Source organism: Pristiophorus japonicus, chromosome 5 (assembly GCF_044704955.1).
Source record: "Pristiophorus japonicus isolate sPriJap1 chromosome 5, sPriJap1.hap1, whole genome shotgun sequence".
NCBI classification, from domain to species: Eukaryota; Metazoa; Chordata; class Chondrichthyes; family Pristiophoridae; genus Pristiophorus; species Pristiophorus japonicus.
In genome coordinates, this window is record NC_091981.1 from 65,302,574 (window position 1) to 65,590,931 (window position 288,358).

The window sequence follows — 288,358 nt, forward strand, 5'->3', positions numbered from 1 at the left end:
AAAAAGGAATCCAACAACAAAAAGAGTCCAGTTTTTGGAACAGATTTCCAGACAACCCATGCGTGTTTAAAAAAAAAAGTCCGGTTTTCAGAACATATTTCCGGATTACAGACCGGTTTTCGAACTTTCTATTTGTACTTTATTTGTTCTATTTGCGGCGAAAACCAGGTCGCAAAGCCTGGGCGGGATCTTCGGTTAGTTGTTTGCGGCGGCGATGGGACGTACCACCTGGGAGAGGGGCGCCGACATGCTGTGGACTGAGTTACCATCAGACTTTTGGCTCTCTCCCACCCCGTACACCATGCCCAGAATACCGGGTGCAGTCCTGCCAGCAGCAGTATGAAAACATGCAAAAAAGGCAAGTTCAAGTTTTTTTTCCAGCGATTCGATAGATAAGTGTCTTGTAAATGTTTTTTGAAATTCCCCCCCCCCCCCCAACCCCCTAGTGAGTTTAGCTTGATTAGTGCCTAAAAAGTTAACAGCTTATGGTTACATAGTCAGTTCAAAGTTTTGTATGCGCCATTAAAGGTTGCACTGCATCACTCCTCTGCAGCATAGGAGATAAGAAAAAACAGAAATGCATTACTTCCAGCCACCACATACTGTTGCACTGGATTTGAACTACGGCGGATAAAAGCTGCAGTGTAGGTAGATGTTTCTTTTAGTGTTTAAACCAGCGTCTATTTTTAAAAAGGTTGCTAACATTACAAAAGTGCAAGCAATTTTGTCATGCATGTCGACCATGTATAGTAACCGTATCGTCACATAAGGTGTGCCATCAGAGGGCACTGTGGTGGGAGACTTGAGGGTCACCTGCATAGATGTGCAGGACCAAGTATAAAAGGCTGCCCACCATGCTTGTGCCTCACTTTGGAGTTACAATAAATGGGACTAAGGTCACAACAGCTCAAGTACAATAACCAGATCTAGTGAAGTCATTCATAATATTAAAGACATAACAACTGGCGACGAGATTACAAACTTTCACGCAAAAATGACTAATGTTGGTGCATTAGAAAGGTTCTCGGAGGGTGAAGATTGGGAAGCCTTTATGGAGCGGCTCGACCAATATTTCGTAGCAAACGACCTGGTAGGCGATGATCCAGCCACGCTAGCAGATAAGCGCAGAGCTATCCTGTTGACCAGTTGTGGGCCCGCGGTCTACGGCTTCGTCAGGGACTTGCTTACACCAGAGAGGACGACGACCAAGTCATACGAGGAGCCGAAAGTGCTAATTTGGGACCAACTCAAAGCGAAGGAGCATCCTCACGGCCAGGCATCAATTTTATACACACCGCCGCCCCGAGGGCCAGGAAATCGTGAAGTATGCTGCCGACCTCAGGAGGCTGGCAGGACCGTGTAAATTTGGTGCATCCCTCGCCGATGCGTTGCGGGACGTCTTCGTAATTGGCATTGGTCGTGAGGCCCTTCTTCACAGGCTACTGTCTGCCGAAACCACTCTGCAGAAGGCCATCAGCATCAGCCAGGCGTTCATGACCTCAAGCTGTAGCTCCAAGCAGACGGTGACTCACTCTCCGGACTCAAACCCGGCAAGTACTATGAGTAGAATGGCGCCTTTTACAGGCAGAACTGTTGAACGTGAATCTGCCCAGGCACCCCCTCCCCACCACAGGTCCTTTAACTCAAAGTCCGCCAAGGGGTGCAAACGCAAGTTGAGTAGCACCATGCTGGCGTTGCAGAGGTAATCACAAGGCTCATCAGTGTCGGTTCAGAGACTATGTGTGCAAAGGCTGCAGCATAAAGGGCCATCTCCAGTCAATCTGCAACACAGCTGTGACTCACCACATGGACGAGGAGTCAGTTGATGGCTGTGAATCCAGCGCGGATTATGAGGAGATGGCTAGAGAGGCAGCTCAGTCCCAGGACGAAGTGTATGGAGTATATACTTGCACCACAGATTGCCCTCCATTGATAATGGAAGTCGAGATAAATGGCATTCCAGTTTTCATGGAAGTGGACACGGGGGCGCTTCAGTCACTAATGAGCCAGGAAGCCTTTGAGAGGCTATGGAACGATCAAACTGAATGACCCAAGCTGGTCCCGGTTCAGGCAAAGCTGTGTACCTGCGCCAAGGAACTGATATCAGTTGTTGGTGGTGTGGATGTAAGTGTATCCCATGATGGCGCAGTGCACAATTTACCATTGTGGATTGTTTCAGGTCATGGACCAACGCTACTTGGAAGAAGATGGATGGGAAAAATTCATTGGAACTGGGAAGACTTCATCGCTCCAGCGATCGACGTCCTCCTGTGCTCAGAGAAAGAGCGAGCCCCCACCTCCGGAGAGCAGATCCGCGCAGCCCCCGAGGCACAGACCGCTCATCAGGATAGCATGGCGATGATCCGGCCGAACGCACCTTCCCGGTTTCAGTGGCAGGACTCCTGGGGAGGAAGATTGGATTCGAGGGCGCCTTCCCAGCTTCAGTGGCAGAATCTCTGGGAAAGAAGATCGCGGCAGTCGATATCATGGACAGGGAAAAGATGGCGTCCAAACCACGAGGTGGAGTAACAACATGTGGTTCCACGCAAGAAAGTCGATTGGGGTAAAAGCAGTAAGGCCATTTTAAAAAAGTGGCCAGCAACCCGCCATTTTTGAATGAACTGCTTGAAATTGGTAACCACTGTAAAAGTCCAGCTGTAATGAGCAAAATGCTGTTGAGCGATGTCAGGTGCAAATTGCAATCAGCCAATGCAGCGGGCAAACACTTAACGGTCGTATACAGGTCCAGCGGGCTACCCAATGCTGTAGCCTGCGTCCCCGGGACCAGAACAATGTATCATAAAGTGTCCCTATAGCTGACAAAAGTAGACAAGACGCAGAGTAAACGATCCCCAAAGAGCAGAGACACCGGTAGCGATACTCTGCCTCAGATCGGTTTAACATTGCAGGCACCCGATGGTATGAACCACCACAGGCCAGAAACAGTAAAATGTGCCTATGCTCACAGTCGGCTACCGTCGCCCACCACCCGGGTGGAAAAGGCGCAGCCAACAAACCCACTTGCCACCACCGCAATGCCCAAAAGCAAAGGGTCACCCGCAACGGCTCCTCCGAACGGGACCTGGACCAGGATCCCAAACTAGAGTGCTCAACGGCGCCCTCAAGGAAAGCGAGTCAGCAGTCCCCTGCGAACTGCTAGACAAGACGAGGCAGCCCCACCGTCGCTCACTCGCTCAGACCGCTTCCCAGGGAGCAGCAGTGACACTGTGCAAATGAAAAGGACAGGGAGGTCACAGACACATCAACTGTCTTTGGGCATGCCCGACATTAGGAGTAACGCCAAGAGTCCTGAGCTCCGGCAACTCAAGCAAAATGAGCTCACCTCGCCCACAGACCCACTAGCATGGAGCGCTGCGCCAGATCTCATCCGGCCGTGCTGGAACTATACTGTCCTTGTGTACCTATACTGCGATACCTGTACTGATCATGTAAATGTACCACACAAAAGGAAACTTAACTGTAATCCACACAAGATGTAAATGTAAAACCCATGTGATGAACTTGAATGCAACTTGCATGTAACGGGCTATTAGAATGATCTGTGTGGGGCAAAGAGGGGGAAGAGGGGGGAGAATGGAGTAGTCATGGACTCAACCAGAAACCACGGGGACCTCCACTGGCAACAAATCTCAGTCCCAACCATGCAAGCTAGAAGTCACCCTCCAATGGTCAACCAGGAAGAGCAAAGCCCAGGTCACCGTCAATGTACAAGTCAATTTGCATTAAAGACTTGGGGCGGGGGGGGGGGGGAGTGATGTCATGTATGTAGACGATGTATACTAACTGTATAGTAACATAAGGGAACTGCCACCAGAGGGCACTGCGGCGGGAGACCTGAGAGTCATCTGCATAGGTGTTCAGGGCCTAGTATAAAAGGCTGCCCACCATGCTTGTGCCTCACTCTAGAGTTACAATGGGACTAAGGTCACAACAGCTCAAGTACAATACTAGACCTCGTGGAGTCATTCATAAGAGTATTAAAGGCTTAACAAATTTAATATCCAATTGTAACTAAATATACCAATTTAGGTTTCATAAACTTAGGGCAGCAGCCACAGCAATAACTATAATCCTCAGCCTTCCTCCAAAGCATGGAGTCTCTTCCCACATATGCAAGATGTACAATATGTTGTTGAAATGTGCTGCTATAACATGAAATATCAAATGTATTAAACTGTCCTGTCACTAGTTTGTGGTTCACAAAGACATACCTGGGCTTGCCATTTTCTCCAGTAGCCCCCTGCTCCACGGAAGGTGGGGACTCCGCTCTCTGCACTCGCTCCAGCACCTGTTATAATGGTTATGTGCTTGGCTTTTGCAAAGACATCCCGAAATTCAGCCAAATCTAAAAAAAAGAGATCATAAAGATCCGAGGGGTCATCATGAGTCTGCGCTGCTCGAGGAGCTGTATCTGATGCAGAGCACATCAGATATTCCATTACATGCTATGATTTTCAAATCGTTTCAGCCCAAACTTCTGACATGCACTTCCATCATAGGCAGTCCCTCAGAATCAAGGAAGACTTGCTTCCACTCTTAACTTGAGTTCTTAGGTGGCTGTACAGTCCAATACAAGAACCACAGTCTCTGTCACAGGTGGGACAGATAGCCATTGAGGGAAGGGGTGGGTGAGACTGGTTTGCCGCACCTTCTTTCCACTGTCTGCACTTGATTTCTGCATGCTCTCGGTGATGAGACTCGAGGTGCTCAGCGCCCTCCCAGATGCACTTCCTCCATTTAGGGCAGTCTTTGGCCAGGAACTCCCAGGTATTAGTGGGGATGTTGCACTTTATCAAAGAGGCTTTGAGTGTGTCCTTGTAACATTTCACCTTTGGCTCGTTTGCCCTGAAGGAGTTCTGAGTAGAGCGCTTGCTTTGGGAGTTTAGTGTCTGGCAATGCGAACAATGTGGCCTGATCAAGTATGGTCAGTGCTTCAATGCTGGAGATGTTGGCCTGGTCGAGGACGCTAACGTTGGTGCGTCTGTCCTCCCAGGGGATTTGTAGGATCTTGCGGAGACATCCAGCATAGACTGAATCAGTTCCTATGGAGTGGAGGGTAGCCAATGTAACTCCACTTTTTTTTAAAAAAGGAGGGAGAGAGAAAACAGGGAATTATAGACCGGTCAGCCTGACATCGGTAGTGGGTAAAATGATGGAATCAATTATTAAGGATGTCATAGCAGCGCATTTGGAAAGAAGTGACATGATAGGTCCAAGTCAGCATGGATTTGTGAAAGTGAAATCATGCTTGACAAATCTTCTGGAATTTTTTGAGGATGCTTCCAGTAGAGTGGACAAGGGAGAACCAGTTGATGTGGTGTATTTGGATTTTCAGAAGGCTTTCGACAAGGTCCCACACAAGAGATTAATGTGCAAAGTTAAAGTACATGGGATTGGGGGTAATGTGCTGACATGGATTGAGAACTGGTTGGCAGACAGGAAGCAAAGAGTAGGAGTAAATGGGTACCTTTCAGAATGGCAGGCAGTGACTAGTGGGGTATCACAAGGTTCTGTGCTGGGGCCCCAGCTGTTTACACTGTATATTAATGATTTAGACGAGGGGGATTAAATGTAGTATCTCCAAATTTGCGGATGACACTAAGTTGGGTGGCAGTGTAAGCTGCAAGGAGGATGCTATGAGGCTACAGAGTGACTTGGATAGATTAGGTGAGTGGGCAAATGCATGGCAGATGAAGTATAATGTGGATAAATGTGAGGTTATCCACTTTGGTGGTAAAAACAGAGAGACAGACTATTATCTGAATGGTGACAGATTAGGAAAAGGGGAGGTGCAATGAGACCTGGGTGTCATGGTACATCAGTCATTGAAGGTTGGCATGCAGGTACAACAGGTGGTTAAGAAAGCAAATGGCATGTTGGCTTCATAGCGAGGGGATTGGAGTACAGGGGCAGGGAGGTGTTACTACAGTTGTACAGGGCCTTGGTGAGGCCACACCTGGAGTATTGTGTACAGTTTTGGTCTCCTAACTGGAGGAAGGACATTCTTGCTATTGAGGGAGTGCAGCGAAGGTTCATCAGACTATTCCCGGGATGGCGGGACTGACATATCAAGAAAGATTGGATCAACTAAGCTTGTATTCACTGGAGTTCAGAAGAATGAGAGGGGATCTCATAGAAACGTTTAAAATTCTGACGGGTTTAGACAGGTTAGATGCAGGAAGAATGTTCCCAATGATGGGGGAAGTCCAGAATCAGGGGTCACAGTCTGAGGATAAGGGGTAAGCCATTTTAGGACCGAGATGAGGAGAAACTTCTTCACCCAGAGAGTGGTGAACCTGTGGAATTCTCTACCACCGAAAGTTGTTGAGGCCAATTCACTAAATATATTCAAAAAGCAGATTGATGTAGTTCCTTACTACTAGGGGGATCAAGGGGTATGGCGAGAAAGCAGGAATGGGGTACTGAAGTTGCATGTTCAGCCATAAACTCATTGAATGGCGGTGCAGGCTCGAAGGGCCAAATGGCCTACTCCTGCACCTATTTTCTATGTTTCTATGGTTCACTGTTGATAGCAGAGACTCAAAATGCTCTATATTCATTTACAGATCTGTGTATAAATGGAACAGGCTCATTGCACTGCTTCAGCTAACCTCTGCTATGTGAATGTACTCCAGCAGATGTCAAAAATCCACTGAAAAATTAAAAGTGAATTTATATTTTTATAGGCACTTTGCCTTTGTTCAGAACCATTTATGAAGCTCCAATATTAGATCTAATACTCTACTAAATGCTATTATATTGAATTACCTTCAATGCACAGTATTGCATCTGTCATATTGAAATAGGCTGAAAATACCAGAACCGAGGGTGTAACTATCAGAAAAGACTGAACAGACTGGGGCTTTTTCCTCTAGAAAGGAGAAGGCTGAGGGGCGACCAGAGAGTGTCCAAACCAGGGGCCATAAATAAGAAGAACCAGAGGAGAGAGGAGATATGAACCGGTTGTAAAGGTCTGGAATGCACTGCCTGAAAAGGGTGGTGGTAGCAGATTCAGGAACTGGATAAATACTTGAAAAGGAAAAAAATTGCAGGGCTATGGAGAAACAGGAGAGTGGGACAAATTGGATCGCTTTCAAAAAGAGCCAGCACAGGAACAATGGACTAAATTACCTCCTTCTGCATTGTACGAATCTATGAGTGGATCAGAGTGCTAAAGTGCTGCACATATGGGAAAACAGACCCCAACAAGTGAATGATGAGAAGTGACCAAAAACTTGGTTGAAAAGACAGGTTTTGAGGACACTTGTAAAAAGGTTGTGGGGGGGTGGGGGAAGGGTGAAGAGTTAACAATGCAGTGACTAGGACTAAGTGCAGGGTCCCGATGGCTGGAGACTCTGCCACTGTTGATGGAGTGGATAGGGTGGAGGACACATATGAAGCCTGAAGTGCAGGACCAAAGTGCACAGCTGGGGATACAAGGCTGGAGGAGGTGGAGCAAAGCCTTCTTAGCAAGTCAGAAGAAACAGTTTGAACTGGAGGTGCTGGGAGCTGATGGAGGTCAGCCAAGTCAGTGATTGACAAGGAGGACATAGTTCAGGACAGGCAGTTAAGAATTCGAGGTGCAAGGCGGCCAATAATGGAGAAGTCAAGGATACAGGTAACAAAAGTGTGGATTATGTTTCTGTAGCAGTGAATGGGGATTGGTGGGGAAGGGGGAGGAGGAGGAGATGAATGATGTTGCAGGGTGGAAATAAAGGGTCTTGCTAATGAATAGTATGAAGGGGTTGAAGCTCAGTTTTGGGTCATACAGGACAGAGAGGTTGGACATTGAATTATACAGAATACAGCTATACCTGTACTTTCTGAAGATTCAATAACCTGTTGGTCCTACCAAGTGGTCAAAAGTCAAAATTCACTTTAAACTCCCATGACCAAATACAGGACAGTCAAATTTGAACTTTGCCATTGCTTTTTTGGTGCTGTCCAAGCTGCACAAAATTGCATTTTTACCAACTGTCGCTGGGGTACCCAAATAACCTTTAAAAAGGAAATATAAATGCAAGTTATTGCTGTTGGCCATTGTTTAGATCTCAACCAACCACTGAAACAGACCAACCTCCACAGCAGCTGTCTCACTGCCATTTTTGTGGGATCTTGCAGTGCACACATTTGCTGCTGTTTCAAAATACAAAATAGTGGCTACATTCAATTCAGTGGCTGGACTGCACTTTGAGATGCTTAGAAGACATGAAAGACGCTTTATAAATATGTTTTTTCCTTATTATGCAATATGTGCTCTCCTTTTTCTAAAATTTCACATTTGATTCCTTGTACCTCTACTCAACTTTCACAAAACACTTTAAACTTAAGGGAATGCTGTCAACTTCAGAAAATGCTCCCAAATACAAATATAAATATCTTGACCTCGAGAGCCTACAGTTCTGAAGACCCACTTTTTATGGGTTTTATGGTCAGCTGTTGGATTAACAGTCTCCTCTTCTGGCCCTCAAAGTGCTTATCCACCTCCATGTTTTTGCTGTAACTCGAAATAGCATCATAAGTACAGACAGACAAATCAACTAGTGAGGTGCCACAGGGATCAATGCTGGGGCCTCAACTATTTATAATTTATATTAATGACTTGGATGAAGGGACCGAGTGTAATGTAGCCAAATTTGCTGACGATACAAAGATAGGTGGGAAAGCAAGTTGTGAGGATGACGCAAAGAATCTACAAAGGGATATAGTAGATAGGCTCAGTGAGTGGGCAAAAATATGGCAGATGGACTATAATGTGGGAAAATGTGAGGTTATCCACTTTGGTAGGAAAAATAAAAAAAGCAAAATTATTTAAATGGGGAGCGATTACAAAATGCTGTAGTACAGAGGGATCTAGGGGTCCTTGTGCATGAAATGCAAAAAGTTAGTATGCAGTACAGCAAGTAATCAGGAAGGCAAATGGAATGCTGGCCTTTATTGTAAAGGGGATGGAGTATAAAAGTAGGGAAGTCCTGCTCCAACAGGCCATTCAGCTCAACTAATCTGTGCCAGTGTTGATGCTCCACACGAGCCTCCTCCCACTCCATCAGCATATTCTTCTATTTCTTTATCCCCAAGTACTCATCTCTTTGGATAAAAGCAGTTTCTCCTTAATTCTTTATTGAATTTTTTAGTGACTATCATATTTAAAGCCCCTAGTTTTGGACCCTCAAGTGAAAATGTCTTCTCGAAGTCTATCCTATTGATCCCTTTCATAATTTTAGACCTCTATCACATCATCCCCCAACCTTTCCTTTTGTAGAGCCCGAGTCTGTTCAGTCATGCCTGAAAAAGGTTATTTTTTTTATTATTCGTTCCTGGGATGTGGGTGTCACTGGCAAGGTCAGCATTTATTGCCCATCCCTAATTGCCTTGAAAAGGCAATGATGAGCAGCCTTCTTGAATCACTGCAATCCATGTGGTGAAGATACTCCCATAATGTTACTATGGAGAGAGTTCCAGGATTTAGACCCAGCGACAATATATATTTCCAAGTCAGGATGGTGTGTGATTTGGAGATGATGGTGTTCCCATGCACCTGCTGCCATTGCCCTTTCAGGTGGTAGAGGTTGCAGGTTTGGGAGGTGCTGTCAAAGAAGCCGTGGCAAGTTGTTGCAGTGCATCTTGTAGATGGCGCACACTGCAGCCAAGGTGCACCGGTGGTGGAGGGAGTGAATGTTTAAGATGGTGGATGGGGTGTCAATTAAGCAGGCTGCTTAATTATGACACCTCACAATGTGATAATGACCAGATAATCTGTTTTTAAGTGATGTTAATTGAGGGATAAATATTGGCCAGGACACCAGGGATAACCCCCCCCCCCACTCCTCTTCAAAATAGTGCCATGGGATCTTTTACATCCACTTGAAAGAGCAGACGGGGCCTCGGTTTAATGTCTCATACGAAAGACGGCACCTCTGGCAGTGCAGCACTCCCTCAGCACTGCACTGGCGTGTCAGCCTGGATAAAATCAGAAACAATAATCTGCTTTGAACTTAGTTACTACGGTGTGCACCAAGAATGATTCTTCCTATGCTATTGGTGGTGTGAAGAATTATGATTTTTTTTTTAAAAACCTCAGCTTCTTGGTGATTTTAACTGAGATAATTTTCTTTTAAACTTACAAAACACATTTATAAAACCACATAAAAATTGAAGCCTACTGAGTGGGGAAATCTTTAAAAAAAACTCTGGTGCAGATGGTGAATAAAAATATCCCCTGGTGGTTAGCAAATGTCAAAAATTTCCACTGAATGTTCTACTGAAAGATTACAATCTCATATCCGATCGTCTGATGATCAAAGGGCAGATTAATAATGTCAAGAGAAAAATACACAGAGTTGCATCAAAAAGATGGGCATCTTGTTAATCTGTCTGCTCTAGATCAGTCATGATATTTCAAATAAAACGATGCAACATAAATTAATTTATGTTAAATTGCTTCAGAATATATTGTGATTAGTCATGTGCCTAGTAATGTGACAATGTGTGTGCAAACTAGGTTCGTGCAGCAGAGCGGGTCTCCAGTCGTCCTGGTTAACCCTTGCCACTGGATAAAGACCACGCTCGGTCAAGCCCGTGTGGTGGCTGCAACGGCCACCAGTTAAAAAAAATTCACGCACAGGCATCTTCCACCCTTCAAGATTTAGTTCAGGACCTGGAATTTTAGGTCCTTTATTGAAACACCTGTGAACTTTTTGATGTTGAAGCAAGTCCTCCTCGATTCGAGGGACTGCTCATGACGACATTGGAGTTCACACGCATTAGATAATACTTTGACTATTAGTTAGAAGTTTCAAGGTGCAGCTTTATGCGATTCAATTTTTAAAATTATAATTATTTCCTTAACAAAGTACCTACCTGAACTTGGGCGGCTCATTTCAACCTGGGTCAGCTGCAGCTTGGAAGAGCGTTTGAAGCAATTACCCACCTGCGAAACAAGCTTCCTGGTGGTGAACTGAAAAATCATTGCAATTACAGGCCGATTCTGAAACGAGAATTATTTTTTTAAATTATCAAAATAAAACTCACAAATGTCTCAGTTCTTGATCTGTTTCCTCAATAAAGACACAAACTGCGATGATTTCACTCTGTGCTCGAACACTCACACAAGGGGCGGTGAAAGTACAGGAGCCAAGGGCAGAGCCCGAGGAGGCGGTGACCTTTCCGATGTGCCGTGGGGGAGATGCGTGTGTTTAAAGCTCCCCGTTCACCTGACTGTCAGGAAGGGGCTGGCTCTGCTCTTGCCGTGTCTCCGGGAGAGGCTCGCGATCACTGCTACCTCGAGCCGAGGGGCAGCCCGAGGTCCTGCGGCCCACAACACGCCTCTCTCCCCTCTCCCCTCTCCCCTCTCTCACTCTCGCCAGTCTCAGCCACCATCGGAAAGTGAGGCGGCTCCCTCCCGGGGCCAAGTTACCGACGCGCCTGTCTGTTACTGAGGCCCGCGCTCACCTGCGCTTCACCGGAAGAAGGAGCGAGAATAGAACAACAAACGGCACAAGTCTGCAAACGCGCCTCCTGTCCGCAGCAGCAGCGGCTCGGCGCCGTTTAAAGAGAGGCAAGAGCGCCCCCTGCAGCGCGGGCGGCCATTCCTCCCCCTGCAGCGTGGAGCGCTGCACGTCCCGCCGCCAGCCCAACGTGCACACAGCACGTAGTCAAAGCTGCCAGAGGGCACCTAACAATCACAACGGGGAAATAATACAAAACTGATCTTAATCGGGCCACACTGCACATCTCTCCTAAATGCATCCCCATCCATCCAGCAGACCAATTATCAAGCCTGATTCACCATGAGGAATGGCATTTAATTTTAATCATCATCATCATCACAGGCAGTCCCTCGAAATCGAGGAAGACTTGCTTCCACTCTAAAAGTGAGTTCTCAGGTGACTGTACAGTCCAAATACGGGAATTACAGTCTCTGTCACAGGTGGGACAGATAGTCGTTGGAGGGAAGGGGTGGCTGGGGGAGTCTGGTTTGCCGCACGCTCCTTCCGCTGCCTGCGCTTGTTTTCTGCATGCTCTTGGCAACGAGACTCGAGTTGCTCAGCGCCCACCCGGATGCTCGCCCTCCAGCCAGGGACTCCAAGGTGTCGGTGGGGATGTTGCACTTTATCAAGGAGGCTTTGAGGGTGTCCTTGAAACGTTTCCTCTGCCCACCTGGGGCTCGCATGCTGTTTAGGAGTTCCGAGTAGAACACTTGTTTTGGGAGTCTTGTGTGAGGTATGAGGACAATGTGGCCTGCCCAATGTAGTGTTTCGATAAAGGGGATGTTGGCCTGATTGAAAACACTGACATTGATGCGTCTATCCTCCTAGGAGATTTGCAGGATCTTGTGGAGACATCGTTGGTGGTATTTCTCCAGCGATTTGAAGTGTCTACTGTATGTGGTCCACATCTCTGAGCCATACAGGAGGGCAGGTATCACTACAGCCCTGTAGACCATAAGCTTGTCGCCAGACTTGAGGGCCTGATCTTCGAACACTCTCTTCCTCAGGCGCGAAGGCTGCGCTGGCGCACTGGAGGCGGTGTTGAACCTCATGATTGATGTCTGCCCTTGCTGATAATAGGCTCCCGTGGTATGGAAAGTGGTCCACGTTGTCCAAGGCCGTGCCATGGATCTTGATGACTGGGGAGCAGTGCTGTGTTGCGGGGTCAGGTTGGTGGAGGATCTTTGTCTTAGAGATGTTTAGTGTAAGGCCCATGCTTTTGTACTCCTCGGTGAAGTTCAGCCTCTGAATGTGCGCAGACGCGAGCGTCGTCTGCATACTGTAGTTCGACGACAGAGGGTAGGATGGTCTTGGATCTAACCCGGAGGCGACGAACTTTGAACAATTTTCCACTGGTTCTATAGTTTAATTCCACTCCAGTGGGGAGCTTGTTGAGCATGAGGTGGAGCATTGCAGCGAGGAAGATCAAGAAGAGGGTTGGGGAGATGACACAGCCCTACTTGACCCCGGTCTGGACGTGGAATGAGTCTGTGGAGGATCCGTTGGTCAGGATCATGGCTTGCATGTTGTCGTGGAGCAGGCAGAGGATGATGACAAACTTTTGAGGGCAGCCAAAACAGAGGAGGACGCTCCATAGTCCCTCGCGGTCAACAGTGTCAAAGGCATTTGTAAGGTCAAAGCAGGCCATGTACAAGAGTTGGTGCTGTTCCCTGTATTTTTCTTCCAGTTGTCGCGTCGTAAAGACCATGTCTGTTGTACCCCGTAGTGGACGGAATCTGCACTGTGACTCCGGGAGTCAAACTCAGCGATGACTTTTAATCAAGCCACTGCCGCCAACCGTACGTTCAGCTGTTTCAGTCCCAGGATCTAGAATTCCCTCCCTGAACCTCGCTGTCTTTCTACTCTTCTCTGATTGACTGATCAGGACGCCCAGATGTCACCAATCAAAAAATAAAATTACCCAAAGGTGCCTCCTTTTTAATGTGGCATGAACAATAAAATCTAAAATATAAATAAAAGCAAAGGAAACTTAAAGTAAATAAAATTTTTAAAAAGTACTTAATTGGCTGTAAAGAGCCTTGGGATGTCTGGTGGTCATGAAAGGCACTATATAAATACATCTCCCCAACCCTCTTCTTGATCTTCCTCGCTGCAATGCTCCACCTCATGCTCAACAAGCTCCCCACTGGAGTGGAATTAAACTATAGAACCAGTGGAAAATTGTTCAAAGTTCGTCGCCTCCGGGTTAGATCCAAGACCATCCTACCCTCTGTCGTCGAACTACAGTATGCAGACGACGCTCGCGTATGCGCACATTCAGAGGCTGAACTTCACCGAGGAGTACAAAAGCATGGGCCTTACACTAAACATCTGTAAGACAAAGATCTTGCTTCCTATGTCAGCAATGCATTCCAGTCTCTCTTCGGTGCCCACCGATTGCGGAAGGCCTCAAACATACTGGCAAACATCGGGTGCACCGTCTTCAGGGACACCAGGACATGGACATTGCCGCGGAAGAGAGGCAGGCAGCCAGAGCAGCAACTCCATTGGTCGTGTCCAACCTAGACCTGCTGATGGCCTACTTGGCCAGGCCCAGGAGGAGACCCACAAAGAGGACCTCTTACTTGCTGACTCCCCTCTGCACCCGGTGGTCAAAGATTAAGAGCCTGGGACTGAAGTGCAGCTAGAAATTGAGGCACAGCCCCTTCAAATAGTGTAAGAGTGGCTGCTACCTCTCACACTCAACATATACATGAAACAGCCTGGGAGTCCAACAATTGGCTTGAAAATCTATTGGATGGGACTCCTCCAAGCAACGCTCCACCCCAGATCCCCAATGGAACAGGCGAGGACTCCTGTGTAGAGACCTCTCCATGCCAACCCCCCCCCCCACCATTCCAGCCTTTCTATCTCCTTTAAGATGCTGCTAGAAAGACCCTACCTCTTTGAGCAAGCTTTTTCATCTGTCCTAATATATTCTTATGTGGTTTGGTGTCAGATTTTGTTTGCTAACCCTCTGGTGAAGCGACTTGGACCCGGTGCAACATAATTGCAAGTTGTTGTGACTGTTTCATATTTTCTAATCTTGCACTTATCCACATTAGAATCTATCTGCCATTTCAAATATGTGTGAATAATGCTATTCTCTTATCACCTAACCACATACTGTAGTGTCACCTGCACATTTTAACATTCTGGCCCAGAAATCGCGGCCTCCCCGGGTCCGTGAGGAGTGTGTATGGACTCGGGAAGGCATCGCAAAAGCCGGTTTTCAAAGCACAATGCGCATGCACTGAAAACCGGCTTTTCCGATCTGAGATCCTCCGCATCTCAGGAGCGAGGACATTCGCATGGGCAAGATTGCGGTATTTACCCATATCTTGCCCAGCAAATGTCCTGAAAACACTTGCGCCTGATAAAAGCAGGCGCATAGCTTACTTTTACAGGTGTAAGAGTTTTAAAACATACAAAAACATAATAAAATTAAATTAACAAAACATATTTTATTGTTAAAAACCCTGCCCACTATAGTAAGTTTATTTTAAACCATAATTAAAAAAAAGTTTTTAAAAATTCGGAAATGTTTTTTTTCTAAGACATTTATTAACTTTAATTTCAATTAATTTTAATTATGAGGTGTGTTTTTTACTTTTTATTATGGTGTTTAGAGTGTTTTTTTTCATTAATAGCAATGAGAACTCGTAGATACGGAGTTCTCATTGCTATTAATGAGAATGCTGTGGAATACAGTACCTGATTGGCTGTGCAGTCACATGTGACTGCGTCTTCTGCTCGAGGACGGGAGCGCGCTTTGCAGCGCGGGAAGAGTTGGCCTCCTCCCGGAATCCCACACTCCTCCGCGACCACTAGGTAAATTCGTAAAAATTCTCCGGTCGGAGGTGTTCGTCCGAAAGAAGCCTACGACTGGAATTTCAGGGCCATTATTATGGGAAGTGTCCTCCACAGTATGAATGTGTGGAATATCAGATCAGCCCCCTGCAGAGCTCGACTAGTCATTGCCCCAAACTAGAGCTTCTTGCACTTCTCATTATATTTAGCTTTCAATTTATAAATCAGTTTTCAATTCAATAAACTAATTTGTTCCTTAATCCTGTAAGACTTAGGGGGTGAAATTTGGTAGCGCCCGATTTGGGGCGGCTGTAATGTATTTGCTTCATGGGTTTTTTGCTTAAGAATTCATATCAACACATTGCTATTAAGAACTAGTTAGTTTATTAGCAAAAGTTTAACAGTCACACTACACATTATCAGTTCAACTATTTTAGTTGTGCACTTTAAAAAAATGCCCCCTGCAATGGGGGTCACACTCCAAAATATATTTTTTTTCCCAGTGCCCCCTTTTTTTTGAGGGCACCAACACACAAATTATATAAGTGCCCTCTGGCTAAAAGGGGGGTGGGGGTGGGGGGGAACACTAAAACCAATAAATTAAACAAATTAAACTTTAGACAATAAAATCAAATTAAAATTTGGTTGCCGAGGGTGATGATGCACATCAGTCCCTCCGGTGCCACATTATCAGTTCATCCACCAGGCTCACAACTACCTGCCTCATCGTGGATCCCCTGAACCCAACTGGCTGGGGCTTTATTGAGTCTTGTGAACATCACGTGACTGGCTAAGCCACTCCCAACTCACGATGCTGAGAATGACGTGAGTATCACGTGTAGCGAGTTGGTCTTACCGCAGGAGAAGGGTCCACAGCCAGCGAGGGAATGGAAGACCAGCAGGAAGAGTAGTGCAAGGAAGGTAGTGCAGGGGTCCCCTGTGGTCATCCCACTGCAAAACAGATACACTGCTTTGAGTGCTGTTGAGGGGGATGACTCATCAGGAGCGGGCAGCAGCAGCCAAGTTCATGGCACCGTGGCTGGCTCTGTTGCACAGGAGGGCAGGAAAAAGAGTGGGCGAGCGATAGTGATAGGGGATTCAATTGTAAGGGGAATAGATAGGCGTTTCTGCGGCCGCAAGCGAGACTCCAGGATGGTATGTTGCCTCCCTGGTGCAAGGGTCAAGGATGTCTCAGAGCGGGTGCAGGACATTCTAAAAATGGAGGGAGAACAACCAGTTGTCGTGGTGCACGTTGGTACCAATGACATAGGTAAAAAAAGGGATGAGTTCCTACAAGATGAATTTAAGGAGCTAGGAGCTAAATTAAAAAGTAGGACCTCAAAAGTAGTAATCTCGGGATTGCTACCAGTGCCACGTGCTAGTCAGAGTAGGAATTGCAGGATAGCTCAGATGAATACGTGGCTTGAGCAATGGTGCAGCAGGGAGGGATTCAAATTACTGGGGCATTGGAACCGGTTCTGGGGGAGGTGGGACCAGTACAATCCGGACGGTCTGCACCTGGGCAGAATCGGAACCAATGTCCTCGGGGGAGTGTTTGCTAGTGCTGTTGGGGAGGAGTTAAACTAATATGGCAGGGCGATGGGAACCAATGCAGGGAGATAGAGGGAAACAAAAAGGAGGCAAAAACAAAAGACAGAAAGGAGATGAGGAAAAGTGGAGGGCAGAGAAACCCAAGGCAAAGAACAAAAAGGGCCATTGTACAGCAAAATTCTAAAAGGACAGAGGGTGTTAAAAAAACAAGCCTAAAGGCTTTGTGTCTTAATGCAAGGAGTATCCGCAATAAGGTGGATGAATTAACTGTGCAAATAGATGTTAACAAATATGATGTGATTGGGATTACGGAGACGTGGCTCCAGGATGAGCAGGGCTGGGAACTCAACATCCAGGGGTATTCAACATTCAGGAAGGATAGAATAAAAGGAAAAGGAGGTGGGGTAGCATTGCTGGTTAAGGAGGAGATTAAGGCAATAGTTAGGAAGGACATTAGCTTGGATGATGTGGAATCTATATGGGTAGAGCTGCAGAATACCAAAGGGCAAAAAACGTTAGTGGGAGTTGTGTACAGACCTCCAAACAGTAGTTGTGATGTTGGGGAGGGCATCAAACAGGAAATTAGGGGTGCGTGCAATAAAGGTGCAGCAGTTATAATGGGTGACTTTAATATGCACATAGATTGGGCTAACCAAACTGGAAGCAATACGGTGGAGGAGGATTTTCTGGAGTGCATAAGGGATGGTTTTTTAGACCAATATGTCGAGGAACCAACTAGGGGGGAGGCCATCTTAGACTGGGTGTTATGTAATGAGAGAGGATTAATTAGCAATCTCGTTGTGCGAGGCCCCTTGGGGAAGAGTGACCATAATATGGTGGAATTCTGCATTGGGATGGAGAATGAAACAGTTAATTCAGAGACCATGGTCCAGAACTTAAAGAAGGCTAACTTTGAAGGTATGAGGCGTGAATTGGCTGGGATGGATTGGCGAATGATACTTAAGGGGTTGACTGTGGATGGGCAATGGCAGACATTTAGAGACCGCATGGATGAACTACAACAATTGTACATTCCTGTCTGGCATAGAAATAAAAAAGGGAAGGTGGCTCAACCGTGGCTATCAAGGGAAATCAGGGATAGTATTAAAGCCAAGGAAGTGGCATACAAATTGGCCAGAAATAGCAGCGAACCTGGGGACTGGGAGAAATTTAGAACTCAGCAGAGGAGGACAAAGGGTTTGATTAGGGCAGGGAAAATGGAGTATGAGAAGAAGCTTGCAGGGAACATTAAGACGGATTGCAAAAGTTTCGATAGATATGTAAAGAGAAAAAGGTTAGTAAAGACAAACGTAGGTCCCCTGCAGTCAGAATCAGGGGAAGTCATAACGGGGAACAAAGAAATGGCGGACCAATTGAACAAGTACTTTGGTTCGGTATTCACGAAGGAGGACACGAACAACCTTCCGGTTATAAAAGGGGTCGGGGGGTCTAGTAAGGAGGAGGAACTAAGGGAAATCCTTATTAGCCGGGAAATTGTGTTGGGGAAATTGATGGGATTGAAGGCCGATAAATCCTCAGGGCCTGATGGACTGCATCCCAGAGTACTTAAGGAGGTGGCCTTGGAAATAGTGGATGCGTTGACAATCATTTTCCAACATTCCATTGACTCTGGATCAGTTCCTATGGAGTGGAGGGTAGCCAATGTAACCCCACTTTTTAAAAAAGGAGGGAGAGAGAAAACAGGGAATTATAGACCGGTCAGCCTGACATCGGTAGTGGGTAAAATGATGGAATCAATTATTAAGGATGTCATAGCAGCGCATTTGGAAAGAGGTGACATGATAGGTCCAAGTCAGCATGGATTTGTGAAAGGGAAATCATGCTTGACAAATCTTCTGGAATTTTTTGAGGATGTTTCCAGTAGAGTGGATAAGGGAGAACCAGTTGATGTGGTATATTTGGACTTTCAGAAGGCGTTCGACAAGGTCCCACACAAGAGATTGATGTGCAAAGTTAGAGCACATGGGATTGGGGGTAGTGTACTGACATGGATTGAGAACTGGTTGTCAGACAGGAAGCAAAGAGTAGGAGTAAATGGGTACTTTTCAGAATGGCAGGCAGTGACTAGTGGGGTACCGCAAGGTTCTGTGCTGGGGCCCCAGCTGTTTACACTGTACATTAATGATTTAGATGAGGGGATTAAATGTAGTATCTCCAAATTTGCGGATGACACTAAGTTGGGTGGCAGTGTGAGCTGCGAGGAGGATGCTGTGAGGCTGCAGAGCAACTTGGATAGGTTAGGTGAGTGGGCAAATGCATGGCAGATGAAGTATAATGTGGATAAATGTGAGGTTATCCACTTTGGTGGTAAAAACAGAGAGACAGACTATTATCTGAATGGTGACAGATTAGGAAAAGGGGAGGTGCAAAGAGACCTGGGTGTCATGGTACATCAGTCATTGAAGGTTGGCATGCAGGTGCAGCAGGCGGTTAAGAAAGCAAATGGCATGTTGGCCTTCATAGCAAGGGGATTTGAGTACAGGGGCAGGGAGGTGTTGCTACAGTTGTACAGGGCATTGGTGAGGCCACACCTGGAGTATTGTGTACAGTTTTGGTTTCCTAACCTGAGGAAGGACATTCTTGCTATTGAGGGAGTGCAGCGAAGGTTCACCAGACTGATTCCCGGGATGGCAGGACTGACATATCAAGAAAGACTGGATCAGCTGGGCTTGTATTCACTGGAGTTCAGAAGAATGAGAGGGGACCTCATAGAAACATTTAAAATTCTGACGGGGTTAGACAGGTTAGATGCAGGAAGAATGTTCCCAATGTTGGGGAAGTCCAGAACCAGAGGTCACAGTCTAAGGATAAGGGGTAAGCCACTTAGGACCGAGATGCGGAGGAACTTCTTCACCCAGAGAGTGGCCAGGCTCGGGAGCAGTCCTACGAGGAAGCCCTCCAACCTGCTTACTCACCTCTGCACTGGGTAGCCAAAGATCAGGAGTGTGGGACTGAAGTGCAGCCCAAAATCGAGGAGCAGCCCTTGCAAATAATGGAAGAGGGTTTGCAACCTCACACTGTATATAAATGTGGAACACGGACTCCTCCAGACCGCAGAATTCTCTACCACAGAAAGTTGTTGAGGCCAATTCACTGAATATATTCAAAAAGGAGTTAGATGAGGTCCTTACTACTAGGGGGATCAAGGGGTATGGCGAGAAAGCAGGAATGGGGTACTGAAGTTGAATGTTCAGCCATGAACTCATTGAATGGCGGTGCAGGCTAGAAGGGCCGAATGGCCTACTCCTGCACCTATTTTCTATGTTTCTATGTCTATGTTTCTATGTTTCAACAGCTCTACAACTATTTTAAGTTGAAACATAAAATCAAGCGCCCCTTTTTTTCCGGGCACTAGAACCCACAAATTTCCAAATAAACTTTAATGGAAACTTAAATCAAATTAAAATTTGGTTGCCGGGGGTGATGATGCATTCCAGTCCCTCCCTTGCCCACCTCTCACGGAAGGTTGCAAGTGTACCAGTGGACATCGCGTGCTCCATTTCCAAGGACACCCTGGCTCAGATGTAACCGCAGAAGAGAGGGAGGCAGTAAGGCTGAACGACCCCCTCAACCGCCCTCTGCCTGGACCTGTTAATGGCCACCTTGGCCAGGCTCGGGAGCAGTCCTACGAGGAAGCCCTCCAACCTGCTTACTCACCTCTGCACTGGGTAGCCAAAGATCAGGAGTGTGGGACTGAAGTGCAGCCCAAAATCGAGGAGCAGCCCTTGCAAATAATGGAAGAGGGTTTGCAACCTCACACTGTATATAAATGTGGAACACGGACTCCTCCAGACCGCAGAAATTGCAGGCGGTCCGGGTGTCCGTGAACCGACCTAAAACTTAATGCACGGGACTGCTCTGTGCAACACTCTCCAGGCCAAGTTCCCAATAAATAGAGGGAGGACACCCTTGTAGAGCACACTTCATTGGGGACCCCCGCCTCTTCCAGATGGCAAGATGGTGCGCCGTGGTGTGTCCAGACGGCAGACGAGGATGGCAAAGTGGAGAGTGTACAAGAGCAGCCCTTAGAGGAATCCCCTCCGCGCAGAACTGAAAGGCACGAGGGGATTTCCGGAGGAGGCTCAAGTTGTGATTCGCCGGCTCCCAAGGGAGGTTTCAGGGCTTGGCGCCAATGAGGAATTCTATCTGGATGGGGGTCAGTTTGGACTGGATCGCCCCACGTGCTTGAGCCTCCTCAACGCACCTAGCGAAGTCAGGGCCCAGTGCCATTTTTAGTGACTCGATGGCATTGGCCACGCGTCGGACGTTGGTCCAGAATAGGCGCCGTGCCAGCTCTTCTGGCACCATCCAACCCGCTCCTCCACCATCCAGTTGGTCCCTGACCTTGGTCACCTTGCCAAACACAGCCTTCTCGTCCGCTTGCCACCCAAAACCACAGTCGTGGAGGTACGGATTCCTGAGCACCGGCTCCCGAAGGACAGCCGTCATGCAAGACAGGGAAGAACTGTGCTTGGAGGTGACCGTGTTACAGACCCTGATGAGTTCCTGGTAAAAGACAGGCAGTCCCCATATGGAGGCTCAGACACCTCCCAGGTTTACAAACAAGAGCTGCGTGTCGTAATTGAGGCTGTACTGCTGGTGTAAGAAATACGTCGCCAGCGCACACCATCTGGGAGGATGCTTGCCGTACAGGTATCTCTGCAGGGTCTGAAGACGGAAAGCCGCAGCTTGGGTGCTCACACACACCAACGCCTGGCCGCCCTCCCTAAGCGGGGGATTCAGAACTGCAGCAGAGATCCAATGGTTCCTGCTGTCCCAGGAGAAGTCGACAAGCTTCCTCTATATCTTGGTGACAAATGCAGGGGGAGGGGTCAAAGTGACCAACCGGAACCACAGCATAGCGGCCACCAGCTGGTTTATGACTTGTAGGTGGTTTTCTCAGGCGTACTGAAAACACACCTCCTACTACAAGTTCTGGACGATAGGGATTATATGGACAGATCAGACTCGGACACACGTTTTTCGGGCTCAACCATATTGTCTTTAATAAGATTAACAACACCACTCATAAACAGTGCAAAACAGTCCAACCCAGGCTTATCCAATAAGCCCTGCTGTGCTAAGTTACCACAGCTTAATAAAAGAACCCAGGACCCCTCCCAGCACTAAGTCCCTTGTGTTTGGTTGGGACTTACAATCACTCCCTCATACAGCTAAGTGGTCTTGCGGATGTGTAGGCACAGGCAATAGGCTCACCCTAATTGCCCGTTGTCTTGCTTGCAGCTTCTTCCTGTACGTCTCGCTCCTGGGCTTTTTCCTGAGCTTTCTTCCTGAGCTTTCTTCCTCCTGTGCCGCAGCTTGTTGCAAATCGGCTTCTTAAATCCTCAAAACCCATCACCATTTCTCCTGCCAATATTGACTGATGGATTGACTCACATGATCTGTCTGGAACCCCCCTCCCTGTGGCCTGGAGTCGCTTGTAGCCTTTGAATGATATTTCGTTAATGATATTTCGTTTACCAAGTCCCAGGCCTTGCATCTGAAGATAAAATGGGTGCTGATTATTGGATGTCGGTCGTTTCCTGAGTTGATGGCCCCCATTAGCAGGTAATGGGTTTTGATCTCAAACCAATCTTGCTTAACTGACTTACCTCCTGAAGACAATGGCCTGGCCATTTTCTACCTTGCACCAGTAATAATGCGAAGGCATAGTCTCTGAGTTACCTCTCGGAGTATTGTTCCCAGTAATTGTTATATCTGTAATGTACTTATGAATGACTCCACGAGGCAATGTATTGTACTCAAACTGTAGTGACCTTGGTCCTTTATTCGTAACTCCAGAGTGAGGCAGCCGCAGAGTGGCTCCCCTTTTATAGAGCCCCTGCCACTAGGACAGGAAATCCCGGTCTCCACCAGTTGCACTCTCTAGTGGTGCCAGCATAGTATATACACAGTGTAAACCTTATTGATAATACATCAGGTAAACAAGTCTCCATCTTATGCAACTATACAGTGACTACACAGAGAGTACATCTATAGTCTGCATATATAACATCACTCTCCCCCATGTCCTTTGTGCCAATTACCTTTACACTATGTGCTGTGGCTTAGCTCGCCCCAGACTTAAGTGTCAATAGCCCTTGCACCTTTCCTGTGCTTTGGCTTGGCTCTCTCCCTGTTAACCCCCCCGAAGTCCTTTTTGCTTCAACGTTGGGTAGTGGTTACCAGTTTGGATAGTTCGATGATGCAGTGGAGGTTCCAGAGGGGTCTGGGTGTGATCCATGTGTGTGTCCATGGCTACATACATCCGTTCACCCCCCCCCCCCCCCCACAGCGTGATCATGCGGCTGGCTCGTTACATTAACATACAGGATCAGACACAGTGTAAGTACAGTTTGTATCGTGACACCTTGGTTTGGTGACTTACATTTGTTATGTTTTGCGGTCATGCGCCAGGATTGGGTAGATTGCATTCATGGTTCAGTCATGGTCAGTACTGAGGTAGCAGTACAGGTATGCGAGGACGCTAGTTCCAGAACAACCGGACGGGGTCCTAGTTTTGATGGCAGCACTGCAACCCTGCTAGCGGGGTGGGCTTGGTTCGCTCACCTTGCCAGAACTCGAGGCCTTTGCCATTGCCTAGTGGTGGGCAGAGCCACAGATGTGTGTGGCCTCCCTGTCCTCCTTTGAGGGCTGCAGAATCATCTGCCTGCTCTCTAATGCTGTTGGGAGCCTGGCTGTTTCAGGTCCCATTTGGGGAACTCGTTGGTTCTGACTTTTTGCTCCCGGACATGGCTGAGGTAGCGACTGGGTCTGGGGGCTGCACTGTCTCCAGCTGGGTGGTGGGTAATGGCGGCCGACTGTGCATATTGGCGCGTTTTCGTTTCCAGGTCCGTGGCGAAGAGTGGCAACAGGTGCCTGTAGCGTGGGATAGACCTGGGGCAAGGTATCAGTGCCTTTACCCTCCCGAATTCGCTCGACTACTACTTTTGGGGACACTGTATTCCCGACATCTCGCAACAACATTTTGTTCTTTACATTAGGAATAGTACAGACATCTCGCAATAACATTTTGTTCACAATCTTAATCGGTTCGTTACATTGATTGCCATGCATACAATGTCTCTTTAAGTTCAGTTGGTTGCAGATCTCCTTTAAGAGAACCCTGCTGGCTTTACCCCAATCAAATCCTTTTTTAGACACCACATGTTGGTCCCTCAGTGTTGCACCTCGTGGTATTGCCGTGGCCATCTTTTATTTCAGCCACGCTACACCTCATGCAGCAGGGACACCATCTTATCTCTGTCCTCAAGGTCGACTGCCTTGATCCTTCTCTCCTGCAATTCTGCCATGAAAGCTGGAAGAGTGCCTGTGAATTCGATCTTCCTCCCCAGGAGTCCTGCCACTGGAGAGGAAAGGTACTTTTAGGTCGTTCCGGTTGGATCATTGCCACGAAGACATGATGGACGGTCTGTGCCTCACATGCTGTGCTGGTCTGTTCTCTGGTGCCTGGCCCACGCGAAAGTGAGGTTTTGTTCTGCCTCTGAGCACGGGTGACATCGATTGCTGAAGTGAAGAGGTCTTCCCATTTCCACTGGATCTTCCTCATCCACCTTCTTCCGAGTACTGTTGAACCATCACCTGCAACAATCCACAGAGGTAACTTGTGCACCACGTCATTATGGATTACACTTACATCCGCACTACCAAGGACTGGGATCAGCTCCTTGGTGTAGGTGCGCAACTTTTCCTGTACTAGAACCAGCTTAGGTCATTTTTCATTCCATAGCGTCTCAAAGGCATTCTGACTCATCACTGACTGGCTCGCTCCCCTGTCCGCTTCCATGAAGACTGGAACGCCGTTTATCTCGACTTCCATCTTCACTGGAGGACAATCGGTGGTGCAGGTATACACTTCATACACTTCTTCTTGGGGCTAAGCTGCCGCTCTGGCCAAATCATCATACTCCCCGCTGAATTCAAAGTCATCTACCGAGTCCTCTGCTAGATGGTAAGTCGTATTTCTTTTACACATATGCTGGAGGTGGCCCTTTGTGTTACAGGTTTTGCATACGTACTCAGCAAACCGACACTGGTGAGCCCTATGATTTCCTCCGCAACGCCAGCGTGGTGCTACTCGATTAGCACCCCTCGGCAGACTCTGAGTTCTGGAACCCTGAGGTCTTTGCTCTCTGCCCTGGGCAGAGCTACGTTCTACAGTCTTGCCTGTGAAAGGCTCCATTCTGTGTACAGTACTTGCTGGGTTTGAGTCTACAGGATGAATAATTTGCTTGGTGCTGCAGGTCGAGGTCATGAATGCCTGACTGATGCTGATGGCCTTCTGCAGGTTGACTGTGGTGTCGGCAGATAATAGCTTGTGAAGGAGGCCCTCATGCCAATTCCTATAACGAAGATGTCTCGCAATGCTTTGTTGAGGTGCGTGCCAAAATCACACGGTGCCACAAGTCTCCTGAGGTCGGCAGCATATTTTGCAATCTCCTGGCCCTCAGGTCTGCGGTGAGTTAAGAATCTGTACCTGGCCGTGAGGATGCTCTGTTTTGGTTTTAGTTGGTTGCGAATTAGTTTAGTCAGCTCATTGTATGTTTTATTCTTGGCCTTCGTGGGTGCCAGCAAGTCCCTGATGAGGCGGTAGACCTCGGGCCCACAACTGGTCAGCAGTATAGCCTTGCTTTTCTCCGCCGATGCATCCGTCTTCCCTGCCAGGTCATTTGCCACGAAATATAGCTCGAGCCTTTCCGTGAAGGCATCCCAATCATCACCCTCTGCGAATTGTTTAGTGTGCCAAAGGTAGCCATACTGCGTGAAAGTCCATATTCTCGTTGCCAGTTGTTATGTCTATAATGTACTTATGAATGACTCCACGAGGCAATGTATTGTACTCAAACTGTAGTGACCTTGGTCCTTTATTCGTAACTCCAGAGTGAGGCAGCCGCATGGTGGCTCCCCTTTTATATTGCTCCTGCCACCAAGGCAGGAAACCCCGGTCTCCACTGTTAGGTCTTTAGATGCTCTGCTAATGACTCCACGAGGAAAAGTATTGCACTTGAACTGTAGTGACCTTAATCCATTTAATATAACTCCAGAGTGATGATCACACATGGTGGCCTGCCACACCTGTACAGGTAACCTACAAGTCTCCCACTGCTGTGCCCTCTGGTGGCACATCTTAGTGACCATGCAGCTGGTGTACAAGTTTCCCATAGTAGTGTCCTCTAGTGGCACATCATATGTAATAGTACAAACAGTAAACATGTCTGGATACATGACATCACTCTCCCCCAAGTCCTTAGTGCAAATCGCCCTCATACATTGACTGTGCTCTGGGCTTAGCTCTATCTGGTTGACTCTTGGAGGGTTGTTTCCATCTTGGGTGAGTAGGTGGTGTTTCGTTAGCAGTAGAGGTGCTGGTGGTTTCTGTTTGTGAGTCCATGACCACTCCATTCTCTCCCCCCCACCCCCCACATATTGATTATGCCTGTGGCTCATTACATTCATATACATTCAGTCCAGAAAAAAAATTTGCATTTACATCATTACATTTGCGAGGCAAGTACATTCGACTGGTGAGATACATTCTTGATACATACTTGGAATCAGTACAGGTGTCAACATCGGTGCGTGAGGACAAGCTAGTTCCAGAACTGCTCGATGGTGTCCAGGTTGTCTGGTGGTGGCGCGGTGCCCAGTGCTGGCAGTGGGAACCCGGTTAGCTCAAGTTGCCTGCTCGCTCTTGGGGCCTTTGCCATTGCTCCTAGTGTCGGGCAGGTTCACAGATGCCTGTGACCTCCCTGTTCTTTCCTTACATCCCGGGTCACTTCTGCTCCCTGAGGAGCAGTCGTCTAGCAGTGCGCAGGGAACTGCTGACTCGCTTGCCTGGGTGTTACTTGGTTTGGGATCCTGGCTGGTCCCTGTTCCAGTTGGGAGAACTGTTACAGGTGACCCTTCGTTCCCAGGTGTAGCCTTGGTGGCGATAGGGTTTGGGAGCTGCGCCTTAGCACAGTTTGCTCTTTCAGGCTCGTGGCAGTTGGTGCCATCGGGTGCCTGAGAAGTGGAGCCGGTCAAGGTCAGGGTATCGATACCGGTGCCGTTGCCCTCCTGAGATCGCTTGCTCTGCAGCTTGTCTATATTAGCTGCTTGTGGCCACACTCCGTGGTGTATCACTCTGGTCCCAGGGATGCAGGCTACAGCATTGGGTAGCTCGCTGGACCTGTGTGCTCCCGATGGGTATTTGCCCGCTACATTATCTGAATACAGTTGAAATCCTGCATCGCACAACAATTCATTAGTCATTGTAGATAAACTGAAGCTCCGATCGCAATCGCACGACTTTTCTTTACTTATTACATGTATAAAACTCTGATCATCAATTACAAGCTTTACATTTAACTCACAGTTGCTGTTATACTGATTGAGAATGTGGAACTGTCCCTTTAAGTGTGGTGGGTTGCTGGCCTCCTTTAAGAGATCCTTGCTATCTTTACCCCAACCATCTTCTTTGCTTGGTATCACGTGTTGCTCCATCAGCGCTGCACCTCGTGGTCTGGCGACGCCATCTTTTTCTTCAGCGTTTTACCCCGTGGTTTGGGCGCCATCTTTCTTCCATCCATGATGTCGACTGCTGTGATCCTCTTCTCCCCGGGTTCTGCCACTGAAGCTGGGAAGTCACCTTTGAATCCGATTTTCTTCCTCCGGAGTCCTGCCACTGGAGCCTAGAAGGTGCGTTCGGGTCGTCTCAGCTGGATCATCTCCACGCAGTCGTGCTGAGCTGTCTGTGCCTCGGGTGCTGTGCTGGTCTGCTCTCTGGTGCCAGGTCCACCCTCAGGTGGGGGCTTGTTTTGCCTCTGAGCGCGGGGGACGTCGATCGCTGGAGTGATTAAATCTTCCCAGCTCCAATGGATCTTCTCCATCCACCTTCTTCCGAGTAGCATTGGTCCATCACCTGCAACAATCCACAATGGTAACTTATGCACCGCGCCATCATGGAGTATCTTTACATCCACACTACCAACAACTTGGATATGTTCACTGGTGTAGATGCGCAGCTTTGCCTGAACCGGGATCAACTTGGGTCGTCCAGCTTGATTGTCCCATAACCTCTCAAAGGCTTCTTGATTCATTACTGACTGGCTCGCCCCCGTGTCCACCTCCATGAAGACTGGAGCGCCGTTTATCTCGCCTTCCATTCTCAACGGGGAATATTCTGTGGTGCAGGTAAACATTCCATACACCTCATCGTGGGGCTGAGCTGCCTCTCTGACTACTTCTTCATCAGCCGCGCTGGATTCATGGCCATCTGCAGACTCTTCATCCACACGGTGAGTCCTATTTCTTTTACACATTTGCTGGAGGTGGCCCTTTGTGCTGCACCCTTTGCACACATAGTCCTTAAAACGGCACTGGTGAGCCCGGTGATTTCCTCCTCAGCAGACTCTGAGTTAAGGGACTCGGGGGGCCTGTTCTCTCTCCCCTGAGGAGATTCACATTCTACAGTCCAGCCTCTAAAAGGCGCTAGTCTGTGTACAGTACTTGTCGGTTTTGAGTCCTTGAGTCATCCGCCTAGAGCCGCAGGTCAAGGTCATGAATGCCTGGCTCATGGTGATGGCCTTCTGCAGTGTGACCGTGGTATCCGCAGATTGTAGTCTGTGACGAAGGCCCTCGTGGCCGATTCTGATGAAAAGATTCCGACAGCGCTTCGGTGAGGTGTTCACCGAAATCACATGGTGCCGCCAGCCTCCTGAGGTCTGCAGCATATTTCGCGATTTCCTGGCCTTCAGGCTGTCGGTGGGTGTAAAACTGGTGTCTGGCTGTGAGGATGCTCTCTTTGGGCTTGAGTTGTTCTTGGATCAGCGTTACAAGCTCCTTGTACATCTTGGGCGTTGTCTTCGCTGGTGCCAGCAAATCCCTGACGAGGCCATAGACGGCGGACCCACAACTGGTGAGCAGGATAGCTCGGCGCTTATCAGTGTGGCTGGATCATCTCCTGCCAGGTTGTTTGCTGTGAAGAAATGGTCGAGCCCCTCCACAAAGGCATCCCAATCATCCCCATCGGCGAACTGCTGCAACGTAGCAAAGTTAGCCATTTTCGCATGAAAGTCCATAATCTCGTCGCCAATTGTTATGTCTTTAGATGCTCTGACAATGACTCCACGAGGCAAAGAATTGCACTTGAATTGTAGTGACCTCAGTCCATTTAAGATAACTCCAGAGTGATGATCACACATGGTGGCCTGCCTTTTATACTAGGCCTGCCACACCTGTATAGGTAACCTACAAGTCTCCCACTGCAGTGCCCTCTGGTGGCACACCTTAGTGACCATGCAACTGGTGTACAAGTTTCCCATAGTAATGCCCTCTGGTGACATATCATATGTAATAGTACAAGCAGTAAACATGTCTGGATACATGACATGCACCAGTTGCACACTCTAGTGGTGCCAGCATAGTATATACACAGTGTAAACCTTATTGATAATACATCAGGTAAACAAGTCTCCATCTTATGCAACTATACAGTGACTACACAGAGAGTATATCTATAGTCTGCATTTATAACAGTAATCACTGTAGATGGTGATGATATCAATTGGACTGGTTTCCTTCCACCCAGCCTATCAGTGTGAAATATCCGTGTGCATATGAATGCACCTTTGCCCCCTTGTTAAAGAGGCACTAAAACCGACAAATAAACAAATGATACTTTTGAAAAGCTATGGTCAAATTAAAAATTTGTTTGCCGGGGGTGATGATGCACTCCAGTCCCTCCGGCGCCCACCTCTCGCGGAAGGCTGCGACCACACCGGTGGACACCGCGTGCTCCATCACCAGGGACACCCTGCCTCGAATGAAAACGTGGAAGAGAAGCAGGCAGTAGGGCTGAACGATCCCCTCAACCGGCCACTGCCTGGACCGGTTAATGGCCATCTTGGCCATGTCCAGGAGCAGTCTTACGAGGAGGCCTTCCAACCTGCCCGCTCCCCTCCGCAAAGGGTGCCAAAGATCAGGAGCGTGGGACTGAAGTGTAACCAGAATTTGAGGAGCAGCCCCTTCAAATATTGAAAGCGGGGCTGCAACCTCACACATTCAACATAAATATGGAACATGGACTCCTCCAGACCGCAGAAATTGCAGGCGGCCTGGTAGTCCGTGAACTGACTTAAAAACCGATTGCACGGGACTGCCCAGTGCAGCACCCTCCAGGCCAAGTCCCCAGGAAATAAAGTGAGGACTCCCGCGTAGAGAGCACTCCATTGGGGCCCCCAACCTCCTCCGGATGACAAGATGGTGCACCCATGGCGTGTCCAGATGGCAGACGAGGATGGCAAAGTGGAGAGTGTGCAAGAGCAGCCCATACAGGAACCCGTGCAGAACTGAAAGGCACGGAGGGGATTTCCCGGAGGAAGCTCAAGTTGTGAGGCGCCGGCTCCTGAGGGAGGTTTCGCAGCTTAGCGCTGATGAGGAATTCCGTCCGGATGGCGGTCAGTTCGGACGGGATCGCCCCATGTGCTTGAGCATCCTCGACACATCTAACAGAATCAGGGCCCAGTGCTGTTTTTAGCGACTTGATGGTATTGGCCACGTGCCAGACGTCGGCCCAGGATAGGCGTCGTGCCAGTTCTTCAGGCGCCATCCAGCCCGCTCCTCCGCCATCCAGTAGGTCCCTGACCTTGGTCACCTTGCCAAACACAGCCTTCTCGTTCGCTTGCCACCTGGAGGTACGGATTTCTGAGCAGCGGCTCGCGAAGGACAGCTGCCATTACAGACCGGGAGAACTGCGCTTGGAGGCAACTTTGTTCCAGACCCTGATGAGTACCTGGTAAAAGACAGGGAGCCCCCGCCGGAGGCCCGGACGCCTCCCAGGTTTATAAACAGGAGTTGCGTGTCGTAATTGAGGCCATACTGCTGGCGGAAGAAATATGTCACCAGCACACACCACCTGGGAGGATGCTCGACATACAGGTATCTCTGTATGATGGAAAGTTGCAGCTTGGGTGCTCAAGCACACCAGCGCCTGGCCACCCTCCCTAAATGGGAGACTCAGAACCGCAGCAGAGACCTAATGCTTCCTGCTGTCCCAGAAGAAACTGAGAGGATGACCTGCACACCCGGCCCTTGCAGAGCCAGTCCCGTCAACCTCTTCCGCAAGAGGCGCAGGAAAGGCTCCACGCATATGGCACGGGGCATCCCTGATGCACCTCGCTCCCAAAGCGAAGGGGGGCCATCAAAGATCCATTAACCTTAATCAGACAATCCGTGGTGGCGTACAGAATTCGGATCTGAGCGACGAAATGCGTCCCGAACCCAAGAGTGCGCAGAGTCCCTAAAAGATATTCATAGTCCACCTGGTCGAATGCCTTCTCCTGATCGAGGGTGTTATGTATTAATGCTTGGGGTCACCAGACACCAGGGGGCGCCACTGTCGGAGGTCATTGGGCTGTACGCGCGTGTGTGCGGTCACTGGCATATAAGCGCGGGTACCATGTTACGCGGGTACTTTGGGCGCAAATAAAATTAGATCAGGTTTACACCTGAGGCCGTTTACAGTAATAAGACTCTTAACATAGAAACATAGAAACATAGAAAATAGGTGCAGGAGTAGGCCATTCGGCCCTTTGAGCCTGCACCACCATTCAATAAGATCATGGCTGATCATTCCCTCAGTACCCATTTCCTGCTTTCTCTCCATATCCCTTGACCCCTTTAGCCATAAGGGCCATATCTAACTCCCTCTTGAATATATCCAATGAGAATGGAATCAAGTAGGTTCACAAATTACTTCAAATACAATTTCTGTCCTGACAAATGTTCAAGAACTCGAACAAGAACCGGCAGCTCACAGAGGAAGAGGGGATAGGACAGGGGCTGAGTAGAAAGAAGAAAGTGAGTGACCATCTAGGAGGGGCACCACAGTCACAGGTGGAGGGAGCCCCTGAGTACTGGAACTGCCCAATAGATACCTGGTAGTGGGGAATGTAAGGTGGGTAGAGACAGTGAGATGGGAAAACTGAGTACTGGAACTGTCCAATAGATACCTGGTATTGGGGAGTGTAAGGTGGACAGAGACAGTGAGGTGGGGGAATTGAGTACTGGAACTGCCCAATAGATACCTGTTATTGGGGAGTGTAAGGTGGATAGAGACAGTGAGATGGGGGAACTGAGTACTGGAACTGCCCAATAGATACCTGGTAGTGGGGAGTGTAAGGTGGGTAGAGACAGTGAGATGGGGAAACTGAGTACTGGAACTGTCCAATAGATACCTGGTATTGGGGAGTGTAAGGTGGAAAGAGACAGTGAGGTGGGGGAATTGAGTACTGGAACTGCCCAATAGATACCTGTTATTGGGGAGTGTAAGGTGGATAGAGACAGTGAGGTGGGGGAACTGAGTACTGGAACTGCCCAATAGATACCTGGTAGTGGGGAGTGTAAGGTGGGTAGAGACAGTGAGATGGGGAAACTGAGTACTGGAACTGTCCAATCGATACCTGGTATTGGGGAGTGTAAGGTGGATAGAGACAGTGACTCAGTGGAGGGTCTTCCTGAGTAATAATGTGGCACCAGGGAGCAGGAGGCCACCCCGAGTGGGGCGGGGGTGAGAGGCAGATGGGGCACAGGATTAGGAGAGCGATAGTGGTGGGAGATTCTATAGTCAGGGTAATAGACAGACGGTTCTGCAGCCCTGAGCCAGGCCCGAATGGTAAGCTGCCTCCCCGGTGCCAGAGGGAAGAACATCCTGGAACAGGTGAGACCATGTCTGGGAATGAAAGGAGAGCAGACAATACCCATGGTCTGAACCAATAACATGGAGAGAAATACATTTATCGAGAACATATTAAGAGTGAAGCACTAAACTAAAAAACAATTCATCAAGCTGGAGGTCCCCGGATGGTTTTGCACTGGGCTGTTTATGGAGAGAAATATGAGGCCGGTCAATGTGGGTCTGCAGGGCTGGAGAAGGAGGGAAGGGTTCATGTTCTTGGGGCACTTGAGTGAGTTCAGGGAGAAGGGAAGGGACGGCTGCAATCTGAACCCACCAACAACAATAGTTTTACTCGACGGGCCAAATGGCTCCTATTTGTTATGTTCTTGTGACGGCGCAGGAACATCAAGAACAAACAAACTTGCATTTATATATCGCCTTTCACATAATAAATGTGATCTTGAGTCATTACAGAGGGAAAGGAAGGCGACCGACAGACCAGTCCTCTGGGAATGATGGACCAGGTTCCGGACCAGATGGATATTTCCGTGGATTGTCCGGCCCACGATCGTGTAGGACTGGTTGAGGTGTATCATGTGATCCAGCACGGTGTGAAGGCGAGCAGACATGGCCCTGGCAAAACATTTGTAATCCGTGCTGAGGAGGGAGACTGTGTGCCAGTTCTTAAGTAGGCAGAGATCGCCCTTCTTAGGCAGCTTGATGATGACTGCCCTGTGCCAAGAGCGGGGCATCTCCCCGGTCGCCAGACTTTCCCCCAGACCCGTGCATAGTCGCCCCCAGGATGTCCCAGAATGCCCTCTGGAACTCCACGGCCAGCCCGTCTAGCCCTGGGGACTTTCCCCTCGAGAGCTGGTCGAGGGCACCGGTCAGCTCCGCCAGACTTAGCGGAGCGTCCAGATTTCCGGCATCCTCCGGGCTGATCTTCGGCAGGTCCTCCCACAAAACTCTGCATGCTTCCTCGCTGGACAGATCCAGAGAGAACAGAGCCTCATAATATGCTTGGGCCCTGTTACTAATGCCTTCTGAATCCGAGACCAGAGATCCGTCATCGGCCAGCAGCGTCAAGAGCTGCTTACGGACCTTCCCCCTTCAACTCTTTTAAATAAGACAATTCAACCATGTGCCCCCTTGTTAAAGGGGCACAACCACCAGAACCCGCAAATTAACAAATAAACATTAAAGGGAACCTTAATAAATCTATTAAAATTTTGTTCCCTGAGGTAATGATGCACTCCTGTCCCTCCGGTGTCCACCGGTCACGGAAGACCTCGAGCGTACTGGTAGACACTGCGCGCTCCATTTGCAGGACACCCTGGCTCGAATGTAGCCGCGGAAGAGAGGCAGGCAGTCGGGCTGAACGACCCCCGCGACCGCCCGCTGTCTGGACCTGTGAAAGGCCACCTTGGCCAGGCGCAGGAGCAGTCCCATGAGGAGGCTCTCTGACCTGCCTACTCCCCTTCGCACCGGGTGCCCAAATATCAGAAATCGCGAAGCAACTCCTTCAAATAATGGAAGAGGGGCTGCAGCCTCACACATCCTATAAAAACGTGGAACACGGACTCGCGAATCTCTCTTCAAGGGAGAGGGCCATGTGGTTTAATGATGTGGCACTGGAGATATTGGTGCGGGCAGTGGAGAGAAGGAGGGAATCGTTGTTCCCTCCATCTGGAAGGAGGCCATCTCCACAGGTTTTCAAGGCCATGTGGTGAGAGGTGACCAAGGAGGTGTTGGCCAGCACAGTGGTAGACAGAACCCTCACACAGTGCCGACAGAAATTCAACGACCTCAGTTGGTTGGTGAAGGTGAGTACATGCTTCCACAACTCCTACATACCAGCCTCTGATCCTCTGTCTATGCACACTGAGCAAACCACACCACTCACCCACCACTCACCCACCAAACATCTGCAGCTTCTCACACCCACATCCTCATCTCATGCCCTGCCTATATTCACAGCTATTCAACCATGGCAGGCATATCTTCCACATACATAGCTGAACTCTTACTCATACAAGTTCCTTTCTTTTGCAGGCCAAGATGGCACATAACAGGAAGGAGCAGCAGCGGACTGGAGGAGTGTAACCTGAACTGCGCAAGCTGAGTGACCTTGAGGAGCGTGTGCTTCAGTTCATTGGCCCACAGGTGGTGGGAGCCGTGGCCGGCAGAGACGTCGACTCCGCTGGGGGCAACAACGGTATCTTTATCCCCTCTCCTTTTCTCATCCCACTTTCCCCTCACACCAGAATGCTTTATCACATTCAAGATCCTGATACTGTCTGCATTGATTGGTCCACTGCCCCCACCTTAACGCGAGTCTTGTGCCATTTATACTTTCAGATGAGCAGATGTGAGCGCTCCCACCCCTAAAACAGTCAGAAGGGAGAGGAAGAGGAGGAAGAGGAAGAGGAGGGGCCGAGCACTACGTCATTGCTTCTGTCACCTGCAGGCGCCAGCTCAGATACTGGCACTATGTGTTCATTAAAGATTAGGTTAGTAGAGTGGGTGATTTATTGGGGTCTAATGGGCTGCAGCAAGGCTAAGGCAAAAGGGAACCTCGGGAGCCATCTCACCGGAGGGCGAGTTCGTGCGTGAGTTTTACTGCAGAGGACTCAAATGAGGACCTTGATGGGGAGGCATTCACACAAAGGGTGACATCATATGGCAAGGGTGCCCGAGAGCCTCTCGGCTGTGGTAAGGGGCGTGGAGGAATCCGCCTCCAACATTGTACAGAGCTCTGCGTGCACCATGGAGCCCATCATTTCCAGTCTGCAGACGATGGTGGACTCCCAGAGAGACCGTGCGGATCCAGACCTCATGACGCATGTCATGGGTGACAAAGCAGCTTCCATTGCAGCACAGGTAGAAGCAATGCAACGTCTTAGTGCATAGTTGGTGTCATCCAGTCTCAGACTGCTCTCATGCAGTCTCAACTGGATGCCATGTGTGCTCTGACTGCTGCCATCGCCACTGGGTCCACCACAGCCCACCGGGGATCTCACGGTGTCGCAGCAGCCCACCAAACTGTGCGCCAGCAGATTGGTGGGCATGCTGAGATGCTGCCCCGGGGAGTGGCAGTGGATTAGTGGAGCAGGAACTTGCTGTCCTCTCTCATGATAACAGCATTCCTGAGCCGACCACTGCCACTCCGCTATTGCATTTGTTGCTGCCTGTCACCCAGCCAGCCCAGACTGCTGCCACCCAGCCTTAGGTGGTGCAATCTATAGCTGGGCTTTCCAGGCCCAGAGCTGGTCGAGGGCATCCTGCAAGACCATCTGTAGTCTCCGGCCCTGACACTCAGTACCCTTTCACCAGCCGTGCTGCAGCCACAGGGAACCCACTGCGGAGGAGCACTAGAATAGTTAAAGCAAAGAGGGGATATAAGGAAATGCACAAGGGTAATTCTTAAATACATTGTGATACAGTTTATTGTTGTTATCTAAATTTGATTGGAATGTTTCATCTTTGCTGCTGTCTCTCATTTCAGTTTGGGCTTTGTTATGGAAGGGCAAATTGATGTGGTGATGGGGACATCCAGAGGAACCGGGAAGTGGGATAGAATTCACTGGAACCGGAGTCTGATGAGACGGTCACATACCGCCCTTGCAAAATTGCGATTGACTGATTGCCTCCTCCATCGCTGTTATTGATGCTCCTGCTCCTCCTCATCCTTCTCCTCATCCTCTTCCTCCTCGTCCTCCTCCTGCTCATCCTCCTCATCCTCCTCCTGCTCATCCTCCTCATCCTCCTCCTCTTGATCCTCCTCTTACTCCTCCTCCTTGTCCTCCTCCTGCTCGTCCTCCTCATCCTCCTCCTCTTGCTCCTCCTCCTGCTCCTCTTCCTCTTCCTCCTCCTCTTGCTCCTCCTTCTGCTCCTCCTCAGGTGGTGCAGCTATGCCTGGTGACAATGACTGTGCCCTCATGATGGTCAGGTTGTGCAGCATGCAGCAGACAACGACGAATAGGGACACCCACTTAGGCGAGTACTGGAGGATTCCTCCAGAGCGGAACTGTTGCTTGAGCACTCCGATGGTCTGCCCTATGATGTTCCTGGTGGCAGCATGATACGCGCTTGATGTGGTGGCTAGAAGCGATCTGGCACACCGGTCTGGCGCAGGATGAAGGCATCGTGGCTGCTGCCAGGATAGCGGGCATTGACGGTGAGAATTCTGCATGTGTGGATTATACATCAATTGCACACTCAGTGATTGGTAGCCTTTGTGGTTACAGAATACCTCAAGATTGTGATGCAGTGCCCGCAAAGCAACGTGGGTGCAGTCAATGGCACCCTGCAACATGGGGAAGCCCACTATCCTGCTGAAGCCACATGCATGCTCGAGCTGTTTCTCTTTGGTCATGGGGAAGGAAATTTATTCCCTTCTCCTTCTGTACAAAGCATCTATCACCTCACAGATAGAGTGATGGATGGCAACCTGGGAGATGTTGGAGATGTCTCCTGTCGTACCTTTGAAGGATCCATTAGCATAGAAATTGATGGTGATGGTGACCTTGATTGGCACTGAGTGAGCCGTCCTCACCCTGGTCTGAGGCTCGAGGTCTGGTTACAGCAAATGGCAGAGCTCTGTGACCATGTCCATGCTGAAGCGCAGCCTTCGAACACATTGTTCCTCAGTGAAATTGAAATAGGAAACCTACTGCCGGAATACTCTGGGAGGATAAAGTCTCCTGTTGCCAGCCCTGTTGAGTATTCTCTCTCGGGCCACATTTTGCTGCCTTTCTCCCTGCCTTTCTCCATGTCTTTGTCCCTGCCCTGCTCCTGCCCTGCTCCCTGCCCTGCTCCCTGTATGTCTCTCTGCCTTTCTCCTTGCCTTTCTCCATGCCCTGCTCCCTGCCCTGCTCCCTGTATGTCTCTCTGCCTTTCTCCTTGCCTTTCTCCATGCCCTGCTCCCTGCCCTGCTCCATGCCCTGCTCCATGCCCTGCTCCCTGCCCTGCCTCCTGCCCTACACCCTGCCCTGCTCCCTGTATGTCTCTTTGCCTTTCTCCCTGCTTTTCTCCATGACTTTGTCCCTGCCCTGCTCCATGATCTGCTCCTTGCCCTGCTCCCTGTATGTCTCTCCGCATTTCTCTCTGTATTTGTCTCCGCCTTTGTCTCCGCCTAAACAGCCTCCGACGGTGATGTCAGAGCAGGAGGTCAAGGGCCAACACAGCCCCCATGAAATTATATAAATGTTGTCATTTCAAATCTGTCCTCAATGAAACAAAGGAATAGTTAGGAGGCAGAACAGTCCTTGAAGTGAAAATCGCTGCAATCTGTTCACCAGCCACTCTGCCTATGTGTTAGCAAGCTGCACACAGTAATGGCTGACAAAAATTGTTAGTAAAGATGGCACCTTTAAATAGCGCTCCTCCAGCCGACTGCAACTCGATAGCCAAAGCTGTTGTTGTCCGCGCCAGTCAGTATGTGAGGGGGTGCGGCCGAATTTCTCTTCCGGGGAATCATCATTGCTACCGGCAGGAATGGTGCACTACCTTTTAGCGGCTCTGCAAAACTCCCGCCCACTTTCGCAGGGGGGGGGGGGGCCGCTGTTCTCGCCACGCCTGGGTGAAAACCCATTTTGCCCCGTTGGCGCTAACGGCAGGTGCATAGGAGCCCAATTTCGACCCCTTACTCTTTTTTTAATTCCACGAACAATGTTCAGGAAGCTGTGAATAACGTCAGAGCAATGCTTCCCACTGATGAAATTTGGCTGGTTCAGGGAACTTTTCCTGGATTGTATTGAGGGAGTGCAGCGAAGGTTCACCAGATTGATTCCCGGGATGGCGGGACTGACCTATCAAGAAAGACTGGATCAACTGGGCTTGTATTCACTGGAGTTCAGAAGAATGAGAGGGGACCTCATAGAAACGTTTAAAATTCTGACGGGGTTAGACAGGTTAGATGCAGGAAGAATGTTCCCAATGTTGGGGAAGTCCAGGACACAGTCTAAGGATAAGGGGGAAGCCATTTAGGACCGAGATGAGGAGGAATTTCTTCACCCAGAGAGTGGTGAACCTGTGGAATTCTCTACCACAGAAAGTTGTTGAGGCCAATTCACTAAATATATTCAAAAAGGAGTTAGATGAAGTCCTTACTACTAGGGGGATCAAGGGGTATGGCGAGAAAGCAGGAATGGGGTACTGAGCTTGCATGTTCAGCCATGAACTCATTGAATGGCGGTGCAGGCTAGAAGGGCCGAATGGCCTACTCCTGCACCTATTTTCTATGTTTCTATGTTTCTATGTAAGGTTACAGCTCACTTTGTTGGCTGAATACAAATATTATGGGAATCAAAAACTTGTGTTAATTACCAATGCTTCAAATCGCCTAAGTGATATTTCCATGAATTCTTTCAAAACATGTTGCCTTAAACGCTAGGAGGTGGATCTAACTAAAGTAAATAAGATATTACTCAGAAAAATGACCTTGAAATCCACATGCATTATTTGGTCATAATTTAAATATGGTTAAATGATCCTTGCCAGACACTCAGAAATGCTGCATGTGATTTGTATGTTAGCTTTGCTCACTGATACTAGGCCTCAATTTTAACTGCCCCCTACCTCCCCCCGGCCACCTGGATTCGGCAGGGCGGGGGCAGTGGGGGGCACTTAAAATAGAACGAGAGACTAGCCCCCTCCTTTCTGGACGACCCTAATTTTAAATTGCAGGTGACAAGAACACCTGTCCCAGGTCAGGCTCTGATGATGTCATCGGGACCTGATCTGCCATTTTAAACTGAGGCCTGAGCAGTGGGTTGTGGTGATTTCCCCACCAGTGCCAAACCTTCCGGAAACAACAGCCAGGACTTGAAGCTGCCAAGTGACTAAGTTTTTACATTTTCATTTTAATTTTCTTGTGAGCCAGGACGAGCAAAAGTGCTGCTCCAAGTCCCACAAGGAAAGCTTTTCCAGGGCTCTGCTGGAGACATTTGCAGGCTCTCTCAGTTGGTGGCCAACAAATGCAGAAGACAGGTGACTGAAGGCTTGTTTGCCAGAGCGGCCAATTATGTCAACTTTGCCTGCAATAATGCCAGTTAGAATGAGCAGGCGCTTGGGTATGTGTCTTGGGTACTGCCCAGGGTGCCAGGGATGCCCTGATTATTGCAAGGTTCAATAGGTTCCACCAGTGAACCCATCTCACAGCCACATACAACAGTCACTTTTCTGCCCCCTGCCACCCCCCTCCCTCCCATGCCACTAACACAAAGCCGTCCTTCAAACAACCAACGACCTGTTTCACATCCCCCCCCCATTGGTCACTGTCAATTTGCATCTTCCCATTCATCATCCAGCAACTTAAAAGGCCACTTGCCAGCCAGCAAACAAGAATGGACAAGACAGGAAAGTGGTGGAAAAGAATAACAATTATCTGCTTCAAGTAAAGAACATAAACTTAGCAACATAACAATATCTAAGACACCCATGTGCATACCCTTGTGCAACTACAAATCTTTAGAACATATGAACATAAGAAATAGGAGCAGAAGTCCGCCATTCAATAAGATCATGGCTGATCTGATCCTGGCCTCAACTCCATTTCCCTGCCCTCTCCTTGACTCCCTTATCTTTCAAAAATCTATCTATCTCTAACTTAAATATACTCAATGACCCAGCCTCCACAGCTCTCTGTGGTAGAGAATTCCAAAGATTCATGACCCCCGAGAGAAGAAATTCCTCCTCATTTCCATTTTAAATGGGCAACCCATTATTCTGAGACTATGCCCCCTAGTTCTAGACTCCCTCACGAGAGGAAACATCCTCTCTGCATCTACCCTGTCAAGCCTCCTCAGACTCTTATACGTTTCAATAAGATCACCTCTCAGTCTTCTAAACTCTAATGAGTATAGGCTCATCCTGCTCAACCTTTCTTCATATGACAACTCCTTCATCTCAGGAATCAACCTCGTGAACCTTCTCTGAACTGCCTCCAATGCAAGTATATCCCTCTTTAAATAAGGAGACAAATATTGAATGTAGTACTTCAGGTGTGGTCTCACCAACGCCCTGTACAGTTGGAGCAGGATTTCCTTACTTTTATACTCTATCCCCCTTGCAATAAAGGCCAACATTCCATTTGTTTTCCTAATTACTTGCTGTATCTGCATGCTAACTTTTTGTGTTTCATGTACAAGGACCCCAGATTACTCTGTACCGCAGCATTTTGTAATCTCTCCCCATTTAAATAATAATCTGCTTTTTATTTTCCTTCTAAAGTCGTTAACTTCACATTTTCCCACATGAGACTCCATCTGCCAAATTTTTGCCCTCTCACTTAGCCTATCTATATATCTTTGCAGATTTTTTATATCCTCCACACAACTTGCTTTCCCACCCACCTTTGTATCAACAGCAAATTTGGCTACATTACACTCGGTCCCTTCATCCAAGTCATTAATATAGATTGTAAATAGTTGAGACCCCGGCACTGATCCCTGTGGCACCCCACTAATTACAGTTTGTCAACCTGAAAGTGACCCATTTATCCTGACTCTCTGTTTTCTGTTAGTTAGCCAATCCTCTATCTATGCTAATATATTACCCCCAACCCCGTGAGCTCTTATCTTGCACAGTAACCTTTTATGTGGCATCTTATCGAATGCCTCCTGGAAATCATCTACACAACATCTACTGGTTCCCCTTTATCCACTCTGCTCGTTACATCCTCAAAGAACTCCAGCAAATTCGTCAAACATGATTTATTTTTCATAAAACTCTGCTTGATTGAATCTTGCTTTACCAAATGTCCCGCTACTGCTTCCTTAATAATGGACTCCAGCATTTTCCCAACAACAGATGTTAGGCTAACTGGTCTATAGTTTCCTGCTTTCTGTCTCCCTCCTTTCTTAAATAGGTGCATTACATTTGCGATTTTCCAATCCGCTTGGACCTCTCCAGAATCCAAGGAATTTTGTTAGATTACAACCAATGCATCCATTATCTCTGCAGCCACTTGTTTTAAGACCCTAGGATGCAGGCCATCAGGTCCAGGCGACTTGTCCACCTTTAGTCTCATTAGTTTACTAGTACTTTTTCTCTAGTGATAGTGATTGTATTAAGTTCCCCCCCCCCCCCCCCCCCCCCGCCGCCCCTCCACAATAGTCCCTTGATTAGCAATTGTTGGAATGCTTTTAATATCTTCTACCATGAAGACTGATACCAGATAGTTGTTCAAAGTCTCTGCCATTTCCCTGTTTCCCATTATTAATGCCCCAGTCTCATCCTCTAAGGGACCAACATTTACTTTGGCTATTCTTTTCATAAGAACATAAGAAATAGGAGCAGGAGTAAGCCATTTGGCCCCTCGAGCCTGCTCCGCTATTCAATAAGATCATAGCTGATTGAATCTTGACGTCAACTCCACTTCCCTGTCCACTCCCCATAACCCTTTACTCCCTTATTGCTCAAATATCTGTCTATCTCCACCTTAAATATATTCAATGATCCAGCCTCCACAACTCTCTGGGGCAGAGAATTCCATGATTTACAACCCACTGAGAGAAGAAATTTCTCCTCATCTCAGTTTTAATTGGGCGTCCTCTTATTCTAAGATTATGGGGCTAGACTTTCCTCATTTTTTGCATGCTTAATGCCCACTTAATGTCTATTTTACCGTTGAAATGACGTATAATGTCCATATATCGCTCATTTAGCCACAAAATGGAAACTGACGGGCATTTTTCGGAAACTTATCGGCGAGTGTTACTTTCCCCATGTGTCTAATGCCGGGAAAAAATAATACCGCCCACCCACTTTTTTTGGGCGGAATCATCAGAATGGGCGAAATCAACACCCATAATATCGCCCAGCGTACTTTCTGTACGGAATTAACGCCGAGATTCAATAATACTGCCCGCCCATTTTTTTTTTGTCGTAAAGAGCACATATGGCGAAATTAGCGCCCAGGAGATCGGCCACCGTCACTTTCACCATCTCGCACACATATCACCCACAATATCGCTCGCTCAAAAAAACGCCCGGAAAAAGTGGAATTGTTCTGAACTAAAGCCAGCGGTGTGGCTGCCATTTTTTAAATCACAGTTCGCTTCATTCAAAAGGCTGCTTCAACTTTGGGGGAGTTTGCATTGGCTCTGGAGTTCTTCTCATGTGAAGCGACCATCTCAACAGACATATTTTCAGACTCTGGACTATTGGGGGTTTACTCTAGGTGTATTTTAGCGAGGAAATTATTGCTGCTGATCAATCGCGATTATACTTTCATTGCAGTGGGGCCAGCCATTTCTCAGCCTGCATCGATTAATACGCAGATGCTGCAGAGTGCAGATGGCTCAATGTGTGATGCACATCATGTCCCCAATTTAAGACGTGCAAGAATGAGGAGGAGGGCCAGACCATACACACCCCGCAGGTACAGGGAAAAGAGGTCTTACCTCGACGTATCTGACCACACCTGCCTTCGGAGACTGCACTTCCACAAGATGGTGATCAATGAACTATGTGAGCTCATCAGGCCACATATGCAGCCTGCCATCAGAGCATCAGTGCCGGTCGAGGTCAAGGCACTGTCTTTCTATGCGTCCAGTTCCTTTCGGGCCTTCGCAGTCGAGATTTCCCCTCTGTCTCACCATACCACGCATCGCTGCATTAGACAGGTTAAGGAGACCCTGTACGTGCGAAGAATGGACTTTATCAGTTTCCCCATGACCACGGAGGCTCAGACTGACAGGGCTGGAGCATTCTACCGCACTGCTAAGTTCCGCAGGATGCAGGGAGCAATACAGTGCACTCACATCGCCATGCGACCACCTTCTCAGGACCCGGAGCTTTTTCGTAACAGAAAAGGATTTCACTTCCTGAAGGTTCAACGAGTTGTCGACCACAACCAGATCATAATGGCAGTGAGTGCCAAATGTCCGGGCACCTTCGATGAGGCTCACATCCTGCATGAGAGTGCTGTCTCTGACATCATTAAGAGTCAGCCACAAGGACAATGTTGGATGCTTGGTGATAACCGATATAGCCGAGCCACCTGGTTGATGACCCCACTGCGTGACACCCACACCGAGGGCGAGAAGCGATACAACCAGAGCCACAGAGACACGTAGAAACATAGAAAATAGGTGCAGGAGTAGGCCATTCGAGCCTGCACCACTATTCAATATGATCATGGCTGATCATGCAACTTCAATACCCCATTCCTGCTTTCTCTCCATACCCCTTGATCCCTTTAGCCATAAGGGCCACATCTAACTCCCTTTTGAATATATCTAACGAACTGGCCTCAACAACTTTCTGGGGTAGAGAATTCCACAGGTTCACAATTCTCTGAGTGAAGAAGTTTCTCCTCATCTCGGCCCTAAATGGCTTACCCCTTATCCTTAGACTGTGACCCCTGGTTCTGGACTTCCCCAACAGTGGGAACATTCTTCCTGCATCTAACCTGTCCAATCCCGTCAGAATTTTATACGTCTCTATGAAATCCCCTCTCATTCTTCTAAATTCCAGTGAATATAAGCCTTGTCGATTCAGTCTTTCTTCATATGTCAGTCCTGCCATCCCGGGAATCAGTCTGGTGAACCTTCGCTGCACTCCCTCAATAGCAAGAATGTCCTTCCTCAGATTAGGAGACCAAAACTGAACACAATATTCAAAGCGTGGCCTCACCAAGGCCCTGTACAACTGCAGTAAGACCTCCCTGCTCCTATACTCAAATCCTCTCGCTATGAAGGCTAACATGCCATTTGCCTTCTTCATCGCCTGCTGTACCTGCATGCCAACTTTCAATGACTGATGTACCATGACACCCAGGTCCCGTTGCACCTCCCCTTTTCCTAATCTGTGATCATTCAGATAATATTCTGCCATCCTGTTTTTGCCACCAAAGTGGATAACCTCACATTTATCTACATTATACTACATCTGCTATGCATTTGCCCACTCACCTAACCTGTCCAAGTTATCCTGCAGCCTCTTAGCATCCTCCTCACAGCTCACACATCCGCCCAGCTTAGTGTCATCTGCAAACTTGGAGATATTACGTTCAATTCCTTCATTTAATCATTAATGTATATTGTAAATAGTAGTCCCAGCACTGAACCTTGCGGTACTCCACTAGTCACTGCCTACCATTCTGAAAAGGACCCGTTTATTCCTACTCTTTGCTTCCTGTCTGCCAACCAGTTCTCTATCCACATCAGTACATTACCCCCAATACCATGTGCTTTAATTTTGCACACCAATCTCTTGTGTGGGACCTTGTCAAAAGCCTTTTGAAAGTCCAAATACACCACATCTACTGGTCCTCCCTTGTCCACTCTACTAGTTACATCCTCAAAAAATTCTAGAAGATTTGTCAAGCATGATTTCCCTTTCATAAATCCATGCTGACTTGGACCGATTCTGTCACTGCTTTCGAAATGCACTGCTATTATATCTTTAATAATTGATTCCAACATTTTCCCCACGATTGTTGTCAGGCTAACAATCTAACCTGTCCAATCCCGTCAGAATTTTATACGTCTCTATGAAATCCTCTCTCATTCTTCTAAATTCCAGTGAATATAAGCCTTATCGATTCAGTCTTTCTTCATATGTCAGTCCTGCCATCCCGGGAATCAGTCTGGTGAACCTTCGCTGCACTCCCTCAATAGCAAGAATGTCTTTCCTCAGATTAGGAGACCAAAACTGTACACAATATTCCAGGCGTGGCCTCACCAAGGCCCTGTACAACTGCAGTAAGACCTCCCTGCTCCTATACTCAAATCCTCTCGCTATGAAGGCTAACATGCCATTTGCCTGTTTTCTCTGTTTTCTCTGTTTCCCTGTTTTCTCTCTCCCTCCTTTTTTAAAAAGTGGGGTTACATTAGCTACCCTCCAATCCATAGGAAATGATTCAGAGTCTACAGAATGTTGGAAAATGACCACCAATGCATCCACTATTTCTAGGGCCACTTCCTTAAGTATTTTGGGATGCAGACTATCAGGCCCTGGGGATTTATCGGTGTTCAATCCCAGCAATTTCTCTAACACAATTTCCTGACTAATAAGGATTTCCTTCAGTTCCTCCTTCTCGCTAGACCCTCAGTCCCCTTGTATTTCCGGTAGGTTATTTGTGTCTTCCTTAGTGAAGACAGAACCAAAGTATTTGTTCAATTGGTCTGTCATTTTTTTTTGTTCCCCATCAAGACTTCACCTGATTCTGACTGTAAGGGACCTGCATTTGTCTTCACTAATCTTTTTCTCTTCACATATGTATAGAAGTTTTTGCAGTCAGTTTTTATGTTCCCTTCAAGCTTCCTCTCATACTCTATTTTCCCCCTCCTAATTAAACACTTTGTCCTCCTCTGCTGAATTGTAAATTTCTCCCAGTCTTCTGGTTTGCTGCTTTTTCTGGCCAATTTATCTGCCTCTTCCTTGGTTTTAACACTATCCCTAATTTCCCTTGTTAGCCACAGCTGAGCCACCGTCCCCGTTTTATTTTTACGCCAGACAGGGATGTACAATTGTTGAAGTTCATCCATGTGATCTTTAAATGTCTGCCATTGCCTATCCACCGTCAACTCTTTAAGTATCATTTGGCAGTCTATCCTAGCCAATTCACATCTCATACCATCGAAGTTACCTTTCTTTAAGTTCAGGACCCTAGTCTCTGAATTAACTGTGTCACTCTCCATTTTAATTATGGTCACTCTTCCCCAAGGGGCCTCACACAACAAGATTGCTAATTAATCCTCTCTCATTACACAACACCCAGTCTAGGATGGCTAGCTCTCTAGTTTGTTCCTCGACATATTCGTTTAGAAAACCATCCCTTATACACTCCAGGAAATCCTCCTCCACAGTATTGCTACCAGTTTGGTTAGCCCAATCAATATGTAGATTAAAGTCACCCATGATAACTGCTGTACCTTTATTACACGCATCCCTAATTTCCTGTTTGATGCCATCCCCAACCTCACTACTACTGTTTGGTGGTCTGTACACAACTCCCACTAGCGTTATCTGTCCTTTGGTGTCCCGCAGCTCTACCCATACAGATTCTACATCATCCAAGCTAATGTCCTTCCTTACTATTGCGTCAATCTCCTCTTTAACCAGCAACGCTACCCGACCTCCTTTTTCTTTCTGTCTATCCTTCCTGAATATTGAATATCCCTGGATGTTGAGTTCCCAGCCTTGGTCACCCTGGAGCCATGTCTCCGTAATCCCAATTACATCATAGCCGTTAACAACTATCTGCGCAGTAATTCATCCACCTTATTACGAATACTCCTCGCATTGAGACACAGAGCCATCAGGCTTGTTTTTTTTAACACTCTTTGTCCTTTTAGAATTATGTTGTAATGTGGCCCTTTTTGATTTTTACCTTTGATTTCTCTGCCCTCCACCTTTCCTTATCTCCTTTCTACCTTTTGCTTCTGCCCCCATTTTACTTCCCTCTATCTCCCCGCATACATTACAACAAATTGCAACGCCCAGATGGAGATATAACACAGCCAAGACCTGTGGACATTCACCTCACTTTCCTTCCACCCTTCCCTTCTTCTCCCCAACTCTACCCCTTCTCCTCCTTGCTCCACGACGCCTGGCCGAGGAGCTCCTCAGGCAGTGCCTCATTGGGGAGGGATGAAAGCAGAGCCGGTGTTTGCACGGGTACAGGAGCGGGGGGTGCCGAGGAGGCAACATTCTCTGATGCAGAAGCAGGATCTTGATCCTTGCTCTCATCTGTTGTTCGCAGTGGTGGTGCAGAAACTAGGGGTGGAGGGTCGTGCTCTGGGACCACTGGGAGGCCTGTGCCAGCAGTGTTGCTGGCTATCGCATCCAGGGCCTCCGCCATCCGCGGAACCTACTCAGTCATGATGGCCAGCTGTCGGGATATGCCTCCCAATGCTTCGATGAGCTGGTCACCAATGTCTACAGTCCTCCTGGACAACTGTACCATCCCTCCGCTCTCATGTGGCGCTCGTGGACCAGACCTGCTGCGTCCACGAGACCTCCGCGGGGTCAGCGCTGTTCTGATGGGATGCCCTGTGGCGAGGTGCTTGGGGCTGGTACCTCCAGAGTGGAAGCGGGAATGACTGGAGGACCACTAGATGGCCTTGGGGCGGAATGGCTTCTGGAGCGTGGCGATGCAGGTTCCTCGAAGTCCGTGCTCTCATCCGTAGAGAACAGACCCAGCGGATTGACGGGCGAGAATCGGAGCTCTTCAGCACCAGATGTAGGATCGTCCGGAGAAGCACCTTCTGGCCTCTGTGGTCTTGCCTGGGGCTGTGCTGCTGGCTGAGCTGCAAAACACAAATTAGGTTATTAGAGGAGAAGGGGGTGCTAGGGTCACAAGGTGAGTCCAGCGCTTACACAAAGCATATGCACGACAAAAGCACCACCGCTCACAAAATCATCACAGATGTCACATTTCATGACCATCAACACATTTGCATTGCAATGATTTTCATTAGGCCTGATTTATTTCTAAGACAATTTTAGAAATCATCTATTATATATGATTGTTCGGATATAGAAACATAGAAACATAGAAAATAGGTGCAGGAGTAGGCCATTCGGCCCTTCTAGCCTGCACCGCCATTCAATGAGTTCATGGCTGAACATGAAACTTCAGTACCCCCTTCCTGCTTTCTCGCCATACCCCTTGATCCCCCGAGTAGTAAGGACTTCATCTAACTCCCTTTTGAATATATTTAGTGAATTGGCCTCAACTACTTTCTGTGGTAGAGAATTCCACAGGTTCACCACTCTCTGGGTGAAGAAGTTTCTCCTCATCTCGGTCCTAAATGGCTTACCCCTTATCCTCAGACTGTGACCCCTGGTTCTGGACTTCCCCAACATTGGGAACATTCTTTCTGCATCTAACCTGTCTAAACCCGTCAGAATTTTAAACGTTTCTATGAGATCCCCTCTCATTCTTCTGAACTCCAGTGAATACAAGCCCAGTTGATCCAATCTTTCTTGATAGGTCAGTCCCGCCATCCCGGGAATCAGTCTGGTGAACCTTCGCTGCACTCCCTCAATAGCAAGAATGTCCTTCCTCAAGTTAGGAGACCAAAACTGTACACAATACTCCAGGTGTGGCCTCACCAAGGCCCTGTACAACTGTAGCAACACCTCCCTGCCCCTGTATTCAAATCCCCTCGCTATGAAGGCCAACATGCCATTTGCTTTCTTAACCGCCTGCTGTACCTGCATGCCAACCTTCAATGACTGATGTACCATGACACCCAGGTCTCGTTGCACCTTCCCTTTTCCTAATCTGTCACCATTCAGATAATAGTCTGTCTCTCTGTTTTTACCACCAAAGTGGATAACCTCACATTTATCCACATTATACTTCATCTGCCATGCATTTGCCCACTCACCTAACCTATCCAAGTCACTCTGCAGCCTAATAGCATCCTCCTCGCAGCTCACACTGCCACCCAACTTAGTATCATCTGCAAATTTGGAGATACTGCATTTAATCCCCTCGTCTAAATCATTAATGTACAATGTAAACAGCTGGGGCCCCAGCACAGAACCTTGCGGCACTCCACTAGTCACTGCCTGCCATTCTGAAAAGTACCCGTTTACTCCTACTCTTTGCTTCCTGTCTGACAACCAGTTCTCAATCCACGTCAGCACACTACCCCCAATCCCATGTGCTTTAACTTTGCACATTAATCTCTTGTGTGGGACCTTGTCGAAAGCCTTCTGAAAGTCCAAATATACCACATCAACTGGTTCTCCTTTGTCCACTTTACTGGAAACATCCTCATGAGTGGGTGTGGCATCTATTGACTTTACATCACGCAATGGTGTAAACTTTACTCACGTGGCATCACTTCAGGGTCTGCAGATGCTTCCGTGGTTGTCCGGGGGTGCTTCCCCATGAGTGTGAGCACCCGCTCCTCCATCTCAGTGATGTCGCTGGGAACTGGTGGCCCCCCACCCGTTCACCTTTGCTCGGACGTCATCGTCAATAGCTTCTTCTGTAAAAGGTGACAGGACGACATGGCATGAGATCATTGCGTGATATCATTGCTAGGTACTGTCACAGAGACTGATACAACACAACCGACAGATGTAATCATGATTATTATGATAATTATCATTCTTTATCTAAAGACGTACACCGTGACCGCAGGCTTTGAGTAAAACATTCCCGGTAAAAGTGAAAGACCTCACATCTGCTGATAGTCACTCATGACTGTTACAAATCAAATTATATAAATACATAAGTACATGTAAATAAATGTAATATTTACTCTTGCAGATCCCACAAGGTCATTCTATCATTTGCGGCATTAGTTGCTCTCACGCACCTCGTTGGTCGCCGACGAGACCACCTCTGCTATCTCGGTCCATATCTTCTGGTAGGCCTTTGGGGTGGGCTTCCCACGCCCTCCCTGGGTCAAATCACCCCAGCATAACTTGACCTCCTGCAGGAGGGAGGCATTTGCCTCATCCGAGAAACTCTTCACTCTTTTGCAGTCTCCAATGTGCTCCTCTCCCACCTCACTGCTGTCGCCAGCGTCAGTCTCCACAGCGTGCTGTGATGCCTCCTCCTTTCCCTCCATTATAGGCCAAATTCGGGCAAATGTGTGGTTGGTAACAGCTAATTTTTGTGAAGCTCTAAAGTCTCCCTCCTTCCTCTAAAGCAGCCACATCACACCCACACAGGCCTTCAGTCAATCTCAGCTCCCTCTCGCTCTGTCTCCTATTCTGCGCATTTCATGATGACCCTTGATCTCCTGAATCGTGGAAATCGAGCGTTGCTGTGCCATTGCTAAGGACGGAGACACTTTATGGCAGAAGGTCAGCGAGATTTAACACTACCGCCTATTTCATATCGCCCGTGGTAACGCCCAATTTCAAAAATGGAGACTTTGAGAATGGGCGAGAAGCCGGCGATCTGAAAACCCACTTTTACCGCTCACCCCTGAAATAATGCCCATTTTTGGGCAATATGCACAAAAGTGTAAAATCTAGCCCTATGTCTCCTAGTTTTAGTTTCCCTTATGAGTTGAACTATCCTCTCTGCATCCACCTTGTTGAGTCCCCTCATAATCTTATAAGTTTCAATAAGATCACCTCTCATTCTTCTGACGCCAATGTGTATAGGCCCAACCTACTCAACCTATCCTCTTAAGTTTCCTTTTTATATATCTGTAAAAGCTCTTACTGTCTGTTTTTATATTTCTTGCTAGTTTACTCTCATAGACTATCTTCTCTCTCTTTATCATTTTTTTAGTCGTCCTTTGCTGGTTTCTAAGAATTTTCCAATCCTCTGCCCTTCCACTATTTTCACAATATTGTATGCCTTTGTTTTAAATTTGATACCATCCTTTACTTCCTTAGTTAACCACAGATGGTTCATTCTTCTGTTAGAGTCTTTATTCTTCCTTTTCCTAGCACTCCTACATGGTGCAACTCCTGTGGCTTCAGCAGAGGTAGAGGCAGGCTGCTCAGATCTGTGCTCTGACTGTTGAGATCCTTGTTATATATGCAGACTATAGATATACTGTCTGTGTAGTCACTGTATAGTTGCATAAGATGGAGACTTGTTACCTGATGTATTATCACAAAGGTTTACACTGTGTATATACTATGCTGAAGGGTGCAACTGGTGGAGACCGGGGTTTCCTGCTCCTGTGGCAGAGGCTGTCCACCAGAGGGCACTGCGGTGGGAGACCTGAGGGTCACCTGCATAGGTGTGCAGGGCCCAGTATAAGACTGCCCACCATGCTTGTGCCTCACTCTGGTGTTACGAATAAAGGACCAAGTTCACTACAGTTTGAGTACAACACATTGCCCCGTGGAGTCATTCATAAGTGTATTACAGACATAACAACTGGTGATGATAATTTGGACTTTCACGCGATTATGGCTACCTTTGGCACACTAAAAAACTTCGCAGAGGGTGATGATTGGGATGCCTTCACGGAAAGGCTCGAGCAATATTTCGTGGCAAACGACCTGGCAGGGGAGACAGACACATTAGCGGAGAAGTGCAAGGCTATACTGCTGACCAGTTGTGGGCCCGAGGTTAACCGTCTCGTCAGGGACTTGCTGGCACCCACGAAGGCCAAGGATAAGGCATACGATGAGCTGACTAAACTAATTTGCAACCAACTAAAACCAAAACAGAGCATCCTCATGGCCAGGCACAGATTCTACACGCACCGCAGACCTGAGAACCAGGAGATTGCAAAATATGCTGCCGACCTCAGGAGACTTGCGGCACCATGTGATTTCGGCACGCACCTCAGCGAAGCATTGCGAGACATCTTCTTTATGGGAATTGGCCACGAGGGCCTCCTTCACAAGCTATTATCTGCCGACACCACAGTCAACCTGAAGAAGGCCATCAGCATCAGTCAGGCATTCATGACCTCGACCTGCAGCACCAAGCAAATGATTCATCCTGTGGACTCAAACCCGGCAAGTACTGTACACAATATGGTGCCTTTCACAGACAAGACTGTAGAACATGGCTCTGCCCAGGGCAGAGAGCATAGACCTCAGGGTTCCAGAACTCAGAGTCTGCCGAGGGGTGCTCATCGATTGGCACCATGCTGACGTTGTGGAGGAAACCATAGGGCTCACCAGTGTCGGTTTGCTGAGTACATATGCAAAGCCTGTAACACCTCCAGCGTATGTGTAAAAGAAATACGACTCACCGTCTAGCAGAGGACTCGGTAGATGACTTTGAATCCAGCGGGGAGTATGGTGATTTGGCCAGAGAGGTAGCTCAGCTCCAAGAAGAAATGTATGGAGTGTATACCTGCACCACCGATTGTTCTCCAGTGAAGGTGGAAGTTGAGATAAACGGCGTTCCAGTCTTCATGGAAGTGGACACGGGAGCGAGCCAGTCAGTGATGAGCCAGGATGCCTTTGACAGGTTATGGAACGAAAAAAGGACCCGAGCTGGTTCCAGTACAGAAAAAGTTGCGCACCTACACCAAAGAACTCATCCCAGTCCTTGGTAGTGTGGATGTAAGTGTAATCCATAATGGCGTGGTGCACAAGTTACCTCTGTGGATTGTTGCAGGTAATGGTCCAATGCTACTCAGAAGAAGGTGGATGGGGAAGATCCAGTGGAAATGGGAAGACCTTTTCACTCCAGCGATCGATGTCCCCCGTGCTCAGAGGCAGAGCAAAACCTCACCTTCGCTTGGGCCAGGCACCAGAGAACAGACCAACGCAGCACCTGAGGCACAGACCGTCCATCACGACTGCATGGCAATGACCCAACCGGAACGACCTAAATGTACCTTCCCAGCTCCAGTGGCAGGACTCCTGGGGAGGAAGATCGAATTCACAGGCGCACTTCCAGCTTTTGTGGCAGAATCGCGGAAGAGAAGGATCAAGGCAGTCGACCTCGAGGACAGAGGCAAGATGGCGTCCCTGCTGCAGCGAGGTGCAGTGTGGCTGGAAAAAAAGATGGCCACGGCCATATCACGAGGTGCAATGCTGAGGGATCAACACGTGGTGTCTAACGAAGGATTTGACTGGGGTAAAGCCAGCAGGGTTCTCTTAAAGGAGACCTGCAACCAACTGAACTTAAAGACACACGGTATGCATGGCAATCAATGTAACGAACCGATTAAGATTGTGAACAAAATGTTGTTGCGAGATGTCGGGAATAGAGTGTCCCCAAAAGTAGCAAACGAGCGAATTTGGGAGGATAAAGGCGCTGATCTTGATGCCCTGCCCCAGGTTCCCCCACAAGTTATAGGCCAACGACCTCAGGAGGGTGAAAGCACTGATCCTGATACCCTGTCCCAGGTCTATCCCACGCTGCAGGCACCTGATGGCACTATTCGCCACAGACTTGGAAATGAAAACGGCGTCAATACGCGCAGTTGGCTGCCGTTGCCCACCACCTGGGTGGAGACGGTGCAGCCCCCAGACCCTCGCTACCTCGGTCATGTCTGGGAGCGAAAGGTCAGAAGCAATGAGTTCCCCAAACGGGACCTGGAACAGCCAGGTTCCCAACACCGTTAGAGATCAGGCAGAAGATTCTGCAGACCTCAAAGCAGAACAGGGAGGCCACACACATCTGTGGCTCTGCCCACCACCAGGCAACGGCAAAGGCCCTGAGTCCTGGCTAGGTGAGCGAACCAAGCCCACCCCGCTAGCAGGAGGTGCAGCACCGCTATCAGATGACTAGGACCCCGTCCGGTTGCTCTGGAACTAGCGTCCTCGCATACCTGTACTGCTACCTCAGTACTGACTGATAGAGAATTCAAACAGACTGCAAAGTTGAGAAAACACCAACCCTTGCCTACATGAGAGTGAGCACATTGCATTAAGACATCAATCAACTTGACATTTCAGGACTTTTGGCAGCGAGCCAATTATTTGCTAACAACATATCAATTGAGCCAATAAGGTCAAAGGGGGAGAGGTCACAATTGTAAATTGATCCAGGATAAGTACAGCCATTTTTTGCCATGTGTTTCAGAAGGACAAAGGACCTGGCAAAAAGCCAGCAGTTTGTTGCAGCTGCCAGAATAAAGTTATGTTAAACTATCACCGGAGTTCGTATCTCATTGAAAATTAAGAGATCTAACACTGACCATGACTGAACCATGAATACAATCTACCCAATCCAGGTGCATGACCACAAAACATAAGTCACTGAACCAAGGTGTCACGATACAAAGTGTAACTTTGTTTCTTTGAACTTGCACTGTATCTGATCCTGTATGTTAATGTAACGGGCCTGCTGTATGATCTCGCTGTGGGGTGGGGGTGGGGGAAATGGATGTATGTAGCCATGGACACAGACATGGATCACACCCAGAATCCACTGGAACCTCCACTGCATCATCGAACCATCCAAACTGGTAACCACTACCCAACGTTGTGGCATAAGGACTTGGGGGTTAACAGGGAGAGAGCCAAGCCAAAGCGCAGCCAAGATGCAAGGGCTATTGGCACTTAAGTCTGGGGAGAGCTAAGCCAGAGCACATTGTGCAAAGGTAATCGGCACAAAGAACTTGGGGGAGAGTGATGTTGTATATGCAGACTATAGAGATACTCTCTGTGTAGTCACTGTATAGTTGCATAAGATGGAGACTTGTTACCTGATGTGTTATCACTAAGGTTTGCACTGTGTATATACTAAGCTGGCACCACTAGAGGGTGCAACTGGTGGAGACAGGGGTTTCCTGCCCCTGTGGCAGAGGCTGTCCACCAGAGGGCAATACAGTGGGAGACCTGAGGGTCACCTGCATAGGTGTACAGGACCCAGTATAAAAGGCTGCCCACCATGCTTGTGCCTCACTCTGGAGTTATGAATAAAGAACCAAGGTCACTACAGTTTGAGTACAACACTTTGCCTCGTGGAATCATTCATAAGTGCATTACAGACATAACTTCTTGGCCATTGGCCTCTTGGCCAACGTCGTCTGGGTTTTGGAGCCCGTGAGGGCTGCACCAAGGACTGCTCCACCTGTGCAGCGGCAGACTCGGCCATCGGGACATGAGGCAGCATGCTGGGTACTGACTGAATGGGGGAAGGGGGCGGCAACAAATGAGAAGTGGAAGTGCTTTGAGTGGAGTCCCCACATCCATGTCCCCTTTCACCATCATCCCGTACATGCCCCAGCCATACTTCTCTGCTACCACTGTGCTGGTGAGGATTTTGCTGCAGGTCAGTGGGGTGCTGTAAGGAAAGGCTAGGTTATCTGTCATCCTATTTCAGATGACTTCCAGAATCTGCAAGCCCTTGCTCAAGGCCTACATGGACTCGTGTGATTGCTGTGTTTGATGTACAGTAACCTTTTATGCGGCATCTTATTGAATGTCTTCTGGAAATCCAAATACACCACATCCACTGATTCCCCCTTATCTACCCTGCTCGTTACATCCTCAAAGATCTCCAGCAAATTTGTTAAACATGATTTCCCTTTCATAAAACCATGCTGACGCTACTTGATTGAATCTTGCATTACCAAATGTGCTGCTACTGCTTCCTTAATAATGGACTCCAGTGTTTTCCCAATGACAGATGTTAGGCTAACTGGTCGATAGTTTCCTGCTTTTTGTCTGCCTCCTTTTTTAAATAGGGGCGTTACATTTGCGGTTTTCCAATCTGCTGGGACCTCCCCAGAATCCATGGAATTTTGGTAGATTACAACCAATACATCCACTATCACTGCAGTCACTTCGCTTAAGACCCTAGGATGTAAGCCATCAGGTCCAGGGGACTTGTCCACCTTTAATCCTATTATTTTACCTAGTACTACTTCATTAGTGACAGTGATTGTACTAAGTTCCTCCTGACCTATAACCCCTTGATTATCCACTATTGGGATGTTTTAATATCTTCTACCGAGAAGACTGATACAAAATAACATCAAGTGCCAGAAAATATTAAAGGTGAGCAATCTATAGTATGCATTGAGATATGTATGAGCTGTCATCCTTTTAGCAATAGAGAATCTTGGGTGATCTACCCAATAACTAACGGAAGTGGTGAATTTCACCAGAAGATGTGCAGAACAGCACCAGAAGAACTTTGAAGGTCAGCAGTGTTGTGTACGTGTAAATAACTGGCAAACTGAGCCAGGAGTAAAGTAACTTAAACCGTGTGCTTTATACAACAACCCAAAATGGTGTCCCCAAACCGGCATAAACCAGCATGAGTACAGCAACTGTGAATAGCTCCCGCAGGGTCCTAATGCCCGTCCAGTGAGCTGCAACAAATAAATATAGTTTGAACCCAAGATATTTTCCCCCTTTTAAAATCCACAGTCTATGTACAGACAAAGTCCTTGAGATAACCAGGTCGTGTTCTGATACGCTGAGACCAGCGTGGGGCTTGCGGTGTTTGCTCTAAGGTTTAGTTGAGAAATAGAACGGTCCCTCTGTTCCATCCTGTTGGTCTCTTCGCACGAGGTTTGGCTGGGGGTTTGAGAATGTCCAGTAGCGAGCGAAGATTCCGTCCAATCATGAGCTCAGCAGGTGTCTTCCCCGCTAGCGAGTGCTTTGTCGAACAGTATGTGCGGAGAATGGTTTGAGCTGCTTCGTCGAATGTTTGGCCTGCTGCAAGGTTGGCTTTCAAACTCTCTTTGATGACGCGGTTAAATCGCTCAACACTTCTGTTGCTTTGAGGATTGTACCGAGCGTAAGACGATGCCCAATAGCATGATGAATGAGGAAATCTGCAAACTGGTCAGACAGAAACTGTGGTCCATTGTCAGTGATTATGACCTCTGGGAGGCCCCAGCTCGTGAACATATGCTGCAGAATAGTGACGATCATTGATGAGGTCACTGAACGTGTTGTAGCGATTTCTGGCCATTTGGAATGCAGGTCATGCACTACAAGGAAACGCTGGCATTGTGGAGCTGCTTCAACTAGACCGAAGATATCCAACTGAGGTTGTTGCCTTGATCTTTGTGGCCATGGAATTTGTTATGCCTTTCGATGCTCTGATAATGACTCCACGAGGCAATGTATTGCACTTAAACTGTAGCGACTTTAGTCCATTTAATATAACTCCAGAGTGAAGATCACACATGGTGGCCTGTCTTTTATAATAGGCCTGGCACACATGTACAGGTAACCTACAAGTCTCCCACTGCAGTGCCACCTTAGTGACCATACAGCTGGTGTACAAGTTTCCCATAGTAGTGCCTTCTGGTGGCACATCATATGTAATAGTACAAGCAGTAAACGTGTCTGGATACATGGCAGAATTGGCTTAATTGGCGCTGGTCGGATGTTTGTGGCCTTTTCACTCAGATTGCATGCTTCGCAGTGTGAGACAAATTCCTCAATGCGAGTGTCAATCACAGGCCACCATAATGAATCGCGACATCTCTGCTTTATGCGGACAATGCCAGGGTGTCCATCATGTGCCCATGAGAGAACGCGCTGTTGAAGTGATTTGGGAATTACTGCTCTATCACCATGAGCTAGGCAGCCATCGTTCCAAATGGAAAATTCATCACTAAGTCTGTGGAATGTTTTCAGCTCTTCCGGAACTTGCTTCGGCCACTCAGTCTGGAGGAAATGGCACACGTGTTGAAGCGTAGCATCACGTTGTGATTCGGTTTTGAGTTTGTCGCAGGAGACAAGGTTTCTGATGGACTGAGTGGTGATCGACGTGACATATGTGTCGCCATCTGTGAACAAGTCAGCACCAGGGTCCAAAACAGTTGTCAAGCGGCTGAGCATGTCAGCTATGTGGTTACGACTGCCAGAGATGTACTGTATATTAAAGTTATACTGATGAAGGCGATCTGACCATCGGCTGATTCGTAGTGGTCTGTGCTCAGATCCAGTTGTAGTAAGTAGCGTAGTTAGCGCTTGGTGATCTGTACAGAAGGTAAATTTCCTGCCATAGAGGAAGATGTGCATTCACATGCGTAGATGCAAGCGAGTGCTTCACGTTTCCCTGTAGAGTAATTACGTTCTGCAGACTAGAGCATGTGAGAAGTGAAGGCGACTGGGTGTTCCAGGCCGTCAATCCATTGCGAGAGCACAGCACCCATGGCTATGCCTGATGCATCCGTGGTGACGTACATAGTGGCATTTGGATCAAAATGCGCGAGGATAGGAGGGGATGTGATTTTCTCCTTAAGCGTGGTGAATGCCTGAGCCTGGGAATCTGTCCATTCCCAAGGGACGTCCTTGCACAGCAACTTGCGAAGTGGTTCAGCAATGTGTGGGACAAACTTCAGATAGACGTTGCAAGTGCCAAGGACTGATGAAAATTCTTTGACGTTGGTAGCCTCATGCATTTGTTGGATCGCGTCAATGTTGTCAAGCCTTGTGCTGTGACTCTGTAGCCCAGAAAGTTTATTTCTCCAGCAGTGAATGTACACTTATCGGCATTAAGTTATGTTATGTGTAGCAAGTCTAGCTATAACTGTGTGAAGTTGCTGGTCACGTTCTTCCATTGTCCATCCATGGACGACGATGTCGTCAAGCAGATTGAGGGCTCCCTCTATGCCTGCTAGCATAGTAGTGACAATCTTCTGAAATGCACTTGGTGCAGAAGATAGTCCGTAGGGCATGCGTCGATACTGATATAGACCCTCATGCGTCGTGAATGCCGTGAGCAGTTTGCTGTCCTCCGCGAGGGGCATTTGCAGGTAATTGTGGTGCATGTTGAGTTTCGTGAAAATTATTGAGCCGTGGAATTCTGAAGACAGTCGCCGATGGTAGAAAGAGGGTACTTGTCGGGGATGATGGCCTTGTTGACCTCTTTCAGGTCGATGCATAGGCGGATCTCCCCATTTTTACGCCAAGCAATGACTAAGTTCGAGATCCAGGGTGAGGAGTTGATGCTCTCAATGATTCCCTTAGATTCGAGTCGCGTTAATTCTGCGGCTACTTGGTCGCGAACCACGAATGGGAGACGACAAAGTCGCTGCGTAACTGGTTTGACGGAAGAGTCAACGCGGGGACGATGGCAGAATTTTGTTGTCAGTGCAAACCCTGTCAAAATTGGGGGATACTGCTTGTCAAAGTCCACCGTGTACACAGATGTGCCAGTTGGGTCGTAAATTTTGAACCCTGCCACCAACCTGACCCCGCCAAACAGCACTGCAGACCCCGCCCAGTCATCAAAATCCATGCCATGGCCTTGGACAACGTAAACCACTTTCCATACCTCGGGAGCCTACTATCAGCAAGGGCAGACATCGACAACGAGGTTCAACATCGCCTCCAGTGCACCAGCGCAGCCTTCGGTCACCCGAGGAAGAGAGTGTTCAAAGATCAGGCCCTCAAATCTGGCACCAAGTTTATGGTCTACAGGGCTGTAGTGATACCTGCCCTCCTGTATGGCTCAGAGACGTGGACCATATACAGTAGACACCTCAAATCGCTGGAGAAATACCACCAATGATGTCTCCGCAAGATCCTGCAAATCCCCTGGGAGGACAGACGCACCAACGTTAGTGTTCTCAATCAGGCCAACATCCCCAGCATTGAAGCACTGACCACACTCAACCAGCTCCGTTGGGCGGGCCACATTGTCCACATGCCCGACACAAGACTCCCTAAGCATCGATTCGGCATCGATTCTACATGGCAGGCGATCCCCAGGTGGGCAGAGGAAACGTTTCAAGGACACCCTCAATTTCTCCTTGATAAAGTGCAACATCCCCACCAACACCTGGGAATCCCTGGCAGCCCTAATTGGAGGAAGAGCATCCAGGAGGGTGCTGAGCACCTTGAGTATCGTCGCCGGGAGCATACAGAAAACAAGCGCAGGCAGTGGAAGGAGCGTGCGGCAAACCAGACTCCCCAGCCACCCTTTCCTTCAATGACTGTCTGTCCCACCTGTGACAGAGACTGTAATTCTCGTATTTGGACTGTACAGTCACCTGAGAACTCACTTTTAGAGTGGAAGCAAGTCTTCCTCGATTTCGAGGGACTGCCTATGATGAAACTTTGAAACCAAGCTTGTCAAAACAGTCAACACCCATGAGGCTTTGTCCTTTTGCAACATGAAAGGAAGCGTTCTCCAATGTTACGTCCTTGTAGTATATCGGGACAGAAATTACTCCAAGCACCTCAATTTTGAAGTCGGAGTATGCATGTAGAATGGAAGTTGCGAGCTACAGTTGACAGTGCGTGAAGTGGGTTTTGTACACAGCCTCGCTCAATATGGAGACTTTGGCTCCAAGGTAAATGAGGAGGCAGCAGGGCATGCCGTCAATGTTTACCTCACAGTCCTTGAATTTGCCCGAAATGTCACTAATGGCGTAAACCATATTGAGTTTATCACTATCGGGGTTGTCCACATGTCGAATATGCTGCGATGAGCGACAGACACTAGCAAAATGGTTCATTTTACCACATGCAGAGCAGGGCATGTGCAGGGCAGTTAAGACTATTTGCTGAGTGTGATTTGTTCCCACAGTTAAAGCAGTGGAAGTTAGGTCTGCGATCCGTAGTGGGTGGCTTATTACTAACCCTGGGTCTCTGCTGTGATTTCCGCTTTGGACGAATGTCTTGTACATGGGCTGTAGCTGCAGTCTGCTGCACAGGGGGAGCAGGGGATCTGATCGCTTTTGAATCGAAAAGCGCTTATTCGATTTGGATGGCCAAATTAGTTGCTTTGTTGAATGACAATTTGTCATTCTCCATTAGCAAGTGTTCCCGAATGCGGGAGATCGTTGTTTTCTCAATCATTTGATTCCTGATCATTTACTCTGTAAGTGCTCTAAAATTACACGTAGCGGCCAGTTCAGTTAATGAAATGATATACTGTTTGATTGATTCACCATTTCCTTGCCCCCTTTTACGAAATTGGTATCTCTCCATCACGATACTTTTCTTTGGCCCAAAATAGTTCTCTCAGGCACTTACCGTTTTGTCGTGGGACTCCATGTCTTCGATTTGGCCAAAGATGCGTTGGCCTTCGGTGCCGAGGCAGTGGATAAGTATTGCTCGGCGGCGAGCTGGTATTACATTGTTGCCGTCCCACTTGCCGTGATGTAGGTCAAATTTTTTTTTATCCATCTCGGCCACGGAATTGGAGGGTCCCTGGGTGTGGAGAGGAAAGGCGGGGACGGGGGGTGACGGGGGCGGGGGGGTGGGGTGGTGTTAGGGAGATTAATTTGAATCATCCTCGTCAACAAATTATGTTGTGTACGCATAAATAACTGACCAACTGAGCCAGGAGAAAAGTAACTTAAACCGTGTGCTTTATACAACAACCCAAAATGGTGTCCCCAAACTGGCATGAACCGCATGAGTACAGCAACTGTGAATAGCTCCCGCAGGGTCCTAATGCCCATCCAGTGACCTGTAACAAATAAATAGAGTATGAACACAACAAGCAGCATAATGTACATGGTGACACACAACAGTGAGCCACCACTGTGATCAGCGACAGTGAATCTTAGAACCCCTACCCCTGACTTAGCAGACAAACAGGCCCTTCTTCCTCTCCAAGCGCCCAACCTGATCATGTACTTCCCTTCCTCCATTAAACAGCAAAAGTAGCTCTGTGGGATTACGCTGCAATTACTAGAGGTATATGAGCCAGAATTTTTACCTGCCGACGCAGTGGCAGTGGGGGAGCCCTGGATCATGTGGGGAACCCAGAAGTTTCAGCAGTGCGATCGGCAGTGGCTTTTTAACAAAGCCCTGCATTTGCATCTGACTTCCAGGTTTCCTGACCAAATAATGGAAGCGGGCGTGATGACGTTACACACGGGTCCAATTCAGCTCGGATAATTGAAGGTCAATACAAAGATAACAGTTGAAGGTTGATGATGTTTGGAGAGACATTGGTGAGAGAGACATTGCTTTGCTTGGAGACCAAAAAATGCAGTCCCAACACTCGATTTAGTGATGCCTCCTGGATCTCCTGCTGCAAGGAGTTAGGTCCCACAGGGAGGTGCTATTCCCTGCTGATGGGAGGAAGATGCCGGCCTCAGACACCAAGAAGGCATGACTACATAAGGCATGACTACTGGCGATTGTGCCAGAGCTGAGTAGCAGATGTGTGTGGAGAGGTCCTGGATTCAATGCAGGAAGAGATTTAATGATCTCATGAGGTTAGGAAAAGTGAGTACAATGCCCCATTCAACTACATCCTGATGTACGTGTCACCCCTCATTCTACCTTCCCAAGCCTACTCCTGCACATCATTCCTCACACCAACCTACCTTGCAGGTACATACATGTGTCTATGCACTTCCTCACATCCACATCTGATCATCCTCCACTAACACTGACTAATGCAATGTCACGTCTCTCCCTCATAGTCACCCTCTACAGATGTTGCCCAGCCATCCGTTCCACTCATTCCATGAGTATCATTCAAAGGTCTCTTGTTTCCCTCCTTGCCGGAGAAGGGAGCACAGAACATCTGGTAGAGACAGAGAACCAGAGCTGGCCCTCCAGTCTTAGCCACGCTGACTGCGACAGAGGAGGAGGCACTGGAGATAAATGTAGTATCTGCATTAATGGGATGGGGAGAGGGAGAGACGGGGAGCTCTACCTGGTGACAGAATTAAATATCACACAACCACATGGCATACAACAATCGCTCATGTTGACTTGATGTCAGCAGCCAGTGAAATATGATCATGTACATAATGTTCACTTAAAACATGCTTACCATGACAGTTCTCATTCATGTCTTTATTCTCACACAGGCTCATCAAGTGTCCAACAGCCAGAGGAGGAAAAGGGGAAAGACTTGCATTTATATAGCGCCTTTCATGACCATCAGCTGTCCCATAGCCCTTTACAGCCAATGAAGAACTTGTTATTTGAAGTGTAGTCACTGTTGTAATGTAGGAAACGCAGCAGCCAATTTGTCGCACGGCAAGCTCCCACAAACAGCAATATGATAATGACTAGATAATCTGATTTTGTTAAGTTGATTGAGGGATAAATATTTCCCAGGACACCAGGGATAACCCCCCTGCTCTTCTTCAAAATAGTGCTGTGGGATCTTTTATGCCCACCCGAGAGAGCAGACAGGGTCCTCAGTTTAATGCCTCATCCAAAAAACAGCACCTCCGACTATGCAACACTCCGTGTGCACTGCACTGGAGTGTCAGCCTAGATTTTTGTGCTCAAGTCTCTGGAGTGGAACTTGAACCCACAACTTTCTGACTCAGAGGGGAGAGGAGGTCACTAACTCTGAAGGTGCACCATCACAGGATGCATGTACAGCAAGCACCAGTGTAGATACACACACATCAGTAGGACCAATAAGTCAGATAGTAGTGTTGTCACCTGGTGTCTCTGTTAAGTTCAGAATAACTCCATGAGACTGTGTTGTAAGCTCAAACCATTGTGACCTTGGTCTCTTTATATAACTCCAAAGTGAGGCAGCAGCATGGTGGACTGCCTTTTATACCTGTTTGTTCCAGGGTGCACAGGTGACCCATAGGTCTCCCACAGGTGTGCCCCCTAGTGGCAAGTCTTACACATAGGTGAGGTTCACATACGTAACATCACTTCCCCCCCCAAGTTCTTAAGTACAGGTTATTTACAGGTTGAGGCAATCTGGCGCTCTGCATTCCCGGGTCGATCGCCTGAGTTGAAGTCCTGGCATGGGTGAGTTGGTCGGATCATTGCTGCACGGCAGTGCGGCTGGTCTGATCGGACTGTCAGGCATGGTGGGTTCATCCTCGTGGTTGACAGAGAGCTCAATTGCTGGTTGGGTGTGTGTTGGTGGATCATAGATGGTGAGGTCTTCTTCAAACTGTTCTTGGTTGTCCGTGAATCGCAGTTTGGTCTGATCCAAGTGCTTCCTGCACGTTTGCCCATTCAACAATTTCACAACAAACACTCTATCCCCCTCCTTGGCTAAGACAGTGGCAGCAATTCACTTGGGACCGTGACCGTAATTTAAAACAAACAACGGATCATTTACCTCAATGTCACGTGATATCACCGCGCGATCGTGGTACACGTTATGCAGGTGCCACCGGGCTTCTATGTGATCATTGAGATCCGGGTGGACTAAGGAGAACCTGGTTTTGAGTGCTCTCTTCATTAACAATTCTGCAGGGAGAACCCCAGTGAGCGAGTGGATGTGCTTCCGGTAGCTGAGCAGGGCCTTGGATAACCGGGTCTGCAGGGAACCATCAATTACGTGTTTCAAGCTCTGCTTGATGGTTTGGACTGCCCATTCCACTTGACCATTGGATGCGGGCTTAAATGGGGCAGACCTGACATGCTTAATGCCATTGCGGGTCATGAACTCGTTGAATCCTGAGCTGGTGAAGCATGGTCCATTGTCACTAACAAGGACATCGGGCAAACCATGGATGGCGAACATGGCCCTGAGGCTTTCAATGGTGGCAGTGGACGTACATGATGACATTATTATACATTCCATCCATTTTAGAGTAAGCGTCCATTGCTACTAAAAACATCTTCCCTAGAAAGGGGCCAGCAAAATCTATGTGGACCCTGGACCACGGTTTGGAGGGCCATGAACACAGGCTCAGAGGGAACTCCCTGGAAGCGTAGCTCAACTGTGAGCAAGTGTTGCATTGGTGTACGCATGACTCCAATTTGGAGTCAATGCCGGGCCACCAGACGTGCGACCTGGCGATAGCCTTCATCATGACTATGCCTGGGTGGGTACTGTGTAGGTCACGTATAAACGTTTCTCTGCCTTTTTTGGGCAAAATCACGTGATTCCCCCTTAGGAGACAATCCGATTGGATGGACAGTTTGTACTTGCGTCGGTGAAACGGCTTAATTTCATTTTGCATTTCCCCGGGAACCGCCGACCAGTTCCCATTGAGGATGCAGCTTTTTACTAGTGATAGTACAGGGTCTTGGCTAGTCCAGGTCCTGATCTGGCGAGCCATGATGGGTGACCCCTCGCTCTCAAAAGCATCCATTACCAGAAGCAAGTCTGTGGGTTGTGCCATTTCCACCCCGCGTCAGCACAGTTCTCAGTACCTGGTCTGTGGCGGATTACATAGCCATACGCAGACAATATTAGTGCCCATCTTTGGATGCGGGACTAAGCATAGGTATTGATATCTTTGCCTTCTGAGAGCAGTGAAGTAAGTGGTTTGTGGTCGATTTCGAGCTCGAACCGGAGACCAAATAGATATTGGTACATTTTCTTAACCCCGTATACACATGCCAACACTTCTTTCTCAACCATACTATAGGCTCTTTCAGCCTTGGATAAACTTCTGGACGCATAATCAACCGGTTGCAGTTTGTCTGACACATTTGCTTGCTGTAACACACAACCGACCCCCTACGATGACGCATCGCATGCTAGTACTAAACGTTTACATAAGTCATACAATACAAGTAGCTTGTTCGAGCATAGCAGGTTTCTGGCCTTGTTAAAGGCTGTCTCTTGAGATTTACCCCAAACCCAGTCATCACCCTTGCCTAGCAATAAATGCAAAGGTTCCAGCAAAGTGCTCAACCCTGGTAGAAAGTCACCAAAATAGTTGAGGAGTCCCAGGAACGAACGCAGCTCAGTCACATTCTGTGGTCTGGATGCATTCTTGATGGCCTCCGTCTTGGAGTTCGTGGGTCTGATGCCGTCTGCCACAATCTTTCTCCCCAGAAATTCGACCTCTGGTGCCAGGAAAACTTGGAGTGTTTCAGCCTGAGTCCCACTCTGTCCAGTCGCTTTAGAACCTGTTCCAGGTTGTGCAAGTGTTCGGTGGTGTTGTGACCAGTGATCAAGATGTCGTCTTGGAACATCACGGTGCATGGAGTCGATTTCAGCAGCCTCTCCATGTTCCTCTGGCCAGCCGGTGCAGCTGCAGCAGGGAGAGAAGGCAAAAAAGAAGTAGAAAGAAATTGAAAGGTGACGTCACAGCCAAGGGGGTAAGTGATTGGTTGGTGATTGGTGGGTAATTTTTCTTTTTTCTTTTCTTTATCAGTAAGTAACATTTAGCATTGTTGTTGCCAATTTAAGTTTATCTAGGGGTTAAGTCATGGCAGGACAGCTCGGACACGTGTTATGCTCCTCCTGTACTATGTGGGAAGTCAGGGACGCCTCCAGTATCCCTGACGACTACATGTGCGGGAAGTGCATCCACCTCTAGCTCCTGACGGACCGCATTGCGGCACTGGAGCTGTGGGTGGATTCACTCTGGAGCATTCACGAGGCTGAGAATGACGTGAATAGCACGTTTAGCGAGTTGGTCTCACCGCAGGTAAAGGGTACACAGCCAGATAGGGAATGGAAGACCAACAGGAAGAGCAGTATAAGTAAGGAAGTGCAGGGGTCCCCTGCAGTCATCCCCCTGCGAAACAGATACACCGCTTTGGGTATTGTTGAGGGGGATTGCTCATCAGGGGAAGGCAGCAGCAGCCAAGTTCATGGCACCATGGCTAGCTCTGCTACACAGGAGGGCAGGAAAAAGAGTGGGAGAGCGATAGTGATAGGGGATTCAATTGTAAGGGGAATAGATAGACGTTTCTGCGGCCGCAACCGAGACTCCAGGATGGTATGTTGCCTCCCTGGTGCAAGGGTCAAGGATGTCTCGGAGTGGGTGCAGGACATTCTAAAAAGGGAGGGTGAACAGCCAGTTGTCATGGTACATATAGGTACCAAGAATATAGGTAAAAAACAGGATGGGGTCCTACGAGACGAATTTAGGGAGCTAGGAGTTAAATTAAAAAGTAGGACCTCAAAAGTAGTAATGTCAGGATTGCTACCAGTGCCACGTGCTAGTCAGAGTAGGAATCGCAAGATAGCTCAGATGAATACGTCACTTGAGCAATGGTGCAGAAGGGAGTGATTCAAATTCCTGGGACATTGGAACCGGTTCTGGGGAAGGTGGGACCAGTACAAATAGGATGGTCTGCACCTGGGCAGGGCTGGAACCAATGTCCTCGGGGGTGTTTGCTAGTGCTGTTTGGGAGGAGCTAAACTAATATGGCAGGGGGATGGGAACCTATGCAGGGAGACAGAGGGGAATAAAATGGAGACAGAAGCAAAAGATAGAAAGGAGAGTAGTAAAAGTGGAGGGCAGAGAAACCCAAGGCAAAAACCAAAAAGGGCCAATTTACAGCAGAATTCTAAAAAGTCCAAGTGTGTTAAAAAGACAAGCCTGAAGGCTCTGTGCCTCAATACGAGGAGTATTCAGAATAAGGTGGACGAATTAACTGCGCAGATAGCAGTTAACGGATACGATGTGATTAGCATCACGGAGACATGGCTCCAGGGTGACCAAGGCTGGGAACTCAACATCCAAGGATATTCAGCATTTAGGAAGGATAGACAGAAAGGAAAAGGAGGCGGGGTGGTGTTAGAAACATAGAAACATAGAAAATAGGTGCAGGAGTAGGCCATTCGGCCCTTCTAGCCTGCACCGCCATTCAATTAGTTCATGGCTGAACATGCAACTTCAGTACCCCATTCCTGCTTTCTCACCATACCCCTTGATTCCCCTAGTAGTAAGGACTTCATCTAACTCCTTTTTGAATATATTTATAGTGAATTGGCCTCAACAACTTTCTGTGGTAGAGAATTCCACAGGTTCACCATTCTCTGGGTGAAGAAATTCCTCCTCATCTCAGTCCTAAATGGCTTCCCCCTTATCCTTAGACTGTGTCCCCTGGTTCTGGACTTCCCCAACATTGGGAACATTCTTCCTGCATCTAACCTGTCTAACCCCGTCAGAATTTTAAACGTTTCTATGAGGTCCCCTCTCATTCTTCTGAACTCCAGTGAATACAAGCCCAGTTGATCCAGTCTTTCTTGATAGGTCAGTCCCGCCATCCCGGGAATCAGTCTGGTGAACCTTCGCTGCACTCCCTCAATAGCAAGAATGTCCTTCCTCAGGTTAGGAGACCAAAACTGTACACAATACTCCAGGTGTGGCCTCACCAAGGCCCTGTACAATTGTAGCAACACCTCCCTGCCCTTGTACTCAAATCCCCTCGCTATGAAGGCCAACATGCCATTTGCTTTCTTAACCGCCTGCTGTACCTGCATGCCAACCTTCAATGACTGATGTACCATGACACCCAGGTCTCGTTGCACCTCTCCTTTTCCTAATCTGTCACCATTCAGATAATAGTCTGTCTCTCTGTTTTTACCACCAAAGTGGATAACCTCACATTTATCCACATTATACTTCATCTGCCATGCATTTGCCCACTCACCTAACCTATCCAAGTCGCTCTGCAGCCTCATAGAATCCTCCTTGCAGCTCACACTGCCACCCAACTTAGTGTCATCCGCAAATTTGGAGATACTACATTTAATCCCCTCGTCTAAATCATTAATGTACAGTGTAAACAGCTGGGGCCCCAGCACAGAACCTTGCGGTACCCCACTAGTCACTGCCTGCCATTCTGAAAAGTCCCCATTTACTCCTACTCTTTGCTTCCTGTCTGACAACCAGTTCTCAATCCATGTCAGCACACTACCCCCAATCCCATGTGCTTTAACTTTGCACATTAATCTCTTGTGTGGGACCTTGTCGAAAGCCTTCTGAAAGTCCAAATATACCACATTGACTGGTTCTCCCTTGTTCACTCTACTGGAAACATCCTCAAAAAATTCCAGAAGATTTGTCAAGCATGATTTCCCTTTCACAAATCCATGCTGACTTGGACCTATCATATTACCTCTTTCCAAATGCACTGCGATGACATCCTTAATAATTGATTCCATCATTTTACCCACTACCGATGTCAGGCTGACCGGTCTGTAATTCCCTGTTTTCTCTCTCCCTCCTTTTTTAAAAAGTGGGGTTACATTGGCTACCCTCCACTCCATAGGAACTGATCCAGAGTCAATGGAATGTTGGAAAATGACTGTCAATGCATCCACTATTTCCAAGGCCACCTCCTTAAGTACTCTGGGATGCAGTCCATCAGGCCCTGGGGATTTATCGGCCTTCAATCCCATCAATTTCCCCAACACAATTTCCCGACTAATAAGGATTTCCCTCAGTTCCTCCTCCTTACTAGACCCTCCGACCCCTTTTATATCCGGAAGGTTGTTTGTGTCCTCCTCAGTGAATACCGAACCAAAGTACTTGTTCAATTGGTCCGCCATTTCTTTGTTCCCCGTTATGACTTCCCCTGAGAGAGAAAACGGATAATTGTAGACCGGTTAGCCTGACATCAGTAGTGGGGAAAATGTTGGAATCAATTATTAAGGATGAAATAGCGGTGTGAGCTGTGAGGAGGACGCTAAGAGGTTGCAGGGTAATTTGGACAGGTTAGGCAAGTGGGCAAATACATGGCAGATGCAGTATAATGTGGATAAATGTGAGGTTATGCACTTTGGTGGCATAAACACGAAGGCAGATTATCTGAATGGCGGCAGATTAGGAAAAGGGGAGGTGCAACGAGACCTGGGTGTCATGGTTCATCAGTCATTGAAGGTTGGCATGCAGGTACAGCAGGTGGTAAAGAAGGCAAATGGTATGTTGGCCTTCATAGCAAGGGGATTTGAGTATAGGAGCAGGGAAGTCTTACTATATTTGTACAGGGCCTTGGTGAGGCCCCACCTGGAATATTGTGTTCAGTTTTGGTCTCCTAATCTGAGGAAGGACGTTCTTGCTATTGAGGGAGTGCAGCGAAGGTTCACCAGACTGATTCTAGGGATGGCTGGACTGACATATGAGGAGAGACTGGATCAACTGGGCCTTTATACACTGGAGTTTAGAAGGATGAGAGGAGATCTCATAGAAACATATAAGATTTTGACTGGACTGGACCGGTTAGATGCGGGAAGAATATTTCCGATGTTGGGGAAGTCCAGAACCAGAGGACACAATCTTAGGATAAGGGGCAGGCCATTTAGGACTGAGATGAGAGGAGAAACTTCTTCACTCAGAGAGTTGTTAACCTGTGGAATTCCCTGCCGCAGAGAGTTGTTGATGCCAGTTCATTGGATATATTCAAAAGGGAGTTAGATATGGCCCTTACGGCTAAAGGGATCAAGGGGTATGGAGAGAAAGCAGGAAAGGGGTACTGAAGGAATGATCAGCCATGATCTTATTGAATGGTGGTACAGGCTCGAAGGGCCGGATGGCCTACTCCTGCACCTATTTTCTATGTTTCTATGTTTCTATGGCCGCAGCCGAGCGAATCCCAAAGGGGCATCTGTGGTACACGAACAGTCCTTTGTGCTTGTTGATGCACGTCAACGTCTTTGACGCTTCAGCCAGCTCCTGTGTCATGTAAGCAGAGGTTAGATCCAGCTTGGTGAATGACTTTCCCCCTGCTCGCGTTGCAAATAAGTCCTCAGCTTTGGGTAGTGGGTACTGGTCCTGTAATGAGACTCGGTTGATCGTCACCTTGTAGTCGCCGCGGATTCTGACCGTCCCATCGCTTTTTAGCACCGGCACGATTGGACTGGCCCACTCATTGAACTCGACTGCCGATATGATTCCCTCTCGTTGAAGTCTGTCCAGCTCGATTTCTCTCACATTATATATGGGACTGCTCGGGCCTTGTGATTGATGGGCCGTGCCCCAGCAGCAAGATGGATCTGCACTTTGGCGCCTGTGAAGTTGCTGATGCTTGGCTCGAATAACGCCGGGAATTTGTTTAGCACCTGGAGCACAAGGCATCATCCACCAGTGCTTTGATGTCGTCCCAGTTCTACCGGATTTTGCCTAGCCAGCATCTGCCGAACAGCGTTGGGTTATCACCTGGTACAATCCATAGTGGTAAATCATGCACCATTCCGTTGTACGATACTTTCACAGCCGCACTGCCGATAACAGGTATGAGTTCTTTGGTGTAAGTGTGCAGCGAAGTGTGAATCGGGCTCGGTTTTGGCCTCTGTGCCTTGTTGCCCCACAGTTTCTCAAAAGCCTTCTGGCTCATAATCGATTGACTCGTCCCCGTGTCCAATTCCATGGAGACTGGAATGCCGTTAAGTTTAACTTTTAACATTATCGGCGGGCTTTTGGTGGTGAAAGTGTGTACCCCATACACTTCCTCCTCATCCTCAGGTTGAGTTGTCTCTCCTGCTCGTTCAGTGTGATCCGCGCTGGATCGGTTGTTCTATGCTGACTCTGCCACGTGGTGGGTCAGAGGTCGCTTGCACATTCGCTGGAGGTGCTCCATTGTTCCACAGCCCTTGCACACATAGTGCTTGAATCGATATTGATGGGCTCTATGACTGCCCCCGCAGCGCCAGCATGGTGTTAATGGGTTTGCATTAGCACTCCACAGCGGCCTCTGAGTCACCCTAGGCCTGGCCTCTGCGGTCGTGTGGGTCCTACCATGTACAGTTCTGCCTGCTGAAGGAATTATTTTATGCACAGTACTTGCCAGTGAGCTTCGATTCTGTGAAGATATCTGTTTCATGTTGTCGCTCGTGGATATGAAGGCCTGGGTTATCGTGATGGCCTTGCTCAGATCTAAGGATTTGGCAGACAGTAGTTTGTGGAGGATGGCCAATTCTGAGCACGAAAAAGTCCCGCAACATTTCCCCCAAAGATCCGACAAATTCGCACTGTCCCGCAAGGCGTCTTAGTTCGGCAACAAAACTCGCCACGTTCTGGCCCTCGGAGCGATGATGCGTGTAAAAGCGATACCTGGCCATTAAGATGCTCTCCTTCGGCTGGAGGTGTTCCTGAGCCAGCGTGCACAGCTCTGTGTAAGTCTTGTCCGTTGGTTTGTCTGGGACCAGTAGATTTTTGAGGAGGCCATATACCGACCACCCACATACGGTGAGGAGAATTACCCTGCGCTTGGTCTCCATCTCAGCTGTGTCCAGCTTGTTTGCCACGAAGTATTGGTCGAGACGCTCAACGAAGACTTCCCAATTATCACCCTCAACAGCTCGCTCAAAAATACCAACGGCAGCCATTTCCGCGTGAAAGTTCGTGATCTGTAACTAGTTGCCAGTTGTTAAGTTCAGAATAACTTCACGAGACTGTTGTAAGCTCAAACCATTGTGACCTTGGTCTCTTTATTATAACCCCAAAGTTAGGCAGCAGCATGGTGGACTTCCTTTTATATCTGTTTGTTCCAGGGTGCACAGGTGACCCAGGTCTCCCACAGGTGTGCCCCCTAGTGGCAAGTCTTACACATAGGTGAGGTTCACATACATAACAGTCTCACAGATCACATGTGAGCAAGAGCAGATGGTGCAGACAGGGATAGCAGTGGAGTGTCCTCATCAGAAGGTGCAGGATGCTCCAACCTCTACTCAGCTAGACGCAGATGCTGAACGTTGAGCGTCATTGACAAAGAGGATTATTCTGGACGAGCAGCAAAAAGTGCGTGAAGCTCTGGCAGGATTTCCAGCCGCGATGTGCATGCTTGCAGAGAAAATGGAGGAGTTCATCTCAAGTATGATTGGCATGATGTCGCAGCCCATTGGCTATGATATGTTCATCCATGGAAAGGGTGGCCACCTGCATAGAGTATCAAATGTGGCATTCAAATGAGTGCATGCTTGCCCTCACCAATAGCTTGCACACTCTGAATGCCACCTGAACAAGGATGGATAAAAACCTCGACTTGGCTGTTCATTGCACCCACTGATGTGCAGCAAAGTGCTCTTCGGCTTGTTGCTAGAAGGGAAGTGCGGGTGGGACATGCGAGGGATGATGCCAAAAGGGAACATAGAAGTGGGACTCTGCTCAAAATACTTCCCATCTCACCCATTGTTCCTCCCACTTCTCCCCACCCAGGTTAGCACCTCACATGCTACCTCAACTCCGATGGCTGAGTCTGCTACTGCACAGGTGCAGGAGGAGCACGCTTTGGCGAGGCCCTTATGGGCTCTAAACCCCAGAAGACATCGGCCAAGAGCATCTGAGCAGTCTGAGCAGTTTCCCATCTTGGCCAGTTTTGCCTGCTGCCTGGCAAGTGGCCTTGTCACTTGCAATAAATGGTAAGATATGACTCATGACAAAATGCTTAGAATCCGAGCGAGGGACCGCAAGGACGTCTGCATCACCCATCCATGACAGGAGCTGACAATTGCTGGAAGGACCATGGCCTAATCCGCTCTGTCATCTCCATCAATGTAGCCCCAAAACAGCGGTGGCAACAGAAACGATGCCGCAGGAAAATCAACGCTGGAGCGCTCAAAGACCCTGCTAAGAAAGCCCTATTCAGCCAATGCCTCACAACCAACCTGATGACTCCCAGTGATCCAGAGATGCAGAGTGTCCACAGCTCCTGGTCTGCCCTCAAAGCATCCATAATTAGCACCTGTGAAGAGATACTCAGTCACTCGACCAGGAAACACCAACATTCAACGAGAATGATGAGATCCAGGAGCTAATAAGCCACAAGCGCAAGGCATTCTTCAACTGGGAACAGCAGCACAACTCGAGAGCAAGAAAGCAGCTCTATAGACGTCTGAAGGCCGAGGTCCAACAAAAAGCTTGCGACCTAAAGACCAGATGGTGGGTGGAGAAAGCGCAGGAGATCCAGCAACTAGCTGACAACCACGACATGCGTGGATACTTTAGCGCAGCCAAGACCATCTGTGGCCCGTGCACCCAAGGTCCTACCCCACTGTGGGAGAGGTACTCATCAAGGACAGAGAGGCAGTCAATGCCTGTTGGAAGGAGCACTTCGAAGATCTCCTTAATCGAGACTCTGTCTTCGACGTGAGTGTCCTCGACGTCATCCCGCAGCATGCTACCCACCACCATCTCAGCACAACCCCAGTCTGGCATGAGGTTGAAAAGGCCATCCGACAACTGAAGAACAAGGCCTCAGGAGCAGATGGAATTCATGCTGAGGCACTATTGGTATGACTACATTAACTCATTTATCTTATTTGGAAGGTGGAGAGCATGCCAGGGGATCTCAGAGATGTCGTAATTGTGACCATCTTCAAGAAAGGTCACATGTCCGTTTTGGTAGTTAAAGAGCTGTTTCCCTGCTATCTGCCACAGGGAAAGTCATCGCAAGAATGTTCCTCAATTGCCTTCTCCCAGTGGCTGACGATCTCCTCCCAGAGTCGCAATGCGGGTTCTGCCTAGTAAGGGGTACAATGGACATCGCGATAGATTTTACACTTTTGTGCAGATCATCCAAAAATGGGTGTTATTTGTGGCGTGGACGTAAAAATGGGTTCTCAGGTCGCTGGCTTCTCGCCCATTCTCAAAGCTCCTAGTCTCCATTTTTGAAATTGGGCGTAATGCGAGCGATATGAAATGGGCGTTAGCGTTAAATCTTTCTGACCTTCTGCCGTAAAGTGTCGCCGTCCTTAGTAACAGCATGGCAACGCTCGATTCCCGCAATTCAGGAGGTCAAGGGTCATCATGACATGCGCATAAGAGGAGACACAGAGAGAGAGGGAGCTGAGAAGGAGTGAAGGCGTGTGTGGGTGTGGTGTGGCTACTTTGGGAAGAACGAGGAAGAGTTTCGAGCTTTATAGCAAATTGGGAAAAAAAAATTAGCTGTTACCAGCCAGATATTTTCTCGAATTTGGTGCCTATAATGGAGAGAGAGGATGAGGCGACATGAGGCTGTGGAGACTGACGCTGGCGAGAGCAGTGAGCTGGGAGAGGAGTACATTAGAGGGCGCAAAAGAGCGAGGAGTTTCTCGGACAAGACAAATGCCTCCCTCCTGCAGGAGGTCGAGTCACGCTGGGGTGATTTGGCACAGGGAGGGCGTGGGAAGCCCACCCCAAAGGCCTACTAGAAGATATGGGTCGAGATAGCAGAGGTGGTCTCGTCGGCGACCAACGAGGTGCGTGAGGGCAACCAATGCCGCAAGCGATGGAACGACCTTGTCGGATCCGCAAGGGTAAGTATTACATTTATTTACATATACTTACGTATTTATATAATTTATATATATGTAAGATTCATGAGTGACTATCATCAGATGTGAAGACCAAAAATCAAAGTGGTAGTTTACCGCTGGTTCACTTCCATGCTGCAATGGTCTCACCGCTGATTTAATAGGCAGCTGTGGCACCTGCCAGACTCAGACAAGAGCCTCATGAATATGTTTAAATCACAATAGGTAGAACCCTTAAGCCATGTTTACGAACTACAAGGCAAAATATCCGCTCTGGATGCTCCGCACTTGCTGCAGAACTTGTCCAACAAGAAACGGAGGCCCTCCAAAGTTTGGTTTAAAGAAAAACTATTTGTGTGGCGGAATGGAACCCTGCTGCCAGGGTGGCCTACTGGCTACCCCAGTTCGAGCTGGGGTGAAACTGGTCAGCTACAACCCCGTTTGGGACAGGTATCTTGATTGTTCTATTTAAATGAGGCCCGGTCCTCAAAATTGTCTGGACATCTTACCACACCTCCCACGTGGTCAGCCTATATCTTCCACTGGCGATCCATCCAAATAATAAAATACCTCCTATACATTTTATGTATGTATATATATATATATATATATATATATGTATATTAAGATAGTAAAACCACACACAATAATAAGTGCTGATAGTGTGCTTAGTACACTTATTGTGTCCAATTAACCTCCTTTTGTAGTTACATTGTCTATTCTATAAGATCCACATATTCTTAAATGTCACCACCATTGGCACTGATCGACCTGGAGCTATAATTGATAGATGATATAGTGCCGCTAAATGTTGTCTCTTCCCCAGGGATGTTAAACATAGAAACATAGAAACATAGAAAATAGGTGGAGGAGTAGGCCATTCGGCCCCTCTAGCCTGCACCACCATTCAATGAGTTCATGGCTGAACATGCAACTTCAGTACCCCATTCCTGCTTTCTTGCCATACCCCTTGATTCCCCTAGTAGTAAGGACTATATCTAACTCCTTTTTGAATATATTTAGTGAATTGGCCTCAACAACTTTCTGTGGTAGAGAATTCCACAGGTTCACCACTCTCTGGGTGAAGAAGTTTCTCCTCATTTCGGTCCTAAATGGCTTACCCCTTATGCTTAGACTGTGACCACTGGTTCTGGACTTCCCCAACATTGGGATCATTCTTCCTTCATCTAACCTGTCTAAACCCGTCAGAATTTTAAACGTTTCTATGAGATCCCCTCTCATTCTTCTGAACTCCAGTAAATACAAGCCCAGTTGATCCAATCTTTCTTTATATGTCAGTCCCGCCATCCCGGGAATCAGTCTGGTGAACCTTCGCTGCACTCCCTCAATAGCAAGAATGTCCTCCCTCAAGTTAGGAGACCAAAACTGTACACAATACTCCAGGTGTGGCCTCACCAAGGCCCTGTACAACTGTAGTAACACCTCCCTGCCCCTGTACTCAAATCCCCTCGCTATGAAGGCCAACATGCCATTTGCTTTCTTAACCGCCTGCTGTACCTGCATGCCAACCTTCAATGACTGATGTACCATGACACCCAGGTCTCGTTGCACCTCCCCTTTTCCTAATCTGTCACCATTCAGATAATAGTCTGTCTCTCTGTTTTTATAAAAAAAGTGGATAACCTCACATTTATCCACATTATATTTCATCTGCCATGCATTTGCCCACTCACCTAACCTATCCAAGTCGCTCTGCAGCCTCATAGCATCCTCCTCGCAGCTCACACTGCCACCCAACTTAGTGTCATCCGCAAATTTGGAGATACTACATTTAATCCCCTTGTCTAAATCATCAATGTACAATGTAAACAGCTGGGGCCCCAGCACAGAACCTTGCGGTACCTCACAAGTCACTGCCTGCCATTCTGAAAAGTACCCATTTACTCCCACTCTTTGCTTCCTGTCTGCTAACCAGTTCTCAACCCACGTCAGCACACTACCTCCAATCCCATGTGCTTTAACTTTGCACATTAATCTCCAGTGTGGGACATTGTCGAAGGCCTTCTGAAAGTCCAAATACACCACATCAACTGGTTCCCCCTTGTCCACTCGACTGGAAACATCCTCAAAAAATGCCAAAAATTCCAGCACCTCCCGACGCCTCTCGCGGCCTTTTGTAGGCCTCTCGCCGACCCCAGACTCACGCTTCTCCGGCGCACCTCCCGATACCTCTCGCGGCCTTTTGCAGGCCTCTTGCTGACCCCGGACTCACGCCTCTCCGACGCACCTCCCGATGCCTCTCGCTGGAGGGCAGAAACTTGGATTTAACAACATAACAGTTATGATACCGAATCGTGAGCCCATCCTGCCTAAGTGGTACCAAAACATGGTGGAAGGTGGCTTGTGTGGAGCATAAACACCGGCTTAGACCTGTTGGGTTGAATGGCCTGTTTCTGTGCTGTAAATTCTATGTAACAAACTGTACAGAAATTTGCAGAGCAGCCAGGCGTTTATTTAAGTGGTTGAGACTAGTTTGCTTATATTGTAAAAGTCTGGTAATTCCTTGCACTGCAAAGATTGCAAGTTGTCAGCACAAAACCAACACTCATAAGTTGAATCAATTCCAGCCCTTATGTCAGCAAAACCATAAAGCAGTGCAGATTGTATTTCAGCACCTAGGGTACTAAACCAACACAGAGAGCAAACTGTAAACCTACCCTTGTGTATGTTATGTAAACTGTATAGCTTACTGCAATGTGCACCCATATCATTTGCAGAAACTTGCATAGAGGACTGAATTCCGAACAAGTTGTAATCCAATACACAATGCAGGAATATTAAAGAGCTTTGTATATCTTACAAGGTTGCCTTCAAGGCTGGAGATCAGTTCATGAATGCTTAACTGCACTGAAGATTGTCTTGTTTACTTGCACATCCAACTGATACATCAGGGATGTTTCTTGAAGATAAAGGAAAGGCAGTCCGTTGTTGCCCTGTATCAGCTGTCTTTAGCTCCTGATTCAGAAATGAGAACCAGCAACAACAACTGATATTTAGATAACATTATTCTTGTGAACAAATGTCTCAGAGCACTTTACAAGTGGGAGTGGTGGTCACTGAGCAGCAAGTGAAGGAATTTAGGAGAGTAGGTAATGACCATCTTGAACAAGAGAAAGACCAGCTGTCTTCCTTTGACCTTCAATGGTACAACTGTCGCCAAGCCCCCAGCATTAACATTTTGGGGACCAGAGGAGGAAAAAAGGGGAGGCGGTAAAAAGGAGGCCGTGGCAGCCACCGCTACAGCTATAGTAGCTGCAGCCATGCTGGCCGAGTCTGGGTCCGAGGCACCGCCTGTCGCACCAACGCCATGCCTGCTGGAGTTGTGGCCTGTGCCAGGAGCTAGTGCTCCACCGCTAACCCTGCCTACTGCTCCTGCCTGCCCTGCCTGTGCTGGGCCAGTCTGCACCAGGGCCTCAGCACCAGCCCCAGGCCGCTGGGGGAAGGTAAGGCCTCCACAACATTAGACTGCAGAAGCCGGGGTTGTTCTCCTTGGAGCAGAGAAGATTGAGAGGAGATTTGATCAAGGTATTCAAAATCATGAGGGGTCAAGACAGAGTAGATAGAGAGAAATGGTTCCCGCTGGCAGAAGGGTCGAGAACTAGAGGACACACATTTAAGATGATTGGCAGAAGAACCAAAGGCGACATGAGGAAAAATGTTTTTACGCAGCGAGTGGTTAGGATCTGGAATGCACGGCCTGAAAGGGTGTTGGAGGCAGATTCATTCATGGCTTTCAAAAGGGAATTGAATAAGTACCTGAAGGAAAACAATTTGCAGGGCTACGGGGAAAGGGCGGGGAATTGGGACTAGATGAAGTGCTCTTGCAGAGAGCCGGCATGGGCTTGACAGGCTGATTGGCCTCCTTCTGTGCTGTATCCATTGTGTGATTCTGTGATTCTGAAGTTTAACTGGACCAGCCACATCAACAATGTGGCTACAAGAGCAGGTCAGAGATTGGGTACTCTGAGACAAGTGGCTCACCTAATGACCCCTCAAATCCGATCTACAGGTCTTAATTCAGGAGTGTGAGTAATACTCACCAATCCCTTGGATGGGAGCAGCTGTAACACTCAAGAGGCTTGACTCTCTCCAGGACAGAACTTGTTCAATTGATTGGAGCCTCTACCACTGTATTCAATAGCTGCCCTCTCCAGCACTGTCACACTGTGGCTACAGTATGTATGATTTATAGGATGCAGTGCAGCAATTCACCAATGTTACTTCAACAGCACGTCCATCTCCTGCGATCTCTACTATTGAGAAGGCCAAGAGCAAGAATGTTGTGGGAACTCCAAGTTCCCATCCATGTCATGCAACGTTCTGTCTTGGGAACATATCACCATTCCGTCATCGCTGCTGGGTCAATAGTGTGGAAAGGTGGAGTTGAGGTAGAAAATCAGCCTTGATCTTATTGAATGGCAGAGCAGGCTCGAAGGGCCGAGTGGCCTTGTCGTGCTCCTATTTCTAATGTTTATCCCGTAATTCTCCAACGCCATTGTGAGAGCATTCATCATATCATCATAGGCAGTCCCTCAGAATCTTAAAACGAGTCCTTAGATGGCTGAACAGTCCAATATGAGAGCCACAGTCCCTGTCACAGGTGGGACAGATAGTCATTGAGGGTAAGGGAGGGTGGGACAGATTTTCCACATGCTCTTTCCGCTGCCCGCGCTTGATTTCTGCATGCTTTCAGCGATGAGACTCGAGATGCACTTCCGCCACTTAGGACGGTCTTTGGCCAGGTTTTGGTGGGGATGTTGCACTTTATCAGGGAGGCTTTGAGGATGTCCTTGTAACGTTTCCTCTGCCCATCTTTGGCTCGTTTGCCGTGAAGGAGTTCAGAATAGAGCGCTTGCTTTGGGAGTCTTGTGTCTGGTATGCGGACAATGTGGCCTGCCCAGCGGAGCTGATCAAGTGTGGTCAGTGCTTCAATGCTGGGGATGTTGGCCTGGTCGAGGATGCTAATGTTGGTGCATCTGTCCTCCCAGGGGATTTTTAGGATCTTGCAGAGACATCGTTGTGGGGGCATTATCAACATAAGGCCTGGCGCATTTCAAGGAGAAGGCTCATCATCAACTACATAGGACAATAAATGCAGCCTCAGAAAATAAGAACATAAGAATTGGCCTCCAACAATCACAACCATTTTCCTTTATGCTAGGTATGACTCCAGCCAGTGGAGAGTTTCCACCCTGATTCCCATTGACTTCAGTATTACTAGAACCCCTTGTTGCCAGACTCAGTCAAATGCTGCCTTGATGTCAAGGGCAGTCACTCTCACCTCACCTCTGGAATTCAGCTCTTTTGTCCATGTTTTGACCAAGGCTGAAATGAGGTCTGGAGCCGAGTGGTTCTGGTGAATACCAAATTGAGTGTTGGTGAGCAGGTTATTGGTGCGTAAGTGCCGCTTGATAGCACTGTCGATGCCACCTTCCATCACTCTGCTGATGATTGAGAGTAGACTTAGTAGTCATAGGACCTGACCTGCAGTAATTGCAAGGTCAGACATAAACTTTTATAATTTTCCAGACATGCCAGACATGCCAATAACAGCTGAATCTTGGGACACGAGCGGAACAGGTTCAACAGTGGTTGTTCTACCCAAGGCTGTAATGAGATCTGGAGCTGAGTGGTCTGAGTGAGACTCAAACTGAGTATCGGTGAACAGGTTAATGGTATCACCATTAGATAAGAAGTGGGTATGTTCGCTGATGATTGCACAGTGTTCAGTTCCATTCACAGCTCCCCAGATAATGAAACAGTCCATTCCCACATGTAGCAAAACCTGGATAACATTCAGGCTTGGGCTGATAAGTGGCAAGGTAACATTCGTGCCATACAAGTGCCAGGCAATGACCATCTCCAACAAGCGAGAGTCTAACCACTGCTCCTTGACATTCAATGACATTACCATTGACGAATCCCCCACTATCAACATCCTAGGGGGGGGGGGGCCACCATTGACCAGAAACTTAACTGGACCAGCCACATAAATACTGTGGCAACAAGAGCAGGTCAGAGGCTGGGTATTCTGTGGTGAGTGTCTCACCTCCTAACTCCCCAAAGCCTTTCCACCATCTACAAGGCACAAGTCAGGAGTGTGATGGAATACTCTACACTTGCCTGGAGAGTGCAGCTCCAACAACACTCAAGAAGCTCAACACCATCCAGGATAAAGTAGCCTACTTGATTGGCACCCCATCTACCACCTTAAATATTCACTCCCTCCACCACACTATGGCTGCAGTGCGCACCATCTACAAGATGCACTGCAGCAACTCGCCAAGACTATTTCGACAGCACCTCCCTAACCACCTAGGACAATGGCAGCAGGTGCATGGGAACACCAACACCTGCCAGTTCCCCTCCAAGTTACACACCATCCTGGCTTGGAAATATCTCACCGTTCCTTCATCGTCGCTGGGTCAAAATCCTGGAACTCCCACCCTAACAACACTGTGGGAATGTCTTCACGACACGGACTGCAGCAGTTCAAGAAGGCGGCTCATCACCACCTTCTCAAGGGCAATTAGGGATGGGCAATGAATGCTGACTTTGCCAGTGACACCCACATCCTAGGAATGAATAATAAAAAAGTACTGCTTGACAGGACTGTTGATGACATCTTCCATCCCTTTGCTGATGATTGAGAGTATACTGACAAGGTGGTAATTGGCCGCATTGGATTTGTCCTGCTTTTTGTAGAAAGGACACACTTGGGCAGTTTTACACATTGTCAGATAGAGGCCTGTGTTGTAGCTGTACTGGAACAGCTTGACTTGAGGCGTGGCTAGTTCTGGAGCACAATTCTTCAGCACGACAGCCAGGATGTTGTCAGGGCCTATAGTCCTTGCAGTATCCAGTGCGCTCAACCATTTCTTGATATCATGTGGGGTGAATCGAATTGGCTTAAGACTGGCTTCTGTGATGGTGAGGACCTCGGGAGGAGGCCAATATGGATCATCCACTTCTGGCTGAAGATGGTTACGAACATTTCAGCTATGTCTTTTGCACTCACATGCTGGGCTCCGCCATCACTGAGGATGGAGCCGCCTCCTCCTGTTAGTTGTTTAATGGTCCACCGCCATTCACAACTAGATGTGGCAGGACTGCAGAGCTTTGATTTGGTCTGTTGATTGTGGGATCACTTAGCTTTGTCAATAGTACGCTGTTTCCGCTATTTAGCATGTATGCAGTCCTGTGTTGTAGCTTCACCAGGTTGTGTTAAAATCTCGACTCTCAATATAAGACTCTGACACAATCAGCTCCGGTAGATGTTCCTTTAATAAGTTTTACTTGCAGCAAGGGAGAGTCCCGTCCAGTCAAAGGCTAAGCGGAGACTCTCACTGTGGTACAGATTCACAATATACAGTAGAACAAACAAGTTATGGTTGCATCCTGTGTATTGGTTCTGCCTTTGTAGTCAGCGAAAACAGATAAAGAGTTCTCCAATCAGTTAATGATTACCACATCCTTGTCTGAGTCTTTTACATATTTCGATTAGAGTGTGATAATGTGCTATCACTGGTTTTGCATTGTTATAGGATTGTCCAGTTTCCTGGCCATCTATTTGGGCCCATGATTTCCATAGTGGTTGATTGGGTAATTGGCTTCTTGCATATTTTGGATGAGTTCTGGATTCTAGATAATGGCTGGTAATTTGATTAGCTCCTAGGGGCTGAATTGGTGCTGCATCTTTACAACCTTTATCTAGCCCTTCTAAGGTCTGGCACAGCGACAGACTATTGATAATACAGGGGAGCACAATGGGTGGTACTTATCTCAGCAGGACAGTTTTTCTGTTGTCTGGTGGTTATGCCTCTCGCCGGGTGGGTTTGCTCGAGGTTCCCTCACCCATACAGATGGCTCCTGCTTTTCTTAATTAATCAGCTAGCAGCAGTTTCAGTCAAGGTTAGCATGTTTATGCAAACAGACTGTTTGCTGCAGAAGCTTCTGGCAGGATTTTGTTTTTATTTTGTTTTATTGCAAAAGGGTACATGAAACAGTGTATGCAACTTTAAAAGTACATTTCCACAGTTGGCACTTCATTTTTCTTTAGGTACACCTGGTGGCTCCTGACATCCTCTTCTACACTCCTCATTTAACCAGGGTTGGTCCCCTGACTTGATGGTAATGATATACCAGGTCGAATTGCGATGGAATGCAACTCTGTTGTGGCTGATGGCCCACAGCGCCTCATGGATGCCCAGTTTTGAGCTGCTAGATCTGTTCTGAATCTATCCCATTTAGAACAGTGGTAGTGTCACACAACACTATGGAGGATGTCCTTAATGTGAAGATGGGACTTCATCTCCACAAGGACTGTACAGTGGTCACTCCTACCACCTACCACATTCAAATATTCAAATGAGGGTTGGGTTTCAGTTTTAAATTTTAAGTTTTGAGATTTTAAAAATATTTACCATTCCATCCGATATGGAATAGAAGGGCCAATGGCAGTATGGATACGAAATTGGCTAAGTGACAGGAAATAGAGAGTAGTGGTGAAAGGTTGTTTTTTGGACTAGAGGAAGGTATACAGTGGTGTTCCCCATGGATTGGTACTAGGACCACTGCTTTTCTTGATATATATTAATGATTTGGACTTGGGTGTATGGAGCACAATTACAAAATTTGCAGATGACACAAAACTTGGAAGTATAATGAATAGCGAGGAAGATAGTGATAGACTTCAAGAAGACATAGACAGGCTGGTGGAATGGGGCAGACATGTGGCAGATGAAATTTAATGCAGAAAAGTGTGAAGTGATACATTTTTGTAGGAAGAATGAAGAGAGGAAATAGAAACTAAAGGGTACAATTCTAAAGGGGGTGCAGGAACAGAGAGACCTGAGGATATATGTGCACAAATCGTTGAAGGTGGCAGGACAGGTTGCGAAAGAAGTTAAAAAAGCATATGGGTTCCTGGGCTTTATAAATAGAGGCATCGAGTACAAAAGCAAGGAAGTTATGATGAACCTTTAGAAAATACTGTTTCGGCCTCAACTGGAGTATTGTGTCCAATTCTGGGCACTGCACTTTAGGAAGGATGTGAAGGCCTTAGAGTGGGAGCAGAAAAGATTTACAAGAATGGTTCCAGGGATGAGGGACTTCAGTTGCATGGACAGATTAGAAAAGCTGGGGTTGTTCTCCTTAAAGCAGAGAAGGTTGAGAGGAGATCTTCTAGAGGTATTCAAAATCATGAAGGGTCTAGACAGAGAGAAACTGTTCCCATTAGCGGAAAGGTCGAGAGCCAGAGGACATAGATTTAAGATAGAAAAACAAAAGGCGACACGAGGAAAAGTTTTTTTATGCAGAGTTTGGATCTGAAATACACTGCCTGAAAGGGTGATGGGGGCAGATTCAATCGTGGCTTTCAAAAGGGAATTGAATAAGTACCTGAAGGAAAATAAATTGCAGGGCTACGGGGAATGGCTGGGGAGTGGGACTAGCTGAAGTGCTCTTGCATAGAGCCGGCACAGGCTCGACGGGTCGAATGGCCTTTTTCTGTGCTGTAAACATTCTATGAATCTATGATTCTGTGACTCAACCCCGCCCCCCCCTGTTTTGCTAGTTAAAATGACCCCCTTTGAGGCTGGAGGTGGGAGGAAGAGAGCTGATAGCTCAGAAATTAACTTGGGGTCTTTTTATTGTATTGTTAAATCCTCTCCCAGTACTTCATTATTTCCAATTTTTTCTTATCTTCTGTTCCATCTTTGTGATCTTAGCCTCTGCTCTGTATCAATTAGTCCCATTTACTCCTTTGTTTCATGTTGAATTGTTTGGCTGATACTATGGCAGGTTGCACTCTGCCTCCTTCGTATCATGATAAATGTTCTGTATGCATTAAGTCATATGCATGTATTCAGATGAGTCATCGCTCCAACCCTCTTCTCAATCTTCCTCGCCACCATGCTCCACCTTACAATCAACAAGCTCACCGCTGAAGTGGAACTAAACTACAGAACCAATGGGAAGCTGTTTAACCTACACCGCCTCCAGGCCAGGTCCAAGATCACCCCAACCTCTGTCGGTGAGCTGCAGTATGCGGATGACGCCTGCGTCTGCGCACATTCAGAGGCTGAACTCCAAGATATAGTCAATGTATTCACTGAGGCATATGAAAGCATGGGCCTTACGCTTAACATCCGTAAGACAAAGGTCCTCCACCAGTCTGTCACCGCCGCATAGCACTGCCCTCCAATCATCAAGATCCATGGCGCGGCCCTGGACAATGGGGACCATTTCCCATATCGGGAGCCTCTTATCAACAAAGCCAGACATTGATGCAGAGATTCAACATCGTCTCCAGTGCGCCAGTGCAGCCTTCGGCTGTCTGAGGAAAAGAATGCTCGAAGACCAGGCCCTCAAATCTACCACCAAGCTCATGGTCTACAGGGCTGTAGTAATACCCGGCCTCCTGTATGGATCTGAGGCATGGACGATGTATAGAAGGCACCTCAAGTCACCAACGATGTCTCCGTAAGATCCTGCAAATCCCCTGGGAGGACAGGCACACCACCATCAGTGTCCTCGACCAGGCTAACATCCCCAGTATTGAAGCACTGACCACACTCGATCAGCTTCGCTGGGCAGGCCACATAGTTCGCATGCCAGATTTGAGACTCCCTAAGCAAATGCTTTATGGGGAGCTCCTTCATGGCAAATGAGCCAAAGGAGGACAGCGGAAACGTCATAAGGACACCCTCAAAGCCTCCCAGATAAAGTGCGACATCACCACTGACATCTGGGAGACCCTGGCTGAAGACCACCCGAGGTGGAGAAAGTACATCCTGGAGGGCGTTGAGCTTTTCAAATCTCAATGCAAAGAGCATGAAGAGGCCAAACGCAGGCAGCGGAAGGAACGCGCGGCAAACCAGCCCCACTGACCCCTTCCCTCGACGAATGTCTGTCCCACCTGTAACAGGGTCTGTGGATCTCGTATCGGACTGTTCAGCCATCAAAGAACTCACTTTGGGAGTGGAAGCAATTCTTCCTCGATTCCGAGGGACTGCCTATGATGATGATGTATGCATTAAATTGTTACATTCGATTTAATGCTTTTTTTGCAAGCAGTTGGCATTAGTTCTGGGTACCACTGTATCAAACTGACTGCTTTAGGAGAAAGAATGAGTAGACACATGGGAAACCCTGAGTAAAGAAACAGGAGCCATAGAAACCAAGTCAACTCAAATTTAAGAAACAAAGTAGTAGAATCAAATGCTGCTGTTTTTTGCCCCAGTCAGCACAGGGTGGAGCTGTTTTTCAATGTCTTTGACCGTAGCTACCTACCAGGCCGTGTTTTGTTTTGATGATCTGCTCCAGGAATGATGGGATTTTGATTTTCCTGAACTTCCAATCTGATGCAGGTGCTGCACTTCCTTCTTCAGGTGAGTCAGTTCCTTTCTATAAGGTGGAGAACTGGTTGGACAACTTTGTTGCAACACCCTTATTTTGTTCAGTAATAAATAGATTACAGGTTCTCTCTGAGTAGCCAGAGTTTTGGATATTACAGGTGGAAATTCATCTCATCCTGGCCCTTTTGAGGGGTCTGTAAAGGGACATAGTCGATACTAGGCATGATTGTATAAAATTGATAATCACTAATTTTCTTGTTATATTGGATGGGTTTAGAAATTGGTACGACCTCCTTTCAGCTGATCATCATGAAATTCCATCATATAGAAAATGTTTGAAAGTGGACAATTGCAGGCCAGTTAAAATCTGGATATAACAGTACAGGGACGGTAATAACAATATGGCAGAATCCGGCAGGAGTCAGCTGTTGAGCACTTGGATTCACAAAACACTTCACAGCCAATGAATTACTTTTTGAATTTCAGTCATTGTTCTTATGTAGATGAACATGGCAACTGATTTATTCACAGCAAGATCCCATAAACAACAAATCAGAAGAATTGCTTGATAATGTATATTTGGTTCTGTTTGTTGTGGCCAAGATATGGGCCTTTACCTCCAAACAAATGGTGCCTCTCAGGGAACCCACATGGGTTCGTCCTGATCTGGAGAATTTCATAAATTATGCTTCAATTTCCCACTCCTCCATTAACTATACATGGTCCAAATTCGACTTCTTCCTTCCCTTCCCTTCCCCTCCTGGACTAATATCCATGTCTGGAATCGTACTTTCCACTGAAACCCATGACTCCCACACTATCTGGATTATACTTCTTCCAATCCTACTTTCTGTAAGGACTCCATTCCTTTCTCCCAGTTTCTCTGTTACCCTTTCACACCAGAGCTTCCGAAATGGTCTTCTTTTTCTTCATCTGAGGATTCCCCTCCAATGTGATAGACAGAGCCCATGACTGAGTCCATCTCATTTCCAGGTGAGACAGCAATTTACATGTATAGTAATTTTTACTATCTGTAAACACTAGTCATGGTGCAGTCTCCCCTACACTGGGCAGACTAAATAAACTCAGATTAGGTGACTGCATTGCCAAAAACCTACAGGGGTGACCCTGGGTTCCTTGTTGCTTGCCACTTCAATTATCCACCCCACTCCCACTTTGACCTCTCTGTCTTTGGCCTTTTAGTGTTCCAATGAAGCTCAAGGAACAGTATTTTATTTTTCTATTAGGTACTCTGCAGTTCTCTGGTCATAATATTGACTTTAATAACCACACTTTAGCTATAGCTCCACCTTTCCCTTTCAAGATAGGGTCGGGGAGGGAGGAGAGCGCGGGTTGGTGCTTGGGGTTGGGACTTTCCGTTGGAACACCATGGCGGCAGGGTGGTCTGCATCTCGGGTTGCCAACTCTGGTTGGAGAAATTCCTGGAGGTTTGATCATGTGACATTCTGAGTACATAATGCCTGACCAGGTGATGCATGATCACGTGACATCTAATCATGTGACATTCAATCACGTAAGATTTGTTCACATAATGTCTACAAGTGTTATTACGTTTACCTTATAAACGTTGGGTCCCCTGTAGTTGAATAATGTTGCTTGTGGTTTAGCAACAGCAGCTGTTATGCGACAAGTTCCAAGAACCAGGCGGCCACCTGTGAGCAGGTGAAGAGAGGAAACCGAGGGGACCCCACCAGGCCTGGAAGGTTAAAACCTGCGATTCCCAACTCTCCAGCCTCCTCTACATGGTCGCTGTGGGTGACATCACAAAACGTGGGGTGGGGGGTGGGGGGGCTGCGGGGGCAAATTGCAGCGGGAAATTTTAATCACTGAATCTCCCGGGTTTCTGAAGGAAGTGCTCAAGGGAGGAACACCCAATTCCGAGAAAGACCCGGTCATTCCGGGAGGGTTGGGATTTGGAAACTCTGTTATGTATGCAACACAATGGGGCCAAGTTTCGGCCTGAGTTGCTCCTGTTTTTTTGGAGCAACTGGTTTAGAATGGAGTATCTTAGAAATTGCAATTCTCAGCATTTAGTTTGCTCCAGTTCCAGTCAGTTAGAAAAGTTTCAGTTTGGAACAGATTTTTTTTTTCAAAAGGAGGCGTGACTGGCCACTTATGCCCGTTTTGAAAGTTTAGGCAGTGAAAACATACTCCAAACTAACTTAGAATGGAGTAAGTGTAGATTTTTGTAAGCTCAGAAAAACCTTGCCTACACTTAGAAAATCAGGCGTAGGTTACAAATCAGGCGTAGAGAATGGGGGAGGCAGGGGTTTAAAGGGAAGTTTACAAACATTAAACACTTCAGTTTTACAAATAAAGAGCCATCATCAATAATAAATGATAAATACATCAATAAATCAACCAATAAATCAATCAAAAAAAATTAATAAAAAATAAAAAAAATTTAAAAATCAATAAATAAAACATTTTCTACTTACCGACTGCAGCACCGGGAGCCCTCCAACAACGTGCTGGGATGGCCCCCCCAGTGTGTCTCTGTCAGTGTCTCTATCTCTCTGTCTGTCTGTGTGTGTTTCTCTCACTCTCTGTCTGTCAGTGTCTGTGTTTCTGACAGTGAGGGGAGGGGGCGGAGGGGGGGAGGAGGAGGGGTGGAGTGGGGAGGAGGGGGAGGGAGAGGGAGGGAGGGGGAGGGAGAGGGAGGAGAGAAGGGGGGAGGGAGGGAGGGGAGAAGGGAGGGAGGGGGAGAAGGGAGGGAGGGAAGAAGGGGGGAGGAAAGAGGGAGGGAGGGGGAGAAGAGAAGGAGGAAAGAGGGAGGAAGGTAGGTGGAGAAGGGAGGGAGGGAGGGAGGGGGAGAAGGGAGGGAGGGAGGGAGGGGGAGAAGGGAGGGAGGGGAGGACGAGAAGGGAGGGAGGAAAGAGGGATGGAGGGGGAGAAGGGAGGGAGGAAAGAGGGAAGGAGGGAGGGAGGGGTAGAAGGGAGGGAGGGGGAGGAGGGAGGGAGGAAAGAGGGAGGGAGGGAGGGGGAGGAGTGAGGGAGGAAAGAGGGCGGAAGGGAGGGAGGGGGAGAAGGGAGAGAGGAAAGAGGGAGGGAGGGAGGGGGAGAAGGGAGGGAGGGGGAGAGGAAAGAGGAGAGGAGAGGGAGGCTGAACGGGCCTGGCCCGGCCGAGACCAAGACTTCGGGCGGGGTCTGCCCCCAGCACCGGAGTTAAAGGTAGGTGGCCAGGGGTCGGGTCGAGTCCTGGGGGGTTGGGGAGTGGGAGTCGGGAAGGGGGTTGCGCGGGAGTCGGGGGAGTGGGGGGGAAGCGGGAGTCGGGTCAGGTCCGGGAGTGGAGCGGAAGTCGGGTCGAGTCTGGGGCGGGGGAGCGGGAGTCGGGTCGAGTATGGGGCGGGGGAGCGAGAGTCGAGTCGGGTCGGGTCCGGGCGGGGGGAGCGGGAGTCGGGTCCGGGGGGAGGTCGAGTCGGGTCCGGGAGTGGAGCAGGAGTCAGGTCGAATCCGGGGCGGGGGAGCGGGAGTTGAGTCGGGTCAGGTCCGGGGGTCGGGCGGGGGGGAGCGGGGGTCGGGTCCGAGGGGGAGCAGGGGTCAGGTCCGGGGGGGAGCGCGAGTTGGGTCGGGGTGGGGGGGGGGGGGAGTCGAGTTGGGTCCGGGGGGGGTCGAGTCTGGTCCGGGAGGGGGAGTCGGGTCGGGTCGGGTCGGGGGGGGGGGTCGGGTGGGGGGCGGGGAGTCAGATCGGGAGCTGGTGGGGTGGGGGAGGAGTTTGAGAGAACCAGCTGAAGGGAGGAAGCAGGAGTTGGGCGTGGGAGGTGCAGCCTGATCCATGCGCCCCAGTGAGCCCATTCGGCCAGGGCTAGGGGCTGCGTGCTTCGGGCCCCTCCCACAAAGTTTGGCCGCCTAGAGCTACATCACATGCGCGCCCACTGTAGCGCGCCTGTGCAGAGGTCCCGGCACTGTTTTCAGTGCAGGGACCTGACTCCGCCCCCCCACAGCTCGTGCTGCGCCGTGCCCAGCTCCAGAGGACCTGCAGGGAGCCAGAGTATCTGTAAGTACTTTTTAGGTGCACTTTCGGGCGCGAAAAATGGGCTTCCAGGTAGGGGCTGCGACGTTCTAGGCGCGGCCAGAAACTTGGGCCCTATGTAACCAGCCACCAGAGGGCGTACCTGTTGGAGTCCCAAGGGATCTCAGCATCCCTTGGGAGCACTGTATATAAGCAGGCCTCCCATGCTGTACCAACAATCTGGAGTTAGAATAAAGGGACTACGGTCACACTTACTCACGCCTACAGTACTCAGTCACATTGCTTTATTCGAGACATAACAACTGCCGACGAGATAACGAACCATCACGCGAAAATGCAGAGAACTGTTGGTATCCTGGAGAAATTTTCAGAAGGGGACGATTGGGAGGTCTTCTTGGAGCGACTCAACCAATACTTCATGGCCAACGTGAACGCTGCCAAATGAAGGCCGATCTTCTTCACTGTCTGCGGAGCAACAATCTATGGCCTCATGAAGAATCTTCTTGGTCTGGTGAAACCAACAACTAAATCGTTTGAAGAACTGTTTAAGCTGGTCCGGGAGCACCGAAATCCGAAGGAGAGCATTCTGATGGCAAGGTATCGATTTTATACAGGCATTTATGTCCACCAGCGATAACACCAAACAAATTTCGCAGCATAGAGATGTTTCAGCAAGTACTGTACAAAAAGTAACGTCGTTTTCAGGCAGGAATGCATATGGCAGAACGTACATGCCTGCAACTGCATGACCTCAGATGACTCAGAGTTCGCCATCAAGCGTTAATGCGAGGCAATTAACACCTTGTTGGCGCTGCGGAGGTGTTTATCGAGCCCATCAATGTCGCTTTAAACACTATGCGTGCAAAGACTGTGGAACAAAGGGACACCTCCAGTGTATGTGCACACGAGCTGCAAACCCTGCAAACCACCACATTGCAGAGGAAGACCGATCGATGGCGGATCAAACTGAACTAGAGACTCAAACCGAGAAGGCAGAAGTGTACGGGGTACACACCTTCACCACGAAATGTCCACCGATCATGTTAAAAGTTGAACGGAATGTAATTTCAGTATCCATGGAATTGGACATGGGTGCGAGTCAGTCCATCATGAGCAAAAAGGCCTTCGACAGGCTGTGGAGCAACAAGGCACACAGGCCCAAGCTGAGCCCTATTCATACCAAGCTGAGAACTTACACTAAAGAGCTGAGCCTGTATTTGGCTCTTGTGATGGAGCGGTGCACAAACTACCACTATGTACTGTACCAGGAGATGGCCCCACACTGTTCGGCAGAAGCTGGCTGGGAAAAATCCACTGGAACTAAGATGACATCTTCGCTTTCATCTGTCGACGGCATCTCATGTGCCCAGGTTCTGAGTAAGTTTCCGTCATTGTTTGAGCCAGGCATTGGAAGGTTCTTGGGGGCGAAGGTGCAGATCCACTTGATTCCTGGTACACAACCCATCCACCACGGGCACGTGCGGTGCCATTCATGATACGAGAGAAAGTGGAGATTGAGCTAGACAGGCTAAAATGAGAGGGCATCATCGCGCCGGTGGAGTTCAACGAGTGGGCCAGTCCGATTGTTCCGGTTCTCGAGGGCGATGGCACGGTCAGAATTTGTGGGAACTATAAAGTAACGATTAACCGTTTTTCGCTGCAGGACCAGTACCCGCTACCCAAGGCAGACGACCTATTTGCGACGCTGGCAGGAGGAAAGATGGTCACCAAGTTGGACCTAACCTCGGCCTACATGACGCAGGAGCTGGTGGAACCTTCGAAAGACCCCACCTGCATCAACACGCACAAAGATCTGTTTATCTACAATTGATGCCCGTTTGGGATTCGATCGGCAGCGGCTATTTTTCAAAGGAACATGGAGAGTCTGCTAAAGTTGGTTCCGTGCACTGTGGTTTTCCAGGACGACATATTGATCACAGGTCAGGACACCATCGAACACTTGCAGAACCTGGAAGAGGTTCTAAGTCGGCTAGATCATGTGGGACTCAGATTGAAATGCTCGAAGTGTGTTTTCCAGAGGTCGAGTTCTTAGGGACATCAGACCCACCGACGCCAAGTCGGAGGCCATCAAGAACGCGCCGAGCCCATAGTACGTGACAGAGCTGCGGTCGTTCCTGGGACTCCTCAATTATTTTGGTAATTTCCTACCCGGGTTAAGCACCTTGCTCGAACCTCTACACATGTTGCTACGCAAGGGAGATGACTGGGTATGGGGGAAATCACAAGAGACAGCTTTTGAGAAAGCCCGAAATCTGTTATGTTCCAATAAACTGCTTGTCCTGTATAATCCATGTAAACATTTAGTGCTAGCTTTCGATGTGTCTTCGTATGGGCCCAGGTGTGTGTTACAACAAGCTAACGAATCAGGAACATTGCAACCGGTCACCTATGCGTCCAGGAGCTTGTCCAAGGCCGAAAGGGCCTACAGCATGATTGAAAAAGAAGCTCTGGCATGCATTTACGGGGTGAAAAAAATGCATCGGTATCTGTTTGGGCTTAAATTTGAGTTAGAAACTGACCATAAGCCGCTCATATCGCTATTCTCAGAGAGCAAAGGTATCAAGGATGCTCGCATCTAAAGATGGGCGCTCACGCTGTCTGCATATAACTATGTAATTCATCACAGGTCAGGCACAGAGAACTGCGCTGATGCCCTCAGCCGGCTATCATTGCCCACCACCGGAGTTGAAATGGCACAGCCTGCAGACTTGCTCTTGGTGATGGATGCAATGGAAAATGAAAAGTCACCTGTTATAGCCTGCCAGATCAGGACCTGGACCAGCCAGGATCCTTTACTGTCCCTTGTAAAAAACTGTGTCCTGCATGGGAGCTGGTCCAGCGACCCAGCGGAAGTGCATGACGAGATCAAGCCGTTCCAGTGGCGTAAAGACGAAATGTCCATACAGGCGGACTGTCTTTTGTGGGGTAATCGCATGGTTTTGCCCAAGAAAGGGAAATGTTCATTACGATGAAAGCCATAACCAGATCCCATGTGTGTGGCCCGACATCGACTCAGATTTGGAGTCTTGCGTGCGCCAATGCAGCATTTGCTCTCAACTGAGCAATGCACCCAGGGAGGCACCGCTAAGTTTGTGGTCATGGCCCTCCAAACCGTGGTCTAGGATCCACGTTGACTTCGCTGGCCCGTTACTAGGCAAAATGTTTTTGGTTGTTGTGAATGCCTATTCAAAATGGATAGAGTGTGTGATAATGTATGTAAGCACGTCCACTGCCACCATCGAAAACCTACGAACCATGTTTGCTACGCACGCCCTGCCTGATGTCCTTATCAGCGACAATGGGCTGTGTTTCACCAGCGCTGAATTCAAGGAATTCATGACCCGCACTGGGGTCAAGCACATCACATCTGCCCCATTCAAGCCCGCATCCAATGGCCAGGCAGAACGGGCAGTCCAAACCATCAAGCAAAGCTTGAAACGTGTGTCGGAAGGCTCCCTGCAGACCCGCCTGTCCCAAGTCCTGCTCAGCTACTGCACTAGACCCCACTCGCTCACCGGAGCTCCCTCAGCCGAGCTGCTCATGAAAAGGGTGCTCAAAATAAGGCTCTCTCTAGTTCAACCTGATCTCCAGGATCATGTCGAGGGCAGGCGGCATCAACAAAGCATGTACCATGATCGCACAAATTTGTTATGCGATATTGAAGTCAATGACCCTGTATTTGTACTCAACGATGGACATGTTCCCAAATGGCTTGCTGGCACTGTCATAGCCAAAGAAGGGAGTAGAGTGTTTCAAGTCAAACTCGCAAATGGACTAACTTGCAGAAAGCATTTGGTCCAAACCAAACTGCGAGTCACAGACAGCCACGAGCAACCACCAACTTCGACCCTCCGACACACACATAAGTGGCAACTGACATCACGGTTGACCACGCAGCTGAACTTGCCATCCCCAGCAGTCCAGCAAGGCCAACTGCGCAGAAGCCCAGTGAAGGCCCAACCAATTCACCTGCACCTGCATTTGTACCGAGACGATCGACTAGGGAGCGGAAAGCCCCAGATCGTCTCATAAGTGCACGATTGACTTTGAGAGGGAGGGATGTTATGTGTACAACACTATGTAACCAGCATTCTACCGTCACCAGAGGGCGTATCTGTTGGAGTCCCAAGGGATCCCAGCATCCTGCATATAAGCAGGCCTCTCATGCTGGATTTAGAATAAAGAGACTAAGGTCACACTTACTCACATCTACAGTACTCAGTCACATTGCTTTATTCGAGACATAACAAACCCTATCTGGACCCTTGTGTTGACCTGCTATTTTTCTTCTCCCCGGCTCTTGGGCCACTGGAGTCTGCCTCCACCACCTTTTTAAGGAATACATTCCAGATCATAACAATCTGCTGCGTTAAAAAAAGTTCTCCTCATCTCCCCTGGTCTATTTGGTAATTATCTTAAATCTGTGACCTTTGGTTACCAGTGGAAACAGTTTTTCCCTATCTACTCTATCAAAATCCTTCATACTTTTAAACACTTCTATTAAATCTCCCCTTAACCTTCTTCTTTAAAGAGGACAATCCCAGTTTCTCTAGTTCGCCATATAACTGACGTCAATCAGGCCTGGTACCATTCTAATAAATCTCCTCTGCACCCTCTCTAAGGTCTTGACATCCTTCCTAAAGTGTGGTGTCCAGAATTGGGGTATCTGACGATTCGGAAAGATAGACAAGAAGGGAAAGGAGGTGGGGTAGCTCTGTTAATAGCTCTTAATAAAGGATGATATCAGGGCAGTTGTTAGATAATATATTGGCAAAGGGGCAGACAAAAGGCAGGTAACTATAGGAATGTTAGTTTAACATCTGTAGTGGGGAAAATGCTTGAAACTATCATTAAGGAAGAAAAAGTGGGACATCTAGATAGGAATAGTGCAATCAAGCAGACGCAACATGGATTCATGAAGGGGAAATCATGTTTAACTAATTTACTGAAATTCTTTGAGGATATGGTGGATAGAGGTGTACCGATGGATGTGGTGTATTTAGATTTTCAAAAGGCATTCGATAAGGTGCCACACAAAAGGTTACTGCAGAAGATAAAGATACGCAGAGTCAGAGGAAATGTATTAGCATGAATCGAGAATTGGCTGGCTAACAGAAAGCAGAGAGTCGGGATAAATGGGTCCTTTTTGGGTTGGAAATCGGTGTTTAGTGGTGTGCCACAGGGATCGGTGCTGGGACCACAACTGTTTACAATATACATAGATGACCTGGAAGAGGGGACAGAGTGTAGTGTAACAAAATTTGCAGATAATCTTAATTAGTGGGAAAGCGGGTTGTGTAGAGGACACAGAGAGGCTGCAAAGAGATTTAGATAGGTTCAGCGAATGGGCTAAGGTTTGGCAGATGGAATACAATGTCGGAAAGTGTGAGGTCATCCACCTTGGGAAAAAAAACAGTAAAAGGGAATATTATTTGAATGGAGAGAAATTACAACATGCTGCGGTGCAGAGGAACCTGGGGGTCCTTGTGCATGAAACTCTTTTGAGTTAAACTGCAAAAACATAAAACATGTATCCGTGCCACCCGACCTGGATGACACACACAAGACATTTACAAGGCCCCTTTTTTATTTATTTTTTTTGTGGTTTTTTTTTTGGGGCACTAAAATCAAATTTTTCCTTTTTCCAGTGCCCCCTATAAAAGGAGAGGGGGACACTAAAAGCACCGGCAATTAAAACAAATTAAACTTTAAAACGTAAAATCAAATTAAAATTTGGTTGCCGGGCGTGATGATGCACTCCAGTCCCTCCGGTGCCCACCTCTCGCGGAAGGCCGCGAGCGTACCGGTGGACACCGCGTGCTCCATCTCCAAGGACACCCTGGACCGGATGTAAGAGCGGAAGAGAGGCAGGCAGTCAGGTTGAACGACCCCCTCGACCGCCCGCTGCCTGGACCGGCTGATGGCACCCTTGGCCGTGCCCAGGAGCAGTCCTACGAGGAGGCCTTCGGACCTACCCGCTCCCCTCCGCACAGGGTGCCCAAAGATCAGGAGAGTGGGACTGAAGTGCAGCCAGAATTTCAGGAGCAGCCCCTTCAAATAGTGGAACAGGGGCTGCAACCTCGTGCATTCAATAAAAACATGGAACACGGACTCCTCCAGACCGCAGAAATTGCAGGCGGCCTGGGAGTCCGTGAACCGGCTTAAAAATTTGTTGCACGGCACTGCTCCGTGCACCACCCTCCAGGCCAAGTCCCCGATGAATAGTGGGAGGACCCCTGCGTAGAGTGCCCTCCATCGGGGACCCCCGCCTCCTCCGGACGGCAAGATGGTACGCCATGGCGTGTCCGGACGGCCGGCGAGGATGGCAAAGTTGAGGGTGTGCAGGAGCAGCCCGTACAGGAAACCCCTCCGCGCGGAACTGAAAGGCACGGACGGGATTTCCCGGAGGCGGCTCAAGTTGTGAGGCGCCGGCCCCCGAGGGAGGTTCCGGGGTTTGGCGTCGATGAGGAATTCCGTCCGGACGGGGGTCAGTTCGGACGGGATCTCCCCACGTGCTTGAGCCTCCTCGATGCACCTAACGGAGTCAGGGCCCAGAGCTGTTTTTAGCGACTCGATGGCATCGGCCGCGTGGCGGACGTTGGCAGAATTTAGGCGCCGCGCCAGCGTGTCTGGCGCCATCCAGCCCGCTCCTCCGCCATCGAGCAGGTCCCTGACCCTGGTCACCTCACCAGCCACAGCCCTCTCTTCCGACCGCCACATAAAGCCTCGGCCGTGGAGGTACGGATTCCCGAGCAGCGGTTCCTGCAGGACGGCCGCCACTCCAGCCGGCGGAGAGCTGCGCTTGGTGGAGACTTTGTTCCAGACCCTGATGAGTTCCCTGTAAAAGACAGGCAGCTCCCGGAGGGCGGTCCTGGCACCCCCCAAGTTCACAAACAGGAGCTGCGTGTCATAATTGAGGTCGAGCTGCTGGCGGAAGAAATACCTCGCCAGAGCACACCACCTAGGAGGGGGCTCGACGTAAAGGTATCTCTGCAGGGTCTGAAGACGGAAAGTCGCGAGCTGGGCGCTGACGCACACGAACGACTGACCGCCCTCCTCAAGCGGGAGACTCAAGACCGCGGCAGAGACCCAGTGCTTCCTGTTGTTCCAGAAGAAGTCCACCAGCTTCTTCTGTATCTTGGCGACAAACGCAGGGGGAGGGGTCAAAGTGACCAGCCGGTACCACAGCATTGCGGCCACCAGCTGGTTTATGACTAGCGCTCGACCCCTGTAGGACAGCACTCGGAGCAGTCCTGTCCAGCGCCCTAGGCGAGCGGCGACCTTGGCCTCCAGCTCCTGCCAGTTCGCCGGCCAGGCTCCCTCGTCGGGGCTAAGGTAGACTCCCAGATAGAGGAGATGGGTCGTGCTCCAGGCAAAAGGCCTGAGCTCCTCCGGCAGGGAGTCCACCCGCCACTGACCCACCAGGAGTCCGGAACATTTCTCCCAGTTGATCCTGGCGGAGGACGCGGCCGAGTAAATCTCCTGGCACTCACGCATCCTCCGCAGGTCAGCGGGATCCTCTATCGCGAGGAGCACGTCATCGGCGTAAGCCGAGAGGACAACCTCCACGCCTCCTTGTGCATGAATCCCAAAAAGTTAGTTTGCAGGTGCAACAGGTAATCAGGAAGGCAAATGAAATGTTGGCCTTCATTGCGAGAGGGATGGAGTACAAAAGCAGAGAGGTCCTTCTGCAACTGTATAGGGTATTAGTGAGGCCGCACCTGGAATACTGCGTGCAGTTTTGGTCACCTTACTTAAGGAAGGATATACTAGCTTTGGAGGGGGTACAGAGACGATTCACTAGGCTGATTCCGGAGATGAGGGGGTTACCTTATGATGATAGATTGAGTAGACTGGGTCTTTACTCGTTGGAGTTCAGAAGGATGAGGGGTGATCTTATAGAAACATTTAAAATAATGAAAGGGATAGACAAGATAGAGGCAGATAGGTTGTTTCCACTGGTCGGGGAGACTAGAACTAGGGGGCACAGCCTCAAAATACGGGGGAGCCAATTTAAAACCGAGTTGAGAAGGAATTTCTTCTCCCAGAGTGTTGTGAATCTGTGGAATTCTCTGCCCAAGGAAGCAGTTGAGGCTAGCTCATTGAATGTATTCAAGTCACAGATAGATAGATTTTTAACCAATAAGGGAATTAAGAGTTATGGGGAGCGGGCGGGTAAGTGGAGCTGAGTCCACGGCCAGATCAGCCATGATCTTGTTGAATGGCGGAGCAGGCTCAAGGGGCTAGATGGCCTACTCCTGTTCCTAATTCTTATGTTCTTATGTTCTTATGTTCTTATAACTGCCCTGTCGACATAATCAGTGACTTTGCAATGTGTAATTCGAGCCATTCTGACTGCCGACTCCAGGCAGAACAGAGCTCACTTGGAACAGACAGGGCTCAACCCCACAAACAAGTTCGTGACTCCACCCTCCACCATCCAAGTGCCTGACCTTAGCCCCCAGTCCAAGTTTCTGATCTTCTCCCCCACAAGTTTCTGACATTCTCCCCCCTCCCAAGTGCCTGATATCTGCATCCCACACCTGGACCAAGTTCCTGACTGTCATGTATCTCACACTACTGTATATAACTGTATCTTACCATGCTATACATGACTGTAACTAGATATGACCTGTAACCACAAGCATACTTTACCACCAGGGGTGCACTTACAGGAGACACTGCATACCTGTTCCACACAGGCATATAAAGGCAGGTCTCAGGCAAGTGTGGCACTCGAGAGCTGTGAAATAAAGGTGCAGGTACAGAGTAAGTCTATACTGCAGGGTCAGGACTTTACAATGGCGATGAGTTACGGGATCACAGAATCCACAGAATGGCTACCAACGGCTCAGATGAGAAATACAATGCTGGAGACAATTGGGAGGACTTTATAGAAAGGCTCCAGCAAAGCTTTGTAACCAAAGACTGGTTGGGCGACGATAAGGCAGTCAAGAGAAGAGCCCATCTCTTGACCAGCTGTGGCTCGAAAACATACGCCTTAAACACACCCGAGAAACCAGCAAGCAAGTCGTTTGAGGAGTTGAGCACACTGGTGAGAGACCACCTGAAGCCAGCGAGCAGCCGACACATGGCCAGTTACAGGTTCTACAACTACAGACGCTGTGTGGGCCAGAGCATACCCGACTTTGTGGCGGAACTTCGGAGGCTGGCTAGTTTATGTGAGTTCTCCGATGAACTAAGGAGAGAAGTACTGAGAGACTTTTTTATTGAAGGAATAGGCCACACAGGCATATTCCAAAAGCTTATAGAGACCAAGAACTTGACCCTAGAGGCAGTAGCACTGGTCGCACAGATATTCTTGGCAGGAGAAGAAGAAACGAGGTTGATCTATACTGCGGGTACGACAACTAATGAAACATCGGAACAAGGGGTCCACAGCGTGAAACGAGCCGCTACCCCCACACACAGACAAAGGCAGGAGAGCAGGCCTTCAACAGCAGGCGGTGGTGCCAGAAGCCATCAAGGGCCACATGAACGGCCATTCACACCTCATCAACCCACGATGCGAGCAATCAACTACAGACTGAGAGAAGCTCAAGAGCGATCAGCCAGACGCAGCTCATCCTTCGGAAACAATGGAAGCGGTCTGTGCTGGAGATGTGGAGGAAGGCAGTCAACAAGGGGGTGTTGATTTCAGCATGCTGTTTGCAGAAACTGCAACTGTACAGGGCATCTGGCTCACATTTGCAGAAAAACAGCAGCTTGGCTGGTATACGAATTGGAAGGGTCGGAAAGTGGACCAGAAGATGGTGGGGACAGTGCCCGGGTGTTGTAAGTATTAGACACCTGCTGAATATATCAAAATACTAGGCATTAGGCACCTGCTGAATATATCTAAACTCATATAGGTTTAAAGTGGCCACATATAAAATGGCTGCCCAAGCATGATGGGAACTCAGTTAGTCAAGTAATGAACTGGGGCTAACCGAGTAATGACCGAGCAATGACCCTGTGAGGCCCACTACCGGGAATGCCTTGGCTCATCCACTTGAGACAAGATAACTATAACGAACCATTATCGTACCTGGTATGGAATGTCCTTGATTAAGGACTTCACACAGCAGAGCCCGAGGAACAGAGATAAGGGGGGGAGGGGCCCACCTCGCATAACGAGGTCATTAATCAGCCCGAGCTGACAAAAAACGAACATACAGCCCCTGAGGTATCAGGGGAATTCTATTGGGTTAAAGAAACCTATATGTAATCTATAATCGTTATGATTGGAGTATGTCCAGCCGAAGTGGGCTGAGTAACTGTAATGAACTATTGTAAAACATATAAATATCGATGAATTTCTTTGTTCAGCGGAGAGAGGTGCCTGGATCTAGACCAGAGGCTTCCTCCCCGCCGGCGTAATAAAAGGCCGTTTTGGCGTTGGAACCGAACCAGAGTGTCGAGTGATTCTTGCAGGAAAACATTCGCGCTAACACCGGGACACCGAGGGTCAACATGATCAATGTCCACTGTTCTTACAACAAGACGCCTCCAATAATGATGAGGGTCCTACTCAACGGGATACCCGTCAACATGGAGCTGGACATGGGAGCTAGTCAATCTCTCATGAGCGTCCAACAATTTGAACAACTGTGGCCGCACAAAAGCAACAGACCAAAACTCACAAGGATCGACACCAAACTAAGGACCTATACCAAAGAAATCGTCCCAGTCCTTGGCAGCGCCATGCTCTCAGTCACACACAAAGGGACGATGAACCGACTTCCCCTGTGGATTGTCCCCGGAGATCTCCCAGCAATGTTGGGGAGAAGCTGGCTGGCAAAACTAAATTGGAAATGGGATGATGTTCACGCCATGTCGTCAGAGGAACGGACCTCCTGCTCAACAGTTCTAAGTCGTTTTAAACATCTCTTGCAGCCAGGTGTGGGCACCTTCAAAGGGGCTAAAGTTAAAATCTACATCACACAGGATGCCAGACTGGTCCATCACAAGGCTGTTCAAATTGTTGGACGCTCATGAGAGATTGACTAGCTCCCGTGTCCAGCTCCATGTTGACGGGTATCCCGTTGAGTAGGACCCTCATCATTATTGGAGGCATCTTGTTGTAAGAACAGTGATGGGTTCAGACAGGTTAGATGCAGGAAGAATGTTCCCAATGTTGGGGAAGTCCAGAACCAGTGGTCACAGTCTAAGGATAAGAGGTAAGCCATTTAGGACCGAGATGAGGAGAAACTTCTTCACCCAGAGTGGTGAACCTGTTGAATTCTCTACCACAGAAAGTTGTTGAGGCCAATTCACTAAATATATTCAAAAAGGAGTTAGATGAAGTCCTTACTACTAGGGGGATCAAGGGGTATGGCGAGAAAGCAGGAATGGGGTACTGAAGTTGCATGTTCAGCCATGAACTCATTGAATGGCGGTGCAGGCTAGAAGGGCCGAATGGCCTACTCCTGCACCTATTTTCTATGTTTCTATGTTTCTAAGGCTAGAGTTGTGCCTTATGTGATGAGAGAAAAGATTTAACACGAACTGGACCGGCTTCTGTGGGAAGGCATTATCTCACCCGTGGAATTTAGCGACTGGGCAAGTCCCATCGTCCCAGTCATGAACCCTGATGGATCCGTACGAATTTGTGGGGATTACAAGTCTACCATAAACAGAGTCTCCCTACTGGACCAATACCCGCAGCCCAGAGCGGAGGACCTATTTGCCACATTGGCTGGAGGAAAACTTTTCTCGAAACTAGATCTCACATCTGCGTATATGACGCAAGAACTGACCGAAGAGTCTAAGCTACTCACCACCATCAACACACATCGAGGCCTTTTTATGTACAATCAATGCTCATTCGGCATCAGGTCGGCAGCTGCTATATTCCAGCGCAACATGGAGAGTCTGCTCAAGTCCTCGGTTGTGTTTCAAGATGACATACTCATCACGGGCAGGGATACCGACTCCCATCTCCGCAATTTGGAGGAAGTACTAAGTCGATTGGATTGGGGAGGCTTAAGAGTTAAGAAATCCAAGTGTCTGTTTCTCGCACTCGAGGTTGAATTTTTGGGCAGAAGGATTGCCGCTGATGGAATCCACCCAACAGAATCCAAAACCGAAGCAATTCGTCTGGCACCCAGGCCCCGGAATGTCTCGGAACTGCGCGCCTTTCTCGGGCTACTCAATTACTTTGGGAACTTTATGCAGAATTTCAGCACGCTGCTGGAGCCTCTCCACGTGCTACTCAGAAAGGGGTGCGATTGGTTTTGGGGGGACGCCCAAGAACGCGCCTTCAATAAGGCACGCAACCTTCTATGTTCCAACATTGTTTTAGCTTTTTTTGACCCAGGTAAAAAGTTAGTCCTTACGTGTGATGCGTCAGCGTACGGGGTCGGGTGCGTTTTACAGCACGTCAATGATGCGGGTAAATTACAACCCATCGCTTATGCCTCCAGGTCACTTTCGCGGGTGGAGTGCAGGTACGGTGTGGTTGAGAAGGAGGCGCTCGCTTGCGTGTACAGTGTCAAAAAGATGCACCAATACCTTTTCGGGGCCAAGTTCGCATTAGAAACCGCTCATGTCCCTGCTATCTGAGTGCAAGGCAATAAACTCCAACGCCTTGGCGTGCATTCAGCGATGGGCACTCATGCTGGCGTCTTACGACTACACAATAAGGCACAGACCAGGCACAGACAACTGTCGAAGTGCTTAGCAGGCTACCCCTGGCAACCACGGAAGTGTCCGACGAACAGAACTGTGAGATGGTCATGGCAATCAATGCCTTTGAATCCACAGGTTCGCCCATGATGGCTCGCCAAATCAGAGCCTGGACGACCAGCGACCCCTCGTTATCCTTAGTCAAAAGATGTGTTTTAACTGGTGACTGGGCAGAGGCTCGCGATGCCTGCCCCGAGGAGATCAAACCTTCCCATAGGCGCATGCATGAACTATCACTACAGGCAGACTGCCTGATGTGGGGCAGCCGAGTAGTTATGCCCTTGCGAGGCAGAGAGGCGTTTGTCCGGGAGCTCCACCGCGAGCACCCGGGGATCGTCCTTATGAAGGCTGGTGGCCTGGCATTGACGCGGACTTGGAGCTCTGCGTCCGGCGGTGCACCATTTGTGCCCAACTCAGTAATGCCCCCAGGGAGGCTTCCCTAAGCCCATGGCCCTGGCCCACCAAACCGTGGTCGCGGGTGCATATAGACTATGCGGGCCCATTCATGGGCAAAATGTTCCTCGTAGTCGTCGATGCATTTTCAAAGTGGATCGAGTGCACCATTTTAAACTCGAGCACCACCTCCACCACTGTGGAGAGCCTGAGAACCATGTTTGCAACGCACGGAATTCCTGACATATTGGTCAGTGATAATGGTCCGTGCTTCACCAGTGCAGAACTTCAAGATTTTATAGTTGACCACGGCATAAATCACGTTAAGACGGCACCGTTCAAGCCGGCCTCCAATGGCCAGGCGGAGCGAGCAGTGCAAATCGTTAAACAAGGCATGCTAAAAATCCAAGGTCCCAGGCTGCAGAGCCGCCTGTCGCGACTGCTGCTGGCATACAGATCTCGTCTGCATTCGTTGACTGGGGTTCCCCCCGCGCAACTATTGATGAAACGGACCTGAAAGACTAGGCTCTTGCTAATCCTCCCAGATATGCATGAAATTGTTGAGGCAAAGCGCCGGAAGCTAACTGAGTACCATGACCGAAATTCGAGGGGGAGGTGGAATGAGATAGGGGACAAAGTGTTTGTGCTAAACTATGGCAGGGGTCCCACATGGCTTGCAGGGACAGTAACAGGCAAGGAAGGAAACAGCTTACTGGTTGTACAAATGGACAATGGCCAAACCTGTCGGAGGCATGTAGACCAAGTAAAAAGTAGATTCACCAACAACACTGCAGAACCAGAGGCAGACTACAATGTGGAACTCACACCACACCTGGTGGACAGACAGAGGGAACAACCTGAGGAAAGGGCAGTCTCAACAGACAGCCCAGGCGAGATACCAGCAATCATACTGAACGAAACTAACAGCCCAGGCGAGATACCAGCAATCACACCGAAAGAAAAACAGGCACCAAGGCAAACAACTGAACCACAACTAAGACGCTCCTCACGAGAGCGTAGACCACCTGAGAGACTGAATCTATAAAGACAATAAGACCTTGGGGGAGGGTGATGTCATGTATCTCACACTACTGTATATAACTGTACCTTACCATGCTATACATGACTGTAACTAGATATGACCTGTAACCACAAGCATACTTTACCACCAGGGGTGCACTTGCAGGAGACACTGCATACCTGATCCACACACGTATATAAAGGCAGGTCTCAGGTAAGTGTGGCGCTCGAGAGCTGTGAAATAAAGGTGCAGTTCCAGAGTGACCTTGACTTCAGCATGTGCCTCGTGTAAGTCTGTACTGCAGGGTCAGGACTTTACACTGACCTCCTCCCCCACCTGACTTCCTGTACCTTTTCCCCTGCCCGAGTTATGATATTCCCTCGCGGCCCAAGTTCCTGACCTTCCCCCACCCCAGTTCCTGATTTCCCCCCGTCCAAGTTCCATCCCCACGGATTCATGACCTTCTCCTCCCAACAAGTTTCTGACCTTACCTCCCCCCCCCCGCCCCCCTCCCCCGCCATAGATGGGGCATTGTGCGTGGGTCAAGGATTGTTAACAGGTTTTTTTGGATATAAAGTGAATAGTGACAGTATTGCCACTTCCGAATTTTGTCCAGTCCAATGATATCACTTGTCACACACGCACTGAGTTTTCCGAGAAATCATCCAGGTGTAGGAGGAGGAGGGAGAAAGTGGTGTGGGTGTAAAAGGGGTGGGGTCTCAACCCCCCACTTTAGACCTGGATCACTTTCTTTCCTCATCCCCACTGTGGTCTCCATGCCCTTTAACAGCCCACTCTCTCTCTTTCACTCTCCCTACTCTCTTTCTCTCTCTCTCTATACACTTTCTCTCCTCCAGTCTCTCTCTCACTTTCCCTACTCTCTCTCACTCTCCCCCACTCTCTCTCTCACTTTCCCCTGCTCGCTCTCTCTCACTCACCCCCACTCTCTCTCTCTCCCCACTCTCTCTCTCCCCCCATCTCTCTCCCCCACTCGCTCTCTCTCCCCCCCACTCTCTATTTGTCTCTCCCTCAGTCTCTCTCTTTCCCCCCAGTCTCTTTCTCTCACTCACCCCATTCTCTATCTATCTCTCCCGCACTCCCTGGCCGTGATTTCGGCAACTGTGGTGGGTCCAGGGCTGCTGGGGTCAGTGGTGGGTGGCGTCCCTGCTACAGGCTTCAGCCTGCATTGTGAAAAGAATCTACCCTCGATTGGACTTGTTAAGCCAGCCTTGCGAGGTTCCCAGCCAATTAAAAGGAAGTGGGTCTGATTACGTCATTTGATGACGTGTCATCAGCTGGCTTCCTTAAAGGGACCATGGCCACATTGATTTTGACAGTTGTGCTGTCAGTATTCTACAGCATTGAGATGCTGCAAACACTGACTAGCACTGCACAAAGGGTGCACGGTTGCACCCAGGCTCTCTCATCACTCCCTCCAGATGCTTATGGAGGGAGTCACTGCATGCAGGGAGATTCTCTTCCCTTCCAATGGGCGGAAGAGATCTTCCAGGATATCAACGCAGCCTGGTTGCACATTGCACAGGAAGGCACAAGCAGGAATGTGGGCAAGACGAGCTGGCTGCAGTGGCGCATGAAAGTAGATCATGAAACGTTAGTTCAAAGCCACACTCAACCTCATCCTGCTGTGCCACTCATCACATCCCCATCACTCTGCCTTCCCTATCCTACTCTTTCACATCCTTACTTACACTAACTTACCTTGCACCTCCACCCATCCCTCTTCTCTCTCTATCTACATTATCAGTTCCCCATTTCACTAGCCACCCTCACACTCACCCTCATCCTTGTCCAATCATATTAACTAACAACACACAAGGGTAGGCATTTGGGTCTTATAGCCAATGTTCATGTAGAGTTTCTACTAATGTGTTGTTAAACATTGAAATCTTTATTTTTAACACTGCGTTCTTGGGCATATTTGTGTGCACCTTTGGAAGTGGCTTAATGAGTTGAAGTGAATGGTGAGACATAAGGTGATGAATGATGAGTGATGAGTGTGAAAGGAATGGCTTGGACATTGTAGGGACGCTTTATGGTGTTCGTGAGGAGTGGTGCCAACCTGGCGCAACATGTGGCAGTCGGGGTGTACAACATAAAGTGAAGTAAATCTGGCTATGGTGAGGCCATCTCTGGTGTCCTGGGCAGCAATGTGGTCGGGTGCTGATGCCCTGTGCCCTTTGCAGCATCAGGTGATTGCGGAGAGGGTTGGTGTTGCTGGTGATGCTGGTGTGTTAGTGATGTTGGTGTTGGTGCTGATCGTGGTGAGATTCTGAGGACCAAGGTGAGATTTTTTCAAGGGCACTGATGCTGCTGGAATAGATGGCAGCTGAAGTTGAGATGCCAAAAGCGATCTGTCAATGGGGAGAGAGATTGCTCCAAGGAGGTGACAGTGGAGAAAACCGTGCGCGACAACCACTTAGCGTCATGCAGCATCCCCTTTCCATCCCGCGGCAGATATTGCCCCGCACCCCACGAGGCAGGTGCGAGCGTGTGTCAGCGCCAGTCTCGCGGGTTGTGCAGTTCGCTGTGCGGTTGTTAAAGGGGAGGTTGCGAGCACCCCATCTTGATGGTTTTGCCGACTCACTGTCGGCTTCCATTCTTGTCCTCTTGCGTGGTCTGGGCTGCCATCATGCAGCCCGGGCTGCAGCTCTGGTACCATGCTACCCTGGTGGCCTAGTGGAGGTCATCAGAGGTCGTGCAGAGTGCGCAATGGTCCTCCCCTTTAAGCGAAGGGGAGGTGCGTTGAAATGTGATAGCGCTGCACAGAGCATCCGCGTAGCGCTGCCCATCGCGCCCCATTGATGCCGCTGGACCAGCCACTGAAGGAAGTGGATTGCGCGAGATTGCGCTCCACTTCCTCTGGGGGGGCGGTAAGGCCTATTCTGTGGCTGGGGCAGGACCTCCATGCCGGGCGCAGGAAGTACTGCCCCCAGCAGGTTACTGCCCCCAATCGGGGCGCAGGGCAATTTCTCCCCCATGGAATCTTCCCAACGAGCTTGAACCAACCATGAGTATCTAACCATTTGATTTCGAAAAGGTTATGGGGCTGAAATTTCCCTCCGCCCAAAATGGGGTGCATGCACTGCATTTGAGTGTCTGGTACCGCCGATATGGATGCGGTGTTATTAAGGTAGAAATTGCCCTTTTTCGTGCCTGAAATGGAGTGGAGTGTTAATTCCTGGTGGTAAGGGCTGCTTTCAGCGGTGTGCCTGGGGGGTGGAGTTTGCACCTCCTATCCATTTGATGCAAACCATCATGCTAACGATGCAACTGCTTCCTGGCCTTCTTAAAGGGCAGGTTTTGCAGCTGTGTTTTGAGTTTGTCTTGCTCAGAATACTCTCACGCACTGGGGCAACAGGACACGGAGCACCTGACTGCAATTGCTGCCAACCATGGTTTCACCCAACTACTTCCGACTGAAGGCGCGCAGGAGGATGCAGCCCAGTCTTCAGCCGGTCCTTTCGGGGCCAGAGCTGGTTGAGGGCGTCTGGGAAGGACATCTGTAGCTTCCTCTGCAGACACACAGCATCCTTTCCAAAGCCATGACGCAGCCACAGGGAAGACACCGCAATGTACTGTAAGGATAGATCTGCATAAGAGGGGTAATAAGGAGTTACACAAGGGTGATAATTGATTACGTGAGTGTTTTGGAAACCCATTGATTGGGTTGTAATAAATCTTAATTTAGTGTTTGGAATTTGTAATCAGGTGTCTCATTTCAGTATGCAGGAATGATATGTGAGAGGGCTCACAGGTTGTCCCATGGGAATGGTCAGATGCAGGCTCAACTGGGCATTGAGTTATGTGAAGCGGGCAGCTATGAGCTACGTTGTGCTTCCCTTGCAGGGTCACGATGGGGATATCGCCTCCTGCGTGGCTGCCCACCCGCATTCAACTCCTTCTCCTGAACCTCCTCCTCCTCAGGCGCCTCCTCCTCCTCCTCCTCCACAGGTGCCACTGCTGCATCATCCTCCAATGGCTGCACCCTCATGATGGCGAGGTTGTGGAGCATGCAGCAGACCACCACAGATATGGAGGCACGCTCAGGCGAGTGCTGCAGCACACCGCCTGAGTGGTCCAGGCAATGGAACCTCTGTTTCAGAATGCCAATAGTGTGCTCGATGATGGTCCTGGTGGCCGTCAGACTCTCATTGTATGCGACCTGCCCAGCAGTTCTAGGGTTGCACAGAGGAGTTATGAGCCAAGTGCTCAGCACGTAGCCCTTGTCACCCAGGAGTCAGCCGCAATGTCCACTGGGACCAGTGAAGAGGCGTGGCATCTCTCTGGCGCAGAATGAAAGAGTCGTGGGTGCTGTCAGGGTACCGGGCATCCACTTGCAGAATCTGGCGGTTGTGGTTGCAAACGAGTTGTACATTGAAGAACAGGATGCGGTGTTATTAAGATAGCTGCTGCCCTTGTGATTTCTCAATTGCTCTGCAGCCTGGTGAGGTACCCTGAGACATACATGGGTGCAGTCAATGACCCCCTGGACCCTGGTGAAGCACACTATAGGGGGTGGTGGGTCTGTCAGCTTGCCTTCCTGACCAGAGCGGTTGCGAGTCGCTCCCACTTCCTGGTTCTCGGGCTTGGATTTATTAATTAGGGTGTGATAAAGTGCAGCAGACAACTGTTTTGTACAAAGAAGGTATGGATTTTATTCAAGAAAGCAAACAACACAAATACACTCCAATAAAAACGTAAAATCTTTCAAAAAGGTTCTGAACAATGGGGAATACTTTATTACAAGTAATAAACACAACCTCCCACCTCCCACTTACTATCTAACTAGCTCCAGGGATCACCAGATCCTTTCCTTTGACAGCTAGGGCTGTTTCGCGGTTTTGGGGTTCTTTGGTTATAACTGGTTTACCTTGCCGTACCCTGGACGTGGTAGAAGACTTCTGCTACGTATTGAAGCCAGTTGGGGCAAGTTCTTTTCTTGATGTCGCGATGTTTCTTCCTGCGTTTTCTTGCCATGTGCTCTCGATCTTGATCTTGTTGTTCCGAAGTGATGGTCAGAATAGAGTAGTTCTCTTGTACAATAGGCCCTCAACTATACTCTGAGAGGCTGCTTAATCTTCGCACCAAATCTAACGTTTCTTTTGTTTAAGTTTTGCTGCCCAATTGATTTTAAGTGGTCTTCTTTGTATAAGATTTGGCGGGCTAGCTAACTGAAACTTGATTAAATATTTTAATCTGGCGTCGATAAACCTTGAGATGACGATACCCCTTATTTATGAGCTGATGAACTCTTCTTCATTGTGATAGCACTGCTTTGGCTTCGGGAAATCTGGGCTGAGCCAGATATTTTTATGCATGTTGAAAAAGGTGTTGGAATATGAATGTGATATTTGGATGGGGTGGATAATGTTTCTTCCGTGGTCGATTGTTTAAATGCTAATGTTTTCCGGGAGCCTGACTATGGTTAAACAGCTCCCCCAGACAAACTGATTAGCTACAATATCAAAATTCTAAAGGTAAAGGTTGATCCCACCCCTATATCTCTGCAGCTCTCCCCACAGGCCAAAACATGCCTTTTAAAATCCCAAACTTAGTTAAAACTCGTAGATTTCTTCCATATGCATTTTAGGATCCCAAACTTTCTGTTTAATAGGCCCAAATCGAATTTCCTTTTCGATAAGTCCAAACACTGGGGGGTTTCCATGAATTTTGGAATCTTACAGTCCCCCATTTGACATTCTTCGCCACAGAGTGTCATCCTAAGTGAACAAAATTCTTGGAACCCAAGAGCTAAAACCTACCTCTGACATTTACCTAGCTAAACCCCAAACGTACATTCCCTTTTGAAATGTATTGCTATTTACAGGTAAATTCAGTCATTCCAATTACATTACAGATAGAGGGGGTCCAACGTCCCTCCATTACTCCGGTTTCACAAAAAATACACAGTAAAAACACACATAGGACAAACATTTTACAACACTTGACCTCTGCACTTTTACAGCAGGTGGAATCTAAACCGGACATCACCATGTGACTACGATTTTACTGCATTGTTCTATCATAGTTTGTGTTTTCCTCCCTGATACAATCCTTAAGTTCAGCTAGGGCTCATCCAGCACCCTCTGGTGCCAGGATCGACAACATCTGCCCCTCACCCTGCAGGTAGTACACAATAAATAAAGAATAATCACGAGCTGGCAGATAACTAAAACGTGGGAAGTTATTCTGATACAGGGAGGGACCTCTATATTTCTGACAATATCCCACCAGGGTGGAACATGATATTTCTAGAGTATAGAAATGTTTCTGTGATACTTCTACAGCTTTCAGTAGAGTGGTAAGATGTTCGGGTAGAGGGGGAATTTTATATCCGAAATGTGCAACGTAATCTTGTAAATTTTTGAAATTGTTATTTACAGTGAGGTTAATAGTGGAGTGTTCAGGAATGGGAACAATCCGTTCTTGGGCCACGTGAGCTTCCAACTTGGGTTTAAAACAAAAACTGCTTTCACTCACTGGACACCAAATATGTTATCCATGTTGGTAGTGGGGCACTTGTGGTGACACTATGGGCCCAAGTTTCCACACGTGCCTAGAACGGCGCAGTCCCAACCTGGACGCCCGTTTATCGCGCCACAAAGTGCGCCTAAAAAAATCCTCGGTATTCTCCACCTACTTGCAGATCCTCTGGCCCTCGGCGCAGCCGGCACGAGCTGTGGGGGGGCAGAGCCAGGTCCCTGCGCTGAAAACAGTGCCGGGACCTCTGCACATGCGCGCTACAGTGGGCACGCGTGTGCAGTAGCTCCAGGCGCCGAACTGTGTGGGAGGGGCCCGAAGCACGCAGCCCCTAGCCCTGGCTGAATGGCCTCACTGGGGCTGCGTGAATGAGGCTCCTCCCACGGCCAGCTCCTGCTCCCCCCCGACCAGACCCGACACCCGCTCCCCGCCCCCCCCCCCCCTGCCTCCGGACCAGACCCGACACCCGCGCCCCACCCCCCCCATGCCCCCAGACCAGACTCGACACCCGCGCCCCCCCCCCCTGCCTCCGGACCAGACCCGACACCCGCTCCCCGCACCCCCCTGCCTCCGGACCAGACCCGACACCCGCTCCCCGCACCCCCCTGCCTCCGGACCAGACCCGACACCCGCTCCCCGCACCCCCCTGCCTCCGGACCAGACCCGACACCCGCTCCCCGCACCCCCCTGCCTCCGGACCAGACCCAACACCCGCTCCACCCCCCCCCCCCCCCGCCTCCGGACCAGACCCGACACCCGCTCCCCGCACCCCCCTGCCTCCGGACCAGACCCGACACCCGCTCCACCCCCCCCCCCCCCGCCTCCGGACCAGACCCGACACCCGCTCCCCGCACCCCCCTGCCTCCGGACCAGACCCAACACCCGCTCCACCCCCCCCCCCCCCGCCTCCGGACCAGACCCAACACCCGCTCCCCGCACCCCCCTGACTCCGGACCAGACCCAACACCCGCTCCACCCCCCCCCCCCCCGCCTCCGGACCAGACCCGACACCCGCTCCACCCCCCCCCCCCCGCCTCCGGACCAGACCCAACACCCGCTCCCCGCACCCCCCTGCCTCCGGACCAGACCCAACACCCGCTCCCCGCACCCCCCTGCCTCCGGACCAGACCCAACACCCGCTCCCCGCACCCCCCTGCCTCCGGACCAGACCCAACACCCGCTCCCCGCACCCCCCTGCCTCCGGACCAGACCCAACACCCGCTCCCCGCACCCCCCTGCCTCCGGACCAGACCCAACACCCGCTCCCCGCACCCCCCTGCCTCCGGACCAGACCCAACACCCGCTCCACCCCCCCCCCCCCCGCCTCCGGACCAGACCCAACACCCGCTCCCCGCACCCCCCTGACTCCGGACCAGACCCAACACCCGCTCCACCCCCCCCCCCCCCGCCTCCGGACCAGACCCGACACCCGCTCCACCCCCCCCCCCCCCGCCTCCGGACCAGACCCAACACCCGCTCCCCGCACCCCCCTGCCTCCGGACCAGACCCAACACCCGCTCCCCGCACCCCCCTGCCTCCGGACCAGACCCAACACCCGCTCCCCGCACCCCCCTGCCTCCGGACCAGACCCAACACCCGCTCCCCGCACCCCCCTGCCTCCGGACCAGACCCAACACCCGCTCCCCGCACCCACCTGCCTCCGGACCAGACCCGACACCCGCTCCCCGCACCCCCCTGCCTCCGGACCAGACCCAACACCCGCTCCCCGCACCCCCCTGCCTCCGGACCAGACCCAACACCCGCTCCCCGCCCCCCCTGACTCCGGACCAGACCCGACACCCGCTCCCCGCACCCCCCTGCCTCCGGACCAGACCCAACACCCGCTCCACCCCCCCCCCCCCGCCTCCGGACCAGACCCAACACCCGCTCGCCGCCTCCCCCCTGACTCCGGACCAGACCCGACACCCGCGCCCCCCCGCCTCCGGACCAGACCCAACACCCGCGCCCCCCCCCTCCCCCCGACTGACCCGACCCGACCCGCGCTCCTGTTCCTGCTCCCCGCCTCCCCGACTCGACCCGACCCGCACTCCTGTTCCCGCTCCCCGCCCCCCCCGACTGGACCCAACCCGACCCACGCTCCCGCCCCCCGACCCGACACCACCCCCCCCCACCCCCCCCCACTGGACCCGACCCGACTCCTGCTCCCGGACTGGATCCGACCTGACCTCCCCCCCCGACCTCCCTCTCCCCCCCCCTCTCCCTCTCCCCCCCCCTCTCCCTCTCCCCCCTCTCCCTCTCTCTCTCTCTCCCTCCCTTCCCCCTCAGTTCGACAAAAATCTTCACTTGCTCCATTCTACTTTAGTTTGGAGTACGTTTTCACTGTGGAAACTTTGAAATCAGGCGTCAGTGGCCGGACACACCCCCTTTTGAAGAAAAAATTCTGTTCCAAAGTAGAACTGTTCTACCTGACTAGAACTGCAGAAAAAAAAATGTGGAGAATTGCGATTTCTAAGATAGTCCGTTCTCCACCAGTTGCTCCTAAAAATCAGGCGCAAATCATGTGGAAACTTGGGCCCTATATGTCCCACCTCCTATGTATGCTACCTGTGGAGGAACATGGTCTTGAGCCATTACCTCCATGGTACAGTTGATAGGCTGTGCGCCAGCAGCTTTAAACCCACATTGTGGTCTGGAGTAGGTGTTCAAGTGCTGGGGGCACAGTATTACGAGTGCGCCCTGGCTCCGGCACCCGGAGAGGTCAGTACCTGTCATAGCGTGCTCCCACTTTATGACATAGGGTGGGACCACTGTGAAACGAACATGTGCACCTCCTTGAATGATCCCAATATTCTCCACCCTGTACACCAGCGCAGGTCAGGCTGTCCCACCCATAACCGGCATCCTTACAACTATCCCCATGATGGTATGGTTGGACCGCCCACAATCTACTGGGATAGGATAGACTTCAGAAGCTAGCCGGAGCTGACACGGACTCAATGAATTGCTATGCGGGTGGAGGGCTGCGAGGTGCTTGTTGCTGATCCAGGAGGAGGCTAAACTTTACTTTAAATCCTCCAGGTTGCTGCGGCCCTTGTCCAGCAACCATGCTCCATACAGCACACACATCTCATTCCTCGCAGCCTGATTCGAGGCATTCCTATCCTCCCGTATAAGTGCATTTACTGTTTTTGTGTGTCTTTCCAGCTCAGCAATAATCTCTTTTAAATGGACCGTCATAGCCTGGTCCTCGTGTAGCTCTGAGCCTACCACTATGTTCTCTTCCCTTAGGAATTAAAATTCTGACGGGGTTAGACAGGTTAGATGCAGGAAGAATGTTCCCAATGTTTGGGAAGTCCAGAACCAGGGGTCACAGTCTAACGATAAGGGGTAAGCCATTTAGGACCGAGATGCGGAGGAACTTCTTCACCCAGAGAGTGGTGAACCTGTGGAATTCTCTACCACAGAAAGTTGTTGAGGCCAATTCACTAAATATATTCAAAAAGGAGTTAGATGAGGTCCTTACTGCTAGGGGGATCAAGGGGTATGGCGAGAAAGCAGGAATGGGGTACTGAAGTTGAATGTTCAGCCATGAACTCATTGAATGGCGGTGCAGGCTAGAAGGGCCGAATGGCCTACTCCTGCACCTATTTTCTATGTTTCTATGTTTCTATGATCTTCTGTAGTTGGTTTTTTAAACCATTTATTTGCATTTGCAGTTCCATATCGTCCATGCTATTTATCACAGAGGATCCTCTATTATATGCAGTGAAAATATCGTTCCAGGTTCCCCTCCTTTCTCTCCCCGTAGTGCTCCCAGCATATAGTGTGCATAAATCTGCTTTGTCTACGTTGCCAAAATCTAATTCATAAAATTTCCTGAACATTTCTCTGACTAGGGCCTGGTATAGCTGCTCTGTCTTCTTTGGACACCATGCAGGTAAGTGTACTTCTGTAAGGTTTAAGATGACTGAAACTACTGTATAGTGTACCTCCTGGTATAATACCTTTTTGGTCGGTACTAACACTAACCCATTCCCTGGTCCCTTGGTGGTGGCAGGACACCTCTCTATCACTGTCCGTACTGTCGGGGTCGTGGGCAGGGGCTTTCTGGTGCGTGCTTCGAGTTCTGTGGTGTTGACTGGGATCAGGGGATGTGGGATCACACATGCTTCCAAGCTCTGATCTCAGCCCATCTCCTCCCCGTCATCCTGCCACTGCCTGGCAAACACAATGGATAGGCCTGCGGGACAGACCCTCTCTGACCCCCACATCCTCTGTTCAGACCCCCACTACTTATTCCAACATTAACTCACTCCTCCCTGTGTCCCCATGATGGTCTGGCAAGCATCGTTACTGAGTCGTTCCCAGTCAGCTACATGGTCCCCCGTGTCCCTGCTCAGCTTCCTGAGCCATCACCACCTAGCCAGGGGAATCTGCCCCTTACATGTCAAACATACTCGTTTCCCCTCAGTGACACTGACCCATGCTGCAACGACCTGTACCCTGGGGCATAGGATGGAGGCCTCCCCGAAGGTGAACCCCGCCTGGCTGGAGTATCGGGTAAAATTGGACCCCAGCCATCCTGGCCAACTCCCCTCGTGGAAGTAGGCGGCGACCTCCTCCACGCCTGGTGTACCACCTCCAGCAGTAATGGTGGGTGCTCTTCCTCCTGAGCACCCAAAGATACGAGATTCCTCGATGTCACCTCTGTGACCCGTAATCGCCCCCATTAGGGCGAGCAGGAGCAAGGCCCCTCTCATCATTCGGTTCCTTCCCTGTAGGGACACAAAATAGATAGCCTTGCCCTTGAGAAAAACAGTTCTCTGGCTTGGCAAAGGTAATCCAGTTCTACAATCCAACTTAAACTTTAAAATTTTTAAAAATTCCAACTAAAATACTGAAACTTAAACTAAAAGAGCAATCCTGAAAAGCTATATACACCGCCACCCGTCCCGGGTGATCAAGCTAGGTCCTGCTTGCCCCATGTCTTTTCTGGTCCTTTGGCCGCTTGTACATTTGAGTGTACGGTGGCTTGTGCCTTAGAACTCGGAGAATTCTTCCCACAGTAGCTGGGGCCTTTCCCGAGTCCCAGATAATGGGCGGGATAGCTCCTCTTGTATTACAGTTCACCAACCTTTGCTGTTGGGCCGGTGAGTCCGCTACTTCTTCTGTGGGTTCCGTACAGCCGGAGGTCGCCGGCTGGGGACCCTCATTTGGTGGCTGGTCCACCACTACCTCCCCTGTGAGTCCCTCACCGTTGAAGGCTGCAGGCTGGGGATCCCTATTCCTAGAATGATCCTTGACCTTGGGCATTCTTTTATAGGCTGCAACCCTCCTGGGGCTGAACCACTGAAACTGGGGTGCTGGTGACCAAGGTGTCTTTGGCCGTGGTGTACAGGGAGTCCTTCTCCTTAGGGCTACGACTACTAGGGGTCTATCCGAGTCCCAGATGATGGTGGGATAGCCCCTCCTGTAGCGCAGCTCATTGTAAGCAATAGTATGGATTGCGGGTCGGCGACTTCCCCTGTGGGATTCCCATTATCGGAGACTGCTGGCTGGGGACCCTTATCCTCGGGACGGTTCACTGCCCCTGGCTGCCCTTTGCGCTTGGTGGCCTCCCTCGGGTTGCACCGTTTGCACTGGTTTATATGAAACCATTTTGTGCGGCGGGGCATCTTTATAGCATACACCATGGGGCTTGCTTTATTGACAATACAGTATGGCCCCATGTACTTTGCTTCAAAGGCCCTACCTGAGCATAGTTTCTTACCATGACCTGATCCCATATCTCCCATTTGTGGTGTTTGCGGGGCTCCAGCAGCAGTCGGTTGCTCTGATGCTGCCTCCCCGTGTTGCTAGCGGCCTGCCAGTGAATCTGCTTGAGGTGTTCAAACAGTTTCCTGACAAAACTGCCCCAGGTCACCTCTCGATCTGGCCTTCCGTGAGCACCAGAGTTAGCACATGGGTGGGTGTACGCATGACCCTGTCAGTCATAAGCTCGTATGGGGAGTACCCCGTGCTTTTAGACTGGCTGGCCCGGACCCCCATTAGGACCAATGGCAAGACCTCCACCCATTTTTTGGGTGAGTCTCCCATTTCCTTTCGCAGCCTTTCCTTAATGGTTCTATTTAGTCGCTCCACCATATCCGATGACTGCGGGTTGTGGGCGACATGCCATTTCCCTTCCACACCGAACACCTTAAGGGTTGCCTGCATGACCTACTCGGTAAAATGACTTCCCTGGTGGGACTCGACATACAGTGGTAGTCCCCATCATGAGAATACTTCCCCTACCAGGATCCGAGCAGTACCCAATACGGTGACTGTTTGGCATGGGAAGGCCTTCACCCACTTGGAGAAAACATCCACCAATACCAGGCAATATTTGTAGCCTCCCTGGGCAGTGGGTAGAGGCCCGATGTAGTCGACCTGAATCGATTGCCATGGTCCCTCTACCCTCCTGATGTTTCCCATGGACACCTTCCTCTTCTGGGGGTCAGGGTTGTTAGCAGCACACACCAGGCATTCTGCGCAGAACTCGCGGACGTCCTCTCTGAGCCCCGGCCACCACCCTGCCAGTTCCACCCGTTGCCAGGTGGTCTCAGGTCCGGGGTATCCCGCTCCTGGACCCTCGTGGGCCAGTTGGAGGAATTCCCTTTGATTTTGCTGCGGTACTATTCACTGCTCCCCTCGGAACAGCATGTCTTCTTTTATGGCTATGTCTGCTGCGCCGTATGGACCCTCAACTCTCTCCCCTTTAGCCAGTGTGCTCAGGCAGTTTTCAGGATGGGGTACTGGGTCTGAACCGCTTTCAGTTCCGGGGCCAATGCTACCCCCGTCCTCCCTGTTGCCCCAATCCTGCCCCTCACCGTTGCAATTGAGCCTGAGTCATAGGGATCCCAAAACACGTCCATGTGGGCACCCTATTTAGCCAGCATGTCGGCCGGCTGGTTTCCCTCTGTACGGAGTTCGGTTTTGGTGTGGGCCTTTATTTTGTGGATGTACACCCTCCCTTCATCCCCTATAGCCGCCATGATTTTCTCCAACAAGGGTTTTGTTGCCAGGGGTTTCCCGTCAGCAGATGTGTACCTGCGATGGGACCAGATGGCCATGTACCCCATACACAAATTGCACGTGAACATACTGCCCGAGCAAATCGTGTAGGGGGTAGCGAACTTCTCTAGATGTGTAACCACATACATCACCGCGGACAGTTCAGTGTGCTGAGTGCTCATGGTACTGGGGAGTTTAATTGCCAGGGCAATGCCTGCCTTTGGATCATAAACCCCGAAACCAGTGAGTCGCTCGCCAGCAGACACTGTGCTCGAACCGTGCACATAGGTTTCACGGCCCGTGGGGTGTATCCCGGCCCGAAAGCCTATGTCAACTTCCCGTACCTGTCATGTATTCAACTATCATTGTAACCATGTACAAGCTGATCTAAGTTGTACACCTTGAGAGCATTGACCACAAGGGGTGAACTTGTGGGAGACACTCCTAATCTGGACTTTCAGGTATAAAAGGGGAAGCTCCACCCACCTTCAGCACTTGAGGTCTTGGTAATAAAGGTAACTGGTCACAGAGTGACCTTCTCTCAAGTATGGGCCTCGTGTGCATTAATAATGTATAGTAAGGACATATCATTGGCGACAAGAAACTGGGATTTAAACCACACGAGCATGGCCACTAGCAGCACAGTAGAGAGATACTGTGTTGGTGATGATTGGGACGACTTTATTGAGAGACTACAGCAAAGTTTTGTCACTAAGGAATGGTTGGGACAGGATTCGGCTGACAAACGCAAGTCTCATCTCCTGACGGTTTGTGGGTCCAGAAAGTACTCCCTGATGAAGGACCTTCTAGTGCCAGAGAAGCCAGCGGACAAGACGTTCGAAGAGCTCAGCAAGTTGATCGGGGACCACCTTAAACCGGCGAGCAGCATGCTCATGGCGAGACACCGGTTTTACACGCACCGGCGGCGAGAAGGGCAAAGCGTTCCAGACTTCGTGGCAGATCTCCGGTGACTGGCGAGCCTATGTAAGTTCCCAGATGTATGCAGAGCGGAGATGCTGCAAGACTTTTTTATTGAGGGCATCGGGCACGCTGGGGTTTTCAGGAAACTGATTGAGACCAAAGATGTGACCTTGGAAGCGGCGGCTCTGATAGCCCAGATATTTATCTCAGGGGAGGAAGAGACCAGAATGATGTATGACAAAAATCTTGGCTCAAATGCGGCATACGACCAGGGAGTCAACATTGTTAACGCGGCACACAGTTCTCCAGGCAGACAAGGGCAATCGGAACTGCCTCAGCATGTAGTCGAACCCAAAGGAAGAATTCAACAGAGACAATGGCTAGCTGAACGGCGATTCATGCCATCGCAATGGACAATGCGGCTAGTAATGGGGTCATTAACACTTGTTAATGGTGCGCTTAAGGACAGTTACAGAGACAGTCAGAGACGATCGACTGGTAATGGACCTTTTGTTTCCAACAATGGGGCCTCCAGCTCATGCTGGAGGTGTGGAGGCAAACACCCAGCCAGAGCTTGCAGGTATCAACAATATACCTGCAGAAACTGCAACGTCAGCGGTCACTTGGTGCGTATGTGCAGGAAGCCTGCAGCCAGGTTGATGTACAAGGAGGACGGGCCCGATGTAAGCCCTACAAGGCCAAATGAAAACTGGGGGAAATCGCTGGAAGTTGAAGTTCAGCGGGTTCATGTGGAGCACATATACAATTCATATACCAGGACGCCACTGATACTGATGAAAGTGCTCCTCAATGGCATCCCAGTATTAATGGAGCTAGACACGGGGGCCAGCCAGTCCCTGATGGGTATCACACAGTTCAAAAGGTTGTGGGTGTCCAAGGCCAGGAGGCCAAAATTATTGCCGATTGACGCACAGCTACAGACATATACAAAGGAGATCATTCCGGTGCTAGGCAGTGCCACGATAGTCGTGACCCACAAAGATTCGGAGAACAGGTTGCCACTCTGGATTGTCCCGGGGGATGGTCCCGCACTACTGGGGATGAGTTGGCTTGGTGTCATGAACTGGAAATTGGGCGATGTCAATGCAATTTCTTCTGTGGAGCGAGTATCATGCTCACAGGTCCTGGAAAAATTTGACTCATTATTTCAACGCGGCATTGGCAGTTTCATGGGGGCCAAGGTAGTGATTCACATAAACCCGGACGCCAGGCCAGTACACCACAAGGTCAGAGCGGTGCCGTACGTGATGCGGGAAAAGATAGAATGCGAATTGGACCGCCTGCTGAGAGAAGGCATCATCTTGCCAGTCGAATTCAGTGACTGGGCGAGCCCGATCGTGCCGGTGCTCAAGGCGGATGGGTCGATCAGGATATGTGACGATTACAAGGCCACCATCAGTCGGGTGTCACTCCAAGACCAGTACCCGCTACCGAGAGCGGAGGATCTCTTTGCGACGCTATCCGGTGGCAAACTTTTTTCAAAATTGGACCTGACCTCAGCTTACATGATCCAGGAGCTGGCGAGTGAGTCGAAGAAGCTGACCACCATCACGACACACAAGGGGTTGTTTGAGTATAACAGATGTCCGTTCAGGATTCGTTCGGCCGTCGCGATCTTTCAGCGAAATATGGAAAGCCTCCTCAAGTCGATTCCAAGGACAGTGGTTTTTCAAGACGACATCTTCATCATGGGTCGCGATACTGAAGAACACCTCCACAACCTGGAGGAGGTGCTACACAGACTGGACCAGGTAGGGCTGCGACTGAAAAAGGCAAAGTGCGTCTTCTTAGCTCCAGAGGTAGAATTCCTGGGGAGGAGGGTAGCAGCCGACGGGATCAGACCGACTGCGTCCAAAACGGAAGCGATCCAGAGAGCACCCAGAGCCTGTAACACGACGGAGCTGCGTTTATTCCTGGGGCTCCTGAACTATTTTGGTAACTTTCTTCCCAAATTGAGCACGCTGTTAGAGCCGCTACATGTGCTCCTATGCAAAGGTCGCAATTGGGTCTGGGGGGACAGCCAGGAAAGGGCTTTTGATAGAGCACGCAATTTGTTATGCTCCAACAAACTGTTAACATTATATGACCCATGTAAGAAACTTGTTTTAACATGCGATGCGTTATCCTTTGGGGTCGGGTGTGTGTTGCAGCATGTGAATGCCAATGGTCAGTTACAGTCGGTAGCTTATGAGTCCAGAATTCTGTCCCAGGCAGAAAGGGGCTACGGGATGGTTGAAAAGCTAGCATGTGAATATGCAGTAAAAAAAATGCACCAGTACCTGTTTGGCAGGAAATTTGAGCTGGAGACAGATCACAAACCCCTAACGCCCCTTTTGGCCGACAACAAGGCCATAAATGCGAATGCATTGTCCTGCATACAGAGGTGGGCACTTATGTTAGCCGCCTATGACTACACAATTCGGAACAGACCAGGCACTGAAAACTGGCTCAGCAGGCTCCCACTAGCCACCACTGAGGGGACAACTGAGCATGATGCTGAGATGGTCATGGCTGTTGAAGCTTTCGAAAGCGAAGGCTTATCTGTGACAGCCCGTCAAATTAAAGTCTGGACTAATAAAGACCGGCTACTGTCTTTAGTTAAGAAATGTGTCCTGAATGGGGACTGGGCAGCCATGTATGGGGCATGCCCTGAGAAATTTAAACTGTTTCATAGGCGCAGGATGAAATCTCGATTCAGGCCAATTGCCTACTGTGGGGAAACCGAGTAGTCATGCCCCAGATGGGCAGAGAGGTGTTTATCAGAGAACTTCACAAAGAGCACCCGAGCATTGTCATGATGAAGGCAATTGCCAGGTCACACGTTTGGTGGCCAGGGATAGATGCAGACCTGGAACTTTGTGTTCGCAGGTGCAACATGTGTGCTCAGCTGGACAACGCACCCAGGGAAGTCCCCCCTTAGCCCCTGGTCCTGGTCCGCCAAACCATGGTCATGAATCCATGTGGACTAAGCAGGTCCTTTCATGGGAAAAATGTTTTTGGTTGTAGTAGACGCCTACTCCAAATGAATTGAGTGTGCCATTTTAAATTCAAGCACATCCTCTGCCACAGTAGAAAGTCTACGGGCAATGTTCACCGCCCATGGTCTACCGGATGTCTTGGTCAGCGACAATGGTCTGTGCTTCACAAGCACTGAATTCCAGGACTTCATGGCAGGCAATAGAATCAACCATGTCAGAACAGCACCGTTCAAGCCGGCCTCAAACGGCCAGGCGGAATGAGCAGTGCAGATAATCAAACAGGGGATGCTCAGAATCCAAGGGGATTCCCTCCAAAGCCGCTTATCATGCCTCCTGTTGGCCAATAGATCCAGACCACACTCGCTCACAGGGGTTCCACCCGCAGAGCTGCTAATGAAAAGGACGCACAAAACCAGGTTATCCCTTATACATCCTACTATGAAAGAAATTATTGAGAGCAGGCATCAGTCACAATGTGACTACCATGACGGGAATGCGAGGGCGCGATGTATTGATGTCAATGACCCTGTTTTTGTCCTTAATTACGCTGCAGGGCCCAAATGGCTCGCAGGCACTGTGATTGCCAAAGAGGGGAATAGGGTTTTGGTAGTTAAACTTACCAATGAACAAATCTGCCACAAACACGTGGATTAAACTAAAAGGAGGTTCAGCAACCCCATGGAAGAAGCAGAGGAAGAACACAATGTAGCGTTCACTCCACCACAGGTGACCGAACACCGGAACCAAATGGAGGAGAGCCCAGTCACTGTGGGCAGTCCGGACAGGCCTGAGGCACCGCAAACAGCAGACATTCAGGCCAGCGCCCAACAACCGGAGCCCCAACTCAGGCACTCTACAAAGGAGCATAAACCACCAGTGAGACTTAACCTGTGATCCCAATAAGACTTTGAGGGGGCGGTGATGTCATGTATTCAACTATCATTGTAACCCATGTATAAGCTGACCTAAGTTGTACACCATGGGAACATTGACCACAAGGGGTGAACTTGTGGGAGACACTCCTAACCTGGACTTTCAGGTATAAAAGGGGAAGCTCCACCCACCTTCAGCACTTGAGGTCTTGGTAATAAAGGTAACTGGTCACAGAGTGACCTTCTCTCAAGTATGGGCCTCGTGTGCATTTATACTGTATAGTAAGGACATATCAATACCCCTTCAACGGAACACCGGTGGGCTGTCCCTGGATAAATCATGTTAGCCTGGGCTCACAGAAGCCTTTTACTCTTAGGTGCATTTGGGAGAGAAGGTGGGTCCAGCGAGCAATGCGCGCACTGCTCACTGTCCCATCCTTGATCCTCCCATCTAAGAGCATCTGGGTGGGTGTATGGTGGGTGAGGAAAGTTATCGGCCCGTGAAGATTAATGATCACTTCACAGCCCAGTGAGTGGCAAGGAGGTACCTGTCACAGTTTGAGTACGCCTTCTCCATATCTGTGAGAATCCTGGAGGAGTAAACCACCGGTCTCAGTTGGTCATGCCGCTCCTGGAGCAGCACTGAGCTCAGGCTGTCCCCGCTGGCTGCCACCTCCATGAAAAACTCTTTCCCCCCATCAATAGCCTGTAGGGCCGGCGTGGTTTTCAGATTTCTTTTTAGCTGGATAAACGCCGCTTCACAGCCCGCATCCCACTCCCAATCCACTCCCTTGTGTAGGAATCGGAGTAGAGGGCCTGCTGTGGCTGTGTAATCTTTGATGAAGTCTCTGCAGTACCCGGTGAGCCCCAGGAATGACTTTACCCCTGTAACTGTGTTGGTGGCCGTTAATTCTTGTACGGCCCCCCCTCCTAGCCTTGTCAATTGCCCTTTCGCCTGCGCGCATGGTCAGCCCCAGGAATTTGACTTCCTTCTAGCCCATCTGCGCCTTCTTAGGGTTAACTTTAAACCCTTCCTCCTTTAGAAGTTCCAGCAGCTCAGCCAGCAGTGGGCCATGCTCCTCCCCCTCATCGGTGAATAGGAGCAGGTCATCCACATACTGTACCGACTGCTGGGGCCTGCTGAAATTCTTTAAACAGTTGGCCGTGCATTGGTGAAAGTTGCTCGGGCTGTTATGAAAACCCTGAGGGAAACAGTTCCACATGTATTGCTGGCCTTTAAAGGTAAAAGGAAACTTGTACTGGTCCCCCTGCCTTAAAGGGATGGACCCGAACCTGTTGGAAATATCCAGCACCGTGAAGGTGGTCGCAGAGGCTGGGATACTTCCAATGAGGTCGGCGATGGCAGTGACCATGGGTGCACAGGCGGGCATGTTACGGTTGAATACTCGATAGTCCACCATGGCTCTCCAAGAGTTGTCCAGTTTCTTAACCGGCCAAAGCGGAGAGTTTATGTGGGTGGCTATTGGCTTCAGCATCCGCCTGTTTAACTAGGGAAGGCAGGGCCATCTCCATATCTGCCTCTGCCTCCCTGGGGAAATTGTATTGCTTTTGTGGACGGGACATGGGATCCCCTTCCACACTAACATTGACCCCGTTTAACTTCCCACAATCGTGTTTGTGGGTGGCGAATGCTGCGAGATTAGCCCGCAATTACACCTGGTATTCCAAAGGAGTGTTACTGACCAGTTGGTCGAGGTCGTAACCTTCCTTTGGTTTTACGGTACACAAGGTTCCCTTCCCCTGCTTATCTGGGATAACTACCACCTCTTCCTCCTTTCCAGTGTACACCGCCCCCCCCAAAGACAGTGGTTCTGGAGATCCATTAGGATCTTGTGGCCAATGATGAAGTCGGCCCCCAAGATCCCCTTCTCTTCTTGCTCCCATTTCATCAGGATGCACGTCCACTTGGTGTGGATTGCTCCCAGATGAATGGTGAGCTGGATGGAGAACGAACCAGTCTGCTCGTTCCCTGTGAATCCTACGAGGCTGAGGTAAGGTGGCTGGGCTATCTGCATAGACAACGGTTCTCGAAGCTCCAGTTCCAGCAGCTAGGTCCCCTTTACCTTTTCCATCTCCATCTTGACGCATGGCCTCCTCCATGCATCATACTCCAAGGGACACAGGTATACAGGCTGCGTCGGTTCTAGTCATTGCTCGGTTTGTATGGGGCGGATGGGATTTCCCTCCGGATGGCCGTAGCTACCTTCCCTGGGTCGCCCAATACGGACCTGAGTGCGGCCACGAACTCCTCGAAGGAAGAGGGAGAGTTCTGCACTCCGGGTCCGGGTCCGGCCTTTTGTGAAGGTGCTGGGGGTTCCTTAGCTACGTTATCCTTCCAAGGGTTCTGACAACCCTTCCTCCAATGCCCACTTTTCCCACACCCAAAGCAGTTATGCTTGGTGTTGGAAGAGATACCCCCTTCCTGGTGCCATTCCTGCTTTGCTTGGTGGGGCCTTAACTCATATACCCTCCCCTTGGGTGGGTTCTCCTCCGCCCCTCGGCCGCTCCTAAAAGCCAAGGTTAGTTGCCTAATCACTGACTCCTCGGTGGCATTGGGATCCTTAGGATCGAACCACAGCTCGGCTTTGGCCTTCACCCATGGCAAACTGTTTACCATCAGGCTCCGGAACCAGTGGGCCCTCTCATCCTGGGTCAAGTGATCCCGGTCGAGGGTCCCACTGCAGGCACTCTCGTAGATGGGCCACAGCCTGTCTGCGAAAGCTAGTGGGGTTTCTCCTGCCTGTTGCATCGTCTTCTCCACTTGGGAGAAGGGACTCCCGTCATTTAGGCCCATAACTTCCAAGACTTCTTCCTTGACAGTAGCGTATGTACTCTGCACTCTCTTGCTTTCCGCAGAGAGAGACTGGTATACTCTACTGTCTCGGGAGAATAGGAGCATTTTTGCCATTTTGGAGTTGTCGCAACAGTTTATGCCTGCCGCTTGGTTTACTTCCATAAAGTGAACCGAAGGGTCCCCTTTATGGCTGAACTTGTCCAGGTGGGTTACCATGGTTCTAAGCTGCTGGGTGCTGTGGGGGACCACAAAGTTACTTTCGAGGGGCCCTGCTGCCCCACCGAGAGTGGACGCACCGTACTTCTGCTGCCGTACCGGGCACATCGGCCTCGGTCCCGGCGCTTGTCATACTGATGTCGCTCCCACCTCTCCCTGCTGCCAAGCCGAGTCACAACCCGACGCCACAGGTGGTGGTGCACCATCCCCGTCTGTCCCGCTAACTGTTCACCCCTCCTGCTGTCAAACCGGGTTGGGCCCCGGCACCACAGGTACTGGGTGAGTGGTTCCCCCCTGCTCTTCCAGGTCTGCTCGAGCTGTACTCGGGTTTATTAGGCAGAACATGCCTTTGGCCTTGGAAAGAGCAAGGTTCAGGCTCTCAATTTCAGTCTCGAACCCTCTGCTGCTTGCTACCTTATAAGCTGCCTGTACATCCCTTAACTTCTCTTCCTGCTCTTTAACTATCTTGGTGAGGCGAACGTTTTCTTCCCACAACACTCGTTCTTGACCCTTCCCTTCGGTGACCTGGCACTGAAGGTAATCCTGCCGGTTTTTATGTGTTTCCACTAACCGTAGTTTCCCTTGCTTTTGCTTGCCTAACTCCTCAAATAATCTATCCCCTATGATAGCTCTGGCACTCGAGTGATCCTCGGAATCCCTGAGGTCTGCATCCAGTGACTTGACTTTCTTGTCCAATTGCTGGACCTGTCGCTGTAGGCAGACTAACCATATTGCTTTCTCCACAGAGCGCTTATAGTCCTTACTCTCAGTTCATTTGGCTGCAGCATCCACAGGATGCTCCGCACGTAATAGGTTCAGTACCCATTTCTTTGTTATATTGACTTTCGTGAATATGTAAGAGGAAATCCTCGCTTCCATTTTGCTTCTTTCCTCAAAAACAGTGTCTACTGCATCACACCCTTTTGACCAAGCTCTTACCTGGCTCACCATTCTATAGGGGGTGTTGGGTCTGTCAGCTTGCCTTCCCTGACCAGAGTGGTTGCAAGTCGCTCCCACTCCCTGGTTCTCGAGCTTGGATTAATCAGGGTGTGATAAAGTGCAGCAGACAACTGTTTTGTACAAAGAAGGTATGGATTTTATTCACGAAAGCAAATAACACAAATACACTCCAATAAAACCGTAAAATCTTTCAAAAAGGTTCTGAACAATGGGGAATACTTTATTACAGGTAATAAACACAACAGAAATGATAGAGAATTCAAACAAGCTGCATTTAGACAGTCTGTGAAAATTCACAGATCACCAGTCAGAGCTGCTACGTGAGTGGGAGCGTGTTGCATTAAGTCATCAATCAACTTGACATTTTAGGACCTTTGGTAGCGAGCCAATTAAAGATTAACAGAATATCAATTGAGCCAGTAAGGTCAAAGAAGGCGCGTTCTTTTCTGTAAACTGAGCCAGGTATAAGTACAGCCATTTTGGCCATGTGGTCTCAGTAAGACAAAGGAACTGGCAATCAGCCAGAAGCTTGTTGTGCTGCCAGAATAAAATCACAATACAACCAGAGTTCGCATTTCATTGAAAATTTTGACGTCGCGAACAGGATCGCTGAGGGAAGAAACTGAATTTTGGACATCGGACCTACATACTGAGGTAAGGACTCCTCTTTATAAAAGTCCTTGGTCAAAAGTCTAAATTCGCCTCTCCTTCTACGCGATTCCGAAAGCCTCCGGTTTGCAAACCCTCCGGTTGGTAATTGGCTCGAGCTCCCATAGACGTCTAACTTCGGCGGTGTGTTAGTTAATTAATCACCGACCCACTGATCGGCTGGAAAGCCTACGACTCGAGACCCCAGTAAAGAAATCAGTATTATGGCAGCAGGAGATAAGAGCAAAGAATTGCCTACAACTGTTAAAGGAGGGCAGGCAACACCTGAGGTTTCGATAGATGAAATCCTCCAACAGTTGAAAGAATACATAGAGCAACAATTCGACTTATCTAAAACCTAAATTAAGATCGAACAAAAGTACGGAACCTCCAAAGGACAATGGTCCTTGGACGAGATCAAAAGGGTCTGGGGAAAAATGACCCGTATGAAAAATAAAGAACGAATCAGATGGTCCCTAGCTGTTATGGGACAGATCCGACAGCGGAATGAAATTATAATGTGTTCCCAATATGATAGGGACCTGACCAGTACAAAGGACCAATTGCGACAGAAAAAACTTGAACTTGAAAAGTCGGAAGCAGAAGTTAAAGATCTTAAAGGTGAAATTAAAGAATGGAAAAAATCATTTGGTCAAGAGACTGGAATAGGAAAAGGAAAATGTATCGGTCAATTCCTAGGGTACCCATGTTTGGATAAATTAAAAGCGCAAACCCGAAGACACGATCGAGGAATAGATACGGATTCTGAATCCTCCGACGATACAGGGTCGGAGGATGAAGAATTAGGGGTGCGCTTTGCCCCGTTTAAAAAAAGACGAATTGTGGTCAAATCAGAAGAGACTGCGGATGAGGGCGGAACCAAAAAAACGAGGAAAAGGGTGTATGCAGAATACTTATTTCATGATCCGGCAGACCCAGAGAAAATTGATAAATGGTCCAAGGAATTGCCCAATCCAAAGAAAGGGGGAGCAAAAATGTGGGACCAATTGGACGGCTTAAGAAATATATATCAACTTCATCCCTGGGACGGAGTGCAAATTTTGACCATAATGGTGCCAAAAACACAGGAAAGAAAATTGCACGACAAGGTAGAAGAAGCTTTGGGGCAGGATGAGCAAGAATTAAATGCAGGATGGGAGGCGATTAAACACTGGCTGCAAGCCTTCAGTCCAGCTAAGACAGACTAGGGAAAAATTGCAGCCTGCCAACAGAAAGGAACAGAGGAGGTCCTGGAGTATGACGAGCGGTTTAGATGCACGTGGCTCGAACATTTGGGTATGAATAATACGGATGAGGAAATGGATGAACAAGTGTTTGGACCCCTGAAAGCAGCTTTCGTGGCAGGTCTAAAGCCAGAACTGTCCAAAATGCTTAAGGTAGTGTTACCGGACTGGGAAGATAGAGGAACTATCTTTGCAGCATTGGTGGATCAATGTAACCAATTAGATCAGGATATGGGAGCTAAAGTCCAAGCTGTACAGGCTATGGGATGGAAATCCCAGGATTCCGATAAACAGTTATTAGGAAAATTACCTGGAAAATGTCATTATTGTGGGAAAGAAGGTCACTGGGCCAAGACGTGCAGGGCAAAACAGCAAGGTCGTGGCTGGGGAAGAGGACGCAGCTAGGGATACAATTCAGCCAACAAACCAGGCTTGTCACAAGATAACGACCTCATAGAAGCATTTAAGCGACTGACAATACAACAAGAGAAGGAGTTACTTGGGATAACAAAAAGCGATTAGAGCCCGCCCTGGCCCCACTCCTCGCACTAATACAACAGAATGGAAATGGGCTATATATAACTGTGAGGGTGGGCGATAAGGATGTGGACTGTCTTTTAGACACAGGGACGGAATTAACATGCTTACCTCTACAATATGGAGACTTTTTGCCGTTGGATGGTAGGGCATGTACAGCCTATGGAGTTGGGGGCCATAAAATGGAAATTAAAAGGACAAAACCGGTACTTATAGGGCTGGGTCCACATGAACTAACCACGCCGGTCTGGATAGGCCCAGTAGATCAATCCCTTTTGGGAATGGACGTTCTAATCCAAGTAGATTCATCGTTGCATTTCGAGGATGGTCGGGTGACATGGTCAATTAGAACTTTGAAGAAAGAAGAATTGAAGGAACACCCGATATGGGCTAAAGATAAGAACGATTGTGGCCTACTCCAGATGGAGCCTGCATCATTTACTGGGACCAAGCCTCCATGCCCTAAACAGTATCCCATCAGTCCAACTGTCATCGCGGGAATCTTACCGGTTATTCAGCAATTGGAGAAACAAGGGGTGCTTATTAAAATGCATAGCTCCTCCAATAGCCCCGTGTGGCCGGTGCAGAAATCTAATGGGACTTGGCGTTTGACTGTCGATTATAGGAAAACTAACCAGCGTATTGATCAAGAAGCTCCTTTGGTCGCAGATCCCTCCACCATTTTTAATGCCCTCAAACCGGAACATAAATATTTCTCGGTTATCGATATGGCCAATGGATTTTGGTCGGTGCCTCTGGCACCGGAGGTTCGACAGTGGTTTGCTTTCACGGTCCAAGGACAACAGTATACTTAGACCCAGTTATTGCAGGGTTTCCACAACAGCCCTACGGTATTCCACATGGCTTTACAAAGCCATTTGCGAAAATTACCTCCCCTGTCACCCACAGTCATCCAATATGTAGATGATATCCTGCTAGCTTCAAACATGGAAGAACAGCATGAACAAGATTTGCGAGCTTTGCTGGACCACCTTCGGCTGAAAGGACATAAAGTCAGCATCGACAAAGCACAAATATCCCAAGAAGAGGTTGTATACCTGGGACAAAAGATTTCACAAGGAAAGAGAGAACTTACCCAGGATAGATCTGCAGCCATTCCGGCTGCTAAAAAAACCACCACTATTCAGGAACTAAGGTCTTTTTTGGGATTGTGTAACTTTAACAGAAATTGGATTGACTCCTTCACACAGCTTGCTCAGCCACTGAATGATATTTTAAAGGGGAAACGTGCCTCTAAAGAAGCCATCACCCTCACCAAGGAACAGCAAGAGGCCTTCCTGAGTTTGAAAAAGGCTTTGTGTTCGGCACCGGCTCTGGGAATCCCCGACAGTGGTAAGCCATTTACCCTATTTGCCCATGAGAAAGAAGGATATATGACAGATATACTGACACAAGAACATGGGGATCGGCAAAGACCTATTGGCTATTATTTGGCAAAACTGGATGCGGTAGCCCTCGGATTGGGAAGTTGCCTAAGGGCCATGGAAGCTACATGTCGAGCGGTAATGATCACTGCGGGTCTAGTCCTCGACCAAAAGCTGTTTGTCAAGTGTCCCCACACCGTACGCACTTTGCTGTCTATGAATAGAATGTCTCAGGTGATAGCAGCTAGATGGACCCGCTGGACAGCAGTTTTGGAAGCTCCTAATCTCCATATCGTCCGGGCCAGCCTGGTTAATCCCGCAACTATGCTCCCGATGTCAGAATCGAGGGAGCAAGAGGGGGGAGAATGTGAAGGGCATGACTGCGTGGAGATTTTAAAAGAAACAGAAGAAGCAGCCTTAGCAGCAGAGGAGCCTCTGCACAACCCAGACCTCATCCTGTTTACAGATGGTTCCTCCTTTGTTGACAATGGTACCAGAAAAGCAGGATGGGCAGTTACAACCTTATATGAGGTAGTGGCAAAAGGATGTTTACCCTCAGGAACGTCAGCACAACAGGCCGAGTTACGGGCCCTGTCAGAAGCATGTCGAATAGCAGAAGGACAGACAGCTAATGTCTACACAGATTCGCGTTATGCTTTTGGAGTCGCTCACGACTTTGGTCTGTTATGGCGGAAAAGAGGATTCCTCACTGCTACTGGTACACCTAACCAAAATGGAAAAGAAGTCCGAGACTTACTAGAGGCCATACAATTACCTCAGGAAGTGTCCATCCTGAAGTGTAAGGCCCATACCAAGGAAAATACCATGGAAGCACAGGGAAATGCCCTAGCCAACCAGGCAGCTAAAGGGTTCTTCTGGGGGAGTGCCTCACAGGGCACTCCCCCAGAAGAACCAACATAGATGTGCAGATTGAAAGCACTAAGGACTCTGACAGGAGACCTTCAAACAATGCAAGGCGAGTGCTCCCGAGAGGAAAAATGGACATGGATCGAGGCAGGAATTAAGCTATGCGAAGATGGTGTCTGGAGACAAAGAGTGACCAACAAGCCAGTCGCGCCAAAGCGCTTATGCCTTTTTTAGCCCAACAGATCCACTCGTGGGGACACTTGGCCTCACAACAGATGACGGCACGGTTCCAGAAAAGCTGGTGGGGTCAGGGATTTAAAAAACATGCCCAGCTGGTAGCAGACTGCTGTGTGGTCTGCCAGAAAAATAATTCTGGACCCATCACGGTAATGCCCCAACTGAGGCCCCCTGCCCCTGTCAGACCATTCCAGCATCTGCAGGTTGATTATATATCTCTTCCTTCATGCCAAGGATACACTAACATTCTTGTCATGGTCAACAGATTCTCTAGATGGGTAGAAGCTGTCCCAACTAAAAGAGCCACAGCCAATCACACTGCAAAGGTCTTGTGTAAGGATTACATTCCCCGATGGGGAGTCCCGAGTAGCATTGACTCAGATCAGGGAACACACTTCACAGGTGCTGTCTGCCAAGAAGTCTGTAGGTTACTGAACATTACGTGGGATTTACACTGTCCTTATCATCCACAATCATCAGGACAAGTAGAGCGAATGAATCGAACTCTGAAACAATAGCTTGCCAAATATCACCAAGAAGGAACACCATGGCCCCAGGCACTACCAATAATGCTATGTAGCATTAGGGCAACCCCAAACAGAACTACAGGTCTCAGCCCATTTGAAATTATAACAGGAAGACCCATGTCGCTGCCAGGAACTATCGATTTACGGAAAGCTGATGTTCACTTAATGAGTGACACTTTGTTATCATACTGTCAGAACCTAACCAATGCTATTAGTTCTGTTTCCCAACAGATATCGGCAGCTTGGGGTAATCCACCCGAAGGAGGACATGACATCATCCCGAGAGTCTGGGTGTATATGAAAAAGTTGCATAAAGAACCTTTGGGTGCAAAGTGGGAGGGACCTTATCAAGTGTTATTGACCACCCAGACAACTGTTAAAGTCCAAGGAAAGAAAGCCTGGATCCACGACTCACAAGTTAAATGAGCACCCGTAACTGAAGCTGAAATCTAATAAGGACAATTACTTTTTGCCAAAATGTATAAATTTACTGTATTACTGATTGTAGATATTCTAGGCATAGGCCTACTTCTTACTAGCCGATCATCTGCACCAAAGGGAAATAGTAGAGTAGCAAGGGAATTACATATAAATACCTTTTTATATATGTCATACATATATGCCAAACAAGGTAACATTTCTAGTTGTTGGGTGTGTGCGTATATTCCTATTCACTCAAAGGAAGGGATTCCCTTCAGGTCAGTTGCCTTGAATGCCGCGGACATTGCTGAGTGGATAATTAATCAAAACAAAACATAGAAACATAGAAACATAGAAAATAGGTGCAGGAGTAGGCCATTCTGCCCTTCGAGCCTGCACCACCATTCAATGAGTTCATGACTGAACATTTAACTACAGTACCCCATTCCTGCTTTCTCGCCATATCCCTTGATCCCCCTAGTAGTAAGGACTACATCTAACTCCTTTTTGAATATATTTAGTGAATTGGCCTCAACAATTTTCTGTGTAGAGAATTCCACAGGTTCACAACTCTCTGGGTGAAGAAGTTTCTCCTGATCTCAGTCCTAAATGGCTTACCCCTTATCCTTAGACTGTGACCCCTGGTTCTGGACTTCCCCAACATTGGGAACATTCTTCCTGCATCGAACTTGTCTAAACCCATCAGAATTTTAAACGTTTCTATGAGATCCCCTCTCATTAGTCTGAACTCCAGTGAATAAAGGCCCAGTTGATCCAGTCTTTCTTGATATGTCAGTCCTGCCATCGCGGGAATCAGTCTGATGAACCTTCGCAAGAACATCCTTACTCAAGTTAGGAGACCAAAACTGTACACAATACTCCAGGTGTGGCCTCACCAAGGCCCTGTGCAACTGTAGTAACACCTCCCTGCCCCTGTACTCAAATCCCCTCGCTATGAAGGCCAACATGCCATTTGCTTTCTTAACCGCCTGCTGTACCTGCATGCCGACTTTCAATGACTGATGTACCATGACACCCAGGTCTCGTTGCACCTCCCCTTTTCCTAATCTGTCACCATTCAGATAATAGTCTGTCTCTCTGTTTTTACCACCAAAGTGGATAACCTCACATTTATCCACATTATGCTTCATCTGCCATGCATTTGCCCACTCACCTAACTTATCCAAGTCATTCTGCAGCCTCATAGCATCCTCCTCGCAGCTCATACTGCCACCCAACTTAGTGTCCGCAAATTTGGAGATACTACATTTAATCCCCTCGTCTAAATCATTCATGTACAATGTAAACAGCTGGGGCCCCAGCACAGAACCTTGCGGTACCCCACTAGTCACTGCCTGCCATTCTGAAAAGTACCCATTTACTCCTACTCTTTGCTTCCTGTCTGCCAATCAGTTCTCAATCCACGTCAGCACACTACCCCCAATCCCACGTGCTTTAACTTTGCATATTAATCTCTTGTGTGGGACCTTGTCGAAATGCCTTCCGAAAGTCCAAATACACCACATCAACTGGTTCTCCCTTGTCCACTCTACTGGAAACATCCTCAAAAAATTCCAGAAGATTTGTTAAGCAGGATTTTCCTTTCACAAGTCCATGCTGACTTGGACCTATCATGTCATATCTTTCCAAATGCGCTGCTATGACATCCTTAATAATTGATTCCATCTTTTTACCCACTACCGATGTCAGGCTGACTGGTCTATAATTCCTTATTTTCTCTCTCCCTCCTTTTTTAAAAAGTGGGGTTACATTGGCTACCCTCCACTCCATAGGAACTGATCCAGAGTCTATGGAATGTTGGAAAATGACTGTCAATGCATCCGCTATTTCCAAGACCATCTCTGGGATGCAGTCCATCAGGTCCTGGAGATTTATCAGCTTTCAATCCCATCAATTTCCCCAACACAATTTCCCGACTAATAAGGATTTCCCTCAGTTCCTCTTTCTTACTAGACCCTCTGACCCCTTTTATATCCGGAAGGTTGTTTGTGTCCTCCTTAGTGAATACCGAACCAAAGTACTTGTTCAATTGGTCTGCCATTTCTTTGTTCCCCGTTATGACTTCCCCTGATTCTGACTGCAGGGGACCTACGTTTGTCTTTCCTAACCTTTTTCTCTTTACATATCTATAGAAACTTTTGCAGTCCATCTTAATGTTCCCTGCAAGCTTCCCCTCGTACTCTATTTTCCCTGCCCATATCAAACCCTTTGTCCTCCTCTGCTGAGTTCTAAATTTCTCCCAGTTCTCGGGTTCACTGCTATTTCTGGCCAATTTATATGCCACTTCCTTGGCTTTAATACTATCCCTGATTTCACTTGATAGCCACGGTTGAGCCACCTTTCCTTTTTTTTTACGCCAGACAGGGATGTACAATTGTTGTCGTTCATCCATGCAGTCTCTAAATGTCTGCCATTGCCCATCCACAGTCAACCCCTTAAGTATCATTCACCAATCTATCCTAGCCAATTCACGCCTCATACCTTCAAAGTTACCCTTCTTTAAGTTCTGGACCATGGTCTCTGAATTAACTGTTTCATTCTCCATCCTAATGTAGAATTCCACCATGTTATAGTCACTCTTCCCCAAGGGGCTTCGCACAACGAGATTGCTAATTAATCCTCTCTCATTACACAACACCCAGTCTAAGATGGCCTCCCCCCTAGTTGGTTCCTCGACATATTGGTCTAGAAAACCATCTCTTATGCACTCCAGGAAATCCTCCTCCACTGTATTGCTTCCAGTTTGGTTAGCCCAATCTATATTCATATTAAAGTCACCCATGATAACTGCTGCACCTTTATTGCATGCACCCCTAATTTCCTGTTTGATGCCCTCCCCAACATCACTACTACTGTTTGGAGGTCTGTACACAACTCCCACTAACGTTTTTTGCCCTTTGGTGTTCTGCAGCTCTACCCATATAGATTCCATATCATCCAAGCTAATGTCCTTCCTAACTATTGCATTAATCTCCTCTTTAACCAGCAATGCTACCCCACCTCCTTTTCCTTTTATTCTATCCTTCCTGAATGTTGAATACCCTTGGATGTTGAGTTCCCAGCCCTGATCATCCTGAAGCCACGTCTCTGTAATCCCAATCACATCATATCTGTTAACGTCTATTTGCACAGTTAATTCATCCACTTTATTATGGATACTCCTTGCATTAAGACACAAAGCCTTCAGGCAATGCGCTTCAGGATACGGAAAACTGCGCACGTAAATGGAAGTCAGCAGATTACAATCTGACTACCTTTGAAGGGGGGTACCAACCGTGCTACAATAATTCCAAACGGCCCCCATTTTTTGTTGTCACTAATACAACGGGAATAGAAAGACCGGGGGAATCGGTCTTTCTGATTAGAAACATCAATGGAGGCCAAAATATGGGGTATAGTAACTGCTCCCGGAATTATAATATAATCAAGCCACGGAACCGTCCAAACTGGGCCGATGTGGGAGTTTTTAACGTAACGGGGATTCTGAATAAAACAGATGGAAAAGCCTGGACAGGACCCGGAATGTTGCTGACAAAGAAACAGCTAACATTCATTGCATATAATGGCACCTATTGGGTGTGTGGCCACAAGGCCTACCCTTGGCTGCCCCAGAATTGGATGGGATCCTGCTATTTAGCCTATATTGTGCCATATATGTATCATATAAAGTCACTGTCGGAACATTTACACCGTCCTAAGAGAGCTATCACAGAAACAGAGAGGTTCTTTGCCATTCTGATCCCCAGGTATGGGACTGCCAGACTGGCAAGGGAATCCATTAACATGGCATCTGTTGTGGAATAGGTAGCCAATGATACCTCAGAGGCCCTAGTTAAAATCAATGCAGAAATGGTAGCAATCCGCACAGTAGCCCTATAGAATAGACTGGCCCTTGACTACATCCTGGCTGAAAAGGGAGTTACTTGCGCCCTACTCGGAACTGAGTGTTGCACATGTATCCCAGATAGCTCTGAAGAAATTACTCACTTAGCGGAGCATATCCAAAAGGAGGTAGAAAAACTTAAGCAACCCCCATCATTCACTTGGTGGAGTGTAGCCATTGAATGGCTAGGTTCAATAGGAACTTCATTGGTGGAAGGTTTAATTCTATTCATTGTAATTATTTAACTTTTATATTGTTTGTTTATGTTGATTAAATGTTGTTGCGACCAGGTGGCTGTAGCTGCTGTCCCGCAGGTGAGACACCTTGCAGGTCCCAGCAGACCGTCTGTACATGGCACAGGGGTATGTTATGCTTAAGTGAAGGTTGTTTACTGGTTGAATTAAGATATTGATTTGGATTAAATTGGAATAAGGTTAATTAACCTGGTAAAACCAGACTTCCATTGTGGCCATGATGGAATTCGGGTTGGTGTAAATTTGTGTGGAAGCTACTAGTCCGGACATGTGGCGAAACACATCAACAAATTTTAGAAGGAAACTCTATTAACATGTATGAAATTATTTTGTTGAATGTTTAACCAGTGATAGCTGATGTTTTATGATTCAGTTTGTGAAAGAATCAAAGGGGGGATTGATAGAGAATTCAAACAGGCTGCTTTCAGACAGTCTGAGAATTTACAGACCCCCAGTCAGAGCTGCTACGTGAGTGGGAGCATGTTGCATTAAGTCATCAATCAACTTGACATTTTAGGACCTTTGGTAACGAGCCAATTAAAGGTTAACAAAATATCAATTGAGCCAATAAGGTCAAAGAAGGCGCGTTCTTTTCTGTAAACTGAGCCAGGTATAAGAACAGCCATTTTGGCCATGTGGTCTCAGAAAGACAAAGGAACTGGCAATCAGCAAGAAGCTTGTTGCTGCTGCCAGAATAAAATTACATTAAAACTACAACCGGAGTTCTCATTTCATTGAAAATTTAGAGATTTAACAAGAAATCTCCCACTTACTCTGTGACTAGGTCAAACTCTAGGGCTCCAGGGATTCATGCTCACCAGATCCTTTCCTTTGACAGCTAGGGCTGTTTCGCGGTTTCTGGGTTCTTTGGTTCTGTAGCTTTGCACTTCTCATCAAACAATGCAAAAATGTCGCCGGCACTAAATCCATTGAAATCACCAAAACTTTAAGGCACTCCAGCGGTGTGCATCAGCAACTATGCACCAACCGAAAAAAACAACTCTTGGCACTGCCGATCAGTAGGATGACTTTTTAAGGGCAATGGGGCTTCTGGCACAGGACCTTGGCGGTGATAACGCACTTAGGAGTGTTGTCCATTCATTCATACCCTCATAAATGCCTTTGTTACCTCTAGACTTGACTACTTCAAGGCACTCCTGGCCGGCCTTCCACATTCTACACTATGTAAACTTGAGATCACCAAAACTCAGCAACCTGTGTCCTAACTTGCACCAAGTCATGATCACCCATCACCCCTATGCTTTCTGACCTACATTGGCTCCCGGTTAAACAACGCCTCGATTTCAAAATTCTCATCCTTGCTTACAAATCACTCCATGTCCTCGCCCCTCCCTATCTCTGTAATCTTTTTCAGCCTTACAACCCCACAAGATGTCTGTGCTCCTGTAATTCTGCCCTCTTGAACATCCCTCATTATAATTGCTCAACCATTGGTGGCTGTGCCTTCAGCTGTTTGGGCCCTAAGCTCTGGAAATCCCCCCCTAAACCTCTCCACCTCTCTACCTCTCTTTCCTCCTTTAAGACACTCCTTAAAATCTACCTCTTTAACCAAGCTTTTGGTCATCTGCCTTAATTTCTTCTTTTGTGGCTCGGTGTCAAATTTATCTGTTTTGTCTTGTAATACTGCTGTTGAAGCGCCTTGGGACGTTTTACAGTTACTACATTAAAGGCGCTATCTAAATAAATATAGTTATTAAGTCCATCACTGCCACGGAAGTAGAAGGAAAGAGGTGTGGTGATGCACACCGCCGCAAAACCGCATCAGGGCAATAGCGATCTTGGCGGCTATTTAAAGAGAACTCGGTGGCTGTTGCACTCCGCTGCGTGGCCGCCGATTTGAGGTGCTAACAGGCCTTAACGAAATTTCAGCCCCTATGTATTTTGTGAAATCAAAGGTATTTTAATGTTAAAGCAATTCTAAATCGTGCATAAACCCAAGATGTTGTTTAATTCTAATGTCTATTTTCCTAGTGGATAATGAATTGTTTTCTTTGTAGAGCCATGGTTTGCGCCTGTAGTTTCTTTAGGAAAAGTGCCCATTAAGTTAAATATAAAACTAAACCTTATGGAGATAAAAAGCCATTTTCCCCAAATTAAAGAGTAAAGTCACTCTGCACCTTTTTGCTCCTACACAACTACTATGGGTCATCAGAAAAGTTCTGAAAGATGTCAGGGAGTAGATAGAATCAAAGGGCCTGAACTTGGTGGCTCTACCGCTGCCTGCTGGCCCCTGCAGCCCCCTGCCGCTGATTTTCTTGGGCAGTCTCCCCTCGGTGCCAGTTTCTACTAGGCTTCCCATCGGCGGAAGAGGAGGGCCGCTGGGAACTGCCCACTGATGGCCGCTAGCGTGCAAGGCGCGCAAGTGCCCTCCCCCATGCCGAGCTGCCAGATTACTCCGGGCGGGAGTCGGCGGCAGCAGGGGGAAGGACCGCTGAGTGGAGGCAGGTCTATCCCGTAGGAAGACCTGCAAAAAAAGCTTAGTAAGTTTATATATTTATTTCTTTTGCAGCAATTCATGTGGATGGGGTCCCCTGAAGGATTTCCAGTGGTTTTTTAACTGTGCAAAATTTATTTTTATGTGTTCCCCCTTCCCTGGGCCCGACTCAATCCTCGGTGGCACTTTGGCAAGGATTGCATTTGCCGCTGAGATTGGGAGCTCCCGCCCACTGCCACCCAGATTCGTTTTTTTGCCACCAGGTGGTCTTTGCAGATGTTTTGTAGGAATCTCCCTGCCAAAGTACTGCCAGGTCTCTTGGCGGTCCTTTAGGCACCTCTTGGGTGGGCCTTAGCTTTAACCAAGTTTGGGCCCATAGGGCTAGATTTTACACTTTTGTGCAGATCGCCCAAAAATGGCCGATACTTATGGTGTGGGCGGTAAAAATGGGTTTTCAGATCGCCGGCTTGTCGCCCATTTTCAAAGCCCCTAGTCTCCATTTTAAAAATTGGGCATTACTGTGAGCAATCTGAAATGGGCGTTAGCATTAAATCGCTCTGATTTTCTGGCGTAAAGTGTCGTTGTCCTTAGCAATGGCATGGCAACGCTCGATTCCCGAGATTCAGGAGGTCAGGGGTCATCATTGCATGCGCAGAAGAGGAGACAGAGAGAGAGGGAGCAGAGAGAGACTGAAAGCGTGTGTGGGTGTCGTGTGTGCTAGTTTGGCTGTTGTGGGAGGCACGAGGGAGATTCACCAGCAGCAAAAAGCCTACTAAGCACCAAGAACATAGTTGGCACTGAGTTTTTGTCCAGCAAATAATATATAACATGGAAGGGATGGAGGAGGCCCTGGAGCTGTTAGCCAGGAACACTGGTAGCAGAGAGCTCTCAGTGGTCCCGGAGGGTGGCACTGCACCCCGAGGTGCCGCACCCCCATTGGCAACGTCACATTAGAGCCAGGAGCAAGATCTTGCTTCTGGCTCGGAGTACGTTCCCACCTTGGGACCGTTGTCTCCCGTATCCGTCCAAGCAGAGGTTCGGCTGTCATCCCCCCCACCCCCCCCACCAATGAAGCACCACCTGAGGAACTCCTCGGCCAGGCGGCATGGAGTCAGGAGGGGCAGGGGAAGGGATAGAGGTGGGGAGGAGAAGGGGGGGTGCGGGGAAGGGTTAGTTTTTACAGATATACTTATGATTTCAGTCAGATGTTCGGTTTAAATGTTTTTTATTTGACATAACCTTGTTGCGCATTAGCTCAGATATCTGCACCGTTACACACTGGTGATTCCTTAACATTAAAGGGTATAATTACCCTTAACTTCAATCAACTTAAACTTTAACTGTCACCAAGGTGATGCCCACCATTGATGTATGACATGTACACCCAGAAGTGTGTCAGCGTTGTAAATACCACCAACTTTCTTTCAGGCAAAGTGCTCATTTATGAGCCCCTGACATAAGAGTCTTGCAGCTATGGTGCCACCACGGGGTCTTTCCTGCGGTCTACAGGGGGGCGGGGGCATGGCTTCAGCGACAGCCTGATTGTGTGGCCCGAGGTCAGCATCCACCTCCTCAACCTCCTCTTCTTCTCTCTCCTGAGGTGGACCATCACACCCTTCTGGCAATTCTTGTCCCCTCCTGATAGCCACTTTGTGCAGCATGGAGCACACCACCATGAATTGAGCTACCTGCTCAGGGTGGTATTGGAGCTCGCCTCCTGAGTGGTCCAGGCATCTAAAGCATTGCTTACGCACTCCAATGGTTTTCTCCACGATATTGCGAGTAGCTCTGTGGCTCTCATTGTATCGCTTCTCGGCTTCGGTGTGGGTGTCATCAGCCACATGGCGAGGCCATATCCTTTGTCACCAAACATCCAGCATTGACCTTGTGGCTGATTGTTAAACAAGTCAGATACAGTGCTCTCATGCAGGATGTGAGCATCATGGATGCTGCCTGGAAATTTGGCATTCACTGCCATAATAATTTGCTGGTGGTCAACAATAAGTTGCACATTCAGGGAGTGGAACCCTTTGCGGTTCCTGAAAACCTCTGCATCCTGAAAAGGTGCCCGCTTCGCGACATGCATACAGTCTATTGCTCCCTGCACCTTGGGGAAGTTAGCAATTTGGAAGAATCCTAATGTCCTCTCAGTCTGAGCCTCCCTGGTCATAGGGAAGCTGATAAAGCCCATCCTGTGTGCGTACAGGGCTTCAGTTACCTGTCTAATGCAGCAATGTGTGGCATGCTGAGACATACCGCAAATGTCGCCAGCTGAGGCCTGAAAAGAACCCGACACGTAAACGACAGTGCCGTGGTGACTTTGACCTCGATGGACAGTGTGGTCCTGATGGTGCTGGCAAGCTGCAGATCTCCCTGATGGTGCTGGCATATCTCACTGATAACTTCTTTGTGGAAGCGCAGTCTCCGAAGGCAGGTGGTATCGGACAAGTTGAGGTAAGACTGCTTCTCCCCGTACTTGTGGAGGGTGCAACATCTGGTTCTCTTCATCAGTCTGTCACGGCTTACATTGGGCACATGATGCTGTGGAGCGTACCTTCTGCCATCTCGAGTCTGCAGCATGTAAGTGGTCATCAAGACAGGCCCCATTCCAATAGCAATCTGTTTTCCACCGATTGGTCACAAAGAATGAATGTCCCCACTAAGACACCTATTAAATTCCAATTGTCCACAGTATGATAAAGATGTTTGTTCAGATGTTCACATCACCTCCAAAGACCTCCCAGAGTACATCCGAACTCCCCAGAGATTGAAGCAGAGCAGCCTTTTAAATGATGCGACATGTGATTTAGAACATGGCGTCTATACCGCTGTGAGTAGTTCCAGTTAGTTCCACTTTTTCCCGCCGTTTTTTTTCGGCGAGCGATATTGTGGGCGAGATGTGTGCGAGGTGCCGAAAGTAAGGATGGGCGATATACTCAGCTTTAGTTTCGGCAAATGTGATCTTTGCGACAAAAAACAGTGGGCGGGCGGTATTATTAAATCTTGGCATTAATTACATGCCGAAAGTAATGCTGGGCGATATTATGGGTGTTGGGATTGTCCATTGTGATTATTCCGCCCCAAAATGTGGGCGGGTGGTATTATTTTTTCTCGGCGTTATGCACATGCGGAAAGTAACGCTCGCCGATAAGTGACTGAGAAATGGGCATCAGTTTCCATTTTGTGGCTAAATGGGCAATATCTGGGCGTTACACATCATTTCAGCGTTAAAATGGACGTTAAGTGGGCGTTATGCATGTAAAAACAATGGTAAATCTAGCCCACAGAAATTACAGCACAGAAGGAAACCATTTGACCCATTGTGCCTGTACGGCCTCTTCGAAAGAGATATCTAATTAATTCCACTGCTCTGCTCTTTCCTAATAGCCCTGCAAATTTATCCTATTCGTTGAGACTAACTATGACGTGGTCACTGTTTCCTAATTGTTCTTCCAGTCTCACAACAGTTTTTTGCCCAACTTCATTTCCCAGAACTAAATTAAGAAATTCTTTTTCCCTTGTTGGGCTAGAAACACCCTGAGCTAGGAAACATGAGCAAAATGCTGATAAATTTGGTCACAACAATAGTTTGGAACTAAAAAGAGCCAAGAAAAAAATTCACAATGTAAGAGCATCAACGTAAGTACATGACAGCAATCTAGTGAAAAAAGGGCAGATATGGAGAGTACATTTACAAAACTTATGGAGGAATTCAAAAAGAAATTATGAATCATAGAATTATAGAATGATACAGCACAGAAGGAGGCAATTTGGCCTATCATGCTTGTACCGGCTCTGTTGGGGAGGGTTTAAACTAATATGGCAGGGGGATGGGAATCTACGCAGGGAGACAGAGGGAAGTAAAATGGGGGCAGAAGCAAAAGGTAGAAAGGAGATAAGGAAAAGTGGAGGGCAGAGAAATTAAAGGCAAAAATCAAAAAGAGCCATAGTACAACATAATTCTAAAAGGTCAAAGAGTGTCAAAAAAACAAGCTGAAGGCTCTGTGTCTCAATGCGAGGAGTATTCGGAATAAGGTGGATGAATTAACTGCGCAGATAGCTGTTAACGGATATGATGTAATTGGGGTTATGGAGAAATGGTTCCAGGGTGACCAAGGCTGGGAACTCAACATCCAGGAATATTCAATATTCAGGAAGGATAGACAGAAAGGAAAAGGAGGTGGGGTAGTGTTGCTGGTTAAAGAGGAAATTAACGCAACAGTAAGGAAGGACATCAGCTTGGATGATGTAGAATCTATATGGATAGAGCTGCGAAACACCAAAGGACAGAAAACGCGAGTGGGAGTTGTATACAGACCACCAAACAGTAGTAGTGAGTTTGGGGATGGCATCAAACAGGAAATTAGGGATGCGTGCAATAAAGGTACAGCAGTTATCATGGGTGACTTTAATCTACATATAGATTGGGCTAAGCAAACTGGTAGCAATACGGTGGAGGAGGATTTCCTGGAGTGTATTAGGGATGGTTTTCGAGACCAATATGTCAAGGAACCAACTAGAGAGCTGGCCATCCTAGACTGGGTGTTGTGTAATGAGAGAGGATTAATTAGGAATCTTGTTTTGCGAGGCCCCTTGAGGAAGAGTGACCATAATATGGTAGAATTCTTCATTAAGATGGAGAGTGACACAGTTAATTCAGAGACTAGGGTGCTGAACTTAAAGAAAGGTAACTTCAATGGTATGAGACGTGAATTGGCTAGGATAAACTGGAAAATGATACTTAAAGGGTTGACGGTGGATAGGCAATGGCAGACATTTAAAGATCACATGGATGAACTTCAACAATTGTACATCCTTGTCTGGCGTAAAAATAAAATGGGGAAGGTGGCTCAACCGTGGCTAACAAGAGAAATTAGGGATAGTGTTAAATCCAAGGAAGAGGCATATAAATTGGCCAGAAAAAGCAGCAAACCTGAGGACTGGGAGAATTTTGTAATACTACAGAGAAGGACAAAGGGTTTAATTAGGAGGGAGAAAATAGAGTATGAGATTAAGTTTGCAGGGAACATAAAAACTGACTGCAAAAGCTTCTATAGATATGTGAAGAGAAAAAGATTAGTGAAGCCAAATGTAAGTCCCTTGCAGTCAGACTCAGGTGACTTTATAATGGGGAACAAAGAAATGGCAGACCAATTGAACAAATACTTTGGTTCTGTCTTCACTAAGGAAGACACAAATAACCTTCTGGAAATAGTAGGGGACCGAGGGTCTAGCGAGAAAGAGGAACTGAAGGAAAGCCTTATTAGTCAGGAAATTGTGTTAGGGAAATTGATGGGATTGAAGGTCGATAAATCCTTGGGATCTGATAGCCTACATCCCAGAGTATTAAGGAAGTGGCCCTAGAAATAGTGGATGCATTGGTAGTCATTTTCAAGATTCCATAGGCTCTGGATCAGTTCCTATGGATTGGAGGATAACTTTTTAAAAAAGGAGGGAGAGAGAAAACAGGGAATTATAGACCGGTTAGCCTGACATCTGTAGTGGGGAAAATGTTGGAATCAATTATTAAAGATATAATAGCAGCGCATTTGGAAAGCAGTGACAGGATCGGTCCAAGTCAGCATGGATTTATGAAAGGGAAATCATGCTTGACAAAGCTTCTAGAATCTTTTGACGAAGTAACTAGTAATGTGGACAAGGGAGAACCAGTGGACGTGGTGTATTTGGACTTTCATAAGGCTTTTGATAAGGTCCCACACAAGAGATTAGTGTGCAAAATTAAAGCACATGTTACTGGGGGTAATGTATTGACGTGGATAGATTACTGGTTGACAGACAGGAAGCAAAGAGTAGGAATAAACGGGTCCTTTTCAGAATGGCAGGCAGTGACTAGTGGGGTACCGCAAAGTTCAGTGCTGGGACCCCAGCTATTTACAATATACATTAATGATCTAGACAAAGGAATTGAATGTAATATCTCCAAGTTTGCAGATGACACTAAGCTGGGTGGCAGTGTGAGCTGTGAGGAGGATGCTAAGAGGCTGCAGATTGACTTGGACAGGTTAGGTAAGTGGGCAAATGCATGGCATATGCAGTATAATGTAGATAAATGTGAGGGTATCCACTTTGGGGGCAAAAACAGGAAGGCAGAATATTATCTGAATGGTGACAGATTAGGAAAAGGGGAGGTGCAACGACCTGGGTGTCATGGTACATCAGTCATTGAAAGTTGGCATGCAGGTACAGCAAGCGGTGAAGAAGGCAAATGGCATGTTAGCCTTCAAAGCGATAGGATTTTAGTATAGGAGCAGGGAGGTCTTACTGCAGTTGTACAGGGCCTTGGTGAGGCCACACCTTGAATATTGTATTAAGTTTTGGTCTCCTAATCTGAGGAAGGACATTCTTGCTATTGAGGGAGTGCAGCGAAGGTTCACCAGACTGATTCCCGGAATGGCAGGACTGACATATGAAGAAAGACTGGATTGAATAGCCTTATATTCACTGGAATTTAGAAGAATGAGAAGGGATCTCATAGAAACAGATACAATCCTGATGGGATTGGACAGGTTAGATGCAGGAAGAATGTTCCCAATGTTGGGGAAGTCCAGAACCAGGGGTCATAGTCTAAGGATAAGAGGTAAGCCATTTAGGACCGATATGAGGAGAAACTTCTTCACTCAGAGAATTGTGAACCGATGGAATTCGCTACCACAGAAAGTTGTTGAGGCCAATTCGTTAGATATATTCAAAAGGGAGATCGATGTGGCCCTTACTGCTAAAGGGATCAAGGGGTATGGAGAGAAAGGGGTATGAAGTTGCATGATGAACAATGATCATATTGAATGGTGGTGCAGGCTCGAAGGGCCGAATGACCTTTTCCTGCACCTATTTTCTATGTTTCTATGATTTGTAGAGTGATCCAATTAATCCCACTCCCCTGTTCTTTCCCCATAGCCCTATCAATTTTTTTTCCTTCAAGTATTTATCTAGTACCCTTTTGAAAGTTATTACTGTTGGGGAAGGGTTAAACTAATATGGCAGGGAGATGGGAACCTATGCAGGGAGACAGAGGGAAATAAAACGGGGGCAGAAACAAAAGATAGCAAGGAGAATAGTAAAAGTGGAGGGCAGAGAAACCCAAGGCAAAAATCAAAAAGGGCCACATTACAGCAAAATTCTAAAGGGACAAAGAATGTTAAAAAGACAAGCCTGAAGGCTCTGTGCCTCAATGCAAGGAGTATTCGTAATAAGGTGGATAAATTAACTGCACAGGCAGCTATTAACGATTATGATATAATTGGGATTAATGAGACATGGCTCCAGGGTGACCAAAGCTGCGAACTCAACATTCAGGTATTTAACATTCAGGAAGGATAGACAGAAAGGAAAAGGAGGTAGGGTAGCGTTGCTGGTTAAAGAGGAAATTAGCGCAACAGTAAGAAAGGACATTAGCTTGGATGATGAAGAATCTGTATGGGTAGAGCTGCAGAATACCAAAGGGCAGAAAATGCTAGTGAGAGTTGTGTACAGACCACCAAACAGTAGTATTGAGGTTGGGGATGGCATCAAAAAGAAATTAGGGCGTGCAATAAAGGTACAGCAGTTATCATGGGTGACTTTAATCTACACATAGATTGGGTTAACCAAGTTGGTAGCAATGCGATGGAGGAGGATTTCCTGGAGTGTATTAGGGATGGCTTTATAGACCAATATGTCGAGGAACCAACTCGAGAGCTGGCTATCCTAGACTGGGTGTTGTGTAATGAGAGACGACTAATTAGCAATCTTGTTGTACGAAGCCCCCTGGGAAAGAGTGACCATAATATGGTAGAATTCTTTATTAAGATGGAGAGTGACACAGTTAATTCAGAGACTAGGGTCCTGAAGTTAAGGAAAGGTAACTTCGATGGTATGAGACGTGAATTGGCTAGGATAGACTGGTAAATGATACTTAAAGGGTTGACAGTGGATAGGCAATGGCAGACATTTATAGACTACATGGATGAACTTCAACAATTGTACATCCCTGTCTGGAGTAAAAATAAAAAGGGGAAGGTAGCTCAACCGTGGCTAACAAGGCAAATTCGGGATAGTGTTAAATCCAAGGAAGAGGCATATAAATTGGCGTGAAAAAGCAGCAAACCTGAGGACTGGGAGAAATTTAGTATTCAGCAGAGGAGGACAAAGGGTTTAATTAGGAGGGGGAATATAAAGTATGAGAGGAAGCTTGCTGGGAACATAAAAACTGACTGCAAAAGCTTCTATAGATATGTGAAGAGAAAAAGACTAGTGAAGACAAATGTAGGTCCCTTGCAGTCAGAATCAGATGACTTTATAATGGGGAACAAAGAAATGGCGGACCAATTGAACAAATACTTTAGTTCTGCCTTCACTAAGGAAGACACAAATAACCTTCCGGAAATACTAGGGGTTCGAGGGTGTAGCGAAAAGGAGGAACTGAAGGAAATCCTTATTATTCAGGAAATTGTGTTAGGGAAATTGATGGGATTGAAGGCCGATAAATCCCCAGTGCCTGATAGGCTACATCTCAGAGTACTTAAGGAAGTGGCCCTAGAAATAGTGGATGCATTGGTGATCATTTTCCAACATTCTATTGACTCTGGATCAGTTCCTATGAACTGGAGGGTAGCTAATGAAACAGCACTTTTTTAAAAAGGAGGGAGAGGGAAAACGGGGAATTATAGACCGGTTAGCCTGACATCAGTAGTGGGGAAAATGTTGGAATCAATTGTTAAAGATGAAATAGCAGTGCATTTGGAAAGCAGTGACAGGATCGGTCCAAGTCAGCATGGATTTATGAAAGGGAAATCATGCTTGACAAATCTTCTAGAATTTTTTGAGGATGTAACTCGTAGAGTGGACAAGGGAGAACCAGTGGATGTGGTGTATTTGGACCCACAGAAGAGATTAGTGTGCAAAATTAAAGCATATTGTATTGGGGTAATGTATTGACGTGGATAGAGAACTGGTTTGCAGACAGGAAGCAGAGAGTCGGAATAAACGGGTCCTTTTCAGAATGGCAGGCAGTGACTAGTGAGGTGCCGCAGGGTTCAGTGCTGGGACCCCAGCTATTTACAATATACATCAATGATTTAGATGAAGGAATTGAGTGTAATATCTCCAAGTTTGCAGATGACATTAAACTGGGTGGTGGTGTGAGCTGTGAGGAGGATGCTAAGAGACTGCAGGGTGACTTGGACAGGTTAAGTGAGTGGGCAAATGCATGGAGAATGCAGTATAATGTGGATAAATGTGAGGTTATCCACTTTGGGGGCAAAAACAGGAAGACAGAATATTATCTGAATAGTGTCAGATTAGGAAAAGGGGAGATGCAACGAGACCTGGGTGTCATGGTACATCAGTCATTGAAGTTTGGCATGCAGGTACAGCAGGCAGCGAAGAAGGCAAATGGCCTTCATAGCGAGAGGATTTGAGTATAGGAGCAGGGAAGTCTTACTGCAGTTGCACAGGGCCTTGGTGAGTCCAAGCCTGGAATATTGTGTTAAGTTTTGGGCCCCTAATCTGAGGAAGGACCTTTTTGCTATAAAGGGAGTATATCGAAGGTTCACCAGATTGATTCCTGGGATGGCAGGACTGACATATGAAGAGAGACTTGATCAACTGGGCTTGTATCCACTGGAGTTTAGGAGAATGAGAGGGGATCTCATAGAAACATATAAAATTCTGACGGAATTGGACAGGTTAGAGGCAGGAAGAATGTTCCCGTTGCTGGGGAGTTCCAGAACCAGGGATCACAGTCTAAGAATAAGGGGTAAGCCATTTAGGACTGAGTTGAGGAGAAACTTCTTCACTCAGAGAGTGGGTAACCTGTGGAATTCTCTACCGCAGAAAGTTGTTGAGGCCAGCTTGTTAGATATCTTCAAAAGGGAGTTAGATATGGCCCTTACGGCCAAAGGGATCAATGGGTATGGAGAAAAAGCAGGAAAGGGGTACTGAGGTTGAATGATCAGCCATGATCTTACTGAATGGCGGGCAGGCTCGAAGGGCCAAATGGCCTGCTCCTGCACCTAATCTCTATATTCTATGTTTCTACTAAATCTGCTTCTACCAACCTTTCCGGTAGTGCATCCAGATCACAATAATTCGCTGCAAAAAAAAAGAATCCTCATATCGTCTCTGGATCTTTTACCAATCATCTTAAATGTATGACCTCTAGTTACTGACTATCCTGCCATGAATGTTGTTGATAAAGGTGAGTACTCTATCACAACCATTCATGATTTTAAACACCTCTAGCAAATCTCCTCTTAACCTTCTCTGCTCTAAGGAGAACAATCTCAGCTTCTCCAATTTTTCCATGTAACTGAAGTCCTCCATCCGTTGTATCATTCTAGTAAATCTCTTTTGCACCCTCTCTCAGGCCTTGACATCCTTCATAAAGAGTAGTTCCCAGAATTGATCACAGTACTCTAGCTGAAGCCTAACCAGTGATTTAGAAAGATTTGTTAAAACTTCCTTGCTTTTTTACCCAATGCCTCTATTAATAAAGCCGAGGATTCCATATGCTTTTTAACAGCCTTCTCAACTTATCCTGCTACCTTCAAAGTTCTGTGTATCTACATACTCAGGTCTCTATGTTTCTGCACCCCCTTTAAAATTGTACCATTTAGTTCATATTGTCTCTTCTCATTCTTGTTACCAAAATGTATCACTTCAGAATTCTCTGTGTTAAATTTCATCTGCCATGTGTCTGCCATTTCACCAGTCTGTCTATGTCCTCCTGAAGTCTGTTACTGTCCTCCTCATTGTTCACTATATTTCTGAGTTTTGTGTTATCTGCAAATGTTGAAATTATGCCCTGTACACCCAAATCCAGGTCATCAATATTTTCATAAAAAGTGCAGTGGACCTAATACCAACCCCTGCGGAACATCACTGTGTACACTGTATACAACCATTCACCACTCCTCTCTGTTTTCTGTCCCCTATCTAATTTTGTATCCATGCTGCCATTGTCCCTTTAATCCCTTGGGGCCCGAAATCGATGGTCTTACCACCCACTGCCGCCGACTGCCGCCGACATTCTTCTTGAAGTTGCACCCAGTGCCACTTTCCATTTGGTGTGGAGCGGGCAGGAGGGGAGAACTGCCGGGAACGTCAGCGGATGGCCGAGTGGCACAACTGACCTCCTGCCCACCGAAATGCCATATTGATGAGAATGGGAGTTGGCGCCAGAATGGGGAAGGACCGCTGGCTGGAGGCTGTTCTACCCTGATGGTAAGTATGAAGAGCTGAAAAAAAAGGTTATTAAACATTTAAAAAAATTTTCTTTACAGCGATTTACTTGGAGACCCCTGAAGGTGTTCTGATGTTTTTTTTAATGATTTTTCTTTTCAGGTATTCGACCCTTCGTGGGTCTTTGCCGCCGAGAGTGGGAGCTCCCGCCGGCTGCTGCCCATATGGGCGGCATAAGTCCCTCTTTTGCCACCCGCCGTCCTTTGAAGGACCTTTTTGATGAGAACCCTGCCCAATGCACCGTCAGGTACTTCGGCAGCCATCGGCACTCCTTTGGGAAGCACTTGACCTTCACCAATTTCGGCCTCTTGGGCTTTTGGATATACATTTACTACAGCATCTAACCTTAAAAAAACAGGCCCTAGCATACTGCACATGCCTGTTCACATGAGACGAAAAGCTGACAAATCCCCAGAATGTGATGGCCTACATCCTAGGGTTCTAAAAGAGGTGGCTACAGAGATAGTGGATGCATTGGTTTTGATCTTTCAAAATTCCCTAGATTCTAGAATGGTCCCAGCGGATTGGAAGGTAGCAAATGCAACACTGCTTTCAAGAAAGGAAGGAGAGAGAAAACAGGGAGTGTCTCCCACCTAGTGGTCATTGTTCTCACAGTGTACAACTTAGGTCAGATTATACATGGGTTACAATGCTGGTTGAATATATGACATCACTTCCCCCCCAAAGTCTTATTGGGATCACAGGTTGAGTCTCTCTGGTGGTTTACGCTCCCTTGTAGAGTGCCTGAGTTGGGGCTCCGGTTGTTGGGTGCTGGCCTGAGTGTCTGCTGTTTGCGGTGCCTCAGGCCTATCCGGACTGCCCACAGTGACTGGGCTCTCCTCCCTTTGGTTCCGGTGTTCGGTCACCTGTGGTGGAGTGAACTCTACATCGTGTTCTTCCTCTGCTTCTTCTATGGGGTTGCTGAACCTCCTTTTTGTTTGATCCACGTGTTTGCGGCAGATTTGTCCATTGGTAAATTTAACTACCAGAATCCTATTTCCCTCTTTGGCAATCACAGTGCCTGTGAGCCATTTGGGCCCTGCAGCGTAGTTGAGGACAAAAACAGGACAAATACATCAATACAGCGCGTTCTCGCATTCCTGTCACGGTAGTCATATTGTGGCTGGCACCTGCTTTCGACAATTTCTTTCATGGTGGGGTGAATAAGGGATAACCGGGTTTTGAGCATCCTTTTCATTAGCAGCTCTGCGGGTGGAACCCCTGAGAGTGAGTGTGGTCGGGATCTATAGACCAACAGGAGGCGTGATAAGTGTCTTTGTAGGGAACCCCCTTGGATTCTGAGCATCCCCTGTTTGATTATCTGCACTGCTCGTTCTGCCTGGCCATTTGAGACCGTCTTGAACGGTGCCATTCTGACATGGTTAATTCCATTGCCTGCCATGAAGTCCTGGAATTCAGTGCTTGTGAAGCACGGGCCATTGTCGCTGACCAAGACGTCCGGTAGACCGTGGGCGGCGAACATTGCCCATAGACTTTCTACCGTGGCAGAGGATGTGCTTGAATTTAAAATGTCACACTCGATCCATTTGGAGTAGGCGTCTACTACAACCAAAAACATTTTTCCTATGAAAGGGCCTGCATAGTCCACATGGATGCGTGACCAAGGCTTGGCGGGCCATGGCCAGGGGCTAAGGGGGGTTTCCCTGGGCGCATTGCCCAGCTGGGCACACGTGTTGTACCTGCGAACACAAAGTTCCAGATCTGCGTCTATCCCTGGCCACCAAACGTGTGACCTGGCAATTGCCTTCATCGTGACAATGCCCGGGTGCCCATTGTGGAGTTCTCTGATGAACACCTCTCTGCCCATCTGGGGCGTGACTACGCGGTTTCCCCACAGTAGGCAATCGGCCTGAATCGAGAGTTCATCCCTACGCCTGTGAAATGGTTTAAATTTCTCAGGGCATGCCCTGTACGTGGCTGCCCAGTCCCCATTCAGGACACATTTCTTGACTAGAGACAATAGCAGGTCTCTATTTGTCCAGTCTTTAATCTGACGGGCTGTCACGGGTGAGCCTTTGCTTCCGAAAGCTTCAACAGCCATGACCATCTCAGCAGTATGCTCAGTAGCCCCTTCAGTGGTGGCTAGTGGGAGCCTGCAGAGTGCATCGGCGCAGTTTTCGGTGCCCGGTCTGTGCCGAATTGTATAGTCATAGGCACCTCTGTATGCGGGCCGATGCGTTTGCATTTATGGCCTTGTTGTCGGCCAAAAGGGACGTTAGGGGTTTGTGATCTGTCTCCAGCTCAAATTTCCTGCCAAACAGGTACTGGTGCATTTTCTTTACCGCATATACACATGCGAGCGCTTCCTTTTCTACCATCCCGTAGCCCCTTTCTGCCTGGGACAGACTCCTGGAGGCATAAGCTACTGGCTGTAATTGACCCTTGACATTGACATGCTGCAACACACACCCGACACCATAGGATGACGCATCGCACGTTAACGCAAGTTTCTTACATGGGTCGTATAGTGTTAACAGAGTGTTGGAACATAACAAATTGCGTGCTCTATTAAAAGCCCTTTCCTGGCTGTCCCCCCAGACCCATTCGTGACCTTTGCGTAGGAGCACGTGTAGCGGCTCTAGCAACGTGCTCAATTTGGGAAGAAAGTTACCAAAATAGTTCAGGAGCCCCAGGAACGAACACAGCTCCGTCGTGTTACGGGGTCTGGGTGCTCTCTGGATCGCTTCCGTCTTGGACACAGTAGGGCTGATCCCGACTGCTGCTATCCTCATCCCCAAGAATTCTACCTCTGGAGCTAGGAAGACGCACTTCGCCTTTTTCAGTCGCAGCCCTACCCGGTCCAGTCTGCGTAGCACCTCCTCCATGTTGTGGAGGTGTTCTTCAGTATCATAACCCGTGATGAGGATGTCGTCCTGAAAAACCACCATCCCTGGAATCGACTTGAGGAGGCTTTCCATATTTCGTTGGAAGATCGCGGCGGCCGAGCGAATCCCGAACGGACATCTGTTGTACTTCTGAATTCGACTGGCGAGATGATGCCTTCCCTCAGCAGGCGGTCCAGTTCACCTTCTATCTTTTCCCACATCATGTACGGCACTGCTCTGGCCTTGTGGTGTACTGGCCTGGCGTCCGGGGTTTTGTGAATCACTACCTTGGCCCCCATGAAAGTGCCGATGCCGGGTTGAAATAATGTGTCAACCCCTTGTGTGTCGTGATGGTGGTCAGCTTCTTCAACTCACTCGCCAGCTCCTGGTTCATGTAAGCTGAGGTCAGGTCCAATTTTGAAAAAAGTTTGCCACCGGATATTGTCGCAAAGAGGTCCTCCGCTCTCGGTAGCGGGTACTGGTCTTGGAGTGACACCCGATTGATGGTGGCCTTATAATTACCACATATCCTGACCGACCCATCCGCCTTGAGCGCCGGCACAATCGGGCTCGCCCAGTCACTGAATTCGACTGGCGAGATGATGCCTTCCCTCAGCAGGCGGTCCAGTTCACCTTCTATCTTTTCCCACATCATGTACGGCACTGCTCTGGCCTTGTGGTGTACTGGCCTGGCGTCCGGGGTTTTGTGAATCACTACCTTGGCCCCCATGAAAGTGCCGATGCCGGGTTGAAATAATGTGTCAAATTTGTCCAGGATCTGAGAGCATGATACTCGCTCCACGGAGGAGATTGCATTGACATCGCCCCATTTCCAGTTCATGACAGCAAGCCAACTCCTCCCCAGTCGTGCGGGACCGTCCTCTGGGACAATCCAGAGTGGCAACCTGTTCTCCGAATCTTTGTGGGTCACGACTACCGTGGCGCTGCCTAGCACCGGAATGATCTGCTTTGTATAAGTCCGTAGCTGTGCGTCAATCGCCGATAATTTTGGCCTTCTGGCCTTGGACGCCCACAACTTTTCGAACTGTTTGATACCCATCAGGGACTGGCTGGCCCCTGTGTCTAACTCCATTGATACTGGGATGCCATTGAGGAACACTTTCATCATTATCGGTGGCATCCTGGTGTATGAACTGTATATGTGCTCCACATGAACTCGCTGAACTTCAGCTTCCAGCGATTTCCCCCAGCGTTCATTTCTGCAATTTCTGCAGGTATTTTGCTCATCTCTGCAAACTCCGGCTGAGTGTGTGCCTCCATGCCTCCAACATGAGCTGTTGTTGGAAACAAAAGGTCCCTTGCCAGTCGATCATCCCTGACTGCCCCTGTGACTGTCCTTGAATGCGCCATTAACAGGTGTTGATGGCCCCATTACTGGCCGCATTGTCCCTTGCAATGGTGTGAATCACCATTCAGCTTGCCATTGTCTCTGTCGAACTCCACCTCTGGGTTCGACTACATGTTGGGGCATGCCCAATTGCCCTTGTCTGCCTGGAGAACTGTGTGCTGCTTTAACAATGTTGAATCTCTGTCCCAACCATTCCTTAACACAGTACCTCTCGTCTGTTCTGCTAGTGGCCATGCTCGCGTGGTTTAAATCCCAGTTTCTCGTTGCCATTGATACGTCCTTACTATACAGTATAAATGCACACGAGGCCCATGCTTGAGAGAAGGTCAGTCTGTGACCTGGCCTTTCTTCCTTAGCACTCAAGTGATGAAGGTGGGTGTAGTTTCCCCTTTTGTACCTGAAGGTCTAGGTTAGGAGTATCTCCCACCTAGTGGTCATTGTTCTTACAGTGTACAACTTAGGTCAGATTATACATGGGTTACAATGCTGGTTGAATACATGACACAAAGGGTTGTGAATCTTTGGAATTCTCTGCCCCTGAGGGCTGCAGTTGCAGAGTCTCTGAATATATTCAAGGCTGAGATAGATAGATTGTTGGAGATTAGGGGAATCAATTAGGGGAGAGCGGGCGAGAAAGTGGATTTGAGGTCAATGATCAACCATGATCTTATTGAATGGCGGAGCAGGCTCAAAGGGCCGTAGGGCTACTTTTGCTCCTATTTCTTATGTTCTTATGTTCTAATGATGATTCAGGCATGCAATCAGCACTACCTGCGCTATTCATTGGCTGTATGCCTGTTTGAGGGGCAGGCAGTGCACTTCTAGTACAGGTTGGGCGTGTGCACCGCTGGCCACCAAATTGGATGTTTAGGCACTTTTTTAAGCCTGTAAAATTGGTGTGGCCCCAACGAATTTCTAAGCCCATATATGAATCCTATCCTGATCAAATTACACTCTTGAGTTTGATGTTTTATAAGTGGTTGTACTGTATTTCTAATGTTGCATGAACCAATCAACTTTAAGTAGGCAGTAACTAATATGTACATGCAAATCTACAAAACTCAGAAAAGCTGATGAGCAGTGTCAAAAAAACTGACATAGTCCCAAACAGCTGACCAATGCACCTGTACAACTAAAAAATAGCCCTGAATAAAGGCATATGATGAGGGCCACTGCTTCAATTCGTTCACAAGTTCATGATAATTATGGATTAAGAAGGCCATTTGACCATCTTATTTTATCTACCCAGGATAATCCTAAAGTTAAAACTTTGCAATTTGTTCTTCAATGATTGCAGGGCTTTTACCTATACTACTCTATCTAGCAGTCCATTCCATGCATTGATTACTCTGTGTGTGAAGAACTTCTTGAGATCAGATCTAAATTTGTCTTTTACTAGTTTGAACTTTCTCCTATTTTTGAAATTTAATTTCAAGTAGTCTTTCAGATTTACAGTTCCATACCTCTATAACATTATCTATAAGGTATCTTGTGAACCATTACTTTCTAAAATGCTTCCCTGTATTACAAAGTGACTTTTTTTTGGTCAGTCGGGTCAGAGACATATACAGAAATGCATTGCTGTGTTTAAGAGTCTGCCATTAAAGCTACTGAGAAATCTACATCCAGCTGTAAAAATGTTGTGTGCCTGACACGGAGTGCACACTTAAAAGTGCCTACACAAGTTCAGAGAGCTTAGGTGCAGGTTGGTAAAGGCTTAAGAATCCTCGAGTGTACGCAGGGGTACTGCTGGAGTTACACTAACTAAAACCAGCACAGAGAATTGGTAAATATCCCGTAGCTTGTTAAGTAACAACCATGTTACCCATGAGAGCTATCTGAAGCTGAATGAGAAGAATCCTAGTTCCCAGGTTTACCCCTCCAGAATCTATTATTGAGCCAGACTGGCTGGTCGATCATCATCAATGTCCTGGAATACTGTCTGTCTACCTGATTCAAGTATTGAATTATTGATTACAGAGGCTTGACTTGGTTTTAAACTTCCATTGCCAGGAGTGTCATCTTGGAGCCACATTAACTTAAGAGAGAACCTGTTTGCCTCTTCCCATTCAGTCAATTTAAGCTATATTTGTTACAAACTTACCGGCAGAATTTGTGAATAACAGGAACTTTCACTCACATGGAAGATTATCAATACCATTCACAGTGGGTTATCCTACATTTCATTTTCATGTGTTATCAAATGTATTATTGAATGATCACATTGTCAAATGAATTACAGAGTACAAAATTATTTAGTGGTTCCAGCGGTCTCCTGCAGTAACTCTGGTGGAATGCCTTGTGTCTCTGCCATTTCTTGCAATTTCTGACTTGCCTTGTAAAGGAACAGAAGCATGCTGTTACATGTCAATTGTCATCAGTTGATGGGACCAGGAGGCGAGGACTCCCTAAACCAGGAGTTCCCACTCCACTGGCTCACTTGGGACAGTCAGAATACTGAGTGAGTTGCGGCATACTAGCCAGGATCCAGGCTAGGAAAGCAGTCTGAATCCTCCCAAGAAATGGTTGCATTTTAACCAGGTCGGTCTCCTTACACAGGGGGCTGAGGAAGGTGCAGCTGGGCTTGGGGAGGTGGGTGGAAGGCTGGAATTTCACCAGAGATGTGCCTGTAATGGCATCTATAACCACCTGTACCCTTAGTGACCTGGCAAATCCCGACAATCATGTCCCGAGGAATTTTGAGGCCATATTGATGAATGTTTGATTTAACACCTCTTATTTCTATGAGAAACAATTAATTTCAGTCATTAGATCTCTACTAGCTATTTGTGCATCTATGAAAGATTACGCTGCACGAGGTGAAGGGTGGGGGGGGAGTGGCGGTGGGAAGGGGTTTGGAGGTTAATGTGCAACCAGTTTCTTCGTGTTAACGGAAAAAACTAATTGCTGCATTTCATTCTAATTTTATGCATTCTTCAATTAACATGAATAATTTTGGATTTCTATTTTAATACACTGCACAGCTGAAAGCGCTGGTTTATAATAACAACCAATGAAAACAGTGGGGAAATATTTTTAAATCGTATTGATAAACTACAGTATTAGCACACAACAATTCAGATATGAAAATGGTTAGGTGGACTCCTTGTCTTGTTTCAGATAAGGCTTTGTGATACATTTCTTATATGACCAGTGGAAATATACTGTGGTTTCACACCAGTTCACGTGGTAACAGGTTTGTCAGCTATAAGCACAGAACAAAAATACAATTTAAATAGGTCCAGCTTCATTTCCTTTGTGGTGAGTTACCATATGTATCTCAACTTGTGTTTACTATAATGTATCAGTCTCTGCTAGTAATACTGTGTTTGGTTGATTTTAAATATTTTGCTAGTTTTTGTGGAAACAAATGCAATTCTGTATTTCTTTATTCCAATTCAGATCCCCACAATCTGAAAATATAAATGGTGAATATTATATCCTGTAAACTGTTATATTTTAAAATCTATTGGCTATAGGTCACAGGCTAAAGGTACTACTTTTGTATGATGGGAAAAGCTTATAACACGTTGAGGGGGGGGGGAGGAAATTGCCCCTTTCCTTAAGACCCGTTAATGCCTCTAAGGGGCAATAATGGGGCAGTAAGGCCTTTCAACCGGGGGCAGGTGGATGGTCCGACCCATGTGGAATTGCCCCCGGGTCGGGGGCAGCGGAAATGGATCTCATATTTCCGCCCCGCTTGGCCCTCCGATCCATTGTTGGACACGCGCCGATCCCTTTCTGCCCCACGAGAGAAATTGCTGTATAGGAGCGGAGCTGCCTCCAGTTGCTGCCTCCGACTGCTTCTCCCAGCAGGAAGCTGCCAGTGGCTGGGCGGTGCGTCCACCCTTAAAGGGGAGGGCTTTCCGCCGCGGCAGCCATTTTATTTTAATTGTCAGCTGACTCTGCAGTCGACCCAACAATGGCAGCCATGGGTTCGGCCGGCAGCCCGGCCCCCCTCTTGGGTGTCGAGTCGCTGGCCCGGCCGAAGCCTTCCCTGGTGACCCAATGGGTGCCAAGAAGGCCTCGCTAGGCCTCACGGCGTCCCTCCCCTTTAAGTGAAGGGGAGGGACGTTGCTACGTGTCAGCGCGATGCGGATGACACCGCCCACCTTCCGCCCTGCCCCCGACTAGCTTCCGCCCCTCTGCCGCCCCCAAAACGGCCCCAATCATTTTTTTAAAGAAAAGGGCAATTTCCCTCTATTCCCCGCCCTATCATTTCGGGCAGTAATTCATCAGGTAATTCAAATTATCAGCCCCAAACGGGGCAGAGGACAACTTCGGCCACCATGTCTAGCTTAATTATCCATTGGATGGCCTCCTGAGATGCCAAGTGGAGAAATGTGATGCCTCCAGAAATAGATCTTAGTGAGCAGGTTGATATGTCTCATTGTCTGGAACTCACGGTCGCACTTCAAGTCATCTCTCATCTTCCACTTGTGGAGCGGGTGGCCACATTGTCCATGCCCTGTGTAGATTTGGTTGCGTGCTGTCCACTATCTTCAAGGGAGGTCGAAGTCAGGGCCCTCTGCTGTTGGGTCAATGATGAGGTGATAGTTCTTTATGTTGCATGTATCCCATCTGGATCGTGGGTTGATACCAGCTGCATGAATATTGACTGCTGTTTCCCAGAATGGCCGGCACAATTTTAAGCATTTTCGTGATGGGTTTGTCAATAGGTTAAAGGTAAAGGGTCTTTATCATGTTAAAGTGTTTGTCCAAATCTAACCAGGAGCATCAACTCAATGATGTTGAACATCGTGATTGCTACAGCCACAACGTGAGTAAATTAATACGGTATATAAATGCATTATTATATTTCCATCTCCTCTGCTATAACCACTCCAGGGTGATCACAATTAATTTTTTTCCATTACCAAATGTCTTGTTAAACCTTTCTCCCTGTCCCCTCCACCCTGACCTTGAACAAGTGTGAGGAAATCACGGACTTTTTCATCAACAAGATTGAGACAATCCATTCAGCTGACTCTGTTGCTTTCCCCCTCTCCTTGCTCACCAAGACAAACCTGTCCACTTGACATAATTCTGAACCCACCCACATCTCTTGCTTGCTTCTCTTACATCTCCCCTCATGCCCTATCCGAGCTCATTGTGTCCATGAGACTCACCTCCTGCTCCCTTGACCCATACCCACTAAACTGCTGACCATCCAACTTCCCTTCCTGGTTCCCATGCTAGTCACATTGTAAATGGTCCCCTCTATCCACCACCCTTTCAAAATTGCAGTCATCATCTCCCTATTCAAAATAAAAAACTCAACCCCTCTGTTCTTGCAAACTACTGTACCAGACTCCCTTTTGTTATGTTCAGAATAAATCCACAAGACTGTACTGTAAGCTCAAACTGTTGTGACCTTGGTCTCTTTATTCAGACTCCAGAGTGGGTAAGCAGCATGGTGGATCACCTGCTTGCCCCAGGATGCACAGGTGACCCTTAGGTCTCTCACAGGTGTGCCCCCTAGTTGCAAGTCTTATATATTGGTGAGGTTTACATACATACATAACATCACTCCCCCCCCCCCCCCCAAAGTCTTATGTGCAAGTTATTTGCAAGTTGAGGCGATCTGGCGCTCTGCGTTCCCGGGTCGATCGCCTGAGTTGAAGTCCTGGCATGGGTGAGTTGGTCGGATCGTTGCTGCACGGCCGCACGGCCGGTCTGAACGGACTGTTGGGCATGGTGGGTTCATCCTCGTGGTTGATGGCGAGGTCGATTGTGATAGTGGATTGCTGGGGGCCAGGTCCTTTCACAGTGGTTCCTGGTTACCTGTAGTTCGCAGTTTGGTCTGGTCCAAATGCTTTCTGCATTTGCCCAGCACATGGTTTCACAACAAATGCTCCATTTTCATCACAAACACTCCATTCCCCTCTTTGGCTAATACAGTGCTAGCAGCCCACCTGGGACCATGATCATGGTCTGCATCATTTATTTTGATGCCGTGTGGAGGAGCCGTGCGATCATGGTACATTCTCTGTTGATAGCATACGGAAGGCTCGGTTCTGAGTGATTCTGTCTGGTGACTGCGTAGCACCCAGGATATCCCAGTCTGTAGGGAGTCTACCATGACTCGTGTGGTGCTTGGCTTTATGATTTGGGCTGTCCACTCCGGACTATTGTCACTGACCCTAAGGTCTGGCAAGCCAAGGATGGCCGATATGGCCTTGAGACTTTCATTAGTGGCGGGAGGCCGTGTGATCCCCGTGGATCCTGGACCATGATATGGAGGCCCCGGACCACCGACTGTGTGTAGCCTCCCTGCCTTTCTTTGCAACTTTGCAGGGTTGCCCCACAGGGGGCGATCTGATGGGATAAGCATTTCATCTTTGCGATGGATAAGCTGCAGCATCCCGTCTAGTGGTTCACCGTTAGCAGGCGGTAATGTGGGATCCTGGCTGGTCCAGGTCCTAAACTGGGAGACCATTACGGTTGACCCCTCACTTTCTAGCACTTCCATGACAACCAGTATGTCTGCAGGCTGCACTGTTTCCACCCCAGCAGTGGGCAACAGTAGCCAACTGAGGGCATTAGCGCCGTTCTCAGTGTCTGGCCCATGTTGGATCATGTTACAGTGCACAGACAGTGTTAGACATTCTTGAAACAAAGCAACAATAATGGTGCCTCTACTCTCCCAAAACTGTGGGATGAGCAGCTTGTCTGACGCGAGCAAATATTGGAACACTCTTTGGTACATCTCTTTAGTCCCGTGAACCCAGGCTATGGCCTTGGTTAACTTATTGGATACATGTACAACCGGTTGGGGCTCGCCCACAAATTTGGCTTGCACAACACGTCCGACCCCATGTGATAACACATCACTTGCTACAATTACTTTGTTAGATACATACACAACTGGTTGGGGTTCGCCCGCTACTTTGGCTTGCTGTACAACACGCCCGACCTCGTGTGATAACACATCACTTGCTACAAGTACTTTGTCAGACACATATACAACTGGTTGGTGTCCGCCCGCTACAGTGGCTTGTTGTAAGGTGCCCCCGACCCCATATGATAATACATCATTGGCCGCGAAAGAGCACTCACATGGGTTACATAGTGCAAACAACTTATTGGAACGTGGTGGGTTCCTGGCCTTCTCAGTGGCCACCCCTTTACCTTTGCCCCAAACACAGTTGTCTTCCTTGCTGGGCAACACATGCCTCTATTTCGTTGCGACAACATCCTGTGGTCTGGACGCATTCTTGTCCGTGTCCCCAGGGATTTTGCCTCTGACGTCGGGAAGACGCTTTCGGATTGTTTCGGCCAGAGTCCCACTCTGCTTGGTCGACCTGGAGCCTCTTCCATCGTTGTGAAGAGGTCCTCGGCTTCGGGTGGTTGGTACCGCACCTATACCGCTGCTCGGTTGATCTTTACCGCCTTGTGATCGTGATGAGCGGCCTGTGCCTCAGGGATCTGCAAATGGATCTGCACTTCGAATCCTGGTTCAGCTGAAGGTGGGGGTTTGCTCAGCCTTTGAGCAAGGGAGACATCGTTCACCGGAGAAGGTACACAGAGGTCTTCCCAGTTCCATCGAATCTTCCCCATCCACCTTCTGCCAAGCAGCGTTGGCCCATCACCTGAAACAATCCACAGTGGTAAATCATGCACCGCTCCCTCATGGGATACTCTTATGTCCGCACAACCAATAACTGGTATCAGTTCCTTCGTGTATGTGCGCAGCTTTGCCTGAATCGGGATCAGCTTGGGTGGCTGTGCTCTGTCGGCCCACAGCCTCTCGAACGCCTTCTGGCTCATTATTGATTGACTCGCCCCCGTGTCCAATTCCATGGAAACTGGAGTGCCATTGAGTTTAATTTTTAACATTATCGGAGGGCTTTTGGTGGTGAAGGTGTGTATTCCATACACTTCCTCTTCATCCTCAGGTTGAGTTGCCTCTCCTGCTCGTTCATCGTGATCTTCGCTGGATCAGTCATCCTCTCCTGACTCTGCCATTGGTGAGTCACAGGTCATTTGCACATTCGCTGGAGGTGCCCCATTGTTCCACAGCCCTTGCACACATAGTGTTTGAATCGACATTGATGAGCTCTATGACTGCCTCCGCAGCGCCAACATGGTGTTAATGGATATGCATTCACGCCCCATGGCGGACTCTGAGTCACCCTAGGCTTAGGTCTTGCCTCTGCAGTTGTGTGGGCCCTGCCCTGTACAGTTCTGCCTGCTGAAAACATTATTTTATGCACAGTACTTGCCGGTGAGCTTCGATGCTGTGAAGATATCTGTTTCATGTTATCACTCGTGGATATGAAGGCTTGGGCTATCGTGATGACCTTGCTCAGATCTAGGGATTCGGCAGACAGCAGTTTGCGAAGAATGACCTCGTGGCCGATTCCAAGCATGAAAAAGTCCCGCAACATTTCCCCCAAAGATCCTGCAAATTCGCACTGTCCCGCAAGGCATCTTATGTCGGTGACAAAACTCGCCACGTTCTGGCCCTCGGAGTAATGGTGCGTGTAAAAGCGATATCTGGCCATTAAGATGCTCTCCTTCCGCTTGAGGTGTTCCCGAACCAGCGTACACAGCTCTGTGTAAGTCTTGTCCATTGGTTTGACTGATGCCAGCAGATTTTTGAGGAGGCCATATATCGAAGAGGAGAATCACCCTGCGCTTGATCGCCGTCTCAGCAGTGTCCAGCTTGTTTGCCAGGAAGTACTGGTCAAGACACTCAATGAAGGCTTCCCAGTTATCACCCTCAACAAATCTCTCAAGAATACCAACAGCAGCCATTTCTGTGTGAAAGTTCGTGATCCGTTACTCGTCGCCAATTTGTTATGTTCAGAATAAATCCACAGGACTGTATTGCAAGCTCAAACTATTGTGACCTTGGTCTCTTTATTCAGACTCCAGAGTGAGGAAGCAGCATGGTGGATCACCTTTTATACCTGCTTGCCCCAGGGTGCACAGGTGACCTTTAAGTCTCCCACAGGTGTGCCCCCTAGTGGCAAGTCTTACATTTTGGTGAGGTTTACATATATTTCCTCTCCAAAATCCTTGAACACGTTGGTGTTTCTGAAATCCATGCCCATCTTTCCTGCAACTCCCTATTTCAATGTTGGTAATCAGGATTCCATCCATGCTATAGGGAATCAAGGGAAAAGGAAAGTTCTTGAACTGAGCAAAATGGAAAGAATGCAGTGCAGATTCAACAGCATGTTACCAGGCTCCAGGGGTTAGATTGTGAGGAGAGATTACATAAACTAGGCTTGTATTCCTTGGAATATAAAAGATTAAAGAATGATTTGATTAAGGTTTTTAGGATATTGAAAGAAATGATAGGGTAGATGGAGAGAAACTTTTTCTGCTGGTGCGAGAGTCTAAGAAAAGGGGACATAACCTTAAGATCAGAGCCAGGCCATACAGGAGAGAAAAGAAAGACAGACGTGTATTTATATAGAGACTTCAGGATGTCCCAAAGCACTTTACAGCTAATGGAGTACACTGTGATATGTGTGCGCATAAGGTCTGTGCAGCAGAGCAGGTCTCCAGTCGTCTTGCCACTGGACCAAGACCTGTGGAATTCTCTACCACAGAAAGTAGTTGAGGCCAATTCACTAAATATATTCAAAAAGGAGTTAGATGAGGTCCTTACTACTAGGGGGATGAAGGGGTATGGTGAGAAAGCAGGAAGGGGGTACTGAAGTTGAATGTTCAGCCATGAACTCATTGAATGGCGGTGCAGGCTAGAAGGGCCGAATGGCCTACTCCTGCACCTATTTTCTATGTTTCTATGTTTCTATGTAAGACCTAGTTCTGTCAAGCCTGTGTGGTGGCTGGTGTGCAACGACTGCCACACGTTAAAAAAATTCCACGCACAGTATAGTAAAGCTTCCATCCTTCAACATGTAGTTCAGGACCTAGAATATTATGTCCTTCATTGAAACACCTGCAAACTCATTGGTTTTTGGTGTAGAAGCAAGGGACTGCCTATGATGATGACTTTTGAAGTGTAATCACCGTTGTAATGTAGGAAACGCAGCAACCAATTTGCACACAGTAAGCTGTTTTGGCAATGTTGATTGAAGGATAAATATTGGCCAGGATATCAGGGATAACTCTCCTGTTCTTCTTCAAAATAGTGTCACAGGATCTTTTATGTCCACCTCAGAGAACCTCGGTTTAACAACTCACCATGAAAGATGGCACCTCCGACAGTGCAGCACTCCCTCATTTCTGCACTGGTGTGTCAGCCTGGATATTTGTGCTCAAGTCACTGTAGTGGGACCTGAACTCACAACCTTCTGACTTAGAGACAAGAATGCTATCAACCGAGCCACAGCTGAGAAGTTAAAAAACATTTCTTCATGCAAAGGGGGGTAGAAGTGTGGAACTATCTCGTACTAAAGCAGCAAATGCTAACGCAATTTAGAATTTTAAACCTGAGATCGCTAGATTTTTTTTAGGTATAAAGGGACATGGTATCAAGGCGCATGGATGGAGTTAAGATACTGATCAGCCATGATCTCATTGAATGGTGGGACATGCTCAAAGGGCTGAATGGCTTACTCCTGTTCCTAGGCGATCAGATGTCATGTGATCAGTTGTCATGTTGTCAGAATGTCACATGATCAAAACTCCAGGAATCCCTCTAACCAGAGTTGGCAACGGTAGATGGAAACTTTACTATACTGACCTCTAAGGAGTCTGGAAAACCTAAATTATCTGGTCTTAGAGGACTTTTATACTTATTTTATATTGGAAACCCTTGCAACTTGGGGATAGTAGATACATAATCTCAATGTAGTGGCATATTCTATTTCTGAATCATAGCCTTGCTACCTTGAGATGAAGTTCTCTAGAGGAAATGCACTTAATCATTTCACAGCAGGAGTGTTCCTATTGTGTCACTACTTCTACAATCTAGGCTTTTAAAATGCTATTTTCACTTTCAACAACTAAAAAGAGCTTCCTGAGAGTAGATCTTCTCCTCCTCCATTAACAGGAAGTACACTTCTTATGAGCACAATCTTTGCAGAGGTAACATGGCAGAGGTTTAACAATTACTCATAACTGCAGTAAAGTCATTGACTAGACTCAAAAAGGCTTAATTAATTTCAGAGGTGGGTGCAGCCAATTTTGTTGGAGCAAAACCAAATAAGGTACAGATCAGCCATGATCTAACTGAATGGTGGAACAGGCTTGAGGGGCTGATGGCCTACTCCTGTTTCTATGGGGGGCATTTTAACCCCAAAAAATGGATGGGTGGTGGTTGGATGGGAGGTTAAAGTTTTAAAAATATGAATCCCGACTCCAACCTAACTAAATCCGGTTTTAACGGAGGCAGGATGGGATGGATGTTGGCCTGAGAGACAATACTAATGTTTGTACGCCGATCCTGCCAATGGTTTTGCAAGATTTTGTGGAGGCAGCATTGATGGTACTTCTCCAGTGCTTTGAGATGCCTACTGTATGCTGTTCATGTCTCTGAAGCATATAGGAGAGTGGGTATCAATGCTGCTCTGTAGACCATGAGCTTGGTGCTGGGTTTGAGATCTTGGTCTTCAAACATAGAAACATAGAAATATAGAAAATAGGTGCAGGAGTAGGCCTTTCGGCCCTTTGAGCCTGCACCACCATTCAATAAGATCATAGCTGATCATTCCCTCAGTACCCCTTTCCTGCTTTTTCTCCATACCCCTTGATCCCTTTAGCCGTAAGGGCCATATCTAACTCCCTCTTGAATATATCCAATGAACTGGCATCAACAACTCTCTGCGGTAGGGAATTCCACAGTTTAACCAGTCTCTGAGTAAAGAAGTTTCTCCTCATCTCAGTCCTAAATGGCCTACCCCTTACCCTAAGACTGTGTCCCCTGGTTCTGGACTTCCCCATCATCGGGAACATTCTTCCCGCATCTAACCTGTCCAATCCCGTCAGAATCTTATCAGTTTCTATGAGATCCCCTCTCATCCTTCGAAACTCCAGTGTATAAAGGCCCAGTTGATCCAGTCTCTCCTCATATGTTAGTCCCACCATCCCGGGAATCAGTCTGCTGAACCTTCGCTGCACTCCCTCAATAGCAAGAACGTCCTTCCTCAGATTAGGAGACCAAAACTGAACACCAAGGCCCTGTACAACTGAAGTAAGACCTCCCTGCTCCTATACTCAAATCCCCTAGATATGAAGGCCAACATTCAAACATTCTTTTCCTCAGGTGATTGAAGGCTGCACTTGTGCACTTAAGGCGGTGTTGTATTTCATCATTAATGTCTGCCCTCGCTGACAAAATGCTCCCAAGGTATGGAAAGTGGTCCAAGCTGTCCAAGGTCTCTTCATGGATCTTGATAATCGGTTGGGGAGGGGGGCGGAAAGTGCTGTGCGGTGGGGGCAGGTTGGTAGAAAACCTGGGGTTGAAATTACCCACCTCCTTAAGGTCCATAAGAGACGGTAATTGGGGCGGTAGGCCTTTCCAACTGGGGGAAAGGTGGATGGTCTGACCTATCCAAAATTGCCCCCGGGCCAGGGTCAGAAGAAATTTGTTCCCGCCCCATCAGACACGCGCTGACCTCCAACCGCTTGGTGGCCACCCCTTTCCACCCCACGAGGTAAATTGCCCTGCGAGAGTGGAGCCGCCACCATTCGATGCCCCCGACAGCTTTTCCCAGCGGGAAGCTCCCAGTGGCTGGGTGCGTGCCTGCCCTTAAAGGGGAGGGTGCACCACCATGGCCAGCATTTTATTTTAATTGTCAGCCGACTCTGAAGTCAACCAAACAATGGTGGCCATGGGTTCGGCTGGGCTGCCAACAGGCAGCCTGGCACCCCCTCCCTGGTGGCCCAGTGGGCACCACTAAAGTGGCTGCAGAGCTCGCAGCGGCCCGCCCCTTTAACTGAAGGGGAGGGACTTTGCTATGCGTCAGCATGACGTGGTACGTCCGCGGTGCATTGATGTCATAAGTGTCGCGCAGACGTGCTCCGCGCGGCGCTGTTGACACCACCCGCGTTCCGCTCCACTTCCCACTCCCTTCTGCTCCTCTGCCACCCCAAATACCCAATGTTTTTCAAAAGTTAAAGAGGCCAATTACGATCTATTCACTGCCCCATCAATTCGAGCGGAGAATATTCACTTAATTTAAACGGGGCGGAGGGCAATTTTGGCCCCTCTTTGTCTTGCGGACGTTTAATGTAAGGCAAAGTCTCTCGTACGCTTCAGTAAAGGAATCAACGATGGTTTGGAGTTCGGCCTCCGAGTGTGCACAAACACAAGCATCGTCTGCATATTGTAATTCAATGACAGAGTTTGGAACAACCTTGGTTTTGGACTGGAGGCGACGGAGATTGAACAATTTTCTGCTTGTCCAGTAGATTAGCTCCTCTCCAGTGGGGAGCTTGTTAAAGGTGAGATTAAGTATTGCAGCGAGAAAGATTGAGAAGAGTGTTGATACAATGACACAGCCTTGCTTGACCCCAGTCTGCACTTGTATTGGGTCTATGGTGGATCCGGTGGTAAGGATCACGCCTTGCATGTCATCGTGAGGCAGGCGGAGGATAGTGACAAATTTTTGAGGACAGCCGAATTTGAGAAGGACACTCCATAATCCTTCTCTTGTTGACAGAGCTGAAGGCCTTTGTGAGGTCAAAGAAGGCCATGTACAGAGGTTGATGCTGCTCTCTACATTTTTCTTGAATTTGTCACACGGTGAAAATCATATCCGTTGTGCCTCTCAGTGGACGGAATCCATATTGTGACTCTGGGAGGAGCTCTTCAGCCACTGGGAGGAGATGATTGAGGATTCTTGCAATAATTTTCCTTGTGGCAGACAGCAGGGAAACTCTGCTGTAATTACCACAATCAGCCTTGTTCTTCTTTCCTCAAGATAGTCATGATTATGGCGTCTCTGGCATGCTCTCCTCCTTCCAGATAAGAAAGATGAGGTCATGGATTTCCGCCGATAACTTCTCTGCCATGCTTTAGTATTTTGGTGGGGATTCCATCTGCTGTGGAAGCCTTGTTGTTTTTCAGCTGTCAGATGGTCTTTTTAACCTCATGTTGGGCTGGGATTGTTCCGAGATAGTGTCGGGTAGCATGCTGTGGGATGGAGTCAAGGACATTCACATCAAAGACAGAGTCTTGGTTAAGGAAATCTTTGAAGTGCTCCTTCTAGCGGGCTCTGACTGCCTCTCTGTCCTTGATGAGCACCTCTCCGTTCTTAGCGCTTAATGGGAAAGGTGCTTGGGTAATAGGTGGTCTTGACTGTGCTAAAGAATCCATACACGTTATGATTGTCGGCTAGTTGCTGGATCTTCTGCACTCTTTCCACCCACCATTTGTTCTTTAGGTCACAAGTTTTTTGGGGGACTTTGGCCTTCAGTTGTCTGTAGATCTGTTTTCTTTCCTTTGAGTTGCGATGATGTTTCCAATTCAAGAATGTCTTGCGTTTACGATTTATTAGCTCCTAGATCTCCTGGTCGTTCTCATTTTAAAAAGTCTTGAAGTTTTCTGGTAAAATAACCAAGAGTCTCTTCGCGGGTGCTAATTATGGTGGACTTGAGGGCAGGCCAGGCACTGTGGACACTCTGCAGCTCCGGTTCATTGGTAGTTCATAGGTTGGCTGTGAGGCGTTGACCGAATAGGGCTTTATTTGCAGGGTCTTTGAGTGCTTCGGCATTGATTTTACTGTGGCAGTGTTTCTGTTGCCACCGCCATGTTAAGGCTGGGTTGATGGAAATAACAGAACGGATTAGGCAGTGGTCAGTCTACCAGTCGTCAGCTCCTGTTATGGTGCAGGTGATGCGGGCATCCTTGCTGTCCCTTGCTCGGATGATGATGTAGTCTAACCAATGCCAATGTCTGGAACGAGGATGTTGCCATGAGGCCTTGTACTTGTTTCTCTGATGAAACAAGGTGTTGGTTATGACAAGACTATGTTCTAAGCATTTCGTCAGGAGGAGGATACCATTGGAATTGGTTTTCCCTACTACTTCCCTGCCAATCACACCTCTCCAGAGGTCTGTGTCCTTTCCAACTCTGGCATTAAAATCGCCAAGGAGAATCAACTTGTCTCCTGTTGGAATTTAGGACAGGGATTGTTCAAGGCTGGAGTAGAATTCCTCTTTGGTCTTGTCCATAACTTCCAGGGTTGGGGCGTACACACTGACGACTGTAGCATACTGATTCTGGGTTAGGGTGAGCCAAAGGTTCATGAGGCATCCGTTTATCCCACAAGGGGAATCTCTAAGATGCCAAACTAGTGCATTTTTCTGGTTTGTCTTTCCAGAAGAAGGTGTATCCACTACCTTGTTTGTTGAGCTGACCTTCTCCTGCCCGCCGTGTCTCCCTCAGGGTGGTGATGTCGAAGCGTCTGAGTTCCCGGGCAATGATAGCGGTGCGACGTTCAGGTCTGTCGCTGTTGGGGTTATCCATGAGGGTCCTGACGTTCCAGGTTCCAAATTTCATTTTCAAGAGTGTAAGATGTCTGTGGGATTCTTTTAATGTGGGATGGCTGTTGCACTCCAGCTACCACACGAAGTTGACAGAGCAAGGTCTTGGTCCAATGGCAAGGGGGCCCAAGACAATTGGAGACCAGGCTCTGTTGCATGGACTTAGCGCGCACACACACATACACACACACACACTCCCACTAACCTCCTCCTCCCTCCCTTCCTCAGGTCCTCTCTCCCTGGTTTTAAGAGATCGCAGTGTAGGTGAGCACATTAACTTTGGAATAACAATTTATCCTTAAAATACTGACACTGTACCCCGGGCCTCCCGACTCCAGCTCTAGCACGCTGCTCTCCATTCACAGGCTCTGCTGCATATTTTCCCGCTCTCTCCAGCCGTTCTCGTGCTTTGGCCATTGGGTCCTTACTAATGTTCGAGCGGATCACCGGGGCTCTGGCTCCAGGCCTCAAGCAGAACCCATGCTGCAGCTTTCACCTGGGCTACGAGTACTTACGTTATCATCTCCGACCTCGCTACCCCCTCCGACCTTCAGGCTCTCTCTAATCTCCCCCCGATCCTGGCCTCCAGGTACCTCCCAATGCTAGCCCCGAGTCCCGACCTCCCACAATGCTGGTCTCGTGTCTCCATGGTACCTCTCATGGGGCACACCATCTTAAATTCAGCTCAAACCAACATTTTTAAACCACATCATAGATTCAGCCTCAATAAAAACAACAACAAACAACAACAACTTGAATTTATATAGTGGCCGAAATTGCCCTTCACCGAAAGGGGCCGCACTCACCGATCTTGAAGATTTTTCTCCACCCCAATCCATGGGGTGCAGAGTAGAGCGAAATCCAGCTCTTTGAACTTTTTTTTGTTCTGAACGGTGAAGTCGGGTTGCGGTGGGGCGGAAGTGTGAGGAGCAGGCCGGATGTCGGTATGTGTCATCAGCGCCATGCTGACGCGTAGCAACGTCCCTCCCCTTCAGTTAATTGGGAGGATGGCTGTGAATGCTGAAGCCACTGTGATATCTTCTGTATGACCTCACAAACAAACAGGTTTGAAGATGGCTGATAACTTCAAGAATCTGTCAGGTGACCAGTTCCCTCTTTATTGTTGAAACAGCAATGGCTACATTACCACAGTAGTCCACTGGGTGAAGCTATATATATTACACTTCTCCCTCCTTAATGAAGAAATAATTATAACAAAATAATCATCAAACATAACTTGCATGGTTATACATAACAAAGGACATGGATTTATTTTGCCATATTTACAAATCGAGCTTAACCACTTGCTTTCTGTTTCGAAGAAGATATCTTTGCTCTCGAACAGAACTTCCCAAACATGGTGTCGAACTTAGACTCATTCTGGACTGATCCTGAGGAAAGTTTTCCTCCAAGAGATGCCCTTGATTTACATTGTTTGTTTGCCTGACTCGGACTCAAACTTAAATTCTGACATTCTCTTGGATTTGTTTCCAGTTCATTTGATGTAGGATATGCTATTGGTACTTTACTTGTATCAAAACTATCTGATGAGTCAGAAATAATTGAATCATTCCAACCTTCAACTCCTTCCACGTCTGTAGGTAAAATATGATCAATATGTTTCACACCATTTTTGCTTGTGTACTGTGCAAATTCTTCTGAGCAAAATTGTGGTCCATTATCAGAAACAATTTCTTCTGGGAGGCCAAATGTAGAAAATAATCTTCACAAAATGTCTAATGTTATACTTATTATTTTCCACATTGGAAACACCTCGACCCACTACGAATGGTTATCAATCACAATGTGCAATTGCTGTCCTTCGAGCTCAGCAAAATCGATATGTAACCTTTGCCACACCCTGGGAGGCCATTTCCATGGTAGTAATGGTACTAATGGTGGTTTTTTGCTTACCGATTGACATGTAGTACACTGACTAATGATGTACTCTATGGGCCCAAAATTGGTGCACTTACTGTCCGCTGCCGCCGAGTTTTCTCGGCGGTCTCCCTGGTGTCTGGGCAGTCTCCCCTCCGAGCGAATTTGGTGGAGTCCTCCCGCGGCAGGGAGAGAAGACCGCTGGGGGGCGTCCGCTGACATCCACCAGCGTGTGCCGGTATGCAACTCCCAGAAGAGTCCTCTCGCCCACTGTGTTGCCAATTTGGTCTGGGCGGTCCTCCGCTCCAGCAGGGGAAAAGACTGCTGCATGGAGGCAGGTTTTACCTCAACGGTAAATATGAGGACCTGCAAAAAAAGGTTAGTCCACTTCTTTTCTTAATTTTTTTTGCAGGGATTTAGGTGGATCTGGTCCCCTGAAGGATTTCTAGTTTTTTTTTAGTGTTTTGAAATTTTTTTGTTTTAGCAGTTCCCCCCTCCCTAAGCCTGACTCAATCCTCAGCAGTACTTTGCTGAGGATTGCATTTGCTGCCGAGAATGGGAGCTACCACCCAATACCGCCCAGATTCGGTGCGGAAATCCCATTTTTGCCGCCGGGCCGTCTTTCCAAAATTTTTTCATGAAACACCCGCCCAAAGTACCATCAGGATCTCAGCGGTCCTTCGGGCGGTACTTGGGCGGAACTTAGCTTTCACCAATTTCAGGCCCTTTATTTTATCTAGTCCTGGCCACCATAAGTAACTGCATGCAAAACTCTTGGTCAAGCACATTTCCAGGTGCTGGTCATGAAGCTCTCCTAATAATTTGAACGTGAATTTATTTGTCATAACCACTCTTGCATCCCACATGATACAATCTTTATCGACTGATAATTCATTCCTACGAATGAAGAATGGATGAATATCTTTGTCTGTTACCTGGTTTGGCCAGCCATTTGCAATGTAATCATACACCTTTGACATCACTGGGTTACATAGAAACATAGAAAATAGGTGCAGGAGTAGGCCATTCGGCCCTTCGAGCCTGCACCGCCATTCAATGAGTTCATGGCTGAACATGCAACTTCAGTACCCCATTCCTGCTTTCTCGCCATACCCCTTGATTCCCCTAGTAGTAAGGACTACATCTAACTCCCTTTTGAATATATTTAGTGAATTGGCCTCAACAACTTTCTGTGGTAGAGAATTCCATAGGTTCACCACTCTCTGAGTGAAGAAGTTTCTCCTCATCTCGGTCCTAAATGGCTTACCCCTTATCCTTAGACTGTGACCCCTGGTTCTGAACTTCCCCAACATTGGGAACATTCTTCCTGCATCTAACCTGTCTAAACCCGTCAGAATTTTAAATGTTTCTATGCGATCCCCTCTCATTCTTCTGAACTCCAGTGAATACAAGCCCAGTTGATCCAGTCTTTCTTGATATGTCAGTCCCACCATCCCAGGAATCAGTCTGGTGAACCTTCGCTGCACTCCCTCAATAGCAAGAATGTCCTTCCTCAAGTTAGGAGACCAAAACTGTACACAATATTCCAGGTGTGGCCTCACCAAGGCCCTGTACAACTGTAGTAACACCTCCCTGCCCCTGTACTCAAATCCCCTTGCTATGAAGGCCAACATGCCATTTGCTTTATTAACCGCCTGCTGAACCTGAATGCCAACCTTCAATGACTGATGTACCATGACACCCAAATCTCGTTGCACCTCCTCTTTTCCTAATCTGTCACCATTCAGATAATAATCTGTCTCTCTGTTTTTACCACCAAAGTGGATAACCTCACATTTATCCACATTATACTTCATCTGCCATGCATTTGCCCACTCACCTAACCTATCCAAGTCACTCTGCAGCCTCATAGCATTCTCCTTGCAGCTCACATTGCCACCCAACTTAGTGTCATCTGCAAATTTGGAGATACTACATTTAATCCCCTCGTCTAAATCATTAATGTACAGAACCTTGTGGTACCCCACTAGTCACTGCCTGCCATTCTGAAAAGTACCCATTTACTCCTACACTTTGCTTCCTGTCTGCCAACCAGTTCTCAATCCATGTCAGCACACTACCCCCAATTCCATGTGCTTTAAGTTTGCACATTAATCTCTTGTGTGGGACCTTGTCGAAAGCCTTCTGAAAGTCCAAATACACCACATCAACTGGTTCTCCCTTGTCCACTCTACTGGAAACATCCTCAAAAAATTCCAGAAGATTTGTCAAGCATGATTTCCCATTCACAAATCCTTGCTGACTTGGACCTATCATGTCACCTCTTTCCAAATGCGCTGCTATGACATCCTTAATAATTGATTCCATCATTTTACCCACTACCGATGTCAGGCTGACCGGTCTATAATTCCCTGTTTTCTCTCTCCCTCCTTTTTTAAAAAGTGGGGTTACATTGGCTACCCTCCACTCCATAGGAACTGATCCAGAGTCTATGGAATGTTGGAAAATGACTGTCAATGCATCCGCTATTTCCAAGGCCACCTCCTTAAGTACTCTGGGATGCAGTCCATCAGGCCCTGGGGATTTATCGGCCTTCAATCCCATCAATTTCCCCAACACAATTTCCCGACTAATAAGGATTTCCCTCAGTTCCTCCTTCTTACTAGACCCTCTGACCCCTTTTATATCCGGAAGGTTGTTTGTGTCCTCCTTAGTGAATACCGAACCAAAGTACTTGTTCAATTGGTCTGCCATTTCTTTGTTCCCCGTTATGACTTCCCCTGATTCTGACTGCAGGGGACCTACATTTGTCTTTACTTACCTTTTTCTCTTTACATATCTATAGAAGCTTTTGCAGTCCATCTTAATGTTCCCTGCAAGCTGCCTCTCATACTCTATTTTCCCTGCCCTAATCAAACCCTATATCCTCCTCTGCTGAGTTCTAAATTTCTCCCAGTCCCCGGGTGCGCTGCTATTTCTGGCCAATTTCTATGCCACATCCTTGGCTTTAATACTATCCCTGATTTCCCTTGATAGCCACGGTTGAGCCACCTTCCCTTTTTTATTTTTACGCCAGACAGGGATGTACAATTGTTGTAGTTCATTCATGCGGTCTCTAAATGTCTGCCATTGCCCATCCACTGTCATCCCCTTAAGTATCATTCGCCAATCTATCCTAGCCAATTCACGCCTCATACTTTCAAAGTTATCCTTCTTTAAGTTCTGGACCATGGTCTCTGAATTAACTGTTTCATTCTCCATCTTAATGTATTATGGTCACTCTTCCCCAAGGGGCCTCGCAAAACGAGATTGCTAATTAATCCTCTCTCATTACACAACACCCAGTCTAAGATGGCCTCCCCCCTAGTTGGTTCCTCGACATATTGGTCTAGAAAACCATCCCTTATGCACTCCAGAAAATCCTCCTCCACCGTATTGCTTCCAGTTTGGTTAGCCCAATCTATATGCATATTAAAGTCACTCATGATAACTGCTGCACCTTTATTGCATGCACCCCTAATTTCCTGTTTGATGCCCTCCCCAACATCACTACTACTGTTTGGAGGTCTGTACACAACTCCCACTAACGTTTTTTGCCCTTTGCTGTTCTGCAGCTCTACCCATATAGATTCCACATCATCCAAGCTAATCTCCTTCCAAACTATTGCATTAATCTCCTCTTTAACCAGCAATGTTACCCCACCTCCTTTTCCTTTTATTCTATCCTTCCTGAATGTTGAATACCCTTGAACGTTGAATTCCCAGCCCTGATCATCATGGAGCCACGTCTCTGTAATTCCAATCACATCATATCTATTAACATCTATTTGCACAGTTAATTTATCCACCTTATTACGGATACTCCTTGCATTAAGGCACAGCGCCTTCAGACTTGTTTTTTTTAACACCCTTTGTCCTTTTAGAATTATGACGTAGTGTGGCCCTTTTTGTTTCTTGCCTTTGTTAACTCGGCCTTCCACTATTGCTTTTTACCTTTCTACCATCTGTTTCAGACTCCATATTACTTGGCTCTGTCTTGCTGCATAGGTTCTCATCCCCCTGCCATATTAGTTTAAACACTCCCAAACTGCATTAGCAAATGTTACCCCCAGGATATCAGTTCCAGTCCTGCCTAAGTGCAAACCGTCCCTTTTGTACAGGTCCCATTTGTTTGCACTACCAATCTCTTCAGCTGTGACTGGCAGTTCATCAATGTATGAAAAATGGAACACTTCTTCTCTATTGATGGAACTTGTGATGGGGAAGGCAATCTAGACATAGCATCAGCATCACTATGATCAGCTGATCATCTGTATTCAATATCATATGTAAATGCTGACAAAATCAAAGCCCATCTCTGCATTCGAGCTGCAGCTAATGTTGGAACTGGGGACTTTGGATGGAGGATTGCTGTCAGGGGCTTATGGTCCATAACGATGGTAAACTTACGACCATACAAGTATTTGTGGTACTTCTTGATCCCAAAAATTAATGCCAATGTTTCCCTTTCAATTTGCACATAATTATGCTCACTGGCACTGAGAATGCGTGAAGCAAAATCAATTGGTCTCTCCTCTCCACTATGTACATGAGTGATCACTGTCCCAACTCCATACGGAGAGGCATCACATGCTAGTTTGAGCTCCTTAGATATGTCATAGTGAATTAACATGGTGCTTACTACCAACTGGTTTTTACATTCCTTGAATGCTGCGCCGCATTCTTTTGACCACTTCCACTGGACCTGTTTTTCAACAGTTCATTCAGTGGATGTAACATAGAAACATAGAAAATAGGTGCAAGAGTAGGCCATTCGGCCCTTCGAGCCTGCACCACCATTCAATAAGATCATGGCTGATCATTCCTTCAGTACCCCTTTCCTGCTTTCTCTCCATACCCCTTGATCCCTTTAGCTGTAAGGGCCATATCTAACCCCCTCTTGAATATATCCAATGAACTGGCATCAATAACTTTCTGCAGCAGCGAATTCCACAGGTTAACAACTCTCTGAGTGAAGAAGTTTCTCCTCATCTCAGTCCTAAATGGCCTACCCCTTATCCTAAGACTGTGTCCCCTGGTTCTGGACTTCCCCAACATCGGGAACATTCTACCCGCATCTAACCTGTCCCGTCCCGTCAGAATCTTATATGTTTCTATGAGATCCCCTCTCATCCTTCTAAACTCCAATGTATAAAGGTCCAGTTGATCCAGTCTCTCCTCATATGTCAGTCCTGCCATCCCGGGAATCAGTCTGCTGAACCTTCGCTGCACTCCCTCAATAGCAAGAACGTCTTTCCTCAGATTAGGAGACCAAAACTGAACACAATATTCCAGATGAGGCCTCACCAAGGCCCTGTGCAACTGCAGTAAGACCTCCCTGCTCCTATACTCAAATCTCTTAGCTATGAAGGCCAATATACCATTTGCCTTCTTCACCGCCTGCTCTAGCTGTATGCCAACTTTCAATGACTGATGAACCATGACACCCAAGTCTCGTTGCACCTCCCCTTTTCCTAATCTGCCGCCATTCAAATAATATTCTGTCTTCGCCTTTTTGCCCCCAAAGTGGATAACCTCACATTTATCCACATTATACTGCATCTGCCATGTATTTGCCCACTCGCCTAACCTGTCCAAGTCATCCTGCAGCCTCCTAGCGTCCCCCTCACAGCACACACTGCCACCCAGTTTAGTGTCATCTGCAAACTTGGAGATATTACACTCAATTCCTTCATCCAAATCATTGATGTATATTGTAAAGAGCTGGGGTCCCAGCACTGAGCCCTGCGGCACTCCACTAGTCACTGCCTGCCATTCTGAAAAAGATCCGTTTATCCTGACTCTCTGCTTCCTGTCTGCCAACCAGTTCTCTATCCACTTCAGTATATTACCCCTAATACCATGTGCTTTGATTTTGCACACCAATCTCTTGTGTGGGACCTTGTCAAAAGCCTTTTGAAAGTCCAAATACACCACATCCACTGGTTCTCCCTTGTCCACTCTCCTAGTTACATGCTCAAAAAATTCCAGAAGATTTGTCAAGCATGATTTCCCCTTCATAAATCCACGCTGACTTGGACCGATCCTGTCACTGCTTTCCAAATGTGCTGCTATTACATCCTTAATAATTGATTCCAACATTTTCCCCACGACTGATGTCAGGCTAACCGGTCTATAATTACCCGCTTTCTCTCTCCCTCCCTTTTTCAAAAGTGGTGTTACATTAGTTACCCTCCAGTCCATAGGAACTGATCCAGAGACGATAGACTGTTGGAAAATGATCACCAATGCATCCACTATTTCTAGGGCCACTTCCTTAAGTACTCTGGGATGCAGACTATCAGGCCCCGGGGATTTATTGGCCTTCAATCCCAACAATTTCCCTAACACAATTTCCCGCCTAATAAGGATATCCTTCAGTTCCTCCTTCTCACTAGACCCTCGGTCTCCTCGTACTTCCGGAAGGTTATTTGTGTCTTCCTTCGTGAAGACAGAACCAAAGTATTATAGCCAAACACTGTAGTCAAATTTAATAAGAACTTCCCATAATAGTTCAAAAGACCCAAACATGATTGAAGTTCAGTGACATTCTTGGGAGTGGGTGCATTTTTAATTGCATCTAGTTTTCTCTTGGTTGGATGTAAACTATCTTTGTCTACTCTGTGCACTAAGTACTCCACTGAGTTTTGAAATAACTCACACTTGTGAGCAGTCACTTGTATTCTGTGCTTCTCTAGCTGTTTGAGCACTTCATTCAATATGTTCTTCTGGATTTTCCTGTTTGGTGCTGAAATTAGTATGTCATCTAAATAACATACTACCCCTTCAAAACCTTGGAAAATCTGGCTCATTACCTCTTGGAATATGGTGGGGGCGGAAGATACTCCAAATGGTAGCCTATTAAATTGATATAGGCCTAGATGAGTATTTATAGACAAGCATGACTTGGACTCCTCATCTAGTTCAAGTTATAAGTCAGCATTTGTGAGATCTAACTTTGAGAAGATTTGACCACCTGTCAGTGTTGTGAACATATCTTATACATTTAGCAATATATTGGGGAGATTACCCTCTAGAACCTGGTTTAAAGTTACTTTATAATCACCACATAACCTTACCTTACTATATGACTTAGGTACAACAACAATGGGTGTAGCCCAATTAGATAGATCTATTTTAGAGATAATGTTCCCAGTCTCTAGTCTTTTGAGTTCTTGCTCAACTTTCTCCTTGAGTGCATATGGTAGGTGGCTTGCAGTAAACTGGTCTAGCGTCCTTCTGTACCCTGACACTCGCCTTGAAGCCTTGGATTGGACTGCTTGTTTCGCAGAGCACCTTCGGATACTTCTTGATGACATCATCCTTTGATACAAATCTCGTTTTAACATGAAAAATCTCACTCCAATCCTACTTCAATGATCCCAACCAATTTATTCCTAGTGAGGCAGGCGTGTCTCCTACCACTACTAAAAGAGGCAAGACCTGAAATTGATTCTTGTATTTCACCGATAGGGTGATACGACTTACCACAGGAATGTTCTCTCCTGAGTAGCCCCACAGCTCCTTGATTTCTCCAATGGGAAATCTCGCAATTTGTCGAGATATAATGATTCCGGTACTATGCTCACAGATGCACTAGTGTCGATTATCTTGGTTCCTGCAACATCTACGTAGATGATGATACTTTTTGAATCGTGCTCCTGATGATGTGTATCTCTTCATCCTGTTGCTTTTCTTCCATGCTATGTAGTCTCTGGGGATTTCTACTTATAGCCTTGAAAATTGGTTTACTATTCAGTCGGCATGCCTTCGCAAAATGCCCAGTTTTCCTGCAGAATAAACACTCTGCCTTCACATATGGACAACTTTGAGCAATGTGTTGTCCCAGACACCAATGGCATGACTTCAATGTATTGTTACCTTGGCCAGTTTCTGAGACCTTGGGGCCCAACTGCCTTTTATTTTTAACCTGCAGGCGATTCACCTCGGTCGTCTGCCAACTTGAAATGGTATGAAATTCTCGGGAATATTGGTCGGCCATATCCATTGACATAGCTGTCTGACGAGCTAAATCAAAAGTCAAGTTAAGAGTTGGCAACAACTTTCTTCTGATCGCTCCATCTTCTGTCTCACAAACAAAGCGGTCATGCAATGCTCAGTCCTGAAAGTGTCCAAAATGACAGTGAATATATAGCTTCTTTAATGCTACAATGTTCTCACTGATACTTTCATCAGTTAACTGATCTTGTATTCCGAAACGATAACTTTCAGCAATTTCCAGGGGCTCAGGACTGCAGTGCTGTTCTAACTTGGTCAGAATTTGGTTAAGTGATGTGTTCTTTGGCTTGACAGGCACAAGCACATTTTTCAGGGTTTCATACGTCTCGGGGCCTGCTTCAGTTAAGAAAATAGCCCGTTTTCTTTCCAACACCACCCAGTTACGGTTACAGGGACTTCTATGATACTATTCGTGGTGAAAAACATTTCTAGCCACTCCACATAAGCTCTTTTCACAGTGACGTTGAAACTCACCCAAGCACCCTATTATTCCCATAGGCACGGTCATCTGGACTCTGAACTCTGCTTGTAATTTACCTTGGATATTTAGCTGTTAATCAAAACAAAGAACCTCTCAAAGTCTCTCTGTCGGTTGGCTGAATCATCCACCAACAAAAATTTCAGCTAGGTTATCCAGAAATCCTATCCTTCATCGCCAATGTGATATCTTCTGTATGACCTCACAAACACACAGGCTTTAAGATGGTTGACAAATTCAGGAACCTGTCAGGTGACCTGTTCCCTCTTTATAGTTGTAAACAGCAATGGCTGCATTACCACAGTAGTCCACTGGATGGAGCTATGTATATTATAGCCACGTTATTGGCAAACATTGGGTCACCAGGGAGGGTTTTGGCAGGGGCAGTGGTCCGGCACCCAAGAGGCAGCCCAGCCGAACCTGTGGCCACCATTGTCGGACCAACCTTGGAGTTGGCCAACAATTAAAATAAAATAGGGGCCTAGGCACTGCACCTTCCCCTTTAAGGGTGGACGCGTGGTCGAGCCACAGGCAGCTTTCCGCAGAGGAACGCTGTCGTGGGCACCGAGTGGTGGCCGCTCCGCTCCCGCGGGGCAATTTCCCACGCGAGGCAGAAAGGGGGTCGCTGCCGGTCAGTAAGGGGCTGATGGGGTGGGAACACCGGCGGGGCGGGAACGTGAACCGACCCCCCAAAAACATGAGGGCAATGTCGTGTTTGTCGCGACTCTGTGGCGACTGATCGGTGAGTGCTTTCCGCTCCATCACTGCTACAATGGCTCTTTTATAAAGGGGCAATTTTGGCCCTAGTCTGTAACGTAGTAAAACATCCCAAAGCGCTTCACAGGAGGGCTATTAAACAAAATTTGACACCGAGACACATAATAATAATAGTAATAATGATAACTTTTATTTATATAGCACCTTTAACGTAGTAAAACATCCCAAGGCGCTTCACAACAGTGTTACAAGACAAACAGATAAATTTGACACCGAACCACAGAAGAAGAAATTAAGGCAGATGACCAAAAGCTTGTTTAAAGAGGTAGGTTTTAAGGAGTGTCTTAAAGGAGGAAAGAGAGGTAGAGAGGTGGAGAGGTTTAGGAAGGGAGTCGCGGAGCTTAGGGCCTAGGCAGCTAAAGGCACGGCAACCAACGGTTGAGCAGTTATAATCAGCGATGTTCAAGCGGCCAGAATTTGAGGAGCGCAGACACCTTGTGGGGTTGTGAGGCTGAAAAAGATTACAGAGATAGGGAGGGGTGAGGACATGGAGTGATTTGTAAACACAAGGGGATATTAGGGCAGAGGTAGGTATTAAGGAGCGTTTTAAAGGAGGAAAGATGTAGCGAGGCGGAGAGGCTTAGGGAGGAAATTCCAGAGCTTAGGGCCATGGCAGCTGAAGGAAATTCAAAAGCAAGAAATAAATCACACTGCAGTCAATATGAAATGGCGATGGTCTGTGCACAAAGTGTCAATGACCCCAGTAATATGTCATTGGTGAAGGAGACCGTTGATAGACTATGGTGGAGCGATTAAAATCAAGGATGTGCAACAGGCCAGAATTGGGGGAGTGCAGATATCTCGGAAGATACTCCAAATGGTAGCCTATTAAATTGATATAGGCCTAGATGAGTATTTATAGACAAGCATGACTTGGACTCCTCATCTCGTTCAAGTTATAAGTCAGCATTTGTGAGATCTAACTTTGAGAAGATTTGACCACCTGTCAGTGTTGTGAACATATCTTATACATTTAGCAATATATTGGGGAGATTACCCTCTAGAACCTGGTTTAAGGTTACTTTATAATCACCACATAACCTTACCTTACTATATGACTTAGGTACAACAACAATGGGTGTAGCCCAATTAGATAGATCTATTTTAGAGATAATGTTCTCAGTCTCTAGTCTTTTGAGTTCTTGCTCAACTTTCTCCTTGAGTGCATATGGTAGGTGGCTTGCAGTAAACTGGTCTAGCATCCTTCTGTACCCTGACACTCGCCTTGAAGCCTTGGATTGGACTGCTTGTTTCGCAGAGCACCTTCGGATACTTCTTGATGACATCATCCTTTGATACATGGCTGGAGGAGGTTACAGAGATAAGGTGGGGCGAGGCCATGAAGGAATTTGAAAACAAGGGTGAGAATTTTAAAATTGAGGTGTTGCTTAACTGGGAGCCAATGTAGGAGAGCGAGCACAGGGTGATGTGTGAGCGGGACTTGGTGTGAGTTAGGATACGAACAGCAAAGTTTTGAATGAGTTTAAGTTTATATGGAGGATGAAATATCAGAAGCCGTCTAATAAAGGAGGGTTTTCATAGAATTAGAGAAATTGCAGCACAGGAGGAAGCCATTCAGCCCCGCTGCTGGTGCAGGCTCCTGTAACCCCATTCACCCAGATTATTTTATACTCCTCCTTTTTGAATATTTATCCCCTTCCACATCTACCTCAATAGCCACACGTGGTGAAGGATTCCATGGTGTAATTGCCCTCAGTTCACCTTTTCTTTCACCTTTGGTTCTTCCTGTGAGCGTCCTTTGGTTTCCACTCCCCATTTGCCCATCAGTGGAAACAATCTTTCACTATTTACCCACAGTAAGGTTCCCAGATTTCACCCACCTCTTTACTGGCTACTCCTCTTCCAGTGCCACTGCCACTCACCATGTTGCTGCTATTGCTCTCGGCTCTGCAGGAAATGCTGGACTCCATACCCACTCCCACCCCATTCTTTGCCCCTTCTTGAGTCCCAATCCTCCCAGTCCCCTTCTACCCCTCCCCTCCATTCTCCTTCTCTCCTCTGACTTCCCATCCCTACCATTCCATGAGCCTCCATTCCACAGTATTCATCTGTCCCCGAGACCTCATTCCCAGTCCCCATAACTCCCCAAGTCCCCATGCTCTAGTTTTCCCCTCTCTGCCTAACTCTTGTGTGCTTCCCATCGATTTCAGAATGCCCCCCACCCCTCCCCCTTCCATTTTCCGAACCCACCCAATTTCAGAGCCCTGATTCCCACCCAGCACCCTCCCGACTGCACTCCAACCAGCTGCAGTTCTCTGGGGGTGGAGACAGATGGGAAATTTAAATCGCTGATCTCCTTGGCTGCTGGAGGTGGTCATCATCATAGGCAGTCCCTCAAAACAAGGATGACTTGTTTCCACGCCAAAAAAGGATGCGTTCACAGGTGTTTCAATGAAGGACCCGAATTACATCCTTAAGGGTGAAAGATGTCAGTGTGTGGATTTTTTTAACGTGTGGTGGCCGTTCCACACCAGCCACCACACGGGCTTGACAGAGCTAGGTCTTGGTCCAGTGGCAAGGATTACCCAAGACGACTGGAGACCAGCTCTGCTGCAATGGCCCTAGTGCGCACACATATCGCAGTGTGGGCCGGCTCGTGCTACCCCTGGGCCCCGATCACAACTTTCCACAGTCTCTCGCCGCTCCTTCGTCCCGACCTCGCTGCTGTTTCTGCCCACGCTCCAATCACCTACATGGAACTTGATGACGTCACTCTTCGCTGCCGTCGCCCTCCTGCACTAGCTAGCGCTTTGTGAGAACACCAGCGGCAGGTCGGGGCCATAAAAGGAGCGGTGTGGAGGCCTCGGGAGCAGCTTGGAGGCATACTACTCCAGGGAGCTGGAGGTGGTGCTGAGGATAGGAATCACTGATCTTGGGAGGCTCTCAGTCATTCTGGGAGGGTTGGGAATGGGAACCCCTGTCAGTCTTTGATTCTGCCTCTTTCTCTCTGTCTCTCTGTCTTATCTTCTCTCTTGATCCTTGCCTCCCTTTACCTTTTCCCTCTCACCTCATTGTTGCCCTTTGGCTCCACTCACATTTTCCCTCTTCCTCTTTCCTTCCATTTTCTTTCCCCCTACCTTCGCTTAATGGTAATGTTTTAGGTGTTTAGAAGAAGGGTCTGCACCTGACAAATGAACCTGTATGTTCTCGCCACAGATATTGACTTACTTATGGTCAATTTCAGAATTTTATTTTGTTTTGAGAAGTAACCTGGCAAAGAGTACCTCTAGGCCCAGGAGTGATCAAAATCCAAGAGGCAAAAGTTCATGGCAGGCATCATGGGGTGGATGAGGTAAAGTCACACAACACTGGGTCCAACCACTTCCTTCCAGCACTGTTGGTCCATTAAATCAGCTCCTCTCCCTGGCTGAATTGGTTCTACTTATTTGAATTCTTGGAAATTCAGGCAGGGAGGTTGATTTTGTTTAAATCCACCATTAGGAGCGCAGGGAACAAGCTTCTCAATTGTTGTTTGCAAATTTTCAAAGAAAATTTGCATTTGTAAGATGGACATCCCTAAATCTTCAGTGAAAGAAAGATTTGCATTAATATAGCGCTTTTCATGACCACCCGCTTTACAGCCAATTAAGTACTTTTTGAAGTATAGTTATTGTTGTAATGTAGGAATGTTAGGTGACCAAAAACTTGTATTGGGGATCTTAAAGGTGGAGAGAAAGGTGCAAACAGAAAAGACAGAGGGGGCGACATTCCCTGTTGTGCGCCTCCCATTAGCGCTGTGCGCGGTGACCCCTTTTTGCCCCACGGTGGCTCGTTTCTGCCCCGCGGCAGAAATTGGGCAGTGCCCTGTGAGGCTGCCGTGGGTGCTGCCATTTATTTTTCATTCCCGACTCACCAGTCGGGCCGCTGTCTAATGATGTTGTGGGATCCAGGCTACGATCGTGCAGCCCAGCACTCCGTTTTGGTGCCGGGCTGCGGCCACGGCACCTTGCATCCCTGGTCGCCCAGTGGAGGCCATCAAAGGGACTGCAGAGCTCACAGCATCCCGCCCCTTTAATGGAAGGGGAGGGATTTTGAAATGTGTCAGTACTACGCAGACAGATGCGTAGTGCTCTGTGATGTGCCCGGGTAGCGCCCCCAAACCCGCCCCGAGAGGAAATGGAGTGCGCAACCTCAATTTTTCTTCCGGGGCGAGACTTTTGTGCCGCGCTCAGAATGTCTTGCCTCAGAAAGGTTACCGCCCCCAACCGGGGCAGTAGCCAATTTCGGCCCCAGAGCATGTTATAGGCCTGGATTTGGTGAAATGGCCAATCACTGTGACAAGTTGGCCACTGTTCAAGCATATTATAGTGTAATGATGGCATCAACTGCCGATGCCACAATGTACAAAGCACATACGCAATGGGTTTGTGATACATGATAATATGACATGACATCATGACATCTTCAAGAGAGCATGCTTAGGTCATATTGCCACTGATGCACCTTTCTTTTACTATTATTTACTACTATTAGTCACAATTAGACTAGCTGCAAGTGTTACGGCCTAGACAAAAATGTATCTACTTGGCCACTAGGCTAACACAATTCAACAGCTTTACATTAATATTGCCATTGGCTGCTGAAAAACTAGGCTATGGGAGCCTCTGGGCAACGAGTGATATAAATCTGGATTTAGACACTCAGTACACAATTCATTTTGACTTTGTTTGCATCAGAGTTTTAAAAATGTCCACACAACCACAAAAGGACAAGAATTAAATTTTCATTACTTCGTGCCTACTTACTCAGGGTTCAACATCATAGGCAGTCCCTCGAAATCGAGGAAGACTTGCTTCCACTCAGGTGATTGAACAGTCCAATATGGGAATTACAGTCTCTGTTACAGGTGGGACAGACAGTCGTTGGAGGAAAGGGTGGGTGGGGAGTCTGGTTTGCCACACGGCCCTCCCGCTTCCTGCGCTTGCTTTCTGCTTGCTCTCGGCGAAGAGAATCGAGGTGCTCAGCGCCCTCCCGGATGCTCTTCCTCCACTTAGGGCGGTCTCTGGCCAGGGACTCCCAGGTATCGGTGGGGATGCTGCATTTTATCACGGAGGCTTTGAGGGTGTCCGTGAAACGTTTCCTCTGACCACCTGGGGCTCGCTTGCCATGTAGCAGTTCCGAATAGAGCGCTTGCTTTAGATGTCTTGTGTCAAGGCATGCGAACATGTGGCCCGCCCAACGGAGCTGGTCGAGTGTGGTCAGTGCTTCGATGCTGGAGATTTTAGCCTGATCAGGAACACTGACATTGGTGCGTCTGTCCTCCCAGGGGATTTGCAGGATCTTGCGGAGACATCGTTGTTGGTGTTTCTCCAGCGACTTGAGGTGTCTACTGTATATAGTCCACGTCTCTGAGCCATACAGGAGGGTGGGTATCACTGCAGCCCTGTAGATCATGAGCTTGGTGCCAGATTTGAGGGCCTGATCTTCGAAAACGCTCTTCCTCAGGCGGCTGAAGGCTGCGCTGGCGCACTGGAGGCGGTGTTGAACCTCATCGTCGATGTCTGCTCTTGCTGATAATAGGATCCCAAGGTATGGAAAGTGATCCACATTGTCCAGGGATGCGTCGTGGATAGAAACATAGAAACATAGAAAATAGATGCAGGAGTAAGCCATCCGGCCCTTCGAGCCTGCACCACCATTTAATATGATCATGGCTGATCATGCAACTTCAGTACCCCAAAGGACCTTTGTCTTACGGATCTTTAGTGTGAGGCCCATGCTTTCGTATGCCTCAGTGAAGATACAACAGCTTTGGAGCACTGATACTCTGCGTTTCAAGAGGCATCACACTAGTCGGAATTCTTAAAAGATTATGAGCTGCTCCTTGCAGGCATTTTCTCAAAGATATGGTAATGTTGTGTGTGTGCTCGTGTCGGCCCAAAATGTATTACTTTCCCTGTTTTGATTCTGCTGTACAGGAAAACCCAAATGTGTCCTTACTATTCATGCTATTATTGGTATTATAGGGCCACTCCTAGTTCTACAGAATCCATCTATAATATATTAAATTTGCTATATATGTTGCACACTCCTCATCCGGGATTTCGCCAACAGTGGCGAGCCCAGTGCAGCCAGCAATGGTGGCGTGTGGGGAAGGCACTCACCGCTCCAGCCCGCCCTCTCGCAACAATCTTCCTTATATAAAAAGCTGTTATAAGGATAAAGAGCATGCCACTGCAGTTCCAGCGCGAGTAATCCCAAGTCTGCGACGGCTTTGAGGTGGGTGACAGGTCGGCAGTTAGAGCGTGGGCAGATACATTGGCAGGGCCCAGGCACAAAGGAGGAGCGGGAAGGTGCAGATGAGCAGCAAGAGATCATGACAGAGGTGCGGCGAATGATTGAGACAGAGGAGCGGTGAGAGATCGTGATAGAGGTGCATCAAATATTTGGTGCAGAAGTGCGGTGAGAGATCGTGGCGGAAGTGCGGCGAATGATTGAGGCGGAGGAGCGGTGAGTGATCGTGGCAGAGGCAAATGCGGGTGCGGGGCCCAGACACAGGACACAGAGGCAGCACGGGCCAGCACACACTGCGATATGAGTGTGCACTAGTTCCGTTCAGCAGAGCTGGTCTCCAGTTGTCCTGATTTACCCTTGCCACTGGATAAAGGCCTAGCTCTGGCAAGCGCGTGTGGTGGCTGATGTGCAACGGTCACCACACGTTAAAAAAATCCACGCACAGGCATCTTCCACCTCTGGAGTTCATGACTGGAATTCCGAGTTCTTTGTTGAAACATCTATGAACTCATCCCTTTTTGTGTGGAAGCAAGTCATCCTCGTTGGAGGGACCGCCTATGATGACAGAGGGGTACTAAGATAGGCTGTGTCTGGACCTGTAGATTTAACTTATTTGATCTCTGTACAGACTTGCATTTTTAGTTTTTAATATTAGTTAGGAATAGTTATCTTTAGACCGTCTCTATACTTTATTGATATTGTGGAACCTTTTTTACTGTAAGTCTGATGGTGCCTTGCATGTGTCCTGTTTAAATTCAGGTTTATATTTTAGAGCACTGACACCAAAACTGAAACCAGTGTACATCTCATTACAGGTTATGTTTGTAAATTTACAGAGCTGATAATGTGGTCCTGGTTCAGAAGCATGGACATCACTGCTCTTTGGTTGATTTGTTCAGCTGTAGTGCATTGTGATCATCTCGTTCTATAAAGTGAAGTCAGCTTATTTAAATACATTCTTGGGACTGCTAATACACAGCGTATGATGTAGTCAGAGCACTCAGGTGTCAGAGGGTCGGAATATCTGGCACCTGGTCTTAAATGCTCTTCATCATAATCATAGGCAGTCCCTCGAACGAGGATTGTCATGTTTGTAACCTTAACATAACTGTAACCTTTATGCAACAACACTGTGCACTGTATACACCTGAGTAATGCACACCTTGACCACAGGGGATGAACTTGAGGGAGACACTCCTCACCTGGTCATCCAGGTATATAAAGGGAGGTCCCACGCAGGGTCAGCACTTCTTGGTCCTGGGAATAAAGGTTCAGGTCACGTAGTGACCTTGTCTGCAGTACATGCCTCGTGTGATTCTAGGTGTAAGGACACTACATTTGGCGACGAGAAACGGGAATCAACGACCCGTGAGGATGGCCACCGGTAGCACAGAGGAATGATACTGTGTTGGTGAGGACTGGGACGATTTCGTTGAGAGGCTCCAGCAGAGCTTTGTCATGAAGGACTGGCTGGGAGAGGAAGCGGCTGGCAAATGGAGGGTGCATCTACTGACCAGCTGTGGATCCATGACGTATGCACTGATGAAAGATCTGCTCGCACCCGAGAAGCCAGTGGACAAGTCCTTTGAGGAGCTCAGCACTCTGATTTGTGAGCACCTCAAACCGGCGAGTAGTATACACATGGCCCAGCACCGGTTCTATACACACCAGCGTCGGGAGGGACAAAGCATATCGGACTTCGTTGCGGACCTTCGGCGTTTGGTCAGCCTCTGTAAGTTCACAGACGCCTGCAGGGGGGAGATGTTAAGGGATTTCTTCATTGAGGGCATTGGTCATGCCGGGATTTTCAGGAGACACAGAACCCCGCAGGCAGGCAAGGGCAATTCGACACCACCCAGGCAGCAACAGGCTCTAGGGTGGGCCAGCAACAGAGACAATGGCAGGGGGATCGGCAATTCACGCCATCACAAGGGACAACGTGTCCTGGGATGGGACATTGACACTCAGCAACAGAGTGCTCAGGAGTAATCAAAGAGACAATCAGAGAGGAATGCCTGCTAACAGTTCCTTTGTTCACAACAATCTCAGCTCATGCTGGAGGTGCGGTGGCAGACATGCTGCGAGAAACTGTCGGTTTCAACAATTTTTCTGTAGAAACTGTAACTTCAGAGGACATCTGGCCAGAATGTGCAGAAAGCCCGTAGCGAAGCTAGTTTATGAGGCAGAGGAACCAGATGAGGGGTCTGCAAGGCAGGGTGATGTTTGGGGCAAAGCTATGGATGCTGAGTCCAGTGGGTTCATGTGGCAGACGTCCACAGCTCGTATACCAAAACGTCACCTATGATGATGAAAGTTCTATTAAATAGCATCCCAGTACGCATGGAGCTGGACACAGGAGCCAGCCAGTCACTTATGAGTGCCCAACAATTTGAAAAACTATGGCCACTCAAAGCTAACAGGCCCAAACTGGAACGCCTTGACACGCAGCTACGGACGTACACCAGAGAGATCATCCCAGTACGCGGCAGTGCAAACTTGGTGGTCACACACAATGGATCGGAGAGCCGGCTGCCACTCTGGATTGTCCCGGTAAATGGTCCCGCGCTCTTGGGGAGGAACTGGCTAGTCGAGATGTACTGGAAATGGGGGGATGTGCATGCCATTTCATCTGTGGAGAGAAGTTCATGCTCACAGGTCCTACAGAAATTCAAGCCACTTTTTCAACCAGGTGTCGGGACCTTTAAGGACACCAAAGTAGTGATACGCATCACCCTGGACGCCAGACCAGTGCACCACAAAGCCAGAGCCGTGCCGTATGTGATGCGTGAGAGAATTGAGAGTGAGTTGGACAGGCTGCTAAGAAAGGGCATCATTTCGCCCGTTGAATTCAGTGACTGGGCAAGCCCCATCGTTCCTGTCCTTAAAGCGGATGGCTCGGTCAGGATTTGTGGCGACTACAAGGCCACCATCAACCGAGTGTCACTACAGGACCAATACCCGCTTCCGAGAGCGGAGGATCTTTTTGCCACGCTGGCAGGTGGCAAGCTGTTCACCAAGTTGACCTCACTTCGGCCTACATGACTCAGGAACTGGCTGAAGAATCCAAGCTTCTGACCACCATCATTACGCACAAGAGGCTATTCGTTTACAACAAGTGTCCATTTGACATTTGTTCAGCGGCTGCTATTGTCATGTATGCAATCTTCATCCAACTGTAACCTTCATATAACTGTAACCTTCATATAACTGTAACCTTCGTATAACTGTAACCTTCGTATAACTGTAACCTTCGTATAACTGTAACCTTCATATAACTGTAACCTTCGTATAACTGTAACCTTCATGCAACCACATTGTACACTGTATATATGTCCTGAGAAATGCAAACCTTGACCACAGGGGGTGAACTTGTGGGAGACACTCCTCACCTGGGCACTCAGGTATTTAAAGGGAGGTCCCACGCAGGGTCATTACTTCTTGGTCCTAGGAATAATGAAAGGTCATGCAGTGACCGTGTCTGCAGTACATGCCTCGTGTGATTCAGGAGCAAGGTGCAGAGACACCACCGCCTGTCCATGATAAAGAAATGTGTTCTGACTGGGGATTGGGCGCCGGCAGACGGGGCGTGCCCCGAGGAGGTCAGACCGTTTCACAGACGGATGGATGAGCTCTCCATCCAAGCCGACTGCCTGCTATGAGGCAGCCGAGCAGTCATGCCCCAGAAAGGAAGGGAAGCATTCATCAGGGAACTCCACAGCGAGCGCCCAGGCATCGTGATAATGAAGGCCATTGCCCGGTCACATGTATGGTGGCTGGGAATTGATTCAGACCTGGAACACTGGGTTCGCAGGTGCACAACATGTGCCCAGCTGGGCAATGCCCCCAGGGAGGCCCCCCTCAGTCCGTGGCCCTGGCCCACCAGGCCATGGTCATGTGTTCACGTAGACTACGCGGGCCCGTTCATGGGAAAAATGTTTCTGTTCGTTGTCGATGCATACTCGAAATGGATCGAGTGCATCATATTAAACTCGTGCACGACATCCATCACCGTGGAGAGTCTGCGCACGGTTTTCGTGACCCACGGCTTGCCGGACATTCGGGTCAGGGACAATGGCCCGTGCTTCACCAGCCATGAATTCCAGGAGTTTATGTCGGGTAATGGCATCAAGCACGTCCGGACTGCGCCGTTCAAGCCGGCTTCCAATGGCCAGTCGGAACGTGCGGTCCAAGTCATAAAACAGGGCATAGTCCGTATCCAAGGACCCTCCCTTCAGCACCGCCTATCGCACCTCCTGCTGGCCTACAGATCCCTCCCACATTCGCTCACGGGAGTCCCGCCAGTGGAACTACTCATGAAACGCACGCTTAAAATGCGGCTGTCCCTCATTCAACCAGCCCTGGCAGACATTGTTGAGGGCAAGCGCCAGTCCCAAACCGAGCTCCATGATCGAAACTCAAGGGGGAGGTGTATAGAAATTGATTACCCGTCATTTGTTCTTAACCATGCTTTGGGACCCAAGTGGCTTGAGGGCACCATAATTGGCAAAGAGGGGAATAGGGTCATAGTGATCAGACTTAACAATGGGCAGATATGCCTTAAACATCTGGACCAAGTAAAGAAAAGGTTCAGCATGGACACTGAGGAACCTGAGGAAGATCATGAGATGTCACCCACACCACTGCCAGTGAATGAGCAACAAGGACATTCACCAGCATGCACAGTCCCTGCGGCCAGCCCGGACAGGCCGGAATCACCTCAGGCGACAGAGATGCATACCAAGGCCTAACCATCAGAGCCCCAACTGCGGCGCTCCACAAAAGAACATTGACCGCCTGAAAGACTTAATCTTTGACCCAAAGACATTGGGGGGAGGTGATGTCATGTTTGTAACCTTCATATAACTGTAACCTTTATGTAACAACACTGTATACACTCCTCACCTGGTAATCCAGGTATATAAAGGGAGGTCCCACGCAGGGTCAGCACTTCTTGGTCCTGGCAATAAAGGTTCAGGTCACGTAGTGACCTTGTCTGCAGTACATGCCTCGTGTGATTCTATAGTAAGGTGTAAGGACACGACAAGGATGACTTGCTTCCACGTGGTTCACAGATGTTTCAGTCACAATATTCCAGTCCTGAACAATTGAGGGAGTGGAAGATGCCTGTGTGTGGATTTTTTTAACGTGTGGTGACCGTTGCACATCAGCCACCACACGGGCTTGACAGAGCTAGGCCTTTATCCAGTGGCAAGGGTTAACCAGGACGATTGGGGACCTGCTCTGCTGCACGGTCCTAGTGTGCACACATATCGCAGTCCGGACTGCCCCTGGGCCCTCGGCTCTTCTGGGCCCCATACCCTCATTTGCCACACCTCCATCACAATCTCTCGCCGCTCCTCCGCCACAAACATTCGCCGCACCTCCGCCATGATCTCTCACCACTCATCTGCCCCGACCTTCCCGATCCTCCGCTGTACCTGGGCTTCACCGATGTTCCTGCCCACGCACTAAACGCCGACCTGGGTTTTTAATGATGTCACCCAGTCATCCACTTCGAAGCCATCGCACACTTGTAGTAGCTTGCGCTGGAAGCTGCCGTGATATGCTCTTTTATCCTCCCGACCTGTGGTGGTGTCCTCTCGCAGGTTCTGGGGCAATGATGTAGTGTATATGGATTTTTGCAAAGCTTTTGATAAGGTTCCACATGGCAGACTGGTCACGAAGGTAAAAGCCCATTGGATTCAGGGCAAAGTAGCAAGTTGGATCCAAAATTAGCTCAGAGGCAGGAAGCAAATAATGGTTGATGGATATTTTTGTGACTGGAAGGATGTTTCCAGTGGGGTTCCGCAGGGCTCAGTACTGGGTCCCTTGCTTTTTGTGGTATATATATCAATGATCTGTCTTTCAGGGCTCTTGAATGCTCTTAAAGAGCTGTTGAATACCCTAGTTCCAATTTTTTTAAATGTTAGGTGGATGGCACAGTGATAGAATGGCGACATTCTAAGATGCTGCTTTGGAGATGCTTCTGCAGGATGTTCTATAAAGAAGGGTGGAGGCACACTGACAGAGCAACCTGGTTGGAGGTTGCAGAAAAAAATCAATGCTGCTTCAATGTGGCCTGAACCTGAGTGTCGAGCATAAAGATTGAGGAAGAAATTTGTTGGATTATGCAAAGTTGCCACGGTAAACATGCTCAAAATTTGCATAATTTAACAATGTTGTCTCACAAGACACCTTTAAACACTCACTGTAAGCGTGATGCAGCATCACTAAAGGACAGTGTGCAACTGTCCAGCAACTGTTTATTTACTTTCCAGACACAGTCATGCCCATGTTTTACCAGTACACTTTGTACTGCTGCCATCACCATGCTTTTGACCCAGGCAAGGCTACAAATATTGAGCATGCTACCCACACAACTCTAATGCTCCTCATTTCATCATGTATTCCTCTTCTATCTGCCTGCAGAAGGTCACACATAACTGTTGCCAGTCAAAGCACATCCTGAATCACCTAAGCTGCAACAAGTGACTCCTTACAAGTAGAATCTTGGCATGGAGGCAATACAGCAGATGAAAGGGAAGGTTGAATGGCTCCCTCAAGTTCACAGGTATTAGCTTTACTTTGTTAATCACTCACTCACTCATTTATTCACTCCCTTGCACACAGGCATACACTGCAGCATAACATGCTGTGAACTTCTGGAGGGAGGACTTCCTGAAGCACAGAGCACGAATGAGGAGCAAGTGCAGGTGGAATTAAAGGAACCACAACCTGCTGGCTGGAGATCCAGCTCAAGGGCTGCAACAGTTGCTGAGCCTAGGAATTCCAACCTCACAGAGCCTGTTTACAAACACAGTACGGTAGTTCAGCAACAGCAATTAATTCTGTCATTTGGGAGTGTGCCAAGGAGCCTGGACAATTTGCGAGCATCTATAGTGGAACCTAAAACCTTTCTCTGTGCAATGCTGCATGAGCCACTTGACTGAGAAAATAGCTTACCAGCATGGAAAGCATAGCCACTTCAGGACCCTCCAAAGTAGAGCTTTTCTTGGCTGAAATCTACCATAAATGTTTTGAATAGGGCTTACAGGACCTTGACCCGAGTATACAGCAGACTGTCTTGTCTGGATTCACCATGTTTGTCAACCAGATAATTCTGAGCTTCAGCATTCTCATTGATCTCTAGAGATCTACTCCCGCACATATCTCTGGCAATGTTCATGGAATGCCTAGCAGGAGGAAGGTGGCAGGAGTCGGATTTGTAGTCTCTTCGCCTTGCTCAAATGTCTACAGAGGCCTGTCAGCTAGCATACAGGCCTAGGCCACTACAATATCAGTACCTATGGCTCTTTTCGTTACAGGACCATCAATAACTTAGCATAAAGAGGTACAGGACATGCAGCAGTCATCCATCTCACTTCATCCTTCCATACAATGGAGACACTCACAAAGAGAAAACACTTGGTAAAACACTTGCACCACACATTGATAGGGTAGATAAAATTGGGTATAACTGCATCCATAATGTGTCATGAGATTTAAAATGTGACGTAATAAGATGCCATTCAACAAAACTCAGAAAAGCTGTTAAACAGATTTTAAAAAGCTGGCATGGCTTTTCTGTACCTGGTTAAACACATTCCATAAAACATAGCAACTTGCCCCTAAGGTACCAAACCACCTCTGTAACATCGCCCGACCCTGTCTCTGCCTCAGCGCATCTGCTGCTGAAACCTTCATCCATCTTCTCTTAGGCAGTCCCTTGGAGTCGAGGATGACTGGCTTCCACACTATTATGAGTTCTCAGGTGACTGAAGAGTCCAATGAAGGACCTACAGTCTCTGTCACAGGTGGGGCAGACGACGGTTGAAGGGATGGGTGGGTGGGGTGCTTGGGTTGTCGTGCGCTCCGTCCGCTGTTTGCACTTGGTTTCCGCTTACTCCCGGCAAAGAGACTCGAGGAGTTCGCCGCCTTCCCGGATGCTTCTCTTCCACTTTGAGTGATCTTGCACCAGGGATTCCCAGGTGTCGGTAGGGATATTGCACTTTTTCAAGGAGGCTTTGAGGATGTCCTTGAAGCGTTTTCTCTGCCGTGTCGGATCTCTGAGTAGAGCGCTTGTTTTGGGAGTCTAGTATTGGGCATTCAGACAATGTGGCCCCGCCATCGGAGCTGATCGAGCGTGGTCAATGCTTCGATGCTGAGGATGTTGGCCTGAGTGAGAACACTAATATTGGTGCACCTATCCTGCCAATGGATTTGCAGGATCTTGCGGGGCAGCATTGGTGGTACTTTTCCAGTGCTTTGAGGTGCCTGCTGTACATAGTCCATGTCTCTGAGGCATATAGGCGGGTGAGTATCACTTTTGCTCTGTCGACCATGAGCTTGGTGCCGGGTTTGAGATCCTGGTCTTCAAACACTCTCTTCCTCAGGCGATTGAAGGCTGCACTGGCACACTGAAGGCATTGTTGGACTTCGTCATCGACATCTGCCCTTGTTGACAGTAGGCTCCCGAGGTATGGAAAATGGTTCACGTTGTCCAAGGCCTCGGCGTGGATTTTGATAATCAGGGGGCCAGTACTGTGTGTCAGGGGCAAGTTGGTGGAGGACCTTTGTCTTACTGATCTTTAGTGTAAGACCCATACTTTCCTACACTTCGATGAAGGTGCTGACAATGGGTTTGGAGTTCAACCTCTGAGCGTGCGCAGACGCAAGCGTCATCTGCATTCTGTAATTCAATGACAGAGGATGGGACCACCTTGGATCTGGACTGGTGGCGACGGAGGTTGAACAATTTCCTGTTTGTTCTGTAGATTAGCTCCACTCCAGCGGGGAGCTTATTGAGGGTGAGATGGAGCACTGCAGCAAGGAAGATCGAGAAGAGTGTTGGTGCGATGACACAGTCTTGCTTGACCCTGGTCCATATGTGAATTGGGTCTGTGGTGGATTCATTGGTCAGGATTACAGCTTGCATGACATCGTGGAGCATGTGGATAATGGTGACAAACTTTTGAGGGCTGCCGAATTTGCGGAGGACACTCCATAATTCCTCACGGGTGACAGTGTTGAAGGTCTTTGTGAGGTCAAAGAAGGCCATGCACAGGGATTGGTGCTGCTCCCTGCATTTATCTTGAATTTGATGACTACATGTGCGGGAAGTGTATCCTGCTGCAGCTCCTGACAGATCGCATTGTGGCACTGGAGCTGTGGGTGGATTCACTCTGGAGCATCCACGATGCTGAGGATGCCATGAATAGTACGTTTAGTGAGTTGGTCATGCCGCAGGTAAAGGTTACACAGACAGATAGGAGATGAGTGATCAGCAGGAAGAGTAGTGGAAGGAAGGTAGTGCAGGGGTCCCCTGCGGTCAACCCCCTCCAAAACAGATACACTGTTTTGGGTACTGTTGGGGGGGTGGGGATGACTCATCAGGGGAGGGCAGCAGCAGCCAAGTTCATGGCACCGCGGGTGGCTCTGCTGCACAGGAAGGCAGGAAAAAGAGTGGGAGAGCTATAGTGGTAGGGGATTCTATTGTAAATGGAATAGATAGATATTTCTGCGGCCACAATCGAGACTCCAGGATGGTATGTTGCCTCCCTGGTGCAAGGATCAAGAATATCTCGGAGCGGCTGCAGGACATTTTGGAGGGGGAGGGTGAACAGCCAGTTGTTGTGGTGCATATAGGTACCAACGATATAGGTAAAAAACAGGATGAGGTCCTACAAGCTGAATTTAGGGAGCTAGGAGTTAAATTAAAAAGTAGGACCTCAAAAGTAGTAATCTCAGGATTGCTACCAGTGCCACGTGCTGGTCAGAGTAGGAATTACAGGATAGCTAAGATGAATACGAGGATTGAGGAGTGGTGCAGAAGGGAGGGATTCAAATTCCTGGGACATTGGAACCGGTTCTGGGGGAGGTGGGACCAGTACAAACTGTGTCGGTGTGCACTTGGGCACTTGGGCAGTTATCATGGTCGACTTTAATCTACATATAGATTGGGCCAACGAAACTGGTAGCAATACGATGGAGGAGGCTTTCCTGGAGTGTATTAGGGATGGTTTTCCAGACCAATATGTCGAGGAACTAACTAGAGGGCTGGCCATTCTAGACTGGATGATGTGTAATGAGAAAGGACTAATTAGCAATCTTGATGTGTGAGGCCCCTTGGCGAAGAATGACCATAATATGGTAGAATTCTTTATTAAGATGGATAACACAGTTAATTCAGGGACTAGGGTCCTGAACTTAAGGAAAGGTAACTTCGATGGTATGAGATGTAAATTGGCTAGAATAGACTGGCGAATGATACTAAAGGGTTGACGGTGGATAGGCAATGGCAAACATTTAAAGATCACATGGATGAACTTCAACAATTGTACATCCTTGTCTGGAGTAAAAATAAAACGGGGGAGGTGGCTCAACTGTGGCTAACAAGGGAAATTAAGGATAGTGTTAAATCCAAGGAAGAGGCATATAAATTGGCCAGAAAAAGCAGCAAACCTGAGGACTGGGAGAAATTTAGAATCCAGCAGAGGAGGACAAAGTTTTTAATTAGGAGGGGAGAAAATAGAGAATGAGAGGAAACTTGCTAGGAACATAAAAACTGACTGCAAAAGCTTCTATAGATATGTGAAGAGAAAAAGATTAGTGAAACCAAATATAGGTGCCTTGCAGTCAGATTTAGATGAATTTATAATGGGGAACAAAGAAATGGCAGACCAGTTGAACAAATACTTTGGTTCTGTCTTCACAAAAGAAGACACAAATAACCTTCCGGAAATACTAGGGGACCGAGGGACTAGCGAGAAGGAGGAACTGAAGGAAATCCTAATTAGGCGGGAAATTGTGTTAGGGAAATTGATGGGATTGAAGGCCGATAAATCCCCAGGGCCTGATAGTCTGCATCCCAGAGTACTTAAGGAAGTGGCCCTAGAAATAGTGGATGCATTGGTAGTCATTTTCCAACAGTCGATCTGATGTATATACACACCTGTTTACTGTGTGATGTCTGTAACACTGTTATGCAACACTGAATGTGCAACACTGTACACACCTTACCGGTACACCAGAGGGTGCTACTGCTGGAGACCTAAGGGTTACCTGCACACTGCAGGTAACCCAGTATAAAAAGGAACTCACAGCTTGTTGTCGGCTCTCGGGAGCTGCAAATAAAGGACTACAGGTCTACACAGTTTAAATATCATACCCTGGCTTGTGAAGTCATTACTAAAGGTGCCTACATACACTACACTATCGACTCTGGAGCAGTTCCTATGGACTGGAGGGTAGCTAATGTAATACTACTTTTTAAAAAAGGAGAGAGAGAGAAAATGGGTAATTATAGACCGGTTAGCCTGACATCAGTCATGGTGAAAATGTTGGAATCAATTGTTAAAGATGAAATAGCAGTGCATTTAGAAAGCAGTGACAGGATCGGTCCAAGCCAGCATGGATTTATGAAAGGGAAATCATGCTTGACAAATCTTCTAGAATTTTTTGAGGATGGAACTAGTAGAGTGGATAAGGGAGAACCAGTGGATGTGGTGTATTTGGACTTTCAAAAGGCTTTTGACAAGATCCCACACAAGAGATTGGTGTGCAAAATTAAAGCACATGGTATTGGAGGTAATTTACTGACGTGGATAGAGAACTGGTTGACAGACAGGAAGCAGAGAGTCAGGATTAATGGGTCCTTTTCAGAATGGCAGGCAGTGACGAGTGGAGTGCCACAGGGCTCAGTGCTGGGAACCCAGATATTTATAATATACATGAATGATTTAGATGAAGGAATTGAGTGTAATGCAGATGACACTAAACTGGGTGGCGGTGTGAGCTGTGAGGAGGATGCTAAGAGGCTGCAGGGTGACTTGGACAGGTTAGGTGAGTGGGAAAATGCATGGCAGATGCAGTATAATGTGGATAAATGTGAGGTTATCCACTTTGGTGGCAAAAACACGAAGGCAGACTATTATCTGAATGGTGGCAGATTACGAAAAGGCGAGGTGCAACGAGACTTGGGTGTCATGGTGTTATATATATGGACTTGTATTTACTCTGTACGTCCACCAGAGGGGTCATTCCCCGGCATCCCAAGGGATCGCATAATCCCTTGGGAGCACAGGTATTTAAGAAGGCTTCACAGGTTGGAGAGGCACTCTGGAGACCTACAATAAAAGACTAAGGTTACACTTTACTTTGAGCTCACAGTGTTCAGTCTGATTCTTTCTCCATACACAACAACTGGCGATGAGATACAGATAGCGAACCCAAAGATGCAGAGAACAGTGGGCATCCTGGAGAGATTTTCGGAGGGAGATGATTGGGAAACTTTTGTGGAGCGACTCGACCAATACTTCGTGGCCAACGAGCTAGATGGGGAAGAGAGCGCTGTCAAACGCAGAGTGATCCTCCTTACCGTCTGTGAGGCACCAACGTATGGCCTCATGAAGAATCTGCTCACTCCAGCAAAACCCACAGAGAAATCTTACGACGATTTGTGCACACTGGTTCGAGAGCATTTGAACCTGAAGGAAAGCGTTCTGATGGCGAGGTATCGGTTCTACACCTACAAAAGGTCTGAAAGCCAGGAAGTGGCGGGTTATGTTGCTCAGCTGAGACGCCTTGCAGGACATTGCGAATTTGAAGGACATTTGGAGCACATGCTCAGAGACTTTTTCATACTTGGCATTGGCCACGAAACCATACATCGCAAGCTTTTGACTGTAGAGACCCCAACCTTGAGTAAGGCCATAGCGATAGCCCAGGCGTTCTTTGCCACCAGTGACAATACGAAGCAAATCTCTCAGCACACAAGTGCTGCTACAAGTACTGTGAACAAAGTGATGTTGTTTTCGAATCGGAACGTACAGAGCAGGTCACACATACCTGCAGCTACATGTCCACAGATGTCTCAGAGTCCACCATCAAGGGTGATGAATGCAAGACCATTAACACCTTGTTGGCGTTGCGGGGGTGATCATTGTTTCCATTCATGCCGATTCAAAGGATGAGTTTGCAAGGGCTGTGGAACAATGGGACACCTCTGACAAGTGTGCAGGCAAGCTGCTAAGCCTGTTAAACCTGCAAACCACCACATTACAGAGGAGGACAGATCCACGGAGGATCACTACGAACCAAAGCCTCAGATAGAGGAGGCAGAGGTACATGGGGTGCACACATTCACCACGAATTGTCCCCCGATAATGCTGAATGTTGAACTAAATGGACTCCTGGTGTCAATGGAGCTGGACACGGGTGCAAGCCAGTCCATCATGGGCAAAAAAACTTTCGAATGGTTGTGGTGCCACAAGGCCTCAAGGCCAGTCTTAACTCCAGTTCGCACGAGACTAAGAACGTACACTAAAGAACTGATTCCTGTAATCGGCAGTGCTACTGTAAAGGTCTCCTACGATGGAACGTTGCACAAGCTACCTCTCTGGGTGGTATCGGGCGATGGTCCCACGCTGCTCGGCAGGAGCTGGCTGGGAAAGATACGCTGGAACCGGGACGACATCCGAGCGCTATCGCCCGCTGATGACACTTTGTGTGCCCAGGTCTTAAGCAAATTTCCTCTGCTGTTCGAACCAGGCATCGGGAAATTCCAAGGAGCAAAAGTGCAGATCCACCTAATTCTGGGGGCACAACCCGTCCATCACAAGGCGAGAGCAGTACCATACATGATGAGAAAAAGGGTAGAAATCGAGCTAGACCAGCTGTAACAAGAGGGCATTGGCAGGTGCCTAAGAATGTATTATTGGCCCCGAAGGTTCCATTTGTAGACATTCCCTGGTCTCAGGGCAAAGTCCACACTGAGCACAAAATTCTTCATTTGCCATATCCCCTAAACAAAGTGAAATCCATCTTTATTAGGGTGAATACAAAAAATATCTGTATCATTCTTAAATGATCAAATAAAAGCCCATTTTTCAAATTAAATAGTTCGAACAAAATTCAGTTTTGGAACAGCCTGATCACAGGATTTAAATGATTTTGTGCAATTTGAAGTAATTCATCAGAATTTCTAGTAATTCACCGACCAGGAGAAAATCCTTCTTCTGTTTCTATGGCAACGCTATGAACCTTTGCTGTGTCTATCGTACTTGCAGTCAATCAGATTAATGAGATGAGTTTCACAGTGAATGTTCAAGGTCAGCAGCACTAATTGTCTTTCATGAAAATTGTGTTCATGGCCAAGTTATGAAGGGCGATTTTATGAATAGGAAATCTTAGGCTGGGGTGCAAAATTTCCTAATACACACACCGAATAAAAATTTTTTTAAAAACTGGGGTGCCCAAGATTTTTACCTCGGTTTTAATTGAGGGCAGGGGGAGCAAGTATGGGCTGAATTTTCGGCATCATTCTGCACCGTTTTGTTGGCCTACGCTGTTTTTTTTGGAACAGACTAAAATCTGCAAGTTTTGCCAAAGTTTCTGCGCCATCCTAAACTACTTACGGCTGATTGTTTTAGTTCCCGATTTTTTGACGTCACTGGGAAATCCGGCTGCCGGCTGCGCCATTTCTGGCCATTTAAGTGAGTTTGGCCAAGTAGGATTTTTTCAAAAATGGCACAGTGCACCGTTCTGAAAAACCTTACCAACACTTAAGAAAATCGGCACAGAGAAGACGCCATTGTTTTAGCGGAGCTGAAGACACGGCACCAGGGGTGCGGGGCCTTTCGGCCTGGGATAGCAGTGGCACTGGGGCCGGTGGGCCTTCACGGGGTCATGGTTGAGTTTACAAAGAGACAAATCAATTTTTAAAAATTAGGCTCTTGGAATGCTTACACCTGTTATGAAAATAGAAGTTCCTGGGGAAAAAAATCAGCAATGACACTACAGGATAAATTCAGCGTCCCTCGTTACCCTGGCAACCTCAGTTTGTCGGCGCAGACCTTAAGCTCCACTCACAGAGCTTAAGGACAATCTGCACCGCTCCAAAATGAAAGTTTATTCCGGCGAAACTTGCAACTTTTTGTGGCGCAGTTGGCCACTAAAAAATCGGACACACCTCTACAACTGCGCCAAAAATCAGCCAGGTGGAAAATTGGCCCCATAGACATTTACAATACAGAAAGAGGCCATTCGGCCCATCGTGTCTGTGCAGGCAGCTGAATTCCTATCTGTTCTGAGTGGGAAGTGGCACAAATCCATATGGCCTGGAGTCCGCCCACTGAGTAGGTCAGCCTGTGTGATCAATGCTCCCAGCGGGGTGGGCGCGAGATTGCAGCAGGGAAGGTCCCAGATTTCCTTGTTGGGCCTGCTCCTCTTGGCTCCACAAGAAAATTTGTGAAAATTTCAATCTTGCCTTAAAAGGCATCTTCTAGTCCCGCTCCATTCCCACACTGGGCTGCTCATGTCTTTTTAGTAAATATTGCAGTCAGGTCCCAATTACATCATTGCATGTCTGTGTCACCACCTATCTCCCCTGCTTCAAAGGGATATAATCAGCGAATATTTAGGATCCACCACTGGGCCACCAGGGAGGATTTCGGCCGGGCCAGTGGCCCGGCACCCAAGAGGGGGTGCCAGGCTGCCTGTTAGCAGCCCAGGCGAACCCGAGGGCACACTAGCCCAGCCGACATGGAAGTCAGCTGGCAAAAAAAATAAAATGAGGCCGCAGCAGTGGGCCCTTGCCTTTAATGGCCACTGCGCAACCAATGAAAAGAGAAGCTGCACCGACAGAAAAAGCTGGCCGGGGCACCGCTCAGCGGGGATATGATTTTTCGTGCTGAATATGGACGGAGGTAGTTACTCCCAGTGGTGTGCGCACTGATGATGTACTTACGGCCACTTGGCAGCGGTGGGGCGGAAGTGGGGAGCACCAGAAAAAACCCTGCCTAATTTAGCTTGTGGTGGCCAGTCGACCAGAAATCAGCGGCCATTGGATTCCACCGCATGGCTGTTGCAAAAGGGCAGTAACGGGCCTTATCTGGACCCTGAATTTTGGCCCCTTGGTGTCCGGTGTTCTGATTTAGGATTTATTCACCAATGCGCAAAAAAACAAAAAAAGTCCTTGCCTAAAATTAAATATCAAATAGGGTCAACCATCAAATAGAAAACGTAAAAAAAAATAAGTGTATTGTCTGAGCTTTGAAAGCCACATTGCCAGGACTTAAGGCCAAAGGTTTAATACTCTTGCCTTAAGTGACCCTGTATTCTACCTCTAGTGTGAATGCAATACAAATGCGTTAAGTTTTCACTGAACAAAACTGGTGGGGGCGGGGGTAAAAATTCACAGCTATTCTGGCGGACTCCCACTGTAGCTTTGGCAGGCGTTCAATGGAACTGCCAGAAATTAAGCCGGGATCCGATTACACTGGAAAGACCTTCCCTTACAAGGACATCAATGTAAGGGGGTGCTGGGGCAGGGGTATCCAAATTTTGGAGTTCCTGTGTCCCAGGCCCATTTAAGGAATTGGTGTATGGTTGGCGATGGTGCACTCAGTGAGACTTGGCATACTGGCTGAACGACTAGTGGTTGTGAGTCAACCCGAAGATTATATTTTTAAAAATTGAATTTAAAGAGAACAGCTGCAAATTACGTCTCGGGAGAGGACCAGACACCCTTCTCTCGGCACAATTAGTACTGATTTGGAAGGTTGTGGGTTCAAGCCTCACTCCAAGCCGCAATTTTTCCAACTGGGTTGGAAGTGAGGCCGGCGACTTCGGCTGAGCACTGGAACCCCGCTGCTGGTTGCAGCCCGCTCCATCCAAGTAATCGTCTGCTGATGGGGCTTGGTAAGCCCGCTCTGTGAAGTTCCTGGCCAATTAAAAGGAAGCGAGTCTGATGACGTCATTTGATGATGCATCATCAGACGGTTTACTTAAAGGGACCATGCCCACATTCATTTTGACAGTTGTGCTGTCAGTGTTCTGCAGCATTGAGGTGCTGCAAACATGGACAAGCACTGCACAGAAGTGCAAGGTTGCACCCTGGCTCTCCCATCACTCCCTCCATATGCTTATGGAGGGAGTCACAACAAGCAGGTGGAGGAGACCTCCGCAGGACACGAACGCAGCCTAGTTGCACATTGCAGAGGAGGGCACAATCAGGGGTGTCATCAGGAGGACCAGGCTGCAGTGGCACAAACCTTTCAATGATCTCAGTAGATCACGAAACACTATTGCAAAGCCACTCAACCTCATCCTGCTGTGCCACTCATCACATCCCCATCACTTTCCTCTATCCTACTGCTGCACATCCTTACTCACACCAGCTTACCAGGCACCTCCACCCATCCCTCTCTCTCTATCAACATTATCACAATCGCATCTCAGTAGCCACCCCTCACACTCACCCTCATCTTTGTCCAATCATACCAACTGACAGCACACAAGAATAGGCACTTGGATGTTATTGCCAATGTTCATGTAAAGTTTCTGCTAATGTGTTGTCAATCATTGAAATTTTTATTTTCAACATTTTGCCTTCTTGGACAGATCGATGTGCACCTTTGGAAGGAGCTTAGTAAGTTTCAGTAAATGATGAGACATAACGGTACCCACCCCCCCCCCCCCCCAATGGTGATGAGCATGAGAGGAATGACTTAAGCATTGTAGAGTGTGGGAGCGAAAGTCCATATTTATCGAAGACCTCACTTTCGGCGCAGTCTGAGATGATGCGTGCTGGGTTAAATGTTCAACCAGCTTAGCTGATGAGCATGGATTGTAAATTGAAATTTAGATCAAAGCAGAGAATGGCTCCACATGAAAGAAGATGCTAGAAGGTGTGAGAGTCATTCAGCCATATTTGAATGTGTCAATTTGGTCACCTGTTTGTTATAGTAATAAAATTCATGGCAAGAGTTGATTGCGGCAATGAACCAATTTCAGGACATTGGGTAGCTGGTTGTTTAGTTTACATTGTCAGTGTGTTAGTATTTATATGTACTTTTATGTAACATGATTTATTGATAGTATTTGGGGCTAGATTTTCGCCGACTTTACGACCGGGTTTTCGCCGCGATTTGACCCTCCGCGGCGAAAACCCAGTCGGCAGGATCTTTGGGCACCACTTTGCGGTGGCGCTTTCAAGTACCACTGGGGAGAGCTGCACCGACGTGAAACAACGTGCAACGCGTTACTGTCGTACTTTCAGCACTCTCTGCCACGCCCAGAATACTGACAGGGTCAAACCTGTTGGTGCAGCCCTGCCAGCAGCGGTAAGTTTGAAGACCTGCAGAAAAGGTAAATTAATGTTTTTATTTTTAAATTATTTTTCAGCGATTTAGTAGGTAAGGGTTTTGTGAATGTTTTGTGAACGTTTTTTGAATATTTTTTGTAATTTTTTTTGTTTGTTTTTCCCCCTCTCAAGGCTTCTCTTGCAGCGCTACCGGCCCCGGACTAAAGTTGCCGAAACTCGCTGTTTACACTGCAAATCATTGTGCAATGCCAACTTTACCAATGGTGCCGACGTAAAGACCGAAAGTTAGGCCTAAAAACGGTAGCACAGCAAAAATGGTAATTTTGGTGTAAATCTACCGGTTTCGCCGAAAACCAAAAATCCAGCCCTAGAGAGTTCAAAGACCCGATTTTCTATAGTAATTGTGAGAAAACACTGTTTTAGCAGAGACACTAGAATTGAAGTGTGTGTCTCAAGAGAAGACACTGGAAAACGGAACGTGTGTGTCTCACAAGCAGGAAGCATGCACTGGTCTTGCGAAGTGTATGTCTCAATAACTTTTATACTGGTTTTTGTGTAGTATGAAGTTTCAATAAAGACCCAATCCTGCCATTATTACAACTGAGTGTGTGTGTGTAATCTGACGTTTAAAGCAACAAAACGAAAAAGAGCAAGAAAGCAGTCCAACATCGGGATACTTTCTGGTATCTGTGCGGGGTGGTGCCAACCTGCCGCATCATGTGGCAGCCAGGCTGTACAGCGTCAAGTAAAGTAATTCTGGCCATGGTCAGGCCATCCCGGGTATCCCAGGCAGCAATGTGGTCAGGTGCTGATGCCCTGTTTCCTGTTCAGTGTCAGGTGATTGCAGAGAAGGTTGGTTTTGTTGTTGGTGATACTGGTGTCCCTAGTGATTTTGGTGTTGGGACTGATCGTGGTGGGATTCTGAGGACCAAGGTGAGATTTTTTCAAGGGGACCGATGCTGATGGAATAGATGGCAGGTGAAGTTGAGATGACAGCCATTTTGTCATTCCAATGTATCCTGACCATTTTGACAGCGTAACTGCCTCCAAACTTGCATTCGCAACGCCGATAAGATTCCAGCCCAAGTCTTGATAATGTAGGAAGACATTTATTTGTTGCATTGTCAGAGTCACCCTTCAGATGAAATCTTAAAGTGAAGCCATGGGGAGAGTTTCAACTTGGAGGAGTGTTTGGGTTTTGGGGGTAGGTGGAGTTTAAAACTGGCAAAAATGTGAGCGTGTCAGGAAGCCAGCTGCAACCCGTCGACTTACACATTTAATTCGAGCACATTAGATTGCTTGCATGCAACCCCCTTGGTTCCCTATTCATATATAGTAACCACTCAATTGGAGTGATAGCTCAAGAATTACATAAAATATTCAGCACAGAAACAGGCCATTCAGCCCAACCAATCCATGCCGGCATTTATGCTCCACTCAAGCCTCCTCCCATACTTTCTCATCTAAATTTAGCATCATAAATCTTGATTCCCTTCTCCCTCATATGCTTACCTAACCGTCCCTTAAATGCATCTATATTATTTACCTCAACTACTCCCTGTGGTAGCAAGATCCACATTCTCACCACTCTGTGGGTCATGAAGTTTCTTCTGAATTTCCTTTCTAATTTCTTGGTGACTATCTTTTATATTGATGGCCTCTAGTTTTTCTCTTCCCCACGTGGAAACTTCTCTGCATCTACTCTATCAAAACCTTTCATAATTTTAAAAACCTCGATTAGTTCATTCCTCAGCCTTCACTTTTCAAGAGAAAAGAGATCCAGACTGTTCATCCTTTCCTCATAGGTATAACCTCACAGTTAATCTTTTTTGCACCCTCTCCAGTACCTCAATATCCTTTTTATAGTATGGCGACCAGACAAGCACACAATACCCCAAGTGTGGTATAACTAAAGTTTGATACAAGTTTATCATAACTCCCCTACTTTTCAATTCTATCCCTTTAGAAATAAACCCTAATGCTTATTGACCTGTGTTGCAATTTCTAGTATTTGTGTGTTTGTACTCCCAGATCCCCTTGGTCCTCTACCCCATTTAGACTCTTATTTTCCAAGTAATATGTTACCTCCTTATTTTTCTTACCAAAATGTAATACTTCACACTTATATATATTGAAATTCATTTGACAATTATATACCCATTCTTCAAGTTTATTAATGTTTATTATAATTTGTTGCAGTCCTCCTCAGTGTTGACTACCCCTTCCAATTTGGCATTGTCCACAAATTTAAAAATTGTGCTTTTGATTTAAAAGTCTAAATCATTAATATAAATTGTGAACAATAGTGGTCCCAGCACTGATTTTGTGGGACCCCACCTCCCACCTTCTGACACTCTGAATAGCTACCCTTTATCCCTACTCTCTGCTTTCTGTCTTTCAGCCATTTGCTATCCATTTTGCTAATTGTCCCTTGACTCTGCATGATCTGACCTTACTCATTTGTCTATTATGTGGTATCTTATTGAAGGCCCTTTGGAAATCTAGGTGTATTATAGCTACTGCATCTACTCTCTCTTTTACCTCTTCAAAGAATTCAATGAGATTGGTCAAGTAAGACTTTCCCTTTTGAAGGTGACTATTCATTATTATATTTTTGTTTTTTAGATGTTTTTCTATTTTTTTCCTTCAGTAGAGATTCCATTATTTTTCCTACTATCGATGTTAAGCTGACTGGTCTATAGATCCCTGGACATATTCTATCTCCCTTCTTAAATATAGATATAACATTAGCTATCCGCCAGTCCAATGGCACTACACTTTTTTCTAATGAGTTATTAAACATCTGTAATAGAATCTGTGCTATCTCTTCCCAAGATAATTTTAAAATGTGCAGATGCAATCTGTCCGGACCAGGGTTTTTATCCTCTTTGAGTTTGATTAATGTATTTAATATTTCTCCTCTTTTTATTTTAAATGCAGTTATATAGGCCCCAAGTTTCCGGCCGCGCCGAAAACGGCGCAGCCCCGAGATGCGCGCCTGTTCTTCACGCCTAAAAGTGCACGGGAAAAAAACTGTTTAATTCTCCGGATCCTCAGAGCTCGAACCCAGCTTGGCATGGTGTGCACTTCACAGCGGGGGCGGAGTCAAACACTCGCGCCGATTCTCTAAGCAATGGGGGGGTGGGTCTAATTTAAATGAGCCAACGTCGTGCCGGCAATCCTGCGCATGCGCGTTGGAGCGTGCGCGCATGCGCAGTGTCAAACAAACATTGCCACTCGGCCATTTTTAAAGGGACTGGAGAAAAAGTGAAGATTTGTCTCTTGGACTCCTGGAAAGGCTTGTAATTTAATTTTTGTGTGTGAGGAAGTGCTTTTAGCAGCACTGTTGAATAAATCACCTGCTGAAATCAGTGAGTTCAGCTTTTCACTGCTAAACTTGCAGAACCGGTGCTGCATTGGTGCATGCAAATTAAGGACTGTGTGTTTTGAGAAATAAGAGTGCCAATTCAACTTTGCAATGGATCAACGTCCACTAAGAGCAAAGAATTTCTTGCATGAGGAAGTAGAGATATTAGTCAACGTAATTGAGCAGAGATGGCAGGAGCTAGATACCAGCAACAGAGGTCGCATAAAAGTGCCACCAAAAGAAATGAAGAAATGGTGGAACCAAGTTGCAGAAGATTACTGTGCAGTGGTGCATACCAGGAGATCTGGAAGCCAGTGTAAAAAGAAATGGCATGACCTAAGTCAAGTAGTTAGTGTAAGTAATATTTCCCATTTTTAATTTAATCGTAATTGTAACCTGGCTATCTGTATGTCCCACCTTGCAGACTGACACACTCTGTAAAAAGTTATATTTTACTCTTTGCAGAAGAAATTGGCCCACAACAAAAGGGAGGCAACTCGGACAGGAGGAGGCGTGACCAATCTGCATCCATTGACACCCTTGGAACAAAGGGTAGCTGCTATGATGAGTCGTACATGGAGAAAAGCAATTGGTACAGCACAAGCTGGGCCCGCACACGAGGAAGAGAGTAAGTCCTGAAAATGCATCGTGGCCCTTTAAATCAACCTACTGCCTAAGCTGCTATGTGTGAGAGTACTCATGCCACCCATCCGGCCCCCTCCCTTGCTGTTAAACATTTGATTGTTCTGATGTATTTTGCAGAACATGATGATGATGATGATGATGATGATGCTGCTGCTGCTGCCAATCCTGAAGATCCTGAGGGTACAGAACAAGAACCAGTACAACCAGCTGCGGACGATCCAGACTGGATGATGGCAGCGATGACTGAAATGTCTGCAGGGGAGAGCTTCCAACTTAATGTTTATGAGCCTCCATCAAGGGGCATCAGAGTTTCAACACCTAGCAGAGGTCTTGGTTCCATCTTCCATGGTTTTGCTTCCGATGCTGTGGGTCCCAATGGTGCTGCTGGTATAATGCAGCATTCTACAGTCAGTGCACTACCGTCTGAGCCTGGGCCTCCCTCTCGCATAGGTTCTGGTTCCACCTACTATGGTTTTGATTCCAATGCTGCGAGTCCCAGTGTTGCTGCTGATATCATGGAGCAGTTTACACCCATTCGTCCAACATCCCAGCCCACGGCTCGCACTCGAGTGCTGTCGTCTGGAACACCGAGTGCCCCACCATCCCAGCCCGAGCCTCTCTCTCTAGTTCTGCCGTCTGCAACACAGAGCATCCCACCGTTCCAGCCTGAGCCTCTCCCTCCAGTTCTGCCGTCTGAAACACAGAGCGTCCCACAGTCCCAGCCCGCGCCTCCCTGTGTAGTGGTGCCGCTTGCAACGCCGAGCATCCCATCGTCCGTGCCCGCGCCTCCCAGTGTAGTGGTGCCACAAGGCAGACCCAGGCAGAGGAGAAGGAGATTGGAGACACGCTCTCCTGAGATGCAGCGTGCAACAGATGCGACTCAGGTTGTGGCATTGGGTATGGAGACCAATGAGTTTACCCGATCACTCATCGGTGGCGTCAGTGCAGTGGGTGAAGAGTTGACGGTCCTGACGGGAGAAATAGCAGTAATGACACAGGAACTTAGGGAGGGAATGTCCGAGGGAGTGCAATCCACGGCACAGGCCGTCAGGGAGGGCATGTAAGTGTCAGCACAGGCCGTCAGGGAGGGCATGCAAGTGTCGGCACAGGCTGTCAGGGTGGGCCTGGTTGAGGTAGCTGCTGCAATAAGGGCACACAGCCCAGCCAATCAATGACACCCCCATGAGGAAGTGAACGTTCACTGAGATATGGATGAGGGATGGTTGAAGTCTTTCTTTGCTGCTTTTGTTCTTGTTCTTGATGTAGCTGTAGTAGCATTTTTCAAATTGAAATTGTTTTGTAAGTTTTGTAACTTTACAACTTATAAGGGATCTTATGGTTTTTAAGTGATCTTATAGTGTAAATGCTCTCACATTTTTTTGTATCTTATTTAATTTTGCACCTAAAAAGTGATCCTGAAGTTTAAGTGTTCTTCAGAGTGTAAGATTTTTCACATTGAAACTGTTTTGTAAGTTTTGTAACTTTACAACTTATAAGTGATCTCAGGGTTTTCAAGTGATCTTATAGTGTAAATGCTCTCACATTCTGTAACTTATTTAATTTTGTATCTAAAAAGTGATCTTGAAGTTTAAGTGATCTTAGAGTGTAAAATGTTTCACATAGAAATTGTTTTGTAACTTTACAAGTTCATAAGTGATCTTAAAGTTTTTAAATGATCTTCAAGAGTCATATTAAAAAGTATAGTTTGATATTACAAATATTTTATTACAGTGACGTTAACTTTTCAATAAAATATTTTTTAATTAAAACTGTTTCATGTTCCATTAACACAACACAACATAGGAACAACTGCAAAGAATAAACATGTCCATACGCAAAAGTGGTCGCAGAGCCCTCAGGCATCAGTAGTTGAAGCGTTCACGGATGAGCTGCTGGCGCAAGACTCGAGCAATCGTTAAAGGGACACGATGGACGGCCCTCCTCCGACCTCGTGCTCCGGCATCAGGCACTTGCATGCTTTCCTGATTGTCGTTATCATCCACATCCTGCTCTTCCGTAATACTATCATCAAGCACTGGATCCTCACGTAGGTCTTCTGGTTCCACTACCAGCTCCTGCTGCCTCATGATGGCTAAGTTATGAAGCATGCAGCACACAACAGTGAAGTGACCAACAATCTGAGGAGAGTATAGCAACTGTCCTCTGGAATGATCCAGGCATCGGAATCGCTGTTTCAATATGCCAATGGTCCTCTCAATGATGCTGCTCCCCGCAATGTGCGCCATGTTATATTGACGGTCAGCTTCTGTCCGTGTCATGCGTAGGGGCGTCATGAGCCAGGTGGTCAGGCCGTACCCTTTGTCTCCCAGTAGCCAGCTCTGCCCTTCTGGCTGCTGCTGAAACATGTCAGATAGAACGCTGTCGTGTAGGATGAACGCATCGTGGGTGCTGCCAGGGTATCTCGCATCGACTGACACGAGCTGCACATTGATAGAATGGAAACATTTCCTATTTCGGTACTGCTCAGAATCCACCACAGGTGCTCGCAAGGCTATGTGGGTACAATCAATGCAGCCCTGTACCTTTGAGAAGCCAACAATCCTGAAGAAGCCCACAGCCCTCTCATGGATTGCTTGTGCGGTCATTGGGAAATTGATGAAGTCATTCCTTCGCGCATACAGTGCAGCCGTGACCTGGTAAACGCAGGCATGTATTGCACGTTGAGAGATGGCACACACATCTCCAGTTGTAGCCTGAAACGATCCCGAGGCATAGAAAGAAAGTGCAGCTGTTACCTTCACTGCAACAGACAGGGCAGTTGGCGTTCTGCTTCTGGGCTGCAAATCTGCTCTCACCATATCACAGATCTCAGTGACAACTTCTCTGCGAAAACGCAGCCTTTTCACACAATCAGCCTCGCTCATGTCCAGGTACGAGCGCCTGGCTCGATATTGTCGACGTGGGTAAGGTCTCCTGCCCATCAACCTATGGGCTATGACGTTCCTGGTGCGGTGAGCTCTAATCAATTCTCTCCTATGCAGTGAATTGATGGTGAACCATTTCATAATACGTGGTGTTGACAATGCAGCACCCATTATGCAAATTTAAGTACAAAACTGTCTATGTGGCTGCCTCTCCCTGTCCAAATGGCCTCAGTTCCCCTCACAGCTCGAAGGCTGCTGCTGTATCTTCGGCTGCCGTCGAGCCACTGATGCCGCCCCTTAAGCGTGGCTGAATGGCCTCAAGCACCATAAAGAGCTGCGTGTGTCCTGCGTTGATTCTTCGGCTGTCGGCCAGCCACTAACATAAGAACATAAGAATTAGGAACATGAGTAGGCCATCTAGCCCCTTGAGCCTGCTCCGCCATTCAACAAGATCATGGCTGATCTGGCCGTGGACTCAGCTCCACTTACCCGCCCTCTCCCCGTAACCCTTAATTCCCTTATTGCTTAAAAATCTATCTGTGACTTGAATACATTCAATGAGCTAGCCTCAACTGCTTCCTTGGGCAGAGAATTCCACAGATTCACAACCCTCTGGGAGAAGAAATTCCTTCTCAACTCAGTTTTAAATTGGCTCCCCCGTATTTTGAGGCTGTGCCCCCTAGTTCTAGTCTCCCCGACCAGTGGAAACAACCTCTCTGCCTCTATCTTGTCTATACCTTTCATTATTTTAAATGTTTCTATAAGATCGTCCCTCATCCTTCTGAACTCCAACGAGTAAAGACCCAGTCTACTCAATCTATCATCATAAGGTAACCCCCTCATCTCCGGAATCAGCCTAGTGAATCGTCTCTGTACCCCCTCCAAAGCTAGTATATCCTTCCTTAAGTAAGGTGACCAAAACTGCACGCAGTACTCAAGATGCGGCCTCACCAATACCCTGTACAGTTGCAGCAGGACCTCCCTGCTTTTGTACTCCATCCCTCTCGCAATGAAGGCCAACATTTCATTCGCCTTCCTGATTACCTGCTGCACCTGCAAACTAACTTTTTGGGATTCGTGCACAAGGACCCCCAGGTCCCTCTGCACCATAGCATGTTGTAATTTTTCCCCATTCAAATAATATTCCCTTTTACTGTTTTTTTTTCCAAAGTGGATGACCTCACATTTTCCGACATTGTATTCCATCTGCCAAACCTTAGCCCATTTGCGTAACCTATCTAAATCTCTTTGCAGCCTCTCTGTGTCCTCTACACAACCGCTTTCCCACTAATCTTTGTGTCATCTGCAAATGTTGTTACACTACACTCTGTCCCCTCTTCCAGGTCATCTATGTATATTGTAAACAGTTGTGGTCCCAGCACCAATCCCTGTGGCACACCACTAACCACCGATTTCCAACCCGAAAAGGACCCATTTATCCCGACTCTCTGCTTTCTGTTAGCCAGCCAATTCTCTATCCATGCTAATACATTTCCTCTGACTCCACGTACCTTTATCTTCTGCAGTAACCTTTTGTGTGGCACCTTATCGAATGCCTTTTGGAAATCTAAATACACCACATCCATCGGTACATCTCTATCCACCATGCTCGTTATATCCTCAAAGAATTCCAGTAGATTAGTTAAACATGATTTCCCCTTCATGAATCCATGTTGCATCTACTTGATTGCACTATTCCTATCTAGATGTCCCGCTATTTCTTCCTTAATGATAGCTTCAAGCATTTTCCCCACTACAGATGTTAAACTAACCGGCCTATAGTTACCTGCCTTTTGTCTGCCCCCTTTTTTAAACAGAGGTGTTACATTAGCTGCTTTCTAATCCGCTGGTACCTCCCCAGAGTCCAGAGAATTTTGGTAGATTATAATGAATGCATCTGCTATAACTTCCGCCATCTCTTTTAATACCCTGGGATGCATTTCATCAGGACCAGAGGACTTGTCTAGCTTGAGTCCCATTAGCCTGTCCAGCACTACCCACCTAGTGATAGTGATTGTCTCCAGGTCCTCCCTTCCCACATTCCTGTGACCAGCAATTTTTGGTATGGTTTTTGTGTCTTCCACTGTGAAGACCGAAGCAAAATAATTGTTTAAGGTCTCAGCCATTTCCACATTTCCCATTATTAAATCCCCCTTCTCACCTTCTAAGGGACCAACATTTACTTTAGTCACTCTTTTCCGTTTTATATATCGGTAAAAGCTTTTACTATCTGTTTTTATGTTTTGCGCAAGTTTACTTTCGTAATCTATCTTTCCTTTCTTTATTGCTTTCTTAGTCATTCTTTGCTGTCGTTTAAAATTTTCCCAATTTTTTCGTGTCCCACTAACCTTGGCCACCTTTTACGCATTGTTTTTTAATTTGATACTCTCCTTTATTTCCTTGGTTATCCACAGCTGGTTATCCCTTCTCTTACCGCCCTTCTTTTTCACTGGAATATATTTTTGTTGAGCACTATGAAAGAGCTCCTTAAAAGTCCTCCACTGTTCCTCAATTGTGCTACCGTTTAGTCTGTGTTTCCAGTCTACTTTAGCCAACTCTGCCCTCATCCCACTGTAGTCTCCTTTGTTTAAGCATAGTACGCTCGTTTGAGACACTACTTCCTCACCCTCAATCTGTATTAAAAATTCAACCATATTGTGATCACTCATTCCGAGAGGATCTTTTACTAGGAGATTGTTTATTATTCCTGTCTCATTACACAGGACCAGATCTAAGATAGCTTGCTCCCTTGTAGGTTCTGTAACATACTGTTCTAAGAAACAATCCCGTATGCATTCTATGAAGTCCTCCTCAAGGCTACCCCGTGCAATTTGATTTGACCAATCGATATGTAGGTTAAAATCCCCCATAATTACTACCGTTCCTTTTTCACATGCCTCCATTATTCCCCTGATTATTGTCCACCCCACCGTGAAGTTATTATTTGGGGGCCTATAAACCACGCCCACCAGTGACTTTCTCCCCTTACTATCTCTAATCTCCACCCACAATGATTCAACATTTTGTTCATTAGAGCCAATATCATCTCTCACAACTGCCCTGATATCTTCCTTTATTAACAGAGCTACCCCACCTCCTTTCCCTTCTTGTCTATCTTTCCGAATTGTTAGATACCCCTGTATGTTTAATTCCCAGTCTTGGCCACCCTGCAACCACGTTTCTGTAATGGCCACCAAATCATACCCATTTGTAATGATTTGTGCCGTCAACTCATTTACTTTATTTCGAATGCTGCGTGCGTTTAGGTAAAGTGTTTTAATACTAGTTTTTAAACCATGATTTTTAGTTTTGACCCCTCCTGCAGCCCCTTTATATTCATACATATTGTCCCTTCCTATCACCTTGTGGTTTACACTTACCGCAGTGCTACTCTGCTCTGTTGCCTCTTGCCTTTTGCATTCTTTCTTGGGGTCCTGTTCATCTGTGCTCTCACCCACTCTAGCTAGCTCAGAGCCCTCTCCTGGGTTCCGAATACTCCTTGCATTGAGGCACCGAGCTTTCATGCTTGCCTTTTTATTATACTTTGACCCTTTAGAATTTTGCTGTACAGTGGCCCTTTTTGTTTTTTGCCTTGGGTTTCTCTGCCCTCCACTTTTACTCATCTCCTTTCTGTCTTTTGCTTTTGTCTCCATTTTGTTTCCCTCTGTCTCCCTGCATTGGTTCCCATCCCCCTGCCATATTAGTTTAACTCCTCCCCAACAGCATTAGCAAACACTCCCCCTAGGACATTGGTTTTGGTCCTGCCCAGATGCAGACTGTCCGGTTTGTACTGGTCCCACCTGCCCCAGAACCGGTTCCAATGCCCCAGGAATTTGAATCCCTCCCCTCTGTACCACTGCTCAAGCCACGTATTCATCTGAGCTATCCTGCGATTCCTACTCTGACTAACAGAATGAAGGCCTGCCTGAAGCACAGCAGCTCAGCTCGAAGGCTGCTTGCTGCCGCTGTTGGGGCTGCCGTCGAGACACTGACGCCGCACCCCTGCCTGTCTCCAACATGAAAGGCCTGCCTGAAGCACAGCAGCTCGAAGGCTGCTGCTGTTTCACACAGGTAGGAACATGGTTTATTAATCTTTTCTTTGCTTGTAAATTTTTATTCATGTTGGATTTATTTGTATAATATTTGTATAAGTATAACTAAGGATTGTTTGTAGAATTTAATGACTTCCCTCCCCCCACCCCCCCCGCTCTCCCCCCACCCCCCTCGTTCCCTACATCTAATTTGTAACCTACGCCTGATTTTCTAAAGTGTAGGCAAGGTTTTTTCGAACGTACAAAAATCTTCACTTACTCCATTCCATGTTAGTTTGGAGTAAGTTTTCACTGCCTAAACGTTGAAAACAGGCGTAAGTGGCCGGACACGCCCCCTTTTGAAAAAAAAATTCTGTTTCAAAGTGAAACTGTTCTAACTGACTAGAACTGGAGCAAACTAAATGCCGAGAATTCAAATTTCTAAGATACTCCATTTTAAACCAGTTGCTCCAAAAAAACAGGAGCAACTCAGGCCGAAACTTGGGGCCATAATTTCTAATCTCATCTTCCGATGGCATGTCCACCAGATCCATCTCCCTGGTAAATACTGAAGCAAAATAATTATTTAATATTTCTTTGCTGTCGCTGCCTGTGATTTTATCCTGCCCGTCCCTTAGTAGCCCTATTCCAATTTCAACTTTCTTTTTTTAATTTATGTGCCTGCAGACTAATTTACTATTTTGTTTTTATGTTCCATGATAATTTAATTTCATAGTTTCTCCAAGCCTTCCTAATTGTTTTTTGACTTCTCTCCTAGTTTCTTTTTATTCTTCCTTGTCCTGCTCTCCTTCGCTGTCCACGTTTATGTCCATTTTCTTACCCTCATTATTTCCCTTATGCCTTTATTGTTCATGGTGTCATTAGTGTTTAGTTTTTTTTTAGCTGAATATATTTTTCCTGGACTCTGCTGAACACCATTTTAAATGTTTCTCATTGCTGTTCTACATTATTGATTGCCAATATAGTTGTCCATTTTTTTTCCCAAGTTCTGTTCTCAGCCCCTGAAAATCAGCTTTTCTCCAAACTATTACCTTCGTCTTTGTCATGGTTATGTCCTTCTCAATTATTATCCCTAACCATATTATATTATGCTCTGGTTCATTCCCCATTACCAGATCCAGTAGTGAACCCTCCTTTGTTGGGTTTGTTACATACTGTGTTAGAAAGGAGTCCTGTACACATTGCAGGAACTCCATTCCCTTATCCCCTTTACCTACCTCTTCTGGCCAATTAATTTCAGGATAGTTGAAATCCCCAGTGTTTCTCATTTCGCTAATGCTTGCATATTTCTTCCCGCACTTCCAACTTCAACTCACCTCCAATTTCTTCCTCCACCTCCACCTTCAACTCACTTTTAAATTTAATGGTGCATCCATGGGTTTCCCGGGCTTCCTCAAACTCGCCAGTGAATTCATGGTGAGAACACAATGGCAAATGAGGGGGCTGAATCAAACTCATGGAAATACTACAATAAATATGCAATACTCACAGCTGATTTATTACCTGCTAGTGGAAAAGGATTTGTTCACACTACTTTTGCTGAGAGTTGACTTCCTACACTTTGGAGGGTTTCTCAATCACAGCTGGATGGGTGGGGCTTTGGCTGCCTTAGATTGGACCTCGGATGAGGAGCAATGTGACCAAAATCAGCTCTAACAACAGCCTGCTCTTGAGAGTCCTGCAGCTGGACATCAGAGAGGGCAGCAGCTGAGAAGGTAGCAGCAGGAGAGAGGGAGCAATAGGAGGGAAACAGCAGAGAGGGGAGGGGCACAGAGGGGAGGTGCAGAGCGATGCAGCTCACAGGGGAGAGTACCCACGACACAGGGTGTATCGGCAGAGGCTGAGTTTCCTTGATATGTCCGAACAACAGTGTTTCAGGAGGTAAAAGCAGAGAATGCTGGAAATCTCAATGAGTCAGGCATCATCTGTGGAGAGTAAAACAAAGTTAATGTTTCGGATTGATGACCCTTCGTCAGAACTGCTGAATGTTCAAAAAGAGCACATTCTTAAGCACTGAAAGGAGGAGGGGAAGAAAGAACAAAAGGGAAGATCTATGATATGGTGGAAGGCAGGAGAGATTAGAGAGACAAAAGGGATGATGGGCCGAATTGAAATGGTAATGCCAGAAGTTAGAAAAAGATTCATCTGGATGGGGTGTGAATGGCAGAGTAATGACCAGCAGCTATTAGAGACAAAGAGAAACAGAAGGAAAGAAAAAAAACATAAGATGTGGGGGGGAGGAGAGGGGGGCCAGGGAGGAGCCAAAGATGGCCAGAGGCTATGCTCCGAAATTGTTGAACTTGATGTTGAGTCCAGAAGGCTGTAAAGTGCCTAAATGGAAAATGAGGTGCTGTTCATTGAGCTTGCGTTGAGCTTCATTGGAACAGTGCAGGAGTCCGAGGACAGAGATATCAGAGGGGAGTGGAGTGGAGAATTAAAGTGACAGGCGACCGGAAGCTCAGGGTCACACTTACGGACTGAATGGAGGTGTTCAACAAAGCGGTCACCCAATCTATGCTTGGGCTCCCCAATGTAGAGGAAACCACATTGTGAGCAGCGAATACAGTGTACTAAATTGAAAGAAGTAAAGTAAATCGCTGTTTCACCTGGAAGGAGTATTTGAGGCCCTGGAAGGGAGGAGGTAAAAGGGCAGGTGTTGCATCTCCTGCGCTTGCATGGGAAGGTGCCATGGGAATAGGATGGGATGCTGGGGGTAACTGCGGAATGGACCAGGGCGTCATGGAGAGAGCGGTCCCTTCGAGATGCTGAGAAGGGAGGGGAGGGGATCATGCTGGAGGTGGTGGAAATGGCGGAGGATGATCCATTGAACGTGGAGGCTGGTGGGGTGAAAGGTGAGGACAAGGGGAACCCTGTCGTGGTTCTGAGAGGGAGGGGAAGGGGTGAGAACAGTCATCAATGTACCGGAAAAAGAGGTGAGAGAGGGGACCCGAGTAGAACTGGAACAAAGAATGTTCCACATATCCCACGAAAAGGCAGGCATAACTAGGACCCATGCGGGTTCCCATAGCAACACCTTTAATTTGGAAAAAGTGGGTGGAGTTAAAGGAGAAGTTGTTCAACGTGAGAACAAGTTCAGACAGGCGGGGAGGGTGGTGGTGGATGGGGATTGGTTGGGTCTCTGCTCAAGGAAGAAGCGGAACGCCCTCAGGTCATCCTGGTGGAAGATGGAAGTATAGAGAGATTGGACATCCATGGTAAAAAGGAGACGGTTGGGGTCAGGAAATTGGAAACTGTTAAAGTGGCGGAGGGCGTTGGAGGAGTTGCGGATGTAGGTGAGGAAAGAGTGGACAAGGGGAGAAAAAATAGAGTCGAGATGGGAAGAAATAGCAATAACAGGCTGAAATGATGGGTCTACTGGGACAGTCCTGTTTGTGGATCTTGGGAAGGGATTGTGTGGGGCTGGGGAACTATGAGGTTGATGGCTGTGGAGGGAAGATCTCCAGAGTTGATGAGGTCAGTGACAGTCTGGGAAATGATGGCTTGATGTTCAGTGGTGGGGTCATGGTCCAGGGGGAGGTAGGGGGAGGTGTCAGAGAGTTGGCGATCAGCCTCTGCAAGGTAGTGGTCGGTCTGCCAAACAACAACAGTGCCACCCTTCTCAGCGGGTTTAATGACAAGGTTGGGGTTGGATCTGAGCGAGCGGAGTGCTGCAAGTTCAGAGGGAGGTAGGTTGGAGTGAGTGAGGGGAGCAGAGAAATTGAGATGGCCGATGTTCCGTCGGCAATTTGCAATGAAGAGGTCTAGAGAGGGTAAGAGGCCAAAGGGAGGGGTCCAGATAGAGCGAGAATTATGAAAGCATGAGAAAGGGTCAACTGTGTGGGTGGAGGACTCCTGGCCGAAGAGGTGGGCACGGAGGTGAAGGCGGTGGAAAAAGAGCTCAGTATCGTGCCGAGCTCGAAATTCATTGAGGTGGGGGCATAAAGGGATGAAGCTCAGACCTTTGCTGAGGACTGATCATTCGGGGTCAGAGAGAGGAAGGTCAGAGGGAATAGTGAAAACATGATAGGGGGTGAGATTGGGGAAAAGATGAGATCAGAGGGAAGTGTAGGGGAAGAAGGTTCCGGAGGGGCGTTGGTGTCCAAGAGTTGTTGAAGTTTACAATCCTTGACACTTGAAAGGAAAGAAAAAAGTTTTTGGTTAAAGTGCCGAATGAGGCGAAGGATGAAATGGAACTGTGGACCAGGACAGCTTAGAGATAGAGTGAGTCAGTGCTACTGAAGAGAGAGGCCGAGAGCGTGTATGTGGCGGTGCATAGCGTTGAGTGTGGATCTCAGGATGCGGCGAGAGCAGTGGTTCGAGGAATGCTGAATATCTGTAAACCTGGGTGGATCTAAAACATGAAGGGTGGAATTTCTATTGAAATACATGGGGATTAAGTCTGAGGCAGAGACAATTACTGAGGAAAGAGATGTGGCTGTGAAAGCGAGTCTTGGCAGATACTGAATCAACACGATGCACTGTTCCAATGAAGCTCAACGCAAGCTCGAGGAACAGCACCTCATTTTTCCTTTAGGCACTTTAAGTCTTCTGGACTCAACATCGAGTTCAATAATTTCAGAGCATAACCTCTGGCCATCTTTGGCTCCTTTCCCCCATCTTAAGTTTTTTTTATTTTTTTCCCTTTGTCTCTAATGGCAGCTGGTCATTACTCCGCCATTCACACCCTATCCAGATTAACCTTTTTCTAACTTCTGCCATTACCATTTGGCCCATCATCTCTTTTGTCTCTCCAATCTCTCCTGCCTTCCACCCTATCACAGACCTTACCTTTTGTTCTTTCTTCCCCCTCCTCCTTTCAGTGTTTAAGAATCTGCTCTTTTCAAACATTCGGCAGTTCTGACGAAGGGTCGTCGACCCGAAACGTTAACTTTGTTTTTCTCTCCACTGATGCTGCCTGACCTGCTGAGATTTCCAGCATTCTCTGTTTTTATTTCAGATTCCAGCATCTGCAGTATTTTGCTTTTGTATTAATGTTTCAATAGGCTCAGATCGTCACGTCAGGCAGCCTCCTAGAAGACCAGCTGCCTGCTGGACCTGGTGGCCGAGCATTACAAGTGGCTGTCAAAGTCACCACCGCCCTCAACATTTTAGTTCGGTATCCTTCTAGGACTATGCCGGAAACATATCCAGATCTCCCAGTCGGTGGCCTACAAATGCATAAGACAGATTACTAAAGGCTTGTTTGCCAAGGCCGGCAATTACGTGAACTTTGCCTGTGAGCAGGTTTGCATCTCTGGCTGGCTTCCCACAGGTGCAGGGTGTCATCGACTGCACACACATGTCAATCCGGGCACCCCAAATCAACCAGGTGTATTCATCAACCACAAGGGCTTCCACTCCATCAATGTGCAGCTGATGTCCAACCACTATAAGATATTTCTGCATATGTGTACAAGATTCCCGGGGACATGTCATGATGCTTCGCCTGCATCAGTCCAGGCTCCCCGACATCTTTAGAGCTGCAAGTACACTTAAGGGTTGGCCGATATCACCCGTCAGAATCCCGACCAATGAAACTCAACATCGCTAAAATGAATACTGTATGACCACCAGATGTGTGATTGAACAAGCCATCGACATGCTGAAGATACGCCGAGATAGATCTGGAGGTGCCCTTCAGTACGCACCAGCCAAGGTGTCCGGAATCATCATGGTCTGCTTGGCTCTGCACAACATTGCCCAGCAGCGAGGATTAGACCTACAGGTAGAACCAGGTGCAGAGTGCATATCGTCTGCGGATTAATCCGAGGAGGAAGAGGGAAGACGAGGAGGACATCGGTGATTAGGGCAATGCAGCACCAGCTGCTTACATTGCTGCCCGGGATGCCCTTATTAATGCGAAGTTCACTTCGTGAACCAATGTCAGAACCACATGCAATGGCCACTATTCTCACCACAACCCTTCACCCACCATCCCCGCTCCCCCGCCGCCCCCGCCCCCCCCCCCCCCCCACAACTGCACTGACACTGACAAAAAGCAGTCCTTCAAACAACCAACCACCCCTTGCACATCCCTCCATTGGTCCCGTCAATTCAAGCTAGTTAAAAGGCCACTTGTCACTCTCCAACCAAAAAAGCAAGATGGGTAAGTGGTGGAAAATTACAACAGTTATCTGATTCTACTAAAGAACAGAAAGTTAACAGCATAATATTTTCTCATCCACCCATATGCATACCCTTGTGCAACTACAAAGCTTTACTCTTCCTTTTCCTACCGCTCCTACATATATCATGACCAATGATCCCTCTAAGCTGTGCTTAAACATGGCCGTACAGCAATCGGGAATGTACCGCGCAGGCCGCTCACAAGTGGTTCCGTCGAAAATACGGCCCATGCGCAACCGCCTGCTTTAAAGGTACAAAAATAAAATTTGGAGGGAACATTGATCATGACTCTGGCTGATTTTGGGATCTCTTCAACCTCTGCAGGAGAGTCCAATTGGAGGGTGACTGACATTGACTATGGCAATGTCATTGACTATGGCAGAATTTGGAGCTATGGGAGGAGTGAGACTTTGGAGGGATTTAAATGCTAGGATGAGGCATCGTGAGACCAGGAACCAATATAGGTTAATGAGACGAGTGGTAATGGGTAAACGAGATTGAGTGCAGACAGGATACGGGCAGCTGATTTATAGGTGAGTGAGGGTAGCAAGGATGGTGGATCGGCGGCCTACCAGGAGTATATTGGAATAGTTGAGTCTGGAAATGACAAAGGCAGTGATGAGGATTTCAGTGTTAGATGAGTTAAGGTAGGGGCAGAGGTAGATATTGTTATGTAGGCGGAAGTAGGCAGTCATTGGGATGGAGAGGATATGGGGTCAGAAGTTCAGCTCGGGGATGAGGACACAGATTTTGTGACAGGAGCAAAAGACAATGGCTGGAATTTTACTGGCACTGAGAGGGAGGGATCGGAGGTGGGTCAGGTGTCAAAATAGAAATGATTGACAGCGGGTCAGGAGCCTGCTGTCAATCCGCCTCCATGCTGATCTCCCATGTGTCAGGTCTGTCAGCGCTTAACAGACTCAACATCAAGTGGTGGGGGATCAGCATGGAGGCAATTTACATCATTAAGAGGAAGTTAAAATACAATTAAAGATCATTTTACCCTCTACTTACCAATTTCTCAGCTTTTTGATCAGGTTCACGGCGCTCGGGGATCACGTCAGGTAAGTAGGTTGGGTGTTTAATGAGTATCCATTCTTCTGAATAGTTGACAGCGTCAAATAACCATTTCACAGCTGTTCACTATCCAATCTTAGAAGCTGGAACCATCAGGATTTGGAAGACACATTTGAGCTTTATGCAGGTTGGAAGTGCTTGGAATAGACTCTCTATCTACTATCACCTCCTTGAAACAACCTTTCTCACCATTAATAGATTGCTTCTGTCATATCAACCACACCTGCCACCTAATCCATTAGCATTGATGCCCTTGAAAAAAACTCAGCTTGGTTATTTCAGTTGATGCTGTACACCCCGGCTGCCACATGATGTGCCAGGTTGGCACCACCTCACACCAGCACCATAAAGCATATCTACAATGCCCAAGCCATTCCTTTCACAGTCATCACTATTGCGGGGGTATCATTATGCCTCACCAGTCACTGCAACTCTCTAAGCCACTTCCAAAGGTGTACACAAATCTGTCCAAGAAGGCAAAATGTTGAAAATAAGGATATTTATGTTTGATTTCACATTAACAGAACATTTACATAAACATTGGCAAAGCACCCAAGTGCCTACCCTTGGCCCCAAGTTTCCACATGATTTGCTCCTGATTTTTAGGAGCAACTGGTGTAGAACGGAGTATCTTAGAAATCGGAATTCTCTACATTTAGTTTTCTGCAGTTCTAGTCAGGTAGAACAGTTTCACTTTGGAACAGAATTTTTTTTTCAAAAGGGGGCGTGTCCGGCCACTGACGCCTGATTTCAAAGTTTCCACGGTGAAAACGTACTCCAAACTAACTTAGAATGGAGTAAGTGAAGATTTTTGTACACTTGAAAAAACCTTGTCTACACTTTAAAAAATCAGGCAGGTTACAAATTAGGCGTTGGGAATGAGGTGGGGGGGGGGGAGGGGGGGAAGGGAAGTCATTACATTCTACAATCAATCCTTAGTTATACTTATACAAATATTATACAAATAAATCCAACCTGAATAAAAATTTATAAGCAAAGAAAAGATTAAATAAACCATGTTCCTACCTGTGTGAAAGTGCTTCAGGCAGGCCTTTCAGGCAGCGGTGTGGCGTCAGTGTCTCGACGGCAGGCAGGCAGCAAGCAGCCTTCGAGCTGAGCTGTAGTGCTTGAGGCAGGGGTGTGGCGTCAGTGTCTTGACGGCACGGCAGGCAGCAAGCAGCCTTCGAGCTGAGCTGCGGTGTTTGAGGCAGGCCTTCATTCCCCGCGAAGATGCAGCACCCGGACGGACTTGAGGCCATTCGGCCATGGGATTGCAGCAGCGTCAGTGGCTGGCTGGGAGCCGAAGAATGAACACAGGACACACGCAGCTGCAGATTTAAAATTCTTTAGGCCATTCGGCCACGCTTATGGGGCGGCGTCAGTGGCTCGAAGGCAGCCGAAGAATCAGGAGCGGACATGAGGCCATTCGGCCATGGGATTGCAGCGGCGTCAGTGGCTGGTCGGGAGCTGAAGAACGAACAGCAGCAGCCTTCGAGCTGTGAGGGGGACTGACTGAGGCCATTTGGACAGGGAGAGGCAGCCACATCGACATCTTTATATTTAAATTTGCAGAATGGTTGCACCACATAATATGCAATGGTTTGTTTCCTCATGCAAGAAATTCTTTGTTCTTGGTGGAAGTTGATCCATTGCAAAGTTGAATTGGCACTTTTATTTCTCCAAACACTCAGTCCTTAATTTGCAGGCACCGGTTCTGCAAGTTTAGCAGTGAAAAGCTGAACTCACTGATTTCAGCAGGTGATTTATTCAGCAGTGCTGCTAAAAGCACTTCCTCACACACAGAAATATCAAGAAAATTAAAATACAAGCCTTTGCAGGGGTCCAAGAAACAAATCTTCACTTTTTCTGCAGCACTTTTAAAAATGGCCAAGTGCCAATGTTTACTTCAGACTGCGCGTGCGCGAACGCTCCAATATGCACGCGCAGGGTTGCCGGCACCAAGAAGCCTCATTTCAATTGTACTAATGGTAGGGTTGAGAAGGTGGTGGATATGTAAAGCTTTGTTGTCAGTGTCCATATAGATGCCGGCCCCATCTCCTTTGTTGATGCTTCCAAGAGGATACATCATTGGACAATGTTCCCACTAAGCTGCATGGCTGCTCAGCAAAGGGAAATCTGCTGCGAAGGCCTCTTATCGCCTTCTCCATTGGAAATACTGCGCATGCGTGGAAATTTAAAGGGGTCGCACAGTAAAAGAAACAAGCTGTGCAGAACTAAGTGCAGCTTACAGGGAAAATTGCATTGGGAGGCTCCAAAACTGACAGTGTTGGTTAAGAAGAGAAACCACTGGAGAGTAAATAGAGGTTGCAAAGATAGAGATTTGACAGTGGGCTTTTTAACAAGTGGGGTGACGTCAGTCGTTTTGAAAAGGAGTGAGGAGTGCCCTGAGGAGAGGAAACCGTTTATAATCTCAGTTAGCAGTGGGAAGGGAAGTTAGATGGTCAGCAATTTAGAGAGAATGGGGTTAAAGGAGCAGAAGGTGGGTCTCATGAATGAGGTGAGCTTGGCGAGGGCAAAGTTCAGAAGGGAGAGAAACTACAGCATGGTAGGGTTGCAGGGCGAGGGTTGGGGTGGGGAGCCTTTCCTCTTCTTCTCAATGCACTGATTCACACTGGGAGTTGAGAGTCGTCCCTTACAGCGCTGCCTATATCGTATGTTTTATCTCTACTCTTGAGCACTTGTTTTTTTAATTATGATTTTTTTGAGTTTGCATTTGAATGGTGCAATCAAGCTGCATAGAAAACATGACGGAAAACAGAATGCTCAACTAATGGGAATGGTTACCTGAATTGTAAATTAAATCTAAAACATTTCTTTATTGATTAAACCAGTTCATTTTTAGTAGGAAATATGTCAGCACTTATTTTGCAGTATTATCGCTGAAGCCGCCAGTGGCAGATTTGTCCTTCCAGATCCGTTTAATAAGCCAGGCTGGCTGGTGAATAATCAACAATGCCTGGAGTACTGAGGACTGGAGTAAGCGTACTAAGCTTAAATAATGGAGACTACAAAGGTATGAGGGCAGAGTTGGCTAAAGTGGACTGGGAAAATAGATTAAAGTGTAGGATGGTTGATGAACAGTGGCGTACATTTAAGGAGATATTTCACAACTCTCAAGAAAAATATATTCCAGTGAGGAGAAAAGGGTGTAAGAGAAAAGAGAGCCATCCGTGGGTAACTAAAGAAATAAAGGATGGTATCCAATTAAAAACAAGGGCATACAAAGTGGGCAAAACTAGTGGGAAGACAGAAGATTGGGAAGCTTTTAAAAGCCAGCAAAGAATAACTAAAAAAATGATTAAGAAAGGGAAGATAGGCTATGAAAGTAAACTAGCACAAAATATAAAAACAGATAGCAAGAGTTTCTATAGGTATATAAAAAAGAAAAGAGTGGCTAAAGTAGAAGTTGGTCCCTTAGAGGACGAGACCGGGGAATTAGTAATGGGGAACATGGAGATGGCAGAAACTCTGAACAAATATTTTGTATCAGTCTTTACGGTAGAGGACATTAACAATATTCCAACAGTGGATAGTCAAGGGGCTATAGGGGGGAGGAACTTAACACAATCACAATCACTAAGGAGGTGGTACTCAGTAAGACAATGGGACTAAAGGCAGATAAATCCCCTGGACCTGATGGCTTAAGAGAAGTAGCGGCAGGGATTGTGGATGCATTGGTTGTAATTTACCAAAATTCCCGGGATTCTGGGGAGGTCCCAGCTGATTGGAAAACTGCAAATGTAACACCTCTATTTAAAAAGGAGGCAGACAAAAAGTAGGAAACTATAGACCAGTTAGCCTAACATCTGTGGTTGGGAAAATGTTGGAGTCCATTATTAAAAAAAGTAGCAGCAGGACATTTGGAAAAGCAAAATTCGGTCAGGCAGAGTCAGCATGGATTTATGAAGGGGAAGTCATGTTTGACAAATTTGCTGGAATTCTTTGAGGATATAGCGAACAGGGTGGATAAAGGGGAACCAGTGGATGTGGTGTATTTGGACTTCCAGAAGGCATTTGACAAGGTGTCACATAAAAGGTTACTGCACAAGATAAAAGTTCAAGGGGTTGGGGGTAATATATTAGCATGGATAGAAGATTGGCTAACTAACAGAAAACAGAGAGTCGGGATAAATGGTTCATTTTCTGGTTGGCAACCAGTAACTAGTGGAGTGCCACAGGGATCAGTGCTGGGACCCCAACTATTTACAATCTATATTAACGACTCGGAAGAAGGGACTGAGTGTAACATAGCTAACTTTGCTGACGATACAAAGATGGGAGGAAAAAAATGTGTGAGGAGGACACAAAAAAATCTGCAAAAGGACATAGACAGGCTAAGTGAGTGGGCAAAAATTTGGCAGATAGAGTATAATGTTGAAAAGTGTGAGGTCTGCACTTTGGCAGAAAATAATCAAAGAGCAAGTTATTATTTAAATGGAGAAAGATTGCAAAGTGCTGCAGTACAGTGGGACCTGGGAGTACTTGTGCATGAAACACAGAAGTATGCAGGTACAACAAGTGATCAGGAAGGCCAATGGAATCTTAGCCTTTATTGCAAAGGGGATGGAGTATAAAAGCAGGGAAGTTTTGCTACAGCTATACAGAGTATTGGTGAGGCCACACCTGGAATACTGCGTGCAGTTTTGGTTTCCATATTTACGAAAGGATATACTTGCTTTGGAGGCAGTTCAGAGAAGATTCACTAGGTTGATTCTGGGGATGAGGGGGTTGATTTATGAGGAAAGGTTGAGTAGGTAGGCCTCTACTCATTGGAATTCAGAAGAGTAAGAGGTGATCTTATCGAAATGTATAAGATTATGAGGGGGCTTGACAAGGTGGATGCAGAGAGGATGTTTCCACTGATGGGGGAGACTAGAACTAGGGGGCATGATCTTAGAATAAGGGGCCATCCAATTAAAACTGAGATGAGGAGAAATTTCTTCTTTCAGTGGGTTGTAAATCTGTGGAATTCGCTGCCTCAGAGAGCTGTGGAAACTGGGACATTGAATAGATTTAAGATAGAAATAGACAGTTTCTTAAATGATAAGGGGATTAGGGGTTATGGGGAGCGGGCAGGGAAGTGGAGCTGAGTCCATGATCAGATCAGCCATGATCTTATTGAATGGCAGAGCAGGCTTGAGGGACCGTATGGCCTACTCCTGTTCCTATTTCTTATGTTCTTATGTTCTTCTTGGCTCAGGTATTGGATTGCTGAGCTTGCCATAGAGGGTTGACTTGGTTCTAATTTTTCATTGTCAGACATGTCATCTTGAAGCCAACTTGACTCTAAAACTTCCCTACTTACTTCCCTCCCAGGGAGGACAGTCATTAGTTGGTCATTAGACAAGAGTGAGTTTGAGCTCCTGCAAGTTGAACAAGTGATACAAAAATTGCTCTCAAATGGAATGGTGAGTGGCACAACTCACCATAAAATGTGAGTGCTTTGCCACTATCCTCCTGTCCAGAGTACAAACACACACCATACTCTGAGTTGGAGGTACAGAGTTCTGCAGCAGCTAATCATTTCGCTTCAACCTAGTCATGAAACCTTGATATACGAACTTATGGACTCTGGGGATTGGGCATCGCTGGCAAGAATGGCATTTATTGCCCATTCCTAGTTGCACTTGTAAAGGGGAAGTAGGCATTCTGCTTGTACCACTCATGTGGTGAAGGTGCTCCCACAATGCTGTTAGGTATAGAGCAATGTTCCCCCTCATTTTGCTTTGGGTGCGTATTCCCTTTAACAGGTTGCACAGCCCATTCAAAATTTCACACAGCGAAATCTCCCATTTGAAAAGCCGGTTCTGGGCTGCGCGGGACCTCCAGCCAGCTGTGTGGCCGTTGGTAGGGAGATCCAGGATCTGACCCAGCGATGAAGAAATTATGATATATGCCCAAGTCAAGATGATGTGAGACTTAGAGAGGAGCTTGGAGGTGATGCTGTTCACATACACCTGCTGCCTTTATCGTTCTGGGCGATAGAGGTTGTGGGTTTGAGAAGTGCTGCCGAAGAAGCATTAGTGAATTACTGCAGTACATCCTGTAAAAGAACACACTGCAGACACAGTATGTCTATGGTGGATATTTAGGTTAGTGGATGAAGTGTCAATCAAGTGGATTACTTTGTCCTGGATGGTGTCGAGCTTCTTGAGTGTTGTTGGAGCTGCACTCATCCAGACGAGTGGAGAGTATTCCATCACACTCCTGACTTGTGCCTTGGCGAGGCTTTGGCGAGTCAAGAGGTGAGCCACTCACTGTAGAATACCCATCCTCTAACCTGCTCTAGTAGCCACGTCATTTATGTGACTGGTCCAGTAGCGTTTCTGGGCAATGGTAGCTCCTAGTATGTTGATGGTGGGGTACCTGGCGATGGTAATGCCATTGAATGTCAAGTGCAATTGGTTTGGCTTTCTCTTGTTGGAAATGGTCATTACCTGGTACCTGTGTGGCACAAGTATTAGTCTTCATTTTCAGCTCAAACCTGGATATTGTCCAGCTCTTGCTACATGAGGGCATGGATTGATTCATCATGGCCTCTAGAAGTGTCATATGTTCTGCAGATAAAGGGACAGCGTAAGGTGCTTAGGAGATAAAGGGACACTAAAAACATAGATTTCACAAGTACTCCAAGTGCAGGGTGTACAAAAGTAAAAAACAGTGAAGTTTAAATTGATCTTGGGTGGAACAGGCAATAGTGAACTGGCAGCTAGTTTCGCTGCCCGAGTTTCTTGTCCATTGAAGTCAAGATGACTGAGCTCCATTATTACTGCAAACCACATTACTGTAGGAATCACATTGCTGGAGGTGGGATCTCACCAACTGCCCTGTGTTGTGTTCATTATTATACACGCGATCTATCAGTACTTCAATACTGCAATATATAGTGCTATAGCCTAAAAACATCTCAAACAACGCTGCATTTTAACAATAAAACAAAAGCAAAATACTACAAATGCTGGAATTCTGTAGTGAAAATGGAAAATGATGGAAAACACTCAGCAGGTCAGGCAGTATATGTGGAGAGAGAAACAGAGTTAACATAAGAACAGAAGAAATAGAAGCAGGAGTAGGTCATATGGCCCCTCGAGCCTGCTCCGCCATTCAATAAGATCATGGCTGATCATTGACCTCAATTCCGTTTTCCCGCCATATCCCTTGATTCCCCTAGACTCCAAAAATCTATCTATCTCAGCCTTGAATATATTCAGAGACTCAGCATCCACAGTCCTCTGGGGCAGAGAATTCCAAAGATTCACAATCCTTTGTGTGAAGAAAGTCCTCCTCATCTCTGTCTGAAATGGCCTACCCCTTATCCTGAGACTGGGCCCCCTATTTCTAGATACTCCAGCCAGGGGAAACAACCTCTCAGCATATACCCTGTCAATCCCCTTCAGAATCTTGTATGTTTCAATGAGATCACCTCTCATTCTTCTAAACTCCAGAGAGTATAGTCCTATCTCTCATCATAAGACAGCCCTCTCATCCCAGGTATCAGTCTTGTGAACCTCCATTTTACTGCCTCCAAGGCAAGTATATCCAAGGAGACCAAATTGTGCACGGTACTCCAGGTGTAGTCTCACCAAGACCAGGTACAATTGCAGCAAGACTTGCTTACTTTTATACTCCAACCCCCTTGCAATAAAGGTCAACATGCCATTTGCCTTCCTTATTGATTACTGTACCTACATGCTAGCTTTCTGTGTTTCTGTGTTTCTTGCACCAGAACACCCACATCTCTCTGAACACCAACATTTAATAGTTTCTCATCATTTAAAAAAATATTCTGTTTTTCTAGTCTTCCTTTAATGTCTCATGTCGATGGCCTGCTGAGTGTTTCCAGCATTTTCTGTTTTTATTTCTGCATTTTAACATTTTGTTTGCCACTAAAGAGTCATTTCTAAGCATGAGATGCCAGGTTTTCAGGCTGATAAATGAGAGTTGTAAAGTGCTGCAAGACACCCAGCATGGCCAATCTCACCCTGTCTTTTGTAATTCATTTATACTTTTTCCTCTAACTAAATTATTTAGCAGTAAATAAAACTTCTGAATTTTCATTGATCTCTCAAAGATTTACAACACATTTAATGCTTTCAACCTTCCATTAATATCAGGCATTCTCAGCATTGTACAAGAAGTTTCTGCAACATGAAATGATTTAATCAGAGTAACAGCGAGGCAAGTGTTTTATTTAATAAAAACGGAAATTATTTTTCAATTGATTTTATAACAAAATTATTGGAATTTGTAAGATGGTCTGAAAAATATATTTAGCAATTTCCAAATAATCAACTGCAGATTTAATTACTTTCTCAGCAAAAGGGACATTAAACAGAAAAGGGAAGAAGTGATACTAAATTTCTCCAAGACATTTGTTTGGCTACAGTTAGAGTATTGCTCACAGATCTGGGAACCCCAAGGCTGATTTGACACCAGCGCTGCCATTTTCAAACTGAATACTCCGGTCTTAACCTTGTAAAACTGAACACGTGTTAAATGGAATGAAGGAAGGAATTATGAATTACTAACAGGTTAGTTGGTGGATTATTTCTTCTGGCTACTGATGCAATTGTACACATTTTGGAGCTTACCAATACTTGCCTAAAGTTTCAACAATCTACAGGGAGTGGTCTGGCTGGTGCTGAAGTAGTTTTTTGTTGATTTAAAATCTTGTGCTGAAACAAGCTTGTGCTTCTAGACATGGGTGGCCTAGTAGGGATTCTTCTGGGAATTGAGCATAGCTGGGAGAATGAAAAGAGGCTATGCAGAGCTGGAAGAGGGAGGAGGAAGGGAGAAGGGCTCTCAGCAGGAAGTCATATCCGAAGATGGTATATTGGGAGCAATTGTCTTACCTGAACTTCAGCGAGGACCAATCCTTGAGACGTCTTCACTTCTCAAAAGAGGTCATGAATAAAACCTGACAACTGCTGCAGCCACAACTGCAAGCTCAAAACAGGGGAAGGACAGCATTGCCTGTGACTGTCAAGGTGACAGTGGTTCTTAACTTTTAAATGCCTGGCTCCTTCCAGGCTGCTGCTGGAGATATAAATAACATCTCGCACTTTGCAGTACATTGCTGCATAAAGGAGGCCACTGAGGCTCCCTATACACAGAGAGACAGCTTCATCTCATTCCCTCTTGCCAGAGACAAGCATAAGAACATAAGAATTAGGAGCAGGAGTAGGCCATAAGGCCCCTCAAGGCTGCTCCACCATTAACTAAGATCATGGCTGATCTTCGACCTCAATTCCACTTTCCCTCCTGATCTCAATATCCCTTGATTCCCCTAAAGTCCAAAAATCTATCCACCTCAGCCTTCAATATACTCAATGTTTCAGCATCCACAGCCCATTGGGGTAAAGAATTCCAAAGAATCACAACCCTCTGAGTGCACAAATTCCTCCTCATCTCAGTCTCAAATGGCCGACCCCTTATCCTAAGACTATGCCCCAGTTTTAGACTCTCCAGCCAGGGGAAACAACATCTCAGCATCTACCCTGTCAATCCCCTTCAGAATCTATTGAGGCTGAAATTGCCCCTTTTAAAGCCCCGTTCATGTCTCCGGGGCACAATGGATTTATCTCCCAGGCAAGGGGGGGTGATTGCTCCTCCCGGGAAATTGCCCTGGAGGTTTTGGGGGGGGAGGTGCGGTCCCGGTAGCACCACTCCATGCAATTAGCACCCCGGGCTGGCGCACGCCCGACGATGACCCGTTACCGCCCTGCGCTGATCCCTTTGCGCCCCGTGGGGGAATTGCCCTGTGGGCTACAAGACTGGTGCGGGCCAATGTCAGCACCAGTTTCGTGGGGCGCAACGCTGGTGTACATCCGCTGGCGGGACGTCCCTTAATTGGGAGGCCGTTAGTGCCCTGGGCAACCATTTTATTTTGTCAGCCGACTCTTGCGTCAGCCCGACAATGGCGGCCCTCGGATCGACGGGGCCGCCATCATGCAGCCCTGCACGCCATTTTGCGTGCTGGGCCGCTGGCCCGGTCGATCGTCCAGTGGCTAGCCATTAAAGGGCCTTTAAATGAAGGGGAGAGGCTATGTAGCATGTCAACGCTACGTGGATGTTCAGCATAACACTGGGTTCCTGAGCGCGTGTTGGACTCAGCCTTGCGCTCCCACCCCAGGAACGCCCCTCCAAGGAAGCGGAGCGCCGGAGACAGTGCTCTGCTTCCTTTGAGAGGCACATGTGCCCAATTCCGCGTCAGGGGCGGGACCTCTGGGCCGGGCGATAACAGTCCTGGCCCCGGAAGGTTACCGCCCCTAATCGGGAAGAGGGGTAGTTTCGGCCCCGATATGTTTCAATGAGATCACCTCTCATTCTTCTAAATCCCAGAGAGTATAGGCCCAATCTACACAATCTCTCCTCATAGAACAACCCTCTCATCCCAGGAATCAAGGTGAGTGAGTTCATCATCAAATGGCATATTCTACCAACTGCACCACTGGTCTCATCAACTTCTCAATTCAATACACCCCCATCAGTTATTGAGGTTAATTAACCTGTGAAAACCAAACTTTCATTTTGGCCATGGTGGAATTTTGGTTGGTTTAAATTGTGTGAAAAACCTCTAGTTCCGGACATGAGGCAATCTCATATCTTTGGTATTTTAAAGTAAACAATTTACGACCAATTCAAGAATGTGATCAGTGGAGAAAAGGCTGTGTGCTGCTATTATGCATGAAAGAGAAAATCATTGTAATTTGTAAGCTATTGGTATGCGTGGTACCATGCATTAGTATGTTTTTTTGTAAACTTAAAACAAAAAGGTGACACTCTGTACAAGCAGAAAGCAACAAGTCAGATTACCTGAAAGTGTTGGGAATATGGTTCGGAGCGGACGGGGTGTGCGCCAAAAACTGGAAGGAGCGTATCGCTAAAGCCAAACATAAACTGGGATGGTGGAAGCTGCGCTCCATCTCCATTGCAGGAAAGAACCTGGTCATCAGGAGTGAGGTGCTCTCGGTGTTGTTGTACGTGGCCCATACCCCGCTCCTGTGCCGTGGCAGTCACCCGAGCCATCTTCCATTTCGTCTGGAGATCGAAAATGGACCGTGTCCGCAGAGGCACGACGTACAAATCTCTGGAAAAGGGAGGAAAGGACTGCGGCTGCATCAAGCTGTGTATAGACCCTTGATACGCAAACATCAAGTGTCATTACATGCTGAGATTTTAACTGTCCCCGGTGTTGCGAATGATGGCTCTGGCCAGGCTGCCGCGGAACGCTCCAACCAGTTGGACCATGCCTCACCACGTGTCCTTCGTGGAGAAGTTTTTCAAGAAAAACGTCTTTGACCACAAGGCCAAAAAACAGTGGCCGGCAAGAAAGGTCCTAGACGCCCTACGGAAGAAGATGATGGGTCCTGTCGGGTGATTCCCCAAGCTGACTGTCGAACTTGTTTGGCAGAATGTCTCATCGCCAGAGCTTTCACACAAGCACCAAGACATAGCTTGGTTGGTGGTCAGATCCTTTATGCACAGCCGGGGTTTCAGAGACACGGCACTCTGCCTCCGAGTCGCCTGTGGTGCGGACGAGAATATCATCCATCTCCTTCGGGATTTCAACTTTGCAAGGCAGGTCCGGAAGGAGATGCAGTGGCTGCTGTCGAGGTTCATCACAAGCAGCTCTGTAACACAGGTCTCTGTGCTCTGCGGACTGTTCCCAGGGACGCACACCGAGACAGACATCATCTGCTGCTGGAAAGCCATCAACTTGGTGAAAGACGCACTTTGGTCTTCCCAAAACTTGCTGGTCTTCCAGAGCAAGGAGATGTCCAAGACCGAGTATTGCAGACTGGAGCAATCCAAGGTCCAGGAGTACGTGCTGAGGGATGCACTAAAGGTTGGTGCAGTCGCTGCAAAGGCACGATGGGGAAGAGCCACAGTTTAAGGCCCTTTCGCCACGTTAAACCCAGGGGATGGAATCAGACCTCCCTCGGGCTATACTTGTTAATCTGTTTGTATACATAGAGCACCATGTACTGTGCCATGTATAATGAAAGTCTCTGCACTGTTTACTAACTTGTAAAGAAATGTAAATGTATTCCCATCTGTTCCATGTACTGCTTTCATCTGCATAGTGCTACATGTAACGTGATTCGTGATCGATATTGAAATGTATCCTGGAATGTAATGTAAACCTGTTCTCATCTGCTCCATTATTTGCACAGTACTACATGTAATGTGATTTACGAATTGTACTAAACTGTAACTTGAAATGAAATGCACGCTAGTGCATTGTATGGAACTGCTGTCAGCATCCAAACGAATTGTATGGAATTGCTGACCACAAGGTACTGAACTATTTTCCAATGTATTGTGAAAATGTTATATGAATAAAGTATATTTTTGAAAAAAAAAGAAAGCAACACCTTGTCAAGAGTGAAATAATTATTTTGAGCATTGTAAAATTTTAAGTTTCGAATTAGAGTGGATGTTTCCCTCTGTATCAGAAAGGGGATCAGGATTGATGAATTAACCCATTGAGCTGGCACAAAAAAGCCACAATGGAGTTTCTGGGTTTTTTTCTAAGCAGGACTACTGAGGGTGCAAGATTACCAAAAGGGGTTGGTTAACATGGAAGTGACTTCAAGGTGTTAGCAAACTTGAACTTTTGCTGGAACAAAGGAGAAAAGCTCCAACAATGTTCAAGAATTTGAACTTCTTATCCTGCAATGATGGATCTCAAATTGAACTTAAGACTTTGCTTAAAAAAAAATGCTTGGAATTAAGCTAATAACACTTGCCTCTCGGGGGTACTGTTACAACACCATCATGACAAACTCCAATCCGTAGCTTACGCCTCACGTGTCATAACACCATGGAAATTACTTTCCAGCCCTGTGAGAAGAATCTACTCAGTGTCTTTTGGGCGGTACATAAATTTTTCCCCATAATTGGACTTAGCACCCTTATTATCTTAATGCCACACACCCCCATCAAAATGCAGATGGACAGAAATCTCAAGGAAGGCTCAGTCAGTCCCCAGTGAATCGCACGATGGACCCTCCTTCTCCAAGGACGGGACATTACAGTCCAGTATAGGCCCAAGGCCAGTAATCTAGCTCACAACATGTTGTACCCCGGCGACCAACATCAGTGCGAGATTCTGACTTCAGATACCCTAGATGGTCCCTTTCAGTCAGAAAGGGAGGGAGGAAGAGACAACAGTCACGAAGCTGAATCTAAAACTTATGTTTATGTGGATGGCTCTTCCGCAAGTATAAACGGGCAGCAGCTCATAGGATTCTCAGTAATAAAAATTACCCTGAACTTATGCCAATTAAATTGGAAGTATAAGTGACACCACCTTAACCAGCTAAAATCCTTTGGGAAAAGAAACAGTCACATGTACCACGTCATGTTAGATTCAGGGGAGACCGGGCTCGGCCCACCCGACCCAACAGCTAACCTGATCCCAGCCCAAGGTATAATACCCATCTTGCCGCCTACCCAAAATTTAGAGGCCGCAAGTAGTTCAGAGGAAGCCACCACAGAAGGAGGTAGTAATTCAGAAGATGACCAGGTACCCGCCCCAGGACACCTGACGAAGCCCGCGCCTCCCACAGTGAAACGGCACCAAGTCCAACTGATGGCTTGTCACAGAGTTTCGAAGCTGTGAGTCTCACACCTCGAGCCACCCAGCCCCCCACCCCCGGCCAGGAAAAGCAAACGAGGATGACGGTCCCCAGAGAGAGAAAGGAACGCAGTCGCTTGGACTAGAAACCATACAATACCTTTGCCTGGCTCCGCCCCGGTTCAAGGAGATTGGGAAGACTTACTCCGTAAGGAGAGCAATTGATACTGTGTTTTATGATCCTACAGGTGGACATATATGCCAAAAGTAATCCCATATCCTGAATCATTTTCGGGACCTACCTAACGAACGGAGTAATCAGCTGAAATATGGACTAATGATTTAGAATTTTGTGTGTTTGTTTATTACTGTAATTTGCATTGTAATATCCCTATAAGTGGGAATATCCATATATTGAACCAGGACCAAAGGGAGGTGTGTCATGAGAAACTAATCAGGTTGTGTATGACAATGTACAGTATGAGTTGATACCTGTTGTACTTAAACATAAGTAATATCCAGTTATCCAACTGGTGCACAGACAATTTAAGGAAATTGTATCAGGACCTGATTTCACTACTATTGAGACAAGAAATAGGACTGAGGGAAACGGAAAGTAAGAGTAGGCGGAAAAGAAGCATTATAAATGACATAGGTACAGCGTACGGAGCAGGAATGGCCACAGTCAATACCTTAGATATTATTAATTTGAACGCTAAGATAAAAGGATTGACTGGACAAATAAAGCAGGTTTTAAATAATTTAAATGATAATTAGAGACAGGTAGCGGAGGCAGGAAAAGATGGCAGTAAGCTGGAGAAAAGAATGGTCATCATATTGGAAAGTCACGCTCAGACTATCAACCAATTAATCAATACTGCCAAGAAAGCAGAAAAGCAAACTCAGGCGCAAGTTTTGTGTAGTATTTATGGAAACTGGATGATAGAACAATTACGGGAAAACCTGCAGGAAGCCAATGAGTGTAAAGTCCCCACCTGGATTAACAATACCCAAATTCAGACTCTGATCTCGAACAAGGAACACCATCCTCTAAATGAATGCCAACTGCAAGGACACTGCAAGGTGTGCTCGGACCAACAGGAACGTCAGCGATTGGAATAATATTGGGGATACCAGTATTCAATAACCAGACCGGCATGACTCTGTTTGACGTAAGGAATATCGGAACCATACAAGCGGCGTATGGATAGGCCTGACCAATATGAAACCATATGTGGTAAATCTACCTACGGGAATGACTGGGACCAGTCTACACCAATGCAGCCGAACTACCTGGACTGTGCTCTGCCCATACAAGATTTATCCTGCCAACGAGGCCCAGTGTGGTTTCAAGAACAGCACTGCTAAGAACTGTACTCTGACCATGCTGAATGTGATGGCCCAAACATTCGTCAGGAGTGCTTATTTGGGAAATGGGATTTATTGTTTCACCGCCACCGAAAAGACATACCATTACGGAACACAAACTTGCCCTATACCCAAATCAAGCTTCTGCACTCACCCGTTGATACCTATGAGAATCAGGAACGAAGAAGTTATTAATATCGAAAGAAGAGGGCAAGTAATATCATGGTACAGGAAACCTTGAAAACCAGGTTGGAAACTTACTTTACCAGAAGTGACAACAACATCCAGTTACAAAAGGAACACTTAACGGAATTCATACATAAATTAGATTTGGTCTACAGAATTTAAGAAAAAATGGAAATAAATACCAGAGACATTGAAGCCAAAATTACCCGAATTAAGATTGACACTTGGTGGGACGAGATTTGGAATTGGGGAGAGCATGTGAATATCCAGCCCTGGATCAGACTTTTCTCTCATCTTACGGTCATCTTGATAGCAATAATTTTCCTAGCATTGATAATAATGGTAGCATATGTGAAAAAGTTGGTACATAGATTGGAGTTACAGCTGGGATGTGTACAAGTAGGAACAGCGTTACAAAATAGACTAAAGGGACCTCGTAGTGAAGCCGAAACTCTACTGTGATCAAGTCATATACATATATATATATAATTGATCAAAGGGAGGAATGTGGAAATATCAGAAAGGATTAAGAAGTTAATTCAGACCTGGGTTCTAAAACTAATAAACTCTCTTGCACAAAAAAACAAGCAGGCATTAACCTCAGGGTGAAGGAGATAAGGAATGAGGTAAAGTTGTAAAACTGCAGGAAAAGCTGCAGGATAATAAAGCCAAATTCAAAGGAGTTGCCTTGGGTAAGAGATAGTGTGTAAATACTGAATGACAATTAACAAAGTTCCAGCAATTGCTAATGACTGAACAAAAGGTCAGGTGTAGGAATAACAGACTGAAGGCCATCGGACAGGAGGGAGTTACCATAACAGGACCAGCTGTGGTAACAGCAGGGGGTGGTAAGAAAGGATGAAAAGACTTAATCGATCAAGATAAGGTTCACACACGGTAACGAAGATTCCGACTTGGTAATAACTCTTGGAGGCAAGAGATGTTGTGATAACAGCAGAATGTCTCTGTGCTCCTGGTAAAAACAAGCAGGCAATTAATAGCAACACACATGGTTAACTGAGGGGAAAAAGGCTATAAAGATAGTCAAGCTCGGACAGTCTGGAGCGAGAACCTAGGAACAATACTCTACAGAAGCAGGGACCAGGGGAGAGATCCTTGAAAGAACAGTGTCAGGACCGGATTGATCACCTGGGGACATATTGGGTAACTATGAGAGTATTTTGAGCGGAAAGGAATATCTTTTGGAACGCCTTTCTGCAGAGTTAAATAGAGTATAAGTGGTGAGTCTTGTACTTCTCTGTATTAAACGAACATTAACGGTACTGTCATTGTCCAGTGTGTAATTTGATATTTAACTCAGGAACTGTTGCAGGCAACTGCTAGTCACATGACTAGCAAAATTGCCGTTTGTGCAACAATAACAATTGGCGACGAGATTATGGACCTTCACGCGAAAATGGGTACCCTTGGTAATTTGCAGCAGTTCGCCGATGGTGATGATTGGGATGCTTTTGTGGCGAGGCTTGGCCATTTCTTCACAGCAAACGACCTGGCAGGCGACAACCCGGCCACGCTGGCTGATAAGTGCAGAGCTATCCTGCTAACCAGTTGTGGGCCCACCGTTTATGGCCTCGTCAGGGACTTGCTGGCACCAGCGAAGACAATGACTAAGACGGACGAAGAGCTCGTAACGCTGATCCAAGAGCAACTCAAGCCCAAGGAGCATCCTCACAGCCAGACACCAGTTCTACACCCACCGACGGCCCAAAGGCCAGGAAATCGTGAAATATGCTGCAGACCTCAGGAGGCTGGCGGCACCATGTGATTTCGGCAACCACCTCACCGAAGCGCTGCGGAATATTTTTGTCATTGGAATCGGCCATGCGGGCCCTCTTCATAAGCTGCTGTCTGCGGATACCACAGTCACACTGCAGAAAGCTAGCTCTGTGAGCCAGGAATTCATGACCTTGACCTGCGGCTCTAGGCAGATGACTCATCCTCAGGACTCAAACCTGACAAGCACTGTGCACAGAGTGGCACCTTTTAGAGGCTGGACTGTAGAACGCGAACCTTCTCAGGGAAGAGAGAACAGGCTCCCAAGTCCCTTAATTCAGAGTCCGCCGAGGGGGGCTAGTCGAGTAGGTGTTGTGGAGGGAATCACAGGGCTCACCAGTGCTGTTTTAAAGACTACGTGTGTAAAAGCTGCAGCACAAAGGGCCATCTCCAGCGAATGTGTAAGAGAAATATGACTCACTGTGTCGATGAAGAGTTTGCAGATGGCCATGAATCCAGCACGGATTATGAAACGATAGTCAGAGAGGCAGTTCAGCCCCACGATGAGATATATAGCATGTTTAACTGCACCACCGAGTGTTCCCCGTTGAGGATGGAAGAAAAGATAGATGCCGTTCCAGTCTTCATGGAAGTGGACACGGGGGCGAGCCAGTCAGTAATGAATCAAGAAGCCTTTGAGAGGCTATGGGACAATCAAGCTGAACGACCCAAGTTGGTCCCGGTTCAGGCAAAGCTGCGCACCTACACCAGTGAACTTATCCCAATCGTTGGTAGTGCGGATGTAAAGGTACTCCACGATGGCGCAGTGCACAAGTTACCCCTGTGGATTGGACCAACGCTCCTTGGAAGAAGATGGATGGAGAAGATCCATTGGAAGTGGGAAAACTTCATCCCTCCAACGATCGATGTCCTCCGCGCTTGGAGGCACAGCAAGCCCTCACTTGAGGGTGGACCTGGCGCCAGAGAGCAGACCAGCACAGCACCTGAGGCACAGACCACTCAGCACGACTGCGTGGAGATGATCCAGCTGAGACAATCTGAACGCATCTTCCAGGCTCCAGTGGCAGGACTCCGGAGGAAGAAAATCGGATCCAAAGGCGACTTCCCAGCTTCAGTGGCAGAACCCGGGGAGAAGAGGATCACCGCAGTCGACATCGTGGATGGAGGAAAGATGGCGCCCAAGCCACGAGGTGATGCTCTGAAGAGAAAGATGGCGGCAGCCAGACATGAGGTGCAGCGCTGATGGAGCAACAGGTGGCACCAAACGAAGAAGAGAATTGGGTTAAAGATAACAAGGCTCTCTTGAAGGGACAGTTCCACATTTTCAAACAATGTAAGAGCAACTGTGAGTTAGATGTAAAATGTGCAATTAATGATCAGAATTGTGTGCATGCAATAAGCAAAAAAGAGTCTCAATGTATTAACAACTGTGAGCCAGATGTAAGATGTGAAATTGATGATCAGCGTTCTGTACATGCAATAAGCAAAGAAAAGGTGCGTGATCGCGATCGGGAGCTGCAGGTTATTTACAATGAGTAATGAAATGTTGTGCAATGTGGGATTTCAACTGCACTCAATCAATGCAGCGGGCAGACACCCATTGGGAGCACACAGGTCCAGCGAGCTACCCAATGTAGTAGCCTGTGTTCCTGGGACCAGAGTTATGCACCATGGAGTGTGGCCACAAGCAGCCAATACATACGAGCTGCAGAGCCTGCGATCTCAGGAGGGCAACGGCACCGGTATCGATACGCTGTCCCTGATCGGCTCCACCTCTCAGGCAACTGATGGCACCAACCGCCACGAGCCTGAAAGAGCAAACTGTGCTAAGGCACAGCTCCCAAACCCCATTGCCACCAAGGCCATATCCGGGATCGAAGGGTCACCCGCAACAGTTCTTCCAAAGGGGACCGGGACCACCAGGATCCCAATCCAAACACTGCCCAGGCAAGCGAGTCAGCAGTTCCCTGTGCACTGCTAAACGACAGCTCCTCCAGAAGCAGCAGTGACCCAGCGTGCAAAGAAAGGACAGGGATCTGTGAACCTGCCTGACGCTCGGAGCAATGGCAAAAGCCCCGAGAGCAGGCAACTTGAGCCAACCGGGTTCCCACTGCCAGCACTGGGCACCATCCAGCAGTTCTGGAACCAGCTTGTCCTTATGCACCGGTTACCGCTCCCCAGCACCTATCAATAATGTATCTCACTAAATGTAATGCAAACTTTTTTTTTCTGGACTTGAATGTATATGAATGTAATGAGCCTCTGGCATAATCTATATGTGGGGGGAGATAATGGAGTGGTCATGGACACACACAACAGAATCCACCAGCACTCTGCTGCCAACGAAACACCAACCACTCACCCAAGATAGAAACGACCCGCCAAGAGTCAACAAAATAGAGCTAAGCCTAGAGCACAGTCAATGCAGAGGCGATTTGCACTAAAGGCTTGGGGGAGAGTGATGTCATGTGTCATACATGGTTACTGCTTGCACTATTACAAGGTGTGCCACCAGAGGGCACCGCAGTGGGAAACTTGCAGGTTACCTGTACAGGTGTGCCTGGCCTAGTATTAAAAGCAGGCCACCATATGTGGATCCTCACTCTGGAATTATCAATAAAGGACTACAGTTCAAGTACAACACATTGCCTCATGGAGTCATTATCAGAGCATCTAAAGATATAACATTGCAGATGTCTGCCATCAACTGACGTGACAACCTGAGCCTCCTGAGACACCGCTGTTCCAACAGGTCAAGGAAGCTCTGTCCGTAGATTCTGTGTGTGGGGTATGGATTCCTGCTGTTCCCCTCTCTGCCGCTTTCCTCACTGCTGCTCTCCTGTACAGCTACAGATCTGTTGCTGGTCATCTTGGTCCTAATTTGAGGTCCATTCAAAGGCAACATAAGCGATACCCATCCTGATCTGTTTGATCAAACCTCCAAAGTCTAGAAGAAACCTCCAAAGTGTAGAAAGTCAACTCTCAGCAAAAGTACTGTGAACACCCTTTCCCACTATTGGGTAAGAAAGCAGCTGTGAGTGCTGAGTTTTTGTAGTGCCATACTTCCAGAAAATTGATTGACTCCCTCAATTGCCGCTGCGTTCTCACCTTGCTTTCACTGGTGAGTTTCAGGAAGCCCGGGAAATCTATGGATCAGACGTTAAGCTGAAAAATCTATGTCAATATCGCTCCAAGTGAGCGATTAACATACGTTAATTGCCAACCTGCCTCTCCCTAGGGGTTTGTGTGCATGCAGCCGAACACGCTGCACTGAAGCCTGGAAGTTGATGGGTAGGCTTCCCGACACACTGTCAATTTCACTGGCTTTGAACCCCACCCGCTCTCAAACCCACATGCTCCTCTATGTTAAAATTACCTCTCCGCCAGTAAAAATTTCACACTTACTGAAGAACATAAGACATTCACAACAGCAGGAAGTCACTTAGAAAGAAAGAACTTGCATTTATATAGCCCAACAGTCCTTTTTCATGATCTCAACCCTACCTGGTGATGGGTGAGTGGGACTTGATGTGAGTTAGGACACGGGCAGCAGAGTTTTAGATCACCTCAAGTTTAGAGGGTAGAATGTGGGAGGCCGGCTAGGAGTGCAGCGGAATAGTCAAATCTAGAGGTAACAAAGGCATTGATGAGGATTTCAGCAGCAGATGAGCTGAGGCAGGGCGGAGATGGGTAATGTTACAGAGGTGGAAATAGGTGGTCTTCGTGATGGGGCAGATACATGGTCAGAAACTCATTTTGGGGTCAAATTCAAGGTTGCAAGCAGCCTGGTTCAGCCTCAGACAGTTGTCACAGAAAAGGATGGAGTTGGTGGGTAGGGAACGGAGTTTGTGGTGGGGACCCAAAACAATAGTTTCAGTCTTGCCAATATTTAGTTGGAGGAAGATTCTGTGCATCCAGTACTGGATGTCGGACAAGTAGTCTGACAATTTAGAGATCGTGGAGGGGTTGCGAGAAGTGATGGTGAGGTAGAGCTGGATGTTATTAGCGTACATGTGGAAACTAACGTGTGTTTTCGGATGATGTCGCCAAGGGGCAGCATGTAGATAAGAAATGGGGAAGGAGGTGGGGAAATGATAGATCCCTGTGGGACACCGGAGGTAATGATGCGGGAGTGGGAAGAAAAGCCATTGCAGGTGATTCTCTGGCTACGATTAGATAGATAAGAATGGAATCAGGTGAGAGCAGTCCCACCCAGCTGGACAATGGTGGAGAGGTGCTGGAGGAGGATGAAGTGGTCAACCGTGCCAAAGGCTGCAGATAGGATGAGAAGGACGAGGAGAGATAGTTTAGCTTTGTCACAGTCATATAAGATGTCATTTGCGACTTTAATAAGAGTTGTCTCGGTACTGTGGCAGGGCAAAAACCTGATTGGAGGGATTCAAACAGGGAGTTGTGGGAAAGATGAGCACGGATTTGGGAGGTGGCTACACATTCAAAGACTTGGAAGAGGAAAGGAAGGTTGGGGATGGGGTGGTAGTTTTCAAGGATGAAGGTTTGGTTTTTTGAGGATAGGGCAGATTTGAAGGAGTGGGGACAGTACCTGAGGAGAGAGAACCGTTATCAATATCAGCTAACATGGGAGCCTGGAAGGGAACGTTGAGTGGTCAACGGTTTAGTGGGAATACGGAGCATGAAGTGGATTTCACGAATAAGATGAGCTCAGAGAGGTCATGAGGGAAGATTGGAGAGAAACTGGAGAAAGATGCGAGTTCAGGGCTGAGGCAGGGGGAACCTGAGAGAAAGTTTTGGCTCGGTGGGTTAGGGGAACATAAGAACATAAGAAATAGGAACAGGAGTAGGACATACAGCCCCTCGAGCCTGCTCCGCCATTCAATAAGATCATGGCTGATCTGATCATGGACTCAGCTTCACTTGCCCGCCTGCTCCCCATAACCCTTTATCCCCTCATCATTTAAGAAACTGTCTATTTCTGTCTTAAATTTATTCAATGTCCCAGCTTCCACAGCTCTCTGAGGCAGCAAATTCCACAGATTTACAACCCTTTGAGAAGAAATTTCTCCTCATCTCAATTTTAAATGGGCGGCCCCTTATTCTAAGATCATGCCCTCTAGTTCTAGTATCCCTCATCAGTGGAAACATCCTCTCTGCATCCACCTTGTCAAGCATCCACCATTCACCTTATATTTTTCGATAAGATCACCTCTCATTCTTCTGAATTCCAATGAGTAGAGGCCCAACCTACTCAACCGTTCCTCATAATTCAACCCCCTCATCCCCAGAATCAACCTAGTGAACCTTCTCTGAGCTGCCTCCAAAGCAAGTATATCCTTTCGTAAATATGGAAACCAAAAGTGCAGGCAGTATTCCAGGTGTGGCCTCATCAATAGCCTGTATAGCTGTAGCAAGACTTTCCTGCTTTTATACTCCATTCCTTTTGCAATAAAGGCCAAGATACCATTGGCCTTCCTGATCATTTGCTGTACCTGCATACTATCTTTTTGTGTTTCATGCACAAGCACCCCCAGGTCCCGCTGTACTACGGCACTTTACGATCTTTCTCCATTTAAATAATAACTTGCTCTTTGATTTTTTCTGTCAAAGTGCATGACCTCACACTTTCCAACATTATACTCCATCTGCCAAATTTTTGCCCACTCACTTAGCCTGTCTATGTCCTTTTGCAGATTTTTTGTGTCCTTCTCACACATTGCTTTTCCTCCCATCTTTGTATCATCAGCAAACTTGGCTACGTTACACTCAGTCCCTTCCTCCAAGTCGTTAATATAAATTGTAAATAGTTGGGGTCCCAGCACTGATCCCTGAGGAATTCGACCTCCGGTACCATGAAGAGGCACTTCGAGCATTTAAGTCTGAGTCCCACTCTGTCCAAACGCAGTAGAACCTCTTCCAGGTTGTTCAGATCTTCTTTGGAGTCACGACCGGTGATCAGGACGTTGTTATGTATGTAAACCTGTAAATACAATGTCTAACCACCAGAGGGCTTATCCCCTGGAGTACCAAGGAATCCCACAATCACACCTTACTTTGAGCTTGCAGTATCTAATCTGACTCTTTATTCAAGACATAACAGATGTCATCTTGGAACACGACGTTTCTGGGAACGGACTTCAGAAGACTTTCCATATTCCTCTGGAATATTGCTGCAGCCGAACAAATTCCAACCTGGCACCTATGGTAAATAAACAGTCCTTTGTGTGTGTTAATGCACGTAAGTCTGTGGAAGAGAGAAACTATGAACACCTGGCTTAATTTAGAGGGAAGGGTTAAATTCTGTTTTTTGCTATGCTTAAAGAAATAATAAGACTAGAAAAATAGCCATGCTTTTTAGCCTTGAAACTTAGAGGTGCAATTAAATGACCATCTGGTATTAAAAGGGAGTCTCCTTTTGATTCTGCTTATCAGACTGTGAACAGAGAGAAACTATGCAAGGACAGATAGAGTGTGCACCTCCCGAGACGACCTTTGTACTCGCGGGACTAATGAATAAGATTCTTTTCTATTTCTGTATTCAATTTCTGTATAAAGATAAGTGCAATTTGCTTGTACGACAGAGTTTTGCCTTGGTAAGGTCCAAGCAGGCTCTCCGAGATATATCTTGCTTTTTAAAATAAATTCTCTCGAAGTGCAGTTCTGAAAGTCTCCGCCTGAGTTAATTTAAGCTAAATATTTCCTCGACAAAGTCTCTTCGACGTCTTGACCAACTCCTGCGTCATATAGACCGACGCCAAGTCCAGTTTTGTGAAGACTTTCCTCTGGCTAGCGTCGCAAACAAGTCATCAGCCTTCGGTAACGGGTACTGATCTTGTTTCGAAACCCTGTTGATTGTAGCCTTGTAGTCTCTACAGATTCTGACTGTGCCATCACTTTTCAGCACAGGAACAATGGGGCTGGTCCATTTATTAAATTCGACCAGTGATATGATCCCTTCACGCTGGAGTCTGTCCAGTTCTATTTCGACCTTCTCTCTCATCATATACGGCACTGCCTTAGCTTTATGATGGACGGGTCTTGCATCTGAGTCCACATGGATCTGCACCTTGGCTCCCGTGAAGTTGCCGATACCCGGTTCGAACAGCGAGGGGAACTTGCTCAATACTTGGGCACATGTATCTTCCTCCGATGACAACGCCTTTATGTCATTCCAGTCGCATCTGATTTTCTCCAACCAGCTCCTGCCGAGCAGTGTTGGGCCATTGCCTGGAACAATCCACAGTGGTAACTCGTGAACCGCACCATTATATGACACATTAATTTGTGCACTGCCAATCACCTTTATCAGTTCTTTGGTGTATGTGCGCAGCTTGGCGTTAACAGGGCTCAGCCTGGGCCTCACAGTCTTAGTATCCCACAGCTTATTAAATGTCCTCTCGTTCATGATCGATTGACTCGCCCCTGTGTCCAGTTCCATCGATACAGGTATCCCGTTAAACTTCACGTTAATCAAAATTGGTTTACTCATGATTATGAAAGAGTATAGTGCATACACTTCCTTTCACTGGCATCTCGGATTGCATGTCCGGATCCGCATTAGTCTGACTCTCATCCTCCACGTGGTGTGTCGCAGCTCGCTTGCTCATCTGCGGACACTTGAGCTGGAGATGCCCCACTCTCAGACAACCTTTGCAACTATATTGCTTAATGATTTCCCCCACAACGCCAACACGGAATAGTCGGATACATTCCCGCTGGCGGACTTTGGGCAGCCACAGGTTTCGCGAACGCAGCCGGATAGGCCCTGCCATGTGCCGCTTGCCCAACGCCGAATCAATCACATTTACAGTACTTGCCGAGGTTCGGTTCTTCACCGCTATTTGCTTTAGATTCCTGTCCATCGTCATACATGATTGAGCGATCTGGATGGCCCTTTTCTAAATCCAACTCCTCCACCGACAGAAGTTCGCGCAGGATCACCTTGTGGTTGATACCAATAAGAAAGAAGTCCCGCAGCAAGTCTGCCAACACCGTCCTGAACTTGCATGGTCCCGCTAGATGTCTCAGGTTGGCAATGAATTCCGCCACGCTCTGGCCCTCCGAACGAACGTGTGTATAAAACATATATCTCGAGATGATGATGCCGTCGTCTGGCTTGAGGTGCTCCCGTATCAATGTACACAACCCCCCGTACGTTTGCTTTGTTGGATCACTAGGCATGAGTAGATTCTTTATCAGACCGTAGATCTTTGAACCGCACACAGTGAGGAACACGGCCCGGCGCCAATCTGCATCGTCGACCCCCTTCATTTTGTTGGCCAAGTAGCTCACAAAGTCTGCCCAATCTTCTCCCTCCACAAATCGCTCCAAAAATCCAATCATGCTCATTTTGCAAACAAAGGTTCTTGTAGTCTCGTCGCCAAATGTTATGTATGCAATAAAGGTGCAAAATGAGTACTGTTTAATTGAACAAGGTACAACCTTCATTGTGCTTTATTACGGCCAAAGTGCCAGACTCACAAAATGGCTGGCCTTTTATACCAGAGCAGCATCTTGTGCGTGCTGCTTAGTGGCCTCCAACAATGACACCATCTGGTGGCTACAAGCAGCATGTACATACATGACAGTTTGCTAACCGGAAAATGACCCATTTATCCCGACTCTCTGTTTTCTGTCAGTTAGCCAATCTTCTATCCATGCTAATATATTACCCTCGACCCCGTGAACTCTTATCTTGTGCAGCAACCTTTTATGTGGCACCTTATCGAATGCCTTCTGGAAATCCAAATGTACTACATCCACTGGTTCCTCCTTATCCACCCTGCTCATTACAACCTCAAAGAACTCCAGAAAATTTATCAAACATGATTTCCGTTTCATAAAACCATGCTGACTCTGCTTGACTGCATTATGTTTTTTCAAATGTCCTGCTACTATTTCCTTAATAATGGACTCCAGCATTTTCCCAATGACAGATATTCGGCTTGTCATGTATGTAACCATCATGCAACGGTAATCTTCATGTAACTGTAACCTTCATGCAACTCCTGTACACTGTACTTATACCCTAGAAATGCACACCCTGACCAAAGGGGGCGAACTTGTGGGAGACACTCCTCACCTGGGTTTCCAGGTGTAAAGGAGGAGGTCCCACCCAGTGTCAGTACTGCTTGGTCCTGGGAATAAAGGTTAAGGTCACATAGTGACTGTGTCTGCAGTACATACCTCATGTGAGTTTGTAGTATGGTGCAGGGACACCACATTTCGTGACGAGAAACGGGAATCACCGAACCACGAAGATGGCCACCGGTGGCACAGAGGAATGTTACTGTGTGGGTGAGGACTGGGACAACTTTGTGAAAAAACTCCAGCAGAGCTTTGTCACGAAGGACTGGCTGGGAGTGACAGCAGCTGACAAGCGGAGGGTGCATCTACTGACCAGCTGCAGACCACAGACGTATGCGCTGATGAAAGACCTGCTCGCACCCCAAAAGCCAGTGGACAAGTCCTTTGAAGAGCTCAGCCAGCTGATCAGTGAGCAGCTCAAGGTGGTGAGTAGCATACACATGGCCCGGCACTGGCTCTACACACACCGGCGTCGGGAGGGACAATACATCTCGGACTTCGTTGCAGACCTGCGGCGCTTGGCCAGTCTCTGTAAGTTCACAGACGCCTGCAAGGGGGAGGTGTTAAGGGATTTTTTCATTGAGGGCATTAATCATGCCGGGATTTTCAGGAAGCCCATAGAGGCCAAGGATTTGACTTTAGAAGGGGTGGCGTTGATAGCTCAGACCTTCATGGCAGGGGAAGAGGAGACCAAGCTAATTTGCGCGTGCAGCCTGGTCCCAACGTGGCGATGGACCATGGAGTTAACATTGTGAACGCGGCTAGTGACTCCGCAGGCAGGCAAGGGCATTTCGAAACCGCCCAGGCAGCAACTGACTCCAGGGTGGGCCCGCAACAGGGACAATGGAAAGGGGATCGGCAATTCACACCATCACGAGGAACAATGCGTCCCGCGATGGGACCATTAACACCCACCATCAGAGTACTAAGGAACAACCAAATGGGCAATCAGAGAGGAATGCCTGGTAACAGCCCCTTTGTTAACAACAATCTCAGCTCATGCTGGAGATGTGGGGGTAGACATACTGCGAAAAGCTGCAGGTTCCAGCAATATACCTGTAGGATTTGTAACATCAGTGGACACTTTGCTAGGATGTGCAAAAAGACTGTGGCGATGCTAATCTGCGAGACAGAGGAACCAGACGAGGGGTCTGCAATGCAAGATGATGCCTGGGGAAAAGCCATGGATGCTGAAGTTCAGCGGGTTCACGTGGCTGACGTCCACAGCTCATACACTAAAACGCCACCCATGATGATGAAAGAGATCATCCCAGTACTAGGCAGTGCAAACTTGGTGGTAACACATAATGGATCACAGAACCGGCTGCCACTCTGGATTGTTCCGGGAAATGGCCCCGCGCTCTTGAGGAGGAGTTGGTTCGCCGAGCTGAATTGGAAATGCGAGGATGTGCATGCCATTTCATCTGTGGAGCAAAGTTCATGCTCACAGGTCCTACAAAAATTCGGGTCACTGTTTCAACCCGGTGTCGGAACGTTCAAGGGCACTAAAGTAGTGATACGCATCACTCCGAACGCCAGACCAGTGCACCACAAAACCAGAGCAGTGCCGTATGTGATGCTTGAGAAAATTGAAAGTGAATTGGACAGGCTGCTCAGAGAGGGCATAATTTTGGCCGTTGAATTCAGCGACTGGGCAAGTCCTATCGTTCCTGTCCTTAAAGCAGATGGCTCGGTCAGGATTTGTGGCGACTACAAAGCCACCATCAACCGAGTGTTGCTGCAAGATCAATACCCGCTCCCGAGAGTGGAGGACCTTTTTGCCACGCTGGCAGGTGGCAAGCTGCTCACGAATTTGGACCTCACTTCGGCCTACATGACTCAGGAACTGGTTGAAGAATCCAAGCTTCTGACCACCATCATGACGCACAAGGGATTATTTATCTACAACAGGTGTCCGTTTGGCATTCGTTCGGCGGCAGCTATCTTTCAGCGGAACATGGAAAGCTTGCTCAAATCCATTCCTGGAACAATCGTATTCCAAGACGACATCCTTATAATGGGTCGAGACACCGAGGAACACCTCCGCAACCTGGAGGAGGTGCTACGCCGACTGGATCGGGTAGGCTTGTGGCTGAAAAAGGCCAAGTGTGTGTTTTTGGCCCCAGAGGTCGAGTTTTTGGGCAGGAGGGTTGCTACAGACGGGATCTGGCCCACTGAATCAAAAACAGAGGGGATCCGCCGTGCGCCCAGGCCTGGCAACACGTCGGAGTTGCGATCATTGCTGGGACTTTTGAACTATTTTGGGAACTTTCTGTCGAACTTAAGCACATTGTTGGAGCCGTTACACATGCTCCTACGTAAAGGTTGTGAATGGCTTTGGGGGGACTGTCAAGAACGGGCTTTCAATAAGGCGAGGAACCTGCTGTATTCTAACAAACTGTTGACTTTTTATGACCCCTGTAAAAAACTGGTTTTAACGTGCGACGCATCGTCCTACGGGGTTGGATGTGTGTTGCAGCAGGGTAATGACGACGGCCGACTCCAACCGGTGGCTTATGCCTCCAGTTACTCTCCCAGGCAGAGCGTGGATACGGCATGGTCGAAAAGGAAGCACTCGCGTGTGTGTACGGTGTGAAAAAGATGCACCAGTACCTTTTCGGTAGGCGGTTCGAGCTAGAGACGGACCACAAGCCGTTAACATCCCTGTTGTCCGACAGCAAGGCTGTCAATGCCAATGCGTCAGCTTGCTTACAGCAATGGACCCTCACGCTGGCTACGTATGACTACACCATACGGCACCGGCCAGGCACCGAAAATTGCGCTGACGCGTTCAGCAGGCCCCCACTGGCCACCACCGAGGGGACAGCGGAGCAGAGCGCTGAGATGGTCATGGTCGTTGAGGCTTTTGACACCACAGGCTCCCCCATCACAGCCCGCCAGATCAAACTCTGGACTGTAGGGGAAGACGAAAACCCCCTCATTTTACCCAGAAGGAAAAGGGCTGTGGGATCAGTCTGTGCTGTGAATTGAAACCGATGGAAGGAAAACTTTGGAACACAAATGGAGACCCCCCCCCCCTCAGTGTTTGGACTCATAGGAAAGGGAATTTAATTTGGAACTATCTACCAGAAAGTTTGAAATCCTAAAGTACACATGGAAGAAACTATGAACTTTAATCGAATTTGGGATTTTTTTAAAGGTCTGCAAGAAAAGGGGTGGAGTCAATATCAAAAGGGCCAGTTTGGACATTGGAACTAATCAAATTGTCTGGGAACTGTATACCCTCGAAACTTACCCCTTGAAAACATTAGCATTTAAACAATGCCACATACATATTCCAACACCTTTTTCATCAGGCATAGAAATATCTGGCTCAGGCCAGACTAGCACAATGGCTACAGGAGGCCAATGCAATCAACACCCACTCAAACCTTGAGTAGGTTAAGATCAGTGGGGAAAAAAACCTAAAAACCTCAAACTGTTGCATTTTTCAAAATCAAAAGTCCACCAATGAGAAGAATCGACTTCAGCAGGAGAGGCGGACTGGATAATCTGGCTATAAAAAAAGGGGTTTCTGACGTAGTGAGAGAGAGGAGTGATGATTTTCCCTGCCCTGGTGATTCAACAACCACAACCACAGGCCTCTCGACACGGAAGGAAAACCAGTGTCCGAAGACACTGAAGATAGAAGAAACAAACCACCAGACTGCAGAAGGCACAGTAGTGAGTATAACCTCTGGTCCCCAGAACTCCCAACTCAGTTAGGCCAGGAAAGGTGGGAGGTTGGGCATTGTACTGCTAAACTGGTGTAAAGATTTTCGTTGTGTCCGTTTAGTGGGATTTAGGGGGATTGTTTTGTTGGTGTATTGCTGTTTTGTTGAGTTACACCTTGCCAAATAAATTGGAAGCCTAAAGTTCCTCTTGGAATCACCTTGTCTCAGTTCTATTGTATTACATCTCCTGATCGTGAGTCTTATGTCAGAACAGTGTAAGGGAAGCTAGGAGCACCTCGAAAATGCTCAACTGTGTGTCACAGGCTAGGGAAGAAGGGGTTAGGAGTGTTTGACACTCACAGGTGCCTCACAGGCTAGGCATAAGCTGTGGGGACGCACGAGTCTCAAAACCCCCTTCATAAGCTGTGGACACAGTCTCTCCAGGGGTGCTCTTGCAGCACTCAGGGTACCTCACAGGCCAGGCATAAGCTGTGAGGGCAAAAGCCCAGAGAGAGACATCCAAGGCACAACAACCCTGTGAAAACCCCTTACAGAACATGGCGACCCAGATGGGACATAAGCAAACAGGAGATGTTAATATAACAGATGAGGTGATAAGAGAGGAAACTAAAATGGAGGAGAGAATTTCCTCATACATTTTTGGCAAGGTGAACCTCACCAAACCTTGGGTACAAGCCCTCACTCGGGCAGAGCGCCCAGTGGATGCTGCTGCTCAGTGGACAGCAGGGAAGGACCACAACCACAAGGTGGAAAAGGCCATCTGGCTTATCTGCCTCACCCGCCAAGTCCGAAAGCTCGACCAGCGGTTGAAGGACTTGGAACAGAGTCTTCAGAAATCAGAGGAGCTCTCTGCTATCCGGGCTGTGGTTGGGGACAACCTGCTGGCCGAATTAGCTGGGGAGCAGCAAAGGAACCGGCAGTTGGAGGAGACCTTCCGAAATAGCCGGGACTATCTTCAGTGTCAGGTCACTGAGGCCAAGGGTAGTGAGGGGTCCCTCCGGGAACAGAACTCTCGGTACACCCAGAAAATTTGGGAACTGGAGAATAAATTAAAAGACGTACAGGCAGCCTATAAAGTGGCCAGTAGCAATGAGTTTGCAGATCACGGTCCCTGCCAGGAGAGGATTAAAACTCTCACCCACGCTCTATCCCAGGCAAAGGGGATGGTCGCCCTGATAGGACCTGGAGGGTCCACAGGGGACAAAGGAGAGTATTGGGGGGTAGAGGAGAACCCAAAGGCAAGAGACGCCCGACCACCTCCTGAGGCACCGGTTGTTTGTCCGGTGGGGTACCAGGAGGGGCAGGGCACGCAGGCAGTAGCATTCCCAGGGCTGGGGGCAGGACCAATGTGTCCCGTTTGGCAGCAGGGATGTGAGGCTCCAGCCGAGGGTCAGTTAAAGGCTGGATCAGGCGACCAGGCACTGTCTGCTGCACCGGGTATGGTGGGACAGCCGGAGGTAGAGGGACCAGCGCAGAAAGATCCTGAACCAGGGCGGATGTGCCCGGTCAGGCAGCGCAAGTACGGTCCTCCACAGGCAGGTGGCCAAGGTCGGGGAGCGCTGGAGAGCGACTTTATTATTCCCCATGGAGTTCAATCACTCAGGGCCATGGTGGCCCATTTGGCCAAACTCACCCGCAGCGGGGACCCGTCTATCCACTTCATGGAGGTGATGCAGGCAGGGGAAATTAATGGGTGCGACGAGGAAGAGACAGCCAAGCTGCTGCTCTTCTCTCTGGACAGCAAATTGTACCAGGCCCTGCCGGCAGAATGCCGGAGGGGACAGCGTACATTTACTGAGGTCCAGAGGGCCGTCCTTGAGGCTATGGGCTTCGATGACGGCAGTCCTTTCGAACGGGTCGAAAGAACAAGGCAGCTCGCAGGGGAAACCCCGCAGGCGTTTGCGGACAGGCTGTGGGTGGTATACCACGCAGCCTGTGGGGAGCTCCTCGACCGGGTGAATCTTTCCGCGGTACAGACTGGCCGCTGGCTGAGGATGCTGGTGGCAAACTGCTTGCCCCGGCTCAAGGCCAGGGCAGAACTGTGGTTCGATTCCCGGGACCCCAACCTCACCGAGGAAGCAGTGGTCAGGCAACTGGCACTGGTCCAACGGAATGGAGGAGGGGAGGAGGAGAAAACCTCCAAAGGTCGGGTAAATGAAGTAAAGCCCAACTCGATTCCCAAAAGGGAATGGCACCAGGAGGGTGGCCGCTCGATTGATAAGGAGGGTGTGTGCTACGGGTGCGGGAAAGCTGGGCATTTTAAAAGGGATTGCAGGAGCCCAGTAAAGAGATATGGGGGGAGAAGTCCTTCAGGAGCCGCCCAGAGTGGGGGAGGTGGAGTGAGCTCCTCACTATCCCTTGACCAGATAGTAGCTGCAGTGAGGACAGCGCTAGAGGGGACTGGGAAGGTAGCCACGGCAACAGGCAGGGAAGCACCAGCAACCCTGCCAGTACAGAGACCGTGACTAGCCCAGACCCAGCCTGCATACCTGTGCCCACTAGAATATGACCCCTGGGGACGACCCTGGGTCAAGATGGAGGTTGAGGGTGTATTGGGTGCCTACCTTTTGGACACTGGTGCTTCCAGCACGATAGTCCATTCGGAGGACCCCGCAACCTCACCTCTATCAAACGGGGTGCCGTATCAACTAGTTGGGTTCACAGGTAATGAGAAGGCTGGGTTTTTCTCAGTCCCGCTTGCAGTTCGTTTAGGAGCACTCCAAACACAATGGAAGTGCGTCCTGATGAACTGGGAGCAGGTGGGAAAAGGGATCTTGGGGGCTGATTTTATCATCGCTCGCCAGATCCTAGTAGACTTGAGGAATCACTGTCTATGGGGCACAGTGGGCACGGGAGCAGAGGGAGAAGTCACGGTTATTGATAAGAAACAGGGAAAAGGGACTCTGTGTACAATGAAGCCAAAAGGGGGTTACGACCTGGAGGTTCTGGTCAATAACACCCCGGCCGAGTACCGGGACTATGTGCAAGCAAATCTTGCAGCATTTGCCACCCATAAACACGACTGTGGGAGAGTCACAGGAGTGGAGGTTCGAATAGATGGGGATCCCATGTCGCGCCCGCAAAAGCAGTATGGCTTTCCCCGAGAGGCAGAAGCAGACTTGGAGACAGCTTTAAGCTCGCTTGTCGAGCAGGGTGTTTTGAGACCCATAGCCACCCATGTCAACTCCCCGCTTTGGCCGGTTAGGAAACCGGATAATTCTTGGAGGGCTACGGTGGATTATAGGGTGCTCAATAAAAACATCCCAGCTTGTGCCCCCACAGTAGCGGCGGTTGCGGATCTGATAGGGGAAATCCCTGCATCCGCAACCACGTTCACAGTGTTGGACATATCCAACGGGTTCTGGTCTATCCCTGTACGGAGGGAAGACCAGTACAAGTTTGCCTTCACCTTCCGGGAACAGCAGTATACATGGAGCTGCCTCCCACAGGGCTTTCATAATAGTCCCAGCATCTTTCACCAATGCATGGCGAACTGCTTAAAAGGCTTCAGCCAGCGACACCAGCTGGTCCAGTATGTGGACGACCTGTTGTTGTTCACAGACAGCAGTGAGGAACACGGTCCACTGCTGGCCGAACTGCTGGTATTACTGAAGGAAGGGGGTTTTAAAGTTAACCCCAAGAAAGCCCAGATAGGTCTAGGAGAGGTAAAATTCCTGGGCCTGACGATAAGGGCAGGAGAAAGGGCCATTGATGAGGCTAGAAGAAAGGCAGTGCAGGAACTCCCTGTCCCTAGGGATGTGTCGGGAGTAAGGTCTTTCCTGGGAATCACTGGCTACTGTAGGGACTTCATCGAGGACTATGCAGCCACTGCCGCCCCTCTGCTCAGACTCCTACATAAGGGGGTCGAGTGGGAATGGGACGAGGGCTGTGAGGCAGCATTTGTCCGTCTTAAGAGAGACCTGCAGGTAGCACCAGCCCTAGGGGCAATTGATGGGGGTGAGGAATTCTTCCTGGAGGTGGCAGCCAGTGGCGACAGCTTAAGTGCAGTGTTGCTCCAGGGGCGAAACGGACAGCTGAGACCAGTGGTGTACTCCTCCAGGGTCCTCACGGAGGTAGAAAAGGGATACTCCAATTGTGAGAGGCACTTGCTTGCCACCCACTGGGCAGTAAAGAGAGCTCAGATCTTTACCGGAATATCCCCCATTACACTCCTCACCCATCATACCCCGACGCAGATGCTGTTGGACGGGAGGATTAAGGACGGGACAGTGAGCAGTGCTAGAATCACTCGCTGGACCCTCCTCCTCTCCCAAATGACTTTAAAGGTCAAGGGCCTCTGCGAGCCCAGGCTCGCAGCAAATTTAATCTATCCAGGGCAGCCGCATCGATGCTCTGTGGAGGGAGTATGGGACATTAACTTTGGATTTCGGGCAGGGATACACCCCACAGGCCGCGAGATCTATGTTGATGGCTCCAGTTCAGTGTCCGCGGGTACAAGACTCACGGGCTGCGGAGTTTGGGATCCCAAGGCAGGGATTGCCTTGGCTCTTAAACTCCCATGCACCCTGAGCGCCCAGCAGGCGGAACTCTCGGCGGTGATGTATGTGGTCACACACCCCGAGGAATTCCCTACCCCATACACGATTTGCTCGGACAGCATGTTCACTTGCAATTCATGTACAGAGTATCTGGCGATTTGGTCACGCCGGGGGTACACCTCTGCGGATGGGAAGCCCCTTGTGACCAAACCCCTGCTAGAAAAGATCGTGGCTGCAGTGGGAGAAACCGGGGATGTATATATCCATAAGGTAAAGGCCCACTCCAAAACTGAGCCACGGGGGGAAGGTAACCAGCAGGCAGACCTGCTGGCAAGGGAAGGTGCTCGCACAGGTCGCCCATGGGACCCATACGAGGCAGGCAGGAGAGCAGCAGCAAGAAGCAAGCCAGGGACACAAGGGAGCGTAGGGGCGGCTGTGGCCCTGGACCTTAAAGTAGTCCAGATGCAGGATCCGATCCTGAAGGCTGCCTTGGCTGCTATCAAAAGGGGGGAAAAGGCAGAGGGCCCATACAGTGCTGTAGATATTGCTGTGCGGGAAGGCATGTTGTTTAAAGGGGACAAATGGGTAGTGCCGCCACAACACCGGAGGGAATTCCTTCAGCTGGCCCATGAGGGTCCAGGTGCGGGACACCCTGGGCCGGAATCTACCTGGCAACGGGTAGAAAAGGCAGGGTGGTGGCCAGACCTCCGGGAAGACGTCCGCAACTTCTGTGCGGGCTGTCTGGTTTGCGCTGCAAACAACCCAGACCCTCAGAAAAGGAAGGCGTCTATGGGACACGTCAGGCGGGTAGAGGGACCATGGCAGTCGATCCAGATCGACTACATCGGACCCCTACCGGCCGCCCAGGGAGGTTATAAATACTGCCTCGTCCTGGTGGATGTGTTTTCCAAGTGGGTGGAAGCCTTCCCTTGCCGAACAGCTACCGCGGTGGGGACTGCAAAAATCCTGGTGAGGGAGGTGTTCTCTCGGTGGGGTCTACCTCAAATCGTGGAGTCCGACCGAGGAAGCCACTTCACCGGCCAGTTGATGCAGGCCACCCTAAAGGTGCTGGGGATAAGAGCCAAATGGCATGTCGCCTACAACCCTCAGTCCTCAGGCCCCGTAGAACGCCTGAACCGGACCCTAAAGGAAAGGCTGCGCAAGGAGACGGGAGACTCACCGAACAAGTGGGTGGAGGTCTTACCGTTGGTCCTCATGGGAATCCGGGCCAGTCAGTCAAAGAGCACAGGGTACTCACCCCATGAGCTGGTGATGGGCCGGATCATGAGAACCCCAGTGCATGTGTTGGCGCCGGTTCTCACCGAAGGGCAGCTCCGAGAGGTGAACCGGGACCGGTTTGTCAGGAACCTGTTTGAACACCTGAAACAGATTCACTGGCAGGCTGCTAGTAACATGGGCAGACAGCATCAGAGTAACCGATTGCTGCTAGAACCCAGCAAACACCACGAATGGGAGATAGGGGACCAGGTCATGGTGAGGAACTATGCTCGGGTCGGGGTTTTTGAAGCATTATATATGGGACCATATAGCATAGTCGACAAGGCTAGCCCTATGGTCTATGCGGTTCGACTGCCTCGCCGGGTGAAGTGGTATCACATTAATCAGTGTAAATTGTTTGACCCCAAAAGAGGTAAAAAACAGAGGGGACGAGCAAGGGAAGGGAATCAGGCACTGGGGGAAGAACAGGCCCCAGTGGATTTGGAGGCTCCGGAGGAGGCAGCGGGCCCCGAAGCTCTACAGCCGGGGCTGGTTCACTGCTCCAGCAAGGCTATCCCACCACTGGGTAGAGGTTCCCAGCCCACTAACAGAAGTAGGGAGACAGGCTCTACCATTAGCAAGGTCCAAGGGGAAGCTGATCCTCCCATGGTGGATCAGCTGGGGCTAGCCCAAGAGGTGGAGGAGATAGCATTGCAGCCCATAACGTGGGACTCTGCACCGAGAGTAAGGAGGAGTAACAGAGTGCCACAGCCCAGGGCGCCGTGGTCCCCTGTTTACTTAGCCCCCCGCCCCAGACTAATACGGCGAAAGACAACAGGGAGGGTGCTCTGTTGCGCTAGCAAGGGTCTCCCACCGATCATCCGGGGCTCGGGACGGCCTTGGAGGGCAGCACAAGACTCATTTAGGGGGACCATACGAGCCCCTCAGCGGAGGACATCCTGGTCCCCAGGGTACGGTCAGCCAAGTGGTCGACGACGCCTGTACAGTGACAGGATATAGCCTGGCCACCCGGGGACGGGTGGCGGTGTGTATATTTTCCCTTCCTGTTTTGTTACTTTGTGTTGTGTGTATATGTGTTTAGGTAAGTCAGTGACGGTTGGGTACAGCATTTTTGTGTTTGGAACATGTTAAGTGGGCCGAGCCTGGAGAGGTCTCTCAAGGCAAGGCCATGTTCTTCTTGCTTTTCAGATGTCAACACCTCCCTACTGGACGTTAGTGATGCTGGTATCGCTAAGGATCTGCACCGGGCACCGAGGGGACACTGAGGACTCCCTGGTTTTCGGATGCTCCGGGGGCAAAGCGCCGACAGTGACCACAGGAGAAGGGACTCCGGCGGCGGATGGCCGGGTCACCTACTCCCACGAGAGGAAATGGCCTGGGTGGTTGGGATCGAACTCCACCAAGTACTCCAACCATAAGGACTTTACCTACGGAGAGGCCTCCATCCCCTGCCCGGAGATCACTGTGGCCACTTCCAGAGTGAGAGTGACAGAAGGCAGGAAGGTATGCCTAACTTGCCGAGGGGACATACCTCTGGGACGGTGGTGGTGGCTCAGAAAGCTCAAGAGGAAAATGAGAGACCGACACTCGGACTGGGAACGTCTGGATAATGATACCTACCGAACCATCAGTGGGTCATCTGGCGGGGTCACGGTGTGCTGGGAGAAATGGTGGGCGTACGACCAAGGAATTTATTTGTGTATGTGGGGATCCACTCGCATGTGTTCAGAGGGGGTCTCCATTGCTTTTTATAGGTGGTGGCAGGATGTCGGGGATGGGGTGGTATGGGATCGCAGCGGGGAGGCGTGTGTGATCCCTAATCCCCGGGTACCAGTAAATGCCACCGAACTTGTAGTTCGGGAAAGAAAACCCCCACCCACGGCCAAGCCCACCGTCCCACACGAGTGCCCGACAACAAACAGGGGGCCGGGGAATGGTTTAGTGTTGGTCCCTACCGAGAAACTATTTTATCAGGGGGTACACTACGCAGTGGCATCAGTGGTGCTAAATCTGACAGAAGTCCGCCTACCTACGTGGTGTCCCCGGGAAACCGAGCTGTTATACGAGGCTCTGCTGCGGGAGATGTTCCGGAAGTTCTATGAACTGGACTTCGGGGATGTCAAAGTGACAGACTTGTATAAACAGTGGGATAGGGCCGAACCGGGCAGGCAGAGGCGTGGCACTTTAAATGACATTCTTACGGGGTTTAACACCGGGGCGTCCGCCATAAACAGTTTGGATAACATGCAGCTGGCCCTCCAGATAAATGGGTTAAAGAATCAGCTGCGCAAAGTCCTGGGGGATGAGAATACCGGAGTGGGATCCGCGCTCCACGAAGAGGTGGCAATGACAGTTCACTTAAAGGAGATTATCTCTCAATTGGAGGTGCAGGCCAGGGCTGTAAACGCCTTGATTCGGGAGGATAGAAACGCCTCCGATCAAGCCGCCCAAAATGAGGTGTGCGTGCTCTATGGGGCCTGGTTGCTGGGAGAGGGACGGAGTAACCTCGAGGATCTGAGACAGGGACAGGTCCCCTCCTGGATCAGCAACCAGCACTTAGCAGCACTGCACCCTTATGATAATGTTTTGAGTCCTTGCCAACTTCGTGTAGCATCGGAAGCCTACCCGGTTCCAGTGGACTGTGGAAAGTCAAATCATACCATCATGGGTGTGGTGGTCAGGATGCCCGTGATGGGGGCGTCCCCACGATCAGCACCCCTGTACCGAGTGGAGAATGTGGGAGTCATTCGTGGAGGGGTGCATGTTCGATTCCAAGAGGTCCCACCTTATGTCACAATGTGGGAGCACACTGTGACAGGTACAGACCTCTTGGGTTGTCGGAGCAGGGGAGCACAGGTAATCCTGTGCCCCCAGCACTTGAACGCTTTTGCAAGGCCACAATGCAGGTTCAGCACTGCTGGGGCAGAGCCTATCAATTGCACAATGGAGGTAATGGCCCCTAACCACATGCCTCCACAGGTAGCATATGTAGGCGGTGGGACATATTGTGTCACCACAAGTGCCCAACGGTATGAACACGGACCGGGAAGGTGGTGTCCAATTCCGTACAGCAGCTTTTGCTTTAAACCCAGGGCAGAGGTTCAAGTGGCACACACCAGAATCACACCCATCCCTGAACCTTCCACGATTCACCTCACGGTACAAAACAACCTCAGCCATCTACAACAATATGTCGCCCAGTTTGGCTATCCCATTGCCTCACTACCTGAGAAACTTACAGCCCTCCTCCAGGCAGTGGATTTGTCTCAAAAACATTTTTACACCATGGAGCAGAAAACTGAAATTCTAGCAGGGGAGATTGCCCAGATTAAACCCCCAGCATGGTGGGATTTGGGAATACGGGCAGACATACCTGCATGGATCCGGGTGGGATCGCATGCCTTAGTAATCGGCCAACTCCTGATTGTAGCTTATCTGCTAGTTACAAGCTGTAAGCTCAGGAGAAAAAGAAAAAGAACGCAGTTCCTCAAGCTACTACACAGCCAGGAGAGCCGTTGCTAAACACTCAAGGCGTGTAAACAAAGCTTGACCGCGACACTTAGGCGGTTTTGTTATTCTCAGGGATGACTGCGTTTTTCATACATGGCCCCTGGGGAGTTTGCAGGGCAGGTTTCTTTGTTTTATGTTTGAGACCGAAATGAGACTCAATGTACAATTACTGCTGTAACCTTAAGTACATATATGTATGTTGCTGTCGTGTTTTGTAACCTGTTGGATTTCTGTGTTTAGTACCGCGTTAAAAGGAATTACGATATATATTGACGGGATCAGTTTAGAGTTAAACTGGGGAAAGTTGGGCAATTTGGGAGACCTAGGGTTTTCTCACCACCCTGAACTTTGACACACTCGAGTGGTGTCTGACTGTGTCAGATGGGGGATGATGTGGGGGAGGACGAAAACCCCCTCATTTTACCCAGAAGGAAAGGGGCTGTGGGATCAGTCTGTGCTGTGAATTGAAACCGATGGAAGGAAAACTTTGGGACACAAATGGAGACCCCCCCCCCCCGTGTTTGGACTCATAGGAAAGGGAATTTAATTTGGAACTATCTACCAGAAAGTTTGAAATCCTAAAGTGCACATGGAAGAAACTATGAACTTTAATCGAATTTGGGATTTTTTTAAAGGTCTGCAAGAAAAGGGGTGGAGTCAATATCAAAAGGGCCAGTTTGGACATTGGAACTAATCAAATTGTCTGGGAACTGTATACCCTCGAAACTTACCCCTTGAAAACATTAGCATTTAAACAATGCCACATACATATTCCAACACCTTTTTCATCAGGCATAGAAATATCTGGCTCAGGCCAGACTAGCACAATGGCTACAGGAGGCCAATGCAATCAACACCCACTCAAACCTTGAGTAGGTTAAGATCAGTGGGAAAAAAACCTAAAAACCTCAAACTGCTGCATTTTTCAAAATCAAAAGTCCACCAATGAGAAGAATCGACTTCAGCAGGAGAGGCGGACTGGCTCAACCGTGGCTATCAAGGGAAATCAGGGATAGTATTAAAGCCAAGGAAGTGGCATACAAATTGGCCAGAAATAGCAGCGAACCTGGGGACTGGGAGAAATTTAGAACTCAGCAGAGGAGGACAAAGGGTTTGATTAGGGCAGGGAAAATGGAGTATGAGAAGAAGCTTGCAGGGAACATTAAGACGGATTGCAAAAGTTTCTATAGATATGTAAAGAGAAAAAGGTTAGTAAAGACAAATGTAGGTCCCCTGCAGTCAGAATCAGGGGAAGTCATAACGGGGAACAAAGAAATGGCGGACCAATTGAACAAGTACTTTGGTTCGGTATTCACGAAGGAGGACACGAACAACCTTCCGGTTATAAAAGGGGTCGGGGGGTCTAGTAAGGAGGAGGAACTGAGGGAAATCCTTATTAGCCGGGAAATTGTGTTGGGGAAATTGATGGGATTGAAGGCCGATAAATCCCCAGGGCCTGATGGACTGCATCCCAGAGTACTTAAGGAGGTGGCCTTGGAAATAGTGGATGCGTTGACAGTCATTTTCCAACATTCCATTGACTCTGGATCAGTTCCTATGGAGTGGAGGGTAGCCAATGTAACCCCACTTTTTAAAAAAGGAGGGAGAGAGAAAACAGGGAATTATAGACCGGTCAGCCTGACATCGGTAGTGGGTAAAATGATGGAATCAATTATTAAGGATGTCATAGCAGTGCATTTGGAAAGAGGTGACATGATAGGTCCAAGTCAGCATGGATTTGTGAAAGGGAAATCATGCTTGACAAATCTTCTGGAATTTTTTGAGGATGTTTCCAGTAGAGTGGACAAGGGAGAACCAGTTGATGTGGTATATTTGGACTTTCAGAAGGCGTTCGACAAGGTCCCACACAAGAGATTGATGTGCAAAGTTAGAGCACATGGGATTGGGGGTAGTGTACTGACATGGATTGAGAACTGGTTGTCAGACAGGAAGCAAAGAGTAGGAGTAAATGGGTACTTTTCAGAATGGCAGGCAGTGACTAGTGGGGTACCGCAAGGTTCTGTGCTGGGGCCCCAGCTGTTTACACTGTACATTAATGATTTAGATGAGGGGATTAAATGTAGTATCTCCAAATTTGCGGATGACACTAAGTTGGGTGGCAGTGTGAGCTGCGAGGAGGATGCTGTGAGGCTGCAGAGCGACTTGGATAGGTTAGGTGAGTGGGCAAATGCATGGCAGATGAAGTATAATGTGGATAAATGTGAGGTTATCCACTTTGGTGGTAAAAACAGAGAGACAGACTATTATCTGAATGGTGACAGATTAGGAAAAGGGGAGGTGCAAAGAGACCTGGGTGTCATGGTACATCAGTCATTGAAGGTTGGCATGTAGGTGCAGCAGGCGGTTAAGAAAGCAAATGGCATGTTGGCCTTCATAGCAAGGGGATTTGAGTACAGGGGCAGGGAGGTGTTGCTACAGTTGTACAGGGCATTGGTGAGGCCACACCTGGAGTATTGTGTACAGTTTTGGTCTCCTAACCTGAGGAAGGACATTCTTGCTATTGAGGGAGTGCAGCGAAGGTTCACCAGACTGATTCCCGGGATGGCGGGACTGACCTATCAAGAAAGACTGGATCAACTGGGCTTGTATTCACTGGAGTTCAGAAGAATGAGAGGGGACCTCATAGAAACATATAAAATTCTGACAGGGTTAGACACGTTAGACGCAGGAAGAATGTTCCCAATGTTGGGGAAGTCCAGAACCAGGGGTCACAGTCTAAGGATAAGGGGTAAGCCATTTAGGACCGAGATGCGGAGGAACTTCTCCACCCAGAGAGTGGTGAACCTGTGGAATTCTCTACCACAGAAAGTTGTTGAGGCCAATTCACTAAATATATTCAAAAAGGAGTTAGATGAGGTCCTTACTGCTAGGGGGATCAAGGGGTATGGCGAGAAAGCAGGAATGGGGTACTGAAGTTGAATGTTCAGCCATGAACTCATTGAATGGCGGTGCAGGCTAGAAGGGCCGAATGGCCTACTCCTGCACCTATTTTCTATGTTTCTATGTTTCTATGTTTCTATCAGTGGGGAAAAAAACCTAAAAACCTCAAACTGTTGCATTTTTCAAAATCAAAAGTCCACCAATGAGAAGAATCGACTTCAGCAGGAGAGGCGGACTGGATAATCTGGCTATAAAAAAAGGGGTTTCTGACGTAGTGAGAGAGAGGAGTGATGATTTTCCCTGCCCTGGTGATTCAACAACCACAACCACAGGCCTCTCGACACGGAAGGAAAACCAGTGTCCGAAGACACTTAAGATAGAAGAAACAAACCACCAGACTGCAGAAGGCACAGTAGTGAGTATAACCTCTGGTCCCCAGAACTCCCAACTCAGTTAGGCCAGGAAAGGTGGGAGGTTGGGCATTGTACTGCTAAACTGGTGTAAAGATTTTCGTTGTGTCCGTTTAGTGGGATTTAGGGGGATTGTTTTGTTGGTGTATTGCTGTTTTGTTGAGTTACACCTTGCCAAATAAATTGGAAGCCTAAAGTTCCTCTTGGAATCACCTTGTCTCAGTTCTATTGTATTACATCTCCTGATCGTGAGTCTTATGTCAGAACAGTGTAAGGGAAGCTAGGAGCACCTCGAAAACGCTCAACTGTGTGTCACAGGCTAGGGAAGAAGGGGTTAGGAGTGTTTGACACTCACAGGTGCCTCACAGGCTAGGCATAAGCTGTGGGGACGCACGAGTCTCAAAACCCCCTTCATAAGCTGTGGACACAGTCTCTCCAGGGGTGCTCTTGCAGCACTCAGGGTACCTCACAGGCCAGGCATAAGCTGTGAGGGCAAAAGCTGTGAGACATCCAAAGCACAACAACCCTGTGAAAACCCCTTACAGGACCAACAGAGACCCCTTCCTAGCCATGATAAAGAAATGTGTCCTGACTGGGGATTGGGCACCAGCACAAAGAGCGTGCCCCGAGGAGGTCAGACCGTTTCAGAGACGGATGGATGAACTCTCCATCCAAGCCAGCTGCCTGCTATGGGGCAGCCGGGTAGTCATGCCCCAGAAAGGCAGGGAAGCGTTCATCAGGGAACTCCACAGTGAGCACCCTGGCATTGTGTTAATGAAGGCCATTGCCCAGTCACATGTATGGTGGCCGGGGATTGACTCAGATCTGGAACACTGGGTTCGCAGGTGTACGACGTGTGCCCAGCTGGGCAATGCCCCCAGGGAGGCCCCACTCAGTCCGTGGCCCTGGCCCACCAGGCCATGGTCACGTATTCACGTAGACTATGCGGGCCTGTTCATGGGGAAAATGTTCCTGATCGTTGTCGATGCATACTCGAAATGGATCGAGTGCATCATATTAAACTCGTGCACGACATCCAGCACGGTGGAGAGTCTGCATATGGTTTTCGTGACTCACGGCTTGCCGGACATCCTGGTCAGTGACAATCGCCTGTGTTTCACCAGCCATGAATTTCAGGAGTTTATGTTGGGCAATGGTATCAAACGTTCAAGCCGGCTTCCAATGGCCAGGCGGAACGTGCGGTCCAAGTCATAAAACTTGCTATGCATCCAAGGACCCTCCGTTTAGTACCGCCTATCGCGCCTCCTGCTGGCCTTCAGGTCCCGCCCGCACTCGCTCACGGGAGTCCCACTAGCGGAACTCCTCATGAAACGCATGCTTAAAACGCGGCTGTCCTTCATTCACCCAGCCCTGGCAGACATTGTTGAGGGCAAGCGCCAGTCCCAAACTGAGCGAAACTCAAGGGGGAGGTGTATAAAAATGGATGACCCGGTATTTGTTCTTAACCATGCTTTGGGACCCAAGTGGCTTGAGGGCACGGTAATTGGCAAAGAAGGGAATAGGGTCATAGTGGTCAGACTAAACAAAGGGCAAATATCTCGCAAACACTTGGACCAAGTAAAGAAAAGGTTCAGCATAGACATGGAGGAACCTGAAGAAGAGAATGAGATGTCACCCACACCACTGCCAGTGGACGAGCAACGAGGACAATCCACAGCATGCACAGTCCCTGCGGCCAGCCCGGACAGGCCGGAATCACCTCAGGTGACAGAGACGCATGCCGAGGCTCAGCCACCAGAGCCACAACTGCGGCGCTCCACGAGAGAGCGTCGACCACCTGAAAGACTTAACCTTTGACACAAAAAGACATAAGGGGGGAGGTGATGTCATGTATGTAACCATCATGCAACGGTAAACTTCGTGTAACTGTAACCTTCATGCAACTCCTGTACACTGTACTTATACCCTAGAAATGCACACCCTGACCACAGGGGCCAACTTGTGGGAGACACTCATCACCTGGGTTTCCGGGTGTAAAAGGGGAGGTCCCACCCAGAGTCAGTACTCCTTGGTCCTGGGAATAAAGGTTACGGTCACGTAGTGACTGTGTCTGCAGTACATTCCTTGTGTGAGTTTGTAGTACGGTGTAGGGACACCACACGGCTAACTGGTCTATAGTTTCCTGCTTTCTGTCTCCCTCTTTTTTAATTAAGGAAAGCAGATGCCAAGCCGAAAAAGGAGAGATCATGAAGGGTGAATAAAATGTCGACCGAAGAGGTGGGTTACAGGAGGTGCTTAAAGGAGGAGAGGGATATGGATGAATTCAGGGAACAAAATCCAGAATGGTAGTAAAGCGGCTGAATGCCGACCATTGATGGCGGGGGCAACGAGGTGTGATTGTGCGTGTGGTGGGAGGGGATTCACAAGGCCAGAGAGTTAAGAAGGGATTGTAAGGCTGGAACAAGTTATGGAGATAGGGAGGAGGTATTTAAACATAAGGCAGATAATTTTAAACTAGTGGTGTTGGGGGGCTGGGAGCCAATGATTATATAATTAAGAGATTATTTGAAGCCATTAGCTCAAATGGTTTATAAAGGACCTTTGAACAATGATGTAGTACTGCAGACAACCATTTGGCCCATCAAGTCTATGCCATAGTTTTTTCCCATGTAAACCATCTAATTTAATCCTGTTTGCTCCCCATATCCTTTATCAAGCAATGACCTAATTCCCTTTTAAAAGAATTTATGCACTCAGTCTGTAACTCATTCTAACTCAATATTTTCAGTCGTGTTTATGTTTATCCATATACAAGGTTACTGCGTCAGGTTTTACCTACATACACTGGGCTGGATTTTGCGGTCCTGTGCACTCTGGGTTTCACCCTGGAGCGGCTTGAAAGGTGGCGGTGAGGTCTCCAGTGCCCCGCCGTGATCATCCGGTCGGGTTTTGTGACATCGCTGAGAATCACCGCCTGGAACAGCTGTGCCGGGTGTGCAACGCCCCTGGTTGTAACACCGGCGCGAGTTTTGAGTCTTGCCCGAACCGTCGGCCCGGAAGTCTACCCGCAATAACCGCCTGGGAAATCAGAGTGGTCCAACGATCCCATCGGCAGAGAGGAAGGTAATGGACTCCTAAAGTAAGTGTGGTTATTTTTTGTTTATATTTTTTTGCGATTTGTATTGCGGTGGAGAGGGCAAAGTTTTGGGAATGTTTTTGTGGTTTTTTTTAGGATTTCCCCGCCCCTCCCCCCCCCCCCCCCAATCCCCAGGCGTCTCTTGGAGTGCTCCCTGGCTGGCTGTTCAGCTCAGGAGTTACCCATCCTAGCACCAAGTGAGGTGTACAATGCCTCCCTTAACACTGTGTCATGTATCTCACACTACTGTATATAACTGTATATAACTGTATCTTACCATGCTATACATGACTGTAACCAGATATAACCTGTAACCACAAGCATACGTTACCACCAGGGGTGCACTTGCAGGAGACACTGCACACCTGTCCCACACAGGTATATAAAGGCAGGTCTCAGGCAAGTGTGGCACTCGAGAGCTGTGAAATAAAGGTGCAGGTCCAGAGTGACCTTGACTTCAGCATGTGCCTCGTGTAAGTCTGTTCTGCAGGGTCAGGACTTTACACACTGCGCCCCCTGACGCAGGGCCCAGATGGCCAAAGTTAACAATTTAAGAACATAAAAATTAAGATCAGGAGTAGGCCATACAGCCTCTTGAACCTGGTTGGCCATTCAATAAGATCATGGCTGATCTTCAACCCAACTACATGTCCTGCCCGATCCCCATATTCCTTGATTCCCCTAGAGTCCAGCACAGTACAGAATTTACGGAACAGAAACAAGCATTTAGTTCAACTGGTTTATACCAGTGTTTATGATGTACATGAGCCTCCTCCCACCCTATCAACATATCCTTCTATTCCTTTCTCACTCATGTACTTATCTAGCTTCCCCTTAAATGCATATCAACTACTCCATGTGGTAGCAAGTTTCATATTCTAACCATTCTCTGGGTAAAGATGTTTCTCCTGAATTCCTTACTGTATTTATTAGTGACTACCTTATATTTATGGCGCCTATTTATGGACACGCCACAAGTGGAAACATTTTCTCTATGTCTACCTTTTCAAATCCCTTCATAATATAAAAACCTCCATCAGGTTACCTCTCAGCCTTCTCTTTTCTGGAACAAAGAGCCCCAGCCTGTTCAGTCTTTTCTGAAACTTACAACTTCCTAGTTCTGGTTTCATTCTTGTTAAGGCCACAGGGTTGTAAAGTGCTGAGTAGAAAGATGAGGGGCTGTTCCTTGAGCACGAGTTGAGCTTCACTGGAACAGCTTAGAAGGCCAAGGACAGAAAGGTCAGAGTGGGACAGAGAGTTCAAGTGGTAAGTGACAGGGAGGTCAGAGTGGAACAGAGAGTTCAAGTGGTAAGCGACAGTGAGGTCAGAGTGGGACAGAGAGTTCAAGTGGTAAGTGACAGTGAGGTCAGAGTGGAACAGAGAGTTCAAGTGGTAAGCGACAGTGAGGTCAGAGTGGAACAGAGAGTTCAAGTGGTAAGCGACAGTGAGGTCAGAGTGGGACAGAGAGTTCAAGTGGTAAGCGACAGTGAGGTCAGAGTGGGACAGAGAGCTCAAGTGGTAAGCGACAGTGAGGTCAGAGTGGGACAGAGAGTTCAAGTGGTAAGCGACAGTGAGGTCAGAGTGGGACAGAGAGCTCAAGTGGTAAGCGACAGTGAGGTCAGAGTGGGACAGAGAGTTCAAGTAGTAAGCGACAGTGACGTCAGAGTGGGACAAAGAGTTCAAGTGGTAAGCGACAGGGAGGTCAGAGTGGGACAGAGAGCTCAAGTGGTAAGCGACAGTGAGGTCAGAGTGGGACAGAGAGTTCAAGTGGTAAGCGACAGTGAGGTCAGAGTGGGACAGAGAGTTCAAGTGGTAAGTGACAGGGAGGTCAGAGTGGGACAGAGAGTTCAAGTGGTAAGTGACAGTGAGGTCAGAGTGGGACAGAGAGTTCAAGTGGTAAGTGACAGGGAGGTCAGAGTGGGACAGAGAGTTCAAGTGGTAAGCGACAGTGAGGTCAGAGTGGAACAGAGAGTTCAAGTGGTAAGCGACAGTGAGGTCAGAGTGGGACAGAGGGTTCAAGTGGTAAGTGACAGGGAGGTCAGAGTGGGACAGAGAGTTCAAGTGGTAAGCGACAGTGAGGTCAGAGTGGAACAGAGAGTTCAAGTGGTAAGTGACAGTGAGGTCAGAGTGGGACAGAGAGTTCAAGTGGTAAGCTACAGGGAGGTCAGAGTGGGACAGAGAGTTCAAGTGGTAAGCGACAGTGAGGTCAGAGTGGGACAGAGAGTTCAAGTGGTAAGCGACAGTGAGGTCAGAGTGGGACAGAGAGTTCAAGTGGTAAGCGACAGTGAGGTCAGAGTGGGACAGAGAGCTCAAGTGGTAAGCGACAGTGAGGTCAGAGTGGGACAGAGAGTTCAAGTGGTAAGTGACAGTGAGGTCAGAGTGGGACAGAGAGTTCAAGTGGTAAGTGACAGGGAGGTCAGAGTGGGACAGAGAGCTCAAGTGGTAAGCGACAGTGAGGTCAGAGTGGAACAGAGAGTTCAAGTGGTAAGCGACAGTGAGGTCAGAGTGGGACAGAGGGTTCAAGTGGTAAGTGACAGGGAGGTCAGAGTGGGACAGAGAGTTCAAGTGGTAAGCGACAGTGAGGTCAGAGTGGAACAGAGAGTTCAAGTGGTAAGTGACAGTGAGGTCAGAGTGGGACAGAGAGTTCAAGTGGTAAGCTACAGGGAGGTCAGAGTGGGACAGAGAGTTCAAGTGGTAAGCGACAGTGAGGTCAGAGTGGGACAGAGAGTTCAAGTGGTAAGCGACAGTGAGGTCAGAGTGGGACAGAGAGTTCAAGTGGTAAGCGACAGTGAGGTCAGAGTGGGACAGAGAGCTCAAGTGGTAAGCGACAGTGAGGTCAGAGTGGGACAGAGAGTTCAAGTGGTAAGCGACAGTGAGGTCAGAGTGGAACAGAGAGTTCAAGTGGTAAGTGACAGTGAGGTCAGAGTGGGACAGAAAGTTCAAGTGGTAAGCTACAGGGAGGTCAGAGTGGGACAGAGAGTTCAAGTGGTAAGCGACAGTGAGGTCAGAGTGGGACAGAGGGTTCAAGTGGTAAGCGACAGTGAGGTCAGAGTGGGACAGAGAGTTCAAGTGGTAAGCGACAGTGAGGTCAGAGTGGGACAGAGAGCTCAAGTGGTAAGCGACAGTGAGGTCAGAGTGGAACAGAGAGTTCAAGTGGTAAGCGACAGTGAGGTCAGAGTGGGACAGAGAGTTTAAGTGGTAAGCGACAGTGAGGTCAGGGTTGGACAGAGAGTTCAAGTGGTAAGCGACAGTAAGGTCAGAGTGGGATAGAGAGCTGGATGTTTGGGTGATTTGTGTGCCATTTAGTACCTGGGCAGGACACAAAAAATATTTTCTTGCCGTGAACTGAGACACAAGATTTTGCACCGGGTGGAATTTTTGCCAATGGTTTTGCGGCGGTGCTAACACTTAGCGTCCGCCCGTTGTTTTGACTATTTGGATGGTGTAAATCATCGTGCTAGCATCCCGGGCAGAATTTCAGAGCATATCACCCGATTTAGCGTCTGCCTGGGAACCCGCCAGCAAAAAGCAGTCGGACCCAGGGAGCACCAGGCGCTAACCGCGCCATCTTGGAAACGGAGGAGAAAGTCGGTGTTCTGAATGATTAACAGTGTTATATATGTAAACCTGGAAATACCTTGTTTAACCACCAGAGGGTTCATCCCCTGGAGTCCCAAGGGATCCCACAATCCCTTGGGAGCACCTGTAAATAAGGAGGCCTCACAGGCTGGAGTGGCACTCTGGAGACCTGTAATAAAGGACTACGGTCACACCTTACTTTGAGCTCACAGTATCTGGTCAGACTCTTTATTCAATATGCAACAACTGGCAACGAGATACAGATGACGAACCCCACCGCAATGATGCAGAGAACAGTGGGCATCCTGGAGAAATTTTCAGAGGGAGATAATTGAAAAACCTTCATGGAACGACTTGACCAATACTTCGTGGCCAACGAGCTGGAAGGAGAAGTGAACACTGCCAAACGAAGGGCGATCCTCCTCACCGTTTGCGGGGCACCAACTTATGGCCTCATGAAAAATCTGCTCACTCCAGCGAAACCCACAGGCAAGTCGTACGATGATTTGAGCACACTGGTCCGGGAGCATCTACACCCGAAGGAAAGCATTCTGATGGCAAGGTATCGGCTCTACACGTACAAGAGGTCTGAAGGCCAGGAAGTGGCGAGCTACGTCGCCGAGCTAAGACGCTTGTCGGACATTGCGAATTTGAAGGACAATTGGAGCACATGCTCAGGGACTTCTTTGTACTTGGCATTGGCCATGAAGTAATACTTCGCAAACTTTTGACTGTAGAGACCCCAACCTTGAGTAAAGCACAGCAATAGCCCAGGCGCCACCAGTGACAATACCAAACAAATCTCTCAGCACACGAGTGCTGCTGCAAGTACTGTGAACAAAGTAATGTTGTTTTTGAATTGTAATGTACACGGCAGGCCTCACACGCCTGCAGCTGCATGTCTGCAGATGTCTCAGAGTCCACCATCAAGGGTGGTGAATGCAAAGCCATTAACACCTTGTTGGCGCTGCGGTGGTGATCATTGTTTCCATTCATGCCACTTCAAAGGATACGTTTGCAAGGGCTGTGGAACAATGGGACACCTCCAACGTATGTGAACCCTGCTAATCCTGCAAACCACCATGTTGCAGAGGAGGACAGATCCACCGAGACCACAGAACGTGATGGAGTTGCGGTCATTTCTAGGACTCCTGAACTAATTTGGTAACTTCTTCCCAGGTCTTAGCACACTGTTAGAACCACTGCACTCTTTACTGCGTAAAGGAGATGAATGGGTATGGGGTAAAAGCAAATTGCCTTTGTAAAAGCTAGAAAACTGTTATGCTCAAACAAATTACTTGTGTTGAATGATCCATGTAGGCATTTGGTACTAGCATGTGCTGTGTCGTCATACGGTGTCGGGTGTGTATTGCAACAAGGTAATGAATGTGGGAAATTGCAATCGGTTGCTTATGCATCCAGAAGTCTGTCTATGGCTGAGAGGGCCTACAGCATGGTCGAAAAAGAAGCGTTAGCGTGTGTTTATGGGGTAAACAAAATGCATCAATATCTGTTTGGGCTCAAATTTGAATTGGAAACTGACCATAAGCCACTGATATCCCTCTTTTCTGAAAGTAAGGGGATAAATACGAATGTATTGTCCTGCATCCAGAGATGGGCGCTCACGTTGTCCGCATACAACTACGCCATCCGCCACAGGCCAGGCACAAAAAACTGTGCCGATGGTCTCAGTAGGCTCCCATTGCCCACCACAGGGGTTCGGATGGCATCGCCCTCAGAGTTAGTTATGGTAATGGAAGCATTTGAGAGTGAGTAATCACCTGTTACCGCCCAACAGATTAGAACCTGGACGAGCCAGGACCCCTTACTGTCCTTCGTAAAAAACTGTGTGCTCCACTGGAGTTGGTCTAGTGTCCCGTTAGAGATGCAGGAAGAAATAAAGTTGTACTAGCGGTGCAAAGATGAAATGTCTATACAGGCAGACTACCTTCTATGGGGTAATCGGGTAATGGTACCATAAAAGGACAGGGACACTTTCATTAGTGATCTCCACAGTACCCACCCAGGCATTGTAATGATGAAAGCGATAGCCAGATCCTATGTGTGGTGGCCCGGTTTCAATGCAGACTTAGAGTCCTGCGTGCATAAATGTAACACATGCTCACAGTTAAGCAATGCACACAGGGAGGTGCCACTAAGTTTATGGTCCTGGCCCTCCAAACCGTGGTCTAGGGTTCATGTCGACTATTATAATGCCTGGGTGGGTACTGTGGAGACCACTAATGAAAAATGTTCCTCGTGGTTGTAGATGCGTACCCCAAATGGATTGAATGTGAGATAATGTCGGCAAGTACGTCTGTTGCCACTATTGAAAGTCTGCGGGCCATGTTTGCCACGCACGGCCTGCCTGACGTCCTTGTGAGTGACAATGGGCTGTTCTTCACCAGTGCCGAGTTCAAAGAATTCAAGACCCGCAATGGGATAAAACATGCTCACATATGCCCCTTTTAAACCAGCATCCAATGGTCAGGCAGAGAGAGCAGTGCAAACAATCAGGCAGAGCTTGAAGAGGGTAACTGAAGGCTCACTGCAGACTCGCTTATCCCTGCTTAGTAATCGCATAAGACCCCACTCGCTCACTGGGGTTCCCCCTGCTGAACTGCTCATGAAAAGAGCACTTAAGACAAGGCTCTCATTAGTGCACCTTGATCTGCATGAACAGGTAGAGAGCAGGCGGCTTCAACAGAATATATATCATGATCGCGCAAATGTGTCACATGAAATCGAGATTAATGATCCTGTATTTGTATTGAACTATGGACAAGGTCCCAAGTCACTTCCCGGCAATGACGTGGCCAAAGAGGGGAGTAGGGTGTTTCTGGTCAAACTTTCAAATGGACTCACCTACAGGTAACACTTGGACCAAACTAAACTCAGATTCACGGACTATCCAGAGCAACCCAAAATAGACTCTACCTTTTTTGACCCACCAACACACACACAAGTGGCAACCGACCCAACGGTTGTTGACCACGAAGCAGAACGCATCACCTGCAGCAGTCCAGCAGGACTCACCATGCCAGGCAGCCCAGCAAGGCCAGCTGCACAGCAGCCCAGCGAGGGCCCAACAAATGACTCACCAAAACCAACATTTGCACCGAGGTGATCAACCAGGGAAAGGAAGGCCTCAGATCGACTCACACTGTAAATAGTTACACTATTGACTTGGGGTGGGGGGGGGGGGGTGTGTTGTTATATATATAAACCTGTAAATACCTTGTTTAACCACCAGAGGGCTCATCCCTTGGAGTCCCAAGGGATCCCACAATTCCTTGGGAGCACCTGTACATAAGGAGGCCTCACAGGCTGGAGCGGCACTTTGGAGACCTGTAATAAAGGACTACGGTCACACCTTACTTTGAGCTCATAGTATCTGGTCAGACTCTTTATTCAATATACAACAAAAAGCATTGGGAGAAGAGCACTGCGTTATTGCATACTTTTGATTCTGAAGTCTATGTTAGTTTATAATTTGTTTTAAAGGAGATTAAAGAACATTTTAAAAGATGGGGGCCATGCTATGTCAGCCAGTAATCCTGGCTGCTATATTTATACGGCATCAAGCTGGAAGAAAGCTTATTGATTATCATTTTCAATGTAATTGAAGAGGGTGCAGATGTATGGGGTGGAGGCCTTACCCCTCACGAGTTTACAGGGAACAGCGCTCACACCTGCAGCTCCCTGAGGCACAACGTGTTAGAAGGTTGCACTTCCAAAAAGAGGTGGTCACAGAGATATGCCAGCTCATATAGGCAGCCCTACAGCCTACCAGTGGCAACAGGACTGTATTGCTCGTCAAGGTGAAGGTGACTGTGGCACTTGCCTTCTATGTCTCCGGCTCCTTTCAGGCATCAGTGGGAGACATGTGCTCCATCTCGCAGCATGCTACACATTGCTGCATTCACCAGGTGACTAATGCACTGTACGCACACAGTATGGACTGTATAAACTTCCCAATGACCAGGGAGACCCAAAATGAGAGATCTGTAGGTTTTGGATGATTTGCTGACTTCCCCAAGGTTCAGGGTGTCCTTTACTGTATGCACATTGTCCTGTGAGCACGTTTACAGAATCCAGCAGTTTACTGAAACTGAGAGGGATTCCACTCCATGAATGTACAGATCATCTGTGATCATACTCAGTGCATCATGGCAGTCAATGCCCAATATTCAAGGAGCATCCATGATGCTTTCATCTTGTGTGAGAGCAGTTTCTCACACATGTTCCAGCATCAACCACAAGGCCAGAGCTGGATGCTGTGGGGCAAAGGTTACAGCCTCGCCACCTGACTCATGACCCCGCTCCGGAACCCTCAGACAGAAGACGAGCATCACAATAATGAGAGCCATGCAGCCACACACAACATCGTCAAACAGACAATTGAATGCTCAAACAACGCTTCTGATGCCTGGGCCACTCGAGAGGCTGCCTACAATACTCCCCTCCACAGGTCTCTGAGTTCATTGTGATATGATGCATGCTACACAACTTAGCCATCATGAGGGGACAGGATTTGCCAATGAGGATTGTAGGACCACCTCAGGAGAGAGGGGGCGAGGAGAAGGAGGGGGAAGATGAGGAAGAGGAGCCTGGCGAGGAACTCATACTACCACCACCCCCACCCCCACCACAACCACAAGGGAGGCATCATGGAAATTTTGCCGCTGCAAAAGCCTTAAGTCAGCAGCTTATAATTGAACGCTTTGCTTGAAGAGTGAACGGCACATTTGACCATTGCCCGGCCACTCTATCCCACCATGTTGACTATTGCCCCTCTTATTCTGCAAATGTGTAGAATTTACCAATATCTTGCAAAGATTCCAGGTACCTTTCCCCTGCAGAGGAGAAGAATCCCTTTCTGGGCTTTTAAAATGATTTTAAAGGGGCAGACGAAGCCTGCGGGGGATAAAAGGGGAGGCATTCATGGAGACCCCCCCCCCCGCCAGTGTTTGGACTCATAGGAAAGGGAATTCAAAATGGACCTAAATTACAGAAGCTTGAGATCCCCTAAACATCGATGGGAAGGAGCATATCAATTTTAAGATTCTACAACATTTTGGCTGCGAAAAAGAGTTACCAAATACAGGAGGTGGGGCTAACCTCTGAAGCAATTCACCCCCTAAGAGATAATCGAATTACCCAATCAAGCACAATGGAAATCATGGTCAGGAAACTGGACAATCCTAAAACAATGCAAAACCAGTGATAGCACATTCTCACACCCTAATCGAGTTACTGCTGACAAATGGAGACATTTGAAAATCAATGGACAGAACAGTTTAAACAGAGCCCAAGAGATTTGATGGGAGATAACGGAGCCTTTTTTGGGGGGACATATCTATCCCCCAGTTTTACAAGGAAAAACTAACAGAACACAGACTGGAACTCGCACAGACTCGAACAGAACACAGACTGGAACTCACACAGACTCGAACAGAACACAGACTGGAATTCGCACAGACTCGAACAAAACACAGACTGGAACTCACACAGACTCGAACAGAACACAGACTTGAACTCACACAGACTCGAACAGAACACAGACTGCAACTTGCACAGTCTTGAACAAGGACACAGATTGGAACACGGGGCCTAAGTTTCGGGACGCGCCTAAAACGGCGCAGCCCGGACCTGGATGCCCGTTTTTCGCGCCAGAAAGTGCGCCTAAAAAAACGAGCCTATTCTCCGGCTCCCTGCAGGTCTTCTGCAGCCGGGCGCAGTGCAGCATGAGCTGTTGGGGGCGGAGCCAGGTCCCTGCGCCGAAAACAGTGCCGGGACCTCTGCACATGCGCGCTACAGTGGGCGCGCATGTGCAGTAGCTCCAGGCACCCAAAACTGTGTGAGAGGGGCCCGAAGCACGCAGCCCCTAGCCCTGGCCGAATGGCCTTACTGCGGCTGCGTGAATAAGGCTCCTCCCACGCCCAGCTCCTGCTTCCTCCCGACCCGACTTGACTCCCGCTTCCTCCCCGCGCCCCCCCCCCCGGCGACCCGACCTCCGCGACTCTCTCTCCCCCACCCCCCCCGGACCTCCGCGACTCTCTCTCCCCCCACCCCGCTGGATCTCCGCGACTCTCTCACCCCCCCCCCGGACCTCCGCAACCCCCCCCCCCCCCCCGCCACCCCCGAGACCCGACGCCATCTACCTGTAAATCTAGCCCGAGGTCTTGGGCCCGGCCGTTCAGCCTCCTTCTCTCCCTCCGCCCCCCCTCTCCTTCCCCTCCCCCTTCCCTCCCCCTCTCTCCTTCCCTCCCTCCCCCTTCTCTCCTTCCCTCCCTCCCTCCTCTCTCCTTCCCTCTCTCCTATCTCCTTCCCTCACTCCCTCCCTTCTCTCTCCTTCCCTCCCTTCTCTCTCCTTCCCTCCCTCCCTACATCCTCTCTCCTTCCCTCCATCCCTACATCCTCTCTCCTTCTCCCCCTCTCCCCTTCCCCCCTCTCTCCCCCCTTCCCCCCTTCTCCCCCCCCTTCTCACCCCCACTTCTCCACTTCTCCCCCCCCTTCTCCCCCTCCCCCCCACCTCCCTTCTCCCCCCCGACCTCCCTTCTCCCCCTCTCCCCCACCACCCTTCTCCCCCTCCCCATCCCCCTCCCCTTCCCACTCCCCTTCTCCCCCTCACCCCCCTTCTTCCCCTCCCCCCCTCTCCCACTCCCCTCGCTGTCAGAAACACGGACACTGACAGACAGAGAGAGAGAGAAACACACAGACAGACAGATAGAGACACTGATAGAGACACACTGGGGGCACCATCCCAGCACGCTGTTGAAGGATTCCCGGTGCTGCAGTCAGTAAGTAGAAAATGTTTTATTTATTGATTTTTTTAAAAATATATATTTTTTATTAATTTTTTTTGATTGATTTATTGGTTGATTTATTGATGTATTTATCATTTATTATTGATGATGGCTCTTTATTTGTAAAACTGAAGTGTTCAATGTTTGTAAACTTCCCTTTAAACCCCCCCCCCCCACATTCCCTACGCCTAATTTGTAACCTACGCCTGATTTTCTAAAGTGTAGACAAGGTTTTTTCGAGCGTACAAAAATCTTCACTTACTCCATTCTAAGTTAGTTTGGAGTAAGTTTTCACTGCCGAAACTTTGAAAACAGGCGTAAGTGGCCGGACACGCTCCCTTTTGAAAATAAAATTCTGTTCCAAAGTGAAACTGTTCTAACTGACTAGAACTGGAGCAAACTAAATGCCGAGAATTTGAATTTCTAAGATACTCCATTCTACACCAGTTGCTCCAAAAAATCAGGAGCAACTGAGGCCGAAACTTGGGCCCACAGACACAGACTCAAGCAGCCTGCTTCCTCTACAGTGAAAAAATGGAATAGTGAAGGAAACTACCAGAACTCATCAGGAACTGACCGAGCACGAGGCCCACGAAACGGAAGGTTGTCAGCAACAAAAGTCCTCTCCTCTCTCCGGGGTGCGGCTCGCCTAGAAGGCCAAGTGCAGCGAACCCCGAAACCGTGATTCACCGGCAACTGTCTAAAGGGATTGGTGAGCATAGCCCCTGAACCCTCAGAGATATAACTTAGTTAGTTAGTGGAATTGGGAGGGGGGAGGCTGGGATAACTTGTGTAAATGTATCTGCATTCTCCTCTTTACCCCATTTAGAGTTTAAACTGTATTCTTTTCCCCACAGGCTGTAATTTGACATTTTATTCAATGTGTTGTACCCCTCAGTGTGTATTGGTCTGTGTGTGTTATTAAAGATGTGCCTTTTACTTCTTTTTAAACACAATAAAGCCATACCTGCTTCCTACCTTGAAACTGATTGTCTGTCCAAGTCTGTCACAGTCCCTTCATAATTCCAGTGTCTAGAACCAAGGGTGTGGGAGCGATTCGGAACCGCTCATATAAGGTCAGAAGGGAAAGCTGACCCCCTGCAAACCATCCCTTACAAATGGCGACCCAGATGGGACACTGGTGCAAGGGACGTGATAATAGAGGGACTGGTTTCAGGAAAAGAAGCAAAATGGAAGAGGGGATTTCCTCGTATGTGTTTAAAAGGGTAAATGTGGCTAAGGAGTGGGTACTCAATCTATTGTATGCTGAGCGTCCAGAAGATGCTGCAGCTCAATGGACCGAGAGCAAGGACCATAAAAGGTCAATAGAGAAGGCCATTTGGCTAATTTGCCTTCAGCGACAGATCCGGCTTCTAGATGAGGAGAATGAGAAATTAAAGGGAGTATTGAGGCAGGCAGAAGAGAGGTCCAGTGCAAGGGCCACAGTTCGGGAAAGGCTGTGGACGGAGGTGGGACAGTTAAAGGAAAGTAGAGAGCTCACTAAAGAAAGGCACAAAACCCAACTGGACCTTTTACAGTGTCAGATTATTGAAGCCAAGAATAGTGAACGGGTGTTGCAGGAAGAGAATTCCTGCCTCGCCAAGCAAGTTAAAGAGTACGGGGAGAGGGTGAGAGACATTCAGGTAGCCTATAAAGTAGCCAGTGCCAGGGAATTTGAGGCAGGAGACCACGGCCCCTGCCAGCAGCAGATCCAAAGCTTGAACCTTGCTCTATCCCGGGCTAAAGGCATGGTGTGCCTGATAAACCCGGGTTTAGCCCAGGAACACCTGGTTGGGCAAGGAGAAACCCCTCAATCACCGCCTGTAACTCCCAGGAATGGCCCGGGGCAGCAGGGGTGTCAGCCAGAGTGCGGGGCAGGCAAGGATTGTGAACTACCAACACCGGCAGCCCCGAGTTTTAACTCGGCTTGGCAGCAGGGGAAGAGGGCAAGCCAATACAAGGAGGGCCGGAACCAGGGCCAATGCACCCGGTCCGGCAGCAGAGGTTTGGCCCGTCTGGCACCAATGGGGCAGCAGGACCCCTAGAAAGCAACTTCGTAGTCCCCCACGACACCCAAAAACTGAGGGCTATGATAGGCCACCTAAGTAAGCTCACCCAACAGGGGATCCCTCAGTACACTTCCTGGAAGTGGAACACACAGGAGATATTAACAGGTGCGATGATTCGGAGCAGGCTAAGCTGTTGCTCTTCTCACTAGACACCAAGCTGTGCCATTCCCTCTCTGCAGACAGCAGAAAGGGGCGAAACAGTACGCTACGATTAAGGAGGAGGTTCTAGAGGCCATGGGCATGAACAACGGGAGTCCTTTCTCCCGAGTGGAGAAGACAGTGCAGCTCTATGGGGAGACTCCACAGGCTTTCGCCGACAGGTTGTGGCTGGTCTACGAAAGGGCCTGTAGTGGGGTTCTTGACCGGGCCCACCTGAACCCTAACGAGCTGGCTCACTGGCTCCGCAGCCTGGTGGCAAACAGCTTACCTGGAGTAAAGGCAAAAGCCGAGTTCTGGTTCGATCCAAGAGATCCCAGAACCACCGAGGAGACAGTGGTCAGACAGTTGACCCTGGCTTACCGGAACGGTAGCGGGACAGAGGAGCCCTCCTCTAAAGGGAGGGTCCGTGAGATTAAACCCAGCCAAGGCAAGAGAGAGTGGCATCAGGAAGGTGGGAACCCTCCCCACAAAGGGGGCGAGTGTTTTGAGTGTGGGAAAAGTGGGCACTGGATGAAGGACTGTAGGAACCCATGGAAAGAGACTAAGGGAAAGGCCACTTCAGCCCCAGCCCATAAGGCCGGGGCAGGAACACCCGACTCATATGAGACACTTGTAACCGCCCTACAGACACTCATAAACGGACAGGGAGCAGTAGCCATCGCAACCGGTCCAGTAGCCAGTACGGTAAAACCCTCTGCTCCAACCCACCCAAATGCATGACGAGAGCCAGTGCAGCCTGTGTACCTGTGTTCCCTAGAGTATGATGCCTGGAAGGGTGCGTTACGATGGAGGTGGAGAAAGTGAAAGGGACCTACCTGCTAGATACTGGTGCTTCCAGCACCCTTGTATATGCAGATAATCCAGCTACCTCACCTCTATCGAACGAGGTCCCGTACAGTCTAGTGGGTTCACAGGCAATGAGCAAACTGGTTCATTTTCCATCCTGCTCACCATTCAGTTAGGGACACTCAAAACCAAATGAAAGTGTGTCCTGATGAAATGGGAGCAGAAGGGAAAAGGGATCTTGGGAGCTGATTTTATCATTAGCCACCAGATCCTAGTGGATCTCAGGAACCACTGTCTATGGGAAGCCATAGTGACTGACAGGGAAGGTGAGGTGGCGGTGATCCCAGAAAAAGGGGCCAAGGGAACATTGTGTACCGTGAAGCCAAAGGAGGGTTATGACTTGGAATTACTGGTCAGTAACACCCCAGTGGAGTACCTGGCATACGTACGGGCACACCTTGCAGCATTCGCCACCCAAAAACATGACTGTGGCAGGGTAACGGGGGTGGAAGTTAGTATAGAAGGGGACCCTATGACCCGACCACAAAAGCAATATAACTTCCCCAGGGAGGCAGAGGCAGACCTGACAACGGCGCTGGGATCACTGGTAGAGCAAGGGGTGTTAAGACTGATAGCAACCCATATGAACTCTCCACTGTGGCCGGTTAAGAAACCGGACAACTCATAGAGGGCCACCGTGGACTATCGAGTACTAAGTAAGAATATCCCTGCCTGTGCACCCACTGTAGCAGCCGTAGCGGATCTCATAGGGAGTATTCCAGCATCTGCGACCACTTTCACAGTGCTGGATATTTCAAATGGGTTCTGGTCCATTCATTTAAAACGGGAGGACCCAGTACAAGTTCGCCTTTACCTTTAAGGGCCAACAATACACATGGAACTATCTTCCCCAATGCTTCCACAATAGTCCCAGCATTTTTTACCAATGTATGACGAACTGTTTAAAGGGCTTTAGCAGACCCCAGCAGTTGGTGCAGTATGTGGATGATCTGCTCCTGTTCACCGATCAGGGGGAGGAGCATGGCCCACTGCTGGCTGAGCTGCTGGAGCTGCTAAAAGAAGAAGGGTTTAAAGTAAACCCCAAGAAGGCACAGATCGGCCAGAAGGAAGTCAAATTCCTGGGGCTGACTGTGCGCGCTGGGGAAAGGGCCATATGTCATGTATCTCACATTATTATATATAACTGTATCCTAACATGCTATACATGACTGTAATAAGATATGACCTGTAACCACCAGCATACCTTACCACCAGGGGTGCACTTGCAAGAGACAGGTATATAAGGGTAGGTCTCAGGCAAGTGCAGCATTCCAGAGCTGTGAAATAAAGGTGCAGGTCCAGAGTGACCTTGACTTCACGACATGCCTCGTGTGAATCTGTACTGAGGGGACAGGACTTTACAGTGGCGACGGCTTACGGGATTACAGAATCCACAGAATGGCGAACAACGGATCAGATGAAAAGTACAATGCGGGAGACAATTGGGAGGACTTTACAGAAAAGCTCCAGAAAAGCTTTGTAACCAAAGACTGGTTAGGCGACGATAAGGCAGACAAGAGAAGAGCCCATCTCTTGACCAGCTGTGGCTCGAAAACATACGCTTTAATGAAGAAACCAGCAAGCAAGTCGTTTGAAGAATTGAGCACACTGGTAAGAGACCACCTGAAGCCAGTGAGCAGCCTACACATGGCCAGACACAGGTTCTACAACTACAGACGCTGTGTGGGCCAGAGCATACCCGACTTCGTGGCGGAACTTCGGAGGTTGGCTAGTTTATGTGAGTTCTCCAATGAACTGAGGAGAGAAATGCTGAGAGACTTTTTCATTGAAGGAATAGGCCACGCAGGTATATTCCAAAAGCTCATGGAGACCAAGAACCTGACCTTAGAGGCAGCAGCACTGGTTGCACAGACATTCTTGGTAGGGGAAGAAGAAACGAGGTTGATTTACAATGCAGGTACGACAACTAACGAAATATTGGAACAAGAAGTTCACAGCACAAAACAAACTGCTACCCCCACACACAGACAAAACTGGGAGAACAGGTTCTCGACAGCAGACAGAAGCCATCAAGGGCCACAGGAACGGCCGTTCACACCTCATCAACCCACAATGCGAACAATCAACTACAAACTGAGAGAAGCTCAAGAGAGATCATCCAGACGCAGCTCATTCTTTGGAAACTCTTTGAACAATGGAACAGGTCTGTGCTGGAGGTGTGGGGGTGGGCACTCGGTAAGGGGATGTCGATTTCAGCAGGCTGTTTGCAGAAATTGTGAATATACAGGGCATTTGACCCGCATGTGCAAAAAAACGGCAGCTTGGCTGGTATACGAATCGGATGGGTCGGAAAGTGGACCAGAAGATGGTGGGGACAGTACCCGGGACACCGGTGTACAGTGGGTCAACACGATCAATGGCCGCTGCTCCTACAACAGGACGCCTCCTATAATGATGAGGGTCCTACTTAACGGGATATCTGTCAACATGGAGCTGGATACGGGAGCGAGTCAATCTCTCATGGGCGCTCAACAATTTGAACAATTGTGGCCGCATAAAAGAGACAGACCAAAACTCACAAGGGTCGACACCACACTAAGGACCTATACCAAAGAAATCGTACCAGTCCTCGGCAGCGCCATGCTCTCTGTCACACACAAAGGGACAGTGAACCGACTTCCCCTGTGGATTGTCCCCGGAGACCCCCCCAGCACTGCTGGGGGGAAGCTGACTTGCAAAACTAAACTGGAAATGGGATGATGTCCATGCCATGTCATTAGAGGAACGGACCTCCTGCTCAACAGTTATAAAGCGATTTGAACATCTCTTTCAGCCAGGTGTGGGCACTTTCAAAGGGGCCAAAGTCAAAATCTACATCACACAGGATGCTAGACCGGTCCATCACAAGGCCAGAGCTGTACCCTATGTGATGAGGGAAAAGATTGAACACGAACTAGAAGGCTTCTACGGGAAGGCATTATATCACCTGTAGAATTTAGCGACTGGGCAAGTCCCATCATCCCAGTCATGAAGCCTGATGGATCCGTACGAATCTGTGGGGACTACAAATCCACCATAAACAGAGTCTCCCTACAGGATCAGGGCGGAGGACTTATTTGCCACATTGGCTGGAGGTAAACTTTTCTCAAAATTAGACCTCACATCTGCATATATGACGCAAGAATTGACCGAGGAATCCAAGCTACTCACCACCAACAACACACATCGAGGTCTTTTCATCTACTATCGATGCCCATTCGGCATCAGGTCAGCTGCCATATTCCAGCGCAACATGGAGAGTCTGCTCAAGTCCATCCCGGGGACGGTTGTATTTCAAGACGGCATACTTATCACGGGCAGGGACACCGACTCCCATCTCCATAATTTGGAGGAAATGCTAAAGCGGTTGGATCGGGTAGGCCTACGAGTCAAGAAATCCAAGTGCCTGTTTCTCGCACCCGAGGTAAAATTTTTGGGCAGAAGGATTGCCGCTGAAGGAATCCGCCCAACGGAGTCCAAAACAGAAGCAATTCGCCTGGCACCCAGGCCCCGGAATGTCTTAGAACTGCACGCCTTTCTTGGGCTACTCAATTACTTTGGGAACTTTATGCAGAACTTAAGCATGCTGCTAGAGCCTCTCCACGTGCTACTCAGGAAGGGGTGCGATTGGTTTTGGGGGGACGCCCAGGAACGCGCCTTCAATAAGGCACGCAACCTTCTGTGTTCCAACAGTGTTTTGACTTTCTTTGACCCAGGTAAAAAGCTAGTTCTCACATGCGATGCGTCAGCGTATGGGGTCGGGTGCGTTTTGAAATATGTCAGTAGTGTGGGCAAATTACAACCCACAGCTTATGCCTCCAGGTCACTTTCGCAGGCGGAGCGCGGGTACGGAATGGTAGAGAAGGAGGCACTCGCGTGCGTGTACGGTGTCAAAAAGATGCACCAATACCTTTTCAGGGCCAAGTTCGCATTAGAAACCGACCACAAGCCCCTCACGTCCCTCCTATCCAAGAGCAAGGCAATAAACGCCAACGCCTCGGCGTGAATTCAACAGTGGGCTCTCATGCTGGCGTCCTACGACTATACCATAAGGCACAGACCAGGCACAGACAACTCTGCCGACGCGCTCAGTAGGCTACCCCTGGCGACCACGGAAGGGTCTGACGAACAGGACTGTGAGATAGTTATGGCAATCAATGCCTTTGAGTCCACAGGTTCGCCCATGATGGCTCGCCAAATCAGAGCCTGGACGGCCAGCGACCCCACGTTATCCTTAGTAAAAAGATGTGTCCTAACCGGTGACTGGGCAGAGGCTCGTGATGCCTGCCCCGAGGAATTAAAACCCTTTCACAGGCGCATGCATGAGCTATCACTACAAGCAGACTGCCTGATGTGGGGCAGCCGAATAGTCATTCCTCTGAGAGGCAGAGAGGCATTTGTCCAGGAGCTCCACCGCGAGCACCCGGGGATCGTTCTCATGAAGGCCACAGCCAGATCCTACCTCTGGTGGCCTGGTATTGACGCGGACCTGGAGCTCTGCGTCCAAAGGTGCACCATTTGTGCCCAACTCAGCAATGCCCCCAGGGAGGCTCCACTGAGCCCCTGGCCCTGGCCTACCAAACCGTGGTCGCGGGTGCATGTCGACTATGCGGGCCCATTCATGGGCAAAATGTTCCTCGTAGTTGTAGATGCATTTTCAAAGTGGATCGAATGCACCATTTTAAACTCGAGCACAACCTCCACCACTGTGGAGAGCCTCGCAACCATGTTTGCAACGCACGGAATCCCTGACATATTGGTCAGTGACAATGATCCGTGCTTCACCAGCGCAGAATTCCAAGACTTTATAATTGACCACGGCATAAATCATGTCAAGACGGCACCGTTCAAGCCGGCATCCAATGGCCAGGTGGAGAGAGTAGTGCAAATCATTAAGCAAGGCATGCCTAAAATCCAAAGTCCCACGCTGCAGGGTTGCCTGTCGCGACTGCTGCTGGCATACAGATCTTGTCCACACTCATTGACTGGGATCCCCACCGTGCAACTGTTGATGAAAAGGACTTTAAAAACAAGGCTCTCATTAATCCTCCCAGACATGCACAAAATCGTTGAGGCAAAGCGCCGTAAGCTGACTGAGTACCATGACAGAAATTCGAGGGGGAGATGGAATGAGATAGGGGACAAAGTGTTTGTACTAAACTATGGCAGGGGTCCCAAACGGCTTGCAGGGACAGTAACGGGCAAGGAAGGAAACAGGCTACTGGTAGTACAAATGGACAATGGCAAAACCTGCCAGAGGCATGTAGACCAAGTCAAAAGCAGATTTACCAACAACACTGCGGAACCAGAGGCAGACTACAATGTGGAACTCTCACCACACCTGGTGGACAGACAGAGGGAACAACCTGAGGAAAGGGCAATCCCATCAGACAGCCCAGGCGAGTCAATAACAATCACACCAATCAAAACAGACAGCCCAGGCGAGATACCAGCAACCATACCCAAAGAAAAACAGACACCAAGGCAAACAACTGAACCACAACTCAGACGCTCCACCCGAGAGCGTAGACCACCTGAGAGACTGAACCTATAAAGACAATAAGACCTTGGGGGAGGGTGATGTCATCTATCTTACATTATTATATATAACTGTATTCTAACATGCTATACATGACTGTAATAAGATATGACCTGTAACCACCAGCATACCTTACCACCAGGGGTGCACTTGCAAGAGACAGGTATATAAGGACAGGCCTCAGGCAAGTGCAGCATTCCAGAGCTGTGAAATAAAGGTGCAGGTCCAGAGTGACCTTGATTTCACTACATGCCTCGTGTGAATCTGTACTGAGGGGACAGGACTTTACAACATAGACAAAGCTAGAAGGGAGGCAGTACAGGAGTTACCAGCCCCCAACACAGTGACAAGGGTAAGATCCTTTCTAGGGCTCACAGGGTACTGCAGAGACTTCATTGAGGATTATGCAGCCACCGCAGCCCCTCTGCTCAGACTCCTACACAAGAGTGTAGAGTGGGACTGGGATGAGGGTTGCGAGGCAGCATTTAATCAGCCAAAGAAAGATTTGCAGACTGCGCCAGCCTTGGG

At 48.1% G+C, this 288,358-nt stretch overlaps 1 protein-coding gene across 3 annotated transcripts in view; it reads right to left on the reverse strand.

Annotated features, from left to right (window-relative positions):
* sirt5 (sirtuin 5) overlaps nt 1–11,556 on the reverse strand; it is a 22,410-nt gene extending 10,854 nt beyond the window's left edge. The window contains exons 1-3 of one of the 3 annotated variants that reach the window (XM_070879874.1): nt 11,473–11,556; nt 10,882–11,008; nt 4,233–4,366 (exon numbers count right to left, since the gene is read on the reverse strand). In XM_070879874.1, coding sequence (XP_070735975.1) covers nt 4,233–4,366; nt 10,882–10,990 — 243 coding nt within the window. In that variant the 5' untranslated portion in view covers nt 10,991–11,008; nt 11,473–11,556. The other 2 variants (XM_070879872.1, XM_070879873.1) reach the window with 2 other exon arrangements.
* Nucleotides 11,557–288,358: the final 276,802 nt, after the last annotated feature.